Below are 288,358 nucleotides of genomic sequence, written 5' to 3'. Positions count from 1 at the left end.
CACTGGAGAATGTTTTTATGTTGACTCATACATAATTAACCTTTCATTAGTCTGGGCTGTTCTTTATAGGTGTTGTTTTGGTAGTGGCTTGCTGTCAGAATAACTTTTATTGGTCACTGTATTCATTCATTTTATTTTATTCATTAATTCATTCATTAATTCCATCAGATTCCACCACACACCTTCTTAAAAACCAGGTCCACATCGTCTGGTCCAGAGCAGGTCTCCCAGCCTCTACTCTTCTCCCTGGCCTCTCTCAACAGGTGCTGGGTGGTCTGGACCAGTCTGGCCCTCTCATCCTGCTCCTCCTCCCCACCCTGAGAGAGTGAACTCCGACCCCCATCCACCCAGACAGCCTCCTCACTGGGGTTGCTCACACTCTGGCCCGGCCAGAACTCTGGAAGCTGGAAGGATCAGAGAAAGAGAGAGGAAGAGTTAGCTTGACTTTTTCACAAATAGGGCCACATATGACTTCATCTCGAGAACCAGAAACAAATATTGCGTGTTAACGTCTGTCACAAGAAACTACATATGTCTTCTTGACCATTGGATATACTATTGCATTAAGCGAAGCTATGGTGATTAATAGCCTGTTGGCATTCATGTTCTCATTTTCTCATATTCTTATTCTGTATAATCAAGTCAATACAATGAACTGACTGAACTGAATAACATAGATGAAGTGCCTCCTCATTTAATTGCCCCTGCAGATGGGTTATGGTTATGAACAATAGGAAAAGTGCCTGTCTGCTTTTTGTAACATACTTTACGAACTACTGCACAGAGAGGGTACACTCATGAGAGAATGGTGTTTGCTCTGCTGGGTCTTGGCAGTAACACCTACATGCTGTGCACACGTGATGTGGATTAGTGTGGCTAGAACAGGCTGTACCCTAACTTTACTGTAGTGTGTACCTTGAAGAGGCACAGGGACTCCGTCACCATGTGGGCCAGGCCCTGAGTGGCAGCCAGGTTCTCACTAAGGTCCCTCTGGTCAGGTCTACCCAGGCTGTACTTCCTGTGGCTTGACCTAGGTCAGAGAAACAGGAAATGTCATTACATCACAGTTGAAAATGTATGTAGTACAGTTTCTATTGCTACGCTAGGCTCCCATAGACTCATATTATGCAGTTTATTTGTGACCCTTACAAGCAGAAGCTGAGAAAAAGGACTGTTATTCAATACAAAAAGCAACGTCAGCATCGGCTTCCAAACTAATTAAAATATGTAGCAAAGCAAAACAGCAAAAGATTTACTAACGCCACTGTATCCTAGAAGCACAATGTGCCACAACACAACAGTCCATTGGAGTGGAGTTGATTTGTTCTGGTCATTGTTTCCAGTGTGACGTGTATCAAGGCAGAACTCTGTTTCCAGTGATGGGAGATACAGAGTGTGTGTTGTGTTCTGATTTCCATCAGTGCTCTGCCCTTACAGCCTGTGAGGTAATGGCTGAGCCCGCTGGCTCCCCTGGCCTGCTGGCCTGGCACAAGGAAGGGAAGGGGGGTGGTCTATTGTCTCTGACCGGCTACATCGGACACAATCAGGCCTGTGCGATATGACATCACTGGGTCCAAAATGCGACTTTTCCACGTGAAGTTGGAACTTCTAGACATGCTGTCAGAATACCGGGTATCAGCAGAATGTGTGCAGCTGAGCTGTGTGTGTTTGTGTCTCACTTTGCCAACAACTACAGATAACTAGTCTTGTGAAGCTGAGCGCCAGACTCAAAAGCTAAGGTCATAGACAGATGTGTTTTGAAAAATGATTAATGTGCAAATGTCTCTCCCTGTTTCTCACCTGGACCGTCTCTTTCTCTCCCTCCCCTCTCTTTCCCTCCACCCCTCTCTCTGCTTTTTCTCTTTCTCTTGCAGTAACCAGCTGAACAGTATTAAATATATAATATCTCTTCTATCTAAGAGAAATTATGTCCAGATGGGCAATTCATGCAGGGTTACATAAGTCTCTCTCTCTCTGCCTTTAAACTAAACCCATCCGACAGCTATTCATTACCACACAGGGAAATAGGGTTTTGGCTACATTACTACAGTTGATGTAATCTCTGGCAACTCAAAGAACCTAACTCCACACTTTTTAACATGAATCTGATGCTGCGTAAGAAGAAGAAGAATAAACAAACACAACATTTCAAACAGACAAATGAAAACCTGCAGTTGTAGCGATGAATGTAAAGCAATGTGCACCGGAGTAATCTTATGCCATAACGTAAGAAGGAGTTCTAACTAGGAATGTGGGACCCAGACCTTCGCTCGTAAAGAAGTTGCTCTTACGCACAGATCCAGGATCATCTTACACTCCCCCAATCCTAACCTCAACCATTACGGTTGAAAACCCCAGAAGTGATCTTATATCAGCATCTAGGGGTTAACTTTGTCCTACTCCTCCCCCGGAGGCAGTGGACTGTACTTGGCTACATTGACCAGCACCCTCCCCCAATCCTAACCTCAACCGCTATGGTTAAAATTCCCCAAACTGCATAGATCAGCATCTAGAGTACGACCCTAGATTCTAGGAGCAACTTGACGTCGTCCTCCTCCGGAGATAGAGCACCGTACCTTGCTGTGTTGTCCTCTCTCTTCAGGGTGTTGAGATGGAAGAGGGAGGGGGCCAGGCACACAGCAATGTTGGTGGGGGTCATCTGGTTTTCATCCACGCAGCCCACCACATCTCGGAGGAAGAAGAGGAATGTCTGCAGGGCCTCACGGTTCTCATCAGGCAGGAGGAAGATGGCTGCTTGGGCCGCACAGAACTGCTGGTCTTTGGGGAAGTCTGTGGATGTGGGAGCGAGACATGTAAGTATGTGGATAGAATTGCTTTGTGATTCTCTCATTGTGCTTACACTATAAAAATGTCCAAAACTGGTTTCAATCTGCCTAACCTTTCTTGCATGTTTAGCCAATCCAGTCTTTACTGTACTGGCCCAAGCAGTGTTGTAAGTTCTATCCCCTTACATTGGTAGATATGCAGGAAGGACTTGCAGAGCTTGCTGGAGAACACAGGTTCTGGTAGGTCTCTGAAGTACTGCTTCACCATATCAGCCACGTCAAACGCTGATTGGCCCTCGTAGGACACGGCCTCTGGGTCTTCCTCCACCATGTCGCGCAGGCACTGGATACGAGACTTCACCCCCGACTTTCGAAACAGACCCACCTGAGAGGACGAGAGGGTTAGGAGTGTGTGCGTGTGGTGTGGAATGGGGGTTTTAAAGCCGGGATGGCAGGTCAGACTCATGTAGGAGGCTATCCTAAGGCCTGTCGAACTAGAATAACTTCCATTCATCTTTGTAAGTAGGAGATCCCTCTAAAGCACCTCATAACCCACCCTCAACATGGAAGATAAATGAAAGCGGACCTCACATTCCTCATGCTCATCTGTCTCTGTTCTCAGTATAGGACCCTCCACTATGTTTAACCATGACTCCAATTTACAGTAGGTCAAGGTGTCACCGGGGTGTAATTCAACCCAGGTGCTGTGTACTCCATAGTATCAATGCATGACACCGATGTTAATAGGTTGGAGAGGAATAGCTGATGGCCCAGACCTGGGTGTCCTTCACAATCTTAAAGGGACAGTTCACCCCATGAATCTAAGTACCTTGTCAACTGTGGTCCATATTCCATGACATTATGTTATGTAGAGAGACCACTATAGATGGCATGGAATCGGGACTGTAAGCTTGACTTTAGACCATTTTCGAGGAATGAAAACGTCTAACCAACTTTGATGTTGGGTGAACTGTCCCTATAAAGCTAGAATCCCTAGCTGCTACATATATTTTTGGACTTACAAATTAATGAAATATTGATTCTTGAAGAATATAACTTATAAATGCCTCATGAGCTTAGTTCAACTGTCGTACTCCGTCAGAACCCAAAATATAAGCTTGTTTGACACCAATGTTTGTAAACAATATAAATGAAAACACACAAAACATGGTTAAAACTATCATTTTGATATAATGGATGAATTTGAGTGGTTACTTTTCCCTAGGCCCATCCCTCAGCTTTTTACCAAAACAGCTTTGTTAGTTTCAATTAAGGACTCTGGCTTTAATAATGCATGAGCAGCACTGTATACAGTTGAAGTCGGAAGTTTACAGTCATTAAAGTTTGGAGTCATTAAAACTTGTTTTTCAACCACTCCACAAATTTCTCATGAACAAACTATAGTTTTGGCAAGTCGTTTTGGACATCTACGTTGTGCATGACAAGTAATTTTTCCAACAATTGTTTACAGACAGGTTATTTCACTTATACTTCACTATATCACAATTCCAGTGGGCCAGAAGTTTACATACACTAAGTTGACTGTGTCTTTAAACAGCTTGGAAAATTCCAGAAAATGATGTCATGGCTTTAGAAGTTTCTGATAGGCTAATTGACATAATTTGAGTCAGTTGGAGGTGTACCTGTGGATGTATTTCAAGGCCTACCTTCAAACTCAGTGCCTCTTTGCTTGACATCATGGGAAAATCAAAAGAAATCAACCAAGACCTCAGAAGAAAAATCGACCCAAGTTAAGTAATTTAAAGGCAATGCTTCTGACCCACTGGGAATGTGATGAAAGAAATAAAAGCTGAAATAAATCATTCTCTCTACTATTATTCTCTCTACTATTATTCTGTAAACTTCCGACTTCAACTGTATATTGGTGGTACAGGAGGTTAGAGTCCAGTACCTGATCGAGACACTCTGTCCTCAGATAAATTATGGCCTTGAGGATGCTGGGGGGTAGTGGTTCCCCTGTCTGCTGCACACTGTGGAGGAGGGGTACACCAAACACCCTCCTGCCCTTCAGCTCTGGGGCTTTGGTCTTCCTCGGAGGCTTGGGGAATGTCCTGAGGGGGGAGACAAACAATTCAAGATGGACTTCTAGTGTTGCTTTTGAAGGTAAAGAGGTTTTTGTATAGAAGTTATATGAAGATAGTCATACTTCTGTAAAGTTGCCCTAAGTTGTTACATTGTATTTTATTCCTTCTGGATATGTTCTACTTCAAACAACACTGCATTGCATATTTGTACAATATGTAAGAACCCACTAGACAAAAATTGGTTGAATCAACGTTGTTTCCATGTAATCTCAGAAAGAAAATGATATGTAATGACGTTGAATCAATGTGGAAAACTGATTGTATTAGCAAAAAGTCATTAATGTAAGGGAATTGTGTATTTTTTTTCACCCAACTTTTAACCTAAATCCAATGTTTTGTAGATTTTGATTTGTTGAATTCACGTTAGTTGACAACTCAACCAAATGTAAATCAAAACTAGACGTTGAACTCACGTCTGTGCCCAGTGGGAGCCTACATAGGGATCTGACCAAGACTCACACATGCACTTAGCTGAGGGCTTTGTGTACGACTCTGACGGGATATTTCTTTTAAAGCCCAGTGAGTGCTGAATGGCTTGTTTTCATAAGCCAGCAAGTGAGTGCCATGGTAACGGCCAGTGTAGCCAAGAAGATAACATGAAGACAATTTAAATCATCCCCTAGATAGCTAGCTTCAGAGCCAATCAAATGTATGATAAATTGAGTCGACTGGAATTAGATTCACAAATGTTCATACAACATGCTTCTCTTTGATAGTGCTCTCTCCCATTACGGACTGCATTTCCATTCTAGTCTTCAGCTGTTCAATTAAAACATATCTTCTGCGTCCACCTCATTTCATTAGCTTAATGGTGTTCTGCTTGTGATTTCATGTAATTGAGTGAGTGAGGGAGAGAGAGTTTCCTGTTGGTCATGTGTTTGAGGAGCCCCAGCCTCTCCCTGCTAGGTAATAACCACATGTAGATATTGTTGATTAGAGACAAAGCCAAGGGGCAAGGTGTTTGGCCACAGAAAATAAGACAACAGTTATCTGGAATGAAACTTGTACAGAATACTGAAGCTCAGGATCAATGGGAACGCGATGAGAGGCAGGAGTAGGTTATCTGTTTTGTAGTTAGCTCAATGATTGTTAAAACAAATAGCCCAATTACTCTGCTCTCAAAAAGTCAATTACCCTGTCCTTTTGCCTTACAGGGGAAATCAGCAGACGCTACATCAATTGCTACATCAAAATGAATTATATGTACAAATTGATTCTTGAAGAATATAACTTATAAATTCCTTCTTGAGCTTATTTCAACTGTCGTACCACAAAACTCCAATGTTTGTCAACAAAGTAAATGTAAACAAACACTATATAGCCTCAAAGCATGGTTAAAACTATACTTTTTTATATAATGGATGGCCAGTCCTTGCATCCATAGCCCTGTCTAGGAATTTGAGAGTGGTTACATTTCTCCAGCCCCATCCCTAAGCTTTTTACCGAAACAAGGCTAGGGAGACGCTTTGTTATTGATTCTACTGCTGATTGCCAATTTAAGCAATCAGTTTTACTCCAGTTCGCTACACAAATGAATAATGTCAAACACTTTATTAATTGATCCGTGGGGGATCCAAGGTTAGGAGATCAGATTTCGAGGAAATAGCTACAAACAATGAAAGCAAAATCTCATTCTAACAGATTGGGATGTGTTGACTTCCCATCATAGAGATAGATAGAGGACTCATCATGGATATAACCCATTTCAGTATGGACGTTGCCATTGAAGGCTTCCGCCATTTTAAAGTAGTCAACTGGGTGGGAATTCCTATGAGTTGGGAGCAATCAGCCAATGAAAAATAAGAAAATGGGCTACTTTAAAATGGAGATAGCCTCAATGGCGCTGCCCATGCTGTCACAGACGCTATTATGGGACAGATACGAAGATGAGTCCTCTATCTATCTCTATCAAATCTAATTTTATTTGTCACATGCACCGAATACAACAGGTGTAGACCTTACAGTGGAATACAGCTGTTGTATTCGGGCGCATGTTACATCTATGGTTCCCATGCATCATTACGTGTTTCCTGTGTAACGCTATTTGAGGTCACTGCCGTTAACCACCGAGAGGAAAGGTGCCTAGCCACTATGTTTGAGTTAACATTCCACCATATCTTTCATTAGTGTACTCTATAGGCCATAGGTCTTCACCCTGCACTGGAAACACTTCACCGAATTCTAGCAGATGTTGAGCACATGCCTGCCTCTTTCAAATCAATAACAAACTAAAAACGCAGGTAAACTTTGGGATGTGTAAGCACTTCACTTTTCCCAAATGTAAACCGAAGTTTTGCCAGAAAGGATGGGATCCAAGCTCCCTTTAATTAAATAAGAGAGAGAGGCCTGGCCAATGCCAGAAAAGTTACCTAGACACACCCCTCTAAGAGCCAGATGGGAGTGTACACCACAGACCTTAACCAAAAAGGAATGAAGAGAAGCTGTCTATAATTTCCCCACAAATCTAAGCTGAAGGTTATACTTTGTCATTTCTTTCAGACGCTGAATTTTTTTAATATTCTTTTTCGGCGTGGGGGTTTATTGCTCTTGAAGCATTCTGTGTTTTGTCTTGTGAGAGGCACGGCAAGGTTGCAGCTTCACATAAATAATAAATGAACCTCTGAACAAGCTGCCTCTAATCTTCCTCCTCTTCCCCTCCTCCCTTCCTCCCCCTCTTCCCCACCACCTTTCCCCATCCTCCCCTCTCCCTCATTGCTCTCCTCATTTTTGTCATTCATCCCCTCCCTCCTTCTTTCTCCACAGCCTTCCCCATACCATTCCATCTCTCCCTCTCCCCTTCCCATTCCTTACCAGTTCCAGCCCTGCTTGCTAGATGGGGAGTACTTGTCCATGAGAGCAGTGAGTTTAAGCAGGGAGAGTTTCTGCAGAAAGTGAAGTTGAGAAACAGACTGGGCCTCGACTCCTGAGCTGCTGGGGGTAACTGATGGAAGACTCTGCTCGCTGGACCAGTGGTGCTGGCTCCGTCTGCATACATACACAACAGACAACAGAATGGCAGCCATATTAATGTGGGCTCAGAGAGGGGGTGATAGTAATAAAGACTTTTTAATGAGTACTCAGACCAGCTGACATTGCTCTCACCTGATACTACATGGTGGTGACTGTGCCTCAGGGTCATCTCCATCCGCAGACTCCTTCTCTAGGCTCTCCTCGTCCCCTTCACCCTCCCCCTCCATGACTCCTGGCCCCAAATCCTCTGCCTCCTCAACCTCCAGGTGGATGTGATTGGAGGAGGACGAGGGGCAGGGCGAGGGTGTGGAGCGGCGGTTAGACTCCGATTCACCCTCCTCCAACAGTTTGTCTATCCAGGTGTTGACGAGCTGCTGCAGGCCGATGATACGCTCCATCACGCTGTCCAGCGCGGAGAAGACATCATCGTTTTCGCTGATCTCCCCCGTCTCCGCCTCCCCGTGATGCTCCACCTCCTGGCCAATCACCTGACCTATCGGCACATTGTCATAGATACTGGCTCGGTGGTCCAATGAGGCTAGGGAGCTGCAGCAGGTGGAATCCTTGTCCTTGGCCGCTGCACACCCTCTGCTCCGTCTCCCGCGGTACCCGTGGAAACTCCCAGTCCTCCAGTTGATGGAGGTGTTGTCTATGGGCAACAGGAAGTTGTTGTGGGTAAGGGCTGTGGGGAATGTGCCTGGCTTGTGCCCCTGGGGGATCTGGAAGACCAGGCTCTCGTGGTTATTCCTGTCGTTCTTGTAGTCCTGATGCTCTCGAACCAGGTTTCTGTGGAGTCCCCCCTGGTACTGTTCTCGGACCCGGCGGTTGCTGCGTACTCTGGTGATTGGGCTGGGGGTGCTGACAGTACTGCTGCTCTCTGAAGGGCTGGGGCTACTGCTGCCCGAGTGGGGGGAAGAAGGTGAGGAGGAGGCCTGGCTGCCTGGACGGTCCCTATCCCTGTGCTGCAGGGTGGAGATGTCCAGACACTGAAGCCGTCTCAGCCTGTGCTCGACATCCAGACTATCCTGGAGCACGGGGCCAGAGATGACCAGCCTAGCCCTGCTGAGGCCACTGTGGGCGGGGGAGTGGATGTTGGACGTGCCTCTCAGACGCAGTTTTTCCATCTTCCTCAGCAGACTGGGGCCCTTCTTCCTGGGGGGCTTGTCAAGGAAGCGCTCCTCAGTGCTGCTAAAACTGGGCGTCTCACCCCCTGGGGAGGGGGGCCCGCTAAATGAAGTGTCTAGGGATGGGATCTTGTTGATGGAGGAGCAGCGAGAAGAGCTCCTTCTGGGCTCCTGGTCGTCAATAGCGGTCTTGGGGCTCTCACGGCCCTCGCTCTCTGTGCTGCTGGTGCTATGAAGGGAGTAGACCTCGTGGCGGTCGTTGGCGTCACACAGGAACATGCCCTGGCTGTCTGGTGAATGTAGGAAGCCCATTCCCTCCAGGCGACGCCAACGCCTTGTCCGCCTCTCATAGGCCCATTTTGTGCTGATGGCACAGGGCTCCTCGTCCTCTGACCCCTCCCCCTGAGAATCACAAGCAGACAATCAAGATGCTGTATAAGAAGACATGTAGCAACAATAAAACAAGGCCATCTATTTCTGGACATCGTGTAACTCTTCGGAGACATTTTCACGAAGACAACTACATTCTGAGATAACTAGACTGAGAAAATTATTTCGCAACCTTATTCATTCTAGATGAGTTTCTGCCCTAATTCTTTTCGCTTTCGCCTCACTTTCTCAAACAGAGACTAATGAAGTTAGGAGTTTTGAGGGTTGGTGGAGCTATCTATCCAGCCATCAATATCAGTGGAAATCAAAGCGATAAATGATAATGAGGAGCTTTTCCTCTGGTTCCTCCGGTGGCTCTGACAGAGTTGCCATGTTGGTGTTCCATGGCGTTCACTCTCACTCACCCATCTCTTTGATCTGCCCAGCTCCAGCCTCAGCTCCACACATTTGTTTAAAGTGCTTAATCTCCTGGAAGCAGAGAAGCATGGCGGTTAAACAAACACAGCAGCATGGGACCCACTCCCAACACAGACTCTCTCTCTCTCTCTCTTTATTTTTCTCTCTATGAGGAGATGCTGGTGAGGAGAGAGTGGATGGAAAGTCTAGCTTCTCACCTGCAGAGGGAATCTAGCGCGTCCTTATCCAGGAAACCGTGATCACTCTTTACCCAGTCTATAGCAATGGGGAACCTGCAATCTGAAAGGCAAACAAGGCAAATGAAAGTGTGATATGACACTGTTTGCTATGGATGAGCAAACATGTGGATGTGGTTTGTACTGTAATAGATTGTGCTTGATGGCTTGAGAGAATTCCTATTTAGTATTTACCTTTGTATAATTGCACATACTGGGGGAAGCCGGCCGCTCTCAGCCAATCGCAAGCCTCCTTTGCTTCGATCTCTGCAAACAAAAACAATATTCAAATTCAATTAAAGTTATTAGTCTCCCAAGTGGCGCTGCGGTCTAAGGCACTGATCAGTGCTAGAGGCGTCACTACAGATCCACGTTCGATCCCGGGCTGTGTTGCAGTGTCGCAGCCGGCCACGATGGCGCACAATTGGCCCAGTGTCGTCAGGGTTAGGGGAGGGTTTGGCCGGCTAGGATGTCCTTGTCCCATTGCGCTCTAGCGACTCCTTGTGGCGGCTGGGTGCATGCACGCTGACTTCGGTCGCCAGCTGTACACTGTTTCATCTGACAAATTGGTGCGACTGGCTTCCGGGTTAAGTGAGCAGTGTGTCAAGAAGCAGTGCTGTTTGGCACAGTCGTGTTTTGGAAGACGCATGGCGCTCGACCTTCGCCTCTCCCGATTCTGCACAGGAGTTGCAGCGATGGGACCAGACTGTAACTACCAATTGGATATCACGAAAATTGGGGAGGAAAAGGGGTAAAAAAAAAATATATATATAATAATTTCTGGTCGGTCCATTTTAATAAGAGGGCAAATATATTAAGCAAGCTATTTTGCACTTTAGTTACATTCGCAAAAATATTGCGGACAAAAATAGAAGCAACACTCGTTTTGCTCTCTCATCTCTGAGAGGGTATTCATTAAAGCTGGAATCCTTAATAGTGAAACTGCCATATCCGTTTGAGATATTACAACAACAAAGAAGTTACTGCAAGAAACAAATACTGTTTTCCTTCTGACATCATTGCACGCACAATTTTTTTCCCTTGATGCGCGGAGCTCCCCCAAAGCTCCCCAACTCTGCTTGTCAACAAAAAAAAACCAATAACAATGGCCGTGGAGCGGACAGTGGTGCAGTTTTGCCCTATTGCGGATTCCATATTTAAGTGGCTTTGTGGGAGAGGCCAGCCTAATTGCTCCTAATTGGCTAACGGTAGTGTATGCGTGTCAGACACAGAAAAGGCAGGTAAGCATTCATCAGAAGTGGCTTAAAAAGTCCCTTCTGCTCCACACAACCTTTCATGTCCCCTCTGTTCAGGTTCCACCCATCTGATAACTCCCACCATTAACACAGCATCTGCTAACCCCCACCATTAACACAGCACCTGCTAACCCCCACCATTAACACAGCACCTGCTAACCCCCACCATTAACACAGCACCTGCTAACCCCCACCATTAACACAGCACCTGCTAACCCCCACCATTAACACAGCACCTGCTAACTCCCACCATTAACACAGCACCTGCTAACCCCCACCATTAACACAGCACCTGCTAACTCCCACCATTAACACAGCACCTGCTAACTCCCACCATTAACACAGCACCTGCTAACCCCCACCATTAACACAGCACCTGCTAACTCCCACCATTAACACAGCACCTGCTAACCCCCACCATTAACACAGCACCTGCTAACTCCCACCATTAACACAGCATCTGCTAACTCCCACCATTAACACAGCACCTGCTAACCCCCACCATTAACACAGCACCTGCTAACCCCCACCATTAACACAGCACCTGCTAACCCCCACCATTAACACAGCACCTGCTAACCCCCACCATTAACACAGCACCTGCTAACCCCCACCATTAACACAGCATCTGCTAACTCCCACCATTAACACAGCACCTGCTAACACAGCATCTGCTAACTCCCACCATTAACACAGCATTGTCAGCGACAGATGAAGGAAAGAAGCACACTCTTTCTTTGAACTCGCTGGTATTCCATGAAACCCAGAGAGAGAATGAGAAAATTAAAGAGAACAAGAGAGAACGATAAAGAGTGATAAAAAGAAAAGAAAGAACAAGAGAGAGTTCTTGGAATAAGGCGTCTTTTTCCTAGGCCGTGGGGGTCAGGGGAAGACAGCTGGAGGTTGAGCTACACAGAGCAGATGGCTGAGATATGTAAACGGGGAAAATGAACTGCGAACATCAGTCATCACAAGACCCCTCTGACGCAGGGAATAAGAACTCTGCTGGTCGGACCAGGGTTCATCATATCAACAGCTAGGACGGATCACAAACTGTTAGTGTTAGAGGAGGATGACTTCTGTTCCTGTCTCAGTGTGGGGTTGGATGGGGACAAGGTGGGGTGGGGTGACTTTTGCGGGGGATCAGCTGTATCTGCTGAAGTATCACATAGTTTCAAATAACTGTGACTGAGGCTCTAAAGCCAGGGGTATCTGAATGTGCCCTTCAGGCAGGTCAAATTAAGCCTATGGTGGGATATGTTGTTACCTCCCTATTCATAACATCCTGCACTGAAATGTAACTATACTGTTAGCTACCCAAACAAGCAGTCAGAATGACATCACAGGGCTGAAAAAGGCCTAAGACAGTTGGCCAAAAAGTTAAATTACGGCCAAAAAGAGTGGTAAAATCCCGTACGCCAAAAACAATGAACTTCACAGCGCCTACTGCAATTCATGCACTCATCACCGTTCCACCACTGTATGCGCTGTGCATGACTGTTATACAATCATGGTTATATCAGACTTCCAATTTTAATAAGGCCAAGCAGAGAAAGGCTCTTCCTTTTCCAAATACCTCAGGCTGCGTTGGAGGAAGTTGTGCTTTTGGGCCCGGGTTTCTGATAAGAGATGTATGCTCTCAATTAGACCGCTCCCTCCCTCGCAGTGCCAGTAAGTCGGAGGAACATGTTTCAGGGGTCTGAGAGGGCCGGGATAATGGTGCTACGTTCTCTGCAGGGGCGTGCGTGCGTAAGTGTGACGTGTGTGTGATGTGTGCAGGTAGCAACGACAGCAGTATAGTGATTAAAGGGTCTTCACCTCAGGCCAGCCTTGACTCAGCCTTCAAGCTGCCTCCCAGAGTGGCATCCCAGCACACACCCAACACACACTACACACAGTCACTCAATGCCTGGAGTCACCTTATAAAGTGCTACTACTGTGTGCCCCTCCAGGCCTAGAGGCCTAGCTGTCCTTCTCCAGAATCCCAACGCCTCTATGAATTGATAGACACAAGAAAAGCATCTCGAAGCCATTGTGTGGTATGAAAACATCTCTCTGCTCTGACAGCTTACATGGTTCTGATCTTCAATGTCCCTCCAGAGATCTTAGACTTAGATTCGACAGTCTCAGTGGAATGCAAATACAGCAGTCCTCTGCTTTTAACTGGGATGGCAAGTGTCAAGTGAGGCGTAAAAGTGTTTTGAAAACCTCAAATGTCTATGAACTTGAGTTGAAAACTGTAACTTTGAGTGCTAGGGATGTGGCCTGGTTAGATTTTTAACCATGTCAGAGATGAATGTACAGTATGTATATGTTCTGACATATGACCAACATTTGACCTTTGAATGTAAACCGGAAGCTTGTTTGGAACAGTCATGGAACAGATAGAAAAGAACAAAACAAAACAGAATGGACAGACACTGGCTATTTTACGTAAATTCTCAGAACCTTTGTCGTTAGTTCTAACCAGCAACGTCAATTCTCCTTTTAATTCTCCTTTGTTGTTATGACGCAACCAGCAGTCTGGTCTCAGAGAAAGTAGTATAATAATGTAAGCCTTCCAGGATGTTTGATATGTTACGTCATCCAATTCGTATGATTTTATACAACTGGGTAAGATGAATGATACTATACGTCCTCTAATTCTTGTGATATTATACAACCCACTCTGTAAATTTGATGCACTTTTAGAGTATATTATTCCAAACAATATGTCTTAAAATGAACAAAATCAATGAATATTTTTAGGGTTTCATAAATTCATGTAAAAATGTGTATTTCAGAATCCAGACATACTCCATATGTTAGAGCACACTATGAGGAGTATAATGACATCAAGATGTTGTCTGTATCATGCACAGTTCACAGATCATAGGGTCTTACAGGAGACATGTATAGGTCTAAAAAGGGCCTACAATTGCCACTTTCGTTATGATTTTCTCTAAAATGGTTTGTGATATAAATGAAAAAAGCATGTCAAACATCCTTCCTCCCAATGAAGTTTCTATGTGAGAATTGTAGGAACAATCTGCCATACCAAAAATAATTTCCGCTTTTGCTGGCGTGGAATCGCCCATAGATGCTCGATGAATCACAAATTCACTTAGCAGTTACATCCAACCGTTGGTCATTCCCATCATGTTTGTGTCCAGTTAGCTCTCCCATGTTCTGTATGACACAAACTGACACTCAGTCAGAAAATCAGAGTTCATATGGAAAAAGTAACAATGACTTTAATATAAAAAATGGCTAGTGATTGTCACACAATAACTAATCCCACTTAACATTTTGAGTAAGCAAAACATCTAGTGTGTCAAGTTAGTCACACAGCTCCACAGTGCTGCCTAATCATTCCATCCACACCAGCCCTGGCTAGGCTTAGCTCGTTGCATTACTCTCCTGCCAAAGTTGGTATAATTGTTCCTGCGCTCGCCTGTGCTCTGTTGCTTCTGGTTGCTAACAACAGTCCGTGTGATCCACTCATGCCAATGGAAAGAGAGTCAGAGGGATTTTCACTGCTAAAGTTAGAGAACTGTAACTACTCAGAATACAGAAAATATAATTAGTGGAAAAAAGTATTCTAAGAAATACTAGACACAAATGAACAGGTAAATCTCAACTGAACCTTTCCAGAGGACCATCTGCAAATGAGCCAAACTTATGTCTCGGTCTGCCTTCCATCACTATGAATCATGTTGACTGGGTGGAAATACTTGGCATCTAATCATTAAGTAGAACTATGCAAATGACAAGAAGCCAAATCTTAAATGGTGAAACACAACAGTTAGTTGATTTAGAGACCAAATACTCTAATCCATTGTAATGACTGAATGTCTGGTTCCTCTGAAAAGCTAACACCATGGGGAAAAAAACAGAGGTGCTAAAAGTAGCTGGTTTTCTATTATATCTCCTAGTTCATCAAATGTATTAACTACAAATTGTACACTAGATAATGTGATATAACCAAAGATTTATTGGTGTCCATTACTGGGCGTTACAGGAAAGCCACATACAAACCGCCGCCATAGATTTTTTTTAACTAACCTGTTCTTGGTAATACTTTCTTCGTTCTCGATTCTGTGAAAAAAGTATCTTAGAAATGTCATTTTTCAGTTGCAGGTGGGTCTATAATATCCATTGAAAATTCAGGAAGATATTAAATCCATGTTTTGGTAACACTGTGTGATGCTCTGTCATCTACTTCTACACATGGCCATGGCCGCGTCGCATAGAAACGACTAGTTCCTGCTAAAATGCTGGGAAATGCTAGATGTGCGGCAGCTAAGATGGCGAGGAACCTCCTGGGGCGGTACAAAACATGGATTTAATATCTTTCTGAGTTTTCGCTGATGTTTGTAGAACCACCTGCAACTGACATTTCTATAATACGAAGAAAGTATTTCCAAGAACAGGTTAGTTGAATAATCTATAGCGGCGGTGTGTATGGTGCTTTCCTGTAACGCTCAGTAACGGACACCAAAAATCTTTGTACGCCAGATAATATGATATAACCAAAGATTTTTGGTGTCCGTTACTGAGCGTTACAGGAAAGCACCATACACACCGCCGCTATAGATTATTCAACTAACCTGTTCTTGGCAATACTTTCTTCGTATTATAGAAATGTCATTTTTTTCACAGAATCCAGAATGAAGAAAGTATTACTATAGTAAGTATTACTATTAAAAAATCTACGGCGGCGGTTTGTATGTGGCTTTCCTGTACCGCTCAGTAACGGACACCAAAAATATTTGGTTATGACATTATCTGGCCTACAATCTGTATCTACTAATTTTGCAGCCTGAACCCATTTAGACCTTAGTGCTAGGAATATGTACTCAGCAGGCAACAAATCCATTATATTTCATACTCTAACATTATAACTGACATTCATATAAACAATTTATAGGCACCTGCATGAAGAATACAATAAAACACTCCCACGTAACATTCAAACCTTCAGGCCAGAAATAAAATATTACATTTGTACTCTGTAGGTCTACATTCTTCAGATGTCATTTGAATATTTTATGTTGACCTTCTTTATAGTATACATTTTCTTAATTTTAGAGTAAACAGAAACATAACTTTTGAATCTATGCCAAAACAGTCAACATTTCTCATTTAAATAAGTATATTTTAAAAGCCTGTTGCAAAACTATATTGGCTTCCATATGTATTAGTCAAGAGACGGATGCTCATGTGCTGGTACATAACGCCTCATATCATCTGAACTCCTCACCTCATCTTGAGCATCAGCCTCATGAACCTCACAGCTGACATCCTATCAGGTTAGTGGCTCTCTGAATATGTTAATACATCTACGTTGATATTTGTCACTGTCCTAGAATTTGTTATACTATTACTGAAGTAAACAGAATAAAAGTTGTTACTTACTTGTAATCAACATGGTGCTGTAATGTTGTCATATATTTAACTCTTTTAAAGAATGAGCAAACTACTCACTCAAAAAATAAATAAAAATGATACAAATCAAATCTAAAACCAATATTGAAGACAAGTCCAGTTCTCTTGGTCATTTAGGGCATCATAGTGAAATCAGTAAAGCGTTTCCACATTCCAGCCGCCTTTCCCTCCCCTGCCTGGACCATACCAACTGCACTTAACGCTCACTTTCCCTCCCCTGCCTGGACCATACCAACTGCACTTAACGCTCACTTTCCCTCCCCTGCCTGGACCATACCAGCTGCACTTAACGCTCACTTTCCCTCCCCTGCCTGGACCATACCAACTGCACTTAACGCTCACTTTCCCTCCCCTGCCTGGACCATACCAACTGCACTTAACGCTCACCCGAGGGGGAAAGTTTCAAAATGATATCATGGATGACCAAGGCTGTTGACTTTGAAAGCATGCCATGGTATTCAGAATGTATTTAACACACTGACAACTAGTAGAAATGTAGCATCTGATATAAAATAGTCATTTTAAATTAGCTAGAGTATCCCCTCCCCCCTTAAGAGAGTGTGGTTGATCCCATGACATTGCCCTGTAGGTACTAGGCTAGAGTGACCCTGGTTTTAATCTCTATGGAGTGACCAGACAGCGATTTCCAAACCTCAGACTCCGGTCATGAGGGGATATTTCCCCTGTATAGTCAGACTTGATAGTTAAAATGAGATGTAGCAGACATTAATCAGCCCATCAAGGTAAACAATGAAAAACTCTAAGACAGTTAGGCCTCAACCAAGAACATGGTGAATTTCCCTCCCCACATGCTACATATGAGCATGTATTTGTATGTAATACTGAACAATGTGTGCTTTATGCAATTCCCTCCAATATCCAGATGCCACATTTCCTACACATTAATGTCCTCACTTTCCTTGACAAAATGATTCATATTGACACTATCTTTTCTGATCCTACTACAAAAACAATCAACCCATTTTTGTCATTAGAGCGCACTCAGGCACACATTCAGACATTTTACAATAAATGTACCTTGAAAGTCTAATTATTCCCTTATGGTACCTATCTCTAAAACACCAACAAACACCATGTGGTCCGACCCTCTCCTGAAGCCCCTATCACATCATCTTGTAAAAGGCGGCCATTGTTTCAAAGCAGCAATGGAACAATGAGAACTCTAATGATGACCCTTAAAGCACCATGGATGATGACAGAAACCTGCGGTGCTAATAGTTCTCCACTCCAAGGCTTCATCAGGATTCATTCCTAGGTAAGTCATTAGTGGTAATAGGTTCATTTACAGTATAGGTGTTTGATTAGGATCTTTTCAATGTGGAAACCCTTGGAGAGGTCCACCGCCTCGCTGCATTAATTCACAGCTGAACGAAAGATTGAAAGAAATGTAAACAGCTAATGACTTTCACACAATAGCGAAGATACAGGACTCATGGTCCCCTTAGCAACCTTCCTGGAGCGCTTAGCTTTCTAATAAAACCTGGGTCCTGAGGGTGCTGCAGCACCCCCTGAAAAATCTGAATTAATAAGAAAATGATTCACAAAGGTAGTGCACTGGGCCTTTACTAGTCCTGTATTAGTGGACCGATATATAGCCTTCGGCGAAACCCCCACCCCCAACTATCTTAAAGCGGCTATGTGTCATAGTATATCACAATGCAGACTTAAGTTTTGTTTTTTTCCCTCATGAATTTAAAAATGCTTCTGATTCATGTCTATGTAATCGACATAACATGTCAGTCTGTTATAAAATGTTCATAACACTGTCATGACACATATTTACACCTGTTGTGACATATATTCCGTTATTTTATGGCTGGTTGTGACGCCTACTTAAGAGTGTCAGAACCCACAAAACCTACCACACAAGGCAAAACATTCCTTTACACCATAGCCTACATGTCAACAGTATGTTTACGTTATATACATTTTTTATATAACATTGACCATATTAAATGATCACTGTAATTGCACACACATTGATGTCAGACATGCACCTACCCCAGTGATCTGTTGGTGATGACTGGGATGAACGCAGGAGCAGATTTCAGGAGCAGAACAAGACACCCTCTTTTTGACTGATGACTGATATAAGGGCATGTACGTGATAGGCCTATCTGGCTTATATGATTATGATGGTCATAATGCTTCTTGACAATGTCATAAAGTATATTTTTTCAGCCCAAGTAAAGTGACACAGGATGGTCATAATGCTTCGTGACAGTGTCAAAGTGTATTTTATACAAGTTATTTAAAATATGGTGAGAAATTACATAAAAAAACGAAGTATTTAAGAGACAAACTCAAATGAAAGTAAACTTGGCAGGGAATTTTTTTGTTGTTGAATAAATGTGGGTTTTGACACTCTTATGTAGTTGTCATAACCAGCCATAAAATAACACAATATGTGTCACAACAGGTGTAAATATGAGAGTCATGACAGTGTTATGATCATATTATGACAAGTTAGTTAGCTGTTATGACATATGACATGGTTATGACAGTGTCATAAAGTGTTATGACACTGGGTGTCAAGCGAAGTGTTACCTAATAAAGTAATTGCATGGAAGTACCATTCATCATACATGATTGGGATGTGCACTGCAGCCCTTCTCCCATCACACAATCTGCTTTAATTCTATACCTAATACACTATATTAAACATATTTGCTGCTCTTGAATAGTTTGAGTTCTGTGGATGTTTTGAAGCTTGCTGTTATGTAAGAGATATTATGACATCTGGGCTTTCTTCCTGAGGACCACAACTCCTACATGCTGAAGTGATAGGGATTAACAAGGATGAAAGGATTGCTGCTGCTGATATTAAAGTCTCTCTCTCTCCCATCAAATCAAACATAACCATGACGACAGTCTGATCTTACTGAAGTCAAGTAGCACCTTGACAACGCAGATCTTTTTCTAAATACACTATGTACAGTCAGCTTGCCTTACAATAAATGCACATCACAGAGAAATTGGCATATTGAGACATGGAACCAGTCTGGAACTAAAGAAACCACACTGAATACTACTACAAAGAAGATCATTACACATCTTCTCACTTTACGATATGAGCTTGGACAGGTTGGGTGAAAATGACCAGGCTACAACCATTATGGGTCTATACTGTATATCAAAGACACACATCCAGAGGTCCAGTAACATCTTTCTCCAAGCCATCATTCATAGAAATGACGTAATCAGCATTAGAATCTTTGGGTTGATGAAATGATGTTACTCCAACAGCTGTGGCAGACCGGCCAGCAGCCATCCGCTCTGTTCTATTGTCTGGTTTTTATTACAGCTCTGAAGTATTTACATTGACTGTGATTATGGCAAATAGCCCAGCCTCTGTATTGGAAACTGTTAGATCCATCCATGAGACTGCTCTAAAGCAACACTAGTGACATGTTGGTAGGTTTAATACAAAGTGTGTGTAGTTACTGCATGTGAAAGTTAGAGGACACAAGTTACCCTGTCCTCTTTTGTGTGCTAGGTCATAAAACTGAGAGGCTCACTTGGGCCTGACCTCTGCGCTTGGCAGCTGCTGAACTGTTTGCCTCTGGTCACTGTTGTCTAAGATTACACAAGAACACACTTCCTTTTCCCAAGCAAGTTGAGGAGGGCGTCAGAATAGGAAGAATTCAGCCCCGCTCCCAGCGGAGTGTATGTGCGTGTGTGTATGTGTGTGGTTATGAGAGTGTTTACTCTCATGAGCTTTGTTTTTTATTTGTGTTTACTGTGTGCACTTTTGATTGATGTGTGTTGATTTGTGTGTGTGTGTGTGTATTTCTGTCTGTAATCTGAGTTGAGCCTCTGATCTTAAGGCTGGTATTTCCGATGCTGCAGGAAGCGCTCTCTCTGTCTCTAGAACTGTGTCCCCTTCTACTCACCACCCTCTCCGCTGACTGTACTGCAGCTCCAGTGGTGGCCAGGTCCCTATTTCTCCATCTAGCCTCTGTGTACAAATCAACCTGTCCTGAACACACTGGGCGCCTCTTTACTGGAACCAGCAAGCACGGAGCACACTCACTGACAACCCCCTCCTTGCTAAAAATAACTTTTAACTTTAGCAGAAATATTTTATCAAAGCTTTGATAATAATAATAAAAATACAACATTTTTGCCTCTTTGTATACCCTTTAGGGACAGGGGTGGCGGTGTGGAATGAAGCCTGTGAAAAGAATTAAAGCATTAGACATGGAAACTGGAAATTGCATAGCTGACCTCCATAAAGGTAATACCAAACTCATGAAAGGCCCTGGTCTACCCTGCATTGCCCTGCCATGGTCTGAATGTTATTGTATAATAGTGGTGAGTTTTCAGGGCCTGTTTGTCTCTGGCTGTACAACATTTTTATTTCACCTTTATTTAACCAGGTAGGCTAGTTGAGAACAAGTTCTCATTTGCAACTGTGACCTGACCAAGATAAAGCATAGCAATTCGACACATACAACAACACATAGTTACACATGGAATAAACAAAACATACAGTCAATAATACAGTAGAACAAAAGAAAACAAAAAGTATATATACAGTGCGTGCAAATGAGGTAAGTTAAGGCAATAAATAGGCCATGGTGGCGAAGTAATTACAATATAGCAATTAAACACTGGAATGGTAGATGTGCAGAAGATGAATGTGCAAGTAGAGATACTGGGGTGCAAAGGAGCAAGATAAATAAATAAATACAGTATGGGGATGAGGTAGTTGGAAGGCTATTTACAGATGGGCTATATACAGGTGCAGTGATCTGTGAGCTGCTCTGACAGCTGTTGCTTAAAGCTAGTGAGGGAGATATGAGTCTCCAGCTTTAGTGATTTTTTTCAGTTCGTTCCAGTCATTGGCAGCAGAGAACTGGAAGGAAAGGCGGCCAAAGGAGGAATTGGCTTTGGGGGTGACCAGTGAGATATACCTGCTGGAGCGCGTGCTACGAGTGGGTGCTGCTATGGTGACCAGTGAGCTGAGATAAGGCGGGGCTTTACCTAGCAGAGACTTGTAGATAACCTGTAGCCAGTGGGTTTGGCGACGAGTATGAAGCGAGGGCCAACCAACGAGAGCGTACAGGTCGCAATGGTGGGTAGTGTATGGGGCTTTGGTGACAAAACGGATGGCACTGTGATAGACTGCATCCAGTTTGTTGAGTAGAGTGTTGGAGGCATTTTTATAGATGACATCACCGAAGTCGAGGATCGGTAGGATGGTCAGTTTTATGAGGGTATGTTTGGCAGCATGAGTGAAGGATGCTTTGTTGCGATATAGGAAGCCGATTCTAGATTTAATTTTGGATTGGCGATGCTTAATGTGAGTCTGGAAGAAGAGTTTACAGTCTAACCAGGCACCCAGGTATTTGTAGTTGTCCATGTATTCTAAGTTAGAGCCGTCCAGAGTAGTGATGCTGGACGGGCAAGCAGGTGCGGGCAGTGATCGATTGAATAGCATGCATTTCGTTTTACTTGCGTTTAAGAGCAGTTGGAGGCCACGGAAGGAGAGTTGTATGACATTGAAGCTCGTCTGGAGGTTAGTTAACACAGTGTCCAAAGAGGGGCCAGAAGTATACAGAATGGTGTCGTCTGCGTAGAGGTGAATCAGAGAATCACCAGCAGCAAGAGCAACATCATTGATGTATACAGAGAAGAGAGTCGGCCCGAGAATTGAACCCTGTGGCACACCCATAGAGACTGCCAGAGGTCCGGACAACAGACCCTCCGATTTGACACACTGAACTCTATCAGAGAAATAGTTGGTAAACCAGGCGAGGCAATCATTTGAGAAACCAAGGCTGTCAAGTCTGCCGATAAGAATGTGGTGATTGACAGAGTCGAAAGCCTTGGCCAGGTCAATGAATACGGCTGCACAGTAATGTCTATTATCGATGGTGGTTATGATGTCGTTTAGGACCTTGAGCGTGGCTGAGGTGCACCCATGACCAGCTCTGAAACCAGATTGCATAGCGGAGAAGGTACGGTGGGATTCGAAATGGTCGGTATTCTGTTTGTTAACTTGGCTTTCGAAGACCTTAGAAAGACAGGGTAGGATAGATATAGGTCTGTAGCAGTTTGGGTCTAGAATGTCACCCCCTTTGAAGAGGCAGATGACTGCAGCAGCTTTCCAATCTTTGGGAATCTCAGACAATACGAAAGAGAGGTTGAACATGTTAGTAATAGGGGTTGCAACAATTTCGGCAGATCATTTTAGAAAGAGAGGGTCCAGATTGTCTAGCCCGGCTGATTTGTATGGGTCCAGATTTTGCAGCTCTTCAGAACATCAGCTATCTGGATTTGGGTGAAGGAGAAATGGTGGGAGCTTTGGCGGGTTGCTGTGGAGGGTGCCGGGCAGTTGACCGGGGTAGCCAGGTGGACAGCATGGCCAGCCGTAGAGAAATTCTTATTGAAATTCTCAATTATAGTGGATATAAATATAATTGCCATAGAGCTCAGAGCTTTGGCTACAGTAGGCCAGACTCTGTCACAGGCTAAGCAACAGGGCCAGCCCCCTGAAATGAGCCTCCGACGAGCTACTGAATCAATTAAGTGGGAACATAATTAGAGCTGTGCTTTATTAGTACTTAGGGATGATCTGCGGCGCAGAGTAATGGAGCATCCATGTACAGTTCATTTGGAAGGAATCTTTATCAGGACACTGTAGAGCCTATGGCTGCTCTGTTGTCTGACTACAGATCTGTGTTTAGTTGTCTTTGCATAACTCGGCCATTGAACATAATTAAATGGAACAGTTTAGCGAACTGATTTGGTCTATGTCTATCTATTTAATATTTTTTATATCCGTCAAATGTTTATATTAGATGATGTTGTTCAGGACTATTGGATTTGGTGCTGTCTTATACAATTATGTTCAAATTTTGTTTTATTTAGAGTTATATTCTGGTCCTGTTTTGAGGAGATCTGTACAGTAATATTTAAAACAGAGGACATGTCAGAAAGATTTTCCTGTATTAGAAAACCCAACGTTGTTTATTTAAGTTGATAATTGCCCTGAGGGCAGGAATGTACATTCCATGGTAGGGTAAAAAATTATCAACAGACTAGCAATGTACCCCACTTAACTCTGATGTTAAGGTATTCACACGCGTGTGTGTTTAGCATGTGTACTTGTTTAGGTAACCTATATGAAGTGTGCACTTGTTACGTGTGTAAATGTGATGTGTGTAAATGTTGACATACATTATGAAGTGTGTACAGTACTTGTTGATGCAGTGGAAAGCCAGGGCGTCATGCAGGCTAAAGGTCACAACAGTTCCTAGTGGGGTTCTTAGTGTTCCGGAGCCTTCCCATCAGAATATCCCAGTCCCACGCCATCCCACATTCTGTCTCTGAGCCACCGACCTAAAATAGCATCTCTGATCCATCCAGCTTGTTGTCCATCCATCCAGGAAATGTCCAAGCTGTGATGTAGATTGGCCTTTTCTCTCTGATCCCCTTGCCTTCCTCTGTGTTTCACATGGGTTTAGCTAAAGCCATCACATGGAATTACGCTCTATTGACATGGTCTTTAGTGTCTAAATCCAGAGCTCTGACATTTATTCAAATGGAGTTTGTCTATATCCCCTGACTGTACCACGAAACTAGATATTCAAGCAGCTGCTTGTTGTCGCTGATGACTCCAATTTGAACCCTAACTTCGGTTTGAACCCTAAAACAGTAAAGTAGGCTATATACAGTAAAGCATGTGCTAAAGTATCTCAACAAATAAAAATGTAGTATTGCATTACCTAGGTAAAGGAGCAAAGGAATGCTGGATTATAATTACATTTTGACACAATTCTTTGAGTATATTACGTTGAATGTCCAATAGAAATCAGTCTCAAAGTGCTTTCTTAATTACAGCTGGAGAAGCCCATTCAAATCATGCAGGTGTGGAGATTGTTGCGCCCGCCAATGTCAGTGTTCATCTGCTTAGCTTGGGTAAAGAAAGACGTCTCCAAGATGTCGGGCAGAGGCCCAGAGATTACCCATTCAACTCAGAGACAGGAGGGAGCCTGTCTTATTTAGGCAATGCCTGGACTGAATACGTGTGTGTGTGTGTGTGTGTGTGTGTGTGTGTGTGTGTGTGTGTGTGTGTGTGTGTGTGTGTGTGTGTGTGTGTGTGTGTGTGTGTGTGTGTGTGTGTGTGTGTGTGTGTGTGTGTGTGTGTGTGTGTGTGTGTGTGTGTGTGTGTGTGTGTGTGTGTGTGTTTGACTGTACACAATAAGAAGAAAGGAGTGTTTGCCTCTCCTCTTCCCCATGCGATGTCAGCTGTTCTGCACACACAGCTATGAGCCAGAGCATATTGTTTAATTATCCCCCTAGCCCACTACATTAGGGATAGATGGGTCTACACATTTGCAACCACATGTGTACACCTGCAGAAGAAATGGGACACACACACACAGATACAGCAATGCTTAACCTGTTGGGGATAGGGGGCAGTATTTGCACGGTCGGATAAAAAACATACCCGATTTAATCTGGTTACTACTCCTGCCCAGTAACTAGAATATGCATATAATTGTTTGATTTGGATAGAAAACACCCTAACGTTTCTAAAACTGTTTGAATGGTGTCTGTGAGTATAACAGAACTCATTTGGCAGGCCAAAACCTGAGAAGATTCCAAACAGGAGCGCCCTCTCTGACCATTTCTTGGCCTTCTTGATCATCTCTATCCAAAACAGGGGATCTCTGCTGTAACGTGACATTTTCTAACGCTCCCATAGGCTCTCAGAAGGCGCCAGAACGTTGAATGATGACTTTGCAGGCCATGGCTGAAAAACAGTAGCGCATTTGGTAAGTGGTCGATCTGAGAACAATGAGACTGGGACGCTCGTGCACGAGACGACTCCATGTTTACATTTTCAGTCTATGAACGAAAACAACGACTCCCGGTCGGAATATTATCGCTTTTTTACAAGAAAAATCGCATAAAAATTGATTTTAAACAGCGTTTGACATGCTTCGAAGTACAGTAATGGAATATTTTGAATTTTTTTGTCACGAAATGCGCCGGGCTTCTTGAACGCACGAACGAAACGCCGCTATTTGGATATAACTATGGATTATTTGGAACCAAACCAACATTTGTTATTGAAGTAGAAGTCCTGGGAGTGCATTCTGACGAAGAACAGCAAAGGTAATCCAATTTTTCTTATAGTAAATCTGAGTTTGGTGAGTACCAAACTTGGTGGGTGTCAAAATAGCTAGCCTGTGATGGCCGGGCTATCTACTCAGAATATTGCAAAATGTGCTTTCACCGAAAAGCTATTTTAAAATCGGACACCGCGATTGCATAAAGGAGTTCTGTATCTATAATTCTTAAAATAATTGTTATGTTTTTTGTGAACGTTTATCGTGAGTAATTTAGTAAATTCACCGGAAGTGTTCGGTGGGAATGCTAGTCACATGCTAGTCACATGCTAATGTAAAAAGCTGTTTTTTGATATAAATATGAACTTGATTGAACAAAACATGCATGTATTGTATAACATAATGTCCTAGGAGTGTCATCTGATGAAGATCATCAAAGGTTAGTGCTGCATTTAGCTGTGGTTTTGGTTTTTGTGACATTATATGCTAGCTTGAAAAATGGGTGTCTGATTATTTCTGGCTGGGTACTCTGCTGACATAATCTAATGTTTTGCTTTCATTGTAAAGCCTTTTTGAAATCGGACAGTGTGGTTAGATTAACGAGAGTCTTGTCTTTAAAATGGTGTAAAATAGTCATATGTTTGAGAAATTGAAGTAATAGCATTTCTAAGGCATTTGAATATCGCGCCACGAGATTCCACTGGCTGTTGACTAGGGTGGGACGCAAACGTCCCACCTAGCCCAGAGAGGATAACACACTCAAATGCACATAAGCGTGAGACGTGTGTGTGCGTGCGTGCGTGCGTGCGTGCGTGCGTGCGTGTGTGTGTGTGTGTGTGTGTGCGTGCACACACTGTGCCTCTGTCCCTCTGCCTTAATTTGCTTTTCAATGAGGCTTACAGAAGCGGTGCTCCTCTCTGGTTGAGAAAACCGCACTGCAGTCTGGCCAGCCAGCGGCTGGTGACAGGGAGAGAGAGACACACATAGGCAGGCACACACACACACAATCTGGTCATCAGGCCATTATGATCAGTTGATGACTTGCGCCAGACACTGATACTTCCAGTATGAGATGAGTGAAATAATGCTTGTAATAGGGGGAGTGAAATAATGATAATGACATAAGAGGGAGAGTTAACTGGGTGGTGTTATGTCTGGAAGTCCCACAGTGAGTTGCTCCACAGGAATGCAGGGAAACAGACCAGTTTTCAAAGTCCTGCCGTCAGCCACAACAGTACCCAAAACTCCCCAAGACACATAAGAAATGGTTAGATGAGCGCATGCACTATGTCTCACCTCGGGGGCTTTCCTGTGTTTCAACAACATGGGCTCTTAAACTATCTGGTACCAGTTACAGGCACTCTGCTCTAATGTTAACAGCCATTGGCTCATAATCTTAGAGCCAGGTGACTGGATTGGCCAGTCCAGTAAATGACATGTCCTGCCAGATGAAGTGGAGAGAGAGAGAAGGAAAAAAGGAAAAGAGAGAAAGATGGAGAGAGGGAAGTGAAAGAGCGAGAGAGTGTGAACGAGAGTAAGAGAGAGACTTAGTGAGAGAGGTACAGAGCAAGGAGGGAGATGGAGGGAGGAAGAGTCAACCCACTAATTGTCCTTGTAAGCGACCTTCACCGCGTCTGATCCCTCTCCCCTCAAATGAACAGGTCCCATTCTAAGTTGCGACTCTCTCTCTCACTTAGTGCCACGCTAACTCAACATCCTAACACAACGTCAATGACAAGACCCACACTGCTCCCCTCCATCCCCTTATGGGCCTAATAAACCTTTGATGGCAACGATGACTGATATTCTCCACCCAAAATTACAGTGCTTAGTTATTGGTGATTCATAATCCAGTTTTGAAGTGTTAATGGGGAGCCCTATTTAAGATGCCAGCGTTTAATATACACTTCCTCCAGTTACTGTACATTAAATCTTCAACACCTTTTTTCAGAGCTATTACAATTGGCTGGTTTCCCAGGACAGGAGAGGAGCTTTTGGGTCTTAATGCTCTGATGTGACCTCTCTTTCTCTCTCTCTCTCTCGCAGTGCATGCTGGGAGTTTTTTGGACTTTGAGTGTTTGATGTGGAGGGCTCTGTCCTAACATTTAAAAAATATATATTTCCTTGGTCTTTTCTTTTTTCTTTTCTATGGCAGAGGATTAATGTTTGTTTTAGCTGTACCCACAGTTTTGTTTTCAAAGTTAGGGTGGAAGAGGACAGAGTTTTAATTTCTTGGGGTTTGAACGGGGTGGTGTATGCGATAGCTTCGCAGCCTAGTGTGGAGGAGACGCTGTCGTTACGGAATGGATTCAGGTGTGTTCCTTCAGGTGTGTTCCTGAGAATAGAATTAAGGTGGAGGAGATTCTGCTCGCGGTCGGTGAACAGGTAGGAGCTGAATTTATACATTCCGCTTCCAGAATTAACAAAGCTGTGGTTGTGTTCATGAAAAGAGCAAATTTGGTGGGTAGGCTCATTGCTAGTGGAATATTTGTAAGGTGTGTGTTGGGGCCAATTTCTCCTCTTTCTACCCCTTCAACCAGGGTGGTAGTTGCAAATGTACCTCTGTTTATTAAGAATGATTAAATCAGGAAAGAGCTGTCATTTTGGTAAGTTTGCTAGTGGGTTTTGTGTACTGTTGGCAGATGCCGTCAAGCATGTTGTTCCGTTCCGGATGCAAGTGTTCATGTTTCTGAGTAACAATGAGCAACAGTTAAATGAGCATTTTTAATGTTGGCATGGAGAGGGGCTCTGCGCAGGGTTTGCCAGCACAGATAGTCTACGGTGCTTTGAGTGTGGGGATTTGGGGCATAAGAGCTTTGTGTGCCCACATAAAGGCCGTAGATAAGGTGAGGGTACAGATGACTGTGGGGGAAATCAAGGTCAAAGTGCGGGGGGCCATGAGACGCAGGCAGCAGTGGCTAGGCCTAGTCATGCTACAGATGGTGGTGTAGCTGAGGCTGGATTTAGTCATGCTACGGATGGTGGTGTAGCTGAGGCTGGATCTAGTCATGCTACGGATGGTGGTGTAGCTGAGGCTGGGCCTAGTCATGCTTCAGATGGTGGTGTAGATGAGGCTGGATCTAGTCATGCTACAGATGGTGGTGTTGCTGAGGCTGGATCTAGTCATGCTACGGATGGTGGTGTAGATGAGGCTGGATCTAGTCATGTTACGGATGGTGGTGTAGATGAGGCTGGATCTAGTCATGCTACGGATGGTGGTGTAGATGAGGCTGGATCTAGTCATGCTACGGATGGTGGTGTAGCTGAGCCTGGATCTAGTCATGCTACGGATGGTGGTGTAGCTGAGGCTGGATCTAGTCATGCTACGGATGGTGGTGTAGATGAGGCTGGAACTAGTCAGGTTATACTAGTGGATGAGGAGAGTATAGTGGGGAAGGGGAAGTGGCTAGCGGGGGTGGAGAACGTTGTCATGCGGAAGAGGAAAAAGGGGGAGAAGAAAGGGGGGGGAGAGGCTGGTTTGGTCAAAGGCACTACGGAATCTTTGCCTGGTGCTGGGGGGAGGCCCCGACTAGAGAGAAAGGGCAGGTGGTCAGAATGGGAGATGGAGATAAGGAAGGTGAGTCTGAGGAAGATGAGGATTTATTTTCAGACTCCTCCTCAATGGGTCCAGAGCTGACAGCCAGTCAGGCAGAGGGGTCAAAGTATACGGTGAGGGGACTGTCAAGGTTACTGAATGAGACTAAGGGGAAAAAAGTTAATCTTGAGGCTTTTTTTTGCGATCTGGAAAAGTTTGTAAGATCAGTACAACACGCTATGAAAAATTAGGGGCATGGTGTCATCTCACCCAGGAAACGGTTTAGGTTGAGGAAGTGGGTCACAACAGTGCGTAAAGGTGTACCTTCAGACACTGTTTAGATGAATAATTTATTTCTTGCACTGGGGCTTTTTGAGCTTTGCTTTGGGTCTCTTTCTTTGCTGGTTTTTCTCCCACTTTGGGTAGGCTCGCTTAATATAAATGGTGCCAAAGATGCGGGAAAGAGGAGTGTGTTTGGTGAATATGTAAAACAAAAAAAAGTACAGGAGACCCATAGTGACCCATAGGAGACCCATGTTGTTTCTGCAGGAGACCCATAGTGATTTGGTGAATGAAGTCGATTAAGGGGCTGTTGTGGAAAGGGGCAAGTGTGCTGAGCCATGGGGCAAATGTTAGTGCAGGGGTGACAGTCCTTTTTGTACCTGGTCTGTCTGTAAAAATGTGCTCCTCAAAGGAGGTGTGTAGGGGTAGACTGCTTGTAGTAAAAGCAGAAATTAACAACAGGGGTTTTGTCTTTATAAATGTGTATGCGCCCAACACAGGGAGAGAAAGGGGACTTCTATTTGGATGTCTTAGACAGGAACTCCCACAGATAGCGCCTAAGGAGATGCTGGTGGTTGGCGGGGACTGGAACTGTACAATGGATTTTACGAAAGACAGAAATGGGGAGGAGCCTCATTCAGGCTCAGTGGGTGTGCTAAGGGACATCGTTAAGCAGTTTGACCTAGTGGATGTTTGGAGAACAAGACATCCCAACACAAGATAGTATACATGGGTGAAGGTCTTTGGAGCTAGGGTGAGTGCAGCCCGGCTTGATCGATTTTACATGTCCAGGAATCAGAGCAATAGGTTGTTGGGCGCTACCATTCTCCTGGTGGGTTTTTCAGATCATCACATCACCATAGCTCAGCTGTCTATTTAACCAGGCCCTTGGCAGGCATCCTATTGGAAGTTTAATGTAAAGCTCTTACAAGATGCCACTTTTTGCTCAGGTTTCCAGACTTTCTGGGAAAGGTGGTGGCAGTGAAGGGAGGAGTATGAGCCTTTGAGTCAATGGTGGGATGTGGGAAAAGTCCAAATTCTGCTTTTCTGTCAACAGTATACAGCTCTCTCATTCTCACAGGCTAGGAGAGTTTTGGGGGAAATTGAGCGTAGTATTAGTGAGATGGAGCTAATTCTGGTGGGGCAAGGCAATGTAGGCCTCCAGGCTAATTTAGTTGAATTACGTAGGGACCTGGGCAATTTTTTCCAGGTTAAAGCAAAGAGAGAACTTGTAAGAGCTAGGTTCTCCATGCTCAAGGAGATGGATGCTCCTGGCTCCTTCTTCTTTGGTTTGGAATGACAGACTGGTGAAGCCAAGGGTATGCATTGTCTACGGCTTTCGGATGGGTGGGTGACCTATGTGGTGGGGGAGATGCGGGAGTGGACTGTGGAGTTTTCTACTGAATTGTATAGGGCAGAAATGTGTGATCCTATGTGTGCTCAGGTTTTGTTTGCTGAACTCCCTAAGCTCTCTCTGGCACAGAGGGATGAAATGGACATTCCATGAACTGGCAGAGGCCGTAACCCAGATGTCACCCGGGTGTGCACCGGGGGTCGATAGACTCCCAGTGCTTTATAAAAAATTCTGGGGAACAATTGGACTGGATTTCTTTTGCGTGTTGCGTGAGTGCGTCGGGGTAGGAGAGTTGCCGATGAGCTGCCATCGGGCAGCTCTGACTCTCCTGCCAAAAAAAGGGGACTTGTGTGAACTTAAGAACTGGAGGCCTGTGGCATTGCTCTGTGCGGACTACAAGATATCTGAAAAGTCCTCGCTAATAGACTGAAGTCCCATCTGGACTCTATAGTACACAAGGACCAGACATTTTGCGTACCGGGACGCACAATCACAGACAACTTGATCTTAATCAGGGACATGTTGTTTGGTGTCATTTCCGCTCACAACTTGTAGACTTGTTTACGTGCTGCTGTGAGGTTTGTTGCTAACCTTATTTTTCTACCTGTCAACTTTATGGTTTTACTTTTTAATTACCTTTTAATTTTAATTTTTTTTCCCCTCGCTCAACTTTTTTCATTCAACTTTTTCACCCCGGACGCTTTATCTGGACGTGGTTCGTCAGGACCTCGACCAGCCGACGCTAAGTAGTAACATTAACATTATGCCTTCTAATTGCAGTCGCTGTACTCATAATATACAGGAGAACAATCGCCTTATGGCGAGGATAGCTGTGCTGCAAGCCCAGCTTCAGACGCAATCGTTAGGCAAGGATAATTTAAGTGTAGGAAAGGATGAAACATCGTCTGTGCCACCAATAAGTACAGATAGTAGTATAAATCCCCTCGCACAGTCCCCTCAGCCGGACAATTTTCTAATGGCTTCTGGAAGGAAATGCTGTAGGAATGCTCAACCGATGTCGCTCATTCAGCCGACAAACTTTCAACCGGTTCTCCCCATTAAGCAACAGGTTGGAGTTAGAGGCCGAGCCTTCTCTGGTCTCTCCTCCTCCCGTTACGGGGTCTGAGACGCCCACCATTAACTCTGACAAATTGAAAACCCTAGTCATTGGCGACTCCATTACCCGCAGTATTAGACTTAAAACGAATCATCCAGCGATCATACACTGTTTACCAGGGGGCAGGGCTACCGACGTTAAGGCTAATCTGAAGATGGTGCTGGCTAAAGCTAAAACTGGCGAGTGTAGAGAGTATAGGGATATTGTTATCCACGTCGGCACCAACGATGTTAGGATGAAACAGTCAGAGGTCACCAAGCGCAACATCGCTTCAGCGTGTAAATCAGCTAGAAAGATATTCGGCACAGAGTAATTGTCTCTGGACCCCTCCCAGTTAGGGGGATTGATGAGCTCTACAGCAGCGTCTCACAACTCAATCGCGGGTTGAAAACTGTTTTCTGCCCCTCCCAAAAGATAGAATTTGTAGATAATTGGCTCTCTTTCTGGGACTCGTCCACAAACAGGACCAAGCCTGGCCTGCTGAGGAGTGACGGATTCCATCCTAGCTGGAGGGGTGCTCTCATCTTATCTACAAACATAGACAGGGCTCTAACTACCCTAGCTCCACAATGAGATAGGGTGCAAGCCTAGGCTGTTAGCCAGCTTAGTGGAGTCTGCCACTAGCACAGTCAGTGTAGTCCGCTCAGCTATCCCCATTGAGACCGTGTCTGTGCCTCGATCTAGGTTGGGCAAAACTAAACATGGCGGTGTATGCCTTAGCAATCTCACTGTAATAAAGACCTCCTCCATTCCTGTCATTATTGAAAGAGATTTGTGATATCTCACATGTCAAAATAGGGCCAAAATAGGGCCACTTAATAATAGATCCTTCACTTCCAAGGCAGTTATAGTCAATGAACTAATCACTGATCATAATCTTGATGTGATTGGCCTGACTGAAACATGGCTTAAGCCTGATGAATTTACTGTGTTAAATGATGCCTCACCATCTGGTTACACTAGTGACCATATCCCCTGCGCATCCCGCAAAGGCGGAGGTGTTGCTAACATTTACGATAGCAAATTTCAATTAACAAAAAAAAACAAAGACTGCGTTTTCGTCTTTTGAGCTTCTAGTTATGAAATCTATGCAGCTTACTCAATCACTTTTTATAGCTACTGTTTACAGGCCTCCTGGGCCATATACAGCGTTCCTCACTGAGTTCCCTGAATTCCTATCGAACCTTGTAGTCATTGCAGATAATTTTAACATTTTTGGTGACTTTAATATTCACATGGAAAAGTCCACAGACCCACTCCAAAAGGCTTTCGGAGCCATCATCAACTCAGTGGGTTTAGTCCAACATGTCTCCAGACCTACTCACTGCCACAGTCATATTCTGGACCTAGTTTTGTCCCCTTGGCATAAATGTTGTGGTCTTAATGTTTTTCCTCATAATCCTGGACTATCGGTCCACCATTTTATTATGTTTACAATCGCAACAAATAATCTGCTCAGACCCCAACCAAGGATCATCAAAAGCCGTGCTATAAAATCTCGGACAACCCAAAGATTTCTAGATGCCCTTCCAGACTCCACCTACCCAAGGAAGTCAGTTAACCACCTAACTGAGGAACTCAATTGAACCTTGTGTAATACCCTAGATGCAGTCACACCCCTAAAAAAAACAACATTTCTCATAAGAAACTAGCTCCCTGGTATACAGAAAATACCCAAGCTCTGAAGCAAGCGTACAGAAAATTGGAACGGAAATGGCGCTACACCAAACTGGAAGTCTTCCGACTAGCTTGGAAAGACAGTACCGTACAGTATCGAAGAGCCCTCACTGCTGCTCGATCATCCTATTTTTCCAACTTAATTGAGGAAAATAAGAACAATCCAAAATGTATTTAATACTGTCGCAAAGCTAACTAAAAAGCAGAATTCCCCAAGAGAGGATGGCTTTCACTTCAGCAGTGATAAATTAATGAACTTCTTTGACGAAAAGATCATGATCATTAGAAAGCAAATTACGGACTCCTCTTTAAAGCTGCATTTTCCTCCAAATCTCAGTTGTCCTGAGTCTGCACAACTCTGCCAGGACCTAGGTGTCACGTCCTGACCAGTGAAAAGGGTCATTTGCCATAGGAGAATGGTCAGGGCGTGGCCGGGGGGTTGTTTTGGGGGTTTTTGGTTCTAGGGGAATTTGTTCTAGATTTCTATTTCTATGTTTCGTTTTCCATGTTTGGCCGAGTATGGTTTCCAATCAGAGGCAGGTGTCTTTCGTTGTCTCTGATTGGAAGCCATATTTAGGCAGCCTGTTTTCCTTTGGGTTTTGTGGGTGGTTGTTTTCCGTTTAGTTGTTGTTACCTGACGGAACTGTTGGTTGTTTGTTATTTTGTTATTGAAGTGTTTTCATTAAAAGGAAGAATGAGCACTATACACGCTGCGCCTTGGTCTAATCCTTTCGATGCTTGTGACACTAGGATCAAGGGAGACACTCAAGTGTTGTAATACTCTATCTCTTGACACATTGATGAAAATAATCATGGCATCTAAACCTTCAAGCTGCATACTGGACCCTATTCCAACTAAGCTACTGAAAGAGCTGCTTCCTGTGCTTGTCCCTCCTATGTTGAACATAATAAATGGCTCTCTATCCACTGGATGTGTACCAAACTCATAAAAGTGGCAGTAATAAAGCCTCTCCTGAAAAAGCCAAACCTTGACCCAGAAAATATAAAAAACTATCGGCCTATATCGAATCTCCCATTCCTATCAACATTTTTTTTAAAGCTGTTGCACAGCAACTCACTGCCTTCCTGAAGACAAACAATGTATACGGAATGCTTAAGTCTGGTTTTAGACCACATAATAGCACTGAGACTGCACTTGTGAAGGTGGTATATGACCTTTTAATGGCGTCAGACCGAGGTTCTGCATCTGTCCTTGTGCACCTAGACCTTAATGCTGCTTTTGATACCATCGATCACCACATTCTTTTGGAGAGATTGGAAACCCAAATTGATCTACACGGACAAGTTCTGGCCTGGTTTAGATCTTATCTGTCGGAAAGATATCAGTTTGTCTCTCTAGATGGTTTGTCCTCTGACAAATCAACTGTAAATTTCGCTGTTCCTCAAGGCTCCGTTTTAGGACCACTATTGTTTTCACTATATATTTCACCTCTTGGTGATGTCATTTGGAAACATAATGTTAACTTTCACTGCTATGCGGATGACACACAGCTGTACATTTCGATGAAACATGGTGAAGCCCCAAAATTGCCCTGCCTGGAAGCCTTTATTTCAGACATAAGGAAGTGGAAGGCGGCACATGTTCTACTTTTAAACTCGGACAAAACAGAGACGCTAGTTCTAGGTCCCAAGAAACAAAGAGATCTTCTGGTGAATCTGACAATTAATCTTGATGGTTGTACAGTCGTCTCAAATAAACTGTGAAGGACCTCGGCGTTACTCTGGACACTGATCTCTCTTTTTACGAACATATCAAGACTCTTTCACGGACAGCTTTTCTCCATCTACGTAACATTGCAAAAATCTGAAACTTTCTGTCCAAAAATTATGCAGAAAAACTAATCCATGCTTTTGTCACTTCTAGGTTAGACTACTGCAATGCTCTACTTTCTGGCTACCCTGATAAAACACTAAATAAACTTCAGTTAGTGCTAAACACGGCTGCTAGAATCTTGACTAGAACCAAAAAATGTGATCATATTATTCTAGTGCTAGCCTCTCTACACTGGCTTCCTGTTAAGGCAAGGGCTGATTTTAAAGTTTTACTGCTAACCTACAAAGCATTACATGGGCTTGCTCCTACCTATCTTTCCAATTTGGTCCTGCCGTACATACCTACACATACGCTATGGTCACAAGACGCAGGCCTCCTTACTGTCCCTAGAATGTCTAAGAAAACAGCTGGAGGCAGGGATTTCTCTTATAGAGCTCCGTTTTTATGGAATGGTCTGCCTATCCATGTGAGAGACGCAGACTCGGTCTCGACCTTTCAGTCTTCATTGAAGACTCATCTCTTCAGTAGGTCCTATGATTGAGTGTAGTCTGGCCCATGAGCGTGAAGGTGAATGGAAAGGCACTGGAGCAACGAACCGCCTCAGCTGTCTCTGCCTGGCCGGTTCCCCTCTCTCCACTGGGATTCTCTGCCTCAAACCCTATTACAGGGGCTGAGTCACTGGCTTACTGGTGCTCTTCCATGCCGTCCCTAGGAGGGGTGCATCACTTGAGTGGGTTGAGTCACTGACTTGATCTTCCAGTCCGGGTTGTCGCCCCCCCTTGGGTTTGTGCCATGAGGGAGATCTTTGTGGGCTATACTTGGCCTTGTCTCAGGATGGTAAGTTGGTAGTGGTAGTGGTGTGGGGGCTGTGCTTTGGTGGGTGGGTATTGTCGGACGGGGCCACAGTGTCTCCCGACCCCTACTCTCAGCCTCCAGTATTTATGCTGCAATAGTTTGTGTCGGGGGGCTAGGGTCAGTCTGTTATATCTGGAGTATTTCTCCTGTCTTATCCGGTGTCCTGTGTGACTTTAAGTATGCTCTCTTCTTTCTTTCTTTCTTTCTTTCTTTCTTTCTTTCTTTCTTTCTTTCTTTCTTTCTTTCTTTCTTTCTTTCTTTCTTTCTTTCTTTCTTTCTTTCTTTCTTTCTTTCTTTCTTTCTTTCTTTCTTTCTTTCTTTCTTTCTTTCTTTCTTTCTTTCTTTCTTTCTTTCTTTCTTTCTTTCTTTCTTTCTTTCTTTGATGGAGGGGGCTCTACAAACCCCCAGTACCAAAGAGGTCAGGGGACCTCCAGTGGAGGGTTCTTCATGGAGCCCTGGCCACTAACAGCTGGTTGGCACAGGTTGAACCAGGAGTCAGGCAGGGGTGTCCTTTCTGTATAATGAAAGAAACTGTGATTCTGTGTGCGCCAGGTTAATGCCATTATTGTCTATTTTTGAATATCTGTGTGAGAGGTTGGAGGTGGGTTTTACTGTTGGGATGTTTATAATGGGGTAAAGGTATTCAAATAAGGAGAAGGCCAAATGTGTGTTGTTGAATTTTCTGTTTGCTCAGGCAAAGTTGGCTATCTCTGCGTGCCTTTGAGTTCTATAAAGGGAAAAAAAGTGTGGAGATGTTTCAGGAGATATGGTGTGTTGGGGGGGGGCTGTCTGTACAGCTGGGGAAGATGGGTTGGATATACGGTTGTAGAAGTGGTGAGGTTTTGGTTATTGTGATGTATGGGCAAGGTGTGTATGGTACATGTATGCAGTACAGGAGATATTTTTGTGTTTTTTTTAAGGGGGGGGTGAGGTTTTAATGAAATGAGAATGTTTCATTAAAAAGTCACTCACTCACTCGTATGATGTATTGATCTAAGGAAGATGGTACATTGTGTGTACTACCAGAATATGCAGTGACACCTTTCCAGCTGTGAGCAGGGACCAGCTCTGAAAATATGACTGGTGTTGGATTATTTTCTTAATGTGGAGAATGATTTGTTGTGAATTGTAATGTTAATTAATATCTATCTAGCAACTAATCTGCTATATTCTGATAGGTCAGATGTTGTTCATCATTTGAGCCTGAACAGAATGTAGAGAAGTTGATTTATGTTTGCAACAGCTGCCTTTTTTTTCATGATCTGTTTTGAGTTTTGTTCTAAGAGTAGCACATACTTGTGAACATTGCACTAAAGTGATTGAAAACACTGTAATGATGATCTGAGTGACCACATTCACTAAACACATTTTCAATTGACTGAGTACATCACACAAAATCATAGTCAGTTTTTCATGAAATGTAATCATTGTTTCATCTATAAATTGCAATACATGTGCATATAGAGTACTTGCTTTTCAAAATGCAATGCTCAAATTACTTTTGATATGATTGTTTTCTCATATGTTAAAATACAATTTACTATTACTTAATCCAACTTCTCTTAATTTATAACCACTTAACCGTTTGGTAAACCTATAGATTTTAAACTGGTTTGTGTACTATATACATACTTTGAGACCTACAGAACTAATATTCATGTTTGTAAAGTATAATGATATCAAGTATGAGATATATATATACTGCTCAAAGAAATAAAGGGATCACTAAAATAACACATCCTAGATCTGAATTAATGAAATAATCTTATTAAATACTTTTTTCTTTACATAGTTGAATGTGCTGACAACAGAATCACACAAAAATAATCTATGGAAATCCAATTTATCAACCCATGGAGGTCTGGATTTGGCGTCACACTCAAAATTAAAGTGGAAAACCACCATACAGTCTGATCCAACTTTGATGTAATGTCCTTAAAACAAGTAAAAATGAGGCTCAGTAGTGTGTGTGGCCTCCACGTGCCTGTATGACCTCCCTACAACGCCTGGGCATGCTCCTGATGAGGTGGCGGATGGTCTCCTGAGGGATCTCCTCCCAGACCTGGACTAAAGCATCCGCCAACTCCTGGACAGTCTGTGGTGCAACGTGGCGTTGGTGGATGGAGCGAGACATGATGTCCCAGATGTGCTCAATTGGATTCAGGTCTGGGGAACGGGCGGGCCAGTCCATAGCATCAATGCCTTCCTCTTGCAGGAACTGCTGACACACTCCAGCCACATGAGGTCTAGCATTGTCTTGCAGTAGGAGGAACCCAGGGCCAACCGCACCAGCATATGGTCTCACAAGGGGTCTGAGGATCTCATCTCGGTACCTAATGGCAGTCAGGCTACCTCTGACGAGCACATTGAGGGCTGTGCGGCCCCCTAAAGAAATGCCACCCCACACCATGACTGACCCACCGCCAAACCGGTCATGCTCGAGGATGTTGCAGGCAGCAGAACGTTCTCCACGGCGTCTCCAGACTCTGTCACGTCTGTCACATGTGCTCAGTGTGAACCTGCTTTCATCTGAGAGCACAGGGCGCCAGTGGCGAATTTGCCAGTCTTGGTGTTCTCTGGCAAATGCCAAACGTCCTGCACGGTGTTGGGCTGTAAGCACAACCCCCACCTGTGGACGTCGGACCACCCTCATGGAGTCTGTTTCTGACTGTTTGAGCAGACACATGCACATTTGTGGCCTGCTGGAGGTCATTTTGCAGGGCTCTGGCAGTGCTCCTCCTGCTCCTCCTTGCACAAAGGCGGAGGTAGCGGTCCTGCTGCTGGGTTGTTGCCCTCCTACGGCCTCCTCCACGTCTCCTGATGTACTGGCCTGTCTCCTGGTAGCGCCTCCATGCTCTGGACACTACGCTGACAGACACAGCAAACCTTCTTGCCACAGCTCGCATTGATGTGCCACCCTGGATGAGCTGCACTACCTGAGCCACTTGTGTGGGTTGTAGACTCCGTCTCATGCTACCACTAGAGTGAAAGCACCACCAGCATTCAAAAGTGACCAAAACATCAGCCAGGAAGCATAGGAACTGAGAAGTGGTCTGTGGTCACCACCTGCAGAACCACTCCTTTATTGGGGGTGTCTTGCTAATTGCCTATAATTTCCACCTGTTGTCTATTCCATTTGCACAACAGCATGTGAAATGTATTGTCAATCTGTGTTGCTTCCTAAGTGGACAGTTTGATTTCACAGAAGTGTGATTGACTTGGAGTTACATTGTGTTGTTTAAGTGTTCCCTTTATTTTTTTGAGGTGTGTGTGTGTGTGTGTGTGTGTGTGTGTGTGGGGGGGGGGGGGGGGGGGGCTCAGTTGGTAGAGCATGGTGTTTGCAATGCCAGGGTTGTGGGTTCAATTCCCACGGGGGGCCAGTACAAAAAAAAAATGCATGAAATGTATGCACTCACTACTGTAAGTCGCTCTGGATAAGGGCGTCTGCTAAATGACTAAAATGTAAATATATATATATATACACACACACACACTGCTCAAAAAAAAAATATATACACATATACTGCAATGTACTATTATGATTATGACTATTAAGATTTTACTTTAGAGTACTTAAAAAAAAATCTGATATTGACAGGAACAGAAATGTACTGCATGTAACAAATGCATCCCATGTATCCAAAATGACGTTGCTGGGATTTTTTTGTTAACACTTTTTTTGTCACACTTCTTTACTCAAATTACGTTGGCCAATACCGTAAAATTGGCCATTTACGTAGCAGACACTTTTATCAAACGACACTTTTATCAAACGACAACAGTTATTACATACATTTTCATACGTTATGGAATTGAACCCACAACCCTAGTGTTGCTAGTGCCATGCTCTTACCAATTGAACCACACAGGACCACTACAATACGTCATTACAATACTGTAAAATAGAATACATGATTACACTACAGAATGACTACTCATTATTCAAGTGCCTGGACAATGTGAGGGAAACATCTCCATGTCGATGAGAACCTATGGCCAAATGCTCAATATAGGTTTGAAGCAAACTAGTGCCTGCTAAACGTAATGTTTGTTTAATTAATGTAACTTTTTTAATTGCATTTGTTTAATTTGATTTCGGGACACTAATGTCATAATTATATCAATAACAACAAAAACATTGCATCAATGATTGTGAAAGATGTCTTCAATGATCACACATGGGATCGAAATTATGTAGATTTGATTTTCACAACATTTGTATGGGTATTGCAAGTGTATAGCCTAATGTAAAAACTGTGTACTGTTCTGTAATGTACAATACTGTACTACATTCAAAGGGACATTTTGAAACATTGCATTTAGCATTTTTTTGCTATTGGATTAATTGGTTGTTAAAACAATTAAATTGAGAAGATATAGTTATGTTTTGGTGTTTAAATCAATGTTCTTATGGTATTTCACGGCAAACTTATGGATCAATGGTCGTGTAGTAAAAGATGTCTCCAAACAAAATGAATGCACAAATAAAGGTTTTGACCATAAGACTTGCTGTGTTGCCAGTTTGGAGTTTTGTAATAAACTGTACATCTGCAGAAGAGTAATCAGTCTCCATCCAGTGTTTGTCTACATCCAGTGTTTGTCTACATAGAGTCACCCATCCACCATCTAATCCTAAACTGTGGGGCGGTTCCCAAACCTGTCACACCCTGATCTGTTTCACCTGTCTTGTGCTTGTCTCCACCCCCCACCAGGTGTCTCCCATTTTCCCCATTATCCTCTGTGAATTTATACCTGCATTTTCTGTTTGTCTGTTGCCAGTTCGTATTGTGTTGTCAGGTCGTCCCAGAGTGTTTTCTGTTTTCCCCTGCTCTCTAGTTTTTTGTTTCTAGCTTTTCCAGTTCTGACCTTTCTGCTTGCCCTGTTCCTGTCTGCCGTCCAGTACCTGTCGGACTTTGACTCTTATCTGGTTACAAACCTCTGTCTGTCCTCGACCTGCCCTTTGCCTGCTCTCCGTGTTATAATAAATTATCGGAGTACTGTACCAGCCACCTCCTGTGTCTGCATCTGGGTCATATCCTGAGTCATGATAGTACAAACTGGACATGACTGACCCAGCAGACTCGGACCGGCTCCGCAACACTGTCTCCATCCAAGAAGTCGCCATTGGTAGACACGAGGTAGTACTTCAAGACCTTATGGAAAGACTCCAGACCTTGGCGGAATGCCATGACCACACTTTCACTGTGTTACTGGAGCAATTCTGTGGGTTATATATTAAGCAGCAAGCCACAACAGTAACCTCCCCAGACTGTCAGTTACGCTGCTATCCGCGGCACTTGTCCCCACTCTAACCCGGCTTCTCGAGAACCCTGCTTACTTCTTCTGGAGCGCTACGCTGGAGATCCAGAATCTTGCCGGTGCGTTTCTCTCCCAGTGCTCTCTCATCTTTGAGCTGCAGCCCTGTTCGTTTCCCTCGGATCGCTCGAGGATAGCCTCCTGTGTCTGCATCTGGGCCATATCCTGAGTCGTGATAACTAAAGGAACTCAGTCCGGCTTTAAACGTACTCTTGAAAGTTGTAATAGTACGTAGAATGCACAAGGTGTAATTTCGAAATTGGGTAGTGCATCATCAGTTATTCTTGCCATCTTAGTCATTGCATAAATTATTTATAACTTGTCAGAAATATCCAGATCAACTAGCCCATGTCAGCTAAGGTTTTTTAGCTGATAGATATTGTTGTATTTTTTTTGTCTCATATCACATGAGTACATATTAGACATGGCAAAATGTATAGACTTGCAAGAAAAGTTGCTTCAAAATGGCTAAATGTTCTTTGCACCCCATGACAAAATGTGTAGAATTGCAGGAAATAAGCTTTAAACCTGCCAAATTATTTCCAGCAACAAGAAGAGTGTGAACAGTTTATTTCATGAACAGTGCTTGTGCCCATAGAAATAGATGTGGCACGCTCGGAGGGAGGCGGGGGCGCGGGATGTTACCCAATGCTGGAAGGTGGGCCCTGAGTGAAAAAGTTTGGGAACCCCTGATCTAAAGAACTACACTGGTTTTGAAAGGCAGATAGAAGTAAGTAATTATATCCTCAACCATATCTCTTAATTCTCCTGACATTTACATACTTATTAACTCTCAAACAATATTAGAGGCTTAATGCATATCTCACATCTAAGGCCTTACCATAAAGGCTGCTGTTGTTTAACCCATAGGAGTCTAAGCCCTGTCTAAGCCGGTGTGGGAGGAGGGGTTCTACTAAGCTATATAGAATTGTTTAAAGTTCATACCAGGGATGTTTTTGCTATTTGATTTTCAAATTTAAAACCCCTTAAAGTATAAAAAAATGTACTTCACAAAAAACAAACTGTAACGCTAGTCGTCTGTAGAAGGGGACCAAAGCGCAGCGTGGTGAGTGTTCATATTAATTATTTAATAATAAGACACACTTCAAACAAAACAAGAAAATGAACGACAGCCAACAGTTCTGTCAGGTCACAAAATGTACAAAACAGAAAATAACTACCCACAAACCCCAAAGGAAAACAGGCTGCCTAAGTATGACTCCCAATCAGCGACAACGATTGATTGAGAGCCATACCAGGCCAAAACAAAGAAATACAAAGCATAGAAAAAAAGACATAGAATGCCCACCCAAATCACACCCTGACCAAACCTAAAAAGAGACATAAAAAAGGCTCTCTCAGGTCAGGGCGTGACAGAAACGTCCCTTTTTCAGGACCCTGTCTTTCAAAGATAATTCATATAATCCAAATAACTTCACAGATCTTCATTGTAAAGGGTTTAAACACTGTTTCCCATGCTTATTCAATGAATCGTAAACAATTAATGAACATGCACCTGTGGAACGGTCGTTAAGACACTAACAGCTTACAGACGATAGGCAATTAAGTTCACAGTTATGAAAACTTAGGACACTAAAGAGGCCTTTCTACTGACTCTGAAAAACACCAAAAGAAAGATGCCCAGGGTCCCTGCTCATCTGGGTGAACGTGCCTTAGGCATGCTGCAAGGAGGCATGAGGACTGCAGATGTGGCCAGGGCCATAAATTGCAATGTCCGTACTGTGAGACGCCTAAGACAGCGCTACAGGGAGACAGGACGGACAGCTGATTGTCCTCGCAGTGGCAGACGACGTGTAACAACACCTGCACAGGATCGGTACATCCGAACATCACACCTGCGGGACAGGTACAGGATGGCAAGTTACACCAGGAACGCACAATCCTTCCATCAGTGCTCAGACTGTCCGCAATAGGCTGAGAGAGGCTGGACTGAGGTCTTCTAGGCCTGTTGTAAGGCAGGTCCTCACCAGACATCACCGGCAACAACGTCGCCTATGGGCACAAACCCACCGTCACTCGACCAGACAGGACTGGCAAAAAGTGCTCTTCACTGACGAGTCGTGGTTTTGTCTCACCAGGGGTGATGGTCGGATTCGCGTTTATCGCTGAAGGAATGAGCGTTACACTGCGGCCTGTACTCTGCAGCAGGATCGATTTGGAGGTGGAGGGTCCGTGATGGTCTAGGGCAGTGTGTCACAGCATCATTGGACTAAGCTTGTTGTCATTGCAGGCAATCTCAACGCTGTGCGTTACAGGGAAGACATCCTCCTCCCTCATGTGGTACCCTTCCTGCAGACTCATCCTGACATGACCCTCCAACATGACAATGCCACCAGCCATACTGCCCGTTCGGTGCGTGATTTCTGCAAGACCATGTCAGTGTTCTGCCATGGCCAGTGAAGAGCCCGGATCTCAATTCCATTGAGCACGTCAGGTACCAGTTGGATCGGAGGGTGAGGGCTAGGGCCATTCCCCCCAGAAATGTGCGGGAACTTGCAGGTGCCTTGGTGGAAGAGTGGGGTAACAACTCAAAGCAAGAACTGACAAATCTGGTGCAGTCCATGAGGAGGAGATGCACTGCAGTACTTAATGCAGCTGGTGGACACACCAGATACTGACTGTTACTTTTGATTTTGCCCCCCCTTTGTTCAGGGACACATTATTACATTTATGTTAGTCACATGTCTGTGGAACTTGTTCAGTTTGTCTCAATTGTTGAATCTTGTTATGTTCAAACAAATATTTACACATGTTAAGTTTGCTGAAAATAAACGCAGTTGACAGTGAGAGGACGTTTCTTTTTTTGCTGAAATTATATATATATATATTTTTTTAATAAAAAATGTATTTGGCCTTTTCTGCTATTAGCCCATACAAATGCATTGAGTAACATTCACTACATGGAACAACAGATAGTCCCACCCCAAAAAATCTAAAGGAAATTATATATGCATTTTTTTCAACTGGTCCCGGCGGACCTTCAGACGAGTCTTGTGAGGCCTGTGGGTATCATGTACAGTATGTGTTAGTGATAGTCTCACCTTTCCATTGAAGGGTCATATTAGTGTGTTGCCCAAACCGTTCGGACGCTACATCGAGAAGTTGACTGTTTAGTACCACACACACTATAACGACTTCAGATGACTCACAAGATGCTTGTGAAGGTTCCATAGGGGGGTCATAATAGTTTGTAGGCCAAACCGTTCGGACGCTACAGATGATTTTGTGAGAAGACCAATTTTCGGGATGTCTCATGGTCTGACAAACATCGCTATAGCTCTGTCACCTTTCACTGCAGATGCGAAAGTGCGATTCAGGTAAATGCGGTGGATTGAGACGCATCCAATAATAAAAAAAATATACAGTACCGGCCAAAAGTTTGGACACCAACTCATTCAAGGGTTTATCTTTGTAGTGAAGACATCAAAACTATGAAATAACACACACAGAATCATATAGTAACCAAAAAAGTGTGAAACAAATAAAAACATATGTTTTATTTGAGATTCTAAAAGTAGCCACTCTTTGCCTTGATGACAGCTTTGCACACTTTTGAAATTCTCACAACCAGCTTCACCTGGAATGCTTTTCCAACAGTCTTGAAGGAGTTCCCACATTCTGAGCACTTGTTGGCTGCCTTTCCTTCACTCTGCGGTCCAACTCATCCCAAACCATCTCATTTGGGTTGAGGTCAGGGGATTGTGGAGGCCAGGTCATCTGATGCAGCACTCCATCACTCTCCTCCTTGGTCAAAGCCCTTACACAGCCTGGAGGTGTGTTGGGTCATTGTCCTGTTGAAAAACAAATGATAGTCCCACTAAGCTCAAACCAGATGGGATGACGTATCGCTCCAGAATGCTGTGGTAGCCATGCTGGTTAAGTGTGCCTTGAATTCTAAGTAAATCACAGACAGTGTCACTAGCAAAGCACCATCACACCTCCTCCATGCTTCACGGTGGGAACTACACATGCGGAGATCATCCGTTCACCTACTCTGCGTCTCACAAGGGACACAGGGTTAGAACCAAAAATCTCAAATTTGGACTCATCAGACCAAAGGACAGATTTCCACCGGTCTAATGTCCATTGCTTGTGTTTCTTGGCCAAAGCAAGTCTCTTCTTCTTATAGGTGTCTATTAGTAGTGGTTTCTTTTCAGCAATTCGACATGAAGGCCTGATCCCCTCAGTCTCCTCTGAGCAGTTGATGTTGAGATGTGTCTGTTACTTGAACTCTGTGAAGCATTTATTTGGGCTGCAATTTCTGAGGCTGGTAAATCTAATGAACTTATCTTCTGCAGCAGAGGTAACTCTGGGTCTTCCTTTCCTGTGGCGGTTCTCATGAGAGCCAGTTTCATCATAGCGCTTGATGGTTTGTGCGACTGCACTTGAAGAAACTTTTGAAGTTCTTGAAATTTTCCGAATTGACTGACCTTCGTCTTAACTTTTCTCTTTGCTTATTTGAGCTGTCCTTCCCATAATATGGACTTGATATTTTACCAAATAGGGCTATCTTCTGTATACCACCCCTTACCTTGTCACAACACAACTGATTGGCTTGAAATAAATTCAACAAATTAACTTTTAACAAGGCACACCTGTTAATTGAAATGCCTTTCAGGTGACAACCTAATATAGCTGGTTGAGAGAATGCCAAGTGTGTGCAACGCTGTCATCAAAGGGTGGCTAAGGGTGGCTACTTTGAAGAATCTCAAATATAAAATATATTTTGATTTGTTTAACACTTTTTCTGGTTATTACATGATTCCATATGTGTTATTTCATAGTTTTGATGTCTTCAATATTATACAATGTAAAAAAAAAGAAAATCCCTTGAATGATTAGGTGTGTCCAAACTTTTGACTGGTACTGTATCTCTAGCTTTAACTGACATGTTTTGATGAGGATTTCTATATACTGCTCAAAAAAATAAAGGGAACACTTAAACAACACATCCTAGATCTGAATGAAAGAAATAATCTTATTAAATACTGTTTTCTCTACATAGTTGAATGTGTTGACAACAAAATCACACAAAAATAATCAATGGAAATCCAATTTATCAACCCATGGAGGTCTGGATTTGGCGTCACACTCAAAATTAAAGTGGAAAACCACACTACAGGCTGATCCAACTTTGATGTAATGTCCTTAAAACAAGTCAAAATGAGGCTCAGTAGTGTGTGTGGCCTCCACGTGCCTGTATGACCTCCCTACAATGCCTGGGCATGCTCCTGATGAGGTGGCAGATGGTCTCCTGAGGGATCTCCTCCCAGACCTGGACTAAAGCATCCGCCAACTCCTGGACAGTCTGTGGTGCAACGTGGCGTTGGTGGATGGAGCGAGACATGATGTCCCAGATGTGCTCAATTGGATTCAGGTCTGGGGAACGGGCGGGCCAGTCCATAGCATCAATGCCTTCCTCTTGCAGGAACTGCTGACACACTCCAGCCACATGAGGTCTAGCATTGTCTTGCATTAGGAGGAACCCAGGGCCAACCGCACCAGCATATGGTCTCACAAGGGGTCTGAGGATCTCATCTCGGTACCTAATGGCAGTCAGGCTACCTCTGGCGAGCACATGGAGGGCTGTGCGGCCCCCCCAAAGAAATGCCACCCCACACCATGACTGACCCACCGCCAAACCGGTCATTCTGGAGGATGTTGCAGGCAGCAGAACGTTCTCCACGGCGTCTCCAAACTCTGTCACGTCTGTCACGTGCTCAGTGTGAACCTGCTTTCATCTGTGAAGAGCACAGGGCGCCAGTGGCAAATTTGCCAATCTTGGTGTTCTCTGGCAAATGCCAAACGTCCTGCACGGTGTTGGGCTGTAAGCACAACCCCCACCTGTGGACGTCGGGCCCTCATACCACCCTCATGGAGTCTGTTTCTGACCGTTTGAGCAGACACATGCACATTTGTGGCCTGCTGGAGGTCATTTTGCAGGGCTCTGGCAGTGCTTCTCCTGCTCCTCCTTGCGCAAAGGCGGAGGTAGCGGTCCTGCTGCTGGGTTGTTGCCCTCCTACGGCCTCCTCCACATCTCCTGATGTACTGGCCTGTCTCCTGGTAGCGCCTCCATGCTCTGGACACTACGCTGACAGACACAGCAAACCTTCTTGCCACAGCTCGCATTGATGTGCCATCCTGGATGAGCTGCACTACCTGAGCCACTTGTGTGGGTTGTAGACTCCGTCTCATGCTACCACTAGAGTGAAAGCACTGCCAGCATTCAAAAGTGACCAAAACATCAGCCAGGAAGCATAGGAACTGAGAAGTGGTCTGTGGTCCCCACCTGCAGAACCACTCCTTTATTGGGGGTGTCTTGCTAATTGCCTATAATTTCCACCTGTTGTCTATTCCATTTGCACAACAGCAAGTGACATTTTTTGTCAATCAGTGTTGCTTCCTAAGTGGACAGTTTGATTTCACAGAAGTGTGATTGACTTGGAGTTACATTGTGTTGTTTAAGTGTTCCCTTTATTTTTTTGACAACACCATGAAACTTTTGGACACCAACTACATCATTTCCCCCATTCTGATTCATACTTCTCTAACCGTGTCATGATGTCTCTCTGATGTGAATACCAGCTTCATAGCCTCATACTGTGTTCTACAGTGCAATGCTGTGGTGGACTGGCCACCCAAACCAAAATGCCATTTACCGTAATAATTTGGCCAGGGGGCAACATTAATCTAAAACACTGCTAGCTAATTAGCAAAGTACAGTTCTCTCCTCCATATTTCAGTGGGTTGAATAAGGCCTGGCTTTGGCCTCACACTACTGGGAGGTGATTGAGCACCGAGGCCCAGCTATGGAAGTGATGAAGGAGGAGTTATGAAGACAAAAGCTGCCAATTCTCATCACCTCCTTTTCCTGGGTGGAGGAAGACAGAGGCTTTGATGAAAATGTCAGGCCATCTTTTTATTAATGAAAATCATTAGCGGCTAAAGATCACGACAGCGGAGGAGAGCATAAACAACAGATGGTGAACAGAGGTAGGTAGAGGTAGGGCTGGGGTAGTTTGGGCTAACTGTGCTGTCTGTAGGTCCGGGACAGACAGATGGATGGACAGACACACGTACATAGAGAGATCAGACAGACAGACAGACAGACAAGCCTGACAGGTATGGAAGTGGAAGTGCTGTCAAAGGCCCATTCATCATTAGCAGAATGGACGTACTACAGGAGACGCCATTTCCCTGCACTCTGTGATGCATGTCTGTCTTTTCTCAGTATACACACACACACACACACACACACACACACACCCCCCCCCCCCCCCCCCCCCCCCCCTCCCCTGCACAAACACATGTGTCTGTGTGTGTACTTGTGTCTGTGACAGGAAAGCTATATCCTTCAAAATGGGAGAAGGATGTTCTTGGAACACTGAGTGACACGTGATGCTGTGTTCCACTCTAGGTCTGAAGGAACCACAGGCTAACTGTACAACACCACACAATCACCATGGTGACACACTTGGCATGCACTAATTGGAGGATAGGATTTATTGAGACTACTGAGAGACAAGACAATGCTGTAACATTGTGTAAGTGTTTAAAGAACAAGTATCGACAACACAATGCTGTAATGTTATGTAATTGGTTAAAGAAGCGTTTTTAAAGCTTGATATTTTGTATCCTTTCACGGTTGAAGGATGGCTAAGTACATAGCGCTGATGATCATAAGCTAATTTCAGTTAACACTGCTTTGGGAATTCATCATTAGTCTTTACATGACATACTGCAGCTGCACCTGCAAGTGTGGGATTTGTAATTCATGCATCTTGTTATACTGTAGATGTGCTCATATTTCTTTTGGATGATTACAGTTTTACACTGTATAGTACAGAAACATCTCAGTTGGTTCACTGAGTGAAAAAAGCCCTGGAGGAGTTTAGAACTCCTTGCGGCTCTAAGAAGATTCAACATGTCCTCCATGACGCTAACACGCCACCTAGCGGTTTAACATGGCAATGAGACACCGCTGGCCAGTTTCTCTATGGCTCATTCACTAAAAATGGCCACTATGCGCAGCAGTGATGCTCTTTTATGAAAGACATTGAGTGGAATGTGGGACAGTTACCACTTATCCTTAGAATTACACAGAATGCGGTGCTGCAAAGTTGCTTCCTTTTCTCATCTGTCTTGGCAGATCGGCCCATCATTGACAATTTAACGTCTACTCCATGTTGGTTCAACATAATTTTGTTAAAATTATGTGGAAACAACGTTGATTCAACCAGTGTGTGCCCAGTGGGATGTTCATAGAAACAAATAGTTCATAGTCTAACTGTTATTCACATGACAGCACATAACATGAGTCACCCTATGGGGTCAGACACTCCGAGTGATATGTGTAGTAGTTGTTACCTTGGGCCCTAGTGACATATGTCTGGGAACAGGGAGAAAAGCTGTGTGGTTTGGCTAATGTTTTCTCCATCCCAGGAGGGGGAAAGCTCGGAGGAGGGGGCCGGAGGAGGGGGAGCTCGGAGGAGTGCACAGCTCCTCATCTGTAACCATCACACTCCACTGGCTTTGAAATCTTATCAGAGCGCCTGGGACCTCTAAATGAGTGTGTGTCTGTGTGGTGTGGGGGGGGGGGAGGGGGTATTTGAGTAAGAATGTAGTGTGTGACGTGAATGTGTGTGTGTGAATGCCTTTCAAACAGTCCATGCCACAGCACCCAGTGTCTACACCTCAAGACTAAGAAGGCAGCTCCCCCTGCCTGACTGCCCCAAAACTCACACACACACACACATCACTGGCCCGCTGCACAGGAACAGGTGTGGAGGGCAGGATTGACTGAAGCTCCATTAGCTGGAGCAGTCCCTCCACCTGTGGCTTCCCTCACTCTGTCTTCCAAATGAATAGACAGACACACAAACGACCACACTGCGCATGACTGCAGACACCTGCACACTGACACTTCTGTGCACGTTTACAGAGTAACACATTCATTATTCACACACAAACTAACTCGCACGTGCACACACACACACACACACTAACACACAGCCCCATTGACAACTAGAGAGCCAATTTCAGTGGAGTGGCACTGTGGCAGACAGTGGAATTTAAAGGACTTCACCTCGCAAACCCATTAAACATCTAAGTTTCCTCTTTCGTTATTGCATTTCCATATTCTCTTTCAACTCACGTGCATGTTGCTATTCATGAACCACCACTCTCCACCACCAGCTTATCAGGTACATCTAACTCCCGTCCCATATTGATGCGCCTTTTTGTTATCAAAACCTCACACCTCCTTGGTTCTTCTCTCTCTCTCTGTCCCCAGCTCTCTCTCTATTGCTCTCTCCCCCTCTCTCCCTTCTCTCCAGTTTATGAATGCCCAGTGTCTCCTTGTCGCGATAAGGAAGCTCGGCGGCGACATGATGGATACCTTTGGGTCAGACGAGGTCCGAATCCTGCTGGATAAGCAGGTCAAAAGGAGCCGGTGTTGCAGGGAAAGCAGCTGACTAAAAAGCAGTGAAGAGGGTAACCAGTAGACAGGATATACATCTAGTGCTAGCGAGAATAAGGGAAGGAGCCGTGGATAAACCAACCGAGAGGAAGGACGAAAGAAAAATCTGATCCAATTTGTAATAGAGACAGGATGAAGACTGGCTTGTATGTAAACATGAGGGTTTTATATGTGGAGGGGAGCATATAATCGATAGACTCGCAAATAGACACCTGGGAGAGGTGGAGGAAATAAAGGAGTTGAAGGGGGATGGGAAAGTGAGATTTAGTGGTATGGCTGTAGTAACTTATCTGGTCTCCCCAGTGCAACTTATACCTTTTGGTTCTGTTCACTTGCGTATGGCAGTACTACTATCGTCAGTGTATTAATTCAAGATGACAGGGCCGTGTTGTTCAGTGGGCTTGACCAGGGATGTAGTGTTGTCCTGCATTTGATCCAGTTACTCCAGCACTGTGAACCCCTGCTGCCAGAGGAAGCCATAAATCCATTGCCTTGAGGTATCCGCTCGCTCTGTGTTGAGAGAACCCTAATTTTGAAGCAGACGGTGACTCTATGAGACACTTTACATTGAGATCATCAAGCAACCTCAGGGCCTGTTGTTGACTTCCTTGTGAGATGAGCAGCTGTATCGTGTTCATGTTATAAGCTGACCGTGACCGTCTCTCAGGTTGGGAACCACATACCTACGATGACATCCTGACAGATCCCTAAGATGGGGGTAACACTTACGTAGGGGTCTAAGTGTTTTTCTCAGTCAGGTCATTTTGTTAGAAACTATAGACATCCGTGACCATCCATATATAACCTTGTTATGTCACATAGGACTGAGTGAACTGACTGACAGGGACCACATCTGGTCCTGGTCACACCTACCTCGCCTGTAACAACCTCTACGGCTCACACATGGGCCTGTACAACCACTTGGGATGGCACAACACATCCCTCTGATGCATGGACACAAAAGCCAGCAACGTATCATTTATGTAGCAATATCCTCATCAATATCAATAAACAACCAGGAGAACAGTCAGGAGAAATGTTTCAGTGCACTGTATCTGCTGCATGCATGTAGCTATGTTGTGGGGACAGTAGTGTGGAAGTAATTCTATACAAGCACAGCAAAAAACAACCATGTACGGGAAATCAGTAATTACTTTCCATAGCACAGCAGTTGATACAGAATGTACTGTACGGTAGAGAACTTTCCTGTATGTAGTGAATAGTTTCAAGTTTTATTAGTTGCATATACAGGATACACATGGTATACACTGTCCAATGAAATGCTTACTTGCAGGTTCCTTGACAATACAACAACAATAAATAATATAATATAGGAATGCGAACATAAGTAAATGGCTCAGGGGAATAGAATAAACATTTAAGTATAATACAAGAAGGCATAACTTAAAGTCCATATTTACACGTATATTGGGGAAGGGGGATTGGGAGGAAAATGATTAAATTGTGCAGTATTTAGCAATAATAAGAGTCTGGTAGCATCAATTGTGATGTGTGTGTAGCATGAATGTATAGATGTGTTTGTGTGCTTGTGAGGATGAGTGTATGTATGTGTGAGTGAGTGAGTGCATTTGTGCTAAGATGAGGAGAGTCAGAGCAGGTGGTCAGTCCAATTCAAGTGTTTAGCAGTCTGATGGCTTGTAGAGAGAAACTGTCTCTGAACCTGTTGGTATCAGACCTCATGCTCCAATACCGTCTGCCCAACATTAAGGGAGTGAACAGCTTGTTGCTGGGGCGTGTGGGGTCCTTGATGATACTGTGGGCCTCCTCAGGCACCGTTTCAAGTAGACTTCCTCGATAGGTGGGAACACTGTCCCAGTGTTGTACTGGGCCATGGAGGAACTTGAGTTCGTGGATGGAGCAATTCCCGTATCAGGCCTTGATGTCACGTGTCAATGCACTCTCGAGGGTGCAGCGGTAGTATTTGGAGAGGACCAGGGGTGGCAAGACTGATTTCTTCATCCGCATTAGGAAGTAGACGCTGTTGCGCCCTCTTGACAAAAGTGGTGGTGTTGTTGGTCCATGTCAAGTCCTGGGTGATATGGAAGCCGAGGAATTTAAAACTGTTGACTCTCTCTACTACAGTCCTGTTGATGTAGATATGTACAGAGTGTCCTGTATTGTATGCTAGCTGAGGCCCAGTGACTGTCTGTCTACTGCTCCATGCTCTACACTGCTTTTCTTGTGGCTCCCCAGAGTGAGGAATGAGTCTTCTCTAGGGTCATGTTAACTATAATGGAAATTATGATGTGGAATGAGCTCTATAAACCCCTACTCACCTTGAAACTTCAGTCTGCTCTGCTCCACTCTAAAATCTGTCATGGCTCCTTGACTGTGAGTCTATTCTTCTCTGTGTGGTGCTCTGTGTGGTGCTCTGTGGGGTGGTCTGTGCGGTGCTCTGTGGGGTGCTTTGTGCGGTGCTCTGTGGGGTGCTCTGTGCAGTGCTCCATGTGGTGCTCTGTATTTCATTACTTCAACAACAGACTGTGACATACCCATTGAGAGGTTGTTTGATAAGGTATTTGTAACTTTTAGTGTAGTGTTTTCTGTAATTTATGTCCCCAGACTATACTACAGTATCATAGGTATCGTAGTATCACACTGCAGCATCAAACCGTTTCATCATCACTCATGACCTGGGACTCAAGATATGAAACTATTGCAAAACATTATTTTGCAACACTGCTACAGTATTCATTAAAGGCCCAGTGCAGTCAAAAATGCGATTTTCTGTGTTTTATGTATATTTCCACACTATGAGGTTGGAATAATGCTGTGAAATTGTGAACATTTTGATAATGCCCTCTTAGAGTTAGAACTGTTTGAAAAGAATGCCTGTTCCAAACCTTTCTGCCAATAACACTACTTTTTCTGTTTTCCCCTCCCCACTTAGACCACTCCTGACAGTCCTAGCAAATAAGCTATTTTTGTTTCTTTTAACCATTTTAACCTGTTCAACTCTCTCCCCCCTCCACTACCAAAACTGCACACATGTAGTATGCATGGAAAGAGTATGCCCTGATGGTCATTGTAAAGCAATGCATTTCCTTCTCCATCCACATTACCTTGTATGAATCCGCCACATGCGCAGTGTCGTGTCTTTAGTATCATAAAATGTGTAGACTGTTATTTTATCAAATCAATTCTCTGTAATTATTATCACGTAAACTTAATTAACTAGGAAGTCAGGGGCACCACGGAAAATGTTCAGATTACAAAGTTATAATTTTCCGACTATAACTCTTCAGATATTTTAATATCTGATCAATTAGTCTTCTATTAATGAATTATTACCTCATCAGTTCTCATCAATTCCAAACATCGTAAAATTCTTGGTTATCTGCACGAACCCAGCCTCTACTATAAATCATTAACATACATTGGTTACTAACAATGATAGAAAAGTCCCTAGTGGGCTTAGCCGATATGACAGCTTGGTAGACAAAGGGAAAGGGGTGGGACTGAGAAAGAGCGGGGAAAGACATAATTATATTAATTGAAATGCTAATTCTTTGCACATGAATGGCGCTAATTCGAGAATAATTGCAATGTATATATATTTACGCCCGTATGTCGTTGTCTTCTCTGTTGGAATCCAGTCCGTCTGCTGGAGAGTTCATCAGAGTCTCTCTGGTTGCGTTTCCCCGAGGATCAATGTCTTTCGTGGTTGTTTGGATGGAAACTTCATGGTACCCTAAGGAAATGTTCTCAAAGAATAGATGTTTCGGCGGTTGTCTGTATTCTCGTCCTCGGTTTAGGTCATTTCTAGCTGCAGACTAGTAATTCGTGTCTAAGGTTTGCTCTTATTCTGTAGGGATCGATAGTCTCAGAGTTTACCCATTTCCAGCCGTGTAGCCAATGCACGTGGAATAGTCTTGTCCTTTGGTAGAGTTGTAGTTCAAACCACTTCACACACCAGCGTTACCCGGCATGTTTTGGTCTCAGAAATTCAACCATTTGCAACCACAGCTCACGCTGGGGTTAGCTTAGTCTTAACTATTCGAAACCACAGCTCACACTGGGGTTTGCTTAGTCTGAAGTGAATTTCATCAAGAGTGGGTTTTACCCTTAACAGTAGAAAAGGGCAGTCCATGATGCCTAACGTGCTGTCTGGGCTCACGGGGGTGTGGCCACTGACTAGTTCATCTTTATATGAAAAACCCATACTCTCATTTAGAAGGTTAACATCACATTACATCTTTTCACAAATAGTTTCATGTTTAATCCCATTCGTTTCACAATATTTAGATGTAAACCTGACAGCTGGGAAATGTACACTTTAAGATATAACGTTATGTGTGTTTCCTGTACCTCATGAGATCACCAAATGAAACACATTCAACATGACTGTCCCTTAAGTGTCCACTGATTATTCCCACATTCTCAAAAGCAGAAACATTGTTTAATTCTCCCATTTTGGGGACTTAGGTGTCTCCAAGCGAAGTCCATTGTTCTCTCTCTTTCTGCATGACCCGGGGGAGAGAGTCTCCGCCAAGAATTGATGTCCTGGGATAACAGAACATGGGTGTAGTGAGAGAGAGTGGGGGGTGGAGCCACGATCTACACCCAGAAAGGGCCACGTCATGACAGCTGTTAAGTCTGAAAATTCCTCACCTGTCTGTGTCTTATTTTTCTTAACTAGAAATCCCTGATTGCTAAGGTCATTTTAAAATGTCAGGCTTGAAAATCCATTCAGCTTTTTTGGAATAGTAACTCACGGGTGGGTATAATTTGTGGAACGCTCCAACAGGAATCTGTTCCAAAAACTTTGTAAAGTACAAGGTTGCCAACAAACAATGCATACAAAGTAGCATGATCAATTCATCTAACTAACTAGCTTCCGAATAGGCATCAATTCACCACGTAGCTTATTCTTAATGTTTGTCCATAGGCTACCAGAGTGAGGACAGACATTTTTTGAGAAATAATCGTGGTGAGTGAAAAACTTAATGAAATAGCCCACTCCCTACCCGGTATCTTATTCTGCCGCTATACAACTTTGTATGCGTTGTTTGTTGGCAACCTTGTTATTTACAAAGTTTTTGGAACAGATTCCTGTTGGAATGTTCCACAAATTATACCCACCCGTAACTCACTACCCAAACCAGACGCAACTGGTTTCAAGTGGCCAAAATATGTAATGTGATCTCCAAATGCTATCTAGTAGATGAACTGGGAATCAGACAGGGGATAAATTTACATCAATGGATAGTGTCAAGTCTACTCACGCTCCTCCACCTGGCTTTTGACATCGCCAGTTTACTAATCACCGGTCCTGGGATCGATCATTACGCACACCTGGCATCAATCATTATGCGCACCTGCACATCATCATCAGGCACACTTATTACCTCCCCTATATCTGACACTCCCTTAGGTTCATCCCCCAGTCAGTATTGTTTATGCGTTTCATGTCTATACACTTCTCGTGGTTGTTATATTGTTCAACGTTCCTTTTATTAAACTCACCACTTGCACTTGCTTTCCGACTCCCAGTATATACGTTACAGAATACTGACTCCAACAATGGAAGCAGCAGGAAACAGAATATCTCCCAGATGGTCGAGGAGCAGGAAGACCTTCTACATCAACACCATGACCAGCTGGCATAACTGGGGACGGCTATGGAAGAGGCTCTTCAGTGTGCAACATCTCAAACATGCCCAGGAGGCATTGTCGTCAACTAGCGGAGGATACTCTACAACCAGTCGACCCAGCACAACAGCCCATTCAGCAACCGGCTCAGGTCAGAGATGCCAGTTTGTCCCTCCTGGATAAATATGATGGTACCCCATCTAAATTCCGTGGCTTCCTACTTCAGTGCTCCCTCTACTTTACACACCAGATGGGAGCCCCCACCACCGAGAGGTCCAAGGTTGCCACGGTTATTTCTTTGCTGACTGGGAGAGCGTTGGAATGAGCCGTTTGGGAGAGAGGAGAGGAGGAGCTAGATTCATATGAGGGGTTTATGGCTCTGTTCAAGTGCATCTTTGATCATCCCCTGGAGGGCAGAGATTGGGGTCAGCTCTTACTTCAATTACGGCAGGGGGAACAGACGGCTGCCGAGAACGTGCTCAACTTCTGGACAGTAGCAGCATCCAGTGGATGGAATGAGCCGGTGCTTCGTACGCTATTCAGAAGAAGTCTTCTCGAGGAGGTCCAGACGGAACTGGCCTGTCGAGACGTCAACCTCTCCTTGGACGCACTCATTGTGATGGCCATCCGTCTGCATAACCTAATTCAGGAGCGTCGGTACTCTCATCGCTTCTCTCCCTCCCTCAGTGAACACACTGGATCAGAGCCTACACCCATGGAGGTAGAGGTCACACACATCCCCGCAGCGGAGAAACGCAGACGGAGACAGCTGGGGCTCTGTCTGTATTGTGGTCAAGGTGGGCTCCAGCGGTGTCTGGCACTTCCCAATCGGGGATCCACAAGAGCAGAGGGACAGTCAAGTGATCTTCCACCTCATGGGCAGGAGTGAGTATTCCATCTTAATCACTTTCTGCTAAGCTCTTTTTGGTGTCCATCACACTAGTTGACTGTCCCTCATGTACTGTGTCTACAGCGTTAGTGGATTCCAGTGCCGCGGGGAACTTTATTGACCAGACCCTTGCCTCCTCTCTCAACATCATCTCATACCACATCTCATACTCCTCTCCTTTCCTGGTTCAAGCCTTCAATAGTCAGCCATTAGGATCTGGAACCATCACACACATCATCCAACCACTCATCCTCACTGTGGATTTCATTCATCAGGAGAACGTCCCCTTCATCACCAGTGCACCAGTTCACAAGATCATCCTCTGCATCCCTTGGCTTCATCGCCATTACCCCACCATCTCATGGTTAAGGAAGAGAATCACTGCCTGGTCACCTGAATGCCGGAGGACCTGCTTTCCATCCCCTGTGGTTCCACGTCGGTTGAGAGTCCTGTGGTTGCCCTTCAGCCAAACATCCTGGAGGTTTACCGGGACCTGCGGGAGGTATTCTCCCAGACCTGCGCCACCTGTCTTGAGACTGTGCCATCGACCTGCTGGTCCGCGCAGATGCATCTATCCTCTGTTTGTGGCTGAGACCTAGGCCATGGAGGATTACATCCAAGAGGTGCTCCAACAAGGTTTCATCCGCATGTCCACTTTTCTTACATCGGCTGGTTTCTTCTTCGTGGCCAAAAAGGATGGAGGGTTACGTCCATGTATAGATTACAGAGGACTCATTGAAATCACCACAAAGTACTATTACCCTCTCCCGTTGGTGCCGGCAGCCATAGAATAGCTCAGCGGGGCCCAGTTTGTTACCAAACTGGACCAGCGGAGTGCATACAATCTCATCTGGATCCAGGAGGGGGATGAATGGAAGACTGCGTTTAGCACGATGTCTGGTCACTGAAAAGTACTGGTGGCCCACCTTGGCGCATGACGTTACTTGTTACGTCAACTACTGTTCCATATGTGCCCAAACCAAATCCCCCCAAGAATGCTCCAACAGGGAAACGCCTTCCCGTGCCTCAGCTTCCCTGGCCCCATCTATCCATTGACTTTGTTACTGATCTCCCCTCTGACAGTTTCACCACCATTTTGGTGGTTGTGGAAAGATTTTCAAAATCCTGTCGTTTAAGCCCTCTTTCTGGTCTCCCTAGTGCTGAGGCACTATTCCAGCAGGTTTTCTGGCGTTATGGCCTTCCGGAGGACTTCAGATCACAGGTATGGAGAGCCTTTATGGAGAAGCTCTTGGTCACGATCAGCCTCACTTCCGGGTATAGGCCTCAGTCCAACGGGCAGGTGGACAGGATGAGCTGGGGAGGTTCCTGAGGAGTCACTGTCAGGACCAGCAGGGAGAATGTGCTCGATTACTTCCATGGGCGGAGTACGCCCAGAACTCGCTGCGTCACTCCTCCACTGGGTTGACCTCCTTCCAGTGTGTTCTGGGTTTTCAGTCGGCCCTGGCTCCGTGGACCCCGGGCCAGACCCGAAGCTCTTGCGGTTGATGAGTGGTTCAGGTGCACAGAAGTGCGGAGCGATGCTCACGTGAGACTCCAGTGCGCCGTCTACCGTCAAAAGGAGCAGGCAGACTGCCACTGCAGTGAGACCCCAGTTTACCACCCTGGGGATTGTCTGGCATTCTACCAGGAACCTCCCACTCCGCCTGCCCTGCAAGAAGCTGAGCCCCCGGTTTGTGGAGCCATTCAATGTTCTCCAGAGGGTCAACAAGGTGACGTATAGGTTACAGCTTCCCAGTGACTACCGTATCGCATCTTCTTTTCATGTCTCCCTTCTCAGGCCGGTGGTTCCTAGGCCCTTAGCTGATGCTGTCCCCCACGACACCCCTCCGGACATCGAGGGGGGTTCTGCCTATGCCTTCAGATCTATAATGGACTCCCGACGTCATGGGGGTTGGCTCCAGTATCTTGTGGACTGGGAGGGGTATGGCCCAGAGGAGCGGTGTTGGGTTCCGGTGGAGGACATTCTGGATCTCAACATCATCTGTGGTTACCACCTTCGCCACCCACTCCTCGTCCTCAGGGCCATCCCTCTGGCCAGCGACATGCTGGGGCTGCATGTTGGTGTGGTGGGGGGTACTGTCACGTCTACCTCCACTCCTCCGCTCCGGCTTTCGACGTCGCTGGTATACCGGTCCTGGGATCCATCATTACGCACACCTGGCATCAATCATTATGCGCACCTGCACGTCATCAGGCACACCTGGACTCCGTTACCTCCCCTATATCTGGCATTCCCTTAGGTTCTTTTCTCAGTCAGTATTGTTTGTTTCATGTCTACGCTTACTCATGTTTGTTATATTGTTTGATGTTCCTTTTATTATTAAACTCATCACCAGCATATACATTACAGATAGGTAGAGACCTCAGCTTTCTCCCCATATGTATATCATTCATGTAAAAAAAAAGCTGTACATTTCAGTATTTTTGGGCCTGCTGTATCTCTGGCTCTGTAGTCACATTGTTTCTGACACCTTTATCAGAATCCCACTTACCTTTCTAACAGTACTAAGTATGTGTTTGTAGGACCTATCATTTTAAAACCAAAATGTCGTATACAATATTGCAATTATTATGCGTTTAGAAAATGCAACCAGAGGGTTTGGCAGTTTACCAGATTAATTGAAAACAGTCATAGTAAAAAGATGAACAAGATTAACTTTGTTTAAAAGATTAACTTCTTGTTAATCCAACCCCTTTGTCAGATTTCAAAAAGGCTTTACAGCGAAAGCATACCATGCGCTTATCGGAGGACAGCGCCCCGCATACAAAAGCATTACAAATATTTTCCAAACCAGCAGAGGTGTCACAAAAGTCAGAAATGGCGATAAAATAAATCAATTGCCTTTGAAGATCTTCCTCTGTTTGCACTCCCAAGGGTCCCAGCTACACAACAAATGGTCGTTTTGTTCAATAAAGTCTTTCATATCCCCAAAAAGTCAGTTTAGTTACCAATAGACTTCGTCCAAACAAGTCAAACAATATTTCTAATCAATCCTCAGGAACCCTAATATGTAAATAAATGATAAAAGTTAAGAAGGAATGTATGTTCAATACCGGAGATAAATAACAAAGTGCGTGCCCTCATCCACGCGCGCCACAAGACTACAGTCCAAAATGAGAGCCACCTTGAAAAACTACAATTACTAACTTATTTTTTCAAAAAACAAGCCTGAAACCCTTTCTAAAGACTGTTGACATCTAGTGGAAGCCATAGGAACTGCAATCTAGGAGGAATTCCTTTGAATATCCCATAGACAAGCATTTGAGTGGTTGGTGACCTCAAAAAAAAAAAGAAATCCGGATGGATTCTCCTCGGGTTTACGCCGGCCATATCAGTTCTGTTACACTCACAGACATTATTTTAACAGTTTTAGAAACTTCAGAGTGTTTTCTATCCAATGCTACCAATTATATGCATATCCTGAGTAACAGGCGGTTTACTTTGGGCACGTCAGTCATCCGAACTTCTGAATACTGCCCCCTAGCCTTAAGACGTCCCCTTATGTTCAAGTCAAGGACTAGACACACATTACTACCTAACTGACTAAGTCTCATCAGGCCTGAGTAATAGGTCATTCATATAATGATATTTGTTAGTTCAGTTTAAGCAGACAAATGTATCCTTGGATAAATGACACCTTCAAACAGTATGTCCAATAGTTGGCCACTGGAGAGCTGTGCCAAAGAAAGAAGAATCCCAGGACTGGGGTTATCAATCAGGCGTAATGAGTGAGGCAAAGTGACCAGACCCAAAAATTAGCATAGTAATGCCTCCAACAATGTGTCTGGCAGTGGCTGAGCCTGCCATGGCTGAGAGGGCCTAGTATCGACCTTCTCTTCAAAGCCCAGGACAATACGAGTGTTCCAGGAGTCCAGAACAGCACACAGCCTTCGATCCTACACTTTTTCAACCCTCCATTAATCAATCAGGGAAAAAATGAGGCAACCAACCAGCTAACTAATCAATCTATTTGTCTGTGATGGTGCGAGGGAGGGAGGGGTTTGGATATGTGATGGGGTTGTTTTGAATAAAGAACAGGGAGTGCAGAGGTGAGAAGACAAAGCTTTGGAAGAATCGTAGATATGGGTGGATGACTAAAGAAATACTGTTGGAAAAAGTTAACGAGAAGATGGATAACTTCAGTGGTACAATTGGAGAGGGAAGAGAAAATATTATTTTGTCCTAAATGAGCCAAGACTTTTCAGTGCCTTTCTGCCTCGCTTCCATGATCCCAATCACACAAGATTGAGCTGGCCCTCCCAATGAATAACAAACACATTACCCAGCATGCCATTTGCTTGGTGTCCTTCAGCAGCTAGCTAGCTGACTCATTATTTAGCTTCTGCGGAGGACATTTGTTTCCTCTCTGACCCTGCAGGTGGGACAAACACAAACAGACCCACTGACTAAGTGCGTCAAACTTATTTGTTCTTCAAACCCAGTGTTATGAGGATGGAAGACAGAGAGAAATCCCGCAGGAATGATGAGGATGACTCATCCACTAGAGTATGGCTGAGTCCCATTAACTAATGTCTGCTCATTAGTATTGTTACCTAAAGATAGGGCCAATGAAGTATGAGATGAATCTCTCTACCCCCGGGGCATCTGCTTATTGTCTCCACACCAGAGGAGGCTGGTGGGAGGAGCTATAGGAGGATGGGCTCATTGTAATGGCTGGATAGGAATGAATGGAACGGCATCAAACACGTTGAATATATGGAAACCACAAGTTTGGCTCCATTCCATTGATTCCATTCCAGCCAGTACAATGAGCCCTTCCTCCTATACATCCTCCCACCAGCCTCCACTGCCCCACACTGCAATGACACCAGTGGAGAAAGAGAGTTCATCGGAGGTGAGGGAAGCATTGTCTCTGTGTCATGTGTCTGTGTGTGTTGGCCCACGTGTGTTATTTTCCCAGTGTGTCTCCATCTCCTCCTGGCAGCCATACTTCAGTGTGTGTTGGCCTGGGATGAAGAGGAGCCTCTGTTCTCCTACACCTCTCTGTCGCTGTGTCCATCCCTGCATCATCTCTCCACCTCTCCCTGCTGATCTACAGTACAGCAGGCAGGCTGGCTGGCTGTAAACGGGATCCTTTTAGAGCAATGAGGCTTTTGGCGCTTTGACGCAGGCGGGACACTTGACTTGACAAGGTTCTTCAACAACAGGAATGGCTTGCCAACCAGCCCACTCCCACAAAGTCAGATACAATGCAGAATACTGAGTGGAATACTGAGTGAAATACTGAGTGGAGGGAAATGCCATGAACTGCTGCTTGCATTGCTGAATTTCCATCCTCAAATGTTCACCTTATTCTTTCTCTCTCTCTCTCTCTCTCTCTATCTCTCTCTCTCACACCCTCTCACACTCGCTCACACCCACTGATACACTGACTATGAGGTTAAAGTACAGCATTTGGGGCGGCAGATAGCCTAGTGGTTAGAGCGGTTGCTAGAAAGGTTGCTAGATCGAATCCCGGAGCTAAAAAGGGGAAAATCCGTTGTTCTGCTCCTGAACAATGTAGTTAACCCACTGTTCCCCGGTAGGCTGTCGTTGTAAATAAGAATTTGTTCTTAACCTCTTATGGCTAGGGGGCAGTATTTTCACGGCTGGATAAAAAACGTACCCGATTTAATCTGGTTACTAATCCTACCCAGTAACTAGAATATGCATATACTTATTATATATGGATAGAAAACACCCTAAAGTTTCTAAAACTGTTTGAATGGTGTCTGTGAGTATAACAGAACTCAAATGGCAGGTCAAAACCTGAGAGATTCCTTTACAGGAAGTGGCCTGTCTGACCATTTCTGGAACTTCTTTGCCATCTCTATCTTTTACTAAGGATCTCTGCTCTAACGTGACACTTCCTACGTCGTCCATAGGCGCTCAGAGCCCGGGAAAAACCTGAATGTCGTCATCCCAGCCCCAGGCTGAAACACATTATCGCCTTTCTCAAGTGGCCGATCAAGGTACTCTGGGCTTAGGCGCGTGACCTGGTCGCCCCCGTCTTTGTGATTTTTTTCCTCTGTTTGCCGAAAAGGAGATTCCCGGTCGGAATATTATCGCTTTTCTACGAGAAAAATGGCATAAAAATTGATTTTAAACAGCGGTTGACATGCTTCGAAGTACGGTAATGGAATATTTAGAATTTTTTTGTCACGAATTGCGCCATGCGCACGACCCTTCTTTACCATTTCGGATAGTGTCTGGAACGCACGAACAAAACGCCGCTATTCGGATATAACGATGGATTATTTTGGACCAAACCAACATTTGTTATTGAAGTAGCAGTCCTGGGAGTGCATTCTGACGAAGACAACAAAGGTAATGAAACTTTTGTAATAGTAAATCGGAGTTTGATCAGGGCTAAACTTGGTCGGTGTCTAAATGGCTAGCCGTGATGGCTGGGCTATCTACTGAGAATATTGCAAAATGTGCTTTCACCAAAAAGCTATTTTAAAATCGGACATATCGAGTGCATAGAGGAGTTCTGTATCTATAATTCTTAAAATAATTGTTATGTTTTTTGTGAACGTTTATCGTGAGTAATTTAGTAAATTCACCGGATGTTTGCGGGGGGTATGCTAGTTCTGAACGTCACATGCTAATGTAAAAAGCTGGTTTTTGATATAAATATGAACTTGATTGAACAAAACATGCATGCATTGTATAACATAATGTCCTAGGGTTGTCATCTGATGAAGATCATCAAAGGTTAGTGCTGCATTTAGCTGTGGTTTTGTTTTTTGTGACATTATATGCTACCTTGAAAAATGGGTGTCTGATTATTTCTGGCTTGGTACTCTGCTGACATAATCTAATGTTTTGCTTTCGCTGTAAAGCCTTTTTGAAATCGGACAGTGTGGTTAGATAAAGGAGAGTCTTGTCTTTAAAATGCTGTGAAATAGTCATATGTTTGAAAAATTGAAGTTTTTGTATTTTTGAGGAATTTGTAATTCGCGCCACGCCTATCATTGGATATTGGAGCAGGTGTTCCGCTAGCGGAATGTCTCGATGTAAGAGGTTTTAACTGACTTGCCGAGTTAAATAAAAATGTCAGCTTTAATTTGAGGGTATCCATGAACCGTTTAGAAATTACAGCACTTTTAAGACATAGTCCCCCATTTTAGAGGAGCAAAAGTATTAAAGTAGTCAAAAGTTTAGTATTTGGTCCCATGCAATAATTACATCAAGCTTGTGACTCTACAAAATTATTGGACGCAGATTATTTTGTGCCCAATAGAAATGAATGCTAAATAATGTATTGTATAATTTTGGAGTCACTTTTATTGTAAATAAGTATATAATATGTTTTTAAACACTTCTACATTAATGTGGATGCTACCATGATTACGGATAGTCCTGAATGAATCATGAATAATGATGATTGAGGAAGTTACAGACGCACAAATATCATACCCCCCCACAGAAAAAAGCTAACCTCCCCTGTTATTGTAATGGTGAGAGGTAGCATGTCTTTGGGGTATGATATTTGTGCGTCTGTAACTTTCTGACTCATAATTTTTTACGATTCATTCAGGAATATCTGTAATCATAATAGCATTATATCATTTCAAATCCAAAGTGCTGGAGTACAGAGTACAAAAAATGTGTCACTGTCCCAATACTTTGGAGCTCACTGTATGTCCTGTGTGAATTTAAGTATGCTCTCTCTAATTCTCTCTAATTCTCTCTTTCTTTCTTTCTTTCTTTCTTTCTTTCTTTCTTTCTTTCTTTCTTTCTTTCTTTCTTTCTTTCTTTCTTTCTTTCTTTCTTTCTTTCTTTCTTTCTTTCTTTCGTTCTTTCTTTCTTTCTTTCTTTCTTTCTTTCTTTCTTTCTTTCTTTCTTTCTTTCTTTCTTTCTTTCTTTCTTTCTCTCTCTCTGAGGACCTGAGCCCTAGGACCATGCCTCAGGACTACCTGGCATGATGACTCCTTGCTGTCCCCAGTCCACCTGGCCATGCTTCTGCTCCAGTTTCAACTGTTCTGCCTGCGGCTATGAAACCCTGACCTGTTCACCGGACGTGCTACCTGTCCCAGACCTGCTGTTTTCAACTCTCTAGAGACAGCAGGAGCGGTAGAGATACTCTCAGTGATCGGCTATGAAAAGCCAACTGACATTTACTCTTGAGGTGCTGACTTGTTGCACCCTCGACAACTACTGTGATTATTATTATTTGACCATGCTGGTCATTTATGAACATTTGAACATCTTGGCCATGTTCTGTTATAATCTCCACCCGGCACAGCCAGAGGAGGACTGGCCACCCCTCATAGTCTCGTTCCTCTCTAGGTTTCTTCCTAGGTTTTGGCCTTTCTAGGGAGTTTTTCCTAGCCACCCGTGCTTCTACACCTGCATTGCTTGCTGTTTGGGGTTTTAGGCTGGGTTTCTGTACAGCACTTTGAGATATCAGCTGATGTAAGAAGGGCTATATAAATACATTTGATTTGATTTGATGTTATTCTCCAAATCACATAAAAATGTATATGATGATTTATGCACATGTACATTGATCGTGTCCTTGTTGATGAGTAAGTTAAGAAATTAAGAATTAAAATTGACTTATTTTATAGGAATAAGTCAAAACATATCATTCAGTCGCAATTTATACCGGCTACAGACTATGGCGATATTGTCTACATGAATACAGCTGCCACTGTATTGAAGCCATTGGATGCAGTTTAAAGCACACTACGCTTTATTACGGGCGATAGGTTTAGTACACATTACTGTATTCTGTGTCAGGAAGTAGACTTGCTCTCTCTGAAGTCTCGTAGATCGTTTTTGTTTATAAAGCCATCCTGCATAAACTTCCGCTGTACCTTACCTCATTGTTAAAGGACAATACCACTCAAACTATATATTGTTATTTGTTTCATTAGTCCACTGTTGATACAGTCCCTAAAATGTTTTACATGTCAGCAATCACCTTTTTTAAAGATATAAAACTTTCAAAATACAGAAAGTGTCACAGTATGATAGGTTTTGGATCATATGCGGGCCTGATCACTGGATTGGACCTGGTCTAGAACCATGGATGGCACAACAACGTATGACAGAGTCAGATGACAAGTCACTTGGTACAGATAATCTTGATGCCAAATTGCTCAGAGTTACAGCTAACCAAATATCTACCCCAATCCCTCATATATATTAATATTAATAAGTGCTTGATGTATGAGGTGTGCCCAGAAGTCTGGAAAGAGTCAAAGGTTATTCCACTACCTAAGGATAAAAAAAAATCTGCATTCACTGGTCCTAATAGTTGTCCTATAAGCTTGCTGCCTGTGTTAACTTGTTATGGATAGGGGGCAGTATTTTCACGGCCGGATAAAAAAACGTACCCAATTTAATCTGGTTATTACTCCTGCCCAGAAACTAGAATATGCATATAATTAGTAGCTTTGGATAGAAAACACTCCAAAGTTTCTAATACTGTTTGAATGGTGTCTGTGAGTATAACAGAACTCAAATGGCAGGCCAAAACCTGAGAAGATTCTGTACAGGAAGTACCCTGTCTGACCATTTCTTGGCCTTCTTTGTCATCTCTATCCAAAACAGAGGATCTCTGCTGTAACGTGACACTTTCTAAGGCTCCCATAGGCTCTCAGAAGGCGCCAGAACGTTGAATGATGACTCTGCAGTTACTGGCTGAAAAACAGTAGCGCATTTGGTAAGTGGTCGATCTGAGAACAATGAGACGGGTGTGCGCATGGACGTGAAGAGTCCATTTTACTTTTCAGTCTTTGAACGAAAACAACGACTCCCAGTCGGAATATTATCGCTATTTTACGAGAAAAGTCGCATAAAAATTGATTTTAAACAGCGTTTGACATGCTTGGAAGTACGGTAATGGAATATTTAGAATTTTTTTGTCACGATACGCGTCCGCGCGTTACCCTTCGGATAGTGTCTTGAACGCACGAACAAAACGCCGCTATTTGGATATAAGTATGGATTATTTGGAACCAAACCAACATTTGTTGTTGAAGTAGAAGACCTGGGAGTGCATTCTGACGAAGAACAGCAAAGGTAATCCAATTTTTCTTATAGTAAATCTGAGTTTGGTGAGTACCAAACTTGGTGGGTGTCAAATTAGCTATCCCGTGATGGCGAGCTATCTACTCAGAATATTGCAAAATGTGCTTTCACCGAAAAGCTATTTTAAAATCGGACACCGCGATTGCATAAAGGAGTTCTGTATCTATAATTCTTAAAATAATTGTTATGTTTTTTGTGAACGTTTATCGTGAGTAATTTAGTAAATTCACCGGAAGTGTTCGGTGGGAATGCTAGTTCTGAACGTCACATGCTAATGTAAAAAGCTGTTTTTTGATATAAATATGAACTTGATTGAACAAAACATGCATGTATTGTATAACATAATGTCCTAGGGTTGTCATCTGATGAAGATCATCAAAGGTTAGTGCTGCATTTAGCTGTCTTCTGGGTTTTTGTGACATTATATGCTAGCTTGAAAAATGGGTGTCTGATTATTTATGGCTGGGTACTCTGCTGACATAATCTAATGTTTTGCTTTCGTTGTAAAGCCTTTTTGAAATCGGACAGTGTGGTTAGATTAACGAGAGTCTTGTCTTTAAATAGCTGTAAAATAGTCATATGTTTGAGAAATTGAAGTAATAGGATTTTTAAGGTATTTGAAAATCGCGCCACTGGATTAGACTGGCTGTTGCGTAGGTGGGACGAATTCGTCCCGCCTAGCCCAGAGAGGCTAAAATGGTGTAAAATAGTCATATGTTTGAAAAATTGAAGTTTTCGGATTTTCGAGTAGTTTGTATTTCGCGCCACGCCCTATCATTGGATATTGGAGTGGTGTTCCGCTAGCGGAACGTCTAGATGTAAGAGGTTTTAAGTAAATTATTGGAAAAAAATTGTATCTGTCCAAATCAAGGATTATTTGTCATGTAATGGTCTGATAACGTGTTTCCAGCATGCATACAAAGAAGGGCATTCTAAGAGTACGGTCTCAGCACAAATGACTGATGATTGGTTAAAGAGTATGGATGACAGGAAGTTAGTTAGATTTCAGTGCTGCTTTTGATGTAATTGATCAGGAACTGTTACTAGGTAAACGCAATTTTTATGGTTTTAAGTCTGCAGCTCTATTCTGGATGGAAAGCTATCTATCCAGGAGACGGCACAAAGTGTTCTTTAACGGTAGCTTTTCAAACAGTAAAGATAACACTGTGGTGTTCCTCAAGGAAGTTGCCCAAGCCCACTTCTCTATCTTTTCTAATGATTTACCTTCAGTAATGAACAAAGCAAGAGTGGTCATGTATGCTGATGACTCTACAATGTATAGAGCAGCATCAGAATGTAATGAGACAGATGTACTGAGCAGTGAACTAAGAATGGTGTCTGAGTGGGTTGATATGAACAAATTAGTGTTGAACATTTCTAAAACAAAATATATTGTATTTGGTTCAAGATATATGATTGCTGATGATCCCCAATTGAATTTGTCGATGAATAGAACACATATAGAGCAAGTGAAAAAACAAAACTACTAGGCATCATGTTGGACGTAGCTTTATCACGGTCAGAACACATAGATAATGTTGTTATTAAGATGGTTAGGGGAATTACTGTTTCAAGAAAATGTTCAGAGTATGCAACATCTAGCACACTGAATCAGGTGATTCAATACCTGGTCCTATCACACTTAGAGTACTGTCCAGTTATATGGTCATCTGCAGCAAAGAAAGATATAAAAAACCTCCAAATCGCTCAAAACAGGGCTGCCAGATTAGCTCTTCATTGCTCTATCCATATGAATATTATCCAAATGCATCAGAATTTCTCATGGCTCACTTGAAAACAAATTACTATCCAGTCTTCTGATATTCTTTTGGAATGTTATATAATTTTTTTAAAACACAGTATTTTTCAGGCCAGTTAGTACATACTAGCAACACGCATAACCACCAAACCAGACAGGCAAATTCAGGGCAGCTAAGACAACCCAAACCAAGGACAAATCGCCTTAAATCTATAGTTTTATATAGAGCCATAGCTGAATGGAACTCTTTACCAATCCATATTTCTCAGGCAAAAAGTAAATCCACCAACAAAAAAATTCAAGAACATCTAATGCGATAGACCATATTTACATTTACATTTAAGTCATTTAGCAGACGCTCTTATCCAGAGCGACTTACAAATTGGTGCATTCACCTTATGATATCCAGTGGAACAACCACTTTACAATAGTGCATCTAAATCTTTTAAGGGGGGGGGGGGGTTAGAAGGATTACTTTATCCTATCCTAGGTATTCCTTAAAGAGGTGGGGTTTCAGGTGTCTCCGGAAGGTGGTGATTGACTCCGCTGTCCTGGCGTCGTGAGGGAGCTTGTTCCACCATTGGGGTGCCAGAGCAGCGAACAGTTTTGACTGGGCTGAGCGGGAACTGTGCTTCCTCAGAGGTAGGGGGGCCAGCAGGCCAGAGGTGGATGAACACAGTGCCCTTGTTTGGGTGTAGGGCCTGATCAGAGCCTGAAGGTATGGAGGTGCCGTTCCCTTCACAGCTCCGTAGGCAATCACCATGGTCTTGTAGCGGATGTGAGCATCAACTGGAAGCCAGTGGAGAGAGCGGAGAAGCGGGGTGACGTGAGAGAACTTGGGAAGGTTGAACACCAGACGGGCTGCGGCGTTCTGGATGAGTTGTAGGGGTTTAATGGCACTGGCAGGGAGCCCAGCCAACAGCGAGTTGCAGTAATCCAGACGGGAGATGACAAGTGCCTGGATTAGGACCTGCGCCGCTTCCTGTGTGAGGCAGGGTCATACTCTGCGAATGTTGTAGAGCATGAACCTACAGGATCGGGTCACCGCCTTGATGTTAGTGGAGAACGACAGGGTGTTGTCCAGGATCACGCCAAGGTTCTTAGCACTCTGGGAGGAGGACACAAGGGAGTTGTCAACCGTGATGGCGAGATCATGGAACGGGCAGTCCTTCCCCGGGAGGAAGAGCAGCTCCGTCTTGCCGAGGTTCAGCTTGAGGTGGTGATCCGTCATCCACACTGATATGTCTGACAGACATGCAGAGATGCGATTCGCCGCCTGGTTATCAGAAGGGGGAAAGGAGAAGATTAATTGTGTGTCGTCTGCATAGCAATGATAGGAGAGACCATGTGAGGATATGACAGAGCCAAGTGACTTGGTGTATAGCGAGAATAGGAGAGGGCCTAGAACAGAGCCCTGGGGGACACCAGTGGTGAGAGCGCATGGTGCGGAGACAGATTCTCGCCACACCACCTGGTAGGAGCGACCTGTCAGGTAGGACGCAATCCAAGCGTGGGCCGCGCCGGAGATGCCCAACTCGGAGAGGGTGGAGAGGAGGATCTGATGGTTCACAGTATCAAAGGCAGCAGATAGGTCTAGAAGGATGAGAGCAGAGGAGAGAGAGTTAGCTTTAGCAGTGCGGAGAGCCTCCGTGACACAGAGAAGAGCAGTCTCAGTTGAATGCCCAGTCTTGAAACCTGACTGATTAGGATCAAGAAGGTCATTCTGAGAGAGATAGCAGGAGAGCTGGCCAAGGACGGCACGTTCAAGAGTTTTGGAGAGAAAAGAAAGAAGGGATACTGGTCTGTAGTTGTTGACATCGGAGGGATCGAGTGTATGTTTTTTCAGAAGGGGTGCAACTCTCGCTCTCTTGAGGACGGAAGGGACGTAGCCAGCGGTCAAGGATGAGTTGATGAGCGAGGTGAGGTAGGGGAGAAGGTCTCCGGAAATGGTCTGGAGAAGAGAGGAGGGGATAGGGTCAAGTGGGCAGGTTGTTGGGCGGCCGGCCGTCACAAGACGCGAGATTTCATCTGGAGAGAGAGGGGAGAAAGAGGTCAAAGCACAGGGTAGGGCAGTGTGAGCAGGACCAGCGGTGTCGTTTGACTTAGCAAACGAGGATCGGATATTGTCAACCTTCTTTTCAAAATGGTTGACGAAGTCATCCGCAGAGAGGGAGGGGGGGGGGAGGAGGATTCAGGAGGGAGGAGAAGGTAGCAAAGAGCTTCCTAGGGTTAGAGGCAGATGCTTGCAATTTAGAGTGGTAGAAAGTGGCTTTAGCAGCAGAGACAGAAGAGGAGAATGTAGAGAGGAGGGAGTGAAAGGATGCCAGGTCCGCAGGGAGGCGAGTTTTCCTCCATTTCCGCTCGGCTGCCCGGAGCCCTGTTCTGTGAGCTCGTAGTGAGTCGTCGAGCCACGGAGCAGGAGGGGAGGACCGAGCCGGCCTGGAGGATAGGGGACAGAGAAAATCAAAGGATGCAGAAAGGGAGGAGAGGAGGGTTGAGGAGGCAGAATCAGGAGATAGGTTGGAGAAGGTTTGAGCAGAGGGAAGAGATGATAGGATGGAAGAGGAGAGAGTAGCGGGAGAGAGAGAGCGAAGGTTGGGACGGCGCAATACCATCCGAGTAGGGGCAGGGTGAGAAGTGTTGGATGAGAGCAAGAGGGAAAAGGATACAAGGTAGTGGTCGGAGATTTGGAGGGGAGTTGCAATGAGATTAGTGGAAGAACAGCATCTAGTAAAGATGAGGTCAAGCGTATTGCCTGCCTTGTGAGTAGGGGGGGAAGGTGAGAGGGTGAGGTCAAAAGAGGAGAGGAGTGGAAAGAAGGAGGCAGAGAGGAATGAGTCAAAGGTAGACGTGGGGAGGTTAAAGTCACCCAGAACTGTGAGAGGTGAGCCATCTTCAGGAAAGGAACTTATCAAGGCGTCAAGCTCATTGATGAACTCTCCAAGGGAACCTGGAGGGCGATATGACTGGACAGGAAATAGAAATCATCAACTGAATGTTAAATGTGTTTCCTGTCAGCTTGTCACAACTTCCACCGAAGGTGGCTCCTCTCCCTGTTCGGGCGGTGCTCGGCGGTCGTCGTCGCCGGCCTACTAGCTGCCACCGATCCATTTTTCCTTTTCGTTTGTGTCTGTCTGTTTTGTCACACCTGTATTTCATTTAGTTGATTTCGGTGGGTTTATTTACCTCCGCTGCCTGCTAGTCTTTGTGCGGGATTGTTTGTATGTGTTACTTTGTTAGGGGTGCGTGTCTGCACCACGGGGTTTTCTTTTCACTTGGTAGTTGTACCGTTGAGATATATGTTTAGGAGTAGAGGTTTCTCCTCCGTGTGTTGCATTACTTTCCCTGTGTGTGGCGACTTCATTTGAGCGTGTTTTCCCCCATGTTGTTGTTGTGTTGGGACTCCTTAAATAAATGTTTGTGCCACTGGGACTTCCTTGCTCTCCTGCTCCTGATTCCTGCACCTCCCTCCTACTAGGAGGCACGTAACAGAATCCCGCACCAGTCATAATGGAGTCAGCAGGAGCTGACGCGCTCTCCACTTCCATGGAAGAGCGCGTGCAACACCACACCACTGTTCTCCACCGTCTCGGGACCGCCATGGATCAAGTGATGGCGACGATGGAGAGATGGGAGAGAGGTGGCCTGCCTACCCCTGCACCAGCCACACTCCAACCTGCACCACCACCTTCTCCGGCACCATCCAGCCCCAGCGGTATTCGGCTCGCGCTCCCGAGGGAGTATGATGGGACGGCTGCCGGGTGCAAGGGTTTCTTGCTCCAGCTAGAGCTTTACTTGGCAACCTTTCACCCGGCTCCTTCGGAAAGTGAGAGCGTGAACGCCCTCTTCTCCTGCCTGACAGGCAAAGCTCTGGAGTGGGCCAACGCGGTCTGGGATGGACCAGACTCGGCGAGGGACCACTACCGAGAGTTGAGCGTCTGTTCCATCTACGGCAGGAGATGAGGAGCGCCCAAGATTTTGCTCTGGAGTTCAGGACCTTGGCCGCCGGCGCAGGGTGGAACGACAGGGCCATGATTGACCACTATAGGTGTAGCTTACGTGAGGACGTCCGCAGGGAACAAGCATGCAGAGATGCTACCCTCACCCTGGACCAGCTAGTGGACATGTCCATAAGGTTCGACAACTTGCTGGCTACGAGTGGGCGTCCGGATCGGGTCCTGTTGGTTCCACCCACCCAGTGCCTCCGCTCCAACCCCCATGGAGTTAGGGGGTGCTGCAGCGAGGGCGATCGGAGGAGGAGCCTCCTCCTGCACTGGATGTGGTTGGAGAGGGCACGCTGCCGACCGGTGCTGGAGGAGCTCGTCTGGGAGTCGAGACGGCAGGCCGAGCACTGTTCGGACACCCCAGGTGAGTCAGCACCAGGCTCACCCTGAGTCCCCCGTTGGTCACATGTATGTGTTCATTTCTTTCCCTGAGTTTTCCCCCCATTCCCAGCATAAGGCGCTAGTAGATTCAGGTGGAGCGGGGAATTTCATGGATCGCGGTTTTGCGCATAGGTTAGGGATTCCCCTGGTTCAGATGGACAAACCCTTCCATGTGTACTCCCTAGATAGTCGACCATTAGGGTCAGGGGTGGTCAGGGAGGCCATGGCTCCACTGGACATGGTTATGCAGGGGGGTCATAAGGAGAGAATTAGTCTCTTCCTCATTGATTCTCCTGCGTTTCCAGTGGTGCTGGGGATTCCCTTGGTTGGCCTTTCACAACCCCACTATTTCGTGGAAACAGAGGGCTCTAAAGGGGTGGTCAGAGGAGTGCTCAGGTAGGTGTGTGGGAGTTTCCATCGGTGCAATGACGGTGGAGAGTCCAGGCCAAGTCTCCACCGTGCACATTCCCCCCGAATATGCCGATTTGGCTATCGCCTTCTGTAAAAAGAGGGCAACCCAATTACCACCTCATCGACAAGGGGATTGTGCGATAAACCTCCAGGTAAACGCCACACTTCCCAGGAGTCACGTGTATCCCCTGTCACAGGAGTAGACAATGGCTATGGAAACATATGTCTCTGAATCTCTGAGGCAGGGGTACATTCGGCCCTCCACGTCACCCGCCTCCTCGAGTTTCTTTTTTGTGAAGAAGGAGGGAGGTCTGCGTCCGTGCATTGACTATAGAGGTCTAAATTCTATTACGGTGGGGTACAGTTACCCGCTACCTCTCATCCCTACGGCGACTGAGTCATTTCACGGAGCACGCTTCTTCACAAAACTGGATCTCAGGAGCACGTATAACTTGATGCGTATCCGGGAGGGAGATGAGTGGAAGACAGCGTTTAGTACCACATCCGGCCATTATGAGTACCTCGTCATGCCGTATGGGTTGAAGAATGCTCCAGCCTTCTTCCGAATCCTTTGTAGACGAGATTCTCGGGGACCTGCACGGGCAGGGTGTGGTGGCTTATATCGATGACATTCTGATATATTCTGCCACACGCGCCGCGCATGCGTCTCTGGTGCGCAGAGTACTTGGGGCGACTGTTGGAGCATGACTTATACGTCAAGGCTGAGAAATGCGTGTTCTTCCAACAGTCCGTCTCCTTCCTGGGGTATCGCATTTCCACATCAGGGTTGGTGATGGAGTGTGACCGCATTGCAGCCATGCGTAATTGGCCGACTCCCACCCCGGTAAAGGAGGTGCAGCGGTTTCTAGGGTTTGCCAAATACTACCGGAGGTTTATCTGGGGTTTTGGGCAGGTGGCTGCTCCCATTACCTCACTGCTGAAGGGGGGGCCAGTACGTCTGTGGTGGTCAGCTGAGGCGGACAGAGCGTTTTGTCGCTTGAGGACTCTGTTTACTGAGGCTCCCGTGTTGGCTCATCCGGATCCGTCTTTGGCATTCATAGTGGAGGTGGATGCATCCGAGGCTGGGATTGGAGCCGTGCTCTCACAGCACTTGGGCACGCCACTGAAGCTCCGCCCCTGCGCTTTCTTTTCGAGGAAGCTCAGCCTGGCGGAGCGAAACTATGACGTGGGGGACCGGGAGTTGCTGGCTGTCGTAAAGGCTCTGAAAGTGTGGAGACATTGGCTTGAGGGGGCTCAACACCCTTTCCTCATCTGGACTGACCACAGTAATCTGGAGTACATCCGGGCGGCGAGGAGACTGAACCCTCGCCAGGCAAGGTGGTCCATGTTTTTCACCCGATTCAGATTTACGATATCGTATAGACCAGGTTCCCAGAACGCTAAGGCAGACGCACTGTCCCGTCTGTATGATACAGAGGAGCGGTCCATCGATCCCACCCCCATACATCCGGCCTCTTGTCTGGTGGCGCCGGTGGTGTGGGAGGTGGACGCGAACATTGAGCGTACATCTCGGTCGGAGCCTACTCCGCCTCAGTGTCCAGCTGGACGGAGGTACGTCCCGCTTGGTGTCCGTGATAGATTGATTTGGTGGGCGCACACGTTACCCTCCTCTGGTCATCTGGGTATCGATAGGACAGTGCAAAGCCTTAGGGGGAAGTACTGGTGGCCCACTTTAGCTAAGGACGTGAGGTTTACGTCTCCTCCTGTTCGGTGTGCGCTCAGTGCAAGGCTCCCCTCCCCGTTCCACAGTCCCCAGTTCACCTCCCGGGTTTGGAGGGCGTTCATGGAGCGTCTGGGGGTCTCGGTCAGCCTGACCTCTGGTTTTCACCCCGAGAGTAATGGGCAGGTGGAGAGAGTAAACCAGGATATGGGTAGGTTTCTGCGGTCGTATTGCCACGACCGGCCAGGGGAGTGGGTGAGGTACGTTCCATGGGCAGAGATGGCCCAGAACTCGCTCCGCCACTCCTCAACGAACCTTTCGCCCTTTCAGTGCATGTTGGGGTATCAGCCGGTCCTGGTACCATGGCATCCGAGCCAGACCGAGGCTCCTGTGGTGGAGGATTGGGTGAAGTGCTCGAGGGAGACCTGGGAGGCCATCCACGGGCACCTGAAACGGGCTGAAGGGCGGCAGAAAGCGAGCACTGACCGCCACCGCAGTGAGGCCCCGGTGTTCGCATCAGGGGATCGGGTCTGGCTCTCGACCCAAAACCTGCTGGAAGCTGGGTCCGCGGTTTGTGGGGCCATTTAAAGTCCTGAGGAGAATAAACGAGGTGTGTTATAGGTTACAGCTCCCCCCTTATTACCGTATTAACCTCGCTTGGGTAGGGGGCAGTATTTTCACGGCCGGATGAAAAACGTACCCAAATTAAAATGCCTACTACTCGGGCCCAGAAACTAGAATATGCATATTATTAGTAGATTTGGATAGAAAACACTCTGAAGTTTCTAAAACTGTTTGAATGATGTCTGTGAGTATAACAGAACTCATATAGCAGGCAAAACCTGAGAAAAATCCAACCAGGAAGTGGGAAATCTGATGCTTGTAGTCTTTTCAAGTCATTGCCTATCTAACACACAGTGACTTAGGGTTCATTTGCACTTCCTAAGGCTTCCACTAGATGTCAACAGTCTTTAGAACCTAGTTTCAGGCTTTTGCAGTGAACAGAGAGCGAACAAGAAGGCCGGGAAGTTGGTGACTCAGAAAATGACATGAGTTTTGTGGCGCGCTTTCACGTGATGAGGTAGCTGTGTTCCATAACGTTTTTCAAGACATTGGAATCGTCCGGTTGGAATATTATTGAAGTTTTATGTTAAAAAGGCCCTAAAGATTGATGCTATACAACGTTTGACATGTTTCAACAAACGTAAATATAACCTTTTTTTACCTTTTCGTCGTGAAATTTTGGGCGTGTTTCCTACATTTGGAGTACCTTACTGAACGCGCTAACAACAAGGAGGTATTTGGAAATAAATTATGGACTTTATCGAACAAAACATCATTTATTGTGGACCTGGGATTCCTGGAAGTGCCTTCTGATGAAGATCATCAAAGGTAAGTGAATATTTCTAATGCTATTTAAGATTTTAGATGACTCCAAAATGGCGGGTATCTGTATTGCCTGGTGTATTTTTCTGAGCGCCGTACTCAGATTATTGCAAAGTGTGCTTTCCCCGTGAAGCTTTTTTGAAATCTGTCACAGCGGTTGCATAAAGGAGATGTTCATCTATAATTCTTTGAATAACAGTTTAATATTTTATCAACGTTTATGATGAGTATTTTTGTAAATTGTTGTGCTGATTCACCGGCAGTATTGGAGGCAAAATATTTTCTGAATATCACACGCCAATGTAAAATGCTGTTTTTGGATATAAATATGAACTTTATCAAACAAAACATACATGTATTGTCTAACATTGAGTCCTAGGAGTGTCATCTGATGAAGATCGTCAAAGGTTAGTGCTTAATTTTAACTGAATTTCTGTTTTTTGTTACCCCTCTCCTGCTTGGAAAATGGCTGTGTGGTTTTTCTTGTGTTGTCGCTGTCCTAACATAATCTAACTTTATGCTTTCGCCGTAAGGCCTTTTTGAAATCGGACAATGTGGTTACATTAAAACCTGTTAGGGCTAGGGGGCAGTATTGACACGGCTGGATAAAAAACATACCCGATTTAATCTGGTTACCACTCCTACCCAGTAACTAGAATATGCATATACTTATTACATATGGATAGAAAACACCCTAAAGTTTCTAAAACTGTTTGAATGGTGTCTGTGAGTATAACAGAACTCAAATGGCAGGTCAAAACCTGAGAGATTCCTTTACAGGAAGTGGCCTGTCTGACCATTTCTTGAACTTCTTTTCCATCTCTATCTTTTACTAAGGATCTCTGCTCTAACGTGACACTTCCCACGTCTTCCATAGGCTCTCAGAGCCCGGGAAAAAACAGAATGTCGTCATTCCAGCCCCAGGCTGAAACACATTATCGCCTTTCTCAAGTGGCCGATCAAGGGACTCTGGGCTTATGCGCGTGACCCGACCGCCCCCGCCTTTGTGATTTTTTCCTCTGTTTGCCGAAAAGGAGATTCCCTGTCGGAATATTAGCGCTTTTCCACGAGAAAAATGGCGTAAAAATTGATTTTAAACAGCGGTTGACATGCTTCGAAGTACGGTAATGGAATATTTAGAATTTTATTGTCACGAATTGCGCCATGCGCGCGACACTTCTTTACCATTTCGGATAGTGTCTGGAACGCACGAACAAAACGCCGCTATTCGGATATAACGATGGATTATTTTGGACCAAACCAACATTTGTTATTGAAGTAGCAGTCCTGGGAGTGCATTCTGACGAAGACAACAAAAGGTAATCAAACTTTTATAATAGTAAATATGATTATGGTGAGTGCTAAACTTGCCGGGTGTCTAAATAGCGAGCCCGTGATGCCTGGGTTATGTACTTAGAATATTGCAAAATGTGCTTTCACCAAAAAGCTATTTTAAAATCGGACATATCGAGTGCATAGAGGAGGTCTGTATCTATAATTCTTAAAATAATTGTTATGCTTTTTGTGAACGTTTATCGTGAGTAATTTAGTAAAATGTTAGCGAATTCCCCGGAAGTTTGCGGGGGTATGCTAGTTCTGAACGTCACATGCTAATGTAAAAAGCTGTTTTTTGATATAAATATGAACTTGATTGAACAAAACATGCATGTATTGTATAACATAATGTCCTAGGGTTGTCATCTGATGAAGATCATCAAAGGTGAGTGCTGCATTTAGCTGTCTTCTGGGTTTTGGTGACATTATATGCTGGCTTGAAAAATGGGTGTCTGATTATTTCTGGCTTGGTACTCTGCTGACATAATCTAATGTTTTGCTTTCGTTGTAAAGCCTTTTTGAAATCGGACAGTGTGGTTAGATTAACGAGAGTCTTGTCTTTAAATAGCTGTAAAATAGTCATATGTTTGAGAAATTGAAGTAATAGGATTTTTAAGGTATTGAAAATCGCGCCACAGGCTTAGAGTGGCTGTTGAGTAGGTAGGACGCAAGCGTCCCACCTAGCCCATAGAGGTTAAGGAGAAGTGTATCTTTAAAATGGTGTAAAATAATCGTATGTTTGAGAACTTTGAATTATGACATTTTGTTGTTTTGAATTTGGCGCTCTGATTTTTCACTGGCTGTTGAATAGTCTTGGACCCATCTCTGCTGAGTGAGTTTCACTGCCTCCATCCGGATCGCCTGCGCCTCGTCCTCCGGGTCGTCCTCGAGGCTGGCGTTGGTGCGCTCCGGGAGCCGCGCGTCAGGAGGGGGGTACTGTCACGACTTCCACCGAAGGTGGCTCCTCTCCCTGTTCGGGCGGTGCTCGGCAGTCGTCGTCGCCTGCCTACTAGCTGCCACCGATCCATTTTTCCTTTTCGTTTGTGTCTGTCTGTTTTGTCACACCTGTGTTTCATTTAGTTGATTTCGGTGGGTTTATTTACCTCCGCTGCCTGCTTGTCTTTGTGCAGGATTGTTTGTATGTGTTACTTTGTTAGGGGTGCGTGTCTGCACCATGGGGTTTTCTTTTCACTCGGTAGTTGTACTGTTGAGATATATGTTTAGGAGTAAAGGTTTCTCCTCCGTGTGTTGCGTTACTTTCCCTGTGTGTGGCGACTTCGTTTGAGCGTGTTTTCCCCCATGTTGTTGTTGTGTTGGGACTCCTTTAATAAACGTTTGTGCCACTGGGACTTCCTTGCTCTCCTGCTCCTGATTCCTGCACCTCCCTCCAACTAGGAGGCACGTAACACAGGTATTTTAATTGTCTGTATTGTCTACTTGTTGAATACTTGTGGTTGTTTGTAATGTCTTGTTAATTGGTGTTGGACCCTAGGAAGATTAGCTAGCATTACAGCGTTAGCTAATGGGGATCCTAATAAAAATAAAAACAATTACAGAGGATAGGATCAGTATGCAAAAGTCCAGAAATCAGAATAGCTGTAAGTTCCTAACCTAAGATTTCGGAGATGTTATTAGTCTGGAGAGATGTACCATTTTCATCTATGAAAATACTCATGACAGATGTTTTTGAAGTATTTTGAAGAGGATGCATTTTATCCAGCTCAAATGTATTGGAATCAAACAATATCTGATAAAATTATTAGGTTGAATATTCATGGCATCCAAAAGGTGTGCGGTGGAGAGACTATCTCTAAAAATGGATTTTTCACATTCTCTCTGCTGTTGTTAAAGCCAAGAGAAACTTCTAGTACGATGCCACTTCCTTTACTTCTTTCCAGCAGTTTCTTTCTGCATTGCCACATCTGGTAAGGCTTTCTCACTGTAATCTTACAGCTCACTCAGACCTGCTCTGCATCAGAATAGGACTCCTTGGATACCCCCATACACACTACCACTCATTCCTCGTTCTCCTATATACTACACACCTTAGGCCCTACCCTTCTCCCCCATCCCCCAAACACACTACAGTACTCCATTGTGAACACACACTGATATGCAAGATCACATCCATGCGTACACACACACTCAATACAGCAACCCCCCGAGTCTGTCATTTGAGCATAGTGTGGCAGTGACAGGCAGAGAGAAGAGCAGAGCACATGGCCTTGGTGCTCCAGAGTGTGAGGTAATACTGCTGATGAGACCAAGGCAGGCAAGCAGGCAGCTCAGAGAGGGGGAGAGGACTGGAGAGCTGGAGCCTGCCATAGATACTATACACTGGCAATCTGCTCTATGCTTCCGTCAGAGGAACGAATGAGAGGAAAGACAAAAAGAGAGAGAAGAAAGAGAAGCTTAGCTTGAGAGAAAGAGAAACCGAAAAGAGGGACAGCTACCGAAAGAATAGAGTGAAATAGAATAGACAGATAGGAGTTTTATCTTTAGAAAAAGGCTCTGAAGAACAAAATAGAGAGATCCTGAAGATAAAACTGTCAATTGAGAGGAAGTAAGAAGATCAAAAAGAGAAAGACCGAAAAAGAGATGGACTGACAGAAAAAAGAGGAATGTGAGAAATACAATAACAGAGAGATGTTCTCTGAAATGTCGAGTTCCAGCTCTGTGCTTCTCCAGTTGGCCCTCACACAACCGTGTCTTCATACCTCTGATTGGGGCTACAGCTTGACATTGGAAAGTTATTGGGAGTTTATAGACTACATCTGGCAGAGGTTCTGTTTGGATGTGAGTTGCGCCGTTTGAATGGAACACCATATTTGGCCTGAGTTATGACAACATTTAGTGTGGGTGTAAATATTAGGACAGGTTTGTGAAGTATTCCGGACAGCGGATCCTCCCTGTGAGATGTATACTGCAGTAGAGCCCAGAGAGAAAGAGAGAGAGAGAGAAGGGATGGTGGAGGGGGGGGGGGGGGGGGGGGGGGGGGTGTAAAGAGACAAATGAGAGATGAGTGCAAGAAAGAGAACATGATATGCATGCACAAAATAGTGAGAGGGGGAGACAGAAAGAGTGTGAAACAGAGGGAGAGAGACAGAGTGAGAGAGAGAAACATAGAGGGAGGGAGACAGAGTGTGAGAGAGAATGCTTGCGTCCCGTGGGGGGCCTTTTTGCTGTTAGAGCTGGCAGGAAGCCGCTTCCTGGTGTCTGTGCAGTTCCAAGTTCCTTAATGATCTGCCACAGCTAACTAGCATTGTGTAATTATCTTCAGCCAATAGGTGAGCTCAACTAACCAACGTCACTATGTGGAGTCATTAATCCAACACACATGTTGAGAGGACATGAATATGAACACACAGCTGGTTCCAGGTATTATCTCTAAGCCTGAAGACACAGCTGTCATCATCAGATGCCAACTTTGAATCGGAAGCATTTTTAAAAGCTGAAAACAGAGATGTCGCTACACACGAAGAGGCAGATTTTGAACAACACCTCAGAGATGACACCAAACAGCAGAAGCTTCTAGAGCCAGATTGGACTGACAGCTTGATGAATGTGTGTGTGCGCGTGCATGTGTGCATGTGTGTTCATTTGTTGAAAAGGATTGTATAGCTCATAAGACTGTGCTGCAATGTGTGTGTGTGCATACTTCCATATTTGCACGTGTGACTGAAAGCATAATGAATGGACACACATGGTACACACTCATAATGCATGGGCCCTGAAGTTCATAAAGGCCACAGAGGAATCAAGGTAATCTCAGCAGGTCTCCAGTATGAGAACCATGAAGCTCCCCCCACTGACAGCCCACCAGAGGCTAGGGCCAACTGACACTTCTGCAGGGCACTGAGCTACACACTGGAGCTTTTTTTCATTATCATAATTCTAATCTAGAGCATGTTTTGATCAGAGGAGGCTGGTGGGAGGAGCTATAGGAGGATGGGCTCATTGTAATGGCTGGAATGGATAAAATGTAATGGAGATAAAACATGTGGTTTCCATATGTTTGATGTGTCTGATGCTGTTCCATTTAGTCCATTCCAGCCATTACAATGAGCCCATCCTCCTATAGCTCCTCCCACCAGCCTCCTCTGGTTTTGATAGACACGCAATCATGGGAAAATAACTCTCTGGTATGTAGGACTGGAGATGGAGCTTGAAACTGAGTTGTTTTTAACATGATACAACCGTGAGGTGAGATGAGTGTCAGTTTTGGTGAAAGTCAAATTATTTGGTAAGTGATTTATGGGCTAGCGTGAGACAGACAACTGTAACATCAATGCAATTATTGATGGATTTGTGAACACAACAGTCAAGCCAGTAAATAATTTACTACACAAAGTTTGAGTCAACAAGTTAACAAACGGTCACACACTTCAAACACTTGGTCAACGTGTGAAAAAGAGTCCAGCACTTACCCCAAAGCCTTTTCTCCCTAGCACTCTTCCAGAATACATCCCAAGCCTTGTTGGTAGAGACTTTCACGTGCTCACTGAAGGACCTCCGCAGTGGGGTTTTTCCAATATGAGCCATATTCCATGTGTCCTGTTCTCTCCCTGAAAAACCTCTGCTAGTCACTCACTCCTCTCTGGATCCATCAGGGTGAAAAAGCCCCTGCGAGTTAGTCAGTCAGTCCGTTCACCAAGTCCACCAGAGAGACGGAGCGCTCTAAGGAAAGAGAGAACTTCCTCTTGCCGGGCTGACACTTAATGCAGAAAGTCTGCATGTCATTTGTGAACACCCTCCTCCAGTGTGGCCTGAAAAGGAAATAGCATCAAATTTGGGTTAAGACCCCCTCTCCCCATTCCCACCATGCACCGAGATGGGCAGTACTTATTTGAAATATGTATTTCAATTTCTTTTGAGAATTTTGTCATTTGTATTACACTTGGCTGAACTACACTCCAGTGTATTTTGTAACAAGATACTTTTGAGAGCTGAAATTTGTATTTTCAAAATACAATATACAAAATACTTTTCTATACCGTTTTTACAGTGGTTCACAATTTTGTGGCCCCCTTTCACTCTGCATTGGTATCAGAAGTCGGATGGCACTATGGTGTGATAAGAGTGTCTGCTAAATGAACTAAATGTAAACGTACTGTATAAAGTACCAGTCAAAAGTTTGGACACACCTACCCATTCAAGGGTTTTTCATAATTTTTTAATATTTTCTAAACTGTAGAATAATAGTGAAGACATCAAAACTATGAAATAGTGTTAAACAAATCAAAATATATTTTATATTTCAGATTTTTCAAAAAAGTCACCGTTTGCCTTGATGACAGCTTTGCACACTATGGCATTCTCTCAACCAGCTTGATGAGGTAGTCACCAGGAAGGCAAAGAAAAACCCTTGAATGAGTAGGTGTGTCCAAACTTTTGACTGGTACTGTATGTAAAAATTAACAATTGCAAAGCATGTTGAGTATTACTATAATAAGCTTCGACCCGAAAAAATGGCAATAGTAATACCCAGTGTGCTTTACATTTTTTCACCTTTACTTAACTAGGCAAGTCAGTTAAGAATAAATTCTTATTTACAATGACGGCCTAACCTGGCCAAACCATTGTGTGCCGCCCAATGGGACTCCCAATCACTGCCAGTTGTGATGCAGCCTGGAATCAAACCAGGGTCTGTAGTGATGCCTCTAGCACTGAGATGCAGTGCCATAGACTGCTGTGCCACTCTGGAGCTTTGTAGTTCATTTTGGTATGTTTATTTTCCCATATACTTTTAGGTAATTTAGCAAACACTTTTATCCAGAGTGATTTACAGTCAGTGCATTCAACTAAGGTACTGTAGATTAACAACAATGTATCACAGTCATAGCAATTCAAAAATGTGTAACCGTTACTGAGCATGTTGTTGCTGTTCAGGCCGGCTACTTGCAAATGTACTTCTGTATTTTAAAATATACAGTGAGGGAAAAAAGTATTTGATCCCCTGCTGATTTTGTACGTTTGCCCACTGACAAAGAAATGATCAGTCTATAATTTTAATGGTAGGTTTATTTGAACAGTGAGAGACAGAATAACAACAACAAAAAATCCAGAAAAACGCAAGTCAAAAATGTTATAAATTGATTTATACACTGCTCAAAAAAATAAAGGGAACACTTAAACAACACATCCTAGATCTGAATGAAAGAAATAATCTTATTAAATACTTTTTTCTTTACATAGTTGAATGTGCTGACAACAAAATCACACAAAAATAATCAATGGAAATCCAATTTGTCAACCCATGGAGGTCTGGATTTGGAGTCACACTCAAAATTAAAGTGGAAAACCACACTACAGGCTGATCCAACTTTGATGTAATGTCCTTTAACGAGTCAAAATGAGGCTCAGTAGTGTGTGTGGCCTCCACGTGCCTGTATGACCTCCCTACAATGCCTGGGCATGCTCCTGATGAGGTGGCGGATGGTCTCCTGAGGGATCTCCTCCCACACCTGGACTAAAGCATCCGCCAACTCCTGGACAGTCTGTGGTGCAACGTGGCATTGGTGGATGGAGCGAGACATGATGTCCCAGATGTGCTCAATTGGATTCAGGTCTGGGGAACGGGCGGGCCAGTCCATAGCATCAATGCCTTCCTCTTGCAGGAACTGCTGACACACTCCAGCCACATGAGGTCTAGTATTGTCTTGCATTAGGAGGAACCCAGGGCCAACCGCACCAGCATATGGTCTCACAAGGGGTCTGAGGATCTCATCTCGGTACCTAATGGCAGTCAGGCTACCTCTGGCGAGCACATGGAGGGCTGTGCGGCCCCCCAAAGAAATGCCACCCCACACCATGACTGACCCACCGCCAAACTGGTCATGCTGGAGGATGTTGCAGGCAGCAGAACGTTTTCCACGGCGTCTCCAGACTCTGTCATGTCTGTCACGTGCTCAGTGTGAACCTGCTTTCATCTGTGAAGAGCACAGGGCGCCAGTGGAGAATTTGCCAATCTTTGTGTTCTCTGGCAAATGCCAAACGTCCTGCACGGTGTTGGGCTGTAAGCACAACCCCCACCTTTGGACGTCGGGCCCTCATACCACCCTCATGGAGTCTGTTTCTGACCGTTTGAGCAGACACATGCACATTTGTGGCCTGCTGGAGGTCATTTTGCAGGGCTCTGGCAGTGTTCCTCCTGCTCCTCCTTGCACAAAGGCGGAGGTAGCGGTCCTGCTGCTGGGTTGTTGCCCTCCTACGGCCTCCTCCACGTCTCCTGATGTACTGGCCTGTCTCCTGGTAGCACCTCCATGCTCTGGACACTACGCTGACAGACACAGCAAACCTTCTTGCCACAGCTCGCATTGATGTGCCATCTTGGATGAGCTGCACTACCTGAGCCACTTGTGTGGGTTGTAGACTCCGTCTCATGCTACCACTAGAGTGAAAGCACCGCCAGCATTCAAAAGTGACCAAAACATCAGCCAGGAAGCATAGGAACTGAGAAGTGGTCTGTGGTCTCCACAGCACTCCTTTATTGGGGGTGTCTTGCTTATTGCCTATAATTTCCACCTGTTGTATATTCCATTTGCACAACAGCATGTGAAATTTATTGTCAATCAGTGTTGCTTCCTAAGTGGACAGTTTGATTTCACAGAAGTGTGATTGACTTGGAGTTACATTGTGTTGTTTAAGTGTTCCCTTTATTTTTTTGAGCAGTATATTTTAATGAGGGAAATAAGTATTTGACCCCTCTGCAAAACATGACTTAGTACTTGGTGGCAAAACCCTTGTTGGCAATCATAGAGGTCAGACGTTTCTTGTAGTTGGCCACCAGGTTTGCACACATCTCAAGAGGGATTTTGTCCCACTCCTCTTTGCAGATCTTCTCCAAGTCAATAAGGTTTCGAAGCTGACGTTTGGCAACTCGAACCTTCAGCTCCCTCCACAGATTTTCTATGGGATTAAGGTCTGGAGACTGGCTAGGCCACTCCAGGACCTTAATGTGCTTCTTCTTGAGCCACTCCTTTGTTGCCTTGGCTGTGTGTTTTGGGTCATTGTCATGCTGGAATACCCATCCACGACCCATTTTCAATGCCCTGGCTGAGGGAAGGAGGTTCTCACTCAAGATTTGACGGTACATGGCCCCGTCCATCGTCCCTTTGATGCGGTGAAGTTGTCCTGTCCCCTTAGCAGAACAACACCCCCAAAGCATAATGTTTCCACCTCCATGTTTGACGGTGGGGATGGTGTTCTTGGGGTCATAGGCAGCATTCCTCCTCCTCCAAACACGGCGAGTTGAGTTGATGCCAAAGAGCTCCATTTTGGTCTCTTCTGACCACAACACTTTCACCCAGTTGTCCTCTGAATCATTTAGATGTTCATTGGCAAACTTCAGACGGGCATGTATATGTGCTTTCTTGAGCAGAGGGACCTTGCGGGAGCTGCAGGATTTCAGTCCTTCAAGGCGTAGTGTGTTACCAATTGTTTTCTTGATGACTATGGTCCCAGCTGCCTTGAGATCATTGACAAGATCCTCCCGTGTAGTTCTGGGCTGATTCCTCACCGTTCTCATGATCATTGCAACTCCACGAGGTGAGATCTTGTATGGAGCCCCAGGCCGAGGGGGATTGACAGTTATTTTGTGTTTCTTCCATTTGCGAATAATCACACCAACTGTTGTCACCTTCTCACCAAACTGCTTGGCGATGGTCTTGTAGCCCATTCCAGCCTTGTGTAGGTATACAATCTTGTCCCTGACATCCTTGGAGAGCTCTTTGGTCTTGGCCATGGTGGAGAGTTTGGAATCTGATTGATTGATTGCTTCTGTGGCCAGGTGTCTTTTATACAGGTAACAAGCTGAGATTAGGAGCACTCCCTTTAAGAGTGTGCTCCTAATCTCAGCTCTTTACCTGTATAAAAGACACCTGGGAGCCAGAAATCTTTCTGATTGAGAGGGGGTGAAATACTTATTTCCCTCATTAAAATGCAAATCAATTTATAGCATTTTTGACATGCGTTTTTCTGGATTTCTTTGTTGTTATTCTGTCTCTCACTGTTCAAATAAACCTATCATTAAAATTATAGACTGATCATTTCTTTGTCAGTGGGCAAACATACAAAATCAGCAGGGGATCAAATACTTTTTTCCCTCATTGTAATATACATATATTTTCATTAAATACATTTTAAAATATAAGTAATTTAGTCGTTTATTTTGATACATTGATCTTTATGGTATCTCGTAATTTTATTTTGTAATTGTATTTTGTAACTCTTGCCCATCCCTTCCGATGCACACCCATGCACGCTTGCATACACACACACACACACACACACACACACACACACACACACACACACACACACACACACACACACACACACACACACACACACACACACACACACACACACACACACACACACACACACACTGCAACAATTAATGAACACACTCATTCCTCTCTTAGACAAAAAGGTAAATATGAAGTTATGGATGGTGAGTTAAACCATAGGAAAATAGACTGAGTATTCTCCCCTCACTTCCTTCTTATTTTCATAAGATGAGTTTAAAGAGGAAGTCTTTGGTGCTTTTGAGCTGACAGACCACATAGCAGATATATCTTTCCCTGGCAACACAAATAACATAACGACAACAAACACAATATCGCTGCATGCAACTTTGTGAAACTCAGTGCATGACGCTCAGAGGTTTGTATTGACCTAGATTCAATCTGGACCATGGATGATCCGCACTATAATGCAATTGAAATTTAAAGCGAACGTTCCCGCGTTCCCAGAGACTGCATTGAAGGTAAACATAGCATATGTTGGCTCAATCAAAAATTGCCTTTTGAATCTAGCCCTACATATTGATAAATGTGAGTGCATTTGCTTGTGTTGGCAAAAAGATTGTGGGTTAGATTGGTATTTGTATGAATGTTGGACCATTGCTTTTGTGATACATATTTGAACACATAATATCATCAGCAGTAATCCATACAATTATGTTCACTTCTCTTTGAGATGATGGGGCGGACACAACTGTCTTGATAATTTCAGATTCTCACCATCATATGTCCTGACAAATTAAAACATTAGCAATGAGTGGAAGGAATAGCCTTATTCTAACACCTCTAAACATTCCCCCACACCACATTTGCTACACTCATCTGTGCATTTTTTTCCTCTGCTCTTAAGCCATTCTCACTTCCTGTTGCCAGAGCAAACACCCTCCCTCCCTCCCTCCCTCCCTTACACAAGCAGGCTGAGCCAAGGGGCCCTCGCTGCAGTATAGATAGAGGATGGGGGAGATAGAGGTTAGAGGGCGCAATGGAGGAGAGTAAGGGAGATGAGACACAAGCAGGGATATGCAGAGAGAAAGAGAGAGAGAGAGATTAGGGGCAGAATTCTCTTACCAGCCCAATCCCAGAGTGATGGTTGAACAGAGATCCTATCACTCTGATGGCACGTGTGCACTGCTGGCAGATACTGAGGTGATAAGGGCTATACAACATCAGTTAACCTTTCTGGGAAGGGGGTTCTGCTAGCGGAACACCTGGTTCTACAGCCAGTGAAATTGCAGGGCGCCAAATTCAAACAACAGAAATCTCACAATTTTAAAGATAAACTTCTCGTTAATCCAACCACAGTGTCCGATTTCAAAAAGGCTTTACGGTGAAAGCACACCATGCGATTATGTTAGGTCAGCGCCTAGCCACAAAACCCATACAGGCATTTTCCAACCAAGGAGAGGTGTCACAAGTCAGAAATAGCATTCAAATTAATCACTTACCTTTGATGATCTTCATCTGATGGCACTCCCAGGTCTCCATGTTAGACAATAAATGTTTGTTTTGTTCGATAAAGTTAATCTTTATGTCCAAATACCTCCCTTTTGTTTGCGCGTTTAGGCCAGTAATCCAAATGCACAAAGCGCGGGCACAAAGTCTAGACGAAAAGTAAGGGAGAATAATGTTACATTAAATAATGTTTCAACCGGACAATACTGTTTTCATTAGAAAGGAAAGGGAACGGAGCTCGTGCTCACGGCCACGTGCGTGACTAAACTAAAGGCCATCTGCTTAGAGTGCTCTTATTCGCTCCCCTTTCACAATAGAAGCCTGAAACAACTTCTAAAGACTGTTGACATCTAGTGGAAGCCTTAGGAAGTGCAATCTGACCCCACAGACACTGGATATTCGATAGGCATTCACTTGAAAACTACAAACCTCAGAATTCCCACTTCCTGGTTGGATTTTTCTCAGGTTTTTGCCTGCCATATTAGTTCTGTTATACTCAGAGACATTATTGTAACAGTTTTGGAAACTTTAGAGTGTTTTCTATCCAAATCTACTAATTATATGCATATGCTAGCTTCTGGGCCTGAGTAACAGGCAGTTTACTCTGGGCACGCTTTTCATCCAAACTTCCCAATGCTGCCCCCTATCCCTAAAGAGTTTTAAACACAAAAGCACACAGTAACATTCACCACCACCAAGTGCAGTGCAAACATTCAGAGACACTCATGCTGGGCTCTGCAGTGTTAGAACGCACGCACTAACGTGCACACACAAACACACACACCAATGCCTCCATCATTGGTGGTAGGATCAGTGTTAATCTGAGCCCCCACGTTGCACCCAGGGTCCAATACTGGCAGAGAACATGATCAGTGGTCCTGTTCAGACAGACAGAAACAAGCCTGCTTCCTGTTGGCTGGCTTTTCAACATTTGACATCTCAGACCCCCAGTTTGAGTTGGATGAATAGACACATGGTAACAAAGATTTGAATTTATTTAATGTTACAATTAGTTCCCTCTTTCAATCCCTTTCAAGTATTTATCAAGTAGTTGTTGTGGTGATGGTAATGTTCGTAATAGTTTTACAGCCCTTGGGGGTCAGACATGAGGCAGCTTTTGGCACATTTGTTTATGTTTCAAACAAGGCCAAAATTCATTGTTTTCCCAATGATTATCTCCATGTATGTACTTAAATACCATTTTGGTATCACGCCTTTTTATGTCTGGGCTTGACCCACCATCCGCAGTCTATGGAAATGCCAGCAACAGCAAGGTCCTGATTCTGAGATTGGCACAGCACTGATGGTTATCCTGGAATCACAGAGAAAAGTTAATCAATGGAGGAATTATATGGTATATGGTAAGCTGATGGCGAAATTCCTCATAATACACTGATACAGTATTCTGTTATTTATCCCCCATATCGTACAGTATCTGTGAAATGACTAAACTGCCAATAGGATGTGTGGATAAGTTGTTGAAACTCTTGCCACAAAACCTGGATCTGAGGTTTCACCAATGATTGTATTGCAAAATACTCTGTCCAGAGTGACATTTATAATGGCATTGCTGGAGCGCTGGCCTAGCTTGTAAATGACTGCATCTAGCCTAGTGCTGGGCTAACCCCTAACGCTGCACAAGCTGGCATCTGGATCACATTAGGGACTGCAGCCTCTCTATTGACTATTGACTGTTCCTGTGAGAAATGATCAAGTAAAGAACTTCTCGTATATCTTCTTTAAGGATCAACTCTTTCCGGTGTGATTATTCTCTTTCCCATACTCAGTAATAGGTCTGCTTTGGCTGCCTACCTCAGGAGAGACTGACATACTGATAAGACAAACAACTTTGCAGTACATTGTATCCACTATCCTTCAGCCCCAAAGCAGCATAAGCATTTCAAAGAGCACATACATCTTCTCTTTAGAGTGGTCATCAACCAAACTGGTGAGAAGTTATAGAAACCGTCATCAGCTATATGCTTAGTTCTGTTTATCAATAAAAGTCATGGTCTCTTGCTAGCTTTATCCTATAAATATTTATTAGCCTCTAACTGACTAATTTGCCTGCATTTAGAAAGGGGCAGCAAGGTGGACTACATGGAAAATGAGAGAGGCGGACTACTGGTCATCTGTGGCTTCATAAAAAAATAACATTTACATTTACGTCATTTAGCAGACGCTCTTATCCAGAGCGACTTACAAATTGGTGCATTCACCTTATGATGTCCAGTGGAACAACCACTTTACAATAGTACATCTATATCTTTTTTTTTTGTGTGTGTGTGTGTGTGTGTGGGGGGGGGGGGTTAGAAGGATTACTATATCCTATCCCATAACGTGATGGATAGTGTTCCAGTTTAGGCCTACCATAACGTAGCTACAAGAAATCAACTAAACGAGACCCCATGCAGTTCTTACCAGCACATTTACAGTTTTAACTAAAGTTATCATACTTCCAAAAAGACTAATAACAAGCCTTGATTGTTAGGGGAGCTTATGCACTGGTGTGTAGTAGAGAGACATAAATAATTGAAAAGTCTTAAGAGTATCTGTTTGGGGAAAACCCACCGCCATCACATGGCTGCCTACGTCAGCTCGTAAAGAGGTCAAAGCCGTGACATGATTAGTGGAATCAACTAGTGAGCCTTACATAAGTAATAGACAGTCCCTCACAGCATTGACAACTCCCCTTAGGTGTGTGTTTCGGTGTGTGTGTGTGCACATTCCTGCATATGTGTGTCCATGTGTGTGTGTTTACGCACGTGCCTGTTTATCTGTCTGTTTGCCCCACATCATCTCCACCATCCCTCAGTCGTAAACAACACACTGGACCTGTCAGGTGCTTGTCAAGAGAGTGCTTGAACTTCTTTATGGCACGCCTCTGAAAGCCAGGCCTCTCCAAAGACCTGCTCGTTCATCAAGCTCCTCATCAATGATGTTTCACTCACTGGCAAGAATTCATTTGGCTGATAATAGCCTCCTCCCGAGACTCTGCCCTATGTTAATTTGAAGGGACGGAATAAAACATGATTACTGGAAATGTGTTCTCTTCCCTCTCTATCTTTGGCTCATCTCCTTTGCTCCTCTCTGGTCTCATGGCACTATGCAAAAGCCTGGTCAATGCGGTACATTTTTAAATAGATTGCTCATCGAGGAGGTGAAGTTGTTACCCAGGAGGTATCTGGCATTAACTAAGCCAAGCTGTTTGATTGTTGCCAGCCAACAGATGCATCTTTCATCACATGACCTCAAAGCTCCAGATCAAATGTCCTGTAAGCGATGATCATTGCTTTCTTTGATCATCTATCAAAGAGCAACCTAGTTACCAATTGCATTTAGACCATATGTACATTTCACATACATTTGAGCTTGTCAAACACCCAACCATCATCGATTTCTAAAAGCTTTAACCTCTATCTGATCAAAGGCTTTGGAGTTTTCACCAATCTACCCAATTCATCCATGTAGATCGCAACCGACTCAATCGGCCAGGACATGTACACAAGGGAAACGAGATCTTCAAAATGGTCACGTTCGGGGACCTTTTACCCTGTGGAGCGAAGTTAAAAGTTAATGAATCAGTCTGGTTTGGAGTGCGGCGCTCAGGTCAAATCAAATTGTATTTGCCACATGCTTCATAAACAACAGGTGTGGACTAAGTACCGGTACCAAATCTATGTGCAGGGGTACAAGGTAATTGAGGTAGATATGTACATATAACCAAGAATAAAGTGAAAAGTAGTAAACAGTAGCAGCAGTGTATGTGATGAGTCAAAACACTTAGTGCAAAAAGGGTCAATGCAGATAGTCTGGGAGGCAATTTAACTAACTATTTAGCAGTCTTATGGGTTGGCAGTAGAAGCTGTTCAGACTTGGTGCATTGGTACCACTTGCCATTCAGTAGCAGAGAGAACAGTCTATGACTTGGGTGGCTGGAGTCTTTGACAATTTTTAGGGCCTTTCTCTGACACCACCTGGTATGTAAGTCCTGGTTGGCAGGGAGCTCGGCCCCAGTGATGTACTATGCCATCCACACTATTTTCTGTAAAACTTTGCGGTCAAATGCCAAGCAGTTGCAATACCAAGTGGTGTTACAGCCAGTCAATATTCTCTCAATGGTGCAGGTGTAAAACTTTTTGAGGATCTGAGGGCCCATGCCAAATCTTTTCAGCCTCCTGAGGGGGAAGAGGCATTGTCGTGCCCTCTACATGACTGTGTTGCTGTGTTTGGACCATGGCAGATCCTTAGCGATGTGAACACAGAGGAACTTGAAGCTCTCGACCCGCTCCACAACAGCCCCGTCGATGAGAATGGGGGCGTGCTCGGCCCTTTCTTGTAGTCCACGATCATCTTCTTTGTCTTGCTGATGTTGAGGGAGAGGTTGTTATCCTGGCACCACACTGCCAGGTCTCTCTGACCTCCTCCCTATAGGTTGTCTCATCGTCGTCTGTGATCAGGCTGACCACCGTTGTGTCTTAGGCAAACTTAATGATGGTGTTGGAGTCGTGCACGGCCACGCAATCGTGGGTGAACAGGGAGTACTGGATGGGACTAAGCATGCACCCCTGAGGGACCCCCGTGTTGAGGGTCAGCATGGCGGATGTGTTGTTGCTTACCCTTACCACCTGTGGTGTCCTGTCAGGAAGTCCAGAATCCAGTTGCAGAGGGAGGTGTCCAGTCCTAGGGTCCTTAGCTTAGTGATAAGCTTGGAATGGCACTATGGTGTTGAACGCTGAGCTGTAGTCAATGAACATAACTCTCACATACAGTGCCTTCAGAAACTATTCATTCCCCATGTCTTATTCCACATTTTGTTGTGTTACAGCCTAAATTGAAAATGGAATACATGTAAAGAAAATCCTCACCCACACAAAACCCCATAATCACAAAGGGAAAACATGTTTTTAGACATTTTTGCAAATTTATAAAAAATGCAGAAATATCTCATTTACATAAGTATTAGTCAATACTTTGTAGAAGCACGTTTGGCAGTGATTACAGCTGTGAGTCTTTCTATGTAAGTCTCTAAGAGATTTCCACAGCTGGATTGTGCAACATTTGCACATTATTCTTTTCAAAATGTTTCAAGTTCTGTCAAATGGGGTTGTTGATAATTGTTAGACAACCATTTAGAGTTCTTGCCATAGATTTTCAAGTAGATTTAAGTCAAAACTGTAACTCGACCACTCAGGAACATTCAACATCGTCTTGGTAAGCAACTTCAGTGTATACTTGGCCTTATTGTCCTGCTGAAAGGTGAATTAATATCCCAGTGTCTGGTGTAAAGCAGACTGAACCAGGTTTTCCTCTAGGATTTTGCATGTGCTTAGCTCCATTTTGTTTCTTTTTTATCCTGAAAAACTTCCCAGTATTAACGATTACAAGCATACCCATAACATGATGCAGCCACCACCATAACATAATGCAGACACCACTATGCTTGAAAATAGGGAGAGTGATGCTCAGTAATGTGTTGTATTGGATTTGCCCCAAACATACTGTAACACTTTGTATTCAGGACAAAAAGTGAATTGTTTTGCCACATCTTTTGCCCATATTACTTTAGTGACCGTTGCAAACAGGATGCACGTTTTGGAATATTTGTATTCTGTACAGGCATCTTTCTTTTCACTCTGTCAATTAAGTTAGAATTGTGGAGTAACTACAATGTTATTGTTGATGTAAGGTGGCTTTCAGTTTTCCTACATTAAAATCACCAGGCCACAAGAAGTGACGCCTCTGGATGAGCATTTTCATTGTTGAGTGCGTTTTTAGTCACAGAATTAGTTTATGGGGGTAAATAGACAGCTACAAAAAATATAAATTAAAACTCTCTTGGTAAATAGTATTGTCTACTGCAATATTCTAAATCAGGTGAGCAGAACCTTAAGACTTCCTTAATATTAGAGATTGCGCACCAGGTGTTGTTAATAACAAAGAGCCACACACCACCCCCCTATCAAAGAGCAACCTAGTTACCAATTCCATTTAGACCATATGTATCATGCCTGCTTCCGCTCCCCCTCTCTGGCGCTTTTGTTATATGTCCGTTGTTTCAGTAACTGTTGACTCCCTGTACTTGCTTCTCGTCTCCAGCGTCTGTCCTTACAGAATGCTGACACCACTATTTGAAGCATCGGTGAGTTCGTGTTTTTTGTTTTTGGTGGTGACATCGGGTCCGGGTGCCGCCGCCAATGGAACCGGGGATGCCTCAGCTGGCTCGTCGGGCTTCCACGCCTTAGCTGGCTCAAGAGGTTTCCTTGCTGCAGTTGGATCGGCAGGCTCCCATCTCATTTCATGCCACAGCCGGCTCATCGAGCTCCCACACCTCAGCCGGCTCATCGGGCTCCCATCCCACGTCATGCCCACGTCTCAGCCGGCTCATCAGGCTCACATCCCACGTCATGCCTCAGCCTGCTGGTCAGGTTCGCCAAGGTGGGACAACGGGTGGCGCCCCTAGAGAGGGGGGACACACTGTCATGCCTGCTCTTGCTCCCCCTCTCTGGCATTCGATGGCGCCAGGCTGCCCATTATTACGCACACCTGTCACCATCATTACGCGCATCAGCGCTCAATGGACTCACTTGGACTCCTTTACTTTGTTGATTTCCCGTCTGTCTGTTCCTCAGTTGTTTCCCCGTGTCAGCATTATTGTTGTGATGTTGTTTTATTCCCCCGTCCAGACGCTATTCTTGTTTTGTTAAATGTCCGTTATTTCATTAAATGTTCACTCCCTGTACTTGCTTCTCGTCTCCAGCGTCTGAGCTTTTGAGCTTGTCAAACACTCAACCATCATCGATTTCTAAAAGCTTTAACTTGATTTGATCAAAGGCTTTGGAGTTTTCACCAATCTACCCAGTTCATCCATCAAGATCGCAACTGACCCAATCCACCTAGACATGTACACAAGGGAAACGAGATCTTCAAAATGGTCATGTTCGAGGACATTTGACCCTATGGAGCTAAGTAATTTTTTTTATAATCAGTCTGGTTTGGACTGCGCCACTCGTTTCCTTTCAGCTGGTAGTTGTCTGGGATCCTTCTGAGCGGTAGTTGAACAGGGACTTCCTGGACGCCTCCGCGCCCACCAAGGTCTGTAGAGTGTATATTTGTCAAGTGTTCAGCGTCAAAAAAGAGGATGTATAGGCGAGGCCACATGCTCAATGATCTGCCCTCCAGGCTCTTTGTGTACGGGGGAATGATGGCTTATTTTGATAATGGCTAGGCTAGGTCTGTGTGCGCGTGTGTGTGTTTGTGTGTGTGTATGTGTGTTTGCTTATCTGGGTGTGTGTATGCATGTGTTTGGTATGTAAAAGATCATTTGGTACTGAAGGGAGAAGAGAAGTAAAACTTTCACTTCCTGTATTTTGTGTCTGAGTGGAACAATTGATGCAACTTGTGAGGGGTAAATATGTCTGGCAATGAGTCAATGCTAACCAAGCCTTTTTCAGAGGAGCAGATGATGTGATGTGCTGAAATCCTACATTTGTTTTTAATTTCCTTTCTTGTTTATGTTAGATAGAAGAACCAAATAAAACACAGTCTCTGCGTTTTGTGGTGATACAAACACACTGAAAATAAAACTGTGTCTACAACCTAGCCAAAATAATAAAATTGTCAGCAGCAGTGGCATCATTCCCATAGGGGGCACCACGGCACGTGCCCCCTCAGATTTATCCTGTTTAAAAAATGTTCAGGTGTTGAATTATTGACTAAACTTCCTTTTTAAGCCCACGTTTTACAATAGTTATTTATAAAAATATCTGTCAGCTGTATTTTGAGGAGGGGGCACACTGACTGGACCAGGCAAAGAGCCCCCCGATCCCTATTCTCCCTAGTGGTTCCTTCCAAGGTGCACAGAGCAAAGAGATGCCTAGGCAGGACGCTACTGTAGATACTCTAGTGCATGCAACATAGTCAGCGGAGGAGGAGAGAAAGTGTACAGTTGTCACCAAAGGTTTTGAGAATGACACAAATATTAATTTTCACAAAGTTTGCTGCTTCAGTGTCTTTAGATATTTTTTGTCAGATGTTACTATCGAATACTGAAGTATAATTACAAGCATTTCATAAGTGTCAAAGGCTTTTATTGACAATTACATGAAGTTGATGCAAAAAGTCACTATTTGCAGTGTTAACCCTTCTTTTTCAAGACCTCTGCATTCTGCCCTGGCATGCTGTCAATTAACTTCTGGGCCACATTCTGACTGATGGCGGCCCATTCTTGCATAATCAATGCTAGGAGTTTTTCAGAATTTGTGGGTTTTTGTTTGTCCACTCACCTCTTGAGGATTGACCACAAGTTCTCAATGGGATTAAGGTCTGGGGGGTTTCCTGGCCATGGACCCAAAATATCGATGTTTTGTTCCCCAAGCCACTAAGTTATCACTTTTCCCTTATGGTAAGGTGCTTCATCATGCTGGAAAATGCATTGTTCATCACCAAACTGTTCCTGGATGGTTGGGAGAAGTTGCTCTCGGAGGATACGTTGGTACCATTCTTTATTCATGGATGTGTTCTTAGGCAAAATTGTGAGTGAGCCCAATCCCTTGGCTGAGAAGCAACCCCACACATGAATGGTCTCAGGATGCTTTACTGTTGGCATGACACAGGACTGATGGTAACGCTCACCTTGTCTTCTCCGGACAATCTTTTTTCCGGATGCCCCAAACAATTGGAAAGGGGATTCATCAGAGAAAATGACTTTACCCCAGCCCTCAGCAGTCCAATCCCTGTACCTTTTGCAAAGTATCAGTCTGTCCCTGATGTATTTTCTGGAGAGAAGTGGCTTCTTTTCTGCCCTTCTTGACACCAGGCCATCCTCCAAAAGTCTTCGCCTCACTGTGCGTGCAGATGCACTCACACCTGCCTGCTGCCATTCCTGAGCAAGTTCTGTACTGGTGGTGCCCCGATCCCGCAGCTGAATCAACTTTAGGAGACGGTCCTGGCGCTTGCTGGAAGCTTTCTTCACAACAACTGAACTGCTCCCCTTGAAGTTATTGATGATCCGATAAATGGTTGATTTAGGTGCAATCTTACTGGCAGCGATATCCTTGCCTTTTTGTGCAAAGCAATGATGACGGCATGTGTTTCCTTGCAGGTAACCATGGTTGAATGAGGAAGAACAATGATTCCAAGCACCACCCTCCTTTTGAAGCTTCCAGTCTGTTATTCGAACTCAATCAGCATGACAGAGTGATCTCCAGCCTTGTCCTCGTCAACACTCACACCTGTGTTAACGAGAGAATCACTGACATGATGTCAGCTGGTCCTTTTGTGGCAGGGCTGAAATGCAGTGGAAATGTTTTTTGGGGATTCAGTTCATTTGCATGGCAAAGAGGGACTTTGCAATTAATTGCAATTCATCTGATCACTCTTCATAACATTCTGGAGTATATGCAAATTGCCATCATACAAACTGAGGCAGCAGACTATGTGATAATGAATATTTGTGTCATTCTCAAAACTTTTGGCCACGACTGTAGAGTGACACACACAGCTTTTTATTTGATTTTCGCTGCCGGTGATGTTCAGGAGCTGTGTTTGTAAATTCATTTGATCAAGCTATGTAGCCTATTGATTCCTTCTTGATGAATAAATAAAAATGTAATGTTTTGATGTTTCTTTCTAACACTAGCCACGTAGCAATTGTATGAAGTTGGCTTTAGTTAGCCAGATAGATAGGTTCCTAATCTCCCAACCTCATACATAGCTACCAAGCCATTTAAGGCTCTCAATCAAGTTAAAGTAACTTGTCTAACTATCTTAGCTAAGATAACCTGTGCAGAAAAAATGCATATTTCTTTACATAGAATTAGGCATAATTATTAATGAATGCAGGAAAAAGATGCTTCAGGTGTTTGAAAAATAAAAAAATATCTAACTTATGCACCCCTCTCTGGACCACCCCTCCACCATCCTTTTTTTTCATGCCCTCTCTAAAATAATGGGTGCATGATGCGCTTGTCAGCAGGGTTTGGATTCCCTTTCAGTCAGTCAACTTCTGTACAACATACTATGGAGAGTCGCACTCTCGCAACTTCGGTTGAAGGATCTACAATCATGCCTGATAAGGCCAACGAAATCCACGCCTCGATGGAGGCCCAGCCTTCCACAGGTGATAAGCTTGAGACTTGGATTCATTCTTTCAATTATTCCGCTCTTCACCTGGGTGTGAACAGGAATGATTCACACTACTGAAACAAACAATTGAAAAACAAGACTCTCTTACGTTGAGCCAACTAAACTGTCCCATAATTGTAGAGCCTGTTCACGCCCTGGACATTGTGTGCTAAAGGTTGTACTTGTTCTCATAAGTTTTCTAATCACAAACAATTAGTTATTCTTACATTTTCTGGTGCAATGAGTAAGACGGTTAAAAAAGCGACGAGACGACGATGGCTAAGCTGAGTTCGGGGTTGTGATCATTCACCCAGTCATGCAGTTATAGCAGTTCTCTGAAAGATAATCATGATCTATGTTTAGTTTATCCCGGCGCTCAGGCGGCCCTCGCTCTACCCAGTCCATGCGCGCATTGCCACATACTGCGTAAAAACTCCCTGGAAAGACCTGTAGTATTCTTGAGGAAGCTTGGAATTACTGATGGAGACTTTCCTTTCCTGGATGCTGATACCTCGGCTGGGACCGAGCTGCAGGAAGCGGAGATTGATTCGGTGGTCGGAGCAAATGTCTTGTCTCCCTGGGTGTGGGGTATGGGGTGACTGCCTGTACCCAACCCAACTCCTGTGTGCTCTGTCACTGGTTACAGAAGGCTACCCAAAGAGACAGGGTGGCCAGGTTCAGTGGATACCCCCCACCGCCTGTCTGCCTGTCAATCAACGCTTGCCTTTCTTCCAAGACTTGTTGATGAAGGGTTTGGTCCCACATCAGTGATCCGGTCCTACGTGGACTTTCAAGACTGGGCTAGGTAAACTAGTGCTGCATAGCATACTTTTCAGGTTGGCTAACTCGCCGAGGCAAGATAGGTATTACTAGCTATTCCTGCCTCCCCACGGACAAGTTGCTGCGGTAGCTCTCTTGTTTGGTATATGTAGTGTTAAGTCACTTGACTATTCTAAACAGACCGTGATGCGTTCAAAGAGGCTAGCCTAGCTTATGCTAAAAAGCCTCCTGGCTAACTTTGGCTAGCATGCTTAACTTTCGGTGAGTGGAACTTATTAGCTTTCCCCCGGCGTTATGGCAACCCCATTCCTATTTTCAGTTCCTGGAGTTGGAAGGAGTGATGGAAACGGGGTTTGAATGCACCTCTGATGAAGAAGCATTCCCCCAAGCACTTGGCTTGGGTAACCCCCGGAGTGAGGCGCCTTAGCATGAGCCTGTGTGACCACCTCCTCAAAAACATTACTGTGACAACAGTGCCCACCACGTTTGGCATAAGGGGTACTATGTCAACTGTTGCTTGAGCCCCCTTTGCCCATAAAGGGGCCCGGGCTTCATGCAGGCTATACAGACTCATGGAAGCACAATGTATGTTGGAAACTTGTCCATGTTTAATGCTGCCCTCTGTTATCCCGTATTCCACGGTGTTCACACTTCTGCAGAATCATGAGGAAATATCCTCCCGTCTCCAGAAGCAGGCAATCCGCGTGGTTCCTGGACTGCTGGTACAGACGGTATTCCTGATTACGAAAAGGGACAGGACATTGTGTCCCATTCTAGGCCTACATGCCCTCAGCATGCACCTCAGACTATTACAGTGATTGGCTGGTGGTGGGGAGTCGAAAGGGCAAGCAGTGTTACACACATCCATGCTACTGTCCTGTATTCAGTCTCTAGGCTTCATAAGAAACCAGAAAAATAGCTGTCTGACTCCATCTCAGCACATTCAGTTTTATGGGTCTCGACTCACGTATCACACTTTTCTATCCCTACGGAGGTTGTCCGGGTTCCGACTTTACTTAGACACATTTCGGATGGGTCACACAGTGCGTTTTTACCAGTGCCCAAGCCTGCTGGGGATGATGGTTTCTGTGATGAAAGTCGTTTCCTTGGGACTACTGTTGATACGGCCCTTCCAGTGCTAGCCACTCACCTGCACGCATCTCGCAGCCTAAGCCTGTTGCTTTGGGTGTCCCTGTCAGGTCTACGGGCCATGGCCTAGTGGTGGGACCCTCTGCTATTGTCAGGGGGCTCCCATGGGCTGAGTTGTATCCCACAAGATGATCACAACAAACGCATCCCAGGCTGGGGTGCATCAACAGATGGGGAGAGACTATATCGATCCCTTCTAACCTTGGCTTGCTCCATATTGCTGGGGAGCAGTGCGCACATGCTTTTGATTTGGGTGACGCATGTCCCCGGTTGCTTCAACTCGGGTGCAGATCTTTTATCCAGGTGGGACCCTCTCTCTCAGGAATACGACATTTTCAGCAGGGTATCGAGAGAAAATATGCATTGTCATCTATTTTTCTCAATGAGGGACCCGAGTGGCCCATTGGGAACGGACGCTCTGGCGCACCAGTTGCTTAGGACCCTCCTTTACTAATTTCCACCAGTGGTTCTGATTCAGCCCACATTAGAGTGGGTGCGCCGGGAGGGCTTACCATTGATTCTTGTGGCTCCCCATTGGCCCAGGCAGCCTTGGTTCACAGAGATCCTTCGCCTTTTAGGGGTGGTCCCGTTCTGTGAACTTGTGTGTTTGGCAACACAAGCTCAAAGAACGGGACTGCCGAGTACTGAAGCGCATAGCACGCAAAACTCGCCTGTCCTCGGTTGCAACACTCACTACGGAGTTCCTAACTGCCTCTGGAAGCAACCTCAGCATAAGAACTGTTTGTCGGAAGCTTCATGAAATGGGTTTCCATGGCCGAGCAGCCGCACAGAAGCCTAAGATCACCAAGCGTCGGCTGGAGTGGTGTAAAGCTTGCTGCCTTTGGAATCTGGAGCAGTGGAAATGTGTTCTCTGGAGTGATTAATCACACTTCACCATCTGGCAGTCCGCCGGACAAATCTGGGTTTAGAGGATGCCAGGAGAATGCTACCTGCCCCAATGCATTGTGCCAACTGTAAAGATTGGTGGAGGAAGAATAATGGTCTGGGGCTGTTTGTCATGGTAGTGGCAAGGCCCCTTATTTCCACTGAAGGGAAATCTTAACTCTACAGCATACAATGACATTCTAGACGGATAATACTACGCTTCCAACTTTGTGGCAACAGCAACACATTTTTTTGGAAAGGTGGCATCTTATGACTGTGCCATGTTGAAAGTCACAGTGCTCTTCAGTAAGGCCATTCTACTGCCAATGTTTGTTTCTGCAGATTGCATGGCTGTGTGCTTAAAATTTTACACCTGTCAGCAATGGGTGTGTCTAAAATAGCCAAATCACACTAAATTGAAGGGGCGTCCACAAACTTTTTTATATATAGTGCATCTATGACCAACATATGCATACCTGAATTCCCAGTCATGTGAAATCCATAGATCAGGGCTTATTGAATTTATTTCAATTGACTCTTACTTTTTTGAAATTGTTGCATGTTGCGTTTATATTTTTGTTCAGTATAGTATCAGTTGACGTCGGTTGGGTTGTGATCATATTTCCCCATAGTATATTGTACCAAAGTTGACTGAATGAAAGGCAACGTTATGACTATAACTACGTGTCCCTGATGGAGGGAAATGAGGTACAACTCCTGTTTGGACCCGCTTCCTGTTCCTGGGCTCGGTAAAGAGTGATATTAAATTGAAGGAATGATTCCGAGCCTCACGTTTATCATATGTGGAAGGTGGGACTTCCAGCGAGGCACGGATTTCATTGGCCTGGTCCGGCGTGATTGTAGATCCTTCAACCGAAGTCACGAGAATGCGATTCCCCATAATATGTTGTACCTCATTTCTTCCTTTAGGGAACATTAGTTATAGTCATAACATTACATTTTTAATGGCTGTGTGGAAATTATATTCAGAGCATGGCGTCTACCTTGTCACCATGGTTACTTTCTCTACCCAGTTGGATCTCAGTCCTTTGTGTTTTATTTTAATTTTTACATCATTAAGATTAATTGCAAGCAGCCAACACTGCAGACAAATAATATAAACACTGGAAGATTAAATTGTATCAGTGAATATGATTTGGGAGCTTTTGACCTTGGGAGCTTTCTCCCTATTTCTTGAGCATACACCTTTAAGAGATGTCTAAAGGTAAGACACATAAACAGAGTCTGAGATTACCGTACCGTAGTAGTAAACGCCAGCACAGATTTATTTTGAAATCCATCAGTCAGGGCAGCGGGAGATATCATCAAATCTACCTTAATGTCTGTGGGAGAGCGAAGTCAGCCAGACTTAAACACAAATAAGCCTTAAACTCCATCCATTTAATTGTTGCGATTATGTCCGACAATAGGTAGACCAGAGCTGCCCCTGAGATGAGGACGAATTGAGCGAAGCTTGCAGATGGGCCTCCATGTCTGCGTAAGGCCAGGTTGGAATCGATACTGTGAGAGACACATACTGAACGTCAGTGACAGCTTGAGTCAACTCAGCTGAACAGTTTTTTTTCTTTCAATCACTCTCTCCCAAAGAACGTCTCTATGGCTTTTGTTTATTCTCTCTATCTCGCTCTCTCTCTTTCTGTCTCTTTCTGTGCAGTGACTGAGGGCATTCTCTTAAGCACATTGACAGGGAAACAGAAACTTGCCGTGATTTTAACGATGGGAGCATTTGTGCCAAGCATAGGTTTAGCATCACTTTCCAGACCTCCATATAGAGCACCGACATTCCCTAAGGCCCGCAGATATGTATGCTATGGAGAGAAAGAATGCCCAAAACACCTCCGGTAAGCAGGAGTCAAGACCTGTCAACTGGCTGTTGTCTTTGTGATGCTACGCAAGCTGACAGCTAACACATTGTAAGTGTGTCTATCTCTCTCGCTTTCTCTCTCGCCCTCTTTCTCTCTCAGTTAGTTCCCCTGCCTTTCCTATTTCCTATGGATTATTTCAGTGTTTGTTTTTATTCTATGCATGCTTGGCACACGTATGCCCTAAGGGACTAAATTAGCGAGGGAAAAGTGATCTCTCTCTTTTTCCCTCCTCTCTTTCCCTGTCTTCTTCATTCAATGTTGTTTCTCCATCTACTGTTAGAATTCTATGCATACCATTTGAGCATGTTTGCTTCATATGGAAGGCGCGGCACGTGGCTACAATCTCAAGTCTTGCTTCATTAATATAATATTTCAATCACCTTACTGCTCTCATTTAAAACAGTATTATGATGATCATGGGGGGGAATGGGAATTTACCTAAAGGATACAGACTAATTGGGAATACATTACTTTGACGTCCTTGAGCAAGGCACACTGTCAGCAGAGTTGCAGCGCAGACACAGCTATTTCTGCTCCACCACAGAAGTGAAGCTGTAAACTATGCCAATGATGTTCTCTGGAACTCTAACAGAAAAATAAGTAAGTAGTTATCTTTGATTATAATATGCTCCATCTGTAAGGAATCGAGTAAATCAATTGATTCGGTGTTTTGAATATGTTGTAGATGAGCTGGTAACACATTAAGTTGATCTTAAACCTGTGTATTATATGTGTAATTACTGTATTAATAACATGTTATTACACAGTGTGTGGGGAAAAAGGAAACTTAAAAGTCCAGGAATACATGGTCCTAACTATAGACCACAGCAATAGTCCCTGTAAACCCAGTCACCCCTGGAAAAGGGGACTCTGGCCAAGAGCAGGCTTCTGCCATGCATCACTCCTGCCCACTGCCCAGATAGAGTCCATCCTCATCTGGTGTGAATTTCCCTTTGCTTTGTCCCATCTCTCTCTCGCTCTCTATCTCCCCCCTCATACCTCAGCGGTGACGTCCGTCTTCGTCTCTCTCCTCTCGGTGTTGTGCAACAGCCATCGCTTTGGGGCAACCGACTAAGGAGAGAAGAGGGGCTCACCGCAGCACGGGGCCCTAACAGGTAACTCCCAGGATGGCCATTTCCCCTCCAACCAGCCAACATTAATCCTACTCACCGCTCTTAAAGTGCCTCATATGGAAGCCATTAGACGGCCTGACAGGAGCCAGAGTGAACTGTGAAAGAGACCCAGGCTTTAATTACAGTTCCCTTCTACCAGGAGACCCAGCTAGCTAGCGCTGGCCATGGGGATGCCTTGGGGACATCATTAGAGTGTGTCCTGGTCTGGTGACATGCTGCGTTAAATAAGGAAGTCTCTAGTAATTACTGAACTGCTAGGCATGTATCTGGTTTCTGGTAGTTTTTTGGCCTGTGACAATAGCGCGTTGTTGAGTGCTTCAAATGATATTGTGAAGCTAAGTATGCCTGGTTGGTTGGCAGTCAGTGTGCCCAGAATATTTTAGCAGAGTCGTTAATAAAGGAATATTCTGGATGTTTTAGTTGTTGTTGTTTATCCTCGAGATTGACCACCACCAAGGAAAATGCCTCCTTGCTTGACTGCTAAAGGTACATTTAGAGTGTTTGGGAGAGCAAGGTCAGAGAGATATGCAGTGATAACCTGAGCTTAGACACCGCAATGTCTTCAATAATTTAGTTGCAACAACGAAAGACAAACCCTGGACCGGGTAACTTTTCAAAGTGTGGGAAACCTGCACTGTCAGCATACCCCATGGGTTGCCACCTCTCACTGTTTTACATTTGGCCACTCGTTTGCTGTTCTAGGGCTGGTTACCCGTCTACCATTGTGTTCCCTTGCGGCCCAGCCCTGGGCCCCAGGCCAGGTGGCCCACAGACTTTTGCAGCACTGCCGAGCCCTCATAACTTTGACCCCAGCCTCTGACCTTCCTGTCTATACTGTAAACATTTTTGGTTTGAACAGATAGATGGGGATCTAGAGGAAGAATCCTCAAAGGGTGTTCTCTTTCAACCACTTTCACTGTAAGGTAGAAACTGAGGTAGAAAAAGCAGTTCAAGTTTATATCTGAGAAAAAATCTTCTCACCAGCTTTACAGCGTATCACATTCACTGTGATGTCCTCTGTAGCGCAGTTGCAAGAGCATGGTGCTTGCAATGACAGGATTGTGGGTTCAATTACTGGGACCACTTGACGTAAAATGTATGCACACATGACTGTTAGTTGCTTTGGATAAAAGCGTCTGTTAAATGGCATTTATTAGTTATTATATTAATAATATAATGTCTTCTTGCCTTCCTGGGACTAGTGATAAAATCTTCTACGGAACTGTAGAGCGTAGCATGTTGAGAACAGGACATTAACATAGATTGATGCCACAGATCTGTGGCGACAAAGGAACTCAAACCTTCTAATGGTGGGAGATAGTGAAGCACCTCAATCCCAAACCTGATTCAGCAGATCTTCATTAGCTGCTGACTGGCGATGATGTACAGGCTTGACGCCAATCGCTTTCTCTATTTACTTGCCATTTCCATCTGCTGTCTCCAGATGACCTTCTCAATCTCTATTGACACGATAATATTCAGAGCACAAAAATGAATTGCAATAGCACATGGTGTAGCACCCGGAACTGTTTTAATGCATGCCTAATAGGCCTAGCTGTGTTAAGAATTGCTATGGCATTGCTATGAGGGAGAGCTGCAATGGGAGATATACATCATACACACATTAAGCAGATAAGCGCACTCGCCAAATGTCGAGGACACACAATGGGAAGTGGCGCTCTTGGAGCATGATTGCGACATATGGCGCTAATATTGTCAAAGGCCAAAAAATTGCAATCAATGGCACTGTTCCTTGTCAAATGGCAATTTAGACACCTGCAACCTAATATCGAAGGAAGGTCATGCCAGTCATGTTGACAACAGCACTGCAGCACCGGGCTTTTATTTTTGGATTCAACAGTATGTCTTATTGAGAGGCCCGGCAGCATTAGCCAGGACTGGGCCACACACGCTTAGTCCTAAGTGCTAAACTAGTCTACTCTACAGAAAGATGTCCTCAAGTAGAATAGGCGTAAGAGACACACCCTGCTAGAATTTTATTTAAGCAATTTATCCCCAAAGGCTAAAAGAATATGTCCCTGGGGTCCTGAGCCTGTCCTGCACGTTTATATATATATTTTTAATTTAACTAGGCAAGTCTGTTAAGAACAAATTCGTATTTACAATGACGGCCTACCATGGCCAAACCCTAACCCGGACAACGCTGGGCCAATTGTGCGCCACCCTATGGGAGTCCTAAACACGGCCAGTTGTGATACACACTGGAATCGAAACCAGGGTCTGTAGTGACGCCTCTAGCACTGAGATGCAGTGCCTTAGACCGCTGCGCCACTCGGGAGCCCATTTTAGAAAGTTTGTAATGGGAAACCAGCTCTGTGAAAGGAGAAAGTTGGTAATGGGAAACCAGCTCTGTGAAAGGAGAAAGTTGGTAATTGGAAACCAGCTCTGTGAAAGGAGAACGTTGGTAATTGGAAACCAGCTCTGTGAAAGGAGAACGTTGGTAATTGGAAACCAAGTCTGTGAAAGGAGATCCGTCCCCTGAGACCCAGAGAGGAAATGACATTGCTGTGCAATCGTATCGAACCCTTGGGACGGAGAGGGAGGGCTGCTAGACCCATCATTCACTCACTCTCATTCCCTTGGATGTTAAAAGGTTTCAAGACGTACAGCGAGATTTGTTTGAGGGGGTTAAATGGACAGTTCTGTTCTGATTGTGTAAATGCAGGCTATCCTGTGAACACCATCTTAGAGGTTTTATAGCTGACATCACTTGGGTTATGTCACGGTTGTCTTCGTCCTCTGATGATATAACGAAATCATCGTCGGAAAATGTGGACCAATACGCAGCAGGTACGTGTATGCTCATCTTGAGAATTTATTTACTTCAAAAAATGAACGTACAAAAATCACAAAACAAAAGAACGAACGAACGAACAACTACAAACAGTCTGGCTAGCATAGGCTCAACACAGAACAATCACCCACAAATCACAAACACAAACACACCCTAATATATGGGACTCTCAATCAAAGGCAGATAGACAACACCTGCCTTCAACTGAGAGTCCCAACCCCAATTAACCAAACATAGACATACACTCACTAGACTCCACATAGAACTACCTAGACATAAACCAAAACCCGGAAATACTAAACCAAACACCCTTTTAACAAACACACCACCCCGAACCACATAAAACAAATACCCTCTGCCACGCCCTGACCAAACTACAAAACAATTAACTTTATATATACTGGCCAGGACGTGACAGGTTAGAATTCCCTGTGGATTTCTCAGTAGTGACAGCGTGGTGCTTGACAAACACCCAGCACTAATTGCAACCTGACAAATACAAAAAGAAACAGGATGAAGAGAAGAGTTCAAACTAACTATGGAAAGTCCTATATTTCTGTACACAAATAGGGTCCGGTGTTAGAAACAAACTGTGGGTGGTCGAGGAACATCCTAGAGCTATGGCAGTAAATAGATGGGCTCTGTTTTCAGAAAAGTGATGGATAGAAATGCTTCCCAGCTTGTACATATTACTAAGAGCCTTCCAGAATAAACAGGAATAAATAAAAGAAAATCAATCAACTCCTTAACTACTACTTAATTAAATAATGTGACATTTCTATTAATTGATTGAACTAACTTTAAGTTAACTGCATAATTTTGTATAACTTTCATAAAGCTAAATCAAAGAGCTACTTCAGACAGTGTCCTATACCCCAGTGTACACATTGTTCTGTACACAAAGGGGCTCCTTTGCCTGCAGTAAAGCCAATAAAAATGTGTGGGAACGCTCTGAAAAACAAAACAACATACCACAGCCAAACATACCCTTCCCCAGCAGGTCAGAGACACAACAACAGGCAACACAATATGACAATGTTATAGGGGGAAGAGACAATTTCATTTCTCAAATATGCCATTAACTATTTTATATGTGTCCCAAAGCGTTATGTCAGCTCGACAGCAGAGCTGTCCCACTCCTCGAGTCACCTCTCGAAATGAGGACACATCTTGCATAACTGACTGGGTGCCAGCTGCATCTTCATGTTTGTTAATGAAAAATCTTCTAAGCTTTTCCATTATTTGTTTTGAGCCAGCCGACGGTTCCCATCACAGAGACCAGGTGGTGTTGTGTGCTGGCATAGCCTCTTTGTGTTTGTGTGTGTGGGGGGGGGGGGTTTGGGGGGGGTGCGCGGTTGTTTATTTCTGAGTTTTAGGCTCCTGGGACTAGTCGGCCATGGAAAGTAATGATACATGCTTAAAGTCAAGCTCATTTACTGTCAACAGCCAATACTGTGTCCCTCGAAATACTGTAAGTATTAAAGTGCTTATCAAAACAAAGGTTATGACCACACTTTGTCCTTTGGGAAGTTCAGTCTGAAGTGTTTTGGATGTATTGCCATAAACAGGTAGAAAAGTTACTTTTTGATTGGTTGTAGTCCTTCACATCAACAGAGATCATTACTTTTGCAGTTAGCTAGAGGTAGGCTTACTTTGCCAGTGAGCCATTGACCTATAGCCCAATCAATTATCATTGTACACATACACTGAGTGTACAAAACATTAGCAACAACTGCTCTTTCCATGACACAGATTGACCAGGTGAATCCAGTTGAAAGCTATCATCCCTTATTGATGTCACTTGTTAAATCCCCTTCAATCAGTGTAGGTGAAGGGGAGGAGACAGGTTAAAGAATATTTTTTAAGCCTTGAGACAATTGTGGCATGGATTATGTATGTGTGCCGTTAAGAGGGTGAATATGCAAGACAAAAGATTTAAGTGCCTTTGAACGGGGTATGGTAGTAGGTGCCAGGCGCACCGGTTTGAGTGTGTCAAGAACTGCAACGCTGCTGGGATTTTCACGGTCGACAGTTTCCTGTGTGTATCAAGAATGGTCCACGACCCAAAGAACATCCAATCAACTTGACACAACTGTAGGAAGCATTGGAGTCAACATGGGCCAGCATCCCTGTGAACGCTTTCAACACCTTGTAGAGTCCATGCCCCGACGAATTGAGGCTGTTTTGAGGGCAAAAGGGGTCCACTCAATATTACGAAGGTATTCCTAATATTTTGTACACTCAGTGTATGTTTGGATTGTCAGATTCAAACATTTTTTTAAACAAAAGTTAAAGGCACTGTTATTGTTAATATTATAGAAGTAAATCTACATTCAAAGATCAAGGTCCAACAGTTATATTGTTCCCCAATGGAATGCAGATGCAGACACTGAAAGCATTTCGACTAACATTATGTTAGGACTTTCTGTAATTCGTTAAGAGATCTTATATCGTCAATTAGAGGGTGGCATGTTACAACTTCCCCATTTCTCCATAGGAAGGGAAGGAATTAGTCTCTGGTACATGAGCTATTGTCATAGCATTTCCAATAACCTTGCTTGCTTGATTTATAGTTCCTTTCATTTTAAAGACACAGGCACCGTTGCCATTCCTCATCCTTTCTCTTACTGAAGGAAACCATTCAGTCATCTTTCAATGGGAACAACTGTATAGTTTCCTTGACTGTCTGCAGTAATTTTTCCTTTTTCCTGTCAGCTAGTACTGTACATTTATAAACATTGAATAACTCTTCAGGTTACTCTAGTCTTCATTCCCCACTGTAGAATATATTGTGACAAGAAATGTATTTCAATGAACAGCATAGACCATGTGCTGAATAGAGAGCAGCAATTCCATTCCAGGTAAATGTAAAGAAAAGTTCTGCATGTTCAGTAGGACAATGGGGGTAAAAACAGTAAAAGACTTGCTATGTTACAGCAGCTTTGCATCCACATTGCCTCACATGCATATATTTTATCATACACTTCACTGATGTTCTTCGGTAAATGGGGACCGCTGTGCAGGCATAGAAAAGTTTGAATAGTGTTTGACAAACTTTCCCAATCAGACTCTGCCCCCTACTGGTTAACTCCATCAACATCACCCACCAGTTGAATAGAATCCTGGGACAGACACAGCAATACAGTATCACAGCTAGCTGATATCTTTCATATTCAAGTATATTTTGTCTCTGTGAAATTAATGAGGTATTTGAATGAAAAGGGATGTTGTTGTAATTCTGCAGCTCACATCGATCTTTCCCTTTAATATAAACAATATGGTGTTATTATGTGCTGCTGTAGGTGACATGCTGGCTAATAAGCTCATTCCTGGCTTTTCCTTGACTCCTGTTCTAAGATAATGCAGGCGTGACACAGCACTCTACCCTACTGTATACAGCATTAGCTCAATGATTTGTGTGTGTGTGTCCGTCACTTCCCAGTGCTTAATCACTGCTGCTAATTGAGCTGTTAAGCCAACCTTTGTCTTGATTAGATATCTCTCGGCTGGTCTCTTGGATGCTCAGGCCTACGGAGACTCACATACACACACATTCACGTATGTGCGCACACACACACACACACACACACACACACACACACACACACACACACACACACACACACACACACACACACACACACACACACACACACAGTTGGCAGGGAGGGGAGCCTGTTCTCTCCTCAACCTGTTTATCCCAGCAGTCCATCTTCCATTAGCCTGTCTCAGAACATCTCAGCATATGACTGCCTTTGTTGACACCAGACTGCTGACAGTAAAGACATTGGTGCTAAATGTTACTTTGATTATAATGGGGCTGAGTGCAAGCTAAGCCAAAAAGTACATTATGGTACTAGCTCATTATGGCTAGCGTACCTACCTTCTGGTGTCCATGATAGAGGCATATCAGGGCTCGACATGTAATAGAATATTACACCTGTTAATGTCTTATTTAGCCTATTTGAGTGTAGCTACAAAGAGCAGGTATACATATTTTACCTCTGTGGAGCTATTTGTTGTAGCTTTTAGGTACATGGTCTAATTAACTAAGACTTTTATCAAACAGAAATGCAAAGGATTTGGTAACTAGGTCATTAACAGTCATATTTGAAATATACAACTGAGGAAACATTGACATCAAAGACATTTCCAGCGTGAGAGACATTTACTATATTCAAGCTAATGCTCAAATTTTGATGACCTAAAAAGCTTTCAAGTACATGGTAATTCCAGAATAATTTCATAGCCTTTACATTTTTGGGGCCTTCAAATGGTCTAATGTCCTAATACAAAGACAATATTGCACTTTGCTTATCATAAAGGCTTGCAATGACAAACCAGACCTGACTGCCAACCCAAAGACCATATTCAAACTCTAACGACATATAGGAAGAGATGGGAAGAGAAGAATGAATAATGCAACAGGGCATTGTCATGTCATGCAATTTACCACAAATAGACATTAACATGACATCATGAGGCACTGATAACAGGGCGGTGAAGCCTCCTCTGAGCCAATGGTTCCTTAAAGCACTGATTCCTTATAGCACATAATACGGAGAGAAGGGAAGGGCTTACTATTTACGTAAGGGTCCACTCTATTGCCCACATGTGACCTCCGCACAGAATTCAAATTTCTCCTGAATCTGGCCTCTCCCGCATCTCGTCCGAAGCCTTTATCTGGACACACCAAGGTTACCTTCCTGAGATGTGAGTTTTGTAAGTGGATGGTTGTTGAGAAGCTTAAGCTGCCCTTAACCTTTCCTCTCCTCCTCTCCTCTCTGTCCTTCACATTTGCTTACTGCCCTGCTCTGTCTCTTGACCTCTCTGTGCTTGTCCATTGTGTGAGACGTCAGGTGAGGCCATTGCTGAGTCACTGAAAAAAATTGCTTTAGCTAAGGAAAAAGTCAGAGGTGGAAACCATGAAAAAACAACAAGCAGACACAGAATAAAAAACAACTAAAATATAGGATGGATATAATATTGTGAGTTTTTCATAACCCAGTTTCTATCTCTTAAGACAACATCAATTACATAAGCTATCTGAAAGAAAATTACAAACCTTCATTACATATGAGGTATGGAGACATCCAACAGTATCAGTTTGCTCATACATTTTTAACAGCATTAATGTAATGCTTAGTACCATTTAATTAATTCTTCATTCAGTCCAGTGGAATGAAACCATTGTATGCAACACCATCCCTGTACCTTCCGTTTAAATGGAAGAGAAAATCAATGAAGATCACTAGCAAAAATGTTAGCAGTTTACAAAACGTAGGGCACTTTATGGAATTCACACAGTATGGGATGGATGGAGAGGGTATGATACAATTATTTTGCTATGACTCCTGTGGTGGAATTACTTTACTGTGTGGTGAACAGTATCTTGGGAAGATGATACTGTGACATGTCCATTCCAATTATTTGGCATGCAGCAGACCTGGACTAATTTAGCTGGTATGTGCCTTGGGGTTCACGTCAGATAACCTGACATAATGGTGAAGTCAGATGATTCGTTTTTGTGTAGTCTGTGATATCCATGGATGAAGAAAGCAATTTCATGGACCTCAATGTTTTTTTAAATCCACAGGGAAAGACCAAGGGTATCGTAAGGTTGCAAGAGGCAGTGTCTGTATATTTTCTAACATGAATGTTCTTAATACGTACTGTGTGGTACACATTACCATTTGCCCTATATACAGTAGCAGACACAGCACATTGATGGGCAATCACACTAACAGGAAAATCATTAATTTAACCAACCATAATTACTTGAAATCTGTCTGAATAAAGTCAAATCAAAATGCATCTGACACCAAATACAAGAGAGTAGAATTACCAAAAACCAAAAAGGTTGTACTGTATGTATCAGAATGACCTTCTTGATCCTAATCAGTCAGGTTTCAAGACTGGGCATTCAACTGAGACTGCTCTTCTCTGTGTCACGGCTCTCCGCAAGGCTCTCCGCACTGCTAAAGCTAACTCTCTCTCCTCTGCTCTCATCCTTCTAGACCTATCTGCTGCCTTTGATACCGTGAACCATCAGATCCTCCTCTCCACCCTCTCCGAGCTGGGCATCTCCGGCGCCGCCCACGCTTGGATTGCGTCCTACCTGACAGGTCGCTCCAACCAGGTGGCGTGGCGAGAATCTGTCTCCGCACCACGTGCTCTCACCACTGGTGTCCCCCAGGGCTCTGTTCTTGGCCCACTCCTATTCTCGCTATACACCAAGTCACTTGGCTCTGTCATATCCTCACATGGTCTCTCATATCATTGCTATGCAGATGACACACAATTAATCTTCTCCTTTCCCCCTTCTGACAACCAGGTGGCGAATCGCATCTCTGCATGTCTGGCAGACATATCAGTGTGGATGACGGATCACCACCTCAAGCTGAACCTCGGCAAGACGGAGCTGCTCTTCCTCCCGGGGAAGGACTGCCGTGCCATGATCTCGCCATCACGGTTGACAACTCCCTTGTGTCCTCCTCCCAGAGTGCTAAGAGCCTTGGCGTGACCCTGGACAACACCCTGTCGTTCTCCACCAACATCAAGGCGGTGACCCGATCCTGTAGGTTCATGCTCTACAACATTCGCAGAGTACGACCCTGCCTCACACAGGAAGCGGCGCAGGTTCTAATCCAGGCACTTGTCATCTCCCGTCTGGATTATTGCAACTCGCTGTTGGCTGGGCTCCCTGCCTGTGCCATTAAACCCCTACAACTCATCCAGAACGCCGCAGCCCGTCTGGTGTTCAACCTTCCCAAGTTCTCTCACGTCACCCCGCTCCTCCGCTCTCTCCACTGGCTTCCAGTCGAAGCTCGCATCCGCTACAAGACCATGGTGCTTGCCTACGGAGCTGTGAGGGGAACGGCACCTCCGTACCTTCAGGCTCTGATCAGGCCCGTCACCCAAACAAGGGCACTCCGTTCATCCACCTCTGGCCTGCTCGCCTCCCTACCTCTGAGGAAGCACAGTTCCCGCTCAGCCCAGTCAAAACTGTTCGCTGCTCTGGCACCCCAATGGTGGAACAAGCTCCCTCACGACGCCAGGACAGCGGAGTCAATCACCACCTTCCGGAGACACCTGAAACCCCACCTCTTCAAGGAATACCTGGGATAGGATAAAGTAATCCTTCTAACCCCCCCCCCTTAAAAGATTTAGATGCACTATTGTAAAGTGGTTGTTCCACTGGATATTATAAGGTGAATGCACCAATTTGTAAGTCGCTCTGGATAAGAGCGTCTGCTAAATGACTTAAATGTAAAATGTAAATGTTTGAAGGTAAGACCCAGATGTAGACTGTGTCGGAGTAACAATGTTTATTACAGCAACAGGGCAGGCAAACGGCAGGTCAAGGCAGGCAGGGGTCTATAACCAGAGTAGTGGGGGAAAGGTACAGGATGGCAGGCAGGCTCAGGGTCGGGTCAGGCAGAGGTCGGTAATCTAGAGGTGGGGTAAAGGTACAGGATGGCAGGCAGGCTCAGGGTCAGGGGCAGGCAGAGATGTCAGGCAGGTGGGCTCAGAGACAGGACAGGCAAGGGTCAAAACCAGGAGGACGAGAAAAAGAGAGACTGGGGAAAAGCAGGAGCTGAGACAAAAAAATGCTGGTTGATTTGACAAACAAGACAAACTGGCAACAAACAAATAGAGAACACAGGTATAAATACACAGGGGATAATGGGAAAGATGGGCGACACCTGGAGGGGGTGGAGACAATCACAAAGATCAGGGTGTGACAGTATGAGGCTTTTCACATTGTACCCATTACAATTTGTTATCTACACTAGTGCCTGCTTTTTATTATTAGTATCATGTGCTTTGTTGTAGCTACAGGGGTTGAAACCAGTTCAGGGAACAGAACCGAAAACTATAAAATAACCAAAAATGTAAAGGAACAGAAACAGAACCAGGAACAAAAGTGATCCATACTGTTCCGGAATAGCACCGTTATTTTAAAAGCATGGGATCCGGTTAATAATGTTATTTTATGTTCCAGGCATTTTTTTCTAGTTCCACAACAAAACGCAACAAAGTGCCTATACAAATCCCTCTCTCTGTCACTCAGAAACGTATTTGTGTTTGCTTGCAAGCTGAAAATCTTTGCCTTTGTGTGTGCGTGTTTAGGCTTCCTGCCCCTCCCCCTTCGAGGCATAGGCTACTGTACTGATGTTACAAGTTTGATTCAGAAGATAGGGAGAGAGATTTTTTATTAGCTAGAGAAGAATGGATTAACTTTTTCAATGCTAGTTAAGGATCTTATAGGCCTAGTTATCACGCTTCACGTTGGATTTATTAACTACAAAAAGGTAAGAAGTGTTTTTAATTATGGTTCCGCCCTGCACACACAAGCATTTTAGCTAGCTATCTCAGGCTTGTTAGTTAGCTAGCAAGCTCAACGGGTATTCAAAGTTCCTCCATAGAAGCCACTCCTCCTAGGTATAATTCTGTGGACCTAATTCAGATAACGCATGTCAATACAAGACACCCAGCGCTTCAAGACTCCTCCTCAAACTTCTCTTGCTCTCTCCCCAGCCACAAAATTTCAGTCGCATCTTGCGCTATAGGTTAGGCTACACTTGTCTGTCCATCACGCATGTAAACAACTAGTTTGCCTGTTCGGATTAGTGGAGCAATTTAATGAGCCAAATTGAAAAAACTGTTGATTTTAAAGGTCAAAAAAGGAACAGAAAGGAATTATATAAACCAGTACTTTTTTTTAAATTTGAATCGGTTTGAACTGTTACGTCCTGACCAGTAAAGGGGTCTTTTGTCATTGTAGTATGGTCAGGGTGTGGCAGGGGGTGTTTGTTTTGTGTGTTTTGTTTTTTTTAGTCTAGGGGATTTTGGTTCTAGTTTTTATTTTCAATGTTCCGTTTTCCAGGTTTGGCCGAGTGTGGTTTCCAATCAGAGGCAGGTGCCTTTCTTTGTCTCTGATTGGAAGCCATACTTAGGCAGCCTGTTTTTCCTGTGGGTTTGTGGGTGGTTGTTTTTCGTATAGTCCTTGTGTCCTTACGGAACTATTGTTTGGCGTTGGTTTATTTTGTTTAAGTGTTCACTCGTAATAAAAAAGAAGATGAGCACGATACCCGCTGCGCCTTGGTCTGTCCTTTACGACGCCCCTGACAATAACTTTCTTTTGCTGGTCAGAACAGTGGAACGAAATGAAAAAAATAGTGGTTCTGTAAAGAACGAAACAATTAGAGTTTTTTTGGGGTTCCAATCCCTTATTTTTTCCTCTGTTCCTTTGGTGACTTGAAAGGTGTTGAAATTGAAATGTATTGTTGTTATTACTAGGTCAGATGAGGACAGTGTCAGTGTGCTTACCCAAAGTGTGACAAGAGTCACCGGGAAGATGACATGGGGATCAGCCATTTGCCCATGAAGTTCCGATTCTGAGGGAACCAATCAGAAGATACAGAGGGTCTGATGAGAATACTGACCCAACAGAAGTCAACCAACCTCAACTGACCTTTAAAGGGGCAATCTGCAGTTCAAACAATAACAAAGTGATCGTCCTGCCACTGTGTTTTGTAAAAAGCTTTGGGATGAGGCTGGAGAAATGTTACGACTCTCAAATTCTTGGACAGAGGATTGGCCATCTGTGATATCAAAATGATAGTTTTAACCATGTTTTGAGGCTATACACTGTTTACAATTACAATGTTTACAAACATAGGAGTGAAACAAGCTCTGTTATGGGTTCTATGGGATAAGACAGTTGAACTAAGCTAATGAGGTATCTAGCTACAGTATAAGTTAGATTCTTCATGAATCAATGGGTGTATATAATTAATTTAAAAGTCTAGAAATGCGTGTAGCAATCCCAGAGATCCCCTTTAATTGCGTTAGTTTTATTTATTCCTTCCCTGTGGCTCAGTTGGTAGAGCATGGTGTTTGCAACGCCAGGGTTGTGGGTTCGATTCCCACGGGGGGCCAGTACAAAAAATGCATGAAACGGAATGTATGCATTCACTACTGTAAGTTGCTCTGGATAAGAGCGCCTACTAAGATGTAAATTTAAATGTATCCTTATTGTTACTGTAGAAGGCTATATTAGTCATTGTAATTGCAAATAGAAATGTAGTTATTAGATCTACAATTTGCATGTTTCTTGTGTTTCTTACATTGTATATCTTCTAGGTCAGCAACTCATTATGCTACTAAGAGAGAAATTTAAGCAGCCGTGCTCCTGCTTCTGGCCTATCAAGCTTCCAGCCCCAAAGCATCTGATTTCAGCTGCAAATTGTCTCCCTGACAACCCTCAGTATCAACTGCTCTGACAGCAGCCATATTTTCCTTCAATCCACAGAAAGATGATGTTTTAAGCGAGGCTCAGCAGCTTCCAACGAAAATATAAACACTGCCTCTCCCCATCGCATAGATTTGTATTAATTCTACATAATCTCCTCTAATATTCCCGCTCAATCTTGTGGTGTCAAAAAGGCGGCCCTGATTTGTCAGCATGTCTTAGCATGTGCAGTGATTGGGCAAAGAGTGAGGTAAATAAATAAATAAGACAGCAGCTCACTTTTTCTGGAAAAATATAATTTTATGGGGCCTGTCATGCCAAATACTGTTTATTACCATTACATTATCAGGTATATTGACATAAAACACATCTCTTGTGCACCAAGGACTAGGGTAAGAGTTGCAGGGTAGAGGAGAAGAGAATAATGTGCCTATTTGAAAGCTATACAAAATTAGAAGCTTGTGACATTAATACATTTTTTTAAGTAGCTCTTATGCTAGACCCCTGGTCTAAGTTTTACTATAGCTCCAAAAGTTTGGCTGACAGTAAGGGGAAGACCAATCATTTCTATGGAGAAACAAATAATCCTTGAAAACAAAGAATAACTGTTGTATTATTGATGAATAAACAGTAGCAGTGATGTCACGACCATAGGGCAGATTTGTCATATAAGACAAAATAGATTAAATTGTATTTTTCCCTCACCAATCTACACACAATACTCCATAACGATAAAGCAAAAACAGGTTTTAGATTTTTTTGCAACAGAAAATGTATAAATAAACTGAAATATTACATTTACATAAGTATTCAGACCCCTTTACTCAGTATTTTGTTGAAGCACCTTTGGCAGCGATTACAACCTTGAGACTTCTTGAGTATGAACCTACGAGCTTGTCACCACTGTATTTGGGGAGTCTCTCCCATTGTTCTCTGCAGATCCTCTCAAGCTCTGTCAGGTTGGATGGGGAGTGTCGCTGCACAGCTATTTTCAGATCTCTTCAGAGATGTTCGATTGGGTTCAAGTCCGGGCTCTGGCTGGGCCACTCAAGGACATTCAGCGACTTGTCACAAAGCCACGCCTGCGTTGTCTTGGCTGTGTGCTTAGAGGCGTTGTCCTGCTGGAAGGGGAACCTTTGCCCCAGTCTGAGATCCTGAGCAATCTGGAGGTTTTCATCAAGGATCTCTTTGTACTTTGCTCCATTCTTCTTTCCCTCGATCCTGATGAGTCTACCATTCCCTGCCGCTGAAAAACATCCCCACAGCATGATGCTGCCACCACCATGCTTCACCGTAGGGATGGTGCCAGGTTTCCTCCAGACGTGACGCTTGACATTCAGACCAAAGAGTTCAATCTTGATTTCTACAGACCAGAGAATCTTGTTTCTCATGGTCTGAGAGTCCTTTAGGATCCTTTTGGCAAACTCTAAGTGGGCGGTCATGTGCCTTTTACTGAGGAGTGGCTTCCGTCTGGCCATTCTACTATAGGGACCTGATTGGTGGAGTGCAGCAGAGATGGTTGTCCTTCTGGAAGGTTCTCTCATATCCACAGAGGACCTCTGGAGCTCTGCCAGAGTGACCATCGGGTTCTTGGTTACATCCCTGACCAAGGCCCTTCTCCCCCGATTGCTCAGTTTGGTCTTAAATTTAAGAATGATGTAGGCCACTGTGTTCTTGGCGGCCTTCAATGCTGCAGAAATGTTTTGGTACCATTCCCCAGATCTGTTCCTCGACACAATCCTGTCTTGGAGCTCTACGGACAATTCCTTTGACCTCATGGCTTGGAAAGGCACACACCTTATGTAGACAGGTGTGTGCCTTTCCAAATCATGTCCAATCAATTCAATGTACCACAGTTGGACTCCAATCAAGTTGTAGAAACATTTCAAGGATGGTCAATGTCAACATGATGCACCTGAGCTCAATTTCAAGTCTCATAACAATGTGTCTGAATAAGTTTTTTATTTTTTTTTATTTCACCTTTATTTCACCAGGTAGGCTAGTTGAGAACAAGTTCTCATTTACAACTGCGACCTGGCCAAGATAAAGCAAAGCAGTGTGACACAGACAAGAACACAGAGTTACACATGGAATACAGTGTGTGCAAAAGGCAGGAGGTAGGCAATATATAAGCCATAGTAGCGAAGAATAACAATTTAGCAGATTAACACTGGAGTGATAAATGAGCAGATGATGATGTGCAAGAAGAGATACTGGTGTGCAAAAGAGCAGAAAAGTAAATAAAAACACTATGGGGATGAGGTAGGTAGATTGGGTGGGCTATTTACAGATGGACTATGTACAGCTGCAGCGATCGGTTAGCTGCTCAGATAGCTGATGTTTAAAGTTGGTGAGGGAAAGATAAGTCTCCAGCTTCAGCGATTTTTGCAATTCGATCCAGTCACTGGCAGCAGAGAACTGGAAGGAAAGGCGGCCAAATGAGGTGTTGGCTTTGGGGATGATCAGTGAGGTATACCTGCTGGAACGTGTGCTACGGGTGGGTGTTGTTATCGTGACCAGTGAGCTGAGATAAGGCGGAGCTTTACCTAGCATAGACTTATAGATGACCTGGAGCCAGTGGGTCTGGCGACAAATATGTAGCGAGGGCCAGCCGACTAGAGCATACAGGTCGCAGTGGTGGGTGGTATAAGGTGATTTGGTAACAAAACGGATGGCACTGTGATAGACTGCATCCAGTTTGCTGAGTAGAGTATTGGAAGCTATTTTGTAGATGACATCGCCGAAGTCGAGGATCGCTAGGATAGTCAGTTTTACTAAGGTAAGTTTGGCGGCGTGAGTGAAGGAGGCTTTGTTGCGAAATAGAAAGCAGATTCTAGATTTGATTTTGGATTGGAGATGTTTAATATGAGTCTGTAAGGAGAGTTTACAGTCTAGCCAGACACCTAGGTATTTATAGTTGTCCACATATTCTAGGTCAGAACCGTCCAGGGTGGTGATGCTAGTCGGGCGGGCGGGTGCGGGCAGCGAACGGTTGAAAAGCATGCATTTGGTTTTACTAGCGTTTAAGAGCAGTTGGAGGCCACGGAAGGAGTGTTGTATGGCTTTAAAGCTTGATTCGAGGTTAGTTAGCACAGTGTCCAAGGAAGGGCCAGAAGTATACAGAATGGTGTCCTCTGCATAGAGGTGACCGTGTTACCTAGCCTCAGTGCAGTGGGCAGCTGGGAGGAGGTGCTCTTGTTCTCCATGGACTTAACAGTGTCCCAAAACTTTTTGGAGTTAGAGCTACAGGATGCAAATTTCTGCTTGAAAAAGCTAGCCTTTGCTTTCCTGACTGACTGCGTGTATTGGTCCCTGACTTCCCTGAACAGTTGCATATCGCAGAGACTATTCGATGCTATTGCAGTCCACCACCGGATGTTTTTGTGCTGGTCAAGGGCAGTCAGGTCTGGAGTGAACCAAGGGCTATATCTGTTCTTAGTTCTGCATTTTTTTGAAAGGGGCATGCTTATCTAAGATGGTGAGGAAATTACTTTTAAAGAACGACCAGGCATCCTCGACTGACGGGATGAGGTCGATATCCTTCCAGGATACCCGGGCTAGGTCGATTAGAAGGGCCGGCTCACAGAAGTGATTTAGGGAGCGTTTGACAGTGATGAGGGGTGGTCGTTTGACCGCAGACCCATAGTGGATATAGGCAATGAGGCAGTGATCGCTGAGATCCTGATTGAAAATAGCAGAGGTGTATTTGGAGGGCAAGTTGGTCAGGATAATATCTATGAGTGTGCCCATGTTTACGGAGTTAGGGTTGTACCTGGTGGGTTCCTTGATTTGTGTGAGATTGAGGGCATCTAGCTTAGATTGTAGGACTGCCGGGGTGTTAAGCATAACCCAGTTTAGGTCACCTAACAGAACGAACTCTGAAGCTAGATTGGGGTGATCAATTCACATATGGTGTCCAGGGCACAGCTGGGAGCGGAGGGGGGGTCGATAACAGGCGGCAACAGTGAGAGACTTATTTCTGGAGAGATTAATTTTTTTAATTAGAAGTTTGAACTGTTTGGGCATAGACCTGGAAAGTATGACAAAACTTTGCAGGCTATCTCTGCAGTAGATTGCAACTTCTCCCCCTTTGGCAGTTCTATCTTGACGGAAAATGTTGTAGTTGGGTATGGAAATCTCCGAATTTTTGGTGGCCTTCCTAAGCCAGGATTCAGACACGGCAAGGACATCAGGGTTGGCGGAGTGTGCTAAAGCAGTGAGTAAAACAAACTTAGGGAGGAGGCTTCTGATGTTTACATGCAAGAAACCAAAGCTTTTTTTGATCACAGAAGTCAACAAATGAGGGTGCCTGGGGACATGCAGGGCCTGGGTTTACCTCCACATCACCCGAGGAACAGAGGAGGAGTAGGATGAGGGTATGGCTAAAGGCTATCAAAACTGCTCGTCTAGAGCGTTGGGGACAAAGAATAAAAGGAGCAGATTTCTGGGCATGCTAGAATAGATTCAGGGCATAATGTGCAATCAGGGGTATGGTGGGGTGCGGGTACAGCGGAGGTAAGCCCAGGCACTGAGTGAAGATAAGAGAGGTTGCATCTCTGGACATGCTGGTTATAATGGGTGAGGTCACCGCATGTGTGGGAGGTGGGACAAAGGAGGTATCAGAGGTATGATGAGTGGAACTAGGGGCTCCATTGTAAACTAAAACAATGATAACTAACCTAAGCAACAGTATATAAGGCATATTGACATTTGAGAGAGACATAAAGCGAGGCATAAAGCAATCACAGGTGTTGATTGGGAGAGCAAGCTAAGACAACAACGGGTAAGACAACAACAACAGGTAAAATGGCAATGAATGGGCAGAGAGGGTCGGTTAACTACATACAGAGCCTGAGTTCGCGGCTGGGGCCAACAGATAAACAAAAATAAACAGAATGGAGTACCGTGATTAATGGACAGTCCAGCAGGCATCAGCTATGTAGCCAAGTGATCATAGGGTCCAGGGGACAGCAATAGATGGAACATGGAAGCCGCGGAGTAGTTGCTACTATGCTAGCACACGGGCGACACGGCGTTTAAAGTTAGCAGGCCGGGACTAGTAGTAGCTCCGACGTCCGACAGAGGCTGGTTGAAGGCATAGCGGATACAGTATTCTTTGGCAGACCAGTTGTGGTGGTGCGGCGGGGCACCGTGTCAACAAAGGATCCAAGCCAGATGGCGAAAGAGGTATTGTAGTTGTAGTAATTCAGTTTGCTAGCCAGGAGATGCGCCTGGCTCACGGCTAACTGATGCTAGCTTCGGGGCAGGGGCATTAGCCACTGTAGCCACTCGGTGATCCGGTGCCAAGTTCCAGAGCTTACGGCAAGGATCCGGTGGAGTAGTGGATTCTAGCCGTGTTTGGGTGGAGTCCGGGTGAACAACTGAGTAGGCCTGGCCAGGAGGTGGGCCTGGCCTGGCTCAGGGCTAGCTTTAGTACTGGGTCACTTGGTGGCAGCTAGCTAGTTGTGAAGATCAGGAGTAATGGTCCAGGGTTTACGGCAGGAATCCGGCGTTGTTGTTGAGAAACAGTCCGATACTGGTAGGCTGGCAAGTGTTATCCAGGCTATAAAAAGGGCTAGTATCTGTGCAGAAGGTAAAGGCCACTAGCAGTGGCTAACAATGACTAAATAGCGTGTAGCTTATTAGCTGGTTAGCTTCTGATGGCTAGCTTCTGATGGCTAGGTGGTTCTGGCTATAAGGTCTAAAAAAAATTGCGGTTCCGTATCACATTGGGTGAGGCAGGTTACCGGAAGGTATAATTGATTTGAAATGGAAAAGAGATACAAAAAAGGACGAAAAGTACAAAAGTACACGAGAGGATGAACAAAACACATCTGCACTGCTACGCTATCTTGGATTAAAAAAAGTATTTAAATAACGTATTTATCTTTTTTGTTTTTAATACATTTGCAAACATTTCTAAAAAACCTGTTTTCACTTTGTCATTATGGGGTATTGTGTAGATTGATGAGGAATTTGTTTCCATCCCTTTTAGAATTATTCTGAATACTTTCAGAATGCACTGTATATACAGTACCAGTCAAAACGTTGCACACACCAACTCATTAAAGGGTTTATCTTAATTTTTTCTATTTTCTACATTGTAGAATAATAGTGAAGACATCAAAACTACCCAAACCATCTCAATTGGGTTGAGGTTGGGTGATTGTGGAGGCCAGGTCATCTAATGCAGCACTCCATCCCTCTCTTTCTTGGTCAAATAGCGCTTACACAGCCTGGAGGTGTGTTTTGATATTCCTAATAAGCGCAAACCAGATGGGATGGAGTATCGCTGCAGAATGCTGTGGTAGCCATGCTGGTTAAGTGTGCCTTGAATTCTAAATAAATCACAGACAGTGTCAGCAGAAAAGCACTCCCACACCATCACACCTCCTCCTCCACGCTTCACGGTGGAAACCACACATGCGGAGCTCATCCAATCATCTACTCAGCATCTCACAAAGACTCATCAGAACAAAGGACAGATTTCCACTGGTCTAATGTCCATTGCTCGTGCTTCTTGGCCCAATCAAGTCTCTTTTTTTTTATTGGTGTCCTTTAGTAATGGTTTCTTTGCAGCAATTTGACCATGAAGTCCTGATTCACGCAGTCTCCTCTAAACAGTTGATGTTGAGATGTGTCTGTTACTTGAACTCAGTGAAGCATTTATTTGGGCTGCAATCTGAGGTGCAGTTAATTGCCAATTCCTGTGGCTGGTAACTCTAATGAACTTATCCTCTGCAGCAGAGGTAACTATGGGTCTTCCTTTCCTGTGGTGGTCCTCATGAGAGCCAGTTTCATCATAGCACTTGATGGTTAACGCGACTGCGAAACTTTCAAAATTCTTCAAATGTTCTGCATTGACTGACGTTCATGTCTTAAAGTAATGATGGAATGTTGTTTCTCCTTGCTTATTTGAGCTGTTCTTACCATTATATGGACTTCGTCTTTTACCAAATAGGGCTATTTTCTGTTTACCATCCCTAACTTGTCACAACACAACTGATTGGCTCAAACGCATTAAGAAGGAAAGGAATTTCACAAATTAACTTTTAAGGCACACCTGTTAATAACATTCCACCCATGAGGCCACTAGTGTCTGTCCTATATTTCAAAGTATTTTTTTTGTACCCATATTTAACCGCTTTTTTTGGCAATAAATTACTTTCATATATACTCATTATAAATATACACAAGATTTGATTGAGTTACAGTTCATATAAGGAAATCAGTCAATTTAAATAAATTCATTAGGCCCTGATCTATGGATTTCACATGACTGAGCAGTGGTGCAAACTGAATATTAGGACAGTGTTCTTAACCATTGTGTTGTCATAAGGGTACAAAATGACCCACCACTATGTTTAACAGCAGAGAAAATTGGCAGCCAGGACAACCCACTGGGGAGCCATGCCCAACAGGACTTTTTTCCCGCAAAATGGCTTTATTACAGACAGAAATGGCTCTCAGCCACATGTCAGGTGGATGGATTATCTTGTCAAAGGAAAAATGCTCACTAACAGGGATGTAAACAAATTTGTGCACAGAGAAGAGAAATAAGCTTTTTTTGAATATGGAACATTTTGAGGATTTTGTTTTTAGCTCATGAAAAATGGGATCAACACTATACATGTTGCGTTTATATTTTTGTTCAGTATATATATATTTTTTAAACTGGTACCAGGCTACCTTCATAGGAGTCTTGTGAGGAAAAACGGAAAACACCATCGTGTTCGTGAGAGTCTCATCTTTCAATAGATTGGTCATATTCATTTTTTAGGCCAAACCGTTTGGACTGTACAAACTTTATTGTGAGAAGACCGATTTCGTAATGTCTCATGGTCTGACAAACACAGCTGTAGCTTGGTCACCTTCCACCGCAGATGTGGAAGGCCACCATTGTGGTACATTGAGACACAGCACATGCAAAAACAGATATCTCTAGCTTAAACAGACAGAGTTTGATCAGGATTTTTTCGTTAATCTATTTAGATTTCCGCAGGGGCTCGGACATCAACTCTAGGGGGTTAATATTTTTTATAATTACATAACTAATAAACAGAATTTTTTTATACTGCTGAAAATCCGGTGTTTGTTTGTCAAACAGTTTCGTTATATTTCAATCGTCTGTAATGTACCCTGAGTGTACAAAACATTAAGACTTCCTGCTCTTTCCATGACACAGACTGACAAGGTGAATCCAGATAGAAGCTATGATCCCTTATTGATTTCCCTTGTTAAACCCACTTCAATCATTCTAGATGAAGGGAGGAGCCAGGTTAAATAATATTTTTTAAGCCTTGAGACAATTGAGACATGGATTGTGTATGTGTGCCATTCAGAGAGAGGGTGAATGGGCAAGACAAAATATTTAAGTGTCATTGAACGTGGTATGGTAGTAGGTGACTGGCTCACTGGTTTGTGTTAAGAACTGCAATGCTGCTGGGTTTTTCATGATCAACAGTTTCCTGTGTGTACCAACAATGGTCCACCACCAAAAGGACATCCAGCCAACCTGACATAACTGTGGGAAGCATTGAAGTCAACATTGGCCAGCATCCCTGTGGAATGCTTCCGACATATTGTAGAGTCCATGCTCTGACGAATTGAGGCTGTTTTGAGGGCATAAGGTGGGGAAACTGAATATTAGGACAGTGTTCTTAACCATTGTGTTGTCATAAGGGTACAAAATGACCCACCACTATGTTTAACAGCAGAGAAAATGATATTTTTTCAACTTGAAATTTGATGACTTTTCCTAGAGTGACCCCAACATTAGAAAAAGTGAAACATCGCCTTTGTTCATATTTCCATGTAAGCTGCACACCTCCAGGGTACAAAGAATGTTTTAGGGTCATGGCTGCCTGCTGGCCCATGGTCATCTTCCATAACATCATTGATGGGTCCTCATGCAATGCCTTCATGATATGGAACAAGATCAATCCTACCTGGATGCCTGATAAGTGGAACAAGAGGAGGGTGTTCCTGGAGCAGTTGGGAAAGGCACTTGTCACCCCACACATTCAAAGAAGGAAGCGCCTCCCCCGCACAGCAGCCTCTGCAGTGCTTATGAAAGCTGTTCAGGGGGATGAATCTTCTCCTGATCCACCTGAGGCTGCAGCTGGGGCAGGCAAGAGGAGGAGATGCCAATTCTGCCCCCCAAAGAAGGACTGTAAAACAAATACTATGTGCTGCACATTTGAGAAATACATCTGCAAAGTCCATGCACACACACTTGCATACTGTCCTACATGTGCTAATTAGATTTGATTGATTGATGTTCTTCATGTTTTTGTTTTGTATCTATTATCTTATTTTATTCTTATTTATTGTTGTTGTTTATACACCTTGTGGGTGGGGGCAATGGTTAAAAAATGTGAGAAGACTAGTATTTTGAGTTGAATTCCTCATTGTGCAGTATATAAGAATATATCACTATGTTGCCAAGAAAGTTCAAGACTGTTATTGTTTCACTTCAATAAAATGCATTCAAAACTATTTTCTGCACATTTCTGCTACTTTCTTAGGCTATACAAGGGTTATCTCTTGCTAAAAATATATATATTTACATCTATGCAGTACCTTTAGCAATAATGATAATAATAATAATAAACCTCTACTTTAGTAAAGAAAACAATTATGACAGGTATGTTGTAATAAAAACTAGTGGTGTCCACTGATTAAATGCAGTGTTTCTGCATTGTGAACAGGGAAAACCCAGATATTCAAAGTTTGTGATAAATGACAGGTTGTTTCATGCAAAATAGATGTGGGGTTTAAAATTCAGTTAAGCTGTTTTGTTTAAGGGGTTTAGTGAAGGCGGGTCATTTTTTACCCTTAGGACAAGGGGAGTATACAGAATGTTAAGACTACACAAGGGTTAATATTTTGTACACTCAGTGTATATAAAGTGTAATTGTCACGTCCTGACCATAGAAAGCTTTTATTTTCTATGGTAGAGTAGGTCAGGGCGTGACAGGGGGTTTTGTCTAGTTTATTTATTTCTATGTTGGTTATAGTTTCTTTTTTCTATGTTGGGGTTTTTGTCTAGTTTATGTATTTCTATGTTGGTTCTAGTTTCTTTTTTCTATGTTGGGTTTTTGTATGATTCCCAATTAGAGGCAGCTGGTTATCGTTGTCTCTAATTGGGGATCATATTTAAGTTGTTGTTTTTCCCCACTAGGTTTTGTGGGAGATTATTTTGAGTTAGTGTATGTTGCACCTCTTTGTCACGGTTTGTTGTTTTTGTTTATTAGTTTATTGTATGTATTGCATAGTTTCACAGATAAATAAAGATGTGGAATGATACACACACTGCGCATTGGTCCGCTCCTTCATACAACAAACGTGGCAGTAATATTAGGATGCAAACTCAAAATGTAATACATTTCAACTCTACATCTGACATGGTACAGGTGTTTTCTTTTTTGTAAGCCCATAACCATGTGTGTGAGGTATATACACATTTCAAAATCAAATAGCTAAATGATCCTTGGTATAACCATCTTAAAACAATTCCATATGTTAGCTTCGTACAACCCGGCTCAGACTCTTAAACGCTCTACAACAAAGCTTTCTTAGTGTCCAGCAAGCTTTCACTGCACTTAACCTTCTTCTGAGCACCTCCAAAACCAAGGTCAAGTGGTTCGGTAAGAAGATTGGCAGGTACAGGTGCACTTGAGTGGCTAGATGTTCTTTACCATTCAACCATCAGATTTGCCACTTATGCTCCTTATAGGACACATCACTGCACTCCTCTGTAAACTGGCCATCTTGCATACCCTGAAGAAGAACCACTAGTTGATGCTTATTTATAAAACCCTCTTAGGCCTCTCATTCCCCCCTACTGCAACCCTCATCCTCCACATACAACACCCGTTCTGCCAGTCACATTCTGTTAAAGGTCCCCAAAGCACACATATCCCTGGGTCGCTCCTCTTTTCAGTTCGCTGCTGCTAGTGACTGGAACGAGCTTCAAGAAACACTCAAACTGGACAGCTTTATTTACATTTCTATACTCAAAGACTCAATCATGGACACGCCTACTGACACTTGTGTCTGCTTCGGGTGATGTATTGTTGTCTATCCCTTTTTCCCCTCTGTGCTGTTGTCTGTGCCTAGCAATGTTTGTACCATGTTTGTGCTGCTACCATGTTGTACTGCTGCCATGTTTAGTTGCTACTGTTTAGTTGCTACCATGTTGTGTTATTGTCATGTTGTGTTGCTACTTAAGTAAGAAACATTTTAATTTAGCCCTATCCATATACAATACCATGTTGTGTTGCTGCCATGTTGTGTTGTCTTAGCTATTTCTTTACGTAGTGTTGTGGTGTCTCTTTTGTCGTGTTTTGTCCTACATTTTTATTGTAATTTCCTGCCCCCACATTAGGCCTTTTGCCTCTTGGATGAATTTGTTCTTAATGGACTTACCTAGTTAAGTATTGGCTAAATAAAAACACAACAATTATTAAAAACTTCAAATTTAACCATGAATTTGGAGGTTTAAATGTATCCCTCTGGGCCCAAATGTACCTAATTTAAGAAATGCCATTGGTTTGTGGAGAAAAACTTTTATCTTTGATAGTCTGATGAGGAAATTGTTACAGGAAATAATCACTGCCATCTGGTGAGGTTAGCATAGGGCTAACGTGTGCCAGGTTATCTGTTGAATGCCTTTGTAGTCTGAATCGATGTTTAGAATTTACAGTATGATGTGTATTAAGGGCCTATAAATGTGGTTCCGATCTTGTGGTAATAAGTGTGAAGTGCTCCTCTAATGCAGGGTTTCCCAAACTCAGTCCTGCCCCCCCCCCCCCCCCCCCATGGGTGTCCTGGACATCTGAGGTGACCCAGCTAACAAGAAAATCATTTCCCTCTCTGTCACGGCAAACCAAGCTCAATTGAAGTATGATGACTTCATTGATTTAAACAACATTACATGAAATTGAACAATTGCTGCGAACTAGGGTGTGAAATAGTCTTTGCAGGCCAGATCAGATTTATAGAACACCGTTTAAAACGACTTGAAAAATTCAAGAAGCAGAGCTTCTGCGATCGGGCAGAGCTATCAATTTAGACAACAGCATATTTAATGCAGGACAATTTTCCAGTTCAAAAGAAGCGCAATTTGAGTATCATAATTTGCAGTCCATTGGCAAAATTATCAGCCAACCTAAGTGTTAAAGTTAACTGCTGTATGATTTTATAATATGCATTAAAACTCTCTTTAACTACACTTAAAAATAAAGGTGAAAGTTAGAACCAAATAAGGTTATTAAGAGTGATGCCATAGGAGAACCATTTTAGGGTCTATTAAGAACCATAAATGGGATGGTTCTTTGAAGAACCATACAAAAATCCGAGGCCAGAAATGTTTTGGCCCTCCAGGACCGTAATTGAATAGCCCTCCTGTAGCTTTTGAAGCATATTTTCCAGGGTGCATTTGGAGTGATTTTTGGAGTTATCAGTAGCACCCATGACTGTTTTTGCAAGTGAGAGACACATGGTTGTTGCATTCATGAATTTTTAGTCCTGTGGCCTTCACCAAGTGGAATTCTAAGTGAATATGTTGTCAGGCAGTCTTTTCAAACAGCTCTTACACTAAAAGGGAATTATCATTATTTTCACAATATTATTCCAACCTCATAGCGTATAAATATATTGTAAACACAGAAAAATATATTTTTGGACTGCACTGGGCTGTTAAAGCCTTGGAATTAGAGATTCTTACATTTTGTATGCAATTAGGGATACCTAGTCAATTGTACAACTGAATGCATTTTATGCAACCCCTCTGAATCAGAGGTACGGGGGGCTGCCTTAATCGACATCTATGGCGCCCAGGGAACAGTGGGTGAACTGCATTGCTCAGGGGCAGAACAACATATTTTTACATTGTCAGCTCAGGGATTTGATCCAGCAACCTTTTGGTTACTGGCCCAATTTTTTTATTTTTTATTTTTATTTCGCCTTTATTTTTAACCAGGTAGGCCAGTTGAGAACAAGTTCTCATTTACAACTGCGACCTGGCCAAGATAAAGCAAAGCAGTGCGACACAAACAACAACACAGAGTTACACATGGAATACACAAACGTACAGTGAATAACACAATAGAAAAAAAGTCTATATACAGTGTGTGCAAATGGCGCTCTAATGCTCTAACCACTAGGCTACCAGCCTAGCCACTATTTGTGTGGTCATGTACAATTAATTTGCAGCACATTTTACTATTCACAAATTCTTATCAAAGTCATTCAGTTTCATTAGGTTTCAACCAGAGTAACATTTCTGTAATACAGTAATGCATGAGAGATTCCCACTGGACCATAAACTATTACTGTGCATATACTGCATCAGCCAAACATACTGTATGTCATACACTGCTGCATCTTCATTTCATACAGAACTATGTTTAAGCTAAAGAAAGACAGGGGTTGAAAGAAACATCACCTTTTGAATGATAGGGGAAAAAAAAAAAATCTGCCTAATAGACTCAACCGTAATTATTTGTCATGAGATGGCCATAAAGAATAACTGGTAATATTGCATTGTTTTTGTAATGCTTACTGTAGTGGGTGTGGAGTCAGGCGCAGGAAACAGGAGTGTTTGCTATCGGGCTTTAATGAAATGCACCGGCAAAAGAATATACACCCAAGAAACAACAACAGGGTGTAATCCAATAACACGTACCACTACACGAAACACAGTGAACAACAGAAATAAGCCCGCACACAGAACATGTGGGGAAACGGGCTTAAATACCTAACTAAACACTAATGAGACACAGGTGAAACCAATAAAGACAAAACCAACAGAAAAGGAAAAAGGGATCGGTGGCAGCTAGTAGGCCGGTGACGACGACCGCCGAGCGCCACCCGAACAGGGAGAGGAGTCACCCTTGTGACAGTTTTAGAAAGGTGTACTCACTTTTGAGAACACAAGCTCAAGTACATAGTACAAATATTATGAAAATATGAAAATCTTATTATTATTTTCCTATTCAACAAAAGTGGGGCAAAGTGGTCTTGTTTCAATTTAAAAAAATGATGTAGTATTCTTTCCTGTTGAGATCTATAAATCGATCTGAGAACATCACAAAGAAACTACTATTGTTGCATCTGCTAAACTGTCCCGTTTCATATGCACTATTGCAAGTGCAGATGTGAGTGTCACAGGCAGAGGAAATCATTCCTTTGTCTGGATAACCTATTTCCTGTGTCTGTGAAACATACAGTTTTGTTTGCAATAGGATGCAGGTACCGTAGTGGTTAGAGTGTTGGGCCAGTCACCAAAATGCCACTGGTTCAAATAACTGAGCTGACTAGGTGAAAAATCTAATTTGCTTCAGGAGCACCGTACTACTATGGCTGACCCTGTAAAACAACACATTTCACTGCACCTGTCTGGTGTATGTGACAATAAAACATTTATTTAATGGGTGATTTCTCACATATGACTCTGGACAACCAGTACTTTTAGGGAGTGTAAGGCAATTGATGTTCACATAAAATATTGGTATATAGGGGACATCTTAACATCTAAAAAAAGCAAACACAATTAAAACAAAACTCTTGGCCTTTGTCATGATGCGTACATACAGTAATTATTTCTATAAAAGAAAAATTACTGTCACAACTATTAATGAGAGTTCTTGTTTCTTCATGAGAGATAAACTTGCATTATCATAAGGCATTAGGCGGGAGGCAATTTAGCCTCTGTTATCTTGTTGTTTAGCTAGCAAATCATCCAAGCTCTTTTCATCTGTCTTGGCAGTGTAAAGTCATGGTGCGTAAACCAACATACACATCTTAGAATGGTTATGGCAGGTGCCACGCCATGTTAAACTATTCAAGAACTTGGAAACCTGGTTGGAGCACCTACTGTGGGGTAAGTTGAGCCAAAGGGTTAGTTGAGCCACCCAACTGAGACTCTTGTATAAACAGGGTTATGGTAATGTGGCTGTATTGTCTCTCATGAGTTTCACAAAATTGTACCAAACAGACCAGTTCGTAGTTGGCTACTTCACCGACCGTTTATCCATTCTCCAGAACATGAATATTGTTCAGTTCTCAATTTCTTTGAGGTGGAAGAAGTTCCTTTGTTCTCTCTATGAAAACTCACTCTCTCTCTCTATACTATCTGGCCATGAGGAAGAATCTCCTCCAGGAATTTATAACCTGCCTAACAGCAGCCTGGGTGTAGGAGAGAGAGAGAGAGGGGGATGGTGCTCGCTGTACCCAAAGTGTCAAGGATCAATGTGCAGCGGGTAGGACGGAGTCAGGCGCAGGACACAGAACTGAGTAAAACGTACTTTACTCGAATAAACCAACAAAATAATTCCACGCAGGGAAAATACTCCAGCTCACAGAAATAGCGAACACTTAACAACGAACAAACACGCACAAAACCATGTGGGAACCAGAGGGTTAAATAGGGAATAAATAATAATGTAATGGAAACCAGGTGTGTACAATAAAGACAAAACAAATGGACAATGAAACGTAGATCAGTGGCGGCTAGAAAGCCGGTGACGTCGACCGCCGAACGCCGCCCGAACAAGGAGAGGCACCAACTTGGGCGGAAGTCATGACGCAAAGAGGGCAAAGTCATGACACTGGGGTAAGTTGAGCCAATGGTCATGGGATAAAGTGGGCCAATGGCCACCATATCCCATAAAAATTATGATTACAATTGGTCATGTATCTCAAGATGGCCCCGACAGACATGGCAGCTCTGCTTCTAGCTCCTAAGCAACTTGCAACTTTACAGTATTTTGTTTATTTGTGTGTTATTTCTTACATTATTAGCTCATAAAGTTTTTTGTGTTATTACATGTTATTTAACTTATCCCAGAGGCTGCTCCAAGATGCCGCCGGCGGAGAAGAGGTATTCGGGGTGGACTTCTGTGCGACTCAGGAGGAGGTGTGCACACCATCCACAGCTTACGAGTATATTACTCGCTAATGTTCAATAAATTACACAAGCTCAGGGCGAGGATCTCGTTCCAAAGAGACATCAGGGACTGTAACATACTCTGTTCCACGGAATCATGGCTCTCTCCAGATATACTGTCCCCGTCCATACAGCCAGATGTGTTCTCAGTACATCGCGCAGACAGGAATAAAGAACTCTCCGGGAAGAAGAAAGGTAAAAAAACTCAACTCCTTTTGTTCACCCCATGTAGAATACTTCACAGTCAAATGCCGACCATATTACCTCCCAAGAGAATTCTCTTTGGTTATAGTCACAGCCGTGTGTATTCCCCTCAAGCCGATACCACGACGGCCCTCAAGGAACTACATTGGGCTTTGCGCAAACTGGAAACCACAAATCCTGAGGTCGCATTTATTGTAGCTGGGGATTTTAACGAAGCAAATTTGAAGAAAACGCTACCGAAGTTCTATCAACACATTGACTGTAGTGGTCGAGTGCTAAAACACTTGACCACTGCTACTCAAACTTCTGGGATGCCTACAAAGTCCTCACCAGCCCTCCCTTTGGCAAATCAGATTGTAACGCCATTTTGCTCATCCCTTCCTATAGGGAAAACCAGCCACGTCGTGGACACCAACGTCTTGCTCCCGGACAAGCTAAACAACTTCTTCACCCGCTTTGAGGATAACACAGATGCGGCACGCTCCCAAGGACTGTGGGCTCTCGTTCGCTGTTGCCGACATGAGTAAGACATTTAAATGTGTTAACCCTCGCAAGGCTGCCCACCCAGACAGCATCTCCAGCCGCGTCCTCAGAGCATGCGCAGACCAGCTGGCTGGAGTGTTTACGCTCAGTCTGCTGTCCCCACTTGCTTCAAGATGTCCACCATTTGTCCTGTACCCAAGAAAGCAAAGGTAACTGAACTAAATGACTATCGCCCCATAGCACTCACTTCTGTCATCATGAAGTGCTTTGAGAGGCTAGTTAACCTCTTGGGGCTAGGTGGGACGCTAGCGTGCCACCCGTGGTGCACTCCATCAACAGCAGGTGCATTTCAAGAGCGGCAAATTTGAATCCAAATAAATGTCAAAATTCAAATTTTTCAAAAATACAACTATTTTACACCATTTGAAAGATAAACATCTCCTTAATCTAACCACGTTTTACGATTTCAAAAAGGTTTTACGGCGAAAGCATAAATTTAGAGTATGTTAGGACAGTACATTTACAAGAGTTGTGTGTAATGTTTTGTCAAGTCAAAGACAGGGTCACCAAAACCATAAAACCAGCTAAAATGATGCACTAACCTTTTACAATCTCCATCAGATGACACTCCTAGGACATTATGTTAGACAATGCATGCATTTTTAGTTCTATCAAGTTCATATTTATATCCAAAAACAGCGTTTTACTATGGCATTGATGTTGAGGAAATCGTTTCCCTCCAATAACCGGCAGTCAAGTCAGCGTCACAAATTAAATAATTAAAATTAGAAAACATTGGTAAAATATTATATTGTCATTTAAAGAATTATAGATTTACATCTCTTGAACTCAATCAACTTGCCCGATTTAAAAATAACCTTACTGGGAAATCACACTTTGCAATAATCTGAGCACTGCGCCCAGAAAAATACGCGTTGCGATACAGACTAGACGTCATGTTGGGGAGATCTAAAATCGAAAATACTATGTAAATAATCCATTACCTTTGATTCTCTTCATCAGATGTCACTTCCAGGTATCACAGGTCCATAACGAATGTAGTTTTGTTCAAAAAAGCTCATCATTTATGTCCAAAAATCTCCGTCTCGTTAGCACATGATGTAAGCCAGCCGGACTTCTCGTCATGAACGAGGGGAAAAAATATATTTCCGTTCGTTCAAACATGTCAAACGTTGTATAGCATAAATCATTAGGGCCTTTTTTAACCAGAACATGAATAATATTCAAGGTGGACGAATGCATACTCTTTTATAACGTATTGGAACGAGGGTACCCAACATGAACTCGCGCGCCAGGTGTCTAATGGGACATCATCGTTCCATGGCTCTTGTTCGGTCAGATCTCCCTCCAGAAGACTCAAAACACTTTGTAAAGGCTGGTGACATCTAGTGGAAGCAATAGGAAGTGCCAAAATATTCCTAAGCCCCTGTGTTTTTCAATGGGATAGGTTTAAAGTCAATACAACACATCAGGTATCCACTTCCTGTCAGAAAATGTCTCAGGGTTTTGCCTGCCAAATGAGTTCTGTTATACTCACAGACACCATTCAAACAGTTTTAGAAACTTTAGAGTGTTTTCTATCCATATATAATAAGTATATGCATATTCTAGTTACTGGGTAGGATTAGTAACCAGATTAAATCGGGTACATTTTTTTTATCCAGACGTGCAAATGCTGCCCCCTAGACCCAACAGGTTAAGGACCTCTACATTACCTGACACCCTAGACCCACTTCAATTTGCATACCGCCCCAATAGATCCACAGATGATGCAATCGCCATCGCACTGCACACTGCCCTGTCCCATCTGGACAAAAGGGATACCTATGTAAGAATGCTGTTCATTGACTATAGCTCAGCCTTCAACACCATAGTACCCTCCAAGCTCATCATTAATCTCGGGGCTCTGGGTCTGATCCCCACCCTGTGCAACTGGGTCCAGGACTTCCTGACGGGCCACCCCCAGGTGGTGAAGGTAGGAAACAACACCTCCACTTCACTGATCCTCAACACAGGGGCCCCACAAGGGTGCATGCTCAGCCCCTTCCTATACTCCCTGTTCACACATTACTGTGTGGCCACGCATGACTCCAACTCAATCATCAAGTTTGCAGATGACACAACAGTTGTAGGCATGATTACCAACAATGACGAGACAGTCTACAGGGAAGAGGTGAGGGCCATGATGGAGTGGTGCCAGGAAAATAACCTCTCCCTCAACATCAACAAAACAAAGGAGCTGATCGTGGACTTCAGGAAACAGCAGAGAGAGCATGCCCCTATCCACATTGACGGGACCGCAGTGGAGAAGGTGAAAAGCTTCAAGTTCCTCAGCGTACACATCACAGACGATTTGAAATGGTCCACCCACACAGACATTGTGATGAAGGAGGCACAACAACGTCTCTTCAACCTCAGGTGATTGAAGAAATTTGGCTTGGCCCCTAACACCCTCACAAGCTGATGCAGATGCACAATTGAGAGCATCCTGGATCATCGCTTGCTACGGCAACTGCACTGCCCACAACCGCAGGGCTCTCCAGAGGGTGGTGTGGTCTGCCCCACACATCACCAGGGTTACACTGCCTTCCCTCCAGAACACCTACAGCACCCGATGTCACAAGAAGGCCAAAAAGATCATCAAGGACATCAACCACCCGAGCCACGGCCTGTTCACCCCGCTACCATCCAGAAGGCGAGGTCAGTACAGGTGCATGAAAGCTGGGACCGAGAGACTGAAACACAGCTTCTATCAGACTGTTAAAGGCCATCAGACTGTTAAATAGCCATCACTAGCCGGCTACCACCCGGTTACTCAACCCTACTCCTTAGATGCTACTGCCCTATATACATAGACAGGGAATCACTGGTCACTTTAATAATGGAACACTAGTCACTTTAATAATGTTTACATACTGCTATACTCATTTCATATGTATATACTGTATTCTATTCTACTGTATTTTAGTCAATGCCACTCTGACATTGCTCATCCTGATACTTATATCTTTCTTAACTCCATTCTTTTACTTTAGATTTGTGTGTATTGTTGTGAATTGTTATATATTACTGGAGCTAGGAACACAAACATTTCGCTACACCCGCAATAACGTCTGCTAAGTATGTGACCAATAAAATGTAATTTGATTTGAACTCAATATGGTGCATTTTTATTGTTTCAGAGTAGACATCATCATTTCCCATGTATACAAACGTAAAACAAGCAGGGGTCTTGCTCCCTCCCTCCAAAAAGCCTGTAAGCGATGAGAGAGCCACGTCTATGGGTCTGTAGCTTGAACCCAGCAGCATACACACATCCACTGATTAATGGACAACTAAATGTGTTTTTTTTCTCTTGCTTTGTTTGTTCTTTTCAATATTATGTCTATCTCTGAGAAGCTACCCAGGAAAGAGCTGAAAATAGCCCATATATAGCCCATAATAATATATGTAGCCTTAGAAATAAGGTTAATGAGATCAATAACTTACTAACATCTGATAGCGTTCATATTTTAGCAATTTCTGAGAAAATTCCTTTGATGATACAATAGTAGCAATAGAATGATATAACATGCTTATGGGGAGGTGTTGCTATACAACACAGGAGTGACTTTGGGACAAGTCTCTGAATGTGGCCACTCAAGTCCTGAAGCCACTCCTGCATTGTCTTGGCTGTGTGCTTAGGGTCATTGTCCTGTTGGAAGGTGAACATTCACCCCTAGTCTGCAGTCCTGAGAGCTCTGGGGCAGGTTTTCATCAAGGATCTTTCTGTACTTTGCTCCGTTCATCTTTCCCTCGATCCTGACTAGTCTCCCAGTCCCTGCTGCTAAAAAACATCCCCACAGTATGATGCTGCCACCACCATGATTCACTGTAGGGATAGTGCCAGGTTTCCTCCAGACGTGACGCTTGGCATTCAGGACAAAGACTTGGTTTCCTCAGACAAGAGAATCTTGTTTCTCATGGTCTGAGAGTCCTTTAGGTGGCTTTCGGCAAACTGCAAGTGGGCTGTCATGTGCCTTTTACTGAAGATTGGCTTCCATCTGGCCACTCTACCATAAAGGGCCTGATTGGTGGAGTACTGCAAAGATGGTTGTCCTTCAGGAAGGTTCTCACATCTCCACAGAGGAACTCCGGAGCTCTGTCAGAGTGACCATCGGGTTCTTGGTCAACTCCCTGACCAAGGCCCTTCTCCCCCACAAGCTCTAGGAAGAGTCTTGGTGGTTCCAAACTTCTTCCATTTAAGAATGATGGAGGCCACTGTCATCTTGGGGACCTTCAATGCTGAAGAAAATTTTGGTACCATTCCCCAGATCTGTGCCTCGACACAATCCTGTCTTGGAGCTCTACGGACAATTCCTTGGACCTCATGGCTTAGTTTCTTTCTCTGACATGCACTGTCAACTGTGTGACTTTATATATACAGGTGTGTGCCTTTCCAAATCATGTCCAATCAATTGAATTCACCACAGGTGGACTCCAATCAAGTTGTAGTAATGTCTCAAGGATGATCAATGGAAACAAGATGCACCTGAACTCAATTTCTAGTCTCATAGCAAAGGGTCTGAATAGGGTCTTTTTTTGGTTTTTTTTCTAAAAACCTGTTTTTGCTTGTCATTGTGGGGTATTGTATGTAGATTGATGAGGAAAACAATACATTTAATCAATTTTACAATAAGGCTGTAACATAACAAAATGTGCAAAACGAAGGGGTCTGAATACTTTCCGATAGGCACTGTATATTCAGAGCCATTTCTCAGTAATGCTCTGAAAATATCTCATGTCAAGTTTTATTGAAGTACAGTGGCTGCAGGTTCACCTGCCTCATCTAAAGCCTATTCTTTTCGGGTGTTGCTATAGGCCACCAAGTACTAACAGTCAGTATCTAAATAATGTGTGTGGAATGCTTGATAGTGTATGTGATGTAATCTGTCCTCTCAAGAGGAAGCTTCTCACTGTAACTAGCACCTGTAATCTGGTTCAGGTAATTAATCAACCCATCAGGGTGTTAACAAACACTACAGGAACAAGATCATCCACATGTATTGATCACATTTTTACTAATACTGTAGAACTCTGTTCTAAAGCTTTATCCATACTCATTGGATGCATCATCATTATTTTTTGGCTGTATCTAAGAGAACCACGGTTCCAAAAGCTGGGCCAAAAATAGTGTATAAGAGATCATACAAACGTTGTTGCTGTGAAAAGATTTGTCTGCTGTGATTAATAACGAGCATCCAGACGATGCACTTGATAAAATTATTGATAAACATAGGAACTGACTGTTAGAACTATTAAGACTCCATGGACTGATGAGGATTTGAAAAACTGTATGGTGGAAAGAGATGGGACAAAAGGAGTGGCTAATATGTCTGGCTGCATATATGACTGGCTGATTTACTGCAAACTGAGAAATGATGTCACTAAACTTAACAATAAGAAGAAACTGTATTATGAAGCAAATATAAACGATCAATCTGTCATCAAATCACATGGCTTATTCATCACAAAACCATTTGATGTTGCCATTTATTTTAATGATTACTTCATTGGCAAAGTGGGCAAACTTAAGCAGGAAATGCCAACAACGAACAGTGAGCCATCGTATTCATGCATAAAAAAACAAATAATGAAAGAAAAGCATTGTAAGTTAGAATTTTGTAAAGTTAGTGTGGGACAGGTGGAAAATTATTGTTATCAATCAATAATGACAAACCTCCTGGCATTGAAAACTTATATGGAACGCTACTGAGGATGGTAGCTGACTCTATGGCCACTGCTATCTGTCAATATCTTTAATCTGAGTCTAGAGGAAGGTGTTTGTCGTCAGGCCTGGTGGGAAGCCAAAGTTATTCCGCTACCCAAGAGTGGTAAAGCGGCCTTTACTGGTTGTAACAGCAGACCAATCAGCTTGCTGCCAGCTCTTAGACAACTGTTGGAAAAATTGTTTGACCGAATACAATGCTATTTCTCTGTAAACAAATTGACAACAGACTTTCAGCATGCTTATACAGATGGACACTTGTCGTGTCTTTGGCATCATTAAAACGGAAGACATGTTAATCAAATAACTCTCTGTAATTATTATTACGCGATTAAACTGATTAATCGTGTAACTGTAATTAACTAGAAGGTCGGGGCACCAAGGAAAATATTCAGATTACAAAGTTATAATTTTCCTAATATAACTGTGTTATTTACCTCACGTCAATCTCATTCCAAACTCATTCCAAATGTATTTACTAATCTAAGTAATTCACAGAAATGCAAAACAAACAGATGTGGTTACAAGGAAACGATAGGAGAATGTGCCCTAGTGGGCTAAACCGGCATGGCGGCTTGTTACACAAAGAAAGGGGGTTGGGCTTCAATGAAAGAGCGGGAAGACTGAGGAACACAGAAACAGCTCTGCTATCGTAAATACAGAATCTTATGCATTCTAAATTACCGCCCATTTGGAAAAGGAAAATGCAATAAATATTTACTCTGAGCTGCGCTTTGGTAAGTTGGTCGTAGATGCTGGCCGTGTTGGCCAACAGAGATCTTCCTGTCCTCGGAAGAATGTCACTGGTGGTAAATTGGATACGTTGTAGTATCTTCGTTGTGTGTTAGATTGGGTCCGTCCTTTCCTAGCCCACGTCTACAGCGGCTGCTGCTAACTCAACAGCTAGGAAGTATCACTTCTGTAGTGAATAAGGGTTCAAAGTTCATACCATTCGCAACCAAAGCTCACGCTGAGGTTGGCTTAGTTCTGTACTTGACATGTGTGTCCTTTTAACGCAGAGGCTGCAGACCTCACATACCTGGAACAGACTGGTTACGTTTTCGTCACTGACTTATATAGTGGCGAGGGGAGAAGGGTGTGTTTCATCATTTATAACCCCTGCCGGATAAAAAACGTACCCGATTTAATCTGGTTACTACTCCTACCCAGTGCACTGGTCGCCCCCGTCTTTCTTTTTTTTCCTCTATTTACCGAAACGCAGATTCCCGGTCGGAATATTATCGCTTTTTTACGAGATAAATTGCATAAAAATTGATTTTAAACAGCGGTTGACATGCTTCGAAGTACGGTAATGGAATATTTAGCATTTTTTTGTCACGAAATGCTCGTAACCCTGATTTACCATTTCGGATAGTTTCTTGAACGCACGAACAAAACGCCGCTGTTTGGATATAACGATGGATTATTTGGGACCAAACCAACATTTGTTATTGAAGTAGAAGTCCTGGGAGTGCATTCTGACGAAGAACATCAAAGGTAATCAAACTTTTGTAATAGTAAATCTGATTTTGGTGAAGGCTAAACTTGCTGGGTGTCTAAATAGCTAGCCCCTGATGGCTGGGCTATGTACTTAGAATATTGCAAAATGTGCTTTCACCAAAAAGCTATTTTAAAATCGGACATAGAGTGCATAGAGGAGTTCTGTATCTATAATTCTTAAAATAATTGTTATGCTTTTTGTGAACGTTTATCGTGAGTAATTTGGTAAATTGTTAGTTAATTCCCCGGAAGTTTGCGGGGGGTATGCTAGTTCTGAACGTCACATGCTAATGTAAAAAGCTGGTTTTTGATATAAATATGAACTTGATTGAACAAAACATGCATGTATTGTATAACATAATGTCCTAGGGTTGTCATCTGATGAAGATCATCAAAGGTTAGTGCTACATTTAGCTGTGGTTTGGGTTTATGTGACATTATATGCTAGCTTGAAAAATGGGTGTCTGATTATTTCTGGCTGGGTACTCTGCTGACATAATCTAATGTTTTGCTTTCGTTGTAAAGCCTTTTTGAAATCGGACAGTGTGGTTAGATTAACGAGAGTCTTGTCTTTAAATAGCTGTAAAATAGTCATATGTTTGAGAAATTGAAGTAATAGCATTTCTAAGGTTTTTGAAAATCGCGCCACAGGATTCAACTGGCTGTTACGTAGGTGGGACGATTTAGTGCCACCTAGCCCAGAGAGGTTAAACTCCTAACAAACAGTTTCAATATCAAACATTTCAATTGCACAACAATTCCATGTGAATCTGATAGCTAGAATGTGTAGACTTTCCCAGGTACAGTTTATGTCGTCCTGTCATCAGTCATAATGTCTCGGATGACAACCAAACTGACATCCATAATCATTAAGTTCCAACGCATATTTCCAACTGGTTCTATTACCAAAATATGGTTCCATTCCCCCAACTTGTTTGATGTTCTCAGACTCTCTATATTTAACAAAGGCTATTCAAAGTCCTTCAGTAGGGTCAGAGAGAGAGGGGAAGGGAGAAAGGTATTTATGGGGGGCCATAAACCTTACCCACAGGCAAACGTCATGACACACTCTATGTACTGCTCTGACACAAATTACTGATGATTGGTTGAAAGAAATTGATAATAAGAAGATTGTGGGAGCTATACTGTTAGATTTCAGTGCATCCTTTGATATTATTGACCATAACCTGTTGTTGAGTTAACTTATGTTTTATGGCTTTTCAACCTCTGCCATATCATAGATTCAGAGCTATCTATCTAATAGAACTGAGAGGTTTTTTTTCAAAGTAAGCTTCTCTAATGTCAAACATGTACATAGGGTGTGGTGTACCGCAGGGCAGTTGTCTAGGCCCTCTACCTTTTTCTATTTTTACCAATGACATGTCACTGGCATTTAACAAAGCCTCTGTTTCCATGTATGCTGATGATTCAACCATATACGTGTCAGCAACCTCAGCTAATGAAGACGCTGAAACCCTTAACAAGGAGTTGCAGTCAGTTTTGGAATAGGTGGCCAGTAATAAACTGGTCCTGAATATCTCTAAAACTAAGAGCATTGTATTTGGTACAAATCATTGCCTAAGCTCTAGACCTCAGCTGAATCTGATAATTAATGGTGTGGCTAAACAACTTGAGGAGACTAAATTACTTGGTGTTACCTTAGATTGTAATGATCAAAACATATACAGTAGATTCGATGGTTGTAAAGATGGGGAGAGTTATGTCTGTAATTGTTTGACACCACACTCCACAAAGCAAGTCCTGCAGGCTCTAGTTTTGTCTCATCTTGATTATTGTCCAGCCATGTGGTCAAGCGCTGCTAAGGAAGACCTAGTTAAGCTGCAGCTGGCCTAGAACAGAGCAACACGTCTTGCTCTTCATTGTAATCAGAGAGCTAAAATAAATACTAAGCATGCCAGTCTCTCTTGGCTAAGAGTTGAGGAGAGTCTGCCTGCACACTTATTTTTCTATAAGAAATATTAATGTGTTGAAAATTGCAAATTGTTTGCATAGTCAACTTACACACAGCTCTGACACACACACCTACCTCACCATACATGCCACCAGGGTTCTTTTCACAGTCCTCAAATCCAGGAATAATTCAAGAAACCAAACAGTATTATATAGAGACATAATTGCATGGAACTCCCCTCCATCTCATGTTGCTCAAATAAACAGCAATCCTGTTTTCAAAAAACAAATGAAGCAACACCTCACGGGCACAACTCCTCTCCTCTATTTGACATAGATAGTTGGTGGGTATGTATTGATATGTAGACTACATGTGCCATTTTTAAATGAATGTAGTTCTGTCCTTGAGCTGTTCTTGTCTGTTAATGTTCTGTATTATGTTGTTTCATGTTTTGTGTGGACCTCAGGAAGAATAGCTGCGACTTTCTCAACAGCTAATGGGGATCCTAATAAAATACCAAATACTCTTGAGGTTTTTGAGAGAGTAGCCAATGAAGTGAGAGAATGGAAGAATTCAATTTGAGTAGCAGCATGAGATGCACACATAGACTAAATGACACTGAAGAGGTACAGTGACAAAAAAGAAAATTAGCATGTACCTGTGTGAAAGAGAGGCTATGTTAGAGTAGCAGAGGTACACACGGTCTTATCTGATGACAATGGAGTCTGAGCTTGCTAAACACATAAAGAATCTCATGGACCAGTTTAATGGGCTTAGTAGCCTCAAATGCAGATAACTTTCCAATGATTTGGCACACTGAAACAACATCCCTGTCCCAGACAATTGGTCAAGATATGAACGGTTAAGTGATATTGAAAAGAGAGATCTATATCTGAATTTAGGCATACAGTTAAAATATACCATGCCCCCATTCAATGACCTACCAGCACCATTACCCACTGTCACAGGACACCTTCACCCACTTACCCCAAGGCAGCTCAACTGACCCTGTCCCTAGAGCTCTTTTTTTTTGACAAGCTATGTTCAAAACGGTTATGTTTATATGAATTCTGATTATTTCCAGGAATAGACAACATCCTGAAATATATGTAGATATATTTGTTTGAAAGAATACTATATTTCTCTTGATGTATTGATGCTGAATGTAAAAAACGTCTCAACTTAACTCACTCTCCTTTACAGTAATTTATCTTAGTCCAATTTGCACTAATGTATAAGATGTGAGATAAAATCCCTCTACATTGCCCATTACTTTGTGTTTAGGTGACTCATGCTGTGAGATGTGCTTTACCTGGTGTTAACAGAGTTACTGGAGGGTAGAACATAAACAAGGACATGAAAACGTAGAACAATTATATGATGGACAAAATGTTCAGTATCATGTTTCCCTTTCCTTGTACTCAGAGTGAATATGCCCACACATGAATATACTATTTTTAAAATAAGTTTATTGATACAGTTTAGATTGCAGCTCAATTCATAAATACAAACTGTATACAGAAATAAAATTAAGATAGTTAACTGACATACATCTTCGCATTATTACAATGATGTCTATATCCATTTGTTTTGCATAGAATGTGCAAGGATCTTCTTCATTTACATCACAAAAAAAAAACGTTACAATGATTTCTCCATTTTAGCAAAAATGTGTCAACCCACCATTTTGAAATGTAATATTTAAATGAAATCTTCTGAAAGAGGACTAAATAAATGTATGTGAACTAAATTAATGTCATACCACAACATGGATGACATAGCTTTCACTTTTGAAAGCGATATATCAGCTCTATATCTTGAAATATGAAACAATATGCTCTTTTGATTGAAGAGAAGACAGGGAACCGATGTCCCGTTCCAAATAATCTCCCGTGGGCAGATTCTGCATGTAGACTGAAGAATCTGCCGGGACTAAATGGGATGCGTGAGATAACGAGCAGCATTAGTTCAGGCTTTTGGGGTTTCGTCACTGGTTATTTGGACGTGTCAGGATTCGGCGAAGGCGGTGCTCAAACTGCTTCGCCTCGAGTGATTCGCGCATGTGCTCACACGGATTGGAAGGGGGGGGGGGTCCTTTTGCAAGAGTGGAGACATAGTCTTTGGCGGAACTCTCAATATCTAATATGCATGAACACAGAAGTTAATCACGCTGACCATATTACGCAAGATTTTACTTCTGGGTTAATAACAGAGATTACATCCCAAATGACTAGCTGTATTTACACTATTTTCAGACAGATGGGAGAATGGCCCATCATGCCAAACTCAAAGCAAGGTACGAAGCGAAAATGTGATTGATTGTGAGTGTTGTTTTGTTTTCAACATGTCCTCATTAACATTTTGTGTTCCTTTCACATGTACTGCTGTTCAAAATCGCCTCGACACATGGTGCAATACATTTTTGTGAAGCTAAGAAGTAAACAAATTACACAAGAATGCACAATTTCTCAAAACTCACAAAATACATGTCCTTCAATCATTTAGTGTTTACACCCATTTTAATGAATTAAAAGTAAATTAGAATATTATAAACATTGCACTCAAAGTCATGTTTTTAGCTCAATAGACCATGTTCAACTGGAGAGGTGTGAGAGACAACACATACTGTAGCTAGCACACAAGATCAAAAGAATATGTCTTGTACAATGACAGCTCTGATATATTTATAATTAAGAGTCTGGAGCCGCTGGCAGTTAGCCCACTGAACATACAGTATAACTATGTCCCCATCATAACAGAGAAAGTCTATCTATGTTCGGGCTATATGTCACTCTCAGTCTATAAAATAACCACTGCCAGACAGACACTGTCAATTCATAGACCCCTTTGCGACTTTTGTGGGTTTGGTTCTATTGGCAGGGTTTTATTTTGAGGGTTTGCTTTTTTTAAATTACCATATTCACAGGGGAATTATTTCACAAATCATGTAAACGGTCCAAAGTAATCCATATGAAGTCATGCATGTCAGATAATCCCTCTGAAGATATGTGTAAAATATGTTTGATAAAGCCCTTTAGGAAAATCTGATTGGAAAGTAGCCACATCCTATATAAGCTGAGCTCCTACATCTTCATTCAGTATGGGCTAACATACTTGTTTCAGAGGACAGCCTTGAACGAAGGCAATGATTCATTTGTGGCTTCAGTGTCTCTTATTAGAATAGTTTTAGAGGAAGTATTAATTGCTGTTCATTTGTGTACCCAGAACCAGAAGCAATGTCTAGTGATTGACTGTTCATTCAAACTACATGCAATCATCCTAAATTAATAAAATACCACCTTGACCTTGGAAAGCCCTAGTCAAGAGTTCAGGATGTTGAAGAAATGATGGCCTTACATAAAGAATGACAAAGACACCCAGAGACTATTCAATAACTGGTAGTTAGAATATCATGTGTGCAGTGGACAGGAGAGTACTGGAGGACTGGGTCTGCTTTGAATGATTTACAATCCTTAGTCTGTTATTGGGGCTGTGGCAGAGTCAACTAGTGACTGGGCACTTAGCAAATACTTAGGTCTCTATTCAATCTGTATCGTGTAAATTAAGCATTAAAGCATGATTGTAATTTAAAGTCAATGTCAATTTGGGTAGTGTTGATACACTCCTCTGATTCAGTCAATTAGCACAGGACACACATGTTTGTACACTGTGTGTGTGTGTGTGTGTGTGTGTGTGTGTGTGTGTGTGTGTGTGTGTGTGTGTGTGTGTGTGTGTGCCCGTGCATGTGCACAGTTCCTAGTGAAAGTCTACACATCCCTTGCATGTTATCACAATTTGCAACCTTAAAATGTAATAAAACAATAGATTAAATTGAGAGAAAAAAAATGACAGTTATACAAACTTGTTTAAAATTTCAAATTGAAAGAAAAAATTTAACATTTTCCAAATGAATTACAATAAAAAAACAAATATGTCTTGATTGCTTATGTCTTCACATCTCAAGTGAATACTTGGTGGAAGCACCTCTGATATCCATTACAGCTGTGAATGATTTTGAATAAGATTCTACCAACTTTGCACTACTCTTATGGCATCATATATCTATTGATTTTGTCAAAATTGCTCAACCTCAGTCAATTTGATTGGAAATCATTGATGCACAGCAATATTCAAACCTTACCTGTGATTTTCAAGCAGATTTAAGTCAGGACTGACTACACCAGTCAGGAACACTCAACACAACTTGGAAAGACATTTTGTCCTGCTGAAAAATACAACTATCCCAGGGTTAGGTATTTAGAAGACAGGTTTTCTTTCTACCTGGGTTTTTGCCACTTTCATATTTATTTTGATCCAGACAAACTCCCCACTGCTGGTGGCAAGCATACCCTTAACATGATGCTGCCACCACAGTACTTTGTTTCACTCTTGTGTTGTATTGGATTTGAACCAAACCTAAAGTTTTTAATTTAGGCCTGAAAGTACATTTATTTGGCATGTTGTCTTTCAGTATTACTTAATTAACAGCCTTGTTCAAACATAATAGATTATTTGGAGTGAACTTTTTAACACAGGCCTCCGTCATTGTACTTTGTCATATGTAAGGGATAACCAACGAGGGGCTATGGGTTCTATGGAAAATAATGAGCGACGTGGAAGGTGTGCTCCAGAAAACGCAAGCTTCAAGAGAATGCATAGAGCCCTGAGTTGACTATCACTATTTTACCATGGCTATAATTTAACACATTGCCCCTACAAATGTGTTCATTTTCCAGTAGGAATATGTTCAACATCCACTGAAGTAGCTAGAAAGTTCACTAGATACCTACAGTAGTTGCCAAACAGACAAACATACTTGCTAGTTTAGTCAACCAAACCTTCAGTCCTAGCTTGCTATATTAAAAATCTGACAATTATGCTTTAAATTAGATTTTTGCTTTCAAAACCAGTTCAAACAATACATGTAAGAATGAACTATAGCCATTGAATTCTACTGTGCTGATATATCGTGCATTATAGGGAAATAATGCCAATCTGGAATGCCCTTCAAGCCAATCAGAAACGAGTATTCAACAATGCCTTGGTATAAAAGCCAGTATTGTGGAGTAAATGCAATGTCGTTGATCCTCTGTATTTTCAATTATTGTGGTGGCAGCATCATGTTATGGATATGCTTGTCACCAAGAGGGACTAGGGAGTTTGTTAGGATCAAAATACATATTCAAAGAGCAAAGCCCAGGTAAAAAGTTAGAGGAAAACCTGTCTCAGACCTCTGAATACGTAATCCTGGGATATAGTTTCATTTTTTCAGCGGGAAAATTACACACATTTCAAAAGACACACCAAAATGGCTTTCTAGTGGTGTTGAGTGTTCCTGAGTTTCCAGTATCATTCCTGACTTAAATATGCTTGAAAATCAGAGACAATGTTTGAATATTGCTGTTCATCAATGATTCCCAACCACATTTACTGAGCTTGAGCCATTTTGACAAAAACAATGGACATAAGTTGACCTAAGCATTATGCAAAGTTGGTAGAATCTTATTCAAAGTATTTCACAGCTGTAATGGCTGCTAAAGCTGCTTCCACCAAGTATTAACTCTGAGGTATGAAGACATATGCAATCAAGACATCTTAGTTTTTAGTTTTTTATTAATTTGGAAAATGTTCAATTTTTTTTTATTTCCGTTTGGAGTAGGTTGTGTTTGTAGACCAGTAGGGAAAACAATCCAATGTAATCCTTTGTTAGATTACATTTTAAGGCAAAATAATTGTGACAACTGTGAAAGGGATGTGGCACTGTATATACAGTATGTGTGTGTCTCATAACTTTTTGATGGTGCCAAACATCTGAAATATAAGAATGCTGTAGTTTAGGACAACTGATCTGCTTTTCAGACAATAATAACTGTATAAAACAGACACAATTAAATGCAATGTGCCTGGGGAAATGGTTCAGTCATCTTGCAGTTTAGTTTATTATATACTCTCAACAATACTCAGTGGCATTTTACAGTGTGCACATCAGAAATCAAAATAAATAAAATGCTTTTATGTGGAGAAAAATTATATTTATATAATTTTACAGAGGCGATATAAAACATAACATCTCTTGAATATACAGTAGCACAATGCTCCACAACATTGACAGAGCTGTAAAAACCCTGTGGTAAAAACCCTCCTGAAGACTGTATTGCTTTCTTCAGCATGGATGATGAGCTAATAACAAGTGGTGTAAGATGAGGCAAACGGCCCCATTCAAATGGAGTAAAAAAAACAGATGTTGATGCCAGGCAAAGTGGACTTTAGGAAATCCTTTTGCTCTCTAATGAACTTGAACACAGACACTGTTCACTTCAGATCGCCTCAGAAGGATTGCAGTGTATGGGAGCTAAGGACAAGACAAGTACTCAATGAGTACCGTACAAGATGACTATGTGTTAAGTCATAGTAGGGGCCCCTCCGCTTTTTGGTTTGTGTGTCTGTAACTCTGAGCATCATTAAACAAGTAAAGCCAAATACACAGTCGATAGAAGACATAAAAAAAAACTCTTAGTCGAACAAATTCCACACGACACACGTAAGGAATGCAAAGACCTCACCCAACTGCCAAACAAAATTGGCAAATGTTTCGTTCTATTGTTGATCTCAGTGTGTGAGAAGTTTACACAAAATAAAGAAAAAGCAATATAACCTTTCCCAACTGGCAAACATGGTATACTAAACATGCTAACCTGTAGAATATCAAGATATTTACTTATTCAATCTTTTTTTGTTGTTTGAAAAACACATGATATTATAAAAGCTTTAATTTAGAAAAAGAGCAGATTTTTCATTTCATTAGGTTGTGCCCTTGACACACTCAGATGTGATTATGTGTATTTACAGATAAACGGTATAAAAAGTTGACACTCTTGCAAATATTTCAAAAACAAAAACCATGTGTTTACCAATATGTCGGCCCTGATCTTCTTGTCAAAGGCATTAAACCGCTGAAAAAAGACAACAGGAGAAGAAGAGAGAGAGGGTGTGGGTGCATGCAGTTGGGTGAGTCAGAGAGATCTTTGCATTCCCATCCTCTACACACAAAAAGGATTGAACCAAAAGGAAAAACTAATGTTGACAAAAAAAAGTCTGTGTGATGTGCTTCTCCTTGCCACAAGTGCATTGATATAAGGCACAGGCACAGTTTCCCCTCTTTGAACAGAGTGGGTCAGTCCCAGTACGAGGAATTGGTAGGGTGACCACCTGTGAAGACCATCACCATGCAATGTTTACTATTACTACTACTACTAATGTTCTCTTAGTGGTGTGGGTTTAAAATCTGTGCTGCTTTTGTTTTCTTCATGATTTTAAAAAGTCAACGTTGACATGAATTGACATGATATGAAAGTGAACCAAGCCTGACACGTTGACAGTCAAAATCATTCACAAAAGAAAACACTATTGTTACACTCTTCATATTTCAAATGTTACAATATCGTTAGAACTGCTCAAATTTTATCATTGAACAAAATAGCAATGAGCCTTCTATCACTACATGTGTGGTAGGTGGCATGAAGCAGAGAGATGGGGAGATAGCAGGATATTGCAGGGTTTCTAATGTGGGTGATCACCCTAGTGATTCTGGTACTGAAATTGTCTTCAGGACATCGAACAGAACATTGTCTCTCCGAGTGTCTCTTTGTAAATCTCAGGAGGATCCCTCTCAGTTCCTGTCAAAGGCTGTTAGAAGGAACAGACCCCCTAAGTGTCAATGTATATGCATGATTGCGTGTGTTTCTGTGTATGTGTAGATAAGGTTTTCTATGTGTTGCATTGTGTATGTGTTTCACTGCATGTGTGTGTTTCAGTATACATGTGGATGTTGGTTTCAGTGTGTGTGTGTGTTTCGATATGTCTGTATGTATGTATGTATGTATGTATGTATGTATGTATGTATGTATGTATGTATGTATGTATGTATGTATGTATGTATGTATGTATGTATGTATGTATGTATGTATGTATGTATGTATGCGTGTGTGTTTCAGTGTGTGTGTGTTTCGATATGTTCTGCATGTATGTATGTACAGTGGGGAGAACAAGTACTTATTTCCCTCATTAAAATGCAAATCAATTTATAACATTTTTGACATGCGTTTTTCTGGATTGTTTTGTTGTTATTCTGTCTCTCACTGTTCAAATAAACCTACCATTAAAATTATAGACTGATAATTTCTTTATCAGTGGACAAACGTACAAAATCAACAGGGGATCAAATACTTTTTTCCCTCACTGTATGTATGTATGTATGTATGTATGTATGTATGTATGTATGTATGTATGTATGTATGTATGTATGTATGTATGTATGTATGTATGTATGTATGTATGTATGTATGTATGTATGTATGTGTGTATGTGTGTGTGTGTGTGTGTGTGTGTGTGTGTGTGTGTGTGTGTTTCAGTGTTAGTGTGTGCATGTGTGTGCTTCAGTGTTAGTGTGTGCATGTGTGTATTCTAGAGGCAGACATTGTTGCTGATCTGGCAGGTGGAGCCTGTCCCGGCCTGTGATAGGAAGAGTTTCCCGTTGGGACAGACACACACCTCATAGACAGTCTGCCTGGTAGTGGTCCCCGAGGGAGAGGCCTTGCCCTCAGGCAGACGCAGCAGCCTGATCCTCCGCGCGTCCAGAGTGATCTGACCACAGGGAGACAATGAGTTAAATGAGGACAGAGTCATGTTATTTATTTATGTATAGATGTGGTAAAGAGGTCAATCGAACTAGATCAAAACACTGGAATTGCCATGGAAACACGTGGGGGAAAGAGCTGTGGGGGAAAAATCCCGAGTCTCCTCATTGCCCCCAAACAAAATTACCCTACATTTAGGCTATTATTTATATGTGTATTTCACACTATGTTGAGGTAAAAACCAGAGTATAATGCTTGTATGGATGTCAACCCCAACACATGTTCATGTCATCGTTACCAATCAACTGCATTACAGTTCAAAACTACTTTGACTACAACCACCGATTTCTGAATGTGAGCTATGCTAACCATCTTATAAGAACGGGAGTTAACAAAGCCATGGGAAGTAGGGGTGCTGAGGGGGCTGCAGCACCCCTGAAAAATCTGAATTAAAAACAAATCTTTATAAAAAAAATTGAATAATTGAAAAAAAAGGAGTGCCCTGCGCCTTTGCTAGTCCTGTATTAGCTGACCGTTATAGCTGTGTCCCCCGCCCCGCCCTTTCTAAACTTGATTATATTATTACATATTACGCAGCGAAAACAGCCAAATATATCCACATTGAACTTAAGTAACCACATTGTGGGTCTGTTACAACACATAAATATTGACAGATTTGACAAATATCCACTTTGTTAGATCAGGTTTGTTGAATGCGCGCCAATCTGGTCAATGAAACATCCACGTTCCATTGAGTCCTTTACCGCATATATAGTTGGATGGGTGGGTGAGAGAGTGAGAGAGAGAGAGTAGAGAGAGATAACTGTGTGGCTCTACCCATGTATAGCCTCTACTACCTAACTTCAAGACAATCACAATGAGAGATGATAAATCACTCAAAGCTCTGTGGACAATATACTGTAGATCCGTTTGTATTACCTGTTCAAAGCACCTCTGACATTCTTCTCTGGGCTGAAGAGAAGTGGCTATTGACTGACAAAGCCGTTTATGGCATTAACCTCTTAACGGCCACACACCCAACTCATCTCTGTACGCTGAATTATTTACTCCTTTATGATTTAAGACTGACAAATCCATACCCAGCGTTTAAGCTACCAATCAATTCCAGCAATAACTTCTCACTTTACTCCGGTATTATCATTTGAATTGGTACAGTACTTCTCTCTCGCCCAACTTTACCATTCCACCAAACCAGACAGTCAGTCTAAATCCCATCTCTCTAACCTCCTCTCCCCCTCGCCCTCCCGGGACTTTTAAGGGGTTGTATTTCCCTAGCCGGGAGAGGATCTGCTCTTAATATAAAAGGTAAAATGAGTCATTTCCAGGGGCCTCAGGGAAGCATTCCTATCAAATGACCTGTAACACTTTTAAGTAGGGAGTCTCAGCTGACTTCTCCACACATCTGCTATTGAGATAATCTCTGCAGTGAGAGAGAGGCCGGGGGCCGGGTATCAGCAGGTCTCTAATAGATAAACCTCACCACTAATTGCGGTTGGAAGTGCCAAGGGGCTCCTAGAGAGCAAGAGGTGCCTTGTGAAGTGTCTGTCCACGAGTCAGGCAGGTGACAAATGGACAGTTGGAAGGCAACTCAAATGGAGTGTGAGAGCAGGGGTGCAGTTACATGAGGAAGATGGCAAAGCACTAAATGTTTGATATAAGCCACATCAAGTCCATAAAATTGAGAGGGGCCTCTGTTCATGTATTAAATCAAATAGTCCCATGATTCTGTTAAATTGTCTGATAAAACTTTGGAAGAATAACCCAAGGGCAACAATACAACAAGTAAAGTTTTACCCTCATCAACATTCACTTCAGATCATAACATCGACAGACAGATATACAGATGTAGAGTATACACAGTTTAAGAAGTCTTAATGCAGCCTTCCTGACTTCCTGACTTCCTTCCTTCATGAGATCAGTGATTAACTAATCTGACATAACTTGAAAATAAAAGCTATGGGGTGAAATCCTTTAGATCAATGACTACTTTAACGGAGGAGTAAGAAAATATGCAAAGATAAAAGTTGAGAGAATGGGCCCCCTACCTCTCCGTCTTTGGACTCTAGGCGTAGGTCACTTCTACATGTGGCCTGGATGTCCCCTGCCTCTGCTAGGATCTGGATTCCTTTAGGGGCCTCCATGTACAGAGACCGTGTGGGAGACTCCAGGCTGGAAGAGAGAGAAGAGACAATTCCATCAATGAATGACTGAATACCCAGGAGAAATCAGAAGAACCATAGCCATGGGGGTAGAGATGATTTATTAGGGGTTCACAGCAAAGCTATTGTTATTCTTTAATAAAAAAACATTCTTGACAGATAAGTCAAGCGTAGATTGGTAATAGATTTTTTAAATTTGGCACACAGAAACGACAGGCCATGATTGACTTGGTCAAAAAGAATGGTACTGATTGGCCTGTAGGTGCCTCAGTTATAAGCAGTCTCACTTAAACCCTCATATCCACCTCCAAATAACACCAAATATATGCCCATATGTATGTAGGCCCATGGTAGATCTGTTAACTTAGTTTGAGAAAGCTAAGGGATTTGTTAAGAGATGGCTGAGTTATTGATCAATCAGAAAATCTGATTTTACGTGTCCATTTAAATACTTTGTAAATCCACTTCACAATGGCCTATCACATTTTTACGTTTCAGGTTCATCAAATACATTACCATGATGAACCATGTTAAGTTTGTTATTGGCGTACAGTATCTGGACATCTGTTTTTGGGAGATGCTGGTTTATCACATATCCGGTCGTGAAAATGTCCTTTCGTAGGATACCTGGAGGGCTTGTTCGACATTGCAGCTGACACTGTAGCCGACAGTGCAGGTGAATGCCTACTGACTGATCTACAAAGAACCTTGCATCATAAATAACTACTCATTATTATTTGTAGATCAGTCAGTAACAATTTACCCATGATATAATACGGTTTTGATCCTCTCGAACATGGCCATTAATATCCGTTGGTTGATTGGTTGAGGCTTTTTGGGTGCATGACGTCACTCCGAGCTCTTACCAAAACACAAAACATGATGGATAGTTTATCTCACCTCGGATCTGATAATACCCACGCCCCAATAACATTGTCGCCGAGGAGGGCTTGCTAGCAACAGTATTTGAGTCATCTCAGGTGTTTTCTTGTAAAACAGCTCAGCTAGCTAGGGAAATGCTAATTCACAGAGTGTACAAAACATTAGGAACACCTGCTCTTTCCATGACATAGCTTCCATGACACCTGGTGTCTTTCCATGATACCAGGTGAATCCAGGTGAAAGCTATGATCCCTTATATATGTCACCTGTTAAATCCACTGAAATCAGTGTAGATGAAGGGGAGGAGACAGGTTATTAAAGAAATACTTATAAGCCTTGAGACATGGATTGTGTATGTGTGCCATTTGGTGTAAATGGGCAAGACAAAATATTTAATTGCCTTTGAACGGGGTATGGTAATAAGTGCCAGGCGCACTGGTTTGAGTGTATCAAGAACTGCAACGCTGCTGGGTTTTTCATGCTCAACAGTTTCCTGTGTGTATCAATAATGGTCCACCACCCATAGGACATCCAGCCAACTTGACACAACTGTGGGAAGCATTGGAGTCAACATGGGCCAGCATCCCGGTGGAACGCTTTTGACACCTTGTAGAGTCCATGCCCTGACGGATTGAGGCTGTTCTGAGGGCAAAAGGGAGTGTAACTCAATATAAGAAAGGTGTTCCTAATATTTTTTTACACTCAGTGTATATATCCTTAGAAGCTGTGTGAATATAAAGTCACTGCAACCTTAGATGGCTGCACCAGACCAGTTGGTGGCACTATAGATGTTATTGGCACAAGCGGCACTAGAGCAATAACTATTGGTCAAGTGGAATTTTTCTCATGCAAATTAATATTAGATTTAAATCATGCAGACATACAATGTGAAATATTGTGATTAGTATATCCATATATTCACATATTGTTGCCCTATTATGTGATCTGAACATACTGAAAAGTGGATATTTTATTCAGTAAAATGAGAAACCGGAAGTTCTGTCGCTTGCGCAGTCAGCATATTACAGCTGTGAGAGTGTATTGAATTATTCTGGAATGCTAATGTGGAGTGTACCAATGGAGATTTAAGTCAACATGGTAATGCTTTCACTGATTGCACATAAAGGAAAGTAGTTCCTTCATGATAGAGGGCTTGTTTCGTTATCCAACTGATCTTGTGTCCTTTCTGTCATCCTGTCCACCCCGTTCATTGCTGCAGCAAGTGACTACAACACACATCAAGTGAATAAAACACACTAAAAGTGACAGGTAAATTGAGATTTCCCAAAATTATTTCTGCTTGCTGCCATATGTATCAGTGGTTCATATATAGGGCCTCCATTGTGTAAGAATATGCTATCCATGTCTATCTGTTGGGGGAGTGTTGTTATCACTCTGTCAGGGATAGGAGATATGAACCAGAGTGTGGAACGGAGACAGGGAGACACTAGACAATGATCTGGGATAAGAGGTTGTGGCTGTGACTGCAGTACCAGAGCTTCCAGTTCATTTCCCTCTCTCTGTCTTCTCTGGCCCCTGCCAGCCTCAGCTGCCGCACAACAAAGGAAATTAAGTATCGATGACATGACCAACAAACAACAAGCAGAATTTATATTCAAATAACTAGCTGTCATCTTTATTAATATCAAATGGGTTTGCTTTGCCTTTACATAGACATTCAAGTGCTGTAGTGGAGGATGAATTCTAGATGAAAGATCTTGAATCATATCAGATTTCCATTATGTATTGCTGTGATATTACTTGACTGTATTTTAGAATTGTATTATGATATTATATATCATATTATTATATTCTAGTATATTACTGCCATTTCATTTGTTCACGTTTGGAAAATGAGGACATGAAAAGGCAACAAAGGGGCCTGGGTTATAACTATAATCACATAATGGCCACCGACGGAAACAACATCTCCACCCCGCTGATCCTCAACACTGGGGTCCCACAACGGTGCATTCTGAGCCCTCTCCTGTACTCCCTGTTCACCCATGACTGCGTGGCCATGCACGCTTCCAACTCAATCATCAAGTCTGCAGACGACACTACAGTGGTTGGCTTGATTACCAACAACGACGAGACGGCCTACAAGGAGGAGGTGGGGGCCCTCGGAGTGTGGTGTTAGGAAAATAACCTCACACTCAACGTCAACAAAACAAAGGAGATAATCGTGGACTTCAGGAAACAGCAGAGGGAGCACCCCTAATCCACATCGATGGGACAGTAGTGGAGAAGGTGGAAAGTTTTTAGTTCCTCGACGTACACATCACGGACAAACTGAAATGGTACACCCACTTAGACAGCATGGTGAAGAAGGAGCAACAGCGCCTCTTCAACCTCAGGAGGCTGAAGAAATTTGGCTCACCGAAAACACTCACAAACTTTTACAGATGCACAATCGAGAGCATCCTGTCGGGCTGTATCACAGCCTGGTATGGCAACTGCTCCGCCCACAACCGTAAGGCTCTCCAGAGGGTAGAGGTGCATCAAAGCTGGGACAGAGAGACTGAAAAACAGCTTCTATCTCAAGGCCATCAGAATGTTAAACAGCTATCACTAACATTGAGTGGCTGCTGCCAACATACAGAGTCAAATCTCTAGCCACTTTAATAATTAATAATTGGATGTAATAAATGTATCACTAGTCACTTTAACTTCTTATGGAACAGTGGGTCTAGCGTCCCACCTCGACAACATCCGGTGAAATTTCAGAGCTACTATAAATATTTAACTTTCATAAAATCACGAGTGCAATACATCAAAATAAAGCTTATCTTGTTGTTAATCCAGCCAAGGTCTCAGATTTCAAAAAGGCTTTACGGCGAAAGCATACCATACGATTATCTGAGGACAGCGCCCAGCAGACAAATCATTACAAACAGTTACTCCAGTAGAGGAGTAACAAAAGTCAGAAATAGCGATAAAATTAATCACTTACCTTTGATGATCTTCATATGGTTGCACTCACAAGACTCCCAGTTACCCAATACATGTTTGTTTTGTTCGATAAAGTCACTCTTTATCCTGTTGGGGCTCGGGGGCAGTATTGAGACATTTTGAAAAAAATATGTGCCCATTTTTAACTGCCTCCTACACCAACTCAGAAGCTAGGATATGCATATTATTAACACATTCGGATAGAAAACACTCTGAATTTTCTAAAACAGTTTGAATGGTGTCTGTAAGTATAACAAAACTCATATTGCAGGCAAAAACCTGTGAAAAATAGATCCCAAAAAAATGTGCATTTTGTGACTGTACTATTTAGTGTCATTGTTTTATAGATACCATAGTGAGAAAGGATTCATTTCGCAACACCTACGGCTTCCACTAGATGTCAACGATCTTTATAAAGTTGTTTGAAGCATCTATGATAAACAGAGAGCAAATTAGAATCCAAGGAAGTTGACATGTCATCACTTCATTTTTTTGCGCCTGCGCATAAATCTGAGAAACGTGAGTTTGTCATCATTTTTTATCTAGACATAGGATAGGTTGTGTGAAAATATTACTGATGTTTAACGTTAAAAATGGACCAAAAGATTAATGCTAAACAACATTTGACATGTTTGAACGAACATAAATAGATTATTTACTAGGTTTTTTTAGCTTTTCGGCGTGATTTTACCAGCCCCCCACCACGTTTTGTGGGAGCATAATGAACGCTAAGTACTTGGTGTTATTTGGACATAAATTATGAACTTTGTCAAAAGAAACCACATTTGTTCCGGACCTGGGATGCCTTCCGGACCTGGGATGCCTGTCTTCTGATGGAGATAATCAAAGGTAAGGGGATATTTACAATGTTATTATCGATTTTAGATGATGCTAACTGTATAGCATAGCCTGTTGTTCTTAGCATAGCACCCCGTTTATTGCAAAATGTGATTTCCCAGTAAAGTTATTTTGAGATCTGGCCATTCGGTAGCAATTACGAGATGATAATATATTATTCTTTGAATGACAATATTATAATTTACAAATGTTTTCGAATAGTAATTTTGTTATGTTCACCGGAAGCATTTCAGAGAAGAAAAAAATCTGAATTTCACGCTACTGTAAAATGCTGTTTTTGGATATAAATATGAACTTGATGGAACAAAAAATGCATGTATTGTATAACATAATGTCCTAGGAGTGTCATCTGATGGAGATTGACAAAAGTTAGTGCATAATTCAAGCTGGTTTCTGCTTTTGGTGACGCCTGACCTTGAATTGAAAATGAATGTTTGTACTTTTGTGGCTATGTACTGTCCTAACATAATCTAACTTTATGCTTTTGCCGTAAAGCCTCTTTGAAAATCGAACAATGTGGTTAGATTAAGGAGATGTTTATCTTTTAAATTGTGTAAAATAGTTGATTGTTTGAGAAATTGAAATTATTAGATTTTTGATGTTTTGAATTTCCAGCCTTGTTAGCAATCCCGGCTCGGGGTTCATTGCTAACCTGTAGCCCCAACAGGTTAAATCCAAAATCCTCCATTTTGTTAGCGCGTTTTGTTCAGTAATCCACTGTCTCAAACAACAACAAATTGCAGAGCGTGAAACTCAGCAAAACAGAAATTCTCATAATAAACATACATAAAAGATACAAGTGTTATACATAGGCTTAAAGATAAACTTCTTGTTAATCCAACCACTGTGTCAGATTTCAAAAAGGCTTTACTGCGAAAGCAAACCATGCGATTATGTGAGAACAGCGCCCAGCAGACAAATCATTACAAACAGTAACCAGCCAAGAAGAGGAGTTACAAAAGTCAGAAATAGCAATACAATTTATCACTTACCTTTGATGATCTTCATATGGTTGCACTCCCAAGACTCCATGTTACACAATAAATGTTCGTTTTGTTCGATAAAGTCACTCTTTATGTCCAAAAACCTCAGTTTTGTTAGCGCGGTTTGTTCAGTAATCCATTGGAACAAAGCCCGGTCACAGCATGCAGACGAAAAATCAAAAAAGTACCATAGAATTTCGTAGAAACATGTCAAACGATGTTTATAATCAATCCTCAGGTTGTTTTTGTCATAAATAATCGATCATATTTCAACCGGACAATAGCTTCGTCAATAGAAAAGGAATAACAAGAAAGGCACGCTCCCGGTCACACGCAGGACTTATGACTGGAAATTTCCTCTGTCCTCTCATTGAAAGTGGTGTTTGTCACTCATTTTTCAGAGTAAAAGCCTGAAACAATGCCTAAAGACTGGCCACATGTAGTGGGAGCCATAGGGATCATGAACTGCATCATAAGTCTTTGTATGGTGGATAGGCTTTCAATGGAAAAACAGCCATTTCAAAATAAAAGCATTTCATGGATGGATTTTCCTCAGGTTTTCGCCTGTCATATCAGTTCTGTTATACTCACAGACATTATTTTAACAGTTTTGGAAACTTTAGAGTGTTATATCTAAATCCACCAATTATATGCATATCCTAGCTTCTGGGCCTGAGTAGCAGGCAGTTTACTTTGGGCACGCTTTTCATCCAAAATTCCGAATGCTGCCCCCTATCCCCAAAAAGTTAAACAATGCCACTTTATATAATGTTTACATACCCTACATTACTCAGCTCATATGTGCAGTGGGCTCCAAAATTACTGGCACCCCTGACTGGCAATGCACAAACAATACTTAAAAAAATATAAACAACATAATTATAGAGATAAACTCAAAATACCAACATGTGAGAAATTCTGTACTTTATTAATGTTTCAATGGAACCAACCAAAATCATACAATTATTTAATACAAAATAAATGTAACCAAAATCAAGGTTTCATAATTATTGGGACTCCTCATTTAGTACTTAGTGCCACCACCTCTGGCAAGGATAACAGCATGGTCTTTTCCTGTAATGTTTGACAAGGTTAAGGAACACATTTGGAGGAATTTTGGACCATTCCTCTACGCAGATCCTTTCAAGATCCTTCCAAGATCCTTCACATTCTTGGGTTTGCGCTTATCAACTGCCCTCTTCCACTCAGCCCACAGGTTTTCGATTGGATTGAGGTCCGGCGACTGAGATGGCCATGGCAGAACATTGATTCTGTTGTCACAGAACCATTTCTGTGTGGCTCTTGAGGTATGTTTCGGGTCATTGTCTTGTTGGAAAGTCAACCTACGGCCAAGTCCCAGCCTTCTGGCAGAGGCAACCAGATTGTCAGCCAAAATTGTCTGATACTTGGTGGAATTCATTATGCCATCAATCTTAACCAGTGCCCCTGGACCTCTGGAATTAAAACAGCCCCAAAACATCACTGACCCCCCCTCCATATTTCACCGTGGGTATGAGGTTCCTCTCCTTGTATGCATCTCTGTTTCGACGTCAAACATGCCTATGCTGTATCTGACCAAAACTTTCAATTTTGGTCTCATCTGACCAGAGCACCTTCTTCCAGTCATAATTTAAATTACATTTGGCAAACTCCAAGCGCTTACGTCTGTGTCTTGGGGTCAGAAAAGGCTTTCTTCTGGAAACCCTTCCAAAGAGCCTGTGGTTGTGGAGGTGGCGTCTGATGGTGCTTTTTGAAACCTGGTGACCCCAAGACGTCACCAAGGCCTGCAATTCTTTCACAGTGATTCTTGAGGATTTTGTTGCTTCTCTCACCATCCTCCTCCCTATTCTGGGCGGCAAAATGCATTTGCGTCCTCTATCCGTGAGGTTTTCAAATGTTCCATATCTTTAGAATTTTTTAATAATTCCGCTGACAGTGCTCAGTGGTATATTCAATTGTTTGTGGATCTTCTTGTAGCCATTACCAGATTTATGAAGGTCTATGACCATTTGTCTCTTTTGAACTGCCAGTTCTTTTGTTTTCTTCATGGTGTTGGATGACAGCGGGATATTGCATGTGTGTTATCGCATTTTTATACCCTAGTGAAACAGGATGTGATGTAATGGCTCAATATAGTTCCTTAAGACTTAGATAAACTTAAATAAGTGGAATTTAATTTATGGTTTAATTTTGGTAGATGTTATTTACAATAATGTTTAAGGGTGCCATTAATTGTGAAACCTTGATTTGGAGGACATTGACATTTTAATTAAATCAATAAATTATTTTGGTTGGTTCCATTGAAACATTAATAAAGTACAGTATTTCTCACATGTTGGTATTTTGAGTTTATCTCTATAATTATATTGTTTATATTTGTTTAAGCATTGTTTGTGCATTGCCAGTCAGGGGTGCCAGTAATTTTGGAGCCCACTGTATATACTGTACTCTATACCATCTACTGCATCTTGCCTACGCTGCACGGCCATCGCTCATCCATATATTTATATGTACATATTCTTATTCATCCCTTTACACTTGTGTGTATAAGGTAGTTGTTGTGAAATTGTTAGATTACTTGTTATATATTACTGCACTGTCGGAACTAGAAGCACAAGCCTTTTGCTACACTCGTATTAACACCTGCTAACCATGTGTATGTGACCAATACAATTTTATTTTATTTTATTTGACGGGTGTGCAATGTTGTCAACACTGGGAAATCATCAAATGCTTATAATATTCAAGCAATCTGAATCTAGGCAGAAATTCAAAATAGGCTACATATCCAGAAAATTCAACATAGGCTACATATCCAGAGTGGGGTATAGGACTCTACAGCATGTATACTTATTTTATTAAAAATCAAGGAGATGGTCACTATCTCAGTATGTAATTGGAAATATTGACCAACCAGGGAGCGTGCATGTGGACATAATGCTTTGGACATAATGTCCACTCTTAGAGAGTAAACATAGCGCTAAGTGTGTCTGCTAAAACATAAATGAGCAGAATAATGCTGTGATGGTACACCATGTCCTCTCAGAGGTGATCAACACAACAGGACAAAACTTTATTTGGAGTTCGACATCAGTGTAGGAGGATGAGAAACAGCTGACTATCTCTACTGTAAAGATGAAGGACAAAACATTGTCATCATGTCATGTGTTGTTGTCATGTTGTGATCAGAAAAGAGTCAAACAACAACTATACAATCATTGATTAGATTCACAATAAAGGAATTTAAAAAGTATTTATTGGTTTGAAAATCCAAACAATCATTCCCATTAATCTTAGCCCAACGTGCTCTTCCTCTTTGAAAAGCATGTGATTGTGAGCCTCAGCCTGGCTATCTATCTGTATTCAGGGTTGGGCTGTGCGTCTCAGATGCTGCTGGAGGGGAAATAAACCGATTATAAGACATAACGTTACAGCAACAGCATCCTTGGTGTCGACTCAGTATCACAGAGAGTCCCCCTCCCCCCGCTGAGCATCACCCATAAAACAGGAAGATAAGAGGTCATTTGCATCCATTGAGAATATGAGATGCCACCAGGGGGATGGATGCTTTAAAACAAAAGAGAGAGTGCCTCCCTCCCTTCCCTCTCTCTCTCTCTCTCTCTGTTCCCTCCCTTCCTCTGGTGGCATGCACCACCATCAACATTTCCAGCTGAGATCAAAGATCAAAGGTGAATTACTTTTCATTCGTCCTCGTTCATATCACCAGAGTTCAAATATGCCATTGTGTAAATGATATGGTTTTCCACTTGTAAGAAATTGCATGGGATTACAATGTAAATGTACGCCATATTTTTGCGGTGTGTTTTCCCTTTTGTGTCCTTCACAATGTCTCCTAATCATGGCTAATTATGATCTGATACATACAGTATTATCTGTATACAGTGGTCAACTGTGAGAAATGAAATGGATCCTACTTTAACCGGACAAGTGATCATAGAGCTAATTGGTTGGATAACAGTAGAGTTTATTATCTCCAGTGATTAGTTTGATTGTGGCTTTCTGAAATAACCTGAACATCGGCGACGGCACACTATGTTCGCCCAATTACTTCGACAAATATACACTTTGAAATGGGGTTCTGTTTGACATGTCCGGGTCTTATTGCAGTGTGGATGGGAGTGCTAAACCTATTGCATTTCCACCAGGGCCTACTTCCTCAGCCGAACGACAGACACAGAATTTGTTTTAATGATTACAAATCACCTCCAAAACTCTGCTCAAAGGTAAAACAGTTTTGACGGTTGTCATGACTGTCCACGAGAATCCAAATAGGTCAGATCAGGTTTGCAATGAATAACTTCAATCAGACCCAATCATACTGTGACTTGGAAAGTATACCCACTACACGGATAAAGTTTCCATACTAAGGGTTGTGCATGTAATATGGAACATGATGAAAGTGGTGATTTGAGAAGTTGTAAGAGATAACTGTTTTCCATAACTTGGCACAGTGAGTAGTCACTGCCCTGGAGTGAGGTCAGGGAGTGTGCCAGCCTGCCGGAACTGCCCCTTTCGAGCAAAAGGTATAAATAATGAGTTAAGAAAAAAGCAGAAGGAACCAGAAAATGCATGAAGCGGCTGCTACACGTTTAAAATGGTTTGAACTTTGAATCTCAACATGAGGTGGAGATGATAACATCACCTCCAATCTCTGGTACGGCTGATTAGCTGTCCTATGTAAAGTATCATCAAAAGCAAATTTAAGTAGGACCATCCTGTTACTCTACTCTCACCACCCCACTGGGGAATCATCGATAATATAATCATATATATATAATCATCGATATCATCGATACCTACGTAACAGCCACTGGCAGCCTGTGGCGCGATTTTCAAAACGTTAAAAATCCTATTACTTCAATTTCTCAAACATATGACTATTTTACAGCTATTTAAAGACAAGACTCTCGTTAATCTAACCACACTGTCCGATTTCAAAAAGGCTTTACAACGAAAGCATAACATTAGATTATGTCAGCAGAGTACCCAGCCAGAAATAATCAGACACCCATTTTTCAAGCTAGCATATGTCACATAAACCCAAACCACAGCTAAATGCAGCACTAACCTTTGATCTTCATCAGATGACAATCCTAGGACATTATGTTATACAATACATGCATGTTTTGTTCAATCAAGTTCATATTTATATCAAAAACCAGCTTTTTACATTAGCATGTGACGTTCAGAACTAGCATACCCCCCGCAAACTTCCGGGGAATTCGCTAACATTTTACTAAATTACTCACGATAAACGTTCACAAAAAGCATAACAATTATTTTAAGAATTATAGATACAGACCTCCTCTATGCACTCGATATGTCCGATTTTAAAATAGCTTTTTGGTGAAAGCACATTTTGCAATATTCTAAGTACATAGCCCAGGCATCACGGGCTCGCTATTTAGACACCCGGCAAGTTTAGCACTCACCATAATCATATTTACTATTATAAAAGTTTGATTACCTTTTGTTGTCTTCTTCAGAATGCACACCCAGGACTGCTACTTCAATAACAAATGTTGGTTTGGTCCAAAATAATCCATCGTTATATCCGAATAGCGGCGTTTTGTTCGTGCGTTCCAGACACTATCCGAAATAGTAAAGAAGTGTCGCGCGCATGGCGCAATTCGTGACAATAAAATTCTAAATATTCCATTACCGTACTTCGAAGCATGTCAACCGCTGTTTAAAATCAATTTTTACGACATTTTTCTCGTAGAAAAGCGATAATATTCCGACAGGGAATCTCCTTTTCGGCAAACAGAGGAAAAAATCCCAAAGGCGGGGGCGGTCGGGTCACGCGCCTAAGCCCAGTGTCCCTTGATCGGCCACTTGAGAAAGGCGATAATGTGTTTCAGCCTGGGGCTGGAATGACGACATTCTGTTTTTTCCCGGGCTCTGAGCGCCTATGGACGACGTGGGAAGTGTCACGTTAGAGCAGAGATCCTTAGTAAATGATAGAGATGGAAAAGAAGTTCAAGAAATGGTCAGACAGGCCACTTCCTGTAAAGGAATCTCTCAGGTTTTGACCTGCCATTTGAGTTCTGTTATACTCACAGACACCATTCAAACAGTTTTAGAAACTTTAGGGTGTTTTCTATCCATATGTAATAAGTATATGCATATTCTAGTTACTGGGTAGGAGTGGTAACCAGATTAAATCGGGTATGTTTTTTATCCAGCCGTGTCAATACTGCCCCCTAGCCCTAACAGGTTAATTAGCTAGTAAATAAATAATTAAACCAATTCGTGTGGTACTGAATCATAAGTAAGGCTCTGGTTAGATGCAAGGAGGTTACGACTGTTCAGAATGGTGATATGATACGAGGTTTTGATTAATAAGTTGACTGTTTATAGGTGTGATAGGTAAAGATCTTTTAGAGTTTGATTCTAGACATGGTAACTCTTTAACCTGTCTGGGCTAGGGGGCAGTATTTTCACGGCCGGATGAAAAACGTACCCAATTTAAACAGGTTACTACTCTGGCCCAGAAACTAGAATATGCATATTGTTAGTAGATTTGGATAGAAAACACTCTGAAGTTCCTAAAACTGTTTGAATGGTGTCTGTGAGTATAACAGAACTCATATGGCAGGCAAAAACCTGAGAAAAGTCCAAGCAGGAAGTGGAAAGTCTGAGAATTGTAGTTCTTCTTTTGATTCTCTATCGAAACTACAGTGTCTGTGGGGGACGTTGCACTTCCTAAGGCTTCCATTGGCTGTCTAAAGCCTTCAGAAAGTGGTTTGAGCATTTTGCTGTCACTGGGCAGATAATAGGAGCTCAGTTACTGAGTGGACTGCCTGGCAACAAAGGGATTGGATATGCTCGGTCCCGCGAGCGCGCCCCTCCTTCTTTTTCTTCTTGAATGAAATGCTATTTTCCAGTTGGAATATTATCGCAATTTTACGTTAAAAATTGAAAAAAGATTGATTTTAAACAGCATTTGACATGCTTCTAAGTACGGTAATGGAACATTTTTACTTTTCGTCTCTCGTTCCGCGCTCGCGCGTTATGCCTTTGGATAAGTGATCTGTACGCACGAACAAAACGGAGGTATTTGTACATAAATATGGATTATTTCGAACAAAAACAACATTTCTTGTGGAAGTAGCAGTCCTGGGAGTGCATTCTGACGAAGATCAGCAAAGGTAAGAGAATTTTTCTAATACTAATTCTGAGTTTAGGTTTCCCCGAACTTGGCGGGTGTCTGAATAGCTCGCCGTGATGGCTGAGCTATGTACTTAGAATATTGAAAAATGTGCTTTCTCCGTAAAGCTATTTTAAAATCTGACACAGCGGTTGCATCCAGGGGTAGTCTATCTATAATTCTTAAAATAATTGTTATTTATTTTGTCAACGTTTATGATGAGTATTTTTGTAAATTGATGTGCACATTCACCGAACGTTTTGGTGGGAATACATTTTCTGAACATCACGCGCCAATGTAAAATGCTGTTTTTGGATATAAATATGAACTTTATCGAACAAAACATACATGTATTGTGTAACATAATGTCCTAGGAGTGTCATCTGATGAAGATCGTCAAAGGTTAGTGCTTCATTTAGCTGTGTTTTGGGTTTTATTGACACATGTCCCTGCTTGGAAAATGGCTGTGTGATTATTTTTGTCTATGTACTTTCCTAACATAATCTAATGTTTTGCTTTCGCTGTAAAGCCTTTTTGAAATCGGACAATGTGGTTAGATTAACGAGAAGTTTATCTTTAAAATGGTGTAAAATAGTTGTATGTTTGGGAAAGTTGAATTATGACATTTTGTTGTTTTGGAATTTTCCGCCCTGATATTTCACTGGCTGTGTCCCGCAGCGTCCCACCTAGCCCATAGAAGTTAAAGAACTGCTCTCCATGTGCCCCAGATCCTAATGAGTTAATTGTTACATGATTAATTTAGTAGGTAATTATTAGACATATTTAGTTAATTCGATAAATAACAGTCAATGTTAATGTTAAAGTCAAGTCACGACACGGTCGAAAAATAAAGCCAGATAAAATAGTGGCTCCATTTTCAAAGGAAGCCTTTTATGGGTTTATGTCACATTTGTTCTTGAGAACACATTCCATGTTCAAGGAGTTATTGTAATGTTTTTTTGCTCTCAAGCTAGGCATCATATTGTTTTGTCTTTATCTGTGTAGAGAACGGGTCAGGACATCTGTCAAATATTCCTGTCCTCCTTTCTGCTGCCACAAGTGAGAAATGTATTCAATAGAAAGACATGTAATGTGGATGACACATGATCATCAACCGAAGAGATATGATGCCGGCTATTGTTCTAAGTAGGAGAATATGACTCTCAAAATAGAACATGATGGGATCCTGAATTGATGCCTGCCAAGGATTCCAACACATTATGTTAAGATTAGATTTTACTCATGCTCCACTGTGCTCACCCCTCTTTCCAATTTGGGCCATATCTCATTTTCAATTGGCCACTTGTTACAAAAGTGCGCATAAATAGAAGAAAAAGCCCTAGCCTCCAACCAACAATTACACTGGGAATGGTATGCTGAGCTCCGGAGCATCACTCAAAGTGATCTCTCCTTTTCCTAAAAAATCCTGCCAAAAATCCTGTGTTTCTATGTCAAACAATTTTGTTATATGTTATATGTTAAATGTCTTCTGTGATGTATATAAAGTGTAATATTTCGATTTTTTTTAAAATTCTGACATGGTACAGGTGTCTTCTTTTTTGTAAGCCTATAACCATGTTTGTTAGTTGTATATGTTTGTTTCAAAGTAGATTTTATTAAGACTACCAAGAGTCCCTCTCTGACCCTGATTTAGCCCACTGCAGTAAAAGGTTAAATGATCATGTCTAAAGCTCTGTAAATGATTGATGAGTCACGGTTCACTTACACAAAGAAGCTGTACCGTTCTAAGTTCCACTGAATGGGCCTCCTCTGTTCTGAAAGTAAAGGATGATGCATGGCCTGCTACAGTAGCATGGTGATGCTATGAACTGCGTGTTCATACAGAGTGTTCATTTTGATTGATGGGTGTCAGAATGTTTGGTGTATGTGGAGGCAGGGATGATAACCAGTGTCAACTGTCAACAAGGGTGGGCCCACTGTATCCTTCTCTCCTCGCACTCTGTTAGGGCCAGGGGGAAGGAGAGAGGTGCTGTGTCTGTGGCTTCACAAACATCATTTTAGGGCAGGGGTGTCAAATACATTTTGCCCCGGGGGCCCCATTCGGTCTGCAACGAGTCCTCTATCTATTGTTTTGGGAATTTTTGATACTCCCTGACTGTCTAGTTTTCATTTCTGTGATTGTGAGCTGGACAAAACTGTATAAATGTAGGTCCATTATCATTTCTACACAGTTTAAATTTGGGTTTAGTCATTTTAAAGTATATTTAATTCATTTCACCCCCACCCAAATGATAATCTCAAAACGCCCACAGGCCGGATTGGACCCCCAAACATTGTGCTATATGTTTGACACCCATGTTGTAGGTGGTAAGGTGGAAGGTGAAGAGTGTGTTTGTGTGTGTCTGTCCATATATGTTTTGGGTGGTGGTGTGGTAGTATAGTCACCAGGAGGTAGTGTGTCGGTGGAGGCTAACGCTCCAAGTGGCACTAACTGCTCATTATCCCTCTCACTACAAATCTGTCTTCCCTGCCATGTCTAATCCACCACTTGTCAGCCATCACCCACACTCTACTTCTCTTTTCCCCTCTCCCTCTCTCCCTTCTCTACGTCTCTTGCCTCTGATATTGGCATTGTACTTCATATGTTTGTTTTAGTTAATGAGAAGCTCCTTTAATTACATTTTGATGAGCATCCGGGCATTGATCTGGATGGAGAGGGGACTCATCCACTGCCAAAGATACAGCCATTGATCTGTACATGTCGGAGACCACAAAACAACGCAACCAAATGGTTCTTCATCAACACTCAACTGGACGGGTTGAAGCGCTAATTGCTCGAGGAGTGTAAATTGCTTCACAGAGTCGAGTCTTTCCAAGCTACAGGGCATTGGAAGAAAGTCCAATCATGTAGGCCTGTTCCAAAGCTAATTTTTGTATTTAATTATCCTTTATTTAACTAGGCAAGTCAGCTAAGAACAAATTAATATTTACAATATTCATATTTACATACAACAAGTATGGAAAAAACAAAAAATGTATGCACTCACTCTGGATAAGAGCGTCTGCTAAATTACTAAAATGTAAATGTAAATGTACAATGATGGCCTACCCCGGCCAAACCCTAACCCGGACGAAGTTGGGCCAATTGTGCGCCGCCCTATGGGAATTCCAAACACGGCCGGTTGTGATACAGCCTGGAATCGAACAAGGGTCTGCAGTGATGCCTCTAGCACTGAGATGCAGTGCCTTAGACCGCTGCACCACTCGTGAGTCCCCCAAAGTAATGTTACACTGTATTATTTGCTACAAGGGTAAAATGTATCTATCTACCTGTGAGTGGAGCCTATCTGCTGTTTCTAAACTATTAAATCGATTTTGTGATTTTAGTTGACTACAAAAAAGGTATGTTAATACTGTATGCTAGCATATAGGTGGGGACTCACATATCATTCTCTACCCCATTAAGAAGGAAAACTGAACCAAAAGGAAGATTTTGATGCTGTGCCTTAGCACAAGCAAATAACCTTAGTCTGATGACAGAACACACACCTGAGGTATAGGCCCTGTCAGCAGAACATCTACAGAAATCTTTAAAACACCACTTATCTGGCTGGAATATATATTAATGGTTGTCAGTGGCAGTATGCATAGGGTTAGTGAATCATTTAAAAGGAAATAATCCAATCACACCCTCCCCATATATCTTTTTATTTTTTATTTTATTTTCTTTAATTATGAATGCATAGAAAAGGGGAAAGTTAATATATACTTTTATGGATCAGGGTGGATTCAAAGAGAAACTTATCTTACCGTAGCTCTTTGAAGGGCTCGGCCCTGACGTGTGGCGTCTCCACAGAGTTGGTGAATACGGCTCCCTCGGCACCTGTAATCACAGAACTACAACATTAGCCAGGAGACCTCCCCCCTCTGCCAGCCGTCGGCCCGTCGCTCAATACCACACTGTGATGCCAAATCAATGGACATAATCTCTAAAGCTACAGATCTATATGGGCCGCCATGGCCGCCACGTCCCACAAGGTCTCACCTATGCCACAGAGTTAATTTAGGCTCTGAGCTACTGTAGTCCCACCCTATGCTATTGAATAACCTTTACGTTGGGGTGCTGCTAGTGGATCGATGGCCTCAACTAAATGTGTTTCAAAGCACTTTGTGGCACGGCAGGGACTACAAAACACCTCTAAAAGTTTAGCGGTAAAAAAGTTATCCTATTCAAAAACAAATAAGGGGAGCATTTTCAATAACAGCGACAGGGTGATGGTTGGGTACTTGAATATTTACAGGGACGTTATTCCTTTAAGGATTTGCTTGAATTACAGCCTTCAGCTTTTCGCTTGGAAAGCAGCAAAGGAAAATATGCAAAGAGAAGTACTCCCTCAGCTATGTGGGACATTCGGAAAGTATTCAGACCCCTTGAATTTTTCCACATTTTGTTATGTTACAGCCTTATTCTAAAATTGATTAAGTTACATGTTTTCCTCATCAATAGACACACAATACCCCATAATGACAAAGCGAAAACAGGTTTTTAGAAATGTTTGAAAATGTATAAGAACTATATTTTTGAATACCGTATTTACAGAAGTATTCAGACCCTTTGCTATGAGACTCAAAATTGAGCTCAGGTGTATCTTGTTTTCATTGATCATCCTTGAAATGTTTCTACAACTTGATTGGAGTCCATCTGTGGTAAATTAAATTGATTGGACATGATTTGGAAAGGCACAGAGCTGTCCATATAAGGTCCCACAGTTGAGAGTGCATGTCAGAGCAAAAACCAAGTCATGAGGTCAAAGGAATTGGGGAAGGGAAGGGTCTAGGGAAGGGTACCAAAACATTTCTGCAGCATTGAAGGTCCACAAGGACACAGAGGCCTCCATCATTCTTAAATGAAAGAAGTTTGGAACCACAAAGACTCTTCCTAGAGCTGGCCCCCTGAGCAATCTGGGGAGAAGGGCCTTGGTCAGGGAGGTGACCAAAAACCCGACGGTCACTCAGAGTTCCTCTGTTGAGATGGGAGAACCTTTCAGAAGGACAACCATCTCTGCAGCACTCCACCAATCAGGCCTTTATGGTAGAGTATCCAGATGGAAGCCACTCTTCAGTAAAGGGCACATAACAGACCGCTTCGAGTTTTCCAAAAGGCAACTAATGTACACAGACCATGAGAAACAAGATCCTCTGGTCTGAAGAAACCAAGATTGAACTCTTTGGTCTGAATGCCAAGCGTCACGTCTGGAGGAAACCTGGCACCATCCCTACGGTGAAGCATGGTGGTGGCGGCATCATGCTGTGGGGATGTTTTTCAGCGGCAGGGAATGGGAGGCTAGTCAGGATCGAGGGAAAGATGAACGGAACAAACTTCAGAGAGATCCTTCATGAAAACCTGCTCCAGAGTGCTCAGGACCTCAGACTGGGGCAAAGTTTCACCTTCCAGCAGGACAATGACCCTGTGCACAAAGCAAAGACAACGCAGGAGTGGCTTGGGGACAAGTCTCTCAATGTCCTTCAGTGGCCCAGCCAGAGCCCGGACTTGAACCCAATCGAGCATCTCAATAGCTGTGCAGGGATGCTCCCCATCCAACCTGACAGAGCTTGAGAGGATGTGCAGAGAAGAATGGGGAAAACTTCCCAAATACAGGTGTGCCACGCTTGTAGTGTCATACCCAAGAAGACTCGAGGTTGTAATCGCTGTCAAAGTTTCTTCAACAAGGTAAAGGGTCTGAATACTTATGTAAATGCTATATTTCAGTAAAAAAAAAATGCTTTGTCATTATGGGGCATTGTGTGTAGATTGATGTGGAAAAAAATGTGATCCAATTTTAGAATTTACAATACAATTTACAATTTAGTCATTTAGCAGACGCTCTTATCCAGAGCGACTTACAGTAGCGAATGCATACATTTCATGCATTTTTTTGTACTGGCCCCCCGTGGGGGTCTGAATTATTTTCCGAATGCACTGTAGATAACTTGATGGTCTATTCCAGGTGGAAGCGCTTCTGTTCTCCTGATGTAAATGTAATGGCAACAGCACAGCAGCTTTGGTCTTCCTGTATGTATCCCAAAGGCCTCTTGGGCATATGTGCAGTAGGCTTGGCAGGGGGTTTGTTCTGCATTGGGTTTGAAGAGCTGTGCTCAGTGGGGAAAGTTTACTCCGTTGTTTTACTCTGACAGCTCTGCTGCTAGGAGTCACACCTCTTCAGCAGGGATGAAGGGAATGGCTATAAGACTGTGTCACTGGACTTCTGTGTTGTAAAATGACTCAGAAGGTTTCTTCAAGCTATGTTTTTTTGTTTTTGCATTTTCTGTTTGTCTGGCTTCCCCTTTTAGGGGGTTTAGGTCAGGGTTATTATTCACCACTCTGTGACAAATGTATTTGTCAAAAAGGTAATAATAGAAACATTATTTGATAAAAATGTTTTTGTAAGGAAGCAAACATTGAAACAGCAGACAGGCTAATGCAATGACAGTTGCATGAAACAGATGAATATGAAAAGTATTATTAATGGAGTCAATATGGAAATAACGCAGGCCACATGGAATACAGTATAAATTGTTATTGAATATTGTCAGATGCACTTTGTTTGAACTCCCACAGGGATGAGGGTCCATTAAGAGACACTAAACAGGAGCCAGTATTCCATCAGACCATTCATGTGATGTTTTTGTTGTCATGTAAACTAGATAGGTGCAGTGAAATGTGTTGTTTTCTGGGTCAGCCATAGCAGTACAACACCCCTGGAGCAAATTAGGGTTAAGTGCTTTACTCAAGGACACATCAACAGATTTTCACCTTATCAGCTCAGGTATTTGAACCAGTGACCTTTTAGTTACTGGCCCAATGCTCTAACCACTAGGCTATCTGCAGCCAGTGGTGTAATTTACTTATGTAAAAATACTTGTAAGTACTACTTAAGTAGTTTTTAGGGATATCTGTACTCTACTTTACTATTTATATTTAAGATTACTTTTACTTTTACTTCACTACATTCCAAAAGAGAATTATGTACGTTTTACTCCACACATTTCCCTTACACCCAAAAGTACTCGTTACATTTTGAATGCTTAGCAGGACAGAAAAATTGCCAAATTCACACAATTATCAAGAAAACATCCCTGGTCTTCCCTACTGCCCCTGATCTGGCAGACTCACTAAACACATGCTTTGTTTGTGAATGACGTCTGAGTGTTGGAGCATGCCCCTGGCTATACGTAAATTAAAAAAACAAGAAAATGATGCCGTCTGGTTTGCTTAATATAAGGAATTTGAAATTATTTATACTTTAAAATCAAATCAAATCAAATTTTAATGGTCACATACACATGGTTAACAGATGTTAATGCGAGTGTAGCAAAGTGCTTGTGCTTCTAGTTCCGACCATGCAGTAATATCTAACAAGTAATCTAACAATTTCACAACAACTACCTTATACACACAAGTGTAAAGGAATGAATAAGAATATGTACATATAAATATATGGATGAGCGATGGCCGAACGGCATAGGCAAGATGCAGTAGATGGTATAGAGTACAGTATATACATATGAGATGTGTAATGTAGGGAATGTAAACATTATATAAAGTGGCATTGTTTGAAGTGACTAGTGATACATTTATTACCTCCACTTTTCTATTATTAAAATGGCTAGAGATTTGAGTCAGTATGTTGGCAGCAGCCACTCAATGTTAGTGATGGCTGTTTAACAGTCTGATGGCCTTGAGATAGAAGCTGTTTTTCAGTCTCTCGGTCCCAGCTTTGATGCACCTGTACTGACCTCGCCTTCTGGATGATAGCAGAGTCAACAGGCAGTGGCTCGGGTGGTTGTTTCTTTGATGATCTTTTTGGCCTTCCTGTGACATCGGGTGGTGTAGGTGTACTGAAGGTCAGGTAGTTTGCCCCCGGTGATGCGTTGTGCAGACCTCACTACCCTCTGGAGAGCCTTACGGTTGTGGGCGGAGCAGTTGCCGTACCAGGCGGTGATACAGTCCGACAGGATGCTCTCAATTGTGCATCTGTAAACGTTTGTGAGTGTTTTTGGTGACAAGCCAAATTTCTTCAGCCTCCTGAGGTTGAAGAGGCGCTGTTGCGCCTTTTCGCCACGCTGTCTGTGTGGGTGGACCATTTCAGTTTGTCCGTGATGTGTACGCCGAGGAATTTAAAACTTTCCACCTTCTCCATTACTGTCCCGTCAATGTGGACAGGGAGGTGCTCCCTCTGCTGTTTCCTGAAACACTATGGTGTTAAATGCTGAGCTCTAATCGATGAACAGCATTTTTACATAGTTATTCATCTTGTCCAGAGGGGTTAGGGCAGTGTGCAGTGTGATTGCGAATGCGTCGTCTGTGGACCTATTGGGGCGGTAAGCAAATTGGACTGGGTCTAGGGTGTCAGGTAGGGTGGAGGTGATATGATCCTTGAATAGTCTCTCAAAGCACTTCATGATGACGGAAGTGAGTGCTATGGTGCGTTAGTCGTTTCGCTCAGTTACCTTAGCTTTCTTGGGAACAGGAACAATGGTGGCCCTCTTGAAACATGTGGGAACAGCAGACTGGAATAGGGATTGATTGAATATGTCCGTAAACACACCAGCCAGCTGGTTTGCGCATGCTCTGAGGATGCGGCTAGGGATGCTGTCTGGGCCGGCAGCCTTGCAAGGGTGAACACGTTTAAATGTTTTACTCATGTTGGCTGTGGTGAAGAAGAGCCCACAGGTTTTGGTAATGGGCCATGTCAGCGGCACTGTATTGTCCTCAAAATGAGCAAAAGTTGTTTAGTCTGTCTGGGAGCATGACATCGGTGTCTGCGACGAGGCTGGTTTTCTTTTTGTAATCCGTGTTTGACTGTAGACCCTGCCACATGCGTCTCGTGTCTGAGCCGTTGAATTGTGACTCTACTTTGTCTCTGTACTGATGCATAGCTTGTTTGATTTCCTTGCGGAGTGAATTGCTACACTGTTTGTATTCGGTCATGTTTCCGGTTGCCTTGCCATGATTAAAAGCAGTGGTTTGCGCTTTCAGTTTTGCGTGAATGCTGCCATCAATCCACGGTTTCTGGTTGGGGAAGGTTTTAATAGTCACCGTGGGTACAACATCACCGATGCACTTGCTAATAAACTCGCTCACCGAATCAGAGTATACATCAACGTTGTTGTCTGAGGCTATCTGGAACATATCCCAGTCCACGTGATTGAAGCAATCTTGAAGTGTGGAATCAGATTGGTCGGACCAGCATTGAACAGACCTGAGCATGGACGTTTCCTGTTTTAGTTTCTGTCTATATTCTGGGAGCAACAAAATGGAGTCATGGTCAGATTTGCAGAAAGGAGGGCAAGTCAGGGCATTGTTTGCGCTGCGGAATTTTGCCAGCCCAGGTCGCGCATTCGATATGCTGATAGAATTTAGGGAGCCTTGTTTTCAGATTAGCCTTGTTAACCTGTTAGGGCTAGGGGGCAGTATTGACACGGCCGGATAAAAAACGTACCCGATATAATCTGGTTACTACTCCTGCCCAGTAACTAGAATATGCATATAATTATTGGCTTTGGATAGAAAACACCCTAAAGTTTCTAAAACTGTTTGAATGGTGTCTGTGAGTATAACAGAACTCATATGGCAGGCCAAAACCTGAGAAGATTCCATGCAGGAAGTGGCCTGTCTGACAAGTTGTGTTTCATCTTGGCTCTTTTTATTGAAGACTGAGGATCTTTGCTATAACGTGACACTTCCTACGGCTCCCATAGGCTCTCAGAGCCCGGGAAAAAGCTGAACGATATCGAGGCAGCCTCTGGCTGAAACACTTTATCGCGTTTGGCAAGTGGCCGATCAGAGTACTATGGGCTTAGGCGCGTGCCCGAGTCGACCCCATGCTTTATTTTCTTTCGTCTGTTTACCTAAACGCAGATTCCCGGTCGGAATATTATCGCTTTTTTATGAGAAAAATTGCATAAAAATTGATTTTAAACAGCGGTTGACATGCTTCGAAGTACGGTAATGGAATATTTAGACATTTTTTGTCACGAATTGCGCCATGCTCGTCACCCTTATTTACCCTTTCAGATAGTGTCTTGAACGCACGAACAAAATGCCGCTATTTGGATATAACAATGGATTATTTTGAACCAAACCAACATTTGTTATTGAAGTAGAAGTCCTGGGAGTGCATTCTGACGAAGACAGCAAAGGTAATAACAGTAAATCTGACTTTGGTGAGTGCTAAACTTGCTGGGTGTCTAAATAGCTAGCCCTCTGATGCCGGGCTATCTACTGAGAATATTGCAAAATGTGCTTTCACCGAAAAGCTATTTTAAAATCGGACATATCGAGTGCATAGAGGAGTTCTGTATCTATAATTCTTAAAATAATTGTTATGCTTTTTGTGAACGTTTATCGTGAGTAATTTAGTAAATTCACCGGCAGTGTTCGGTGGGAATGCTCGTCACATGTTAGTCACATGCTAATGTAAAAAGCTGGTTTTTGATATAAATATGAACTTGATTGAACAAAACATGCATGTATTGTATAACATAATGTCCTAGGGTTGTCATCTGATGAAGATCATCAAAGGTTAGTGCTGCATTTAGCTGTGGTTTGGGTTTATGTGACATTATATGCTAGCTTGAAAAATGGGTGTCTGATTATTTCTGGCTGGGTACTCTGCTGACATAATCTAATGTTTTGCTTTCGTTGTAAAGCCTTTTTGAAATCGGACAGTGTGGTTAGATTAACGAGAGTCTTGTCTTTAAAATGGTGTAAAATAGTAATATGTTTGAAAAATTGAAGTTTTTGCATTTGAGGTATTTGAATAACGCGCCACGGGATTACACTGGCTGTTGAGTAGGTGGGACGCAAGCGTCCCACCTAGCCCATAGAGGTTAATATTCCCCATATAGAGAATACTGTATATTTGGATAGCTGGTAACAGAATGGGGTTCAACATAGGAGACAGTACTGCCTATGATCGAACAGTGACTGTTATTTTCCCTCCTTTCTTAACAACTGTAGTACAATCAGATGTTACATAACACATGCGCACAAATGTTTGCACAGACAGACACTCACACACTTGCTCTCTCACTAAATGCTCCATTGGGAACCGGACTGGGCCGACTCCCGGTGACATCCTGTAATGCACTGGCCATAAACATCCATAAACAGATTGAGTGAAATATCGATAAAGCCATTTTGTTTTATTGTCCCCCCTGAAATGATTTTGTCAATGTGTTTCCATTACATCTCCTCCAACCCCCCTGGTCCGCTAGTCTCCTGCTGATCAATCAGCGCCTTATGAAGCATGCAGCAGGATATATCACTAGTGTTTGGAGGCCTCATAAACATTCACTTAATAGCTACTATAGCAACTGGTGGTGGGATGGAGGGAGGTGATGAAGAAGAGTATATGGGCAAAGGACGACAAAGACAGAGGCTTGTTTCTAAATAGGCTATATAGCACTGTCGGTGTGGACCAGGCCTCCCAGTGAGAGGTGATGTTGTTTATCCAGACATACAGTACCAGTCAAAAGTTTGGAAACACCTACTAATTCAAGGGTTCTTCTTTATTTGTATTATTTTCTACATTGTAGAATAATGGTGAAGACATCAAAACTATCAAATAACAGATATGTAAAGTGTTAAACTATCAGGATAAGATAAGACCCAGATGTAGACCGTGTCGAAGTAACACTTTTTATAACAGCAACAGGGGCAAAGGTACAGGACGGCAGGCAGGCTCAGGGTCAGGGGCAGGCAGAGTGGTCAGGCGGGCGGGCCCAGGGTCAGGACAGGCAAGGGTCAAAACCAGGAGGACGAGAAAAGAGAGACTGGGAAAAAGCAGGAGCTGATACAAAAACGCTGGTTGACTTGACAAACAAGACAAACTGGCAACAGACAAACAGAGAACACCGGTATAAATACACAGGGGATAATGGAGAAGATGGGCAACACCTGGGGGGGGGGGGGGGGGAGCAATCACAAAGACAGGTGAAACAGATCAGGGTGTGACATAACCAAATAAATATATTTTATATTTGAAATTCTTCAAAGTAGCCACCCTTTGCCTTGATGACAGCTTTCCACATTCATGGCATTCTCTCAACCAGTCAATTGGAATGCATTTCAATTAACAGGTGGGCCTTGTTCAAAGTTAATTTGTGGAATTGATTTTCTTCTTAATACGTTTGAGCCAATCAGTTGTGTTGTGACAAGGTAAGGGTGGTATACAGAAGATAGCCCTATTTGGTAAAATACCAAGTCCATATTATGGCAAGAACAGCTCAAATAAGCAAAGAGAAATGACAGTCTATCAATACTTCAAGACATGAAGGTCAGTCAATGCGGAAAATTTTGCAAATGAGCAGTCACAAAAACCATCAAGAGCTATGATGAAACTAGCTCTCATGAGGACCGTCACAGGAAAGGAAGACCCAGAGGTAACTCTGCTGCAGAGGATAATTTCATTCGATTTACCAGCCACAGAATTTGCAGCCCAAATAAATACTTCACAGAGTAACAGACACATCTCAACATCAACAGTTCAGAGGACAGAAACCACTACTAAAGGACATCAATAGTAAGAAGAGACTTGCTTGGGCCAAGAAACACAAGCAAATTTTAGACCAAATTTTAGATTTTTGGTTCCAACCGCCGTGTCGTTGTGAGACGCTGAGTAGGTGAACGGATGATCTCCGTATGTGTGGTTCCCACTGTGAAACATGGAGGAGGAGGTGTGATGGTGTGGGGGTGCTTTTCTGGTGACACTGTCTGTGATTTATTTAGAATTCAAGGTGCACTTAAACCAGCATGGCTACCACAGCATTCTGCAGCGATAAGCCCTCCCATCTGGTTTGAGCTTAGTGGGATTATCATTTGTTTTTCAACAGGACAATGACCCAAAACACACCTCCAGGCTCTGTATTTGACCAAGAAGGAGAGTGATGGAGTGCTGCATCAGATGACCTGGCCTCCACAATCACCCGACCTCAACCCAATTGAGATGGTTTGGGATGAGTTGGACCGCAGAGTGAAGGAAAAGCAGCCAACAAATGCTCAGCATATGTGGGAACTCCTTCAATACAGTTGGAAAAGCATTCCAGATGAAGCTGGTTGAGAGAATGCCAAGAGTGATCAAAGCTGTCACCAAGGCAAAGGGTGGCTACTTTGAAGAATCTAACATTTGTTTTACACTTTTTGGTTTTGGTTACTACATGGTTCCATATGTGTTCTTTCTTTGTTTGAATGTCTTCACTATTATTCTAAAATGTAGAAAATAGTCAAATAAAGAAACCCCTTGAATGAGTAGGTGTGTCCAAACTTTTGACTGGTACAGTATCCGTACGCATTACGGCTGCACACACATATTACAGTACATGGCCTGCGGGTCTTCCACATCTGCAGGATCTAACTGGTATAGCACAGCTGCTGAGCTGATATCTGGAGGTCCTGCTGTATTTACACTAGAATGTTCAAAGGCATTCCTTATAGGATAGAATACCTTTATCTAAACATAGGATCGAGCAATATTTAAATTGCCTTTAGCTATCGGGATTGCATAGATGCATATCAATAGGGATTGCATAAAAGTGTATCAGAAAAAAACGTAAAAGCTGATTGACAAAGTGTTAAGATACGGTGTAAAATGTAATATGTAATGTAGACCAAATAGTACATGAAGTATACCATTCTAATGAGCGGGACATTACTCTGGGAGCTAAACAGTGTCTCCCTCACACTACCCTGAGGTGGCTGCTACTGAACAACAACACACACCAGCTATTTGTCTCCGATTAATGGAAGCGCCATTGTAGCATCTATAAATAGGATTCCAGCCACAGTACTCCGGAAGAGAAAACTCCAGGTGGCCGAATGCAGGAAAATTGGAACTATCTATCTGCCTTGGGTGCAGTGCCATTTAGCAGCTGAATTGCATACATTTGTATCCAAAGACCCGGTGGACCTTTTATAGTGAAAGTGGCTATTGCTCCTGGAACAAAAGTGTACTTGAGTGTTGGGGAGAAGGAGGTTCTTGGACGTGATGTACAGTTGAAGAGTGCTCCAGGGATCCTCAGTGGTACAGCAGACTGCAGATTATAATGAAATGCATTTTGCATCAGCCTCCTCTTGCAGTAGGTCAGAGAGGAGTGGGATGGGTGCATTAGTGGCAGGGGTGTGGAGGAGAAGAGGGTACACTGCATCGATAACAAGGCTCAACAGGGACTGAGGAGTATACATTAAACAGTGGGACATAGTTTGTAAAAGCAAGAAGTCAAGTATTTTAAGTACACTACCGCAAATGGTGTGAAATGTATGTCTAATACACCAGAACATATTTAGTTTGTGGCTGATTACTTTGAATGCACAATTGCAAGTAAATGTAGGCCCATAGGTTATCTACATGTATTTTCACTATGCATGTCTCCTTCCATTTTTCTATGTACTTATACTGTACTCTACTACTCTACTATCATCTGGTCGTCCGGTTTATAGGTACAAACTGCAGTACTCACACCCGGAGCAGGCGCCTGGTATAGGAAGAGGAAACGGCATGACAGAACAGTGTGGTGCCGATAGCATCGCCCTCTGCTACCAGGCCATTTGTCACCCCAGCAACATGGAGCCATACATGGAGCTGTGGAACTCATAACTGTGCTGTGTGGAAAAACAAGCTCACACTATTGAGTGTATGTTTGTACGTGTCGAGAGGGTTTGCGGGTGTGTGTGTAGTGGGCTGTGGATGTATGTGTGTGGTTTGGTGTGTGTGCGTGTGTGTGTGTGTGTGTGTGTCCTTGACCAGACCTTCGGTGGATTGTTACCCAGAAATAATTTGATATTGAGATAAAAACAGCTGCATTGGACCTTTAAAGATACTCAGCTGCAGGCTTACATTTTAGACGGTTACCAAAGCCATCCATGTTCACAGATACCATTAGTTATTATGGATCAGTGGTGGATGCAGTTGGATAATATTGCTATTGGAGACAAGGTATACACCTAGAGCATCCTCCCTCTCACATAGCCTTGACAGGAATTATATATCCTAAAGATGAAAAGAAACACAATATCCGTCTGTAATGCAGGTCTTAGGGTGTCAGTGACAGAAACAAGACTTAAAAGGCAAACACTGTTGCCATGATTTTGCAAATGGCTCTGCCGGGTGCTCAGCTCTGTAAAACCCCAGGACTGTACTGACTCCATGGTTACAATCTAATCTAGCTTTGTGACCAGACCAGTGGCGGGCTAGATTTATGTGGACCGTGAAACCAAGCCCTAGGAAGAGGCTCAGGTAAAGCAGGTGGATATAACTCACTGGCTTTTATAGATTCTTTATCATCTACTTAGCATGGTCACCTGACAGAAATCCAATGGCCACTCTGCAAAGCACATTCCCCATTCCTACCTGATCAGACGGTGAAATGTAGTCTCCCTCTTGCACCCTATATTCATTTCATGTATGACACTTGTCACACAGTTACTCCTGGCTGCTCTTTATTATCTTATTACTGCAAGCTGGAGCCACACACAAGGAGAGAGAGGGAGGGAAGGGAATAAAATGAGGAAGAGAATGAAGTGAAATGGATGAATTTGGAATGACTCAGCTGTAATTTTGATGGCAATGCAGTGGGCATTTCCTTAACTCTTTCTTTTTATAGCAGACATCTGAAAACTAAACTAACCCTAGGAAGCATAGTGCCATAGGCTATAGACCATTGTACCCCATGTGCTCTACTGGTCATTGTTCACAGTAGCAGTGGAATTACAACATATAGCACCAGGAGCAAGACAAAGTCCTGAGACTGACCCCTAACAAACCAGGTCAACCAGTCCACTGTAATGAGGCCACTGGCTATGTGCTGTAGGGTCATGCCCCCATCATCAGTAGTCTGGACCACCACTGCCAGGTAACCACCCACCAGGGGTGGATGTGACCCTAGCCCTATACAGTAATTAGAGACTGGCTGAAGGAGGAAACTAAGGTCAGGTCAAGTGGCTCTCCAGCAGCCACACACTGTAATACACATCACAGCTGGAAGTCTGAAGGCCACCATGATAGATACAGTAGACAGGATGTAAATAAAGGCAATGTTGTTCGGCCACATGGCCATATCTGTATGTGTATCATGCTCTCCTCATAAACCTGATATGAATTAAACATTGCGCTTAACAGACTAATTTCCCATTTTCTCTCACGGGTGTCATATTACAGACCAGGGATTGTAAAAAATATTATGGAGTTGGCATTGTCTCCCCATCTGTCTGATCAAACATCTGGACTGGCGTAACGACCATTCACTGGGTGATGTGGTTACTGTGAAACAGACACATCACTGACGGATGGCACTAGTTTCTGCACGTTGCTTCTCTCAATCCATATTGACATCCCCCATTGTAGCATCTAAAATTGGGTTTGCCACATTATCATCTGTGCCGTGCTAATAACTTGATGAGCATTTCTCCAAACCAGGCTATCTATTAATACTATCTGTTTCAGGGCTCCTCCTACAATCATTAGAGTGCTGTTGTGATTATTAAGTGTGTAATTCAATTTGAATCAGCCTCCACTGCAGTCCAATGGGATATAATTGAGGCAAATAAATGAGCCTTTTAATTATAATTATATATATAAAAAAAAAAACAGCAGCAGGTAATGTCATTATTATGTGGATTCCTGCTAATTACGGTTGTGATGATGAGTAGAGAGAGGGGGGTGCAGAGGGATGGAGGGAATATGAGAATACTCGATTGAGCATGCTCCATTGACAAATCTGGAATTCCCTGTTCCAAGCATATTTTAATTACCATAGAGGAGTGCTCCATTGTGTCCTCTCATTCACGGCTAATTCATTTCTTTCTCTCATGGTTTTTCTTGTGTAATTGATTAGGGTTGGTTTCCTAGGGAAGACAAAAAGGATCGCTGTAGACTGCTGGTTGCGCTCCTGTACTGTACGGGGCTGGCTCACGAGACTGTATACACAACACACAATGCCATTTGGGCACAGTTCTCTAAATCTTGATTAAAGGTCTCCAGAGTGCACAGTGTGTGGTCTTGTGTACAGTATACAACTGCTATTGTACTTATGGTTTGTGTGACTATTCAGTACTACCCTAATTAGGACCACTATTGTTTTCACTATATATTTTACCTCTTGGGGATGTCATTCGAAAACATAATGTTAAATTTCATTGCTATGTGGACGACACACAGCTGTACATTTCAATGAAAATTGCCCTCGCTAGAAGCCTGTGTTTCAGACATAAAGAAGTGGATGGCTGCAAACTTTCTACTTTTAAACTCGGACAAAACAGAGATGCTAGTTCTAGGTCCCAAGAAACAAAGAGATCTTCTGTTGAATCTGACAATTAATCTGGATGGTTGTACAGTCGTCTCAAATAAAACTGTGAAGGACCTCGGCGTTACTCTGGACCCTGATCTCTCTTTTGAAGAACATATCAAGACTGTTTCAAGGACAGCTTTTTTCCATCTACGTAACATTGCAAAAATCAGAAACTTTCTGTCCAAAAATGACGCAGAAAAATTAATCCATGCTTTTGTTACTTCTAGGCTGGACTACTGCAATGCTCTACTTTCCGGCTACCTGGATAAAGCACTAAATAAACTTCAGTTAGTGCTAAATACGGCTGCTAGAATCCTGACTAGAACCAAAAAATGTGATCATATTACTCCAGTGCTAGCCTCCCTACACTGGCTTCCTGTTAAGGCAAGGGCTGATTTCAAGGTTTCACTGCTAACCTACAAAGCATTACATGGGCTTGCTCCTACCTATCTTTCCGATTTGGTCCTGCCCTACATACCTACACGTACGCTACGGTCACAAGACGCAGGCCTCCTAATTGTCCCTAGAATTTCTAAGCAAATGGCTGGAGGTAGGGCTTTCTCCTATAGAGCTCCATTTTTATGGAATGGTCTGCCTACCCATGTGAGAGACGCAGACTCAGTCTCAACCTTTAAGTCTTTACTGAAGAATTATCTCTTCAGTAGGTCCTATGATTAAGTATAGTCTGGCCCAGGAGTGTGAAGGTGAACGGAAAGGCTGGAGCAACGAACCGCCCTTGCTGTCTCTGCCTTGCCAGTTCCCCTCTCTCCACTGGGATTCTCTGCCTCTAACCCTATTACAGGGGCTGAGTCACTGGCGTACTGGTGTTCTTCCATGCCGTCCATGGGAGGGTTGCGTCACTTGAGTGGGCTGAGTCACTGACGTGGTCTTCCTGTCTGGGTTGGCGCCCCCCCCCCTTGGGTTGTGCCATGGCGGAGATCTTTGTGGGCTATACTCGGCCTTGTCTTAGGACGGTAAGTTGGTGGTTGGAGACATCCCTCTAGTGGTGTGGGGGCTGTGCTTTGGCAAAGTGGGTGGGGTTATATCCTGCCTGTTTGGCCCTGTTTCATCGGATGGGGCCACAGTGTCTCCTGATCCCTCCTGTCTCAGCCTCCAGTATTTATGCTGCAGTAGTTTATGTGTCGGGGGGCTAGGGTCAGTCTGTTACATCTGGAGTATTTCTCTTGTCTTATCCAGTGTCCTGTGTGAATTTAAATATGCTCTCTCTAATTCTCTCTTTCTCTCTTTCTTTCTTTCTCTCGGAGGACCTGAGCCCATGGACCATGCCTCAGGACTACCTGGCATGATGACTCCTTGCTGTCCCCAGTCCACCTGGCCGTGCTGCTGCTCCAGTTTCAACTGTTCTGCCTGCGGCTATGGAACCCTGACCTGTTCACCGGACATGCTTGTTGCACCTTCGACAACTACTATGATTATTATTATTTGACCATGCTGGTCATTTATGAAAATTTTAACATCTTGACCATGTTCTGTTATAATATCCACCCGGCACAGCCAGAAGAGGACTGGCCACCCCTCATAGCCTGGTTCCTCTCTAGGTTTCTTCCTAGGTTTTTGGCCTTTCTAGGGAGTTTTTCCTAGGGAGTTTTTCCTAGCCACCGTGCTTCTTTCACATGCATTGCTTGCTGTTTGGGGTTTTAGGCTGGGTTTCTGTACAGCACTTTGCGATATCAGCTGATGTACGAAGGGCTATATAAATACATTTGATTTGATTTAATTGTACTCACACAGGTGAAGACATTTGCTGTAACTGACAAGCTAACAATTCATGACATTATTCCGCTCCACAGTGGCGTCTTGCTCAACAAAAACTATCCACCTAGTGTGGAACTTGAAGCAGTTGAGTAACAACAACAATAGACAGGTAAACTTTGAATTGCATTACAGCAGGGTAGGTAATAACACATCTGCCACGCTGATCCTCAACACAGCGGCCCCTCAGGGGTGCGTGCTCAGTCCCCTCCTGTACACCCTGTTCACCCATGACTTCATGGGTGAACAGTTAAGTTTGCTGATGACACAATAGTGTCTGATTACCGACAACGATGAGACAGCCTATAGGGAGGAGGTCAGAGACAACCTCTCCCTCAATGTGATCATGACAAAGGAGATGATTGTGGACTACAGGAAATGGAGGGCCGATCATGCCCCCAATCTCATTGACGGGGCTGTAGTGGAGCAGGTTGAGAGGTTCAAGTTCCTTGGTGTCCACATCACCAACGAACTATCATGGTCCAAACACACCAAGACAGTCGTGAAGAGGGCATGACAATGACTATTCCCCCTCAGGAGACTGAAAAGATTTGGCATGGGTCCTCAGATCCCCAAAAAGTCCTTTAGCTGCACCATCGAAAGCATCCTGACCGGTTGCATCACCGCCTGGTATAGCAACTGCTCGGCCTCAGACCGCAAGGCACTACAGAGGGTAGTGCTTACAGCCCAGTACATCACTGGGGCCAAGCTACCTGCCATCCAGGACATCTATACCAGGCAGAGGAAGGCCCTAAAAATTGGCAAAGACTTCAGCCAGCCTAGACTGTTCTCTCTGCTACCGCATGGCAAGCGGTAACGGAGAACCAAGTCTAGGTCCAAAAGGCTTCTTAACAGCTTCTACCCCTAAGCCATAAGACTCCTGAACAGCTAATCAAATGGCTACCCAGACTATTTGCATTAACCCCCCCACCCCACCCCCATTTGTATGCTGCTGCTACTCTTTTTATGCTGCTGCTGCTAATCTATGTACAGTCACTTTACCTCTACCTACATGTACATATTATCTCAATTACCTTGACTAACCTGTGCCCCCGCACACTGACTCTGAACCGGGAACCCCTGTATATAGCCTCGCTACTATTATTTTATTGTTGATCTTCAATTATTTATTTTCAATTATCAATCAGTTTATTTTAGTAAATACTTTCTTAACACTTATTTTTCTTAAAACCACATTGTTGGTTAAGAGCTTTTAAGTAAGCATATGACAAATAAAATTTGATTTGATTTATTAAACAGCCAAATCAAGTGTTGATATCATAATACAGCCATGCAGTCTCTCGGGGGTCTCTCATTGGACAATAATCTATTCTGAGGGAGGCATCTCGAGGATCACAATCAAACTCACTTCCTACAATGCTCTTGTCAGAAATATTTCACTTGTGTTTTCCTTAAGTGTCAAGCTTTATATTTCCACTTCATTGCTTTCAGACACAGTTACACAACTCTGGCTTCATATAGCATCGCTCATCTTTGAGACCATCTTGAAAGGGTTGCAGAACACTGTAATCAAGTTTTACCTGGCAGCACTGATTGAGCCTTGTGTTAAAAAGAGAGACATGTAAAAAACAATCATATTTAATATAGCGATACGTGTATAAAATAATCACATTTAATATTTGCCTCTGAAAGCCAATTTACAGCCACATTTAAGTCGCAGATTGCTTTGACGACATTAACATTTTTCCTTTTGCCTGCAATCAAAAGCTACAGTATATTCTTATCCCAAAGTTGCTAGTTTTGTTCACTGGATGCAGAACCTGTCGCTCTTGTGTAAAAAATAATCCAATAATTTCAGGGGGTTGATTAGCTGTGATATGAGGGAAATCCAGATCTGTAAAAAGCTAGTGACAAATTGCTAAGTTAGCATGATTCCAACCACCTCCCCTATTACCCATTGGAAGCTGAGGGTTCCTGGTTCACTGTTCACTGTAGATAGTGCAATAAAGGCCTAATGAAGGCAGTGAAAGCTCTATCATAGATTTCCAATGACCTCAGTTGGGCCAATTAAAGTTATATGCTCAGCATAATTATGTATTTTATTGGTTTGGACAGAAGCATTCATTTGTTAATGGGATGTGGCAGTTTTATAGGAATCTGGCCTCACTTCATCCTGACTGATGGATGGAATGACAGAGGGAGAAGCTAGGAGCAGTTTGCCCAGGCCTGAGATCATTGGCTATATTTATTGATACATGTTGTTTGGCACGAACGCACAGACACGTACATGCACACACACAAGCAAGTACACAGACACAGGACACATGCATGCACACGCATGCACACATGCATGCGCGCACACACACACACGCGTGCACATACACGCACTCACATACACACGCATACTGTATGCCTGCATGCCCGCCCACACGTACGCACAAAACACTTTCAGTACAACAGAGGCCTTTTTAGAACTAAGAAGGCCTTTCTACTGAGGACTGTGGTTGCCAAGGCGTTTGATGAACCTTGTGGCCCTGGGCAGCCCCATCAAAAAGGGCCGCAGATAAATGGAGTAACTGGCAAATCATCATTACTACTATCTCTCACTCTTTACCCCTCCCTCCCTCCCTCCCTCTCTCTCTGCATCCCGCTGCTTAGCTGAGGTGGCTGGGGTAATGAACTCTGGCTGAGAGTTCTGATTGAAAGTAAGGGGATATCGGTGAACAAATGCTGTGGTCAAAACTATGACGCTGCCAGTGCAATGAGTGGAGCTTACTCAGGTGTTCAAAAGTGCATATCAGACCGAGAGCCTAATTCTTCTTAAGTAGTTCTTTACAAGTTTTAGAAATCGATCTCTCTGCAGAAGCGACAGTTACAGGGATGGTCAAAACAGCTTGATTGCCATAGCAACATCAAGGAAACTGGGCAGAAAGATGTGTACAGCAGTTCTTCAAGTACAGCAGTTCAGCATCATCTTTAATTGAGACTCTCATTCTCCTTAATTGCCGGCCTCAACACGTTACGGAAAGAGTAACTGTATAGGAAGCTCTGGGGACAGGTCGTCTGGATATTGGACAGCCAATAAATTGGCAGATGCAAACAGATGAACAACTTTAGTGGACAACCGTTCTTGAGGGCTTAAACAAAAAAAACGGTTTGTGATTTGGTTCGTACTGGTGAACCTGCGTTTGAGTTGTGTGGTTGCAATATCAACAGTCCCTTATCTCTGGTATATTTTGGCATGGATCATTCAAGACTACGTTTAAGTTGTGTGCACCACAATGGACAAATAATGCACAATGTCTCAGGAAAGACTTTCTGGGTTGGCAATACTCAGTATAGAAAACAGTCGGGCCCGCAACCTGGACCTAGAGGCCGTGGTGAAAACATTTCAACAATAAATAGTGACTGAATGTGTACTGAAGTCGACTACTTTTTCCCTCATTGTTAAGCTATTTGATGTGTAATTTTCATTAAAAAGTTTATAAATAGAAGCTAAATAACACCTAAATTCTCTATACAGCTATAGATAGTAAACTACAATGCATAATAAAACAATACCTAGAAAGCTAGGGTTTTGTGGGTGGACTGACTGTATTATCTGGTATTAATAGACTGGATTAATGCACAACAACTTTCTATCCAAGCTGGGTGAAAGCGCAAGGACCGCTCATGTCATGCAGGTTCAGGTAGGCTATACAGGACAATTGTAAATTCCCCAAAATCTATTGGTAGATTATTACTATGCTGTTGCATCGAAAATGAGTTTTACAATCTGTAATGTTTGAATTTCCAACTTTAATTACTGAACAAGTAATTACATTATTGCCACCAGCCAGCTGTCTAAATAAATGGCAGCATTGCGTCACCATGTAATAGCGTCATGAAATGTTCGATTTAACATGATAAAATGATGACCAAATAGGCCTACCAATAAACATGTATCCATTATCCAAAGCAAAGCTATAGGCTAAATGCCCTGGCACCACAGAAAGCCTTTCATTGATTCAACGTCGCAATGTCAGCACTATGGACAGCGAATGGTAGTCCATACTTTGTGAGTGGCTGTCCACATCCTTTTTTTCTTCTAACTCAAATGACAATGTTATACATCAACAAAAAGTGACTGAATCTGTTCTTGTTCAACATGGTTGGATGATTTCTTCTAATCTAAATAATACAGACTCACACGTCCTCCGCTACAGAAACTCTGACTCAAAGACTCTTTTACGTCTTAGTCTAATTTACCATAATTTATTTTCGGCTGTTCTTCAAATGCAAGTTATCCTGTGAAATGTATTAAATTGTTAGCTAGCCCTAAAATGCCAGCTTGTTTTTGCTAAATTTCAATTCATTGTAACGTGATTACAGTGATATTAATCATTCACCCAAAAGTACACCACATTTTAGATCTCTCAATTCAGCCTCTAAACACTTGAACAGTGTGAGTCCAGTCAAGTTTAAAACTGTTGTTCAATAAACTGCTAGTAGACTGTTGAGTATGATGTAGTGTCTGGTCCATTAACTCACCCGTCACCCGTAGCCTCTCTGCTCCCACCACCACCTCCTGGTCATCAGCAGAGAACAGTAGCTTCCCGGTGCTGGATTTCACCTCCAACATCTTCCCTTGTGCACGCACTCCATTGGATCCTGGACAGGGCAAAAGTTGTTAGGAAAAGTCAGTGAAGTTCAACAGGTGGCTCCTGTATGATAAACAAAGATAGACTTTTGTATTTCAGAGATTCTTGCAAATCAGGACAATCCTAATCTGACATGTAAACTTTATTTTTCTAATTGGATTAAAAAAAAGTTGCATAAAATTAGGTTTAGGTGAATTTTATAAGGGAACAGATTTGCTTTTGGAATTTTCTAATTATTTTCTAAATTATTAATTTCCATGTCGGCTCTGTGCCCGGAAATGCCCTTGTCTGGAACAATAATCCAAATTTCAAACTCTCCCAAAAAGAAAAAAAGGCAATAATGAATATCAACTGAAAAAGGATCTCACGTTGTTTCTTGCAACATCCCTCTTTCATTTAAAAAAATATTCCTCTCAAAACTGTGATTCCTAAAAAATATGTCATGAGATTTGGTCAACTCAGTCAGATTTGTCTAAAATCCTAAATGAATCATGAAAGAGCATGGTCAACTACACCACACTGACCCCTTCGTCATGTCCTCATTACATTGTGCAATGAGACAACTCATGGTCTGTAAAGTTCTTTACTTTTGATAGATTTAAATAAACAATTTTAAAATCACCATTGTCACAACCATAAACTGTCAACTCCATCTGCATGATAGATTAACTTCTTTGGGATAGGGGGCGGTATTTTGACATTCGGATGAAAAGTGTGCCCAAAGTAAACTGCCTGCTACTCCGGCCCAGAAGCTAGGATATGCATATAATTGGTCGATTTGGATAGAAAACACTCAAAAGTTTCTAAAACTGTTACAATAATGTCTGTGAGTATAACAGAACTGAAATGGCAGGCGAAACCCCGAGGACAACCCCCCCCCCCCCCCCCCCCCCCCCCCAAAGAAAATGTTATCCTACCACTGATTTCAATGGCTGGCACTTTTAGAATAGGGCAAAATCGTGCCCGATTGCAGTTCCTAGGGCTTCCACTAGATGTCAACAGTCCTTAGAAAGAGTTTCAGGCTGGGTTTTGGAAAAATGAGCCAGAAATTGTAGTGTTTCTAGGTGGCTCCCATTTTGGCTGTAGTGTTTCCAAGCGTGTGACTGAGAGCGCGTTCTTTGGTATTTTTCTCCGGTAAAGACACTATAATGATTCTCCTTCTTAAATTGTATTGTTTATTTGCGTATTAGGGTACCTAAGGATTGATTATACACGTTGATTGACTTGTTTGGATAAGTTTAATTGTAACGTTTGGGATTCATTTTGTATGCATTTTGAAGGAGGGAAACCGAGTGGATTATTGACTGAAGCGCGCCAGCTAAACTGAGTTTTTATGGATATAAAGAAGGACATTGTCGAACAAAAGGACCATTTGTAATGTAACTGAGACCTTTTGGAGTGCTAACAGAAGAAGATTTTCAAAGGTAAGGCATTTTTTATATCACTATTTCTGACTTTTGTGGCGCAACTCTGGTTGAAAATGATTTGTTTTGCATTTGTCTGCTGGGCGCTGTCCTCAGATAATCACATGGTTTGCTTTCGCCGTAAATAATTTTTCAAATCTGACACCTTGGCTGGATTAACAACAAGTTAAGCTTTATTTTGATGTATTGCACTTGTGATTTCATGAAATTTTAATATTTAGAGTTATTTAATTTGAATTTGGTGCTCTGCAATTTCACCGGAAATTGTCGAAATTGGACGGTAGCGTCCCACTAATCCGCAAGAAGTTAAGATAAGATATGAACTTTGGTTAGAATATTTACATTTTTATTAGGTTTTAGAGTGAAGCAATTGAGTAAAACTAAATTGTTACTTTGTATATCACTTGAATGAAGACCAAAAATGCTATTTTTGTCAACTCCGAAAACTTTGTCCGATCCAATCTTTCAGCACAACATCAGAGTGCTGAAAGATCTGATAGAATGTTTATATTTTCATTGGGGGTTTTCAAATGAATCATTTTCTATATTTTACAAATATTTGTCTGTTTTGAATATTTGTTGTCTATGCCATCATTGGCTTGTCAACTCCGTCACTGATGGCTTACCCCCTTAAGGCGGAAAAGTGCGAGTTCCATTGCTCCACCATTCCCTTTCTGGCCTACATCATCTCTGCTGGGAGTGTCCAGATGTATCCCAAGAAGGTGAGAGCGGTGGTGGATTAACCTCAGCCTACGTCCAGGGTGCAGCTGCAACACTGCCTGGGGTTCGCCAACATTTATCGCCGGGTTACATCACCCTGGGCTCCCCCTGTCTGCACTCACCTCTACCAAGGTTCCATTCACGTGGTCCTCTGCTGCTGACCGGGCATTCCAGGACCTTATTAAACATCGATTCACCACTGCTTCTATCCTGGTTCATCCTGACCCTACCCGTCAGTTCGTGGTGGAGGCCCATGCTTCGGATGTCGGAGTGGGAGCGGTCCTGTCCCAACGTTCTGCCCTGAACCTTAAGCAGCATCCCTGTGCCTTCTTCTCTCACTGCCTCAACGCCACGGAGAGGAACTATGATGTGGGGAATCGGGTGCTTCTCACGGGGGAGATGGCATTGGAGGAATTGAGGCACTGGCTCGAAGGGGCGGAACATCCGTTCATTGTGTGGACTGACCACAAAAACCTGGATAATGGAGTATCTCTGCACTACCAAAGGCCTCAACTCCAGGCAAGCGAGATGGGCCCTACTGTTTACCTGGTTCAACTTTTCCCTCTCCTACCGGCCAGGGTCTAAGAATGTCAAGCCGGATGCCCTGTCTCACCGCTATAACCCCACGGTTACCACCCCGGAGTCCAAGACCATCCTTCCTACCTCGTTCCTGGTGACGGCACTCAGCTAAGGTATAGGGAAACAGGTCCGGGAGGCGCAGCGGTCCCTGCCGAACCCTGGGGGGGGGGCAGATAACCGGATGTTTGTGCCTGACGCTGTCCACTCCGCAGCCCTGGAGTGGGTCTATTCCTCCAGGCTTGCCTGTCACCCGGGCTCTCATCGGACCTTGGCCTTCGTGCGACAACGCTTTTGGTGGCCTACTATGGTTCCAGATGTTGCCGCATTTGTTGCCACCTGCACGGTCTGCACACTGAACAAGGTCTTCTCCAACCACTGCCTGTCCCTCACCGTCCCTGGTCCCATATATCCCTGGATTTCATCACGGGTCTCCCACCACCTGAGGGCAACACTGCCATCCTGACTGTGGTCGACCGGTTATCCAAAGCCGTCCACTTCATTCCTCTCCCCAAACTACCCTCGGCCAAGGAGACGGCAGCACGTCTTCCGGACGCACGGACTCCCGGTGGACATGGTCTTCGACCAGGGCCCGCAGTTCTCGTCCCGGTTCTGGAAGGTGCTCTGCATGTTGTCGGCAAGTCTGTCCTCCGGATTCCACCCCCAGGACTTAGAGACGACTCTTCGATGCCTAATCTCCGCCAACCCTACCACCTGGAGTCAGCAACTTGTATGGGTTGAGTATGCCCGCAACACCCTTTCTTGCACACCCTGATCTGTTTCACCTGTCTTTGTGATTGTCTCCACCCCCCTCCAGGTGACGCCCATCTTCTCCATCATCCCCTGTGTATTTATACCCGTGTTCTCTGTTTGTCTGTGACCAGACCGTCTTGTTTGTCAAGTCAACCAGTGTTTTTGTTCTCAGCTCCTGCTTTTCCCAGTCTCTCTTTTTCTCGCCCTCCTGGTTTTGACCCTTTCCTGTCCTGACTCTTAGCCCACCTGCCTGACCACTCTTTCTGCCCCTGACCCTGAGCCTGCCTGCCAACCTGTAAATTTGCCCCACCTCTGGATTATTGACCTCTGCCTACCCTGAACCTGAACCTGCCTGCCATCCGGTACCGTTGCCCCACCTCTGGTTTACTGACCCCTGCCTGCCTTGACCTGTCTATTGCCTGCCCCTGTTGGATTATTAAACCATCGTTAATTCGACATTGTCTGCAGGTCTTACCTTCATACCTGATATGATTTATGCAAAGAGACAATTACTGATCTATAACTACAGGCAAATATAACTAAGACAAACCAAAGCAGACCAAAAAACACAGCCCCTACACCAAAACAAACTGTTATTGATAGTACAACAAACAGCAGAGTAAAATAACTAATTGACTCTGATGATCCTGAAATGGTTTAATGTAGTGGCGAGGAACAAGCGATCTGAGCAGAGGGCGACTGACACCGTCACACAGACAATTGATTCTGCTTTGCTGTGTCTAGAGTGGAGTCTCTAGCATACTGTATTCCTCTTACTCACTCATCCATTATCTTCACCAGAAAGTCAACAGCCAGAAGGCAAATGTCACTGCAGTTTAACATGGGAGAAGTGTTTGGCTGTAGGTGTACATGGATTGAAATATCTGTTATTTTTGTGTCTGCTGAATAGAACTCTAGTCCAAGTACATGGATTTGCATTGCTGTGTACGGTGTCCATATTAGGACACACCCTCCATGGATGTATAACTGTCTCCTGTTGTGTTGTATGATATTACCTGCAATAAGTTGTGTGACCAGCTGATTCTTTCCATTTAGGATATTGACGGACACATTTTTGGAGGATTGCAGGAACAGTGGGCTGCCCTATGGAGACAAAGCAGGTAAACAAACAATGCAATCGACAATACACAAACACCCATTAGTGACCCTGGTGCTCAGCATGAGTATGTAACTAGGACTGTATGTTTTATAGATCATTTCCATTTTCAACAGCCAATCTGGAATGCATATCACGTCTGAAGCCTGGATCTGTCTTACTTGCCAGAGTAATTTTTCATGCTTCAGTCAACTTCTTAATTAAAGATAGCAGCCAGCCTTTGTGTTGTGCTTAAAGTCGACAAGATAATGCATCTCATGTATATTTTAGATAATATGATGTCCCTCCATGCTTATCAAGGTTCCTAAGCAACACAGTAAATAAGGAAAATATTGATATTCCAGAATTGACATATCACTTTAACAATGTGGTTCAGCACATGAGATTCAAATTAATAGGTTCCGTGAGAATATTGTTCATTTAGTATATTAGGTCCCTCATGAATTAATTGAAAGTGCATTTCTGGCCTTCAAGACTCTTTGTCCTACTACAGTATCATGCATACACACTGTATGTGTCTATTGGACTGCAGTAACCTTGATCCCCATGCCCCCTCTCATCCCTGTTAATACAGTATACCAAGCAATTAACAGTCTCTCTGTAAGGCCTCATTAATATCACCTACTCAGACGAGAGAGAGGAGGGAGAGAGAGAGAGAGAGAGAGAGAGAGAGAAAGAGAGAGAGAGAGACTCCTTGCTTCGGGTTTTCTCTCTGTATCTCCCCTGGACTGGACAATTTATCTTCTCCCATTTTTCACCCCTATCAATAATTACTATTCCGCTCACCTCCACTGTGGCCGGCCTGCTCTCTCTCTCTTTGCTGGTGCGAGACAGATCAGATAAAGCCCCGCACATTATCAATCTATTCATCCAATGCATGCTCTGTGGTATTATTACTGCCAGGCAGAGTGTGAGTGAGCATCTATCGCTCCCTAGCCTATGACATCACCTCTCTCTGATACTACTTTCCTTCGTAATTCTATGGTGGTGGAAGTGCAGTGGCAGTACTTACTGGTCTGGACTGAATTTCTTTGGCATACAGAGGTTGGAGAAACTCAGAGTCCCCCTCCAATTTCAGACCCTTCTCCGTTATTCTTAAATTGCCCATGCCATCCTGTAGAGAAAGAGAGAAGGAATAGGATATGGTCAATATTTTTTGGGGTATGAGTTGAGATGGTTCCATCTGTTGCTGATAAAACAAAGACATAAATATTCCATGTGTACATGGTTGTAACTACATTTGAGGACACCGAGGTTCGTGCCTCGTACACATTTTTTACACTGAACAAAAATATACATGCAACACGTAAAGTGTTTGTCCCATGTTTTATGTGCTGAAATTAAATATCCCAGAAATGTTCCATACGCACAAAAAGCTTATTTCTCTGAAATGACATGCACAAATGTGTTTACATCCCTGTTAGTGAGCATTCCTCCTTTGCCAAGATAATCCATCCACTTGACGGGTGTTGCATATCAAGAAGCTAATTGAACAGCATGATCATTACACAGGTGCACCTTGTGCTGGAGACAACAAAAGACCACTCTAAAATGTGCAGTTTTGTCACACAACACAATTTAGCTGCTTTAAGCTTAGCTGACAAGTAGCTCTTTTCTAAAAAAATATTACATTTCTCCCTTGTGCTCACCAGAGATTTGGTACATTGAAAACAAGTCTAGCTGTTAGGTCGCTAACTTATGTTGTGTTTTTTGTCAGCGCAACCTGTGATTTAAACTGGTTTATGGAATGAGTTTGGCTGTGGATGTGTTCCATGTGATGCTAGGATGATGAAGTTTGCATTGATCTTTTACAATAAAAGGTGAAATTTATGAAATAAGTTGTCAAGACCTTTATTTCCCATCAGTACAAAACATTGTTTAGATGGTTTTCAGATAACAATACTGTTTAGATGGATTTGTTGAATCATACGGTTCCAATTACATATTTGAGATGGTACGCTGCAAGGACCACTCAACAATGATCACAAATATGTGATTGTACGCATCAAAGGGTTAAAGTAGGATTTTTTTGGTGTGCCATTCATAGGGTGAATAGGCAAGACAAAATATTTAAGTGCCTTTGAACAGGGTATGGTAGTAGGTGCCAGGCACACCAGTATGTGTCAAGAATTGCAACCCTGCTGTATTTTTCATGGGTTGGGGGGGACATTTAAAAAAGGTTTTAGCTCTATTACTGCATTTCTATGCTTCCCGAACTCAAACCCTAGTTACATCGCTGGAGTTTTATGCAAAATGCACACATATAATTAATTCATCCCATCCATACTTCTTTGGATACAAACATTTTGATGTTGATCTTGATCTTGGCACCCGTGTAGCGCAGCAGTCTAAGGCACTGCATCTCAGCACAAGAGGCGTCACTACAGTCCCTGGTTTGAATCCAGGCTGAATCACATCCGGCCGTGATTGGGAGTTCCATAGGGCAGCGCACAATTGGCCCAATGTCGTCTGGGTTTGGCCGGGGTAGGCCCTCATTGTAAATTATAATTTGTTCTTCACTGACCTGCCTAGTTAAATAAAGGTGAAAAAAAAGAAGATCAACAGAACTTTGACGATATAGGCATAAATCGGCTAACTGCAGTACAGGTATAAATACCCCAATGACAGTCACTGAATAGTGAAACAGTGTTCACAAAACCCCTGTCTGTTTCTGTGTGTTACTGAATCATGTCAGACTAAAGGATATATTAAACGACAATGAAGTGAGCTTTGGAGACAAGAGAGGAGTTCACAGAGCTGCTTTGATTCCAACAAGTTTGACTTTGACCTTTTGCTTCCCCTGGTCAATAAATAAGCGTGGTGAATCACTGTGAAGATGAGTGCCTTGTCTGATAAGAGACAGGAGCTCTCTATCTCTTTCTATCCCTCCATGTGATCATGAGGAGAAACCAAGCCTCTTTGTTTTCCAACATCTTTGATCCTGAGGAGTTCTGAGGAGCATTCCCAAATGGAGATCAAGACCTGAGCAATCCTTCTGGATCTGAATGCTTTAAAACGCCTTCTCGCTTCTACCCAACACTTTCTACTTTCTCTATTAGAATTCTGTCAAGATAGTGAGAAGTTTAAAGTAAGTGAGACCTGAACGTGGCGTGAATATGTATCTCTTTCCTGTAGAACCATAGGAGATGATATTGCTGCTAAATGTAAGTATCGTAGACACTTTGAAGAAGATAATAGCCTATATGACAACAAGTGATATATATTTTGCCACTCTGCAGTATTTCCACCTTTGCTCCGTAGGGGAAAGTGTCTTCATCATCAGATTCAACCACTGACTCACATTAAAGATGCTGATTCACTCTTTCCTGGTTTTACTGTAATATTATGGACTCGTTACCACCGTAGCTTTTCCATTTCATAAACTATCTGAATAGTTGAAAATATAGTCACTTCTTCATCCTTCATCTCTCCCTCTGTTACAAAAACTCACATCCTCGGAGATGGAGCATCTGAGCTTTGCTGTAGCGACGGCACTGGGTAGGAACTCTGGGTAGGAAACTCAAATTCCACAGATTTTGTGAGCCTTGCATACCTCTCCAAAAAGAGCTCAACGTGAGAGTAACACAGCTAACAAAAAACGTCCACAGAATGAAAAGGGAGAGTTTTTCCATCAGGTTCCCATTTAATTTGCATGATATACCGTAAATTCCAGACTATAAGCCGCAACTTTTTTCCCAGGCTTTGAACCTCGCGGCTTAAACAATGACGCGGCTAATATATGGATTTTACCCGCTTTCAAAAATAATTCTCCAAAAAAACACATTCTGTGACATGCTCAGTTTTTTGGCGGCATGAAGCTTTCATTAGACCAATGAAATTGCCGAACGGGTTAAGGTCAAACAACTTTTTTGTTTACTGTTTAGATTAAATCGAGCGCTCTCAAACTTCCAATCATTCTGATTACGGTAGTCATTTTGTCACCCTCATCATGGCAAAGACACAGAGAAATGCATATGATGCAGCTTTCAAGTTGAAGGCGATTGATCTGGCTGTTGGAAAAGGAAATAGAGCTGCTGCACGGGAGCTTGGTCTTAATGAGTCGATGATAAGACGTTGGAAACAGCAGCGTGAGGAATTGATTCAGTGCAAAAAGACAACTAAAGTTTACTGCTATTTTTACATTTTTTTTTACAAGCCGTGTTTCGTTAAAGCCTATTTATTTTTGTTACAAGCCGTGTTTCGTTAAAGCCTGTGTAAAGTTCATTTGTTTCAATGTACCGGTAGGCACCCGCAGCTTATAGACATGTGCGGCTTATTTATGTTCAAAATAATATATATTTTTTTAAATTCAGTGTGTGCGGCTTATATTCAGGTGCGCTTAATAGTCCGGAAATTACGGTACTCCAAACGTTATTCCAATGCTTTAATGGGTAAGCAAAATGTTCAACAAATGTCCCCCTGGGAGGGATTCTTTTGGGACAAAACAGATGAAAGGTCTTAACACCCTGGATATCCCTTGGACAATTTGAAGTGAGAGAGCCATAATCCCTTACCTACTGTAGTGTCACGCCAACTACTTCTTCATGACTATTTTTGGGGATAGGAATGCTACAGCCAGCACCCTCTGTCTCTCTGTCTCTCTCCTTCCCTTTTCTTCTCTCTCTTCCCCCCTCTCTCTTTCTCTCTCTCTCTCTCTCCCTCACTCATTCCCCCTCTCTCAGCCCCCCCACCCCCTCTATCGCTCTCTTCTGAGTGAGTGGAGTGGTGCGGTGTGGAGTGGTGCGGTGCGGAGTGGTGCGGAGTGGTACGGTGCGGAGTGGTACGGTGCGGAGTGGTATGTGCGGAGTGGTGGGGAGTGGTGCGGTGCGGAGTGGTACGGTGCGGAGTGGTATGGAGCGGAGTGGTATGGTGCGGTGCGGAGTGGTATGGTGCGGAGTGGTATGGTGCGGAGTGGTGCGGTGCGGAGTGGTGCGGCGCGGAGTGGTGCGGCGCGGAGTGGTACGGTGCGGAGTGGTGCGGTGCGGTGCGGAGTGGTATGTGCGGAGTGGTGCGGTGCGGAGTGGTGCGGTGCGGAGTGGTGCGGTGCGGAGTGGTACGGTGCGGAGTGGTGCGGTGCGGAGTGGTATGGTGCGGAGTAGTATGGTGCGGAGTGGTGCGGTGCGGAGTGGTGCGGAGTGGTATGGTGCGGAGTGGTGCGGTGCAGCCGGGGAGGACAGGCAGGACGCATGTCATGAATAATGCAGAGAGGCATTCGTTGTCAGAGGGGCCCCATAACACTCAGGTGTGTCTTCTCCGCTCTCCTCTTTTTCCTCTACTCCACTCTCCTCTCCCCGCTTCAAACTGCTCCGGGTCTGTCGGAAGTCAACAAACCTCCACTTGCATGCCAAAGTTTATGCAGCATCAAGGAGTAAATTGATTTCCACTCGAAACACCCAGGCACGACTGTCACTGCTCTGGGAGCTTAATATTAATTGTGGACCCGAGAATGTGGGATGTTGCTTGTGTGGCTTGTGTGTAGCTTGTATGTTTAGTATGTGTGTGCGTGCATGTGTGCATGCCTGCCTGCCTTTCTGCCTGTGTGGGTGTGTTTGTGACAGTGGACCTGGCTAAGATATAGATTTCATCTCTTGATGTGACTTTGAGGGACAACGGTGAGCAAGCGGGAGCCGAGCATGCAGCCAAAACAACGGTGCTCCTTGTCGACAGCTTTTAAGGGTCTTTTCCGTCAAGCCGCTAGATCTTATCTGCCATGCTGTCAAGAGGAGACAACGCAGGAGCAGCAACACTAATTTGCATAAGAATCCGGAGGTTGTCCGCCCCCTTTAGCTAAAGTATGCACATGCATCAGTACAGGTGACCCACCCACTGAACAGAGCCAAGCTGTGTGTGCAGCGCTTTGAGATCACTATGATTCATAATGTCAATATTGAGGGACCTCAGGGCTATTATCTAATGAGATCATAAACATGTAACTTATTCCCCCATCACTAGAAGCAAGAACAAATAGTGGGATGATTAAAAACATTACTTTTGTGACTAACAGAGGAAATGATTGTATTGTACTGGGAGATACAGTACTTCTCTGTTATAGGAATCCATGCATGACAACATATTACTATCACTAATTAGAGATTCAATTATTAATGAACATTCCTTCCCTGTTAAATCAAAACAAACGTTTGATTCAATGCAATTATTCAACTCCTGAAAGATGATTCTACTCTCAGATAAAGCAAGATGTGAATCAAAATTTGAGAAAAAGTACTTTTGTCTTTTGTCAAACTATGAGGGAGTCTGAAAATACAGACTGAGTGGGCAGGGAGCTAGTAGGCTGAGTAGATGGGGAGCTCACCTTGACTGACGCCTATGTCAAGCAACATGGACACAGTGAGCAGTATTGCAGTGAGATTATATCGAACAAATGTGCTGATTCACAAAGCAACTCAAACAACATTGAAATTGCATGTGACATCCAATCCTGTCATACATCACATTTATCCAACTGTTTGGTTATTGTAACAGGCAAAGTGCTGGCTGTATAACTTAGCTAGCTAGCCCAAATTGAATTGTCAGCACTGTTTATCAAGCTAGCTAGCTAGTTCATCTCGGAAAATTTCAGTTGAAACTTAACAGAGTGAGGTCTGGTACAGACAATGTTAATACAAGGCCTTCAGAAAGTATTCACACCCCTTGACTTTTTCCACATTTTGTTGTGTTACAGACTTAATTTTAAATAGATTAACTTGAGGTTTTGTGTCACTGGCATACACACAATACCCCATAATGTCAAAGTGGAATTCTATTTTTCGAAAATGTTAAAATGTAAACTCAGCAAAAAAAAGAAACGTCCTCTCACTGTCAACTGCGCTTATTTTCAGCAAACTTAACATGTGTAAATATTCTTATGAACATAACAAGATTCAACAACTGAGACATAAACTGAACAAGTTCCACAGACATATGACTAACAGAAATTGAATAATGTGTCCCTGAATGAAGAGGGGGGGGTCAAAATTAAAAGTAACAATTAGTATCTGGTGTGGCCACCAGCTGCATTAAGTACTGCAGTGCATCTCCTCCTCATGGACTGCACAGCATTTGCCAGTTCTTGCTGTGAGATGTTACCCCACTCTTCCACCAAGGCACCTGCAAGTTCCCGGACATTTCTGGGGGGAATGGCCCCTAGCCCTCACCCTCTGTTCCAACAGGTCCCAGATGTGCTCAATGGGATTGAGATCTGGGCTCTTCACTGGCCATGGCAGAACACTGACTTTCCTGTCTTGCAGGAAATCATGCAAAGAACGAGCAGTATGGCTGGTGGCATTGAATATCCCTTTGAGCATGGTGAAGTTATTAATTACACTTTGAATTGGGTATCAATATACCAAGTCACTAAAACGATACAGGCGTCCTTCCTAACGCAGCTGTTGGAGAGGAAGGAAACCACTCAGGGATTTTACCATGAGGCCAATGGTGACTTTAAAACACTTATAGAGTTTAATGGCTGTGATATTAGAAAACTGAGTACAGATTAGCAGTGAAAAGAAGGAAGCCTGTACCGAATAAAAATATTCCAAAACTTGCATCCTGTTTGCAACAAGGCACTAAAGTAAAACTGAAAAATATGTGGCTGAGAAATGAACTTTATGTCCTGAATACTGAGTACCACTCTTCATATTTTCAAGCATAGTTGTGGCTGCATCGTGTTATCGGTATGCTTGTCATCGGAAAAACTAGGGAGCATTTTAGGATAAAAAGAAACATAACAGAGCGAAGCACAAGCAATATCCTAGAGGAAAACCTGATTCAGTCTGCTTTCCAACAGACACTGGGAGAAAAATGTACCTTTCAGCAGCACAATCACCTAAAACACAAGGCCAAATATTCAGTGCATTCGGAAAGTATTCAGACCCTTCACTTTTTCCACATTGTGTTAAATTACAGCCTTATTCTAAAATGTATTCAATCGTTTTTTTCCTTCATCAATACACATGCAACACCCCATAATGACAATGTCATATTTTTTGTTGTTGTAAATGTACAGTTCCAGTCAAAAGTTTGACACACCTTTCTTTATTTGTACTATTTTCTATATTATAGAATAATAGTGAAGACATCACAACTATGAAATAACACATATGGAATCATGTAGTAACCAAAAAAGTGTTAAACAAATCAAAATATATTTGAGATTCTTCAAAGTAGACACTCTTTGTCTTGATGACAGCTTTGCACACTCTTGGCATTCTCTCAACCAGCTTCATGAGTTAGTCACCTGGAATGCATTTCAATTAACCGGTGTGCCTTGTCCAAAGTTCATTTGTGGAATTTCTTTCCTTCTTAATGTGTTTGAGCCAATCAGTTGTGTTGTGACAAGGTACAGAAAATACCCCTATTTGGTAAAAGATCAATTCCATATTATGTCAAGAATAGCTCAAATAAGCAAAGAGAAACAACCATCCATCATTACTTTAAGACATTAAGCTCAGTCAATCCGGGAAAATTTCAAGAACTTTGAAAGTTTCTTCAAGTACAGGTTCCAAAAATCATCAAGCACTATGATGAAACTGGCTCTCATGAGGACCGCCACAGGAAAGGAAGATCCAGAGTTACCTCTGCTGCAGAGGATAAGTTCATTAGAGTTACCAGATCAGAAATTGCAACCAAAATAAATGCTTCACAGAGTTCAAGTAACAGAAACATCTCAACATCAACTGTTCAGAGGAGACTGTGTGAATCAGGCCTTCATGGTCGAATTGCTGCAAATAAACCCCTACTAAAGCACACCAATAAGAATAAGAGACTTGCTTGGGCCAAGAAATACAAGCAATTGACAAATCTGTCCTGCATCTGAGTCCAAATTTGAGATTTTTGGTTCCAACAACTGTGTCTTTTTGAGACACAGAGTAGGTGAACGGATGATCTGTCTGACCACTCTACCATAAAGGCCTGATGGGTGGAGTGCTGCAGAGATGGTTGTCCTTCTGGAAGGTTCTCACATCTCCACATACAAACTCTGGAGATCTGTCAGAGTGACCATTGGGCTCTTGGTCACCTCCCTGACCAAGGCCCTTCTCTCCCAATTGCTCTGTTTGGTATTTCTGTTTTTTATTTTCAATACATTTGCAAAATTTCGCTTTGTCATTATGGGGCATTGTGTGTAGATTGATGAGGATTTTTTTTATTTAATGCATTTTAGAATAAGGCTGTAACGTAAGAATATGTGCAAAAAGTCAAGGAGTCTGAATATTTTCCGAATGCGCTGGAGTTGATATCCAAGATCACATTGAATGTTCCTGAGCGGCCTAGTTACAGTTTTGACTTAAATCGGCTTGAAAATCTATCGCAATACTTGATAATGTTTGTCTAGCAACTATCAATAACCAACTTCACAGAGCTTGAAGAATTAAAAAAAGTATAAATATTGTACAATCCAGGTGTGCAAAGCTCTTAGAGACTTACTGCAAAAGACTGATTCTAACATGTAATGACTCAGGGGTGTGAATAGATATTTCTGTATTTCATTTTCAGTCAATTTAATTTGTCATTATGGTGTATTGTCTGTAAAAAAAATGTTTTTAATCCTTTTAGAATTCAGGCTGTAACACAACAAAATGTGGAATAAGTCAAGGGGTATGAATACTTTCATGACGATCAATGATGCCAAAAAGTTTGTATGAATCAGCTGTTTGGCATGTCTTTTGATATCTGTCCTGTTTATTTAACCTGGCAAATAAAGTGTGCCCACTATTGACCCTGATATAAGCGAGGGGGCTTCATTACTTTTCTCCAGCCTCCCATCTGCCACTCGTCACCATCAGCTGCTATAGATTTCCTATTAACTTCACATTCATCTGGGCCGCCCAACACAACCCTGGGCCGCCCAACACAACCCTGAGCCGCCTATAGGAGTGCTGAATCGAGGCGTGCCGTGACATTGATTGTTATGTGAATAGACAAACCGCTGTGCCAGAACATACTTACGGTTGCTGAGCTGTAATGGATGGCTCATGATACAAGACCAAAAAGTGCAATTAGCACCCCGTAATATCTAATCTCTCACCGCTAATTGTAAACAGTTACATTTTTTCCCCGAGCAGATATGAGAGAGGCTGAGAGAGGTTCTGGGAAGAGGCATTGACAGTCACGCTCAAGCCTTGACTGTGCGACAGTGCTCTCTCCGAGTTGAAGAGACACAGTTTGGACATTGATTGACTGGGATGTTGATGAAACGCAATGTCCTGGAATTGACCTGACCAAACCGCTAAAGCAGGGGGCAGTCGTCTTTCCACCACAACCTGCAAACTTTGTTCCCCTCCTAGACGACAGCAAAAACTAAAGTGCCCTCATTACTCTTTGTTTGCATTCATTCTGTTTTTTCCCAAGACACTTCAAATTAGGTCTTTGTTCTAGCCTCCTAGCCTCTCCCCCAGATCCATGCCACTAGATCAGGATTCCATAAAAACCTGCATGTAGAAATTTACGACACCCAGGCTTTATTGAATCTGACCAGGGAGATTGAATAGCCTTGTTTTCAAGGCACAACAACAAAGGGAAGTGCTGGCTTCAAGGTAATAGATTCTGCCACAGCAGAGTGGGGAAGGCTTTTTACTCCCCTACTGCAGAGACACTATATCCACTGGACAAAGGCAAGCGTCTTATTCACTCTCTGTCCTCCTCTTCAATATGACTGCTATGGTGCCTCCCCCGAGTCAAAACACTTCTTCTCTCTTTGTCATCCGCTGTCTAACACTTAACAAAATGCCATTTTATTGAGTTATTCTACAGTACATTCCGTTGTATGTTTCTATCGAGCTATGATATTTTGCACTGTCCTTGGACCCAGTGATGTAAAATATAGCCAATAGCGCAGCAGGTTGTCCCATCTATTTTATCAGGGAGATGTCAATGACAATGTATGCTCCCTCTGGACTATAACATGTTCCTGCAGCTCTAGAGATAACCTTTTAATTCATTGGAGGTGACCTGTATTACGCTACGTCTGACTGGCTAAAGGTGTGTAGAGGAGAGGGGCTGGGGTAGTACAGGGTTTACATTAAACTAGGTAGTGGTGGAGTGGGAAAGGGGAAGGGTCTCTCCCTCTGTCACACGTTACTTCTTAGCTGGTGCAGAGGTCGTTTTTTTTTACCCCTGGGGGATTGTAAACCAATTGCAAAACTTACTCTCTCCCCTGATCATGTCGAGTGAGAGATTCACAGGCCTTGGCATTACTTTAGTCAGGCCTATCACACTCCTTTATCCTGGCTTTAATGTTGATTTCACATGGGAGATGCCAAACATTTACCCTATTATACACTGTACACCATCCCCATCCAAACAGAGCATTTGTAAAGGTATTTTAATCTGTGTGACTGCATAGGTATTCATTGTTCCCCAGGGGTTATTGTGTTTCACCACAGGGTAGAAAGCACGTCATAGACGGTATAGTATTTTTCAAAATGTTTTTCATCATATACAGTAGAAGTGCTTTGTCTATTCTTTGTGGTATGAGTAAGAGTGAGTAAAGCCAATTTAATCCCAAAATATGTATTCGTGAGGAAGATTCTACAGCTTTTCATTTCAACTAGCCCATTGGGGTAGTATGTTGAATAGTGCTGCATTCCCCTAATGTTATCTCCAATCCCCTGCAGATAGAGAGTCAGCCCTATATAATAGGGCAAGTTGTCAGAGTTATCTCCTGTCTACCTTTTGATCTCTACCTACTGGTGCTTTTCTCTCCATGATAAAACCATGTCCTTCAGGCTATACCACGTCAGAAGTGGCATCCTGTCTATCCACTGGGAATGTACAGTATTGTCAAGGCTGTTTAAAGCTGAATTGGATAAGTAATATACAATATATTCATGTCTATTTTTCACATATTATTATTTCGAACACTCAAAACTGTGCAGTATGTCAGGTTTTTATGGAAAGACGGAGAAAGAAGTAGAGAAAGGGGTATATATTTGAAAACTTTTAGATTTGTCAACGATCTATACCTCCTGTTCTCTCGGGGCCCCTGTAGTAAGCTTAAAAAGAGAAAAAAGTCCAAGTAATAACACTCTGATCTGTGAATGCTAGTATTGATATTCACAACAGATCAATTGGGAGAAAGCGTCTATCTGAGAAAATGTTTGGCATCGAGACAAAGTGCAGCATTAGGGAGAAAAGGGCTTCATACTATAGCTAGAGGACTCCTGATATCTCCAGGAGTGATAAGTATAATTTGTGTCTTTATCTGTTGTCTAGTACTGTCTATTTGCTAGCTAGGACCATCTACTTTAAGTGTTGCCTGTCTTCCCAGTGGCCTACTTGGTGTGTGAACTGCTGACTGCTCATAACTTGCAGACGATTGATCCATCAACCAGGACCAAGGGGCAGGACAATTTGTGACTTGTTTTAGTAAGCAGTGGCTGTATTGGAGGGAGAGTAGTTTCTCCTCTCCTAGACTATCAGCAATTAATACAGGGAGGGGTGCTCTTCACCTCTGCTTGGCAATTAGCAATTAGTGTTAGTATTTCAGCCTTCCCTGGTTTCTCAGCGACAGTTAGAAGCTGTGGTCGTGTCAGGGGCAGTCTCGTCTGCAAAACCTAGACTGTTGCCAGTTGTTCGAGGAAGGAAAGAGAAGAAGGCTACACACCACTCTCTCACTTGAGTATCTTACCTAGTTATTTTCTATACCTGTTCGCTCCTCTCTCTGTAGGCTTTACAGATGCTCCCCATCCCTTGGCAACCCTTCCAATTTAGTGTACCCTGTGCACACAACACATGTAGAATTCTGGGTCTCTGGCAGTGTTTGGAACTGCCGATCTGCGGTCAAAAATGCAGAGTTCATCTCAGTCTATGTTTCACTTCAGTCCCTTGACTTTTTGCCCTTATGGAGACATGGAGAGTTCCTCAATGAGCTTGACACTTTGATAAGCTAATTTCTTGTACTTGGCGACTTCAACCTCCCAACGTCTGCCTTCGATTCATTTCTTTCAAACTCTCTCTTTCCCTTTCTCGCCTCTTTTGACCTCACCCTTTCCCAATCCCCTCCAACTCACAAGGCATGCACTTCACTTGACCTCATCTTTACTAGAAGCTGTTAACCTACTAATCTCCCTGCAACCCCCCTCCAGGTCTCTGATCATTACTTTGTTTCCTTTTCTGCCTCCCTTTCCTCCAACCCTAACCACTCAGCCCCTACCCAGATGGTCATGATCTGTCACAATCTTCTCTCTCTCCCACTACTCTTTCCTATTCTATTCTATCGTCTCTCTCTTCTGTAAAATCCTTCTCCCTCCTGTTTCCGTGATTCTGCCTCTTCGACCCTACTCTCCTCCCTTTCCGCATCCTATAACTTGCACTGTCCCCTTTCCTCATGGCCGGCTCGGCCCTCCCATCCTGTTCCGTGGCTGAGTGACTCTTTGCGAGCTTACAGAACAGGGCTGCGGGCAGCTGAGCAAAAATGGAGGAAAACTAAACCTCCGGAGGACATCATCCTTTCACTCCCTCCTCTCTACCTTCCCTTCCTCTGTATCCGCTGCTAAAGACACTTTATATCAGTCTAAATTTCAAGTGTCTGACTCTAACCCTAGGAAACTCTTTTACACCTTCTCCTCCCTCCTTAATCCTCCACTCCCCCCTCCTCCCTCTCAGCGAATGACTTTGTCAACCACTTTGAAAAGAAGGTTGACGACATCCACCCTTCATTCACTCAGCCTATTGAGTACACTAGTCCTACTCACCCAGAACTACATTACATCTTGACCTCTTTTTCCCCTCGCTCTTCAGATGAAATCCTGAGACTAGTGAGTTCTGGCCGCCTCGACAACCTGCCCGCTCGACCCCCCCCCCCCCCCCCCCCCCTTCTCCAGACCATCTCTGGAGACGTTCTCCCATTCCTTACTTCTCTCATCAACTGATCCCTGATCAATTTCCTGAGTCGCTCCCCTCCTCAAGAAACCAACACTCGACTCATCTGATGTCAAAAACTATAGACCTGTATCCCTTCTTTCTTTTCTTTCCAAAACACTTGAGCATGCTGTCTCTGATCAACTCTCTTGTTATCTCTCTCAGAACGATCTTCTTGACCCTACCCAGTCAGGCTTCAAAGTCACTCAACCGAGACTGCTCTTCTCTGTGTCACAGAGGCTCTCTGCACTGCCAAAGCTGACTCTCTCCTCTGTTCTCATCCTCCTAGATCTATCCACTGCCTTCGACACCTTGGACCCTACAGGTGTCCTCCAGGCCCTCTTCTCTCTATACACCAAGTCACTCGGCTCCATCATATCCTCACATTCTCTCCTTTCATTGCTATGCAGATGACACGCAACTACTTTTCTCCTTTCCCCCCTTCTGACACCCAGGTGGCGACATGTGTCTCTGTGTGCCTGCCAGATATCTCAGCTTGGATGTCTACCCACCACCTCAAGCTCAACCTTGACAAGATGGAGCTGCTCTTCCTCCCGGGAAGGCCTTCCCTCTCAAAGACCTTTCCATCACCGTTGACAACTCCACAGTGTCACCCTCCCAGAGAGTAAAGAACCTTTATGTGACCCTGGACAACACCCTGTTGTTCTCTGCAAATATCAAAGCAGTGACTCGCTCCTGCAGGTTCATGCTCTTCAACATCCATAGAGTACGACCCTACCTCACACAGAAAGCGGTGCAGGTCCTAATCCAGGCACTCCCGCCTGGACTTCTGCAAATCACTATTGTCTGGGCTCCCCCACTTGTCATCAAACTCCTGCAACTTATCCAGAATGCTGCAGCCTGCCTGGTTTTCAACCTTCCCAAGTTCTCCCATGTCACTCCGCTCCTCCGTACACTCCACTGGCTTCCAGTCAAAGCTCACATCTACGACAAGACCATGGTGCTTGTCAGGGAACTGTCCCTCCCTGCTTTCAGGCTATGCTCAAACCCTATACCCAACCCGCCACCAAAGGTCTCTTGGCTCTCCCACCCCTAACAAAAACATTCCTGAACCAACACTTGCACTTGCCCCCACCCCTTTTCTAGCTCAGACTTTGCTGATAGCTACTTTATTGAGGAAAAGTGTACTTACTATGCCTGTGATACAGTATGTGGTTGTCCCACCTAGCTATGTTGACATTCAAGCACTAACTGTAAGTCGCTCTGGATGAGCGCATCTGCTAAATGACTAAAATGTAAATGTTAGCAAATCTTTCCCACACTAAAGTTTGTCATAGTTTGGGAAACTTTATTTCCTTGTAAAAATCTACAGTAGGCTATTATAATAATCACTATCATAAAATTGATCTGCTATCAATGAATAACCCTGAATGTAGAGTGCAGTACGTACTAGGGCTGCAAAATTAATTCAATTCACATCGAAATCGCAATATTGACATGTGCAATATCCATATTACGAGAATCATATCTCATGCCAAATTTTATACCGCCACTCAGCCGCTTGTAGCTTCTGTTTTTGTTTGTTTACTCCCTGAATACAAATGCTAATATGCAACTAGAAAGTGTTCCAATCACCCAGGGTTGGTCCTCCTAATGTTTAATATTCCACAGGGGTGCTTTGGTCTCCCAATGTAATACAGTGTACGTTATACATCACAGAGGCACAACAATTGCTGTACCTGCCACCTTCGCCCCTGTCCAGAGCCTAATTAATGACCCTGCCTATTAGTAATAGCCATTTCTAACACAGCTCCTATGGCTGCCAGAGTAGGTCAAACAGAGCCATTCTTATGGGTTGTCAATTCCCTTTCAAGAAATAAGCATTTAAATGAAGTGTTTTAAAAAGCTACACAATTATTTTCCTTTTTCTCACCCACTTCTCTCAGTTTTGCTAAATGTCACACTGAATGCAAAGAAAATGCATGAAAATGAAATGAAATGTATGCATTCACTACTGTAAGTCGCTCTGGATAAGAGCATCTGCTAAATGACTAAAATGTAAATGTAAATGAATGCTTTTCAATGTGTGTGTGGAAATTAGTTGTGATTGACTGGACATGCTTGATTGTAAATGTGTTCTCTGTTGGAACGTATGCCACGGAATTAACACACACTCACTCAATAATCTACAAATGATTGTCTTCAGACCTTAATTAATGAATTGAGACCTCAAATCGGTTTAATCAGGTGTATTAGTTAGATGTTGCTCTCCAGGACCACAGTTGGCCATCCCCAATATAATTTAAGGCACATACTGACTGTGTCCCATCCTCAATACTGAGGAAGTTTCACCTGACAATGGAGGGACTTACTAATATGTATCTTGTAGGCTGAGAATGTGCATTTTATTGTTCTTTGTTCTTTCTTTTAAATCAGTGTCTGAGCCACATAACAAATCACATCAAAATCAAATCAAATGTTATTTGTCACATACACATGGTTAGCAGATGTTAATGCGAGTGTAGTGAAATACTTGTGCTTCTAGTTCCGACCAATTTCACAACAACTACCTCATACACACAAGTGTAAAGGAATGAATAAGAATATCTACATAAAAATATATGAATGAGCGATGGCCGAACGGCATAGGCAAGATGCAGTAGATGGTATAGAGTACAGTATATACATATGAGAAGCGACATTAATGAGTCAATGAAGTGCTAGTCCAGACAGAGGAGCAAACCATCAGATACATTTGAAGTCGGAAGTTTACATACACCTTAGCCAAATACATTTAAACTCAGTTTTTCACAATTCCTGACATTTAATCCTAGTAAAAATGCCCTGTCTTAGGTCAGTTAGTGTCACGTTCGTTGTTAGAAATGGACCAAGGCGCAACGTGAGTAGCGTTCCACATCTTTTATTAATTAGTGAAACTAAGCAAAATACAAAAACAATAAAGAATAAACGAAACGTGACGACAATGCAACTACACATAAACAATATCCCATAACATACAGGTGGAAAAACATGCTACTTAAGTATGATCCCCAATTAGAGACAACGATAACCAGCTGCCTCTAATTGGGAATCATACAAATCACCAACAGAAAAACAAACCTAGAACCCCACATAGAAGTAATAAACTAGACTAACCCCCCAGTCACGCCCTGACCTACTCTACCATAGAAAATAAACGTTTTCTATGGTCAGGAGGTGACAGTATCCCCCCCAAAGGTGCGGACTCCGACCGCAAAACCTGAAACAAAAAGGGAGGGTTAGAGGGGGTGTCTAGTATCGGTGGCGGCTCTGGTGCAGGACGAAGAACCCTCTCATCCTGCGGATCCGCCAGCATTGGAGGAGGCTCTGGTACAGAACGAAGAACCCGCTCATCCTGGGGATCTGCCAGATTTGGTGGTGGCTCTGGTGCGGGCCAAAGAACCTGCTCATCCTGCGGGTCCAGCCATGGACCCAGGCTGAACACTGTGCCTGGACTGGGCACCAACGCAGAAGAAGACTCTGGCCTTGGAGCTGGACTGGACGCCGTGCTTAGACTGAGCATCAGTGCAGGGGAAGGCTCCGGCCATGGAACGGGACTGGACGCTGTGCCTGGACTGGGCACCAACGCAGAAGAAGACTCTGGCCTTGAAGCTGGAGGTCCCGAACCATTGACAGTCTCTGGAGGTTCCGGACCGTGGGCCGTCTCTGGAGGTTCTGGACCGTGGGCCGTCTCTGGAGGTTCCGGACCGTGGGCCGTCTCTGGAGGTTCCGGACCGTGGGCCGTCTCTGGAGGTTCCGGACCGTGGGCCGTCTCTGGAGGTTCCGGACCGTGTGCCGTCTCTGGAGGTTCCGGACCGTGGGCCGTCTCTGGAGGTTCCGGACCGTGGACCGTCTCAGGAGGTTCCGGACCGTGGACCGTCTCAGGAGGTTCCGGACTGTGGACCATCTCAGGAGATTCCGGACTGTGGACCGTCATTGGCGGTACCGGACTGTGAAACGTCGCCGGAAGCTCTGGACTGGGAACTGTTGCCGGAAGCTCTGAACTGGGAACTGTTGCCGGAAGCTCTGGACTGGGAACTGCCCCCGGAAGCTCTGGACTGGGAACTGCCGCCGGAAGCTCTGGACTGGGAACTGTCGCCGGAAGCTCTGGACTGGGAACTGTCGCCGGAAGCTCTGGACTGGGAATTGTCTCAGGAAGCTCTGGACTGCCGACCGTCGCTGGAGGCTCCGGGCCATGGCTCATCACTGGAGGCTTCGGCCATGGATCATCACTGGAGGCTTCGAGCGTAGAGCTGGCACAAAGCGTCCTGGACAGATGAGCACCTTCGCACGGCAAGTGCAGGGAGCTGGCACAGGACGCACTGGGCTGTGAAGGCGCACTGGGGACACAGTGCGTAGAGCCGGTGCAGGATATACTGGACCGTGGAGGCGCACTGGAGGTCTGGAGCGTAGAGCTGGCACAACGCGTCCTGGATAGATGACCACCTTCGCACGGCAAGTGCGGGGAGCTGGCACAGGATGCACTGGGCTGTGAAGGCGCACTGGGGACACAGTGCGTAGAGCCGGCGCAGGATATCCTGGACTGAGGAGGCGCACTGGAGACCAAGCGCGCTGAGCTGGTCACACGCTCCCTACGGTGAGTACGGGGAGTTGGCACAGGACATACTGGGCTGTGAATGCGTACTGGAGACCTGTTGTGAATAGTCGGCATCAATTGTACCGGAACTTTAACACACTTCTCAGGACGAGTACGAGGAGCTGACTCAGGTGGCCTCGGACGGCTAACACGCTCCTCAGGGCGAATGCCGTGCATACTACGCCAAACCAACAGCTCTCTCTCATCACTCTCCTCAACTTTTGCCGCCCATACCTCGCTAAATCTGTCCCAATATTCCTCCTCGGTCTCTGACACACTCCTCGGCTCCGCCGACCACTCCATGGGCCCCCCCAAAAAAACTTTTTCGGGCTGTCTCTCGGGCTTCCGTCGTGGTTGCAAACCCCGGAGTCATCGTTGATCCTCCTTCGCTGCCTCCGCCTGCTTCCATGGCAGGCTCTTGTCTCCTGCCATAATCTCTTCCCATGTCCAGGAAGTCCTCCACTCCCTTTTGTCCCATGCCCAGGATCCCTGCTCCTCCTGGTCACGCTGCTTGGTCCTGGTTTGATGGGATATTCTGTCACGTTCGTTGTTAGAAATGGACCAAGGTGCAGCGTGAGTCACGTTCCACATCTTTTATTAATTAGTGAAACTAAGCAAAATACAAAAACAATAAAGAATAAACGAAATGTGACGACAATGTAACTACACATAAACAATACCCCATAACCCACAGGTGGAAAAACATGCTACTTAAGTATGATCCCCAATTAGAGACAACGATAACCAGCTGCCTCTAATTGGGAATCATACAAATCACCAACATAGAAAAACAAACCTAGAACCCCACATAGAAATAATACACTAGACTAACCCCCCAGTCACGCCCTGACCTACTCTACCATAGAAAATAAAAGCTTTCTATGGTCAGGACATGATAGTTAGAATCACCACTTTATTTTAAGAATGTGAAAGTTCAGAATAATAGTAGAGCGAATGATTTATTTCAGCTTTTATTTCTTTCATCACATTCCCAGTTTGTCAGAAGTTTACATACACTCAATTAGTATTTTGTAGCATTGCCTATAAATTGTTTATCTTGGGTCAAATGTTTCAGGTAGCCTTCCACAAGCTTCCCACAATAAGTTGGGTGAATTTTGGCCCATTCCTCCTGACAAAGCTGGTGTAACTGAGTCAGGTTTGTAGGCCTCCTAGCTTGCACACACTTTTTCAGTTCTGCACACAAATGTTCTATAGAATTGAGGTCAGGGCTTTGTGATGGCCACTCCAATACCTTGACTTTGTTGTCCTTAAGCCATTTTGCCACAACTTTGGAAGTATGCTTGGGGTCATTGTCCATTTGGATGACCCATTTGCTACCAAGCTTGAACTCCTGACTGATGTCTTGAGATGTTGCTTCAATATATCCACATCATTTTCCTACCTCATGATGCCATCTATTTTGTGAAGTGCACCAGTCCCTCCTGCAGCAAAGCACCCCCACAACTTTACATTTAAGTCATTTAGCAGACGCTCTTATCCAGAGCGACTTACAAATTGGTGCATTCACCTTATGATATCCAGTGGAACAACCACTTTACAATAGTGCATCTAAATCTTTTAGGGGGGGGGGGGGGGGGGGGGGGGTTAGAAGGATTACTTTATCCTATCCTAGGTATTCCTTAAAGAGGTGGGGTTTCAGGTGTCTCCGGAAGGTGGTGATTGACTCCGCTGTCCTGGCGTCGTGAGGGAGTTTGTTCCACCATTGGGGTGCCAGAGCAGCGAACAGTTTTGACTGGGCTGAGCGGGAACTGTACTTCCTCAGAGGTAGGGAGGCGAGCAGGCCAGAGGTAGATGAACGCAGTGCCCTTGTTTTGGTGTAGGGCCTGATCAGAGCCTGAAGGTACGGAGGTGCCGTTCCCCTCACAGCTCCGTAGGCAAGCACCATGGTCTTGTAGCGGATGCGAGCTTCAACTGGAAGCCAGTGGAGAGAGCGGAGGAGCGGGGTGACGTGGGAGAACTTGGGAAGGTTGAACACCAGACGGGCTGCGGCGTTCTGGATGAGTTGTAGGGGTTTAATGGCACAGGCAGGGAGCCCAGCCAACAGCGAGTTGCAGTAATCCAGACGGGAGATAACAAGTGCCTGGATTAGGACCTGCGCCGCTTCCTGTGTGAGGCAGGGTCGTACTCTGCGAATGTTGTAGAGCATGAACCTACAGGAACGGGTCACCGCCTTGATGTTAGTTGAGAACGACAGGGTGTTGTCCAGGATCACGCCAAGGTTCTTAGCACTCTGGGAGGAGGACACAATGGAGTTGTCAACCGTGATGGCGAGATCATGGAACGGGCAGTCCTTCCCCGGGAGGAAGAGCAGCTCTGTCTTGCCGAGGTTCAGCTTGAGGTGGTGATCCGTCATCCACACTGATATGTCTGCCAGACATGCAGAGATGCGATTCGCCACCTGGTTCTCAGAAGGGGGAAAGGAGAAGCTTAATTGTGTGTCATAGCAATGATAGGAGAGACCATGTGAGGATATGACAGAGCCAAGTGACTTGGTGTATAGCGAGAATAGGAGAGGGCCTAGAACAGAGCCCTGGGGGACACCAGTGGTGAGAGCACGTGGTGCGGAGACAGATTCTCGCCACGCCACCTGGTAGGAGCGACCTGTCAGGTAGGACGCAATCCAAGCATGGGCCGTGCCGGAGATGCCCAACTCGGAGAGGGTGGAGAGGAGGATCTGATGGTTCACAGTATCAAAGGCAGCCGATAGGTCTAGAAGGATGAGAGCAAAGGAGAGAGAGTTAGCTTTAGCAGTGCGGAGCGCCTCCGTGACACAGAGAAGAGCAGTCTCAGTTGAATGACTAGTCTTGAAACCTGACTGATTTGGATCAAGAAGGTCATTCTGAGAGAGATAGCAGGAGAGCTGGCCAAGGACGGCCTTTTCAAGAGTTTTGGAGAGAAAAGAAAGAAGGGATACTGGTCTGTAGTTGTTGACATCGGAGGGATCGAGTGTAGGTTTTTTCGGAAGGGGTGCAACTCTCGCTCTCTTGAAGACGGAAGGGACGTAGCCAGCGGTCAAGGATGAGTTGATGAGCGAGGTGAGGTAAGGTAGAAGGTCTCCGGAAATGGTCTGGAGAAGAGAGGAGGGGATAGGTTCAAGCGGGCAGGTTGTTGGGCGACCGGCCGTCACAACACGCGAGATTTCATCTGGAGAGAGAGGGGAGAAAGAGGTCAAAGCATGAAGCTGCCACCCCCGTGCCTCACGGTTGCTATGGTGTTCTTCGGCTTGCAAGCCTCCCCCTTTTTCATTCAAAGATAACGATGGTCATTATGGAAAAACTGTTCTATTTTTGTTTCATCAGACCAGAGGACATTTCTCCAAAAAGTATGATCTTTGTCCCCATGTGCAGTTGCAAACCGTAGTCTGGCTTTTTGATGGCGGTTTTGGAGCTGAAGCTTCTTCCTTGCTAAGCGGTCTTTCAGGTTATATGTACAGTGGGGAGAACAAGTATTTGATACACTGCCGATTTAGCAGGTTTTCCTACTTACAAAGCATGTAGAGGTCTGTAATTTTTATCATAGGTACACTTCAACTGTGAGAGCCGGAATCTAAAACAAAAATCCAGAAAATCACATTGTATGATTTTTAAGTAATTAATTTGCATTTTATTGCATGACATAAGTATTTGATACATCAGAAAAGCAGAACTTAATATTTGGTACAGAAACCTTTGTTTGCAATTACAGAGATCATACATTTCCTGTAGTTCTTGACCAGGTTTGCACACACTGCAGCAGGGATTTTGGCCCACTCCTCCATACAGACCTTCTCCAGATCCTTCAGGTTTCGGGCTGTCGATGGGCAATACGGACTTTCAGCTCCCTCCAAAGATTTTCTATTGGGTTCAGGTCTGGAGACTGGCTAGGCCACTCCAGGACCTTGAGATGCTTCTTACGGAGCCACACCTTAGTTGCCCTGGCTGTGTGTTTCGGGTCGTTGTCATGCTGGAAGACCCAACCACGACCCATCTTCAATGCTCTTACTGAGGGAAGGAGGTTGTTGGCCAAGATCTCGAGATACATGGCCCCATCCATCCTCCCCTCAATATGGTGCAGTCGTCCTGTCCCCTTTGCAGAAAAGCATCCCCAAAGAATGATGTTTCCACCTCCATGCTTCATGGTTGGGGTGGTGTTCTTGGGGTTGTACTCATCCTTCTTCTTCCTCCAAACACGGCGAGTGGAGTTTAGACCAAAAATCTCTATTTTTGTCTCATCAGACCACATGACCTTCTCCCATTCCTCCTCTGGATCATCCAGATGGTCATTGGCAAACTTCAGACGGGCCTGGACATGCGCTGGCTTGAGCAGGGGGACCTTGCGTGTGCTGCAGGATTTTAATCCATGACGGCGTAGTGTGTTACTAATGGTTTTCTTTGAGATGGTGGTCCCAGCTCTCTTCAGGTCATTGACCAGGTCCTGCCGTGTAGTTCTGGGCTGATCCCTCACCTTCCTCATGATCATTGATGCCCCACGAGGTGAGATCTTGCATGGAGCCCCAGACAGAGGGCGATTGACCGTCATCTTGAACTTCTTCCATTTTCTAATAATTGCACCAACAGTTGTTGCCTTCTCACCAAGCTGCTTGCCTATTGTCCTGTAGCCCATCCCAGCCTTGTGCAGGTCTACAATTTTATCCCTGATGTCCTTACACAGCTCTCTGGTCTTGGCCATTGTGGAGAGGTTGGAGTCTGTTTGATTGAGTGTGTGGACAGGTGTCTTTTATACAGGTAACAAGTTCAAACAGGTGCAGTTAATACAGGTAATGAGTGGAGAACAGGAGGGCTTCTTAACAAGAAATTTGTGGAGTGGTTGAAAAATGAGTTTTAATGACTCCAACCTAAGTGTATGTAAACTTCCGACTTCAACTGTACAGGGGCAGGCCCAGAGGTAACTATGCATAGTATAGAGTTCGAAGCAGGGGTTGAAACCAAAATTATTTTCCAATCTTTTCGTTCTGAACAGAACCATTATTTTTTTCATTCCGTTCCACTGTTCCGACCCAGCAAATTCAAGTTCTGAACCAGTTCAAACCTCCAAAAAACTTAATGGTTTAAATTGTTCCTTGTTTTTCCTTTTTAAACCTCTGAAATACAGTACCAGTCAAAAGTTTGGACACACCTACTCATTCAAGGGGTTTTCTTTATTTGTATCTTTATTTTTTTGTCTATATTGTAGAATAATAGTGAATACATCAAAACCTTGAAATAACACATATGGAATCATGTTGTAACCAAAGAAGTGTTAACCTGTTAGGGCTAGGGGGCAGCATTGACACGGCTGGATAAAAAACATACCCGATTTAATCTGGTTACCACTCCTACCCAGTAACTAGAATATGCATATACTTATTACATATGGATAGAAAACACCCTAAATTTTCTAAAACTGTTTGAATGGTGTCTGTGAGTATAACAGAACTCAAATGGCAGGTCAAAACCTGAGAGATTCCTTTACAGGAAGTGGCCTGTCTGACCATTTGTTGAACTTCTTTTCCATCTCTATCATTTACTAAGGATCTCTGCTCTAACGTGACACTTCCCACGTCGTCCATAGGCGCTCAGAGCCCGGGAAAAAACAGAATGTCGTCATTCCAGCCCCAGGCTGAAACACATTATCGCCTTTCTCAAGTGGCCGATCAAGAGACACTGGCTCATGCGCGTGACCCCGACCGCCCCCGCCTTTGGGATTTTTTCCTCTGTTTGCCGAAAAGGAGATTCCCTGTCGGAATATTATCGCTTTTCTACGAGAAAAATGTCGTAAAAATTGATTTTAAACAGCGGTTGACATGCTTCGAAGTACGGTAATGGAATACTTAGAATTTTATTGTCACGAATTGCGCCATGCGCGTGACACTTCTTTACTATTTCGGATAGTGTCTGGAACGCACGAACAAAACGCCGCTATTCGGATATAACGATGGATTATTTTGGACCAAACCAACATTTGTTATTGAAGTAGCAGTCCTGGGTGTGTATTCTGACGAAGACAACAAAAGGTAATGAAACTTTTATAATAGTAAATATGATTATGGTGAGTGCTAAACTTGCCGGGTGTCTAAATAGCGAGCCCGTGATGCCTGGGCTATGTACTTAGAATATTGCAAAATGTGCTTTCACCAAAAAGCTATTTTAAAATCGGACATATCGAGTGCATAGAGGAGGTCTGTATCTATAATTCTTAAAATAATTGTTATGCTTTTTGTGAACGTTTATCGTGAGTAATTTAGTAAAATGTTAGCGAATTCCCCGGAAGTTTGCGGGGGGTATGCTAGTTCTGAATGTCACATGCTAATGTAAAAAGCTGGTTTTTGATATAAATATGAACTTGATTGAACAAAACATGCATGTATTGTATAACATAATGTCCTAGGGTTGTCATCTGATGAAGATCATCAAAGGTGAGTGCTGCATTTAGCTGTCTTCTGGGTTTTGGTAACATTATATGCTGGCTTGAAAAATGGGGGTCTGATTATTTCTGGCTTGGTACTCTGCTGACATAATCTAATGTTTTGCTTTCGTTGTAAAGCCTTTTTGAAATCGGACAGTGTGGTTAGATTAACGAGAGTCTTGTCTTTAAATGGCTGTAAAATAGTCATATGTTTGAGAAATTGAAGTAATAGGATTTTTAAGGTTTTGAAAATCGCGCCACAGGATAGCAGTGGCTGTTACGTAGGTGGGACGAATTCGTCCCGCCTAGCCTAGAGAGGTTAAACAAATCAAAATATATTTGAGATTCTTGAAAGTAGCCACCCTTTGCCTTGATGACAGCTTTGCACACACTTGGCATTCTCTCATTCAGCTTCACCTGGAATGCTTTTCCAACAGTCTTGAAGGAGTTCCCACATATGCTGAGCACTTGTTGGCTGCTTTTCCTTCACTCTGCGGTCCAACTCATCCCCAAACTATCTCAATTGGGTTGAAGTCGGGTGATTGTGGAGGCCAGGTCATCTGATGCAGCACCATCACTCTCAAATAGCCCTTACACAACCTGGAGGTGCAGATAGAGCAGCAACGCTATGGCGCGAGCAAGCTATTTACACACATTGGACAGACAAGTGTATGGTGCGAGATGCGACTGCGAGAGAGGGTGGTGGAGGCGGCTTGGTTTGAAGCGCTGGGCATCTTGTTGTTATGACATGCATTATCTGAATTAGGCTCACCAAAATATACCTACGGAGGACCGGCTTCTATGAAGGAACTTTTAATGTCTTTACACTTCAGAGAGTTGGCTTAACCTCTCTTGGGTAGGGGGCAGTATTTTCACAGCCGGATGAAAAACGTACCCAAATTAAATGGCCTACTACTCGGGCCCAGGAACTAGAATATGCATATTATTATTGGATAGAAAACACTCTGAAGTTTCTAAAACTGTTTGAATGATGTCTGTGAGTATAACAGAACTCATATGGTAGGCAAAAACCTGAGAAAAATCCAACCAGGAAGTGGGAAATATGGTTCTTGTAGTCTTTTCAAGTCATTGCCTATCTAACACACAGTGACTCAGGGTTAATTTTGCACTTCCTAAGAATTCTACTAGATGTCAACAGTCTTTGGAAAGTTGTTTGAGGCGTCTATGGTGAACTGAGAGTGAACAAAGGAAGTTGGAAGTTGTTGACTCAGGAAAGCACATGAGTTCATTGGCGTGCATTCACATGAGGGGTAGCTGTGTTCCAAAAAGTTTTCCAAGACATTGGAATCGTCCGGTTGGAATATTATTGAAGTTCTAAGTTAATATTTTATCAACGTTTATGATGAGTATTTTTGTAAATTGTAGTGCTGATTCACCGGGAGTATTGGAGGCAAAATATTTTCTGAACATCACGCGCCAATGTAAAATGCTGTTTTTGGATATAAATGTCAACTTTATCGAACAGAAAATGCATGTATTGTGTAACATGATGTCCTAGGAGTGTCATCTGATGAAGATCGTCAAAGGTTAGTGCATAATTTTAGCTGTTTTTCTGGTTTTTGTGACGCCTGTCCTTGCTAGGAAAATGGCTGTGGTTTTTCTTGTGTTGGAACTGTCCTAACATAATCTAACTTTATGCTTTCGCCGTAAAGCCTTTTTGAAATCGGACAATGTGGTTACATTAATGAGACGTGTATCTTTAAAATGGTGTAAAATAGTCGTATGTTTGAGAACTTTGAATTATGACATTTTGTGGTTTTGAATTTGGCGCTCTGATTTTTCACTGGCTGTAGTGTGAATCGCTAGCGTCCCACCTGCCCAAGAGAGGTTAAAAGACCAGGCTCGTCAGTTGTTACGGGTACACTGGTGAGTTTCCAATCTCTCACTACTCGTAACTCCCTCTATGCTACCCTGTTGTGGGGAGACCAGACGCTAGCGTCCCACCTCCCCAAGAGAGGTTAACGTTGTACGAAAATTAGCTAACAAGCGTGTCTGTGCAGAGCGGCACCATAATTAACTTCTTATGGGCAGGTGGGACGGTGACGTCCCACCTGGCCAACATCCGGTGAAATTGCAGAGCGTGAAATTCAAACTACAGAATTAGAAATATTTAACTTTCATAAAATCACAAGTGTAATACATCAAAATAAAGTTTAACTTCCAGCCGCTGTGTCAGATTTCAAAAAGGCTTTATGGCGAAAACACACCATGCGATTATCTGAGGACTGCGCCCCGCATACAAAAGAATGAAAAACATATTTCAACTAGGTAGGTGCGCCACGAAAGTCAGAAATAGCGATATAATAAATGCCTTACCTTTGATCTTCTTCAGTTGGCACTCCAAAAGATCCCAGATACATCACAAATAGTCCTTTTGTTCGATAATGTCCTTCTTTATATCCATAAAAACTCAGTTTAGCTGGCGCGCTTCAGTCAATAATCCACCCAGTTTCCCTCCATCAAAATGCATACAAAATGAATCCCAAACGTTACTAATAAACTTTTCCAAACAAGTCAAACAACGTTTAAAATCAAACCTTAGGTACCCTAATACGTAAATAAATTATACAATTTAAGACGGATTATCGTTATTGTCTTTACCGAAGAAAAAATACCAAAGAACGCGCTCTCTCCCATGCGCTTGGAAACACTACAGCCAAAATGGGATCCACCTTGAAAAACTACAATTTCTGGCTCATTTTTCCAAAAACCAGCACAAAACTTTTTCTAAAGACTGTTGACATCTAGTGGAAGCCCTAGGAACTGCAATCTGGGAGGATTTCGCCTTATAATAAAAGTGACAGCCATTGAAAACAGTGGTAGGCAAAAATAATTTGGGGGATGGTTTGTGTTCGGGGTTTCGCCTGCCATATCAGTTCTGTTATACTCACATACATAATTTTAACAGTTTTCGAAACTTTAGAGTGTTTTCTATCCAAATCTACCAATTATATGCAGATCCTATCTGCTGGGCCTGAGTAACAGGCAGTTTACTTTGGGCACGCTTTTCATCCGGACGTGAAAATACTGCCCCCTATCCCAAGAGAGGTTAAAATAAAAATGTCTTACATTTTTGTAGTTAAACGGTTTTCGGTTATGTTCCCTGAACTAGTTACAACCCCTGGTTCTAAGTGAGTGTATAGTCCTGCTACTGCCCAAACCAGTGGCTACTCCAGAAGTACCATTAACAGGTTAAACTGCAGTACTATGAGTCATCCAGCAGCTACCACAGAAACACCATTGACAGGTTAAACTGCAGAACAATGAGTCATCCAGGGGCTACTACAGAAACACCACTGAGGGGTTAAACTGCAGTACTACGAGTCATCCAGGGGCTACTACAGAAACACCACTGACCGGTTAAACTGCAGTACAATGAGTCATCCTCAGGGAAAGAACACTAGTGTCTTTGATCTCCATTTTTAAGAGACAATGACCTCGCTTTCTCTTTCAACTCCTACTCTCCCCTACCTCTTCATGTCACATGATCTATCTGCAGGTACAAACAAATTCCACTCTAAACAAAGGAATGGTGGTTATTACTATGTACATTTAGGTCTGTTCAAAGGGAGACCAAGGATGATGTAAGACCTCTAAGGGGTCCATGACTCAATGAAGGAAGGAGACTGAAAGCATGCAGCACCTTTACGATATATTATTTGTATGATTCTTTAAAGTGTCGAGTCATGGGAGAGAAAGTGGTGGTGTAAGGGGATGCTCTCCTAATATGGACAATGTTGTGGCAAAGTCACTTGTGTATGTAGGCCTACAATCCACCCCTCACACTTTAACACAATCCAATTCCAGCCCATTCTCCAATCTGCTCTTCATTTTGTAAATGAATTACATCTGAATGGTGGAAAAACAAGCTGCCTATTTCTCCATGCTCTCTGTCTTTGACCTTTCCATGCTGTTTCTGTGTAGTGAGACTTAATTGTCCAGAGCCAGCCAGTCAGCGGCCCACACATCATCGACAGAGTGAGAATTAAACAGGCAGTGAATCCAGAAATCTGGAGGGAATTGGAAAATCAAAGCTCATCAATGTTCTTTTACCTCATTGTGTGTGCAGCTGCTGCAATATGTGTATGTGTCACCATCGGTTGTATATACAGTACCTTCGGAAAGTATTTAGTCCCCTTTTTCCAAATTTTTGTTACGTTACAGCCTTATTCTAAAATGGATTAAATCGATTTTTTTCCTCATCAATCTACAAATTTTTGCTAATGTATAAATTTTTTTTTTTAAATGTTACATTTACATACAGTGGCAAGAAAAAGTATGTGAACCCTTTGGAATAACTTGGACTTCTGCATTAACTGGACATAACATTTTTCTGTAGTTGCAAATCAGACCTATACAATGGTCAGGAGGAATTTTGGACCATTCCTCTTTACAAAACTGTTTAGGTTCAGCAATATTCTTGGGATGTCTGGTGTGAACCGCTTTCTTGAGGTCATGCCACAGCATCTCAATCGGGTTGAGGTCAGGACTCTGACTGGGCCTCTCCAGAAGACATTTTCTTCTGAAGCCATTCTGTTGTTGATTTACTTCTGTGTTTTGGGTCGTTGCCCTGTTGCATCACCCAACTTCTGTTGAGCTTCAATTGACAAACAGAACCTTACATTCTCCTGCAAATTGGGAATTTATTTTTATGTCGATAATAGCAAGCTGTCCAGGCCCTGAGGCAGCAAAGCAGCTCCAAACCATGATGCTCCCTTCACCATACTTTACAGTTGGGATGAGGTTTTGGTGTTGGTGTGCTGTGCTGTGCCTTCCTCCACGGATAGTGTTGTGTGTTCCTTTCAAACAACTCAACTTTAGTTTCATCTGTCCACAGAATATTTTGCCAGTAGCGCTGTGGAACATCCAGATGCTCTTTTGCGAACTTCAGATGTGCAGCAATGTTTTTTTTGGACAGCAGTGGCTTCTTCTGTGGTGTCCTCCCATGAACAGCATCTTGTTGAGTGTTTTACATATCGTAGACTCGTCAACAGAGATGTTAGCATGTTCCAGAGATTTCTGTAAGTCTTTAGCTGACACTCTAGGATTCTTCCTGACCTCATTGAGCATTTTGCGCTGTGCTCTTGCAGTCATCTTTGCAGGATGGCCACTCCTAGGGAGAGTCACAAGAGTGCTGAACTTTCTTCATTTATAGACAATTTGCCTTACTGTAGACTGATGAACATCAAGGCTTTTAGAGATACTTTTGCAACCCTTTCCAGCTTTATGCAAGTCAACAATTCTTATTCTTGGGTCTTCTGAGATCTCTTTTGTTCGAGGCACGGTTCACATCAGGCAAAGCTTCTTGTGAATAGCAAACTCAAATTTTGTGAGTGTTTTGTATTGGGCAGGGCAGCTCTAACCAACATCTCCAATCTAGTCTCAATGATTGTACTCCAGGTTAGCTGACTCCTGACTCCAATTAGCTTTTGCAGAAGTCATTAGCCTAATGGTTCACATACATTTTCCAACCTACACTGACTGTTTAAATGACGTATTCAATATAGACAATAAAGAATGGTCTGAGAGTCATTTAGATGCCTTTTGGCACTCTAAGTGGGCTGTCATGTGCCTTTTACTGAAAGGCTTGTGTATGGTCACTCTACCATAAAGGCCTGATTTGTGGAGTGCTGCAGAGATGGTTGTCCTTCTGGAAGGTTCTCCCATCTCCACAGAGGAACTCTGGACCTCTGTCAGAGTGACCATCGGGTTCTTGGTCACCTCCCTGACCAAGGCCCTTCTCCCACGATTGCTCAGTTTGGCCAGGCGGCCAACTCTAGGAAGAGTTTTGGGGATTCCAAACTTCTTCCATTTAAGAATGATGGAGGCTACTGTGTTCTTGGGGACCTTCAATGCTGCAGACATTTTTTCATGCCCTTCCCCAGATCTGTGCCTCAACACAATCATGGGTTGAGGTTGGGTGATTGTGGAGGCCGGGTCATCTGATGCAGCAATCCATCCCTCTCCTTCTTGGTCAAATAGCCTTACACATTCTGGAGGTGTGTAGGGTCATTGTCCTGTTGAAAAACAAATAATCCCACTAAGCGCAAACCAGATGGGATGGTGTATCACTGCAGAATGCTGTGGTAGCTATGCTGATTAAGTGTATCTTGATTTTAAAATAAATCACTGACAGTGTCACCAGGAAAGCACCCCGACACCATCACACCTCCTCCTCCATGCTTCACGGTGGGATCCGCACATGCGGAGATCATCCATTCACCTAATTTGTACTCATCAGACCAAAGGACAGATTTCCAACGTCTAATGTCCATTGCTCATGTTTCTTGGCCCAAGCAGTCACCTCCTTATCGGTGTCCTTTAATGGTTTATTTGCAGCAATTCAACCATGAAGGACTAATTCACGCAGTTTCCTCTGAACAGTTGCTGTTGAGATGTGTCTGTTACTTGAACTCTGTGAAGCATTTATTTGGGCTGCAATTTCTGAGGCTGGAAAACTCTAATGAACTTATCCTCCACAGCAGAGGTAACTCTGGGTCTTCCTGTCCTGTGGAAGTCCTCATGAGAGCCAGTTTCATCAAGGCGCTTGATGGCTTTTGCGACTGCACCTGAAGAAACTTTCAAAGTTCTTGAATTGTTCTGGATTGACTGACCTTCATTTCTTAAAGTAACGATGGACTGTTTATTTGCTTATTTGAGCTGTTCTTGCCATAATATGGACTTGGTCTTTTACCAAATAGGGCTATCTTCTGTATACCACCCATACCTTGTCACAACACAACTGATTTGTTCAAACACGTTCATTTCTTTGCATCTTAACTTTTAACAAGGCACACCTGCTTTTGAAATGCATTCCAGGTGACTACCTTATGAAGCTGGTTAAGACAATGCCAAGAGTGTGCAAAGCGGTCATCAAGGCAAAGGGTGGCTACTTTGAAGAATCTCAAATATAAAATGTATTTTGATTACCACACTTTTTTGGCTACTACATGATTCCATATGTGTTATTTCATAGTTTTGATGTCTTCACTATTATTTTACAATGTAGAATATAGTAAAAATAAAGAAAAACCCTTGAATGAGTAGGTGTGTCAACTTTTGACTGGTACTGTATATTACATGTAATTGTTTTATTTTGCAAACAAACAAAATGAAGAGACAAAACAACATGGTTTGTTAAATTTACAATGATGGCCGATGAACCTCAAATTTTGAGGACAAATAATTGACAGATATCAATGAGCATAAAAATGAATTGAATGGATGAATGGGTTGCATTTATTCAGCACTTTCATTTTCTAGGTCTCCAAGAGCTTTGCATTGAGGGGTAACTCAATTCATGCACCACATACAGTATGTGTAGAACCTATGGTCTTATTGTGGAGACAAATGTTGCTGGGTCTGTCATGGTGTAGTTGCTTTTGATTAAGCGGACCAGAGGATAAAATAACCATATGTCTGTGTACTTGTCAGGTAATCAACATGATGACAAACGTGGCCTTCCAGCTTGTTGTATATTTAATTCCACATATATTACAACGCCAGACTATACAGTATACTCCATAGACGTTTCTGCTGATGCCAGTGAAAGCAACACAAGATGAGTTGTCCAACTCTGACTTGCTGCTCAGACACAATCTGCAGTGTTCCATGAGAGAGAATGTAAGATAGATAGAGAAACAGAGAGAGACCGTGTGAGAAAGATAAAGAGAGAGAAAGAGTAGAGAGCGAAAGAGAGAGAGATGGGGCATCAGAGAGAGACAGAGAGAAAGTACATAGTAGTGAGCAGAGAGAATGACTGTGGAGAATGTAGAGAGACATAGGATAAACATCTCAGAGGTTAATAGAATACGACAAAATGTTCAGTCTGGCAGAAAACTAGCGCTGCCACCGTGGCCCCTCACTGGCTCCCATAAACAAACAGAACCAGGGGAGTTATGCACCCCAAAAATCTGAGGGGGCACAATGTATGAGAGGATAGCGGGTGGGTGGTCCGTAGGGGGGCTAGGCCCCTGTGCGTGAGTTGGAGACTAGCCTTTTCAAACACCTGAAACCGCTTTTTTCTGCAATCTAGAGCCATAATCATTAAGCTTAATTCCATGTAAAAAAAAGTATATTTTTCTGCATATTTAATCAGACCTCTGGAGCTGTCTGTATCCTATTTATTTTAAGAAAGTAAATATGCTTCTCTGCATCTCTGCTAAAATATGGATAAACGATTGAAAGGAAAGTGAGTCTTATTCAGTATATTTAGTTATTCTTCCCTGTAGCTCAGTTGGTAGAGCATGGTGTTTGCAACACCAGGGTTGTGGGTTCAATTCCCACGGGGGGCCAGCACAGAAAAAAAAAAAAATGTATGAAATTGTATGAAATGTATGCATTCACTACTGTAAGTCGCTCTGGATAAGAGCGTCTGCTAAATGACTAAAATGTAAAAAAAAAAAAAAAGTAAAATGTTATTGCTTGCTTTTCTAAAGTCTACCAACCTTGCCAGCAAGCATGCCAGTTTAGATCGTAAGACAAGCTAGCTACTCTAACTTGATTGACAACCTGAAATAGAACCTATCTGGGCTAGCTAAAGCCAACTTCATAAAAAAGTAGTATTACAGAGAAAAAATTAAATAACAAAATGTAAACAATTCTAAACAGTTTTAAAGGTAAAATCTAAGGGGGCATGTGCCCCTGTGCCCCCTATGGGAATTATGCCTCTGAAGAGAAGAACAAGCTCCACGGCCCCTTTATATGACAGGCCCCGCTTAGCTCAAGTGGGACTGTTGCTGTTCCATCCTGAGCCCTAGATCAGTCTGCCCAGAGCGATGATCCATGTTCCAGAGAGAGGACTGCGAGGGTTATGGATGGATGTCTTGGGTGGAGCAGCTGCTCCAGGGAGGCCACCCAAGCTCCCCTCTCACCACATTAGATAGAAGCCTCTCCCAGGCAAGACCAACGGCGCAGGATGACATGGAGCCCAGATAGAACCAGAGTAGCAAGGCTCCTGTTTGAATAGGATGGCTACCTCTGACTCTCAGGACAAAGAGCTCTGTAACCTTTCTACCCATGGTTAAAAAATGCTGCAGCAGCAAGCACAGTGGAGGAGGTTGGGGAAAAGACAAGGTTTATGTAACCCTGCATGACTCATCTGTCTCTGACACGTGCCAAGACGTGTCTGAATCTGTATGCCCCACTTATCTCTCTTCCTGCTCTTAATGAGAAAGGTTTATTAGTATGAGTAAGTTTTACAGGAAGACCCAGGATAAGGACAGTGTTGCTAATTACCATTACTGCTGACACATGATGTTAGTGAAGTTCGCCTTGTTAGCCCAGTCCAGAACAGTAAAATGATATGAATTTAAATGGGGGAACCCAGATATGACTACTGCCAATTGTCACGTCCTGACCAGCAGATGGAGCAAGTGTTTTAGTTTTGGGGTCAGGACGTGGCATGTTTGTATTGGTTAAATGTTGGGTGGATGATTGGGACTTCCAATTGAAGGCAGGTGTGTATAGTTGCCTTTGATTGGAAGTCCTATATAGGTGTGTGTGTTTTTCTTTGGGGTTGTGGGTGGTTGTTTTTGCACTGTGTTTCTAGCCTGCAGAACTGTAGCTGTTGTCACTTTGTTTGCATTGTTAAGTGGATGCTTTACTTCTTTATTTTAATTAAAGATGAGTATTCACATACCTGCTGCGCCTTGGTCCATTTCTACAGAAGACAGCCGTTACACCAATAGATCTGTCTCCATTTCCCCATTAACTTTGTAATTGTGTGCTGCAATAGCAAGGAGTGCACGGTTCTTTAATCTGTCATAATCTAGACCAGAGTTTCACTTGCATTAGAACATCCATATTTAACACGACGAGGAGTTCAGACAAGCACTAGGTCTCAGAGGGAAAGTGGGAGTCTGAGGAATTACGGCCTACTGTTTGAATCTGCTTGGTCTCGCATCAAGCCTGCTCTGTGACTGGACACTGACTCTGACTCCTACAGCTAGCTACTTCCTTTGTTGTACTTTTAAGACACAGAACTGCAATTACTAAACGCTCATAAAAAGACAGCCTAGGGGATCAGAGACCTCACCAACTCTGTCATTGAAACACAACCAGCTCCAGCTTCTCAACCGATACTTATTGCTTCCTCCCCAAGAGAGCAGTTAATTCTGGGGTGAAACTGCCCAGTAGGCCTGTGTATGTGAGTGTGTGTGTGTGGGGAAACGTGCAACGGAAGAGATTTGACTCATTCACTGTTGACCTGTAGCTCTGGCATTCTACGTTTTGACAAGCTGCTTGTGAAGATGGATAGAGTGGAGGCTTGAATTAAAACAGGCAGTATTGTGGCAGTGCTGTTTATGATATAAATAACATTCTACTGATGAAAAGATCTTATGTATCATGACACAAAAAAATAAGCGACACCTGGAGGGGGTGGAGGCAATCACAAGGACAGGTGAAAACAGATCATGGCTTTACATTATGATCTCATTCAAGCTGGAAAATAGTGGCAAATTGTATTCCCTGAGAAACCTAGCAGTCTGAAAATGGCTTATTTTGCATTACAATCACCTGGGAATGGAAATGTAATGGAAAAATTTGATGAACATTTAATGGGAATTTATTTACATTTCCTTGTCAGTAAAATACATGTTATTGAAATACTGAGGACTATTACATGTGCCACCTGTCATTTGTGTTAATCCTTTAATCCTGGTCATAGCTTTGCAATCTTTCTGAACTTTGTTTTACTAATTCTGAGCATTGTACTGTAGTTGGGCATTCAGAACAGATGAACGGTTTGAAGGGTCATTCCGGGTTATACTGAACAAATATACAGCAAAGATAGTTAGTTCAGGACCGGACATCTTTTTGTACAAATACATAATGTAAGCACGCACAGACACACACACTCCCTCCGCATTCATTTTCACAGTCCCACTGTAACTCGACTTTCATCCAAACCCCATCCTTGACGTGTCATGCAGCACTGTTGGGCTTCGGAGCAATTAAATACAACATAAATCTGTAAATTAGCCATCTGCTCTTCTGCCTCCATGGCTCTCCAGTTCTGTCATCAAACTCTTTCCATACAACCTGTGACCTTGAGACCATTTAAAGTACATGAGACAGCAATACCTTTATAGTCCATGGGCCAGCAGGCCAAATTTCACATATTTGTCCACTTGGGGTGGCAAAGTCTAATGATAATTTTCATGTCTGTGGGTTATTTTTGTGGGTTATCGAAGGCAATTTGATAAGATATGAAACAATTGGAATGGTAATGACATCTATATGTGCCCACCTTGGGGGGTCCAAGGTCATACATATATGCATTTTTGTGTCTATGGAGCCAGAATGGACAGTATTGGGATGTGCTCTGTTATCACATGGTACACTCTTAAATAAATGGGTTCCAAAAGGGTTCTTTGGCTGTCCCCATATGATAACCCTTTTTGGTTCCAGGTAGAACCTTTTTGGTTCCAGGTAGAACTCTTTTGGGTTCCATGTAGAACCCTCTGTGTAAAGGGTTATCACTAGAACCAAAAAGGGTTTTTCAAAGTGTTCTCCTATGGGGACACCTGAATAACCATTTTAGGTTCTAGATCGAAAAAAAAAGGTGCTAAGGGTGCTTTCAGACCAAATTGGTTTAGAGAGTATTTCCTTAGTTTTGTTCGTTTGGACTGGTACTTGGGAGTGCACTAAACAACTCACCATGGTTGTTCAAAAAGGGTGGTCTCTGTCCAATTTCATTCATACCACGGTGCGGTTCGCTGCAGGTGAGAACGTGGTCCAGACCAAACACAGGAAAATCACCAGAGGTGTGCATTATTATTGGTTGTTTGAACCACAACTTGATATCTCTGAAACATTCTGTGAGTAGCAACGCATTTATGAACGCATCCGATGCAGATTAAGGGAGACGGGGTCTATACTGGGGATATAGGCTACTTATTATAGCCTACTCACCTTGCAGTTACAGTGTATATTGCACTGTTTCCTCCTGCATGTTGTTGGAATGCCAAAGCGTAAGTAATATGAAGTTTGGGACAAGTTATGCTTTTTGATAATCATAGATTAATTTAACGTGAGCATTTTTTCTAATAAACAAATTACTTGAACATGTAAGAACATATGGTTTTGTTTAGGCATTTTAATTATTTGACATTTGGCAATGTGAAAAAATACAATGTAACAAACAATTAAACTCTGATTCGAACTATAGCTCAGAACTATGTATGAAAACAACCTAAGAGCCCTAGAATCTGATAACTACACCACATTTTACACAGAACACATTTTACACAGAACAATGAGACCCTATATAAATTCATCATAGATTTAGTCTATAATCAGTCCCAGCAGCCATTTATTTCAATAGGGAGGAACTGCATTGATTTTGAATGGCCAGAACTGAATAGAATAATTGGTGTAATAAGACCAATAATGGCTTAAAATGTGTGTTATAATGAGGACAACACAACATGATGACCTAAGTATGTCAGTTATATGTATTTAGCAAAATATTGCCAGAATAGTGGTAAAGATATGCCAAAGAAATTGTCAGAATTGCTGAGTTTTGTAGCCGTTTCAAATATATTACATTAAAACAAACGTTCAAGAAGCTTTCACGGATGTCTATTAATTAAAATGATACTGTATGCAAAATGATTCTATAAATTCTGGCACCATCAAGGAATATGATTTCAAACCTGCCCTGTACATTGCACCCTGTATGAAATCACATAGGAATACATTACGTCCAGAAAAGAGGTCTGTTAACTGGTGAAGTATTTAAGCCTTTATAGATCGGTCTCTAGTTACACTATTTATGGAAAAATAGGGATAGCGTAGTATAGGGCCTACTGAAATATGTATTGGTTAGTGGCTGCTGAGGGTTGTTGAGGGCATCAGCAATGGTCCAACTGCTAAAAGGCTGGATTCTTTTCTAATCACCAATTGGATAATTTATATTAAAGGTTCCAAACAGTGAAAATCATGGTTTTCATCAAATTGGATGATATTTGAATGAAACCAGTTCATAGTAGGTTGACCCAATTATGAAAAATGACTGTAGCTGGTACATTGACAAAGTTGATCATAAAGTTACTGGTCCCCTCCCCCTGTGTCAAACGCTTGGATTCAGGAGGCAGGCATATTATTCATTCACTTCATCAAACTTGTAATGATATGCATTTTAGAAAATTCAACATCTATTCTGTCTGCACAGCTTCCCAGGCAACCACCGCAGCAGGAATGCTGTGATACAAAATCAGCTTTCCCAAAAAAGAAGGGGGGATATGCTGTAAAGTCTGAAGACAGACCCAACATGTTGTAAGTCATATTAATTAGTTTTAAATCAATTGAGGATTTCAGGCACACAAAAATTCCATATACAAACATTGAAAAGTTACACAAAAGAGTGCTCAACCAAATATTGTATATTTACAATTGAGCACTTTAAAAACACCAGAAAACACATTGTAGAATGAGTAGATCACTACATCAACAAATTGATAACATCATAACATCATAAGGACATTCAATTCACTACCCATTTAACAAATTGAGAGCATCCTGTCGGGCTGTATCACCGCCTGGTCGGCAACTGCACCACCCACAACCACAGGGCTCTCCAGAGGGTGGTGCGGTCTGCCCAACGCATCATTGGGGGCAAACTACCTGCCCTTTAGGACACAGCACCCGATGTCACAGGAAAGCCAAAAAGATCATCAAGGACAACAACCACCCGAGCCACTGCCTGTTCACCCTGCTATCATCCAGAAGGAGAGGTCAGTACAGGTGCATCAAAGCTGGGACCGAGAGACTGAAAAACAGCTTCTATCTCAAGGCCATCAGACTGTTACATAGCCATCACTAGGCGGCTTCCACCCAGTTACGTAACCCTGCACCTGAGAGACTGCTGTCCCATATACATAGACTTGAAATCACTGGCCAATTTTAATAATGGAACACTAGTCTCATATGTATATACTGTATTCTATTCTACTGTATTTAGTCTATGACACTCCGACATTGATCATCCTATTATTTATACATTTCTTAACTCCATTCTTTTACTTTTAGGTTGTGTGTATTGTTGTTAAATGTTAGATATTACTGCACTGTTGGAGCTAGAAACAAGCATTTCGCTACACCTGCAATAACATCTGCTAAACGTATATGTGACAAATACAATTAGATTTGAAACATTTCCCTTTTCAAAAACATTACAGGCTACGTAGACAGGTTCCTGGATCTCCACTTCAACGAGGGGAAGCTGTGCGAGATGTCCATCCCAGGCCTGACAAGGAGGCCATAGCTGGAGGAGTCTCCCGCTTCAATCTTCGGGGTGACTGAAGCCCGCTTGATTGAAGTGGGGTACATGAGTCCCCGTCCTCTCCTGTTCCCCTCCCCAATCATCAATTATTTTACGTGACATGCCTCATTTTGTTACTTTGTATCGTTTTATTCAGGCATTCGGACGAGAGATGAGTGTTACAAATTGTACAAATTAATGTGGTCCTGCACACTGTAGGGAGGCTGGGTGCCTATATTAGGCTTATAGCAACAACAACAAAAAATGTGTCTCACAATTATTTATCTTTATATATCATGAGTGTTCATGTTGATCAATATTTCAGCTATGCTGACCAATTGTAAATGTCTGATCAATACATATTGTCATTTATAATGCTTATGCAGAAGCACCAATAAATTGTCCATGTTGTTTTCATGTACATTCCCTTATGCCTAAGTTTCTAAGGTGACTCAGGCTTTACTAATTCATGTGAAGAAGTGTATCAGTGAACTGTCTTCTCTAATTAGTTGCAAAACAATATAAATATATTTGCGTATTGCTGCTGTTTGTCTGATATTCAATAGTTCATTTTCAGTTCTGTTGACCATGAGAGCATTTTGCAGAGAAAATGGGGTGAGGTATACTATTTAGGCTTGGAGTCATGGAAATAATACTTTTTTGTTTACCTTGTTACCTGGGAACGACCACAAGGGTGTTTCAAAGTGCTGTCAGTCAAGGCGAGCTCATGAATACAAGCTCCCCGCCCACATACATTAAGCTTTTAAAGGGACTGTAGTTCCTTCCCTACGTTTTATACTGTAATTTAACTGCATCACTTTTGCAATGATATCCCACTTGCCATGACATCCCACTTGAATCTATTTGGATAAAGGTTAGAACCCTTATATAGCCACCCAGTGTCCAGCACAGATGCAGACGGACACACCAGTTATCCAAATTGCTTTGAGTAACCACACCGATAGACCTCGGAGTGCAACTCAGATGAAACTCCACTGAGAAACATCAACCTGTTCTCATGGTTTCTTCAGACAAGGAGGGGAGGCATACAGCACTACAAGTATCTGACTCATCGCAGGTGCTGAGGATTACTAAGCAAAAAGCAGCCAGACACTCAAACGGCATGGCTCACAGGGCTTGAGCTACAGACTAATACAACAGATATTCAGAGAATCACAGTGGAAATTAATGTCAAACTCCGCAGTCTAGAGCTAAGTACTGTATGCACGGCATTAATGTGAATGGTACACATGTATAATATACTTTAGTGTATGGCCCTGATGTCACCACTCTCCTTTGCTGATGTCACGCTATGACAATAAATGCCAACCTGCATCCTGCGCTGTCACCTCTCTCCTGTGCAGGAAGTGACAGTGTCATTGGTTCTAGACTGGTACTTTGAGGCCGTTGTACTAAACATGCCCTCAGTTGAACTCTCTCCGTTAGAAAAGAAAATAACTGTGGGGTACTCGGAAACTAACATGCAGGGATGAAAGGAGGGGAGAAATAGAAGGAGAGAGGAGGGGAGGAGAGACCCCTAACTTGGATTTAGCTAAGTGGACTAAGACCATAGCAGATCGACCACTGTGAGTGAAAATGAAGTCGCTGTACTAAAGTGCCACAGATCGCAATTACCAGCCCGTCATTATAGTCCCCCTGTGGAGAAAAACCCTATTATTCCAGCACACTTCTAAGCAAATCAAATAATCAATGCCCCAACAGTCATAAAAATAAATCACAAATAAAAAGAGACCGGCAGGTAGGGAGTAGGACTTACTATGGTGAAATTCATGACCTTTACTATCCAGATGGTTAAAGCGAGGTTGACCAGGATCAGGATCATTAACAGCAGCACAAAGAAGTAAAGGCAACGTTTCCGCCAGCCGTAAATCCCCACTTTGTACACGTGTGGTTTCTCTGAGCTCTGGACATTGTTCCTATGAGTGCACTGTTCTTGGGTCATCTGCAAGAGAAGAAGAAGAAGAGGGTAAGTGACTTCCTTGTAAATTAAGCCTATGCATTCTGAACCCAACATGCCTCAAACCGTACATTCTAGCTCTACTGTTGAAGCCGTAGTCAGCCATTGAGTTCGGACACAATGAAAGACAGTTTAGTTAGGAATCAAACTGATTCATTGTCCCATAAGCTTTCTATATATCCATTATTCCTCTCTGCACCAGTGATGTGCTGATAGTGTCCATTAATGATGATTCTAATTGTCCGCCTGTAAAGTGGGAGAAGGCACTGTTCACTTCAAGCTCCATAATAATAGCCTAATAACTCTGTGCAAAATACAATTTTACTTTCTACAGTGCTTTGAGTGGCTGGCTCCGCTGCCAAAGCCAATCGCATTTGACAACCACACACATTCACCGCTAACTGATACAAATGATACTAGACAGCCCTTATGAAAAGTCTAAAGCCAGTCAGCAAAACCAAAAATCTGATTGTACTGTTGCACTTCAGTGTTTGTATGTAGGGAATAGTAAACGGTAGGCATGTGCAGGGACACATTGTTATGATGATGATGGTGATGATGTTGATGGAGAACATGACATTTACTTTGTGCATAGCTCTTATATTTCAGTCCTAAAGTTCCACATGAAATAGTGTGTACCAGTGTTCTTCCATAATTTTTCCCCTTCTTTTTTTCCCCCCAATTTCGTGGTATCCAATTGGTAGTTACAGTCTTGCCCGATCGCTGCAACTCCCGTACGGATTCGGGAGAGGCGAAGGTCAAGAGCCACGCATCCTCCGAAACACGACCCAGCCAAGCCGCACTGCTTCTTGACACAATGCCCACTTAACCCAGAAGCCAGCCACACTGTCAATGATGTGCGTACTGGGAGCGGAGTCAGGTGCAGGAGAGCAGAGAGTTGTGAACAGGCGCACACTTTATTTAGGCAGGAGAAACCAACAGACGGACGCCACTGCGTCAAAACCTCCAGCAAATATGCCAAAGTGCAAAACGCGCAAACAGTCACAATAATCAAGAACAAACAAACAAACATACCTCGTGAAATAAAACACGGAATAAACGCACACCAGAATAGCGCGTCAAAAATGACACGTAACACGAAACAATCTCACACAAAGACATGAGGGGGAACAGAGGAATAAATACATGTAGTGTGATTGGGGAATGAAAACCAGGTGTGCAAGGAACAAGACAAAACAAATGGATAAATGAAAAATGGAGCGGCGATGGCTAGAAAGCCAGTGACGTCAACCGCCGAACGCCGCCCGAACAAGGAGAGGAGCCGACTTCGGCGGAAGTCGTGACACACACCAATGTGTCGGAGAAAACACCGTACAACTGGTGACCGTGTCAGCGTGCATGCGCCGGCCCGCCACAGGAGTCTCTAGTGCGCAATGGGACAAGGACAGCCAGGCCGGCCAAACCCTCCCCTAACCCAGACAACGCTGGGCCAATTGTACGCTGCCCCATGGGTCTTCCGGTTGCGGCCGGCTGCGACAGGGCCTGGACTCAAACCAGTATCTCTAGTGGCACAGCTAGCACTGCGATGCAATGCCTTAGACCACTGCACCACTCGGGAAGCACTTGTTCTTCCATCCTTACAGGTGCTCCAGACTAAATTTACCATGGGTGTGGTTCAGAACAGGACCAAATACTCTATTACCTTCCATGAAGTCTAGTTTACCACGTATTGCACCTCCAGGTTGGCATCTAATCTTCCATTTCCAAAGTAAACATTGAGTTTAGAGCATAACTGTGCAAATACAGACTTAGAGCTTGATTAATTTAATAGGGGGTGTTAGTACTGGCTCAAACCAAGGCTTGCAGACTGTGCCTCACCAGATCCAGGGTCACCAGAGCACGACACAAGAGCAACACTCAACCTACACTACATCAACTAAGGGGGAGGAGGTTCCTTTCAGTCAATCTCACCAGGTAGCTGGTGATATAAAAAATGTATGTGGATACAGCTGTCAGCAACCCCAGGTGGTGTGTACACACTGTACAGTACAGAAACAAACAGACCGAGAGAAACAGGATTCACAAACAGTATTATTACTGCAAACATGACTGTTGTAGTATTAACCATAACCCTGTTGGAGGTCATCGGTAAATCGTATCTCTGTGTGACCCACTGGTGTGTCATCTTACTGTACATCAGCCACAATAACCTGCTGTTGTATTACACACAGAGTTAGTCCCCTCATACACATACGTCTACTTCACACTATAGGGACAAGCCAAGCCAAGCTTTACTGGGCTGGCTTGGTTACGCATCCACCATAGTTGCTGTAACCGTGCTGGAAAAAGGACAATGTGAAAATAAAATATCCAAGCGGTTTGGGTGGGCCTATAGTGTTAATCAGGCAAAAGAGTCAACAGTGTCACCCTTGATTTCGGGATGAAAAAATGTGAGCGGATAAATCTGAGGACAAACCATGGTATTTTACACCCAAAAGGGACTGGTGCACAGAAGTAAAAACTGATGCGCCAGGAAAAATAAATGGACATTTGTAGGCCCACCAGAACACTGCCATTTGAGGGCTTCATCCTGCTATTTAGCTACCGTCCAACGGTAGTTAGATAGTTAGTTAGTGCCTAAAGAAAGAACAGCGGCACAAAACAAAGTCTGTTTCTGATCAAAGGCATCCCAAGCATTGCTGAATGTTGTTGGTTCTTCTCGCTTGCCAAATAACTGGGCATCTCTCCACTAGGCTCTTTTATAGACAACATGTGGTTCGGTACCAGATTCTGCCAACTTCTGTCCCAGTTCTCCATTCAGAGGCAATGCCTGTCCAAATTTGAAAATACACAAAATGTCCTCTACTGTGCCTAGTGCAAGAGGCTCCTGAATGGATCCTAACATTGTTTATGTCTACAGTAAGTTTAGGCTGGGAAGAAGCAGACTTAAGATATAATACATCTACTGTATATGCACAATTATGGGAAGAAAATATGCCATGAGCACGTTTAACTAATTAACATTTTGAATTCACAAGCAGTCCTAATCTTCACTTTTACCACACAACACTTATAAGAGCTATCTAGGCCATATTGTCTCCTTTGCCTCATTGTCTTATTACACGGACACACTGTTCCACTTTACATAATGTAGATATGCATGGCCAATTAAATCAGACTTATTTTAAAGGTCATGGCATTACAGTCAACAACCTAATGAGCATTGAATATGCTCCAAATATAACAAAGTGTTCTCTCAGTGATTCATAAATCATTGAGTTCCAGCTACACAATCAGCAGAATTCATTAACTAACGCTGGTCTGAAGATGAGAATACAGCATGTGATTGCTATCTGCATGGCACAATGAATACTATCAGCTCAACCTGCTCTTTTTCCTTTCTTATAAATACAGTAGGAGAGTGAGCTTTTCAAAACAAGCTTACCAACAAGCTTTATAACCCTGATTAAGGCAACTTGGCAAGGAATGTGTGTGGCCCTCCCTGACCATTTTTGGCTTACAATGCCCTCCAACATATATACTTGTATAAGATAAGATACCTCTGAACATCATTGTTTAATGGTGTTCTGATTATCTCAGGGCCCATGTACTGAAGTCACCCACTCATCTAAATTGCTGTATTCATGTTCAAGAACAGAGGGTTACATACCATTGGATTCAAAGACTCAAGTCTAACTTCATTCAAGAAGTACTGTTGCAGTACAGGCCAAATGTATCTCTATCCATGTAGTGATTTTTACATCACCAAAGTCAACAAGCCCTACAATTACCATAATATTACTTGATTGAGGTCTCGCTGAATATCTGAGCAACCACAAGTAGGGCAGAGAAAGTCTCAGCCAAACTATTTCAATTTGCTTCAAACTGACACTACTTCAAAAATGTTTGGGAGGAATTACATGGGCTAGGGGTTGAAAGGAGCAGGACTCCGCTGTGTTTAAGACATGTGGCCTCAAAGTGAGGGAGAGAGAGAGCCCTCCACATGTGTAATTAAAGAAGGGATTAAGGAGAGAGTGAAAGAGAGATAGAGGGAGTGAGAGTGAGAGAGTCAGGGAGAGATAGACCAGATAGGGTGAGAGACAGAGCGACTTCACTATCAGAGTTACTGAAATAAAATATCAAATCAAAACTTTAAAATAAAACATCGATAATGAAATGCTGAAACTGAGCAGCCCTAAGCTGATGGACACACTGCTTAAATTATTAAACTTAATGCTGGAAACTGGATGTTTCCCTGGAATCTGCAATGAAGGTCTAATAACGCCCATCTACAAAAAAGGAGACAAATTCGACACCGATAACTACAGAGGCATCTGTGTATGCAGTAATCTGGGAAATATATTTTGCAGCATAATGAATACCAGAAGCAGCTTCCTCCCCAAACATCACACCTCAGATCACATTTACTCCCTCCACACTCATAAATCTAAATATCAAAAGGAACACAAGAAAAGGTTTTGCCTGCTTTGTAGACTTCAATTTGGCACGATGGACTATTATACTGACTCCTCCAAATTTATATGGGGGGAAATGTATAACACCTTGAAATCCTAATGTATGAATAATAAATGTGTAATAAAAATTGGAAGCAAAATAACTGAATTTTTTCCCCAAAGACGTGGAGTCCAACAATATTTATATAAATTAACTACCAACAATGTTGGAGCAATCTGCAGCCTCAGTCCTCACCCTACATGACACACATATGCATGCATGTTGTATGCTGAAAACTTAATTTTGTTGTCACCCACAGAACAAAGATTACAACAGAGCCTGTCCCTTGTAGAGCAGTACTGCCAAAGATGGGTACAATTAGTAAACTTAGAAAAAACTTCAATCATGATCTTTCAGAAGAAAGCCAGATCCCAGTGAAACCAGTACCAGTTTACTTACAGTGGAACTACACTAAAACACAGTTGCAGCTATAATTACCTGGGCCTGGAGAAAGGTTCATCAGGGAGTTTTAGGCTGGCTACAAAGGCCCTGAGTGAAAAAAAACTGAAGAGCATTTTATGCTATCAAATCCAGAAATACAAATATCCCAATAAATATTTGGTTAATAAGTGAGTATACGCAATGCCCACAGAAAAATAAGTGTGTATACGGCATATACCTGCATATACCCTCACTCCAACACTGCTCAGAACAGCTTCAATTCGTCAGTGCATGGACTCTACAAGGTGTCTAAAGCATTCCACGGGGATGCTGGCCCATGTTCACTCCAACATGGCTGGATGTCTTTTGGGTGGTGGACCATTCTTGATGCACAGGGGAAACTGTTGAGCGTGAAAAAGCCAGCAGCGTTGCAGTTCTTGACACACTCAAACCGGTGCACCTGGCACCTACTACCATACCCCGTTCAAAGGCACTTTCTATGTGCGCCATTCACGCTGAATGGAACACATACACAATCCATGTCTCAATTGTCTAAAAGGCTTAAAAATCCTTCTTTAACCTGTCTCCTCCCATTCATATACACTAATTGAAATGGATTTAACAGGTGATCATAGCTTAAGGGATCATAGCTTTCACCTGGTCAGTCTACTGTATGTCATGGAAAGAGCAGGTGTTCCTAATGTTCCCTTTCTCTAATCACCATTATTTATATTTTGCTGTTGTTGATGTCACAATCTCACTTTGCTTTAGAAAGTGGCCTTGTAATTCATGCTAATAAAGCTTATCTGAATCAGAGAGAGAGAGAGAGAGAGAGAGAGAGAGAGAGAGAGAGAGAGAGAGAAAATAAAACCAAAAATATATCCTGTACTGCATACATGTACTGTACTCACCTTTCTAGCTAGCACATGATACAAACCAACATCACAATACCCAAAACAATACCCACTCCTACAACCGTATATCCAAAACATCTTCCCCAGCTATACAGACAGCCCCCCAACACACCATATCTTCTCAAACATCTCCACACTTTTTATCATTTCATAGAACTCAAACTCAACCCTAAGGCGCGCAGAGACCATCCCATTAAACAATTGTAAAGGGTTTGTTATCCCCCCACTTTTGACCCTGTTCCTCTTTGTTAGCCAAATAGCTAACTTTGCCTGAGCAAACAGAAAATTCAACAAAACAGATTTGGCCTTCTCCTTACTCGAAAACCTGTATCCCATTATAAACACCCCAACAGTAAAAACCACCCCCAACCTCTCACACAGACATTCCAACAGAGACATTAATGGAATTAACCTGGTGCACACAGAAAACACATGAATCACAGTTTCTTTCATTATACAGAAAGGACTCCCCTGCCCGACTCCCGGTTCAACCCGTGCCAACCAGCTGTTAGTGGCCAGGGCTCCATGAAGAACCCTCCACTGGAGGTCCCCTGACCTCTTTGGTACTGGGGGTTTGTAAAGCCCCCTCCATCTAAAACCCACCATACTCTCTGCCCCACATACCCCCTGCCACTGATGTGCTCTCACTCCTGTTAGGCTTCTAATGTTCCTAACCTTAACGCAGAGGTTATAGAGGGCTTTACCTCCCACCCCTTCAAACTCCCCCAGGCTCAGAGTGTTAAAATCTAACAAGTCCTCCAGACCCCCTTGCCAGTCTCCAGTCTCTGCCGTCACCTGCAGTGGCGGAAACATTGGTGGCCCCTCTCCCTTTGGCCGCTCAAACATCCCCCTTACTGGCTCAGACAGTGCCTCCTGGACCTCCTCCAATAATCTCTCCAGCAGCCTAAGAGACGTTATTCCTGTTTGTTGTGCCAAGACTTCTGGGGTTTTCCACCCCTCCTCTCCCAGCAGTCTCAGGTCACCCAGCCTTTGTAAACCCCCTGCCACCAGTTGCCTCTGCAGGGTGGCCGACTGAATCGATCTCAAAGGGATGGCTGGGTTGTGGAAGATAGGCTCTTCCTACACCCACAGCCCAGGCTCCACACCCCCTTCTCGTGTGGGCCTTAGCAGCTGCCAGGCCCTCAGCATTGCAGAGTAAAAATCTGAGAGACCTGCTGTACTCAGCCTCTCCAGCTTCATGAGGAACAGCTGCCGGTCCAACCCTAATCTGCCAGCTCTCCTCATCAGCGCACATGCTGGTTCCCTCCAGCCAACATCAGTATGGTACAGCAGGCTCTGCACTGCCTTTAGCCGGAAGGCAGCCATCCTGCTCTCCAGTTCCATCAGGCCCTGTCCTCCTTCGTGGACGGTCATGTACAACACTGCCACCCTCAGCCAGTGATGGCCCACCATCTCTAGCCTGACTAGACTCAGCCTCCGATACCCCACCATCTCTAGCCTGACTAGACCCAGTCTCCGCTATACCACCATCCATAGCCTGACTAGACCCAGCCTTATCTACACCACCATCTCTAGCCTGACTAGGCCCAGCCTCCGCTACACCACCATCCATAGCCTGACTAGACCCAGCCTCCGCTACACCACCATCCATAGCCTGACTAGACCCAGCCTTATCTACACCACCATCTCTAGCCTGACTAGACCCAGCCTCCGCTATATCACCATCCATAGCCTGACTAGACCCAGCCTCCGCTATACCACCATCCATAGCCTGACTAGACCCAGCCTTATCTACACCACCATCTCTAGCCTGACTAGGCCCAGCCTCCGCTATACCACCATCCATAGCCTGACTAGACCCAGCCTCAGCTACCCCACCATCTCTAGCCTGACTAGGCCCAGCCTCATCTACACCACCATCTCTTGCATGACTAGGCCCAGCCTCATCTACACCACCATCCCTGGCATGACTAGGCCCAGCCTCTGCTGTCTGCATCTCATTACCCCCTGCACTTTGACCTCGATTTCCCCCACTGGCGCTTGTACCCTCACCTTGTCTACGGCCTTTATGTGGGCACGCAAAACTCTTATGCCCCAAATCCCCACACTCAAAATACCGTAGACTATCTGCGCTGGCAAACCCTGCATAGAGCCCCTCCCCATGCCTCACTTTAAAATGCACATTTAGCTGTTGCTCATTGTTATTCAGAAACATAAACACTTGCCTCCGGAACGAAACAACGTGCTGAACGGCATCTGCCTGAAACCTGCCGACAGTACACGAAAACCACTAGCAAACTTACCAAAACGACTCAGCTCTTTCCTGATTTGATCATCTGTAATAAACGGAGGCAAATGTGCAACAACCACTCTTGTCGAAGGGGTAGAGAGAGGTGAAACTGGCACCAACACATCCCTTACAAATATTCCACTAGCAATTAGCATACCAACCAAATTTGCTCTTTTCATGAACACAACCACAGCTTTGTTCATTCTAAATTCAGCTCCTACCTGTTCACCGACCGCGAGCAGAACCTCCTCCACCTTAACTCCATTCTCAGGAACACACCTGAATCCATGCCGTATCGACAGCGTCTCCTCCGCGCTAGGCTGAGAAGCTATCGCGCACAACACACCTTCCAAACCCCAGGAAACTTACTCCGTCCTCTTCCACACTAACTTTGAAAAAACTGTGGATACCGCTAAAACAAATATTGCATTAACCCTCCACCATAGAAAAATTTAATTGAAAGAAAAGACCAAGAAAATAATCAAGAAAGTTAGTTAGGACAGAGCCCTCCACACCAAACACTCAAACTCCAAAAAACTCCCAGCATGCAGCTTATAGTGTGTTGACAGGTCAGAGGGAGTCAAGCGCATCACGCTTCTCGTCTCCTCGCCTCCCTCCCTTGGGAGAAGACAGTGATCACAGATGCATTGGAGTCTTTCCCCCCTCTCTCTCGCTCACTCTCTGTCTCTCTCTCTCTCTCTCTCTGTCTGTCTCTCTCTTCCTTTCTCCACACTGTGAGAGGCTAACACCTTAATCATTAGATTGTCATAAATGCTTGGTTGTTGAAGGTTGTTGAATAACAGGTCACAGCCACAGTGGAGGGTGAACAGTGAACAACAACTGCATCCAAGAGGAGGTCTCTGGAGTAGGGGCTATGATGATGTGGAGAGCTGTACTGAACTGAGTCTATTGCTCAATAATACTGTGACGTTCACACATGTTGCCTATCAGGAGATGGTGTACTGACATTCCAGACAAATGTGGGTGTATAATCAAAATGGCATACAGTACATGCCATCCAAATGCAGTAAATTAAATGTAACGACACATGGATAAATAACTACCATCAACTATCTATAAATAGCTATGGCCACCCACTCTTACAGTAAATGGTTAGCTGAAAACTTGATACAAACAGTGTCTCTTTAAGAGTAAGTGTTTTTGATACTGCTTCTGGGCTTGGCGGCTGACAGATAGAAGAGTATGTGGATCTCATAGTTTCTGTTTAGTCCCTGAATTACAAAGGGATTGAGATGGAGCCAGAGAATATGAAACACCTTGTACTGGTTCAGTACCTCTCTCTCTCTCTCTCTCTCGCTCGCACGTACGCACACACACACATAGAGATAACACACACAGGAACCCACAGACAAAAACACACACAGACAAAAACACACGCAGACAGGAACACACAGGCATGAACATGTGCGCACACACACACACACACACACACACACACACACACACACACACACACACACACACACACACACACACACACACACACACACACACACACACACACACACACACACACACACACACACACACACACACAATCTCTGTTGCTAGGAAATACTCCACTATTGGAGGGCCTGCAGGGGATGGGAGCAGCTGAAGGCTTTATTTAACCAGATGGCACACTAGTTCTCTCACCAACAATATGACAAAATATTAATCAGGGCCAAGAGGTGCTTCCCTTTCCCAGTGTTCATGTACATAGTGTTTACAGTAGGTTTAGAGTCCTGGTATCTTCACCCACACATTTCCCCCATTACCTTAAGATCAACAGGGCTACTTTGAATAGGAACATTTGCTGTCTATTTAATGGGGATTTTGCATATCAAATAAGAGTGTTTAACATATCAATTAAAACATATTTTCTAATGTCCTTCTAGATGCAAATCCCTAATTGAGTTAAGGATTTTTCAATAGAGAAACCACAAACACTCAGATAAAAGTATTTCATATTAGTACATCGGACTCAAAAGGACATCTCTTGGTTTGGCCACTTTCATGTAGACTTTCAGATAAAGCCAATTAATTTAATCTCTCTTGAGATCTCAACCCAATTATTACTACACTTCTGCTTTCTTCTTTAGCACTTCTTGTTTTACATATTAAATGGATCCAATTCCATGTCAACCGAAAAGGTTGGGCCACAATAATAAGACAATTTCACTTTTTAAATGAGCAATTATTTCAATAGGGTTTGATACAAGTAGCTAGTCAAGCAATTGCATATATGAGACAAAAACACAATCCCAATGCTTTTCAGGAGCACTCTGACTCACAAACCTGAAACATTTTCCTAAGAGGGCTGAAGAAATAAATACTTCCACCCAGGTCGGCTGTTATATCTCAAGAATATACAGATTGTGGTACAGTCTGCATGGTCAGGTCAGGCATTGTATATATTACAGACTGTTATTACACTTTGAGAAATTTCACAGTGCAATATATTCTCAGGCTAATGGTATGTCTTGTGGAACATGAAACCGTTATTTGGTAAGGGCATTGTGGTTTTCCCTCTACCTTATCATTCACCTACAGCTCTTCAGTATGCACAGTAACATCCTGCACTGGAGAAAGTTTCTATACAGTAATACCATTACCTTTAGTACCAATCAGTCATTCTACTCTCTAACAGGATTTTGCAGAGTAAATTAGACACAGAGAGAGAAGCCAGAGGTGACCCTGTTTTCCCCATACTCACAGAGGAACTGACAGGCCAGGAGAGGGACCGAGAAAGGCCATAGACAACACATGCAACTCTACTTAGTATCTATACACTTACAGAGAGAAGCACCTCTGGCAGCTTTGGTGTTATATGAGGAAAAGGACTGTACTCGACCTCAAGTGATCTGAATGAGACTCAATAGTATTTTGCATTGCTTTGAAGACAGAACAGCAGTCAGGAAAACTGTGCATTGATTTTTAAAATGACAAAATTGAGCCTGTGCAGGGAGGTCTATTTAAAAGGCACGAGGTGACTAGCAGTAGTTAGGGAATAAAGGAAGTAATATTGAAGGAAGTGATCAATATGACACGATTAATGCCTTCATCATAAAACCTTGACATTTAATTTGTTGGTGCCCATGCCAAGAGGGGTGAATGACTCTTCAGGACAATTGCTTTTGACTGCTGCTCCCCAATTATCTTTTACAGTGAGTTTGTGCACCCTAATGAAGCCCTAATGATCTGGAGAGAGACAAGAAGAAATCCTCTGTGCAACCACGGAGGAGATGCTCACAGAATTTCAAGCCAGGACGTCATGTAAAAATCTTCCCAGCGTGAAATACTTGATAAATTGTTCTGATTGTGTTGTGATTGTGACATCATGTTGTAAACATTTTCACAGCTTGAAAATGTTCCCAGTCAATAATTAAACGTGCGTACGTGCGGATAGCTGAGCTCGTGCGGATGTTTTTCTCACACCCCCTCAAACTTGATTTAGCTAGCTAACTGGCATAATTAGCTGTAAACTGGTCGAGATGGTTTGTTCTCAGAGGTGTGCAGTTTTAACTTGTTTGTATAGCTAGCTAACTAACTAACCAACTAACAAACAAATAATTTATATGGACTGTCAATCGAAAACGTAGCGCCCAAGTCTTAGCAATCGCAAAACATCTCTACGCACATCAACCCTCAGAATTTTGACGCGCGAGTCCAGGTATTTATAAACTGACCTCACGCCTCAACAAGCTTCTGTTGGTCAGAGTCAATACTCCTGGTCACCATTGATTGGCAGATGTGTGAAGCATATGAGCATGCCCACAGAACAGTTTTTCAAGGTCGAGGGAGGGTGAGAGAGAAACATTCGCACGAGCTCAGCCATCCACATAAAGAGATGCGCGTGCAATTATTGAACTGGTCTTCCTCCCGGGGAAGGACTGCCCGTTCCATGATCTCGCCATCACGGTTGACAACTCCCTTGTGTCCTCCTCCCAGAGTGCTAAGAGCCTTGGCGTGACCCTGGACAACACCCTGTCGTTCTCCACCAACATCAAGGCGGTGACCCGATCCTGTAGGTTCATGCTCTACAACATTCGCAGAGTACGACCCTGCCTCACACAGGAAGCGGCGCAGGTCCTAATCCAGGCACTTGTCATCTCCCGTCTGGATTATTGCAACTCGCTGTTGGCTGGGCTCCCTGCCTGTGCCATTAAACCCCTACAACTCATCCAGAACGCCGCAGCCCGTCTGGTGTTCAACCTTCCCAAGTTCTCTCACGTCACCCCGCTCCTCCGCTCTCTCCACTGGCTTCCAGTCGAAGCTCGCATCCGCTACAAGACCATGGTGCTTGCCTACGGAGCTGTGAGGGGAACGGCACCTCCGTACCTTCAGGCTCTGATCAGGCCCTACACCCAAACAAGGGCACTCCGTTCATCCACCTCTGGCCTGCTCGCCTCCCTACCTCTGAGGAAGCACAGTTCCCGCTCAGCCCAGTCAAAACTGTTCGCTGCTCTGGCACCCCAATGGTGGAACAAGCTCCCTCACGACGCCAGGACAGCGGAGTCAATCACCACCTTCCGGAGACACCTGAAACCCCACCTCTTCAAGGAATACCTGGGATAGGATAAAGTAATCCTTCTAACCCCCCCCCTTAAAAGATTTAGATGCACTATTGTAAAGTGGTTGTTCCACTGGATATTATAAGGTGAATGCACCAATTTGTAAGTCGCTCTGGATAAGAGCGTCTGCTAAATGACTTAAATGTAAAATGTAAATGTAACATTTTTACGCTGGGAGAAATCTCACAGCATGACATCACAATCAGAACACAATCAGAACGATCAGAACTATTGCGAACTATTTCACACTGGGATGATTTTTACATGACACAGGACATGAAGTATGTTGCTCATCAAACTGCCAGAACTAAGCAAAAAGGAAAAAAATAATAAAAGAACTCACAAACTTGCAATTATTCATTGTCTCCCAAGAGACTGGAACATGAACATCAACAACAACAATATACAGTACAAGTCAAAAGTTTGGACACACCTACTCATTCAAGGGTTTTTCTTTATTCTCTATCAAATAACACATATGGCACCATGTAGTAACCAAAAAACTGTTCAAGAAATCAAAATGTATTTTATATGTGAGATTCTTCAAAGTTGCCACCCTTTGCCTTGAGGATAGCTTTGCACACACTTGGCATTCTCTCAACCAGCTTCACCTGGAATGGTTTTCCAACAGTCTTGAAGGAGTTCCCACATATGCTGAGTACTTGTTGGCTGCTTTTCCTTCACTCTGTGGTCCAACTCATCCCAAACCATCTCAATTGGGTTGAGGTCCGGTGATTGTGGAGGCCAGGTCATCTGATGCAGCACTCCATCACTCTCCTTGGTCAAATAGCCCTGGAGGTGTGTTTTGGGTCATTGTCCTGTTGAAAAACAAATTATAGTCCCAATAAGCGCAAACCAGGTGAGATGGCGTATCACTGCATAATTCTATGGTAGCAATGCTGGTTAAGTGTGCCTTGGATTCTAAATAAGTCACTGAAAGTATCTCCAGCAACGCACCCCCACACCAACACACCTCCTCCTCCATGCTTCACGGTGGGAAGCATGGAAAATGGCGACGGAAGAAATGGCAGCAGTTTTACGGGCGCCCAACCAATTGTGCTAATATGTGGGTTTTTCACGTTATTTGTAGCTTATTTTGTACTTAATGTTTCTGCAACCGTATCTTACAGCAAAAAAGAGCTTCTGGATATCAGGACAGTGATCACTCACCTCGGATTAGACAAAGAGTTTTTCTACAACAAGGAGGACGCACAGGACATTCTCCAAACACCCCACAGGGCGTTATTTGTAAGAGGAAGCGACGCAGGTACAGAGGACACAGAGCTGGATGCCTTGTCAGGACCCGGAGAAGGCGAGTGGGAAACTCTCTACTTGCCTAGAGAGTTTTCAGCTATACTTTTCGTGGCTGTTTATTTACCAACACAGACAGATGCTGGCACTAAGACAGCACTCAGTCAGCTGTATAAGGAAATAAGCAAAGAGGAAACCACTTACCCAGAGGTGGCACTCCTAGTGGCCGGAGACTTTAATGCAGGGAAACTGAAATGAGTTCTACCAAATTTCTATCAACATGTTAAATGTGCAACCAGAAGGAAAAAAATTCTAGATCACCTGTACTCCACACACAGAGAAACGTGCAAAGCTCTCCCTCGCCCTCCATTTACCAAATGCGACCACAACTCTATCCTCCTGATTCCTGTTTACAAGCAAAGATTAAAGCAGGAAGCACTAGTGACTCTGTCTATAAAAAAAGTGGTCAGATGAAGCAGATGCTAAACTACAGGACTGTTTTGCTATCACAGACTGGAACATGTTCCGGGATTCTTCCGATGGCATTGAGAAGTACACCACATCAGTCACTGGCTTTATCAATAAGTGCGTTGAGGACATCGTCCCCACAGCGACTGTACATACATACCCCAACCAGAAGCCATGGATTACAGGCAACATTTGCACTGAGTTAAAGTGTAGAGCTGCCACATTCAAGGTGCGGGACTCTAACCCGGAAGCTTATAAGAAATCCTGCTATGCTCTGTGATGAACCATCAAACTGGCAAAGCGTCAACACAGGGCTAAGATTGAATGATACTACACCGGCTCTGATGCTTGTTTTATGTGGCAGGGCTTGCAAACTATTACAGACTACAAAGGGAAGCACAGCCGCGAGCTGCCCAGTGACACGAGCCTACCAGACGAGCTAAATCACTTCTATGCTCGCATCGAGGCAAGCAACACTGAGGCATGCATGAGAGCATCAGTTGTTCCGGACGACTGTGTGATCACTCTCTCCGTAGCCAACGTGAGTAACACCTTTAAACAGGTCAACATACACAAGGCTGCGGGGCCAGACGGATTACCAGGACATGTGCTCCAGGCATATGCTAACCAACTGGTAGGTGTCTTCACTGATATTTTCAATATGTCCCTGATTGAGTCTGTAATACTAACCTGTTTCAAGCAGACCACCATAGTCCCTGTGCCCAAGAACATAAAGTTCAACCCACGTCCGTAGCCATGAAGTGCTTTGAAAGGTTGGGAATGGCTCACATCAACACCATTATCCCAGAAACCCTAGACCCACTCCAATTTGCATACAGCCCAAACAGATCCACAGATGATGCAATCTCTATTGCACTCCAAACTGCCCTTTCCCACCTGGACAAAAGGAACACTTATGTGAGAATGCTATTCATTGACTACAGCTCAGCGTTCAACACCATTGTACCCTCAAAGCTCATCACTAAGCTAAGGATCCTAGGACTAAACACCTCCCTCTGCAACTGGATCCTGGACTTCCTGACGGGCCGCCCCCAGGTGGTGAGGGTAGGTAGCAACACATCTGCCACACTGGTCCTCAACACTAGAGCTCCCCAGGGGTGCGTGCTCAGTCCCCTCCTGTACTCCCTGTTCACCCACGCCTGCATGGTCAGGCATGACTCCAACACCATCATTAAGTTTGCAGACGACACAACAGCGGTAGGCCTGAACACCGACAATGACGAGACAGCCTATAGGGAGGAGGTCAGAGATCTGGCTGGGTGGTGCCAGATTAACAACCTATCCCTCAACGTAACCAAGACTAAGGAGATGATTGTGGACTACAGGAAAAGGAGGACCGAGCACACCCCCATTCTCATCGACGGGGCTGTAGTGGAGCAGGTTGAGAGCTTCAAGTTCCTTGGTGTCCACATCACTAAAAAACTAGAATGGTCCAAACGCACCAAGACAGTCGTGAAGAGAGCACGACAAAGCCTATTCCCCCTCAGGAAACTAAAAAGATTTGGCATGGGTCCACAGATCCTCAAAAGGTTCTACAGCTGCAACATTGAGAGCATCCTGACTGGTTCCATCACTGCCTGGTATGGCAATTGCTCGGCCTCTGACTGCACGGCACTACAGAGGGTAGTGCGTACAGCCCAGTACATCACTGGGATTAAGCTGCCTGCCATCCAGGACCTCTACACCAGGCGGTGTCAGAGGAAGGCATTAAAAATTGTCAAAGACCCCAGCCACCCTAGTCATAGAGTGTTCTCTCTACTATCGCATGGCAAGCGGTACCGGACTGCCAAGTCTAGGACAAAAAGGCTTCTCTACAGTTTTTACCCCAAATAAAATGTATTTGATTTGATTTGGGAACCACACATGTGGAGAACCTCCCTTTACCTACACTGCGTCTCACAAAGACACAGTGGTTAGAACCAAAAATCAGACCAAAGGACAGATTTCCATCGGTCTTATGTCCATTGCGTGTGTTTCTTCACCCTAGCAAGTCTCTACTTCTTATTGGTGTCCTTTAGTCCTGGTTTCCTTGCAGTAATTTGACCATGAAGGCCTGATTCATGCTGTCTCCTCTGAACAGTTGATGTTGAGATATGTCTGTTACTTGAACTCTGTGAAGCATTTATTTGGGCTGCAATCTGAGGTGCAGTTAACTCTAATGAACTTATCCTCTGCAGCAGAGGAGACTCTGGGTCTTCCTTTCCCGTGGCGGTCCTCATGAGAACCAGTTTCATCATAGTGCTTGATGGTTTTTGCGACTGCTCTAATATGGACTTGGTCTTTTACCAAATAAGGCTATTTTCTGTATACCACCCCTACCTTGTCACAACACAACTGATTGGCTCAAACGCATTAAGAAGTTCCACAAATAAAATTTTAGCAAAGCACACCTGTTAATTGAAATACATTCTAGGTGACTACCTCTTGAAGCTGGGATGGCAGGTAGCCTAGTGGTTAGAGCGTTGGGCCAGTAACCAAAATGTTGCTAGATCAAATCCCTGAGCTGACAAGGTAGACATCTGTCGTTCTGCCCCTGAACAAGGCAGTTAACCCACTGTTCCTAGGCCGTCATTGTAAATAAGAATTTGTTCTTAACTGACTTGCCTAGTTAAATAAAAATATATAAAAAAGCTGGTTGAGAGAATGCCAAGAGTGTGCAAGGCTAAGGGTGGCTACTTTGAAGAATCTCAAATATATTTTGATTTGTTTAACACGTTTTTTTGTTTACTACATGATTCCATGTGTGTTATTTCATAGTTTTGATGTCTTCACTATTATTCTGCAATGTAGAAAATAGTAAAAATAAAGAACATCCTTTGAATGAGTAGGTGTGTCCAAACCTTTGACTGGTACTGTAGTTCAAAAAGAGGGTAGTTGAGAGCTGTTTTCACAGGAACTACTTTTGCAGCAAGATGCCAAACTTGATAGGGAAGCATTGTGGAGCGGCACTCTCTCACTTTTTTCAATTTGAGAATACACAGAGCTGGTAAAACTATTTCTGGAAAATGTATTTGATCAATTCTAAATAAATTCTATTGATTTTGAAAAAAAATCTAAGTTCCCAGTGTGTCTGCCTTGATGTTCATGAAACTCCACAATTGTTACCCGATTCAGGAAACTAGTTATATGTCGCATGATTTCACAGGAGAGCCGTTTGAACATAAAAAAAGTTTTTTTTATCAAAATGTGTTTATTGGCAGAAATACCTTCTCGAATATGTGAACTTTAATGTGCCTTAATAACAAACTTGTATGCCATCTGTAAATACGAATAAATTGTTAAATTACAAGCCTTGTTAGTTAAGCCACAGAAAAGTGAGCAACATTCCCACTAGCCATGATTGGCTAAGATAATGAGTGGGCTGGACATGCCGAGAGAGGAGTTCGGATTGGCCTGCCATAGAAGCTCATCAGTCTGTGTTGGTAATCCTGTCGAACTCAACTTTTTAAAAATGGATTGTGTAGTGGAGCTGCATAAGTGTTTCTCTCCACTTTCCGGAGGACCAAGTTTTGAAATCAGTGGAATTAGACTATGATAGCTAAAGAGATGGAGAAAACACCTGTCTCCGGATTACATCTTCAAATTAAGGGCATAGCATTCCTGACAGGGAGACGCGTGCATGCACAATGATATATACAGGTAAGATAGTCTAGTGTTAGCTAGCTACATTTTAATTTCAAGCTAAAGTGTACTGTTAGCTATCTAGCTAAAATTAGCTGGCTGGCTCCCTAGCTGACGTTATTATTCATTTCCCAGAGCCGTTTGCAGTTCTAGTTAGAGCCTAATGTTAGCTAGCTAACATTGATCATGATTTGGTTAGCTCCCAACGCACTGTTCATTGTTGTTTAACTAGCTAACGTTGGCTGGCTGGCTCGTTAGCTGACGTTACGTGACGTGTGTACAACACCCGTTGAATATGGCCAGTGTCAGTAAACGTCTGCAAAAAAGCGCAATGAAATTGTTGCCAGCAGAGCTGGTTAGGTTGTTTTCATGTTATCCAGAGGTAAACAAATCATCGGCCTGAGCATCAAGTGTGCACTTTCAGAGTGAAACGAGATGGGTGGCGCTAAAGCTTAGGGTGAGGGTGTGAACGATGCTGAATGGGTGTAGACAAAGAAAAACTCTTCACTCGATAGCAAAAAATTCAAAGGCGATTTTCTCAAAAGTGAGTTTACAAGTTCATCAACTTCCAAAGCAGAATTACTTTCCCGTTGTTCCACTAATGCAGTGTATGATATACCATTTTGTAGCTCTGAGTCCATTTATCTAATGTAAAAAACACCATTTCAAATGTTGCTACATAAGACCAAATCCAGGTGGTGAGTCACAATTAGTGTATGAATCGATAGCTCACCTTTCTGTTGTGTATGTATTCTGTAATAGAGTATATTGTAACCATGTGTTCAAGCTAATCAAATCACGCAATACGCAATACAATGAAATGCCAACTCGCAGTAAAGCTCTCCCTTACATTAGGCTATATCCTACAAATATATATATCATGTAATCTTAGGCCTATTAGGCTATAGGCCTACTGCTAATTATTGTTTTTTGTCCCTGGACTGGCCAAATGCACCGAGCTATCCTTCAGCTATCCTTCAGCACCACAAGTTGGTTCATATTCTGTAACAAAATTGAGCGATCCTGGTGCTGTCTTTTCAGCACTACGAAGGACGCACCAATCGCTTAAAATGACATAAAATGAGGCAAGTGGAAGGGGGGAAAAGTAAGGAACATCTCAGTCGGCCCTGGAGGCCTTATGAAAACACGTTTTCACAAGGGCTATTAGCAGGACAATAGACACGATGTGGTCCCAAAAACATCGCTCCGACATAGGGTCCAGCATATCTCTTGATGATGATGATCGGACATGGGCTCCTTTGAATAATTAACTTTTCATTATTTATTTATTTTTCCATATTTTCTCATTGTGTAGCCTACAGTAGCCTACAGTGATGCCTCTTGCACATCTCAGTGCAAGAGGCATCACTACAGTCCCTGGTTCGAAACCAGGCTGTATCACATTTGCCGTGATTGGGAGTCCCATAGGGCGGCCACAATTGGCCCAGCATCATCTGGGTTTTGCCAGGGTAGGCCGTCATTGTAAATAAGAATTTGTTCTTAACTGACTTGCCTAGTTAAATAAAGGTTAAGTAATGTAATGTGTTTTGTTTAGTAAATTGTTTTGTAAATATTAATTCACATTTGTGGTGCCACTAAATAAACAATGAATTATTTAAGTCAATATTGTCAATATTTTTATTATTAAACTATTTTTTATGATGGAGAGAGGGTGGACAGGGAGTTAAAAAAATTTACCCCAAAAGGTACTTCGAGGAACCTTTATAAGGGGTGCTTCAAATAACCTTTATCAAGGGATCTTCAAAGAGCATATAGGGGTTCCCCCACAGTTTCAGTTTGAAGAGCACCTAAAGGATACTCCAGGAACCTTTTCTTTTTAGAGTGTAGGAGTAAATGTCAGTTGGCTTCAGAGAGCATTGAGAGAGAGAGAGAACATTGAGAGAGAGAGAGAGCATTGAGAGAATTGAGAGAGAGAGAATTGAGAGAGAATTGAGAGAGAGAGAGAGAGCATTGAGAGAGAGAGAGAGAATTGAGAGAGAGAGAGACTTGAAAGAGAAAGAGAGAGCATTGGCGAGAGAGAGAGCGAGAGAGAGAGAGAGAGAGAGAGAGAGAGAGAGAGAATTGAGAGAGTGAGAGAAAGAGAGAGAAAATATCAAAACACACACAGTAACGTGTTAATGAGTTCCGAGAGCCGATCTGTTATCCAACAATTAGTTTTATAGCCCGGCTACTGTGTGAAAATCCTCCCCAACAAGCAATAGCCTACCCATGCGTGGTCAACTATTTCAGCACCGTTTCGCGCTGCTCTGAGACAATACTAAACATATACATTTTAAAACAGTTATTTTTTATTAACCCTGTATTATAATTGTATAAAAGCCCCTTAACCTCTATGGGCTAGGTGGGACGCTTGCATATATATATATTATAAGATCTGATCTATTATCTTCTTGTTTTAATGATGTGTTATTACCTCGCGTCCAGTCTCATTCCAAACGTCGTAAATTGTTGTTATCTGCACGAACCCAGTCTTCACTAAGTCATCCATACATCAATTGTCTTAAACGTACCCGATTTAATCTGGTTACCTCGTTTATTGCAAAGTGTGATTTCCCAGTAAAGTTATTTTTAAATCTGGCAATGCGGTTGCATTCATGAGATGTTAATCTATAATTCTTTGAATGACAATATTATATTTGACCAATGTTTTCGAATAGTAATTTTGTAAATTGTAGCGCTGATCACCGGAAGCATTTGAGGGAAAATATTTTCTGAACGTCACGCGCCGATGTAAAATGCTGTTTTTATATATAAATATGAACTTTATCGAACAAAAATGCATGTATTGTGTAACATGATGTCCTAGGAGTGTCATCTGATGAAGATTGTCAAAGGTTAGTGCTGCATTTAGCTGTGTTTTGGGTATTTGTGATGCATGCTAGTTGCTTTGAAAATGGCAGTGTGATTATTTTTGGCAGGGTACTCTCCTAACATAATCTAATGTTTTGCTTTTGCTGTAAAGCCTTTTTGAAATCGGACAACGTGGTTCGATTCAGGAGAGGTGTATCTGTAAAATGGTGTAAAATAGTCATATGTTTGAGAAATTGAAGTTATAGCATTTATGAGGTATTTGTATTTCGCGCGACGCGATTCCACTGGCTGTTGACTAGGGTGGGACGCAAACGTCCCAGGTTCCCAGACAGGGAACGTATGTTGCGGTTCATCTGATGAAGGATTGACCCCTCATCTCCATGTCGCCTGGGTTGCGCCTGACCAGCTCCATCCCCCCTTTCCCGGTTAGGCATGGCCGCACGGCACACCCTCTTTCCCCGTTAGGCATGGCCGCATGGTGCACCCCTTTTCCCGGTTAGGCACAGCCGCATGGTTCACCCCCATTATCAAGGTGCACGTTGGCTTATTTATGTAATGAATATGAATTCGGAAGGCAGAAATGATTAAATATTTAAAGCATTAGAGTTTTAAGAGTTGTGTGTGTTCAATTATTTGTGACATTGTGGCATTTAAAGCATATTGAAGTTAGAAGCAATAGGATTTCAAACAATAGCCTACCCGCGTGTGGTCAACTATTTCAGCACCGTTTAGCGCTGCTCTGAGACAAGCATGGCGACCGGTTCTTGATAAATCAATGAGATTTTTATTTTCACTGAATCTACATGTCACGTCCTGACCAGCAGGTGGAGTAGGTGTATAAGTTTTGGTCAGGGCGTGGCAGAAGGAGTGTGTTTTGTATGTTCTGTCTAGGTTGGGTTGTTCTATGTATAGTTAATTGGGGTGGACTTCCAATTGAAGGCAGGTGTGTGGTGTTGCCTTTGATTGGGAGTCCTATATTAGTTGGGTGTGTTTGTCTGTGTGTTTGTGGGGAATTGTTTGTGAGCACTGCTTGTTGAGCCTGCCACACTGTTGTTAGTCGTGAGTACTGTTTATTGTTTTGTTTTTCCCTGTGGATGCTGTTCGTTTTTTTCCCATTAAAAGAATGAGTATCCACATACCCGCTGCATTTTGGTCTTCCCTTCAACACCACGGCACCTTTCATGACATGACACTACAATCTAGTTAGACTACAATTAGGGTGTGGAAATGTTAGGATTATTTGCTCTTAGTATTGTAGCCTGCTCCCGACCAGTCACTTTCTACAGCGCCATATTTTCCTATCGGAAACCCTGAGGGTTTCATTTTTCTTGGAATAGAAACGCCATAATATTAATTAAATTAATTAAGCTACATTTCTCAATCCCATTTTAAATTCAGAGCTGGGTATCTCCACTCAACCTCTTTCCATCCCGATGGACATCAGAGTGCTGGATGGGCGCTCTATTGGCAGAGTCACTGACAATATGGTTCCTATCAACCTGCGAATGTCAGGCAACCACAGTGAGCCTATGCAGCTTCTGCTCCTGGAGTCTCCTCATGTACCCATAGTTTTGGGGTTTTCATGGCTCCAGAGGCATATCCCCCTTATCGACGGAGCTATGGGTTCCATCATGGGTTGGAGTCCATTTCGCTATGCACATTGTCTGCAGTCGGCACAGACAATAACTCCTCCAGGCTGCAGCAACGCTTGGATAAAGCTTCGGATCTCTACCGTTCCCGCGGAGTACCAGGACTTACGGGAGGTTTCCAACTCTGCCTGTGCCACATCTCTTCCTCTGCCCTACGACTGTGCTATCGACCTTCTCCCGGTTACCGCACCACCTTGGGGGGACTTTATTCCCTGTCGGGTCCAGAGACCAAAGTGATGGAACGGTAAATTGAGGACTCTCTCGCTGCAGGGATTATGCGTCTATCTGCATCCCCCACCGGTGCAGGGTTCTTCTTTGTGGAGAAGAAGGACAAGACCCTGAATCCATGTATCGACTACCGGGGTATTAATGACATTACCATTAAAACATGTTACCTGCTATCACCCACCTCCTCGGCTTTTGAGCCTCTCCAGGGGGCGGTCATTTCTCCAAGTTGGACCTTCGGAATGCCCACTATCTGGTTCGGATACGGGAAGGAGACAAGTGGAAGACAGCCTTTTACACGGCTAGCGGGCACTACGAGTACCTGTTGATGCTGTTCTGACTGACCAACGCTCCCACAGTGTTCCAGACCCTGGTCTGGACCCTGGAGTGTTCCAGACCCTTCCGGATCCATGGACTTCCGGTCGACATGGTCCGATCGCGGTCCTCAGTTCTCATCAAGACCACCTCCAGGTACCTCTGCAGCTGGCCTTCTGTTGTCTCGCATGCTCCATATACATCCCACTTTCCATGTATCTAGAATTAAACCCCTATATCACAGCCCTTTATGTCCTGTTTCTAGGCAGTGGATTCCAGTACCTGGTTGACTGGGAGGGTTATGGCCCGGAGTTGAGTCCCCACCATTAATATCCCGGACCGAGCCCTCGTTGTGAACTTCTGCCGTCTACACTCCGGTCAACCAGGTATGTCCCAGGGTAGGAAAACCAGGTGTCACACCCTGATCTGTTTCACCTGTCTTGTGATTGTCTCTAACCCCCACCAGGTGTCTCCCATTACCTTGTGTATTTATACCTGCGTTTTCTGTTTGCCTGTTGCCAGTTCGTCTTGTCTCATCTAGTCCTACCAGCATGTTACCGTGTTGTCCTGTGCTTTAGTTTTTGCTTTTCCTGGACTTCCAGTTCTGACCTTTCTGCCTGTCCCTGATCCTGCACCTGCCTGACTCTGATTTGGATTACGACTCTTTTCCTGACGACCTACCGATTGCCTGCCCCTTGTACTGTAATAAATGTGAGACTCGTACTATCTGCCTCCTGTGTCTGCATCTGGGTCTCAGCCTGAGCCGCGATAATAAGCTATAATGCTAGGCTATTCAATTGGCTACATCTGTTGGTCATTTTTTTTTTACATTTTTGCTCCCTAACCTAAAAAAGAAATAGCACTACACCACTGATCAAGTAGCTCCTATTCAAAAGCCTAATCCGCACATTATCACTCAGCATTACTCTGCATCTCTCCCTCTCTCTCCTCTCCCTCTCTCTCTCACTTTTCCCTCTCTCTCCTCTCCCTCTCAGTCTCTCTCTCACTTTTCCCTCTCTCTTTTCTATTTCTTTCTCTCTCGTCTCTCATCTCTCTCTCTCGCACTCTGGTTTCCAGTGAGCAGAGAAAACATCACTGCACAGTCGAGCTAGATTTTAAGCAGATGAGAAGGAGCTCTCCTTTTGAAGTGTGTCTGTGTTATATACTGAGCCTTGGCACAGATCCTTGTGAGAAAAACTCAGACATTTTCAGTAAACTCCGTCTCTGGGGCAGACTGGAAAGGAGCTGTTGAATCTCATAGGCCTCCCATTCACATCTGATGCAGAGGAATGGGCACCTTCTATTTGGCTTGTTTGCTGACAGAAATGCAGGAATGCACAGTAAACTGCACAATAGAGTTTGCAATGCACAGCTGAGACTGCACATTAAGGAAATACTGTGAATGTGTGAATGTACATACAGTACATATAGTACTGTATATGTGACAGCCAAAAATAGGTGTTCAGTATGTGTATGGATGTTCAAAGAGAGTGAGTGATATATTGTGTGAGTGTGTCCATTAGGAATATGTGGGTGATTTTATTCAGTGGCTTTATACAGAATGAATAACAGTAATGTCCATCTCTGTCATCTCAGTTTACTGTGTTTTTCTCTCTCTGAGAAAATATCTATATATCCTGCCTCCTCTTGGATTCCTAACACCGGCCCCTCTGCTTATGACTCACGAGGTCACAGGAAATATCAACAACGTGAATAAACACTCAACACCTGCTTGGATCCTTCCTGCTATATCAGGGTTTAGTACTGTCCCCATGGACACACAGCAGCTGTTGTTCACAACACTATTTTGGGAAGAGTTTTGCCAAAGACCACCCCTGCCAACCCTGCCAATACACATAGGCTATACATAGACACACCAGTAGCCACAACCCCCTCCTACCCTGCAGAAACTAGTCAATATAAAGTATGTAGCCCCTCTCAGTAGGCCCCCAGAACAGTAAGGCTGCTGCTGTCTGAACTCTTTCCACAGTAAGTGCGTTGTTACTTATTTATAGCAACATGTATCCCAGAGGGGCAAAGTAATTGAAACCAAATGTGATGCCGACAGGACTGATATGGGGAAGTGGGCCGGTCAGCCCCAGCGTTCACTCGCTAGCAGCCGCGAGGGTTACAGATCAACACCCGTGGAAATCTTTTTTGCAATTCATTTTTATTAAATAGTTGTGGCTTTCCACCTTTGTAACTTCTCCTGGCAACACATTCATTTCCAGCCTCAGTCCAGAGGTCTCCGTAAACAGCGGTTCTAAAATATACTTTTGTGAACGTCGGGAAAAACCTAAAGCAAAAACAAACAGAGAGCTACTGAGACTAAACTAAAAATACTATTTTCAAAAGATAACGGCAAAATGTGTTTAGTTTCTTCAGAACAATAGTGTTTTAAGTAAAGAACAGGCTTCTCCATGCATACTCCCCCTCCCACCAGTCAACAGTTATGAGTAGGACACTTAAATGTCCCCCTAAAACAAAGGACAGGAACTGAGCGAAAACTAAACTTACCTCTCCCTCCGTCTTGCTCTCCTTCTCCTATCTCTCTCTCTATTTCTCTCTCAGGGCTCTCAGTGAGCTCTCACTAAGTCAGGGAGTGTCAGGCAGATAAAAGGAGATTGAGCTCCTCTTAAAAAGTTGCATGAGGCCTCCTCTGACAGACTCCAGGCAGCCCCCTTGTCAGCTTTTCCAATAACACACTCCCCGGCCAAGTCCCTGCCCAAGTCGTGAGGTATTTCCTGGACACTACGCGCACTCTGTTATCCCAGCCATCTCATTGGAGACTCTTTTTACGCTTGCTATGTTAGGTTAAGTTGGAGGCTACTCTACTCCGCTCTGCTACTGGTGGGGACTGGAGATTCTGCACCACACTGGCTTCTAGTGCTAAGTTACAGTCTTCTGGTCACCAGCCAGATTTAGAAGCCCAGAAGTTACAGGCAGGGCTGTCTGACGGTGTGTGTGTGTGTGTGTGTGTGTGTGTGTGTGTGTGTGTGTGTGTGTGTGTGTGTGTGTGTGTGTGTGTGTGTGTGTGTGTGTGTGTGTGTGTGTGTGTGTGTGTGTGTGCGCATGTGTCTTTTGGAGGGTGGGAGGGGGTATCTCTGAAAGAAAAGAAGGACTGTAAAAAGAGAAGGAAAAAAACATTCCCCTCCTCCACTTAATATGCTGTGGCCTGCCAGTCCGTCCAGCAAGGGAGGAAATAACCACAAAGGTTCTCCTACACAGCAATTTCTTTTACTCCCCCTCCCAGCCACAGCGTGGTCAGAGCTGATGAATAATAGTAATCATTGTTTAACAGGCATGGTCCATCCAGCATCTTAATAAGTGGTCAGTGAAGACAGCCCACAGACACCAGGGAATGCATGGTGTTGTTGTTGTTGGTGGTGTGGAGCTTCAGCTGCTTGTGTTCATGATTTTTTTTATCGATAAAGGGAAATCCCTAATAAGCCTGCAGCACGAGACACAATGCTCCTGAGCTTCTCGACTTGCATATGGAGATGTAGCTTACAGTTTTAATACAGTACATCTAGGGAGTTATCATTGCTGTTTTAAAGAAATGGTTTCGCCTGTTAGGGCTAGGGGGCAGTATTGACACGGCCGGATAAAAAACGTACCCGATTTAATCTGGTTACTACTCCTGCCCAATAACTAGAATATGCATATAATTATTGGCTTTGGATAGAAAACACCCTAAAGTTTCTAAAACTGTTTGAATGGTGTCTGTGAGTATAACAGAACTCATATGGCAGGCAAAAACCTGAGAAGATTCCAAACAGGAAGCGCCCTCTCTGACAAGTTGTTGTTCATCTTGGCTCTTTTTATTGAAGACTGAGGATCTTTGCCGTAACGTGACACTTCCTACGGCTCCCATAGGCTCTCAGAACCCGGGAAAAAGCTGAATGATATCGAGGCAGCCTCTGGCTGAAACACATTATCGCGTTTGGATAGTGGCTGGTCAGAGTACTCTGAGACTCACGCTCGTGCACGAGGGCACGAGATGTATTTATTTTCTCTCTCTTTGTACGTATACAGGCTTTCCCGGTCGGAATATTATCGCTTTTTTACGAGAAAAATGGCATAAAAATTGATTTTAAACAGCGGTTGACATGCTTCGAAGTACGGTAATGGAATATTTAGACATTTTTTGTCACGAAATGCGCCATGCTCGTCCCCCTTATTTACCCTTTCGGATAGTGTCTTGAACGCACGAACAAAACGCCGCTGTTTGGATATAACAATGGATTATTTGGGACCAAACCAACATTTGTTATTGAAGTAGAAGTCCTGGGAGTGCATTCTGACGAAGAACAGCAAAGGTAATAACATTTTTCTTATAGTAAATCTGACTTTGGTGAGTGCTAAACTTGCTGGGTGTCTAAACAGCTAGCCCTGTGATGCCGGGCTATCTACTGAGAATATTGCAAAATGTGCTTTCACCGAAAAGCTATTTTAAAATCGGACATATCGAGTGCATAGAGGAGTTCTGTATCTATAATTCTTAAAATAATTGTTATGTTTTTTGTGAACGTTTATCGTGAGTAATTTAGTAAATTCACCGGCAGTGTTCGGTGGGAATGCTAGTCACATGCTAGTCACATGCTTATGTAAAAAGCTGTTTTTTTATATAAATATGAACTTGATTGAACAAAACATGCATGTATTGTATAACATAATGTCCTAGGATTGTCATCTGATGAAGATCATCAAAGGTTAGTGCTGCATTTAGCTGTGGTTTGGGTTTATGTGACATTATATGCTAGCTTGAAAAATGGGTGTCTGATTATTTCTGGCTGGGTACTCTGCTGACATAATCTAATGTTTTGCTTTCGTTGTAAAGCCTTTTTGAAATCGGACAGTGTGGTTAGATTACCGAGAGTCTTGTCTTTAAAATGGTGTAAAATAGTCATATGTTTGAGAAATTGAAGTAATAGCATTTCTAAGGTATATGAATAACGCGCCACGGGATTACACTGGCTGTTGAGTAGCCCATAGAAGTTAAAGACTCCAAGAAGAAGCTGTGAAGAGGAATACAATCTTTGAAAAAAAGGTCCCATCTGGAACCTAAAAGGGTTCTTCGGCTGTCCCCATAGAATAACCCTTTGAATAACCCTTTTTGGTTCCAGGTAGTACCCATTTGGGTTACATGGAACCGAAGAGGGTTCTACCTGGAACCAAAAAGTGTTATCCCATGGGGACAGTCAAAGAACCCTTTTGGAACCTTTTTTATGTAGGAGAGAGAGAACATCAAAACAAGAGGATTGGTGAATTTCAGGAAGGTTAAAGCTTTGGCTTACTCCTGGCTTTGTTGTGTTGTTGTGTGAATCTCACCTCTGAGACAATTGCCCAACCTGTTATATGAATATCCAGGCTAGAATTGACAGTGAATCCTTCTAGGGCTCATTTTTTATTTTGATATGGGTTTGAAAACTACCAATTAGAGTGATATCCATCGACAGGATTTAGAGCTGGTCCAAACACAAGCAGCCTTGGTAAATATGGATTGTGACACACATGTCATCATGAATAAATATACAACAATTCATTCTTCCACCAACAACATTCACTGCTCTCTCTCCTTTCCAAACACCTGCTCTACTTCTGAAATATAGGCCCTTAATTCCCTGATTATTTGTAACACCCTTATGAGTAAGATTTCACAAGTCATCAAAGATGGTATTATGGGTCACTTAATAACAATATTGAAAGGATAGACAATTGTCTGATCATAGAGATACTGTATTACATGAACAGAACATGTCAAAAGATGAACTAAGACCGAGTGCACTAAGACCGCACTCAATGAGCTGTATACGGCCAGAAGCAAACTAGAAAATGCTCATGCAGAGGTGGCGCTCCTACTGGCCGGGGACTTTAATGCAAGGAAACTCAAATCTGTTCAACGTAATACAAGCAAAAACTAAAGCAGGAAGCACCAGTGACTCAGTCAATAAGAAAGTGGTCAGATGAAGCAGATGCTAAGCTACAGGACTGTTTTTCTAGCACAGACTGGAATATGTTCCGGGATTCTTCCCATGGTATTGAGGAGTACACCACATCAGTCACTGGCTTCATCAATAAGTGCATCGATGACATCGTCCCCACAGTGACCGTACGTACATACCCCAATCAGAAGCCATGGATTACAGGCAACATCCGCACTGAGCTAAAGCTAGAGCTGCCACTTTCAAGGACTCTAGCCCGGAAGCTTATAAAAAATCCCGCTATACCCTCCGACGAACCATCAAACAGGCAAAGCATCAATATAGGACTAAGATTGAATCGTACTACACCAGCTCCGATGCTCGTTTGCTCATTGCAATCTATTACAGATTACAAAGGGAAGCACAGCCGTGAGTTGCCCAATGACACAAACCTACCAGACAAGCTAAATAAAGGAGATGATCGTGGACTTCAGGAAACAGCAGAGCACCCTCCCACCGACATCGAAGCGACAGTAGTGGAGAAGGTAGAAAGTGTTAAGTTCCTCGGGGTACACATCACAGACAAACTGAAATGGTCCACCCACACAAACAGTGTGGTGAAGAAGGCGCAACAGCGCCTCTTCAACCTTAGGAGGCTGATGAAATTTGGCTTGTCACCTAAAACCTTGACAAACTTTTACAGATGCACAATCGAGAGCATCCTGTTGGGCTGTATCACTGCCTAGTACGGAAACTGCACCGCCCTCAACCGCAAGGCTCTCCAAAGGGTGGTGCGGTCTTGTTACGTTCCCCAGTTTCTGTGTTGTAGTTTGTGTGTCAGGTAATGGCTTCCTGAAATTCTCGAAGCAGCTGATTGGTCGGCCCCATTGCTGATTGGAGAGGTGACCCCGCCCCCTCGTCAGGACGCAGCTGTCTCCAATTAACAACCCCACCTAAAGCTATATAAGCCAGTGTGCTGTTGCTCAGGAGGGGAGACACAGAGATGATTGCAGAGAGATATTTGTTGGGAGACCCTGAGATAATGGTTGAGAGTTATAACATGTTGGTGGTTGCTAAGACATTTGGTATGTACTCTGTAGTTGTTGCTGTGAGAGCTGATTGTAATGTTCTGTGTTTGTTGCTCAGAGAGAGCTTCTTTAATGTCCTGGGTTAATAGTTTTTTCTCAGTTTGTTGTGAAGACATTTGGAATATTCTGTTTCATTTGTTCCCAGGGGGGAAGGGGAAGGCACCTAGGGAGTGCTTAGGCAAGAGGCCCGCGGGCATACATATACCCGTAGTAATTTATTGTCTATGCACACTAGGAAAGACCTGGGCAGACCATCCCCTGTATTTTGGTTAGTGCACCAGGTGGTGCTAGTTAGGTAAGTAGTGGGTAGGCAGGTAAGGTAGGAGAGGGGGCTTTGATATTTAGTTTCTTTGCTTTGGTTCCGTCCAGGCCCTTTTCCCCAACTTACCGCGTGAAGGAATAAATTCCCAGTAAACGGTATTCTCTGCCTTTTTGTCATCCTTGCTCACACCTACACTTCGATACCTTTTTCACACCATGGAGAGTTAAGTTGTAGCAGGGTGTTGCGTTCCCTCTTTCTAGAGGCGTGCGTAACAGGTCTGCACAATGCATCACCGGGGGCAAACTACCTGCCCTCCAAGACACCTACAGCACCCTATGTAACAGGAAGGCCAAAAAGATCATCAAGGACAACAACCACCCGAGCCACTTTCTGTTCACCTCGCTACCATACAGAAGGCGAATTCAGTACAGGTGCATCAAAGCTGGGACTGAGAGACTGAAAAACAGCTTCTATCTCAAGGCTATCAGACTGCTAAACAGCAATCACTAACTCAGAGAGGCTGCTGCTTACATATCACTGGCCAATTTAATAAATGGATCACTAGTTACTTTATAATGCCACTTTAATAATGTTAACATATCTTACATTACTCATCTCGTATGTACATACTGTACCATCTATTGCACCTTGCCTATGCCGCTCGGCCACCGCTCATCCATATTTTTATATCTACATGTTCTTATTCCATCCCTTTAGATTTGTGTGTATTAGGTAGTTGTTGGGGAATTGTTAGATTACTCGTTAGATATTACTGCACTGTCGGAACTAGAAGCACAAGCAATTTGCTACAATCACATTAACATATGCTAACCATGTGTATGTGACCAATAACATTTTATTTGATTTGAAAAGTAACACTGAAACATGCATGAGAACACCAGCTGTTCTGGACGACTGTGTGATCACACTCTCCGTAGCCGATGTGAGTAAGACCTTTAAACAGGTCAAAATTCACAAAGCCGCAGGGCCAGACGGATTACCAGAATGTGTACTCCGAGCATGTGCTGACCAACTGGCAAGTGTCTTCACTGACATTTTCAAACAGTCCCTGACTGAGTCTGTAATACCAACATGTTTCAAGGAGACCACCATAGTCCCTGTGCCCAAGAACACTAAGGTAACCTGCCTAAATGACTTCCGACCTGTAGCACTCACGTCTGTAGCCATGAAGTGCTTTGAAAGGCTGGTCATGGCTCACATCATCACCATTATCCCAGATATCCTAGACCCACTCCAATTTGCAAACTGCCCCAACAGATCCACAGATGATGCAATCTCTATTGCACTCAACACTGCCTTTTTCTACCTGGACAAAAGGAACACCTATGTGAGAATGCTATTCATTGACTACAGCTGAGCGTTCAACAGTGTGATGCCAGGACAACAACCTCTCCCTCAACATGACCAAGACAAAGGAGAGGATTGTGACTACAGGAAAAGGAGGGCCGAGCACGCCCCCATTCTCATCGACGGGCTGTAGTGGAACAGTTGAGAGCTTCAAATTCCTTGGTGTCCACATCACCAAGGATGGTCCAAACACACTAAGACAGTCGTGAAGACGGCACGACAAAGCCTATTCCCCCTCAGCATCCTGACTGGTTGCATCACCACCTGGTATGGCAACTGCTCGGCCCCTGACCGCAAGGCACTACAGAGGGTAGTGCTTACGGCCCAGTACATCACTGGGGCCAAGCTTCCTGCCATCCAGGACCTCTATACCAGGCGGTGTCAGAGAAAGGCCCTAAAAATTGTCAAAGACTCCAGCCACCCTAGTCATAGACTGTTCTCTCTGCTGCCGCACGGCAAGCGGCACCATAGCGCCAAGTCTAGGTCCAAGCCATAAGACTCCTGAACAGCTAATCAAATGGCTACCCAGACCCCTCTTTTACGCTGCTGCTACTCTGTTTATAATCTATGCATAGTCACTTTAACTCTACCTACATGTACATATTACCTCAATTACCTCGACTAACCGGTGCCCCCGCACATTGACTCTGTACTGGTACCCCCTGTACCAGTAGAGGGGGTACCAGTACTGGTACAGTGGGTGTTTAATTATTTGTTACTTTTATTTTCTATATTCTATTTTTTACTTAACACTTTTGTTTATCTTAAAACTTCTTAAAGCATTGTTGATTAAGGGCTTGTAAGTAAGCATTTCACTGTAAGGTCTACACGTGTTGTCTTCGGCGCATGTGACATAACATTTGATTTGATTTGATTAGCCAACTATTGGAATTAAGTGACAGACTATTATTACATTCCAACCAATCTTCCTGTTTATAGCTAAACTAGCTAGTTAACCATCTAGGCTAGCCAGCTAAGCTAACTAGGCTAGCTAGTTAAGTTAACTAGCTAGTTTTCTTCAACACTTGTCCTGCAGGCCCTTTGGCTCTGCTGTTGGTTATGATCACTCACAGCGTTTGATTCATTTACTGGAGTAATTGCTGAGGATTGAAAGTCACCTCTTTTGAGTGGTCCTGCAAATAGAACAGGCTCTGATAGACAGATTCTCACAACTTGACCACTTCTCACCTGGGCTATCTTCGTGGTGACTTTCTACCATTACTCCACTTAGATTTGGAATTTATCAATTAAGGGCTCATTTTATTAGTAGTAATCACACCTGTGGGGAGAGGTGCATTCTTCTTACCAAACCACATGTCCTTTGTTTTGGAGGTGTTCAGAACAAGGTTAAGGGCAGAGGAAGCTTGTTGGACACTAAGAAAACTTTGTTGTAGAGCGTTTAGCACAAAATCCGGGGAGGGGCCAGCTGAGTATAAGACTGTATCATCTGCATATAAATGGATGAGAGAGCTTCCTACTGCCTGAGCTATGTTGTTGATGTAAATTGATAATTCTTAGATTGAGCAAAATACCTGTAAGCTTTTTCAAGAGAATTGTGGGAGGATGCAGCTACAAGAAGTAACAAAGTAAGTACTCACAATTGGGTATTCATAGGAATATGTGTCAGGGTAAGTTTGTGTTTTTATTAAACATGACAGCACACTCACTTGATGCAAAGGAATTGCTGGGAAAAGTCCTACATAGCAACTGAGTCTATGAAACTTAGATATAGTTGGAATCACTTCTTTACAGCCTGACACTTCTTAAACGGTGAGAAATGTTCCCTGTTCTCTTTTAACTCTACTGCTCTTTCACAGGATACATGCATTTTTACATCACTGAAAGTGGAGGCATTGAAATAACTGAGAAAGTTCTGGAATCACTGACAATCATTGACTCTGTCACTTACGGCAGCCTATGCAAAGCATGTAAGAGGATTCCTGCACTGTCACTCTTTCTAACTTTTATGCCCATTTTGTGGTGCCCAGGAAAAAGTGAAATTTTACCACATGCAATTTTAATGTGACACATTAGCCCTTGCTTTTAAATGTGTAGTCTATGCAGAAACACTCAGTAAATGGTGATAACGGAGTTTACATTATCCCTGTTTGAGAACAAGTCTACCTTTAGAGGAACTACCCCACCGGTTCCACAATATAATAACACACAATAAGAGATAACACAACACAGTGCTGAAAAGATGCTTCTTGGGCATTATCAGCAAATCAATTATGTATTGTGTCCAGAATAGAAAGTATTGAATAGATGTCTGGTACATTTTTAAGTCGGCGCTATTCTCCTAGCGTCTCATCGCCCATCTGAGCTGTGTTTCATTTGCAACACTTTCAGACTGCACAGCTTTGACACCCACTGTAGGCAAATTAAAATAAATCATATGTTACCTCTCAGGCAGGTCTTCCCAGCATTGTCATAAAAAATACAAACATATTTCTGCTGCTATAATCAAATTATTGCTCACTTTTGTTTGGACGTATGGATGTGTAAGGCTATTGATGGGGATTTAGTACTAGTGTGCTTTGGAACTATTGCTGGGTCCACCTGGTGTTTCAGTGGATGGAAGACTGTGAGAGAGAGGAATTACATAGAGACGGGGCAGGGTGAATAATCATAGTGGCCTGCCAGGATAGCAGTGTTATTAGACATAAATGATACTGCGCTTCCTCTTCACTCCAGTAACCAGAGTAGGATTAAGTTCCCCCAAGACACTGATCTTATGTCAGCTTGGTAGAAATTTTGTCACAGTGGTGAAAGTTTGGATTTGGGGGAGGGTCCACTGATCCTAAATCAGTGCATAATAACAAGACCTACCCAGAGCAGTAACACCAGTCATATGGCGTTGCTGCTAGATACTAAGGTCAGTTTTGTGTTTTACTTTAACAATGGTTGTCATAAATGGCTAAGGTGAAGCTGATTCTAGATATTTTATATTGGAAACTTTGACATGGAGAGGTAACACCAGAGGGACGTCACATCCTGCTTCACGGTGTTTAGGTCTGTTCTTCGGCTAAGGTGAGGTGACGCAAACAACCAATGGGCGAATTCTGCCGGTTCACGCTGGGTTCATAGCCAAAAAAAGTGTCCCCGCGGTCAGGGGAAAATGACGCCGTAGACGGAAGTAGAGTCACCGACTGCGTCTGCGAAATAGCCGCAAATTGTGCTGTCCTGAAGTTGGTCTCCACTGCCTAGCGCATGCAGCAAAGCTGCTCAATGAATACAGAGTTATATTAATTATTACATGGGAGGTCTGTATTGCAGGCTTTTACCAAGTACCATGTGCTCAGGTGCTAGTAGCCACTAGCCCATACAATAAAAAAAACATCTAAGCTAATACATGTGCATCCAGGTAAACTTATGTGTATGAGTCATATAACTGGTATAATAAGCTGAAAATGAACGACACCGACACTGCCTTCCTCTTACCGAAGCATTTTGCTTATGTCTGTAATTTTCTGAGATTTTGCTACACACAGTTCCTATAGATTGTTCTAAAACCATTATTTGGTCAACACTGTAATAGCCGGACTCAACAGTAATAGACTATGCATTATGTTGATTCCTGCTATGAAAGTATCTGCCTGTCGGCTGCCGACTCTCCCTCCCTCTCCGGACTGTGTGGATGGAGGTGGGAGAGATGCATTCTGAGAAGCACAAGCATATGACCGTTATTCAAAATGCAATTATGGAAAAAATACAGTTTTCAAAGTACTACTGTTGTTCTAGTTACAGAGAGGTGTCACAGCTTTCTTCGAGTAGGCATATATAATGTATTTCTCACCTCTTAATAATAATGAGGTCATGGCACCACTTTACAACCGGAGTAGCTCCTAGATCACACCTACAGCGTCATTGCGTGAAATGGTATGCAGCATCATCTGGATCTGTGTGCAACAAAAGTTCTACATTCATCTTCTGCTAACATTTCTGTCAAGCATACCGTTTATAAATCCAACATATGCACCACACAGAACCCACTGCAACTTCCTTTGCAATGCAATGCTGCAAGGCAAATGCAGCTTTCCTTAGGAAATGAATGTACTTTTTGTGTACCAAAATGCAATGACGCTGTAGGTGTGATCGAGGCGTACAGTAGGCTGTAGTTAGTATGGTTTTGATGCGCTCGTGTAAAGGAGCCGAGCAGAGTGAGCATTTGCAGTGAAGTTTCATCAAGTACATCAAGTAGCTTAGGCCTAGCGCTGGAAAGTTTTTGTAGGACATTAGCTGACATTTATTGACAGATTAATCAATTAACATACATGGCTATCTAGCAACAATATCACATTTAGAGTTAGCAATCTAGCTAAGTGTTTTGAGTTCCCACTTCCTCAGGTGGTGAATGGTATAGCCTATAGGCCAATATGCACAAAAGAGTCGGCAAATTCTCTGAAGAGCAAATTCTGGATCCTATTTTGACAAGTTGCACATCAAAATATCAATCATGCATTTCCTGGGTGTGTTACATGAAATAGCTTACTTGTTCATTCATAGTCTTCCATCTCAGTTGTCTTACTTGGCACTGGAATAAAATTGTCTACAGCTGTCAGGCGGTGGGTAACTGGTGCAGTGAATCAGGCGCAGGAGAGCAGAAATGAGTGTACAAGGTATTTAATTGCATGACAGCACCAGTATAGAGACAATATTCAAGGTGCGGAGAAATACCGGTCACTCGAAATGCATAACCCGGCAAACATAACCAGCCGACAAGTACCGACATGAACAATCAATAAACACGCACACTAACATGTGGGAAACAGAGGGTTAAATAATGAACATGTAATTGGGGAATAGAAACCAGCTGTGTAGAAAACATAGACAAAAAAAATTGAAAATGAAAAGTGGATCGGCGATGGCTAGAAGACCGGTGACGTCAACCGCCGAACGCCGCCCGAACAAGGAGAGGGACCGACTTCGGCGGAAGTCGTGACAATAGGCCTCCCACTAATATAAAAGTAACCGTCCATAAAACATTTTTGTTGTTGTTGTTTTTGATGTTACTGAGCAAAATAGTTACATTTATTTTGTCCATATTGCCCACCTCTAGCACCTCCTCCCAAAAGTATTAAGCATAACCCCTGTGCGGGGACGGACATCCAGCGAAAAATCCTATCGCCATTAGCATAACAAAATGTAATAAAAAAAAAATTCTCCATTTTTTTTTCAAATTATATCGTTTTACAGATACACCTCTCCTGAATCGAACCACGTTGTCTGATTTCAAAAAGGCTTTACAGCAAAAGCAAAACATTAGATTGTGTTAGAGGAGTATATCGTAAAAGTAGCCACATAGCCATTTTCCGACCAACCACATGCATCACAAATAACCAAATAACAGCTAAATGCAGCACTAACCTTTGACAATCTTCATCAGATGACACACCTAGGACATCATGTTACACAATACATGCATTCTTTTGTTCGATAAAGTTCATATTTATATATAAAAACAGCATTTTACATCGGTGCGTAACGTTGACTAACTATTTTCCCTCAAATGCATCCGATGAAACAGCGCTACAATTTACTAAATTACTATTCGAGAACATTTTTAAAATGTAATATTGTCATTCTAAGATTTATAGATGAATATCTCTTGAAAGCACCTGTAATGCCAGATTTTAACCTCTTGGGGCTAGGTGGGACGCTAGCGTGCCACCCGTGGTGCACTCCATCAACAGCAGGTGCATTTCAAGAGCGGCAAATTTGAATCCAAATAAATGTCAAAATTCAAATTTTTCAAAAATACAACTATGTTACACCATTTGAAAGATAAACATCTCCTTAATCTAACCACGTTTTACGATTTCAAAAAGGTTTTACGGCGAAAGCATAAATTTAGAGTATGTTAGGACAGTACATTTACAAGAGTTGTGTGTAATGTTTTGTCAAGTCAAAGACAGGGTCACCAAAACCATAAAACCAGCTAAAATGATGCACTAACCTTTTACAATCTCCATCAGATGACACTCCTAGGACATTATGTTAGACAATGCATGCATTTTTAGTTCTATCAAGTTCATATTTATATACAAAAACAGCGTTTTACTATGGCATTGATGTTGAGGAAATCGTTTCCCTCCAATAACCGGCAGTCAAGTCAGCGTCAGAAATTAAATAATTAAAATTAGAAAACATTGGTAAAATATTATATTGTCATTTAAAGAATTATAGATTTACATCTCTTGAACGCAATCAACTTGCCAGATTTAAAAATAACCTTACTGGGAAATCACACTTTGCAATAATCTGAGCACTGCGCCCAGAAAAATACGCGTTACGATACAGACTAGACGTCATGTTGGGGAGATCTAAAATCGAAAATACTATGTAAATAATCCATTACCTTTGATTCTCTTCATCAGATGTCACTTCCAGGTATCACAGGTCCATAACGAATGTAGTTTAGTTCAAAAAAGCTCATCATTTATGTCCAAAAATCTCCGTCTCGTTAGCACATGATGTAAGCCAGCCGGACTTCTCGTCATGAACGAGGGGAAAAAATATATTTCCGTTCGTTCAAACATGTCAAACGTTGTATAGCATAAATCATTAGGGCCTTTTTTAACCAGAACATGAATAATATTCAAGGTGGACGAATGCATACTCTTTTATAACGTATTGGAACGAGGGTACCCAACATGAACTAGCGCGCCAGGTGTCTAATGGGACATCACCGTTCCATGGCTCTTGTTCGGTCAGATCTCCCTCCAGAAGACTCAAAACACTTTGTAAAGGCTGGTGACATCTAGTGGAAGCAATAGGAAGTGCCAAAATATTCCTAAACCCCTGTGTTTTTCAATGGGATAGGTTTAAAGTCAATACAACACATCAGGTATCCACTTCCTGTCAGAAAATGTCTCAGGGTTTTGCCTGCCAAATGAGTTCTGTTATACTCACAGACACCATTCAAACAGTTTTGGAAACTTTAGAGTGTTTTCTATCCATATATAATAAGTATATGCATATTCTAGTTACTGGGTAGGATTAGTAACCAGATTAAATCGGGTACATTTTTTTTATCCAGACGTGCAAATGCTGCCCCCTAGACCCAACAGGTTAAAATAACTTTACTGGGTAATCACACTTTGCGATAAAAGGGGATGCGATACTCAGAACAATAGGCTAGCAATACAGATCAGCGCCATCTTGGAACAATCGCATATCAAATCTAGTCTTGTATACTATTGTCAATAATCCCTTACCATTGATTATCTTCATCCTTAGGCACTTCCAGGAATCCCAGGTCCACAACAAATGTATTTTCGTTCGAAAAAGTTCATCCTTTATGTTCCATTATCTTGTTGTTGTTAGCGCGTTCTGAAGGCTGCACCAAAAGTTCCGACGTGCGCGGGGCTACTCTTTCAACAAAATGCATTTTTTTCTTATTTAGGTTCGTTCAAACATGTCAAACGTTGTATAACATAAATCTTTAGGGCCTTTTTCAACCAGAGCTCCAATAAGATTCAAGGAGGATGATTGCATTGTTTTTATAAACGTTTCGAAAGGGGAGGGTAGCCAGGGCGCCGGCGTCATAATGGTGATGGCCCTCTCCGTGTGACCACGTTCCACAGCGTGTCATTCTGTCAGTTTTCACAGTAGGAGACTCAAATCACTTTGTAAAGACTGGGGACATCTAGTGGAAGCAATAGGAAGTGCTCAATGAACCATAGCGCATGGTGTGATTAATAGGCAATGTGATGAAGTTGAGTCCGCAATTCAGAATTCCACTTCCTGTTTCGATCTGTCTTGGGGTTTTGACTGCCATATGAATTCTGTTATACTCACAGACACCATTCAAACAGTTTTAGAAACTTTAAGGTGTTTTCTATCCACAAGTATTAATTATATGCATATCTTAGCTTCTGAGTTTGAGTAGTAGGCCATTTAAAATGGGCACAATTTTTTTTCAAAATGCGCTGTGGCGCCCCCTATCCTAGGCGACCGTCAAGAGGATAATTTATCACTGATTTATCATTATCCCCCAAAAATGTGTCAATTTATAGCAATATGGAATTTTGTCCATATCGCCCAGCTCTAGTGAGACATTATTTCATGTGATTTAATACATGCTATTAACAAAGACTGCTCCATTTGAAGTAGAAATGAAAATAAACTTTATTACATACTATAAATGTTTAATCATTTTGACACTAGGGAAATAGGTTGACTCCTATGTTAAACAACTGCAGTAATGGTTTCTTTGATTGTCAAGAGCCTTGTGGCTACTGTAGTCTTTGACTATAAAAAAACTGGTATCTCTAAAGTGGTCCAAGGTGAGGCAGCCAGCATGCGTGGGAGGGCCAACTGGACATGCGTTTCACCTAGTCGGTCTAGAACTCACCCTCTGTGTTCTTACTCAGATAGGTCTCCTACACCTCATGACCTTCTTTCAATCCAGCAGAGGACTCCCCAAAGTGCTCCTCAGGAGTCGCTCATGGAATTAGCATCTGTCATTCCAGGCCTGTGCCTTCATGTTTCACTCTCTCCCCACAGCCAGCAGAGAGGGAAAAAAACTAACATATTGCTCCCATTATGTCTTGGCGTTTTCCATAGAAATGTACTGATTGTGTTCCGTTGGAGCCGGGAATGATGTAGATGATGGCTTTGGCAGCCTGAGACAGCAGCGCTCCGAGGAGCTAACACTCCAGTGAGGGAGAATAGAAAGGAAAAGGGCATGAAAAACATTCTAGTTGCTGTTTAGTGAAGACAGTGTTAAACGTTCCTTGGCACTGTTACAACTGTTTAACTGTTCAGTGAGTCAGAAAGGGAGTGTTTTTTTGTGCAGATTTGATTGTTGCTGGTGTTAGACGGATTGCAGCCGAGTACTGCGGAGGCACACACACACATACAGATATCACACCCATGCACACAGGAATACTCACAGACAGAAACGCATACAGACAAGAACACACACAGATGGGAACACACGCATGAGCACGTGCACATACACACACGCGCAAGCGCACACACACTTACTGACATCTGAAGTGTTGTTTGACAGGCCTTATTGATCTGTCAGTAAATAGCATCTTTGGCATTAAAAGCTGCTTGGCGTTGAGAGAGAGCCGTGTGAAATCAACCTTTGCACCATCATGCTCTTCCCATAGGTAATTATACAGAGGAACCAGGACATAAATGTTGCCAGATGAGGAGGTCTTGAGGATGGGATGTAAACACTACACTATGCCCACTGATATTATGCCTATTATAGAGAGAGAAAGGAGGAGGAGTTGTGCTACAGCAGCTGAACCTTGTCGAGTGGCTCTCTACACAGAGTGCAAGGACAATCAAGCAAAAAGCACTTTAGAGTTGTGAAAGCACACTTCAACCCAGTGGGGAGAGAGAGTGTGAGAGGGGTCACACAGTGATGCCATGTTTGTGAAGAGCTCAGGTCAAACAAAAAGGTTCTTTCCAGGTCTACAAAAACAATCACACACTCTACCAACAACCTTCAAGTAAAAGGTTGAGAGGGTTTTTATAACATTTTTTTAGTGAACCTTTATTTAACTAGGCAAGTCAGTTAACAACAAACTATTTTTTGATGTGTCTTAGGGATATGGTGAGGAGATAAACAGCAATCAAAATTGCTTTAACACACTGGGCACACCACATCATTTCAACGTGGATTATTGGGTAATATTTGGTTGAGACGTTGATCAATGAGATTACAACCTATATTCACCCTCTCAAAAAGACAGCCAAAAGTTAGTTAAATTGTTATCACTAAGCTTTCAACAATTTAAATGCACAACCAATTTCAAATGGAAAAAAGAATGTCCCCTAAACAATAAGGGAGGGAAGGGAGGGTGGCTGCCATCACCGACGGCACTGTGCTACACCCTCCCTCCCCAACCCACCTATCCTGGAGGTGGCTCAGGTGCAGGACGTGGACTTCGTTCCACCTTTGGCGTCGCCCACTTCGGTGGCGCCGCTAGCTGCGCCGGGCAGACGTGCCACTCAGGCTGACCCTGGCAGACGGACCACTCGGGCTGGGCCGGAGGACAGGAGGGCCCCTCGGGCTGGGCCGGAGGACAGGAGGGCCCCTCGGGCTGGGCCGGAGGACAGGAGGGCCACTCGGGCTGGGCCGGAGGACAGGAGGGCCACTCGGGCTGGGCCGGAGGACAGGAGGGCCACTCGGGCTGGGCCGGAGGACAGGAGGGCCACTCGGGCTGGGCCGGAGGACCGACGGGCCACTCTGGCAGCTCCTGAGCAGGCGGGCCACTCTGGCAGTTCCGGGCAGTCGGGCCGCTCTGGCAGTTCCGGGCAGTCGGGCGGCTCTGGTGACTCCTGACTGGCGGGCAGCTCTGGTGACGTACGACTGGCGGGCAGCTTTGGCGACATACGACTGGCGGGCAGCTCTGGCGACATACGACTGGCGGGCAGCTCTGGCAACTCTTGACTGGCGGGCAGCTCTGGTGACTTACGACTGGTGGGCAGCTCTGGTGACTGTTGACTGGCACTCCAGTCATACCCCGTCAAACAGCCCTTGTGCCCCCCCCTAAAAAAATCTTGGGGGTGCCTCTCGGTCTCCCTTACCCGTCGTGTTCCCCAGTCCTCGCCAGACTTCTTCCGCTGCTTGGTCCTGGTTTGGTGGGGAATTCTGTCACAGAAAATGTCGTACTCTTCGGCGAATATGTCGTATGGGAGAGAGAAGGACCAAGGCGCAGCGGGATTGTGGACACTCATGTTTATTACTGACAAAACATGTAAGGCATCCACTTGAAAAAAAACACTAGACAGTACTCACGACATGGACAGTCTTGCAGGCTATACAAAACGCAGTGCAAAATCAATTCCCCACAACCCCAAAGAAAAACACACACACCTATATAGGACTTCCAATCAAAGGCAACTATACACACCTGCCTTCAATTGGAAGTCCCAATCACCAACACAACATTTAACAAACACAAACCACCTGCCACATCCTGACCAAGACTAAGCAATACGCCCTCTGCTGGTCAGGACGTGACACATTGGATGCAGTGATCACAATATTATGGCTATATCCAGGAATGCCAAAGTTCCAAAAGCTAGGCCTAAAATAGTGTATAAGAGATCATACAAAAGATTTTGCTGTGACTCTTTTCTGGATGATGTTAAACATATTTGTTGGTCTGATGTGATTAAAAAGGAGTATCCAGACGCTGCACTTGATGAATTTATGAAATTGCTTCTTCCAATTATTGATAAACATGCACCTGTTAAAACTTCTTCGGGATCGGTGTCCCGTCCAAGGGACGGTTGAGCTAATGTTGTCACGTCCTGACCCGTAAAGGGGTTATTTGTTATTGTAGTTTGGTCAGGACGTGGCAGGGGTGTGTTTGTTTAGAGTGTTTCGGGGTTTGTTGGGCTATCTACTGTTTTGAGAGGGGTGTTTGTTTAGAGTGTTTCATGGTTTGTTGGGTTATGTTCTAGTATGTCTATTTCTATGTGGTGTTTGTTGGGTTGACCTTCAATTGGAAGCAGCTGCTCCTAGTTGCTTCTAATTGAAGGTCCTATTTAAGAGGGGTGTTTTCTATGGGATTTTGTGGGTAGTTGTTTCTTGTTTAGCTGTGTGCCTGACAAGACTGTTATCGTCGTTGTTTTTGTATACCTGTGTTTTGTTTCGGTTTTCCTTCTTTCTGCCTATTAAAAAGAAGATGAGTATACACATTCCCGCTGCGTTTTGGTCTAATCCTTACGACACCCATGACAAATGTAGGCTAATGTGATTGGCATGAGGTTGTAAGTAACAAGAACATTTCCTGGGACATAACATATCTGATATTGGCAGAAAGCTTAAATTCTTGTTAATTTAACTGCACTGTCCAATTTACAGTAGCTATTACAGTGAAAGAATACCATGCTATTGTTTGAGGACAGTGCACAATTTTGAACATGAAAAGTTATTAATAAACAAAGTTGGCACATTTGGGCAGTCTTGACACAAAAATTTGAACAGAAATGCTATGGTTCATTGGATCAGACTGAAACTTTGCACATACACTGCTGCCATCTCGTGGCCCAAATCTAAATTGCACCTGAGGTGGAATAATACATTATGACCTTTCTCTTGCATTTCAAAATTAGTAAAACAATTTTTTTCCAAAGAACAGTTGTTTTTTTCTTTGTATTATCTTTTACCAGATGTATTGTGTTATATTCTCCTACATTTCTTTCACATTTCAACAAACTTCAAAGTGTTCCCTTTCAAATAGTATCAAGAATATGCATATCCTTGCTTCAGGGCCTGAGCTACAGGCAGTTAGATTTGGGTATGTCATTTTAGGCGAAAATTGAAAAAAAGGTGAGGATCCTTAAGAGGTTTTAAGAAACTTACTGTTAGAACTGTTAAGGCTCCATGGATTGATGAGGAATTGAAAAACTGTATGGTTGAAGATATGGAGCAAAAGGAGTGGCTAATAAATCTGGCTGCACATTGACTGGCTGGCTGACTGACTTACTGCAAATTGAGAAATGATGTGACTAAACTCAACAACAAAAAAGAAGAAACTATATTAACCTCTATGGGCTAGGTGGGACGCTAGCGTGCCACCCGTGGTGCACTCCATCAACAGCAGGTGCATTTCAAGAGCGGCAAATTTGAATCCAAATAAATGTCAAAATTCAAATTTTTCAAAAATACAACTATTTTACACCATTTGAAAGATAAACATCTCCTTAATCTAACCACGTTTTACGATTTCAAAAAGGTTTTACGGCGAAAGCATAAATTTAGAGTATGTTAGGACAGTACATTTACAAGAGTTGTGTGTAATGTTTTGTCAAGTCAAAGACAGGGTCACCAAAACCATAAAACCAGCTAAAATGATGCACTAACCTTTTACAATCTCCATCAGATGACACTCCTAGGACATTATGTTAGACAATGCATGCATTTTTAGTTCTATCAAGTTCATATTTATATCCAAAAACAGCGTTTTACTATGGCATTGATGTTGAGGAAATCGTTTCCCTCCAATAACCGGCAGTCAAGTCAGCGTCACAAATTAAATAATTAAAATTAGAAAACATTGGTAAAATATTATATTGTCATTTAAAGAATTATAGATTTACATCTCTTGAACGCAATCAACTTGCCAGATTTAAAAATAACCTTACTGGGAAATCACACTTTGCAATAATCTGAGCACTGCGCCCAGAAAAATACGCGTTGCGATACAGACTAGACGTCATGTTGGGGAGATCTAAAATCGAAAATACTATGTAAATAATCCATTACCTTTGATTCTCTTCATCAGATGTCACTTCCAGGTATCACAGGTCCATAACGAATGTAGTTTTGTTCAAAAAAACTCATCATTTATATCCAAAAATCTCCGTCTTGTTAGCACATGATCTAAGCCAGCCGGACTTCTCGTCATGAACGAGGGGAAAAAATATATTTCCGTTCGTTCAAACATGTCAAACGTTGTATAGCATAAATCATTAGGGCCTTTTTTAACCAGAACATGAATAATATTCAAGGTGGACGAATGCATACTCTTTTATAACGTATTGGAACGAGGGTACCCAACATGAACTCGCGCGCCAGGTGTCTAATGGGACATCATCGTTCCATGGCTCTTGTTCGGTCAGATCTCCCTCCAGAAGACTCAAAACACTTTGTAAAGGCTGGTGACATCTAGTGGAAGCAATAGGAAGTGCCAAAATATTCCTCAGCCCCTGTGTTTTTCAATGGGATAGGTTTAAAGTCAATACAACACATCAGGTATCCACTTCCTGTCAGAAAATGTCTCAGGGTTTTGCCTGCCAAATGAGTTCTGTTATACTCACAGACACCATTCAAACAGTTTTAGAAACTTTAGAGTGTTTTCTATCCATATATAATAAGTATATGCATATTCTAGTTACTGGGTAGGATTAGTAACCAGATTAAATCGGGTACATTTTTTTATCCAGACGTGCAAATGCTGCCCCCTAGCCCTAACAGGTTAAAAAGCCAAGATCAATGATTTAAAGAATCATGGGGAAAAAAACTTTGGAGTACTTTAAATAAATTTATGGGCAGAAAGACAAATTCAACTCCATATTTTCTCGAATCAGATGGCTTATTCATCACAAAACCATTGATGTTGCCATTTATTTAAATTATTACTTAATTGGCAAAGTGGGCAAATTTAGGAAGAAATGCCAACAACGAACATCTTTTCATGCATAAAAAAATAACAATGAAGGAAATGCATTGCAAGTTTGAATTTTGCAAAGTTAATGTGGGAGAGGTGGAAAAATGATTGTCAATAATGACAAGCCTCCTGGCATTGACAACTTAGATGGAAAGCTACTGGGGATGGTAGCTGACTCTATAGCCACTCCTATCTGTCAAATCTTAAATCTGAGCCTAGAGGAAAATATTTGCCAAAGTAAGAGTGGTAAAGCAGCCTTTACTGGTTCTAACAGCAGACCTATAAACTTGCTGCCAGGTCTTAGCAAACTGTTGGAAAGAATTGTGTTTGACCGAATACAATGCAATTTCTCTGTAAACAAATTAACAACAGACTTTCAGCATGCTTATAGAGAAGGGCACTCAACATGTACTGCACTGACACAAATGACTGATGATTGGTTGACAAATTGACAATAAGAAGATGGTGTGAGCTGTTCTGTTAGATTTCAGTGCAGCCTTTGATATTACTGACCACGACCTATTGTTAAAAAAACGTATGTGTTATGGCTTTTCAACCTCTGCCATATCATGGATTCAGAGCTATCTATCTAATATAACTCAAAGGTTTTTTTTATGGAAACCTCTCTAATGTCAAATGTGGGCAGCTCTCTAGGCCCTCTACTCTTTTAAATTTTTTCCTATGACATGCCACTGGCATGACACAAAGCACGTGTGTCCATGTATGCTGATGATTCAACCATATACGCATCAGCAACCACAGCTAATGAAATCACTAAAACCCTTATAGAGTTGCAGTCTGTTTTGGAATGGGTGGCCAGTAATACACTGGTCCTGAACAAATCATTCCCTAAGTTCTAGACCTCAGCTGAAAATGATAATGAATGGTGTGGCTGTTGAACAAGTTGAGACTAAATTACTTGGCGTTACCTTACATTGTAAACTGTCATGGTCCAAACATATAGATTCCATGGTATAGATGGGGAGAGGTCTGTCTGCAATAAAGAGATGCTCTGCTTTTTTGACACCAAATTCCAAAAAGTCCTTTGGGCTCTAGTTTTGTCTTATCTTGATTATTGTCCAGTAGTGTGGTTGGGTGATGCAAGGAATGTTAAGCTGCAGCTGACCCAGAACAGAGCGGCACGTCTTTCTCTTCATTCTAATCAGAGGACTGATATAAATACTAAGCATGCCAGTCTCTCTTGGCTAAGAGTTGAGAGACTGACTGCATCACTTATTTTTATAAGAAAAAGGTATGTGTCGAAAATCCCAAATTGTTTGCATAGTCAACAGCGATGACACACACACACACACCCCACTAGACATGCCACCGGGGGTCTTTTCACAGTCACCAAATTCAAGAAAGCGTACCGTATTATATAGAGCCATTATTGCATGGAACTCCGGTCCATCTCATATTGCTCAAATGAACTGCAAAACTGGTTTAAAAAAAACAGATAAAGCAACACCTCACGGCACAACGCCTCTCCCCTATTTGACCTAGATAGTTTGTGTGTATGTTTTGGTATTGATATTGTAGGCTACATGTGCCATTTTAATTTTAGTTTATGTAGTTCTGTCCTTAAGCTGTTATTGTCTATTAATGTTCTGTATTATGTCATGTTTCATGTGGACCCCAGGAAGAGTAGCTGCTGCTTTTGCAACAGCTAATGGGGATCCTATTAAAACGCCAACAAAAAAAGGCACTGGAGTGACGAACAACCCTGGCTGTCTCTGCCTGGCCGGCTCCTCTCTCTCCACTGGGATTCTTTGCCTCTGACCCAATTACGGGAGCTGAGTCACTGGCTTGCTTGCGCTCTCCTATCCTTCCTGTCCTGTAAAAAGATAAAGCAGACATTCAATATCTGTCACACCCTGATCTTTTTCACCTGTCTTTGTGCTTGTCTCCACCCCCCTCCAGGTGTCACCCATCTTCCCCATTATCCCCAGTGTATTTATACCTGTGTTCTGTTGCCAGTTCGTTTTGTTTGTCAAGCCTACCAGCGTTTTTCCCCTTGCTCCTGTCTTTTTCTAGTTTCCACAGTTTTGACCATTCTGCCTGCCCTGACCCTGAGCCTGCCTGCCATTCTGTACCTTATGGACTCTGATCTGGATTACTGACCCCTGCCTGCCCTTGACCTGTCATTTTGGCTGCCCCTGTTCTAGTAATAAACTTGTTATGTCGACACTGTCTGGGTCTTGTCCTGAAACGTGATATCCTTTTGAGCATGGTGAAGTTATTAATTCCACTTTGAAGGTGTATCAATACAGCCAGTCACTACAGAGATAAAGGTGTCCTTCCTAACTCAGTTGCTGGAGAGTAAGGAAAGTGTTTCGGGATTTCACCATGAGGCCAACTGACTTTAGAACAGTTCCCGAGTTGAATGGCTGTGAACGAACTGAGGATGGACATCTTAGTTACTCCACAATACTAACCTAATTGACAGTGTGAGAAGGAAGCTTGTAGACAAAATATTCCAAAACATGCATCCTGTTTGCAACAAGGCACTAAAGTAACACCGCAAAAAAATGTGGCAAAGCAATTTACTTTTTGTTCAAAACACAAAGTGTTATGTTTAGGAAAATCCAATACAACACATGACTGAGTACCGCTCTCCATATTTTCAAGCATAGTTGTGGCTGCATCATGTTATGGGTATGCTTGTAATCGTTAAGGACTGGGGAGTCTTTCAGGATGAAAGATTTACGGAATGGAGCGAAGCATGGGCAAAATCCCTGAGGAAAACCTGGTTCAGTCTGCTTTCCACCATACTGGGAGATGAATTCACCTTTCAGCAGGACAATAACCTAAAACACGTCCAAATCTACACTGTGAATGACCAAGTTAGCATTTTTACTTAAATCTGCTGGAAAATATGGCAAGACCTGAAAATAGTTGTCTAGCAATGATCAACAACCAATTTTACAGAGCTTTAAGAATTTTGAAACAAAATATGGGCAAATGTTGCACAATCCAGAAAGCTGTAGTCTCTGCCAAAGATGATTCTAACATGTATTGACTCAGGAAGTTGAATACTTATCTAATCAAGATAGTTTTATTTTTCATATTTTCTTTTACATATTTTCTTTTACAAATGTTAGTTCTTCTACATTGACAGCTTCTTTCACATGCATTGCTTGCTGTTTGGGGTTTTAGGCTGGGTTTCTGTACAGCACTTTGAGATATCAGCTGATGTACGAAGGGCTATATAAATACATTTGATTTGATTTGATTTGATTTTGTGTACATTGTGAACAAAAAAATTACAAATCCATTTTAAACTTCACGTTGTATAAATGTTTGGAGACAGGCGCAGGAATACGTAATAGGGTGTTTTTATACTCCACCAAAATTATGCAACGTGCCATAAAAGGCCCAGGGACGAAGCCCAAAACAAACACATATACAAAACACACAGGGATGTAACCCAAACAAAAGAGTGAGGTTAAACCTCTAATAAATACACGGGACGAGACCCATAATAACAATTCCACAAATCACGCAGGACAAAAGCCAAAACAACAACACAGGTTCTCACAGGTCCAACAGACATGGTAACAATAACCGAGAAGACAATGGTGAACAGAGGGCACATATATACAATTACTAATCAGGGGGAAATAGGAACCAGGTGTGCATAATTAGACAAAACAGTCCGTGGTTGGTGGTAATGAACCAGTTCAATGACACCTAGAAGCCGGTGACGTAGAACTCCTGAACTGCTACACGGAATGAGCAGCAGTACCGGAGGGATCCGTGACATAATCCCACTTTGTAACAAAACATTTTTGAAAAGTCAAGGTGTGTGAATACTTTCTGAAGGCACTGTAGGACTAAATAGCGTCATTGGTGATACAGTATATGAGCGATAAAGTATGGTCACATTTCATTTGCTTTGTTAAACCTACCCTTTGGAATGAGATACACAATGGTAATAGTCAGCGACAAATATCATTGTTAAGCATTGCTGGACTTGGTTAAAACCCTGGATGGGAGAACAAAGGTTAGCTGTAGATCGATTAATTCTTCCTTAGGAGGTGCTGCCCAGCCCAAGCGGCTAGAGGGCCGCTAGGTCGACTCCCTAGAGTCAATTGACGCACCGGTGCGTTGAAATTCTGACATTGGTACAAATTCAACATATTTTATACAAGGTTTGTCTATGTTGAATTTGGTTACAATGATGACATAATCCTGGGGTTTGAACATTTTTCCTCAAAGCAACAATTTCATAACTTTGTTAAAATTCCATGTATTTCCCACATAGATTCCACGTCACATTACGTTGACAAATCACGTTGGAACAACGTTGATTCAACCATTTTGTGCCCAGAAGGGTTGGGGTCAATTCCAATTTAATTTGAAATTCCAATTCACTCACAAACAGGAGAATTTACATTGAATTCAATTCAAATTTAAACAATCTTCATGTTATGGCATTGGAATTTATTGGAATTGTAAAAACATTTAATCTTTGGAAATGACTTGGAATTCAATATGTGTACATGTCCCATTTAAAGGAATGAATGCACTTACAGTGCATTCGGAAAGTATTCAGACCTCTTCACTTACACATTTTGTTACGTTACAGCCTTATTATAAAATGGATTAAAAAAATACAAAAATACTCCTCAATCTACACACAATACCCCATAATGACAAAGTGAAAACAGGTTTGTAGAAATTTTTGCACATGAATTAAAAATAGAAAAAATAAATACCTTACTTACATTCATTTTCAGACCCTTTGCTATGAGACTCTAAATTGAGATCAGGTGCATCCTGTTTCCATTGATCATCCTTGAGATGTTTATACAACTTGATTGGGGTCTACCTGTGGTAAATTCAATTGATTGGACATGATTGTATTGACACACAGGTCAGGGGAAGGATACCCAAAATAATTCTGCAGCATTGAAGATCCCCAAGAACACAGTGGCCTACATCATTCTTAAATAGAAGAAGTTTGGAACCACCAAGACCCTTCCTAGAACTGGCCAAACTGAACAATTGGGGGAGAAGGCCCTTGGTCAGGGAGGTGACCAAGAACCCGTTGGTCACTCTGACAAAGCTCCAGAGTTCCTCTGTCAAGATGGGAGAACCTTCCAGAAGGACAAACATCTCTGTAGCACTCCACCAATCAGGGATTTATGGTAGAGTGGCC

General features: G+C 43.2%; 2 protein-coding genes across 3 annotated transcripts in view; both read right to left on the bottom strand.

Annotated features, from left to right (window-relative positions):
• The window catches only part of LOC106603488 (rho GTPase-activating protein 7), an 88,709-nt gene extending 5,225 nt beyond the window's left edge, over window positions 1–83,484 (bottom strand). The window contains exons 1-11 of one of the 2 annotated variants that reach the window (XM_082974613.1): window positions 83,177–83,484; window positions 10,203–10,274; window positions 9,990–10,071; window positions 9,780–9,843; window positions 7,994–9,387; window positions 7,703–7,876; window positions 4,699–4,858; window positions 2,973–3,171; window positions 2,577–2,790; window positions 916–1,030; window positions 183–404 (exon numbers count right to left, since the gene is read on the bottom strand). In XM_082974613.1, the coding sequence (XP_082830739.1) occupies window positions 183–404; window positions 916–1,030; window positions 2,577–2,790; window positions 2,973–3,171; window positions 4,699–4,858; window positions 7,703–7,876; window positions 7,994–9,387; window positions 9,780–9,843; window positions 9,990–10,071; window positions 10,203–10,274; window positions 83,177–83,291 (2,811 nt within the window). In that variant the 5' untranslated portion in view covers window positions 83,292–83,484. Of the gene's footprint in view, window positions 1–182; window positions 405–915; window positions 1,031–2,576; window positions 2,791–2,972; window positions 3,172–4,698; window positions 4,859–7,702; window positions 7,877–7,993; window positions 9,388–9,779; window positions 9,844–9,989; window positions 10,072–10,202; window positions 10,275–16,660; window positions 16,922–83,176 lie in introns of those variants that run through there. The other variant, XM_082974614.1, reaches the window with a different exon arrangement.
• A 66,807-nt stretch (window positions 83,485–150,291) lies between these two features.
• LOC106603489 (delta-sarcoglycan) lies at window positions 150,292–263,313 on the bottom strand. Its single transcript, XM_014197253.3, has 8 exons — window positions 262,929–263,313; window positions 237,233–237,418; window positions 197,322–197,423; window positions 196,209–196,296; window positions 191,610–191,729; window positions 171,810–171,882; window positions 155,079–155,202; window positions 150,292–153,019 (listed from the first exon to the last, which is right to left on the bottom strand). Exons 2-8 carry the CDS (start codon window positions 237,416–237,418, stop codon window positions 152,840–152,842), a joined length of 873 nt encoding a protein of 290 aa, XP_014052728.1. The 5' UTR covers window positions 262,929–263,313; the 3' UTR covers window positions 150,292–152,839.
• Window positions 263,314–288,358: the final 25,045 nt, after the last annotated feature.

Source organism: Salmo salar, chromosome 04 (assembly GCF_965601325.2).
Source record: "Salmo salar chromosome 04, fSalSal1, whole genome shotgun sequence".
NCBI lineage: Eukaryota > Metazoa > Chordata > Actinopteri > Salmoniformes > Salmonidae > Salmo > Salmo salar.
Note: the sequence above shows the minus strand (reverse complement) of the source record. Positions and strands in the feature narration are given on the sequence as shown.

Bases quoted from the DNA above. Each gene is read 5' to 3' on its own strand.
- LOC106603489 (XM_014197253.3), bottom strand. From the start codon at position 237,418: ATGACCCAAGAACAGTGCACTCATAGGAACAATGTCCAGAGCTCAGAG. The intron at 196,297-197,321 runs GTAAGTACTGCC...TTGTCTCCATAG, and splicing joins AAGAAATTCAGTCCAGACCA to GGCAGCCCACTGTTCCTGCA. The intron at 155,203-171,809 runs GTAAGATAAGTT...TCTCTCTTCCAG, and splicing joins GAGCCCTTCAAAGAGCTACG to CCTGGAGTCTCCCACACGGT.